We start from the raw sequence: 255,780 nt of genomic DNA on the forward strand, positions 1-255,780 counted from the left end.
TCAGGTCTACCAGCCTGAAATCTCTGCAACACACGTCGCAAATCAGGAGATATGGCCGACACGATTACTCCCTCTTTAAGAATACCAGCTGGCTGCGAGACTCCAGGAGAGTCAGGCACAAAGCTCCTAGAAAGAGCATCAGCCTTAACATTCTTCGAACCAGGCAGGTACAAGACCACAAAGTCAAAACGAGAGAAAAACAATGACCAACGAGCCTGTCTAGGATTCAGGCGCTTAGCAGACTCGAGATACATCAGATGTTTGTGATCAGTCAAGACCACCACACGATGCTTAGCACCCTCGAGCCAATGACGCCACTCCTCAAATGCCCACTTCATGGCCAGCAACTCCCGATTACCAACATCATAGTTCCGCTCAGCAGGCGAAAACTTCCTAGAGAAAAAAGCACATGGTCTCATCACAGAGCAACCAGAGCCTCTCTGCGACAAAACAGCCCCAGCACCGATCTCAGAAGCATCCACTTCAACCTGAAAGGGAAGTGAGACATCAGGCTGGCACAAAACAGGCGCCAAAGTAAACCGGCGCTTCAGCTCCTGGAAGGCCTCCACGGCTGCAGGGGCCCAACTAGTCACATCAGAACCTTTCTTGGTCATATCCGTCAAAGGTTTAACAATGCTAGAAAAGTTAGCGATAAAGCGACGGTAGAAATTAGCAAACCCCAAGAACTTCTGAAGACTCTTAACAGACGTGGGCTGAGTCCAATCATGAATAGCTCGGACCTTGACTGGGTCCATCTCCACAGCAGAAGGGGAGAAAATAAAACCCAAAAAGGAAACCTTCTGCACTCCAAAGAGACACTTTGAGCCCTTCACAAACAAAGCATTATCACGCAAAACCTGAAACACCATCCTGACCTGCTTTACATGAGAATCCCAATCATCCGAGAAAACCAGAATATCATCCAGATAAACAATCATAAATTTATCCAGATACTTCCGGAAGAGATCATGCATAAAGGACTGAAACACTGAAGGAGCATTAGAGAGCCCAAAGAGCATCACCAAGTATTCAAAATGACCTTCGGGCGTATTGAATGCAGTTTTCCATTCATCTCCCTGCCTAATGCGCACAAGGTTGTACGCACCACGAAGATCTATCTTGGTGAACCACTTGGCACCCTTAATCCGAGCAAACAAGTCTGACAATAGTGGCAAAGGATACTGAAACTTAACAGTGATTTTATTCAGAAGCCGATAGTCTATACAAGGTCTCAAAGACCCGTCCTTCTTGGCCACAAAAAAGAATCCAGCACCAAGAGGGGAAGAGGATGGACGAATATGCCCCTTCTCCAAAGACTCCTTGACATAAGAACGCATTGCGGCATGCTCGGGTACAGACAAATTAAATAATCGTCCCTTAGGAAATTTACTGCCAGGAATCAAATCTATTGCGCAGTCACAGTCCCTATGAGGAGGAAGAGCACTGGACCTGGACTCACTGAATACATCCTGATAGTCACACAAATACTCAGGAACCTCTGAAGGAGTAGAAGTAGCAATAGACACCGGCGGAGAATCGCAATGAATTCCCTGACAACCCCAACTCGACACCGACATAGCCTTCCAATCCAAAACAGGATTATGGGTCTGTAACCATGGCAGACCCAACACGACCAAATCATTCATTTTATGCAGAACAAGAAAACGAATCACCTCCCGATGTTCAGGAGTCATGCACATGGTCACTTGTGTCCAATACTGCGGTTTATTTTCCGCCAGTGGCGTAGCATCAATTCCTCTGAGAGGAATAGGAACTTTTAAAGGCTCCAGGACAAAACCACAGCACTTGGCAAACGACAAGTCCATAAGACTCAGGGCAGCACCTGAATCCACAAACGCCATAACAGGGTAGGAAGACAATGAACAAATTAAAGTCACAGACAAAATAAATTTAGGCTGCAAATTACCAATGGAGACAGGACTGACAACCTTGGTTACACGTCTAGAGCATGCTGATATAACATGTGTAGAATCACAACAGTAGAAACACAGCCCATTCCGTCGTCTATGATTTTGTCGTTCGGTTCTAGTCAGGATTCTATCACATTGCATTACTGGATCGGGGTTTCTATCACATTGCATTGAAACAGGTGTCTGTTCAGACAACACCGCCAGAGGATTAGCGGATTTGCGCTCCCGCAAACGCCGATCAATCTGAATAGCCAGCGCCATAGAATCATTCAGACTTGTAGGAATTGTGAAACCCACCATCACATTCTTAATGGCTTCAGAAAGACCATTTCTGAAATTTGCGGCCAGAGCACATTCATTCCATTGAGTAAGCACGGACCATTTCCGAAATTTTTGGCAATACACCTCGGCTTCATCCTGGCCCTGAGAGATAGCCAGTAGAGCTTTTTCTGCCTGAATTTCAAGATTAGGCTCCTCATAAAGCAATCCGAGCGCCAGAAAAAACGCATCAACATCCGCCAATGCCGGATCTCCTGGCGCTAACGAGAAAGCCCAATCCTGAGGGTCGCCACGCAAAAAGGAGATAACAATTTTAACTTGCTGAGCTGAATCTCCAGACGAACGAGGTTTCAAAGATAGAAACAATTTACAATTATTCCTAAAATTCCTAAATTTAAATCGATCTCCAGAGAACAGCTCAGGAATAGGTATCTTAGGCTCAGACCTAGGACTGCTAACAACAAAATCCTGAATGCTCTGCACTCGTGCAGCAAGCTGATCCACACTAGTAATCAAGGTCTGAACATTCATGTCTGCAGCAAAGCTTACAGCCACTCTGAGAAAAAGGGGAAGGAAGAAAGAGGAGAAAAAAAAAAAAACAACAACTCAGAACTCCTTTTCTTTTAATCCCACTTCTGCAATGCATCAACTATTCATTGGCCTGGCATACTGTTATGATCCCAATGGCAAAGGATCTCAGAGATTACAGCAAAGTAACTAGGCTGACCATATACCTGATCCTAGCACAAACACTAACAGTAGCCGGGGAACGTGCCTACGTTGATCCTAGACGTCTCGCGCCAGCCGGAGAACTAACTAACCCTATAAGGGAAAATAAGACCTCTCTTGCCTCCAGAGAAAAGACCCCAAAGTAATACAAGCCCCCAACAAATAATAACGGTGAGGTAAGAAGAAAAGACAAACGTAAGAATGAACTAGATTTTAGCAAAGAGAGGCCCACTGACTAATAGCAGAATATAGTAAGATGACTTATATGGTCAGCAAAAACCCTGCAAAATATCCACGCTGAATATCCAAGAACCCCCAAACCGACTAACGGTGTGGGGGGAGAATATCAGCCCCCTAGAGCTTCCAGCGATATCAGGAATCACATTTTGTACAAGCTGGACAAAAATATAAACAATGCAAATGATCAAAAATAAGAAAGCAGGACTTAGCTTATCTTGCAAAGAACCAGGACCTGAAGACAGGAGCAAACAGAAATGAACTGATTACAAAGATGCCAGGCACTGGACTGAGAATCCAGGAAGTTTAAATAGCAACACCCCAGGCCTAACGAAGCAGGTGAGTACCAACCTGGTAAAAGACAATCCAAGTGCCAAATCACTAGTGACCACAAGAGGGAGCCAAGAAGTATAGTTCACAACAGCGGAGACAGATGGGGCAGGATGCAGAGTCAGATGGGGCAGATTGTGGAGTCAGATGGGCAGAATGCGGAGTCAGATGGGGCAGGATGCGGAGTCAGATGGGGCAGGATGCGGAGACAGATGGGGCAGAATGCAGTGTCAGATGGGGCAGAATGTGGAGTCAGATGGGGCAGAATGTGGAGACAGATGGGGCAGAATGTGGAGACAGATGGGACAGGATCATGGGTAGGATGTGGATTTGGGTGGAAAATATTTTGGCAGGGGGGCCCCATTTGAAAGTTTGCATCGGGGCCCATAACTTTGTAGTTACGCCACTGACGGTCGACCTTCTCTTTTAGAAGTTGCAGCAATTTTTCTGGGTAAAGCAGAGTGTGAATCATCCTGTATAATATATCCGTCTATTTAACATTTGTTAGTTTTCCAAGTGTACATGTTAGACTGACGGCAAAAGTAAAAAGTGAACCCAATTTGAGACACCAGGTGCATTAATATCCTGCACACACGATTGGATGTGGAGGACTGACAACAGCATAGTGCGTGTCAAATCTATATTGTGCTGTCAAAGTGAATTATATAGCAAATGTGCCGTAGTGATATGCTCTCATTACTGTCTCATAACCAAGAAGATCCTACTTTGAATCCTTTCCTCAGTTAAATTAACAATTAACAGCAAATAAAGATTGCACAGCATGTTTAATATTTTTTGCAAATTATTGAGGAACATCCATTTGTTTTTACCCCTTAAGGCACGTATTGATTTATCGTGTGAGATACCTACCAAAGGTCAGTCCACGTGTGTTAGAGTTGTTTCTGATAGTACCTACGGATTAGAGAAGTTAATAGTTGCAGCAATTTGCATCCACAAATTTTTAAAGGCAAATGGATGACATTTTACAGGTTTTACAATATATCAATTTCTGTTGCAGATTTTAACCATAAATAGGTCCATGGTACAGTGACAATATTCTCAGTATAGGAAATCCCAGGATAAAACTTAAAAACAACATATATAATAAAGGTATAATAATCATTAAAGTAAAATAGAAGGCCAGAGCCCCAGTTTAATAGTATGTCAGAGAATGAGAAAATATAGAAGACACACATGGTTAGTGTTCTGTACAATTTTTTCTATCTTGACAATTCAGACTACTCCTGGGCTTAAATGTGATGTTGATTTTTATGCAGTTTTCAATATGACCACTAGATGGTAGCATTGTGTAACTAGTTATCCTGAAACTTCTTGTTTGAAAATATCGCTAATAACTGATGAAGGCGTCAGTCCAATGCTGTAAACTGTAGTATCCATTCAGGAAATAAAGTATATGCTTATGATACTGCTATATCCAGCAGCCCCCATTCGACCTCCAATTTTATACGACTCTTTTGGTTTCCAAAAATATTCCCTCACCTAGAAGATGAAGCCTCAGAAAAGCATTTTTTCCCATTACTAAGGAATGGGTCTTCTACACTGGTAAAGCGTATGCACTAAGTGCAAGGGATGCCAAAAATTAGAAGGAGGCACTCCAACACTCCATTGAAGAGACGTAGTGGAGGGCCTCAGAAAACATTTTTTTCAATTATTGAGGATTTGGGTATCCTAGACTGGTAATGCCTGGCGGTATACATATACAGTACAGACCAACAGTTTGGACACACCTTCTCATTTAAAGAATTTTCTGTATTTTCATGACTATGAAAATTGTAAATTCACACTGAAGGCATCAAAACTATGAATTAACACATGTGGAATTATATACTTAACAAAAAAGTGTGAAACAACAGAAAATATGTCTTATATTCTAGGTTCTTCAAAGTAGCCAACTTTTGCTTTGATGACTGATTCGCACACTCTTGGCATTCTCTTGATAAGCTTCAAGAGGTAGTCACCGGAAATGGTCTTCCAACAATCTTGAAGGAGTTCCCAGAGATGGTTAGCACTTGCTGGCCCTTTTGCCTTCACCCTGCGGTCCAGCTCACCCCAAACCATCTCGATTGGGTTCAGGTCTGGTGACTGTGGAGGCCAGGTCATCTGACGTAGCACCCCATCACTCTCCTTCTTGGTCAAATAGCCTTTACACAGCCTGGAGGCATGTTTGGGGTCACTGTCCTGTTGAAAAATAAATGATGGTCCAACTAAACGCAAACCGGTTGGAATAGCATGCTGCTGCAAGATGCTGTAGTAGCCATGCTGGTTCAGTATGCCTTCAATTTTGAATAAATCCCCAACAGTGTCACCAGCAAAGCACCCCCACACCATCACACCTCCTCCTCCATGCTTCACGGTGGGAACCAGGCATGTACAGTCCATCTGTTCACCTTTTCTGCGTCGTACAAAGACACGGTGGTTGGAACCAAAGATCTCAAATTTGGACTCATCAGACCAAAGCACAGATTTCCACTGGTCTAATGTCCATTCCTTGTGTTCTTTAGCCCAAACAAGTCTCTTCTGCTTGTTGCCTGTCCTTAGCAGTGGTTTCCTAGCAGCTATTTTACCATGAAGGCCTGCTGCACAAAGTCTCCTCTTAACAGTTGTTGTAGAGATGTGTCTGCTGCTAGAACTCTATGTGGCATTGACCTGGTCTCTAATCTGAGCTGCTGTTAACCTGCGATTTCTGAGGCTGGTAACTCGGATAAACTTATCCTCAGAAGCAGAGGTGACTCTTGGTCTTCCTTTCCTGGGGCAGTCCTCATGTGAGCCTGTTTATTTGTAGCGCTTGATGGCTTTTGCCACTGCACTTGGGGACACTTTCAAAGTTTTCCCAATTTTTCGGACTGACTGACCTTCATTTCTTAAAGTAATGATGGCCACTCATTTTTCTTTACTTAGCTGCTTTTTTCTTGCCATAATACAAATTCTAACCGTCTATTCAGTAGGACTATCAGCTGTGTATCCACCAGACTTTTGCTCAACACAACTGATGGTCCCAACCCCATTTATAAGGCAAGAAATCCTACTTATTAAACCTGACAGGGCACACCTGTGAAGTGAAAACCATTTCCAATGACTACCTCTTGAAGCTCATCAAGAGAATGCCAAGAGTGTGCAAAGCAGTCATCAAAGCAAAAGGTGGCTACTTTGAAGAACCTAGAATATAAGACATATTTTCAGTTGTTTCACACTTTTCTGTTAAGTATATAATTCCATATGTGTTAATCCATAGTTTTGATGCCTTCGGTGTGAATTTACAATTTTCATAGTCATGAAAATACAGAAAAATCTTTAAATGAGAAGGTGTGTCCAAACTTTTGGTCTGTACTGTATATTTTTAATATTTCTTTCTATTGCAGCATTTATTAAAATTATATGTTCAAAATCAATTGATTTATTTTAATGCGCTTGTCCACTACTCGAACAACCCCTTCTCAATCTCTATGTTTCCCCTTGTAAAAAGATAACACTTAGGCCACGTTCACACGTTGAGTATTTGGCCAGTATTGTACCAATATTGCCTTGCGCAGGGGTGTACTCTGGAGGACAGAGAATGAACTTCAATCCAATATTGCAGCCAGCATGCAGCCAGCGGGTAAGGAAAGGGTGAATCAAACACCCAAAAACCCCGCCCATATGACCCAAAACCGGTCCCGCCAAATTCAGGTGACAGGTTCCCTTTAAGTCACATTTGTCTATTTCCTTGTGATCCTCCTTGAGATAGTTCTATGCCTTCATTGGAGTCCAGCTGTGTTTAATTAAACTGATAGGACTTGATTTGGAAAGGCACACACCTGTCTATATAAGACCTCACAGCTCACAGTGCATGTCTGACCAAATGAGAATCATGAGCTTAAAGGAACTGGCCAAGGAGCTCAGAGACAGAATTGTGGCAAGGCACAGATCTGGCTAAGGTTACAAAATAATTTCTGCAGTACTCAAGGTTCCTAAGAGCACAGTGGCTTCCATAATCCTTAAATGGAAGAAGTTTGGGACCACCAGAAGTCTTTCTAGACCTGGCCGCCCAGAAAAACTGAGCAATTGTGGGAGAAGAACCTTGGTGAGAGAGGTAAAGAAGAACCCCAAGATCACTATGGCTGAGTTCCAGAGATGCAGTAGGGAGATAGGAGAAAGTTCCACAAAATCAACTATCACTGCAGCCCTCCACCAGTCGGGCCTTTATGGCCGAGTGGCCTGACGGAAGCCTTTCCTCAGTGCAAGACATATGAAAGCCCGCATAGAGTTTGCTAAAAAAACACAAGAAGGACTCCCAGACTATGAGAAATATGATTCTCTGGTCTGAGAAGATAGACCTTTTTGGTGATAATTCTAAGCGGTATGTGTGGAGAAAACCAGGCACTGCTCATCCCCTGCCCAATACAATCCCAACAGTGAAACATGGTGGTGGCAGCAGCATGCTATGGGGGTGTTTTTCAGCTGCAGGGACAGGATGACGGGTTGCCATTGAAGGAAACATGAATGCGGCCAAATACAGAGATATCCTGGATGAAAACCTCTTCCAGAGTGCTCTGGATCTCAGACTTGGCTGAAGATTCACCTTCCAGCACGACAATGACCCTAAGCACACAGCTAAAATAACAAAAGAGTGGCTTCAGAACAACTCTGTGACCATTCTTGACTGGCTCAGCCAGAACCCTGACCTAAACCCAATTGAGCATCTCTGAAGATACCTGAAAATGGCTGTCCACCAACGTTCACCATCCAACCTGACGGAACTGGAGAGGATCTGCAAGGAAGGATGGCAGAGGATCCCCGAATCCAGGTGTGAAAATCTTGCTGCATCATTCCCAAGAAGACTCATGGCTGTAGTAGCTCAAAAGGTGCTTCTACCCAATACTGAGCAAAGGGTCTGAATACTTATGACCATGTGATATTTCAGTTTTTCTTTTTTAATAAATTTGCAAAGAATTTCTACATTTCTGTTTTTTTTCAGTCAAGATGTGGTGCAGAGTGTACATTAATGAGAAAACAAATGATCTTTTTTGAATTTAGCAAATGCCTGCAATGAAACAAAGAGTGAAAAATTTAAAGGGGTCTGAATGCTTTCTGTAACCACTGTAGCAAAGTGGGCCCATATGCTTGTAGGCATGTAAGATATCATACCAGAGCTGGTGTGAATACCATTGACTTTGTTATTTTGCATGTATACAAGCATTTGGGTCTGCTTTTCTGAAAATAGAAAACTCCTTTATAATAAGGTATAATGTTCAAAAATAATTTATTTTTAACAAATGGATTTTTGGTAAATTTTTATAAAATGTATGCAGTTGTATCAAGACTCCACCAGATGCTGCTGCAGTGTTACAGTTGTCGAAAATGACAAGGTGAGAAATAGTTTCTGATATTTTAGTCAAATTTTCTAACCAAGAAAATCCTTATATGATTTACTGTATGGTAGGAAGAATCCATGCAAGTTCACAGAGACCAGCTCTATTTTTTTTTTAAATAACGCTTGTTTCGATGAGAGAATAAATTTATTAAAAAAAAGTACTCTTCTGTCAATATTGCTTCTTTGCCACTTGCTCCTGGATGCCATCAACTACTGATCCTGTCCTGTTCAAATCACCCATCTTCTTTGCACCAGCTGGAATGGATCATTACAGAAGTCACGTGACTTGAATTCTGGTTTTAGTAACAGTTGGATTGAGCATGTGCTGATTGGAGAATGATCTTTGCAAATTTAGTCCAGACTAGCCCCTAAACAGGACCTCATTTTCATTATTCAAGTAAAAAAAAATATATAGGTATGTTCTTACAAGAGTGGTCCATCCCTGATTTTGTTAAAATCTTTGTCACCAACAAAACTGAAGCTAAGCTATTCATACATTCATATGCGGGACTTAGCCCATATAAAATCATACTTGTGGTACAGGTTTTACTTATTTTCTGAAAAACAGTTTTATTATGTACAGTAAGTGAGGGGCTTCAGTGCACTTTTGGAATGGCCAAGTGTTCAGTGCACCATTCCACCACCTCAGCTACCATCTGTTCCTTCCTTGTGATGATTGACAGTGTTCCAAAAGCGTTGCATATATTGAACCCTCAGTCCTGCACCTGACAGCTTACACAATGTCAGTATGTCCTGACACCCTCTGATACCCCCTGTTGTGGCTGCAAAGGCTGCTCACTACACAAAGGATCGCATAGCAGCGGATGGCTGCTGCCGCGCTTTCTTCCCTCTCTCCTGTCAGCATCAGCTATCCATTGCTGTGCTGTGTGACCCCATGTGCCCTGAGCAGCCGCTGCAAACAAGACAGAGGGATCACTGGGCGCATGTATATACTGAAATGGTGTAAGCTGCTTGGCCCTGCAATATCAGTTTGTGCAGAGCTGAGGATTAAATACAGGCAGCACTCCTTGGGGCACTGTCAATCTTTGTAAGGGAGCCGGAATATAGTTATTAATGGAACTGAATGGTTTATTGAGTAGTTAGTAAAATGGATGGTGTTATTCAAAACTGCTGCATGTCAATTAGTCAAATTAAAGGTTATCTGACAGTAGGATAAACCATCCTAAGCATGTAGTACAGCGAGGTTGGTGCAGTGTGACAGATAGGCAGTGACCCAGGAATGTTCAAAACAAAGTCTCTTTTAATAGTCAGCATACTCACAAAACAGAAAGTAAATAGGATCCTCCAGATCGCAGCCAGAAAACAAGATAGTCCTTAATCGGGATCTGTTCCCATGGGGGACTGCACCGCCGTGTATGTTGAGGGGTGCCAGGCCATTCGGCTCTGCTTCGCTCCATGTTGCTTCACACAGGCTGAAGCTATGGCAGAGCCTTCTGCTCTGCAGTTTTGCAAAACAAGACTGACACACCCAACCCCTTTGCTGCAGGGGTTTTTACAAGGAACCTATGGCCATAGGCCACATGAAAAACCCGGCCGGGAAGGAAACAGATCACCCCACTACCATCCTGTAGTCCATTTAAAAAATAAAAGCCCATGGCAGGTTTTCCTAAATCTGCCTTGGACAAATAGCTTTCCCAAGATAAAGACTTACTTTTATTTTGCATTGTAATCACAGCTATACCTGTGACTGCAAGCACTCCCGCGGCCTCAATACATTGCTGTGTGCATCTTGGGGGACACATAGCGACCCCTGCATTTAACACCGGTCACTGCCTCACATACCTCTGTTCAAACTTGTGCGGTTGAACATTTGTGAACATACAGAAGGCTCGTAACAGGGTTCCTTTCATTCGTACCCTTACATGAGGCTTGGTGACAATGTCATGCTGGATGACAGAGGTACAATCGGGTAATTCTATGGGTAATTCTGAGAATACATCTGCATTCTCTTGTATTAATTTCCGCGCCTCTCGACGATGCTGTTTCGAGAGAGTGTCTCCTATTTTTACTTCTCTCTCAGCCTCGTCCTTAGCCGGTGACAGAGGGATCTCTATTGGTCCAGGACCAAACATTCGCGGTTCTTCCATGCTTTCATGTCACGGGAAGACTAGGTGGGCAAGAGCTAATAACCCGGGCCCCTGCAATTTCCTTCAGACTAGGGAAATCCTGACTGACCCTCTACCTAGAGTTTACACTGATGGTGTGCATGTCTAGGCCTCGACCCTCGCCCTGTCTCCTGTTTCAACCCTAGGCTGAAACCACCGCCCACCACCCAGTGAAAAGATAATACACCAATACCCACAGTAAGAACAGACAAGGGTAACGGAAAATATACACCACGCCACAGTCACTCAGGAATACACTATAAATGCGCAGGGCAAAATAAATACAAATATAGATAAGATAACAAACAAAAAAACGCACAAAGTTAGAGGAATGCCTCATGGTGATTATAAATGCTAGATATATGTAAATAAGAGGCATCCATAACCAAGTCAACTAGGACTAATAGGACCCACCAAAATAACTACAAACAACCACAGAAAAAATAGTGGAAAATGTCCACACAAATAAACAATGTAGAAACAACCTTTATTATTAAAATTACACAGGAAAAGACATGGGCAGGACTGGAACAAGCAGGAAAACACACTACAGCATTAATGGTAAAAAGTAAAACCACACATGATACGAACCGGGCACAAGCGCAAGTGTGCAAAATGTATCACAGAACGATCATCAACATCACATTATGTGAGTGTTACATACTAAATAGTATATGTCCGAGACACATGTGGGCTCCTGTTGTGAACTATATTTGTTGGCTCCCTCTTGTGGTCACTAGCGGTATGGCACTTGGATTATCCTTCCCCAGGTTGGTACCCACCTGGTTCGTTAGGCCTTGGGTGTTCCTATTTAGACTTCCTGGAAACTCAGTCTAGTGCCTGGAATCGATGTAATCAGTCTATGTCTGTTTTCCTCCTGACTCCTGGTCCCTGAGTTTTGCAAGATAAGCTAAGTTCTGCTTTCTTATTTTTGTCCTTTTGCATTTGCTCTTATTTTGTTCCAGCTTGTTCAAAATGTGATTTCTGTTTTTGCTGAAAGCTCTAGGGGGCTGATATTCTCCCCCCACACCGTTAGTCGGTGCGGGGGTTCTTGGATCTTCAGCGTGGATATTTTTATAGGGTTTTTTGCTGACCGCATAAGTCCTCTTCCTATTTTCTGCTATTAATTAGTGGGCCTCTCTTTGCTAAATCTAGTTCATTCTTACGTTTGTCTTTTCTTCTTACCTCACCGTTATTATTTGTTGGGGGCTTGTATAATAACTTTGGGGTCTTTTCTCTGGAGGCAAGTGAGGTCTTATTTTCTCTGAAAGGGTTAGTTAGTTCTCCGGCTGGTGCGAGACGTCTAGAATCAACGTAGGTACGTTCCCCGGCTACTTCTAGTTGTTGTGCCAGGATCAGATATGCGGTCAGCCAAGTTACCACTTCCCTATGAGCTGGTTTTTGTGTTTGCGGACTTAGCTGGAACTCCTGAGATCCTCTACCACTAGGATCATAACAGTATTCCAGGCCAAAAAGAGAATATTTAATGCATTGCTGAAGCGGGATTAAAAGAAAAAAAAAAGTTCTGAGTTTTTTTTTCTCCTTCCCCTTTTTCTCTGAGTGGCTTGAAGCCCTGCTGCAGACATGAATGTTCAGACTCTGATTACTATTGTAGATCAGCTTGCTGCACGAGGGCAGGGCATTCAGGATTTTGTTACTTGTAGTCCTATGTCAGAGCCTAAGATACCTATTCCTGAGCTGTTCTCTGAAGATCGATTTAAATTTAGGAATTTTAGGAATAATTGTAAATTGTTTCTATCTTTGAGACCTCGTTCGTCTGGAGACTCAACTCAGCAAGTTAAAATTGTTATCTCCTTCTTGCGTGGCGACCCTCAGGATTGGGCCTTCTCATTGGCGCCAGGAGATCCTGCATTGGCAAATATTGATGCGTTTTTTCTGGCGCTTGGATTGCTTTATGAGGAGCCTAATCTTGAAATTCAGGCAGAAAAAGCGTTGCTGGCTATCTCTCAGGGCCAGGATGAAGCTGAAGTGTATTGCCAAAAGTTTCGGAAATGGTCTGTGCTTACTCAGTGGAATGAGTGTGCTCTGGCCGCAAATTTCAGAGATGGTCTTTCTGAGGCCATTAAGAGTGTGATGGTGGGGTTTCCCATCCCTACAAGTCTGAATGATTCTATGACTCTTGCCATTCAGATTGATCGGCGTTTGCGGGAGCGCAAATCTGCTAATTCTCTGGCAGTATTGTCTGAACGGACACCTGACTCAATGCAATGTGATAGAGTTCAGACTAGAACTGAACGACAAAATCATAGACGTCAGAATGGGTTGTGTTTTTACTGCGGTGACTCTACACATGTTATCTCAGCATGCTCTAAACGCCTAACAAAGGTTGTTAGTCCTGTCGCCATTGGTAATTTGCAGCCTAAGTTTATTTTGTCTGTGACTTTAATTTGCTCATTGTCTTCCTACCCTGTTATGGCATTTGTGGATTCTGGTGCTGCCCTGAGTCTTATGGACTTGTCGTTTGCCAAGCACTGTGGTTTTGTCCTGGAGCCTTTGGAAAATCCTATTCCTCTTAGAGGAATTGATGCTACGCCATTGGCGGAGAATAAACCGCAGTATTGGACACAAGTGACCATGTGCATGACTCCTGAACATCGGGAGGTGATTCGTTTTCTTGTTCTGCATAAAATGCATGATTTGGTTGTTTTGGGTCTGCCATGGTTACAGACCCATAATCCAGTTTTGGATTGGAAGGCTATGTCTGTGTCAAGTTGGGGTTGTCAGGGAATTCATTGCGATTCCCCGCTGGTCTCTATTGCCTCTTCTACTCCTTCTGAAGTTCCGGAGTATTTATTGGACTATCAGGATGTATTCAGTGAGTCCAGGTCCAGTGCCCTTCCTCCTCATAGGGACTGTGACTGCGCTATAGATTTGATTCCTGGTAGTAAATTTCCTAAGGGACGATTATTTAATCTATCTGTACCTGAGCATGCCGCAATGCGTTCTTATATAAAGGAGTCTTTGGAGAAGGGACATATTCGTCCATCTTCTTCCCCTCTTGGTGCGGGATTCTTTTTTGTGGCCAAGAAAGACGGGTCTTTGAGACCTTGTATTGACTATCGGCTTCTGAATAATATCACTGTCAAATTTCAGTATCCTTTGCCACTATTGTCGGACTTGTTTGCTCGGATTAAGGGTGCCAGTTGGTTCACCAAGATAGATCTTCGTGGTGCGTACAACCTTGTGCGCATTAAGCAGGGAGATGAATGGAAAACTGCGTTCAATACGCCCGAAGGTCATTTTGAGTACTTGGTGATGCCTTTTGGGCTCTCTAATGCTCCTTCAGTGTTTCAGTTCTTTATGCATGACATCTTCCGGAAGTATCTAGATAAATTTATGATTGTTTATCTGGATGATATTCTGGTTTTTTCTGATGATTGGGATTCTCATGTAAAGCAGGTCAGGATGGTGTTTCAGGTTTTGCGTGATAATGCTTTGTTTGTGAAGGGCTCAAAGTGTCTCTTTGGAGTGCAGAAGGTTTCCTTCTTGGGTTTTATTTTCTCCCCTTCTACTGTGGAGATGGACCCAGTCAAGGTCCGAGCTATTCATGATTGGACTCAACCCACGTCTGTTAGGCTAGGTTCTCATTGCGTTAGTGGGTGATCGCTAACGGACAGCGTTGCACGGCGAAAATGTCGCAATTAACGCCGTGCAACGGGTCCGTTAGCGCACCCATTGACAACAATGTAAATTTCGCCTGCAGTGCATCACTAGCGCGTGCCTTTTTCAGCTTGCGCTAGTGATGTGCCGTTCTCCTGTGACGCGCCTCGGACGCTGCTTGCAGCGTCCGCGGCGCGCCCGAGGTCCGTTCCCCGCTCTCGCAGATCGGGGATCTGCGAGAGCGGGGACGTTAACGCGACCCCTGAACGCGGCCCCTAAATAAACATTGCGTTAGCGCAATCCGCTAGCGCTAAACGGATTGCCCTAACGCAATGTGAACCTAGCCTTAAGAGTCTTCAGAAGTTCTTGGGTTTTACTAATTTCTACCGTCGTTTTATTGCTAATTTTTCTAGCGTTGTTAAACCTTTGACGGATATGACCAAGAAAGGTTCTGATGTTGCTAATTGGGCTCCTGCAGCCGTGGAGGCTTTTTGGGAGCTGAAGCGCCGGTTTACTTCGGCGCCTGTTTTGTGCCAGCCTGATGTCTCACTTCCCTTTCAGGTTGAAGTGGATGCTTCTGAGATTGGTGCCGGAGCTGTTTTGTCGCAGAAAGGCCCTGATTGCTCTGTGATGAGGCCATGTGCTTTTTTCTCTAGGAAATTTTCGCCTGCTGAGCGGAACTATGATGTTGGTAATCGGGAGTTATAGGCCATGAAGTGGGCATTTGAGGAGTGGCGTCATTGGCTCGAGGGAGCTAAGCATCGTGTGGTGGTCTTGACTAGGGTTGAGCGACCTTCACTTTTATAGGATCAGGTCGGGTTTCACGAAACCCGACTTTTTCAAAAGTCGGGTCGAGTGAAATCGGCCGATCCTATAAAAAAGTCAGGGTCGGGGTCGGCCGAAACTCGAAACCCAATGCAGTGCATTGGGTTTCCAATGGTTCCCAGGGTCTGAAGGAGCGGAAACTCTCCTTCAGGCCCTGGGATCCATATTTAAGTGTAAAATAAAGAATTAAAATAAAAAATATCGCTATACTTACACTCTGACGGGCCCTGGTACTAACCGGGAACCTTCCTTCCTTAGAATCAGCCTTCCAGGACCTCGCGGTGACGTCGCGGTGACGTCGCGGTGACCTCGCGGTGACGTCGCGGCTTGTGATTGGTGCGCGGCCGCCCATGTGACCGTGACGTCACCGGAGGTCCTGGAAGGGCTGATTCTTAGGAAGGAAGGCTGCCGGAACGAAGCCGAGGGTGAGTATATACCTATTAGGTATATACTCACTCTCGGACATGCCCTGCGTCGTTCCGGCAGCCTTCCTTCCTAAGAATCAGCCCTTCCAGGACCTCCAGTGACGTCACGGTCACATGGTCGGCCGCGCACCAATCACAAGCCGCGACGTCACCGCGACGTCACCGCGAGGTCCTGGAAGGCTGATTCTAAGGAAGGAAGGTTCCCGGTTAGTACCAGGGCCCGTCAGAGGGTAAGTATAGCGATATTTTTTATTTTAATTCTTTATTTTACACTTAAATCTGAATTCCGATACCAATTCCCGATATCTTAAACATATCGGGAATCGTTATCGGAATTCCGATTCCAGATTCAGAAGATCGCCGACTTCATGGCCGACCCCACACAGGGGTCGGGTCGGGTTTCATGAAACCCGACTTTGCCAAAAGTCGGCGACTTCTGAAAATTGCCGACCCGTTTCGCTCAACCCTAGTCTTGACTGATCACAAAAATCTGATGTATCTCGAGTCTGCTAAGCGCCTGAATCCTAGACAGGCTCGTTGGTCGTTGTTTTTCTCCCGTTTTGACTTTGTGGTCTCGTACCTGCCTGGTTCAAAGAATGTGAAGGCTGATGCTCTTTCTAGGAGCTTTGTGCCTGACTCTCCCGGCGTCTCAGAGCCAGCAGGTATTCTTAAAGAGGGAGTAATCTTGTCGGCCATTTCTCCTGATTTGCGATGTGTGTTGCAGAGATTTCAGGCTGGTAGACCTGACCCTTGCCCACCTGATAGATTGTTTGTTCCTGATAAATGGACCAGCAGAGTTATCTCTGAGGTTCATTCCTCGGTGCTGGCAGGGCATCCTGGGATTTTTGGTACCAGAGATTTGGTGGCTAGGTCCTTTTGGTGGCCTTCCTTGTCACGGGATGTGCGGTCATTTGTGCAGTCCTGTGGGACTTGTGCTCGGGCTAAGCCTTGTTGTTCTCATGCTAGCGGGTTGCTTTTGCCCTTGCCCGTCCCGAAGAGGCCTTGGACACACATTTCCATGGATTTCATTTCTGATCTTCCGGTGTCTCAAGGAATGTCTGTCATCTGGGTGGTGTGTGATCGTTTTTCCAAGATGGTCCATTTGGTACCCTTGCCTAAGTTGCCTTCCTCTTCCGATCTGGTTGCTTTGTTCTTTCAGAATGTGGTTCGTTTGCACGGCATTCCTGAGAATATCGTGTCTGACAGAGGATCCCAGTTTGTGTCCAGATTCTGGCGATCTTTTTGTGCTAAGATGGGCATTGATTTATCATTTTCATCTGCCTTTCATCCTCAGACTAATGGCCAAATGGAGCGAACTAATCAGATGCAGGAGGCTTATTTGAGATGTTTTGTTTCTGCGGATCAGGATGATTGGGTGACCTTCTTGCCATTGGCTGAGTTTGCCCTCAATAATCGGGCTAGTTCCGCTACTTTGGTTTCGCCATTTTTCTGCAACTCTGGTTTTCATCCGCGTTTTTCCTCGGGTCATGTTGAACCTTCTGACTGTCCTGGGGTGGATTCCGTGGTGGATAGGTTGCAGCGGATTTGGAATCATGTGGTGGACAACTTAAAGTTGTCACAGGAGAAGGCTCAGCGTTTTGCCAACCTGTTGTGGATTCTGTTTTTGGGCTCCCTCTGGTGGTTACAGCTGGTACTGGGTGACTTTGGTGGGTTGCGGTCTCTGGTTTCCACCTGTCCATCAGAGGCTGGGTGTTTCCTATTTAACCTGGCTTTCCTGTCATTCCCTTGCCGGCTATCAATGTATCAGTGTGTCTCTGTTACCTTTGCTACCTGCTCCTAGGCCTTCAAGACAAGCTAAGTCTGGATTTCCCTGTTTCATGTTTGCTTTCATGTTTTTAGTCCAGCTTGCAGATATGTAATTCTCTGCTGCTGGTTGCTCTAGTGGGCTGAAATTACCACTCATGTACCATGAGTTGGCACATGAGTTCCATGAGTGGGAACATGACAGTATAGCCGGCCCACAAAGTGTTAATTGTTTGGGCTGAAGCAGGAGAAAAAGAAGTGTTGAAGGGAAATTTTTATTTTTTTTTTCCCTCAGAGTTTTGCTGCCTAGCCCTTAATTGCTGTCTAGCTGCTTCTTACCTCCTCTTAACCCTTGAATGGCCCTGACCTTAGCTGTTTAACATGGATGTCCAGAGTTTGGCTTCCAGCCTGAATAATCTTGCTGCAAAAGTTCAAAACATACAGGATTTTGTTGTTCACACTCCTATGTCTGAACCTAGAATTCCTATTCCAGAGTTTTTTTCTGGAGATAGATCTACCTTCCTGAATTTCAGGAACAATTGCAAATTGTTTCTTTCTTTGAAATCTCGCTCCTCTGGAGACCCTGCTCAGCAGGTCAAGATTGTAATATCTTTCCTGCGGGGCGACCCTCAGAATTGGGCATTTGCATTGGCACCAGGGGATCCTGCATTGCTCAGTGTGGATGCGTTTTTTCTGTCACTGGGATTGCTCTATGAGGAACCTAACCTGGAGATTCAGGCTGAAAAGGCTTTATTAGCCCTCTCTCAGGGGCATGATGAAGCGGAAGTATATTGTCAAAAATTTCGGAAATGGTCGGTGCTTACTCAGTGGAATGAGTGCGCCCTGGCTGCGAACTTCAGAGATGGTCTTTCTGAGGCCATTAAGGATATTATGGTGGTGTTCCCTGCGCCTACAGGTCTGAATGAGTCTATGGCTATGGCCATTCAGATTGATCGGCGTTTACGGGAGCGCAAACCTGTGCACCAGTTGGCGGTGTCTTCTGAACAGGCACCTGAGACTATGCAATGTGATAGAATTCAGTCCAGAAGTGAACGGCAAAATTATAGGCGGAAAAATGGATTGTGTTTTTATTGTGGTGATTCAGCTCATGTTATATCAGCATGCTCTAAACGCACAAAAAAGGTTGATAAATCTTTTGCCATTAGTACTCTGCAGTCTAAGTTCATTTTGTCTGTAACTCTGATTTGTTCACTGTCATCCATTTCCGTCGATGCCTATGTGGATTCGGGCGCTGCCCTGAGTCTTATGGATTGGTCATTTGCCAAACGCTGCGGTTTTAGTCTGGAGCCTCTGGAAGTTCCTATTCCTTTGAAGGGAATTGACTCTACACCATTGGCTATGAATAAACCGCAGTACTGGACACAAGTGACCATGCGCATGACTCCCGTTCATCAGGAGGTGATTCGCTTCCTTGTACTGTATAATTTACATGATGTACTAGTGCTTGGTCTGCCATGGTTACAAACTCATAATCCAGTCCTGGATTGGAAAACAATGTCTGTGTTAAGCTGGGGATGTCAGGGGGTTCATGATGCTGCACCTCTGATTTCAATCGCTTCATCTACTCCTTCTGAGGTCCCTGCGTTTTTGTCTGACTATCGGGATGTTTTTGAGGAGCCTAAGCTCAATTCGCTCCCTCCTCATAGGGATTGTGACTGTGCTATAGAATTAATTCCTGGCAGTAAGTTCCCTAAGGGTCGTTTATTTAATCTGTCAGTGCCAGAGCATACTGCTATGCGGAATTATATTAAGGAGTCCTTGGAAAAGGGACATATTCGTCCATCTTCGTCCCCTCTGGGAGCAGGTTTTTTTTTCGTGGCAAAAAAAGATGGTTCCCTGAGGCCTTGTATAGATTATCGCCTTCTGAATAAGATTACAGTCAAATATCAGTATCCTTTGCCATTATTGACTGATTTGTTTGCTCGCATTAAGGGGGCTAGGTGGTTCACTAAGATAGATCTTCGCGGTGCGTATAATCTTGTGCGGATAAAGCAGGGTGATGAGTGGAAAACCGCATTTAATACGCCTGAGGGCCATTTTGAGTATTTGGTAATGCCTTTTGGACTTTCTAATGCTCCTTCAGTCTTTCAGTCCTTTATGCACAATATTTTCCGTGAATATCTGGATAAGTTTATGATTGTGTATTTGGATGATATTTTGGTGTTTTCTGATGACTGGGAGTCTCATGTTCTACAGGTCAGGAAGGTGTTTCAAGTCCTGCGGGTCAATTCTCTGTTTGTGAAGGGCTCAAAATGTCTCTTTGGAGTCCAGAAGATTTCTTTTTTGGGGTACATTTTTTCTCCTTCTACTATTGAGATGGATCCCGTCAAGGTTCAGGCGATTTGTGACTGGACACAACCTACATCTGTTAAGAGTCTTCAGAAGTTCTTGGGTTTTGCTAATTTTTATCGTCGGTTCATTACTAATTTTTCCAGTGTTGTTAAACCTTTGACTGATTTGACTAAAAAGGGTGCTGATGTTGCTAATTGGTCTCCTACGGCTGTGGAGGCCTTTCAGGAACTTAAGCGCCGGTTTTCTTCTGCTCCTGTGTTATGTCAACCAGATGTTTCACTTCCTTTTCAGGTTGAGGTTGATGCTTCCGAGATTGGAGCGGGGGCGGTTTTGTCACAGAGAAGTTTCGATGGCTCGGTGATGAAGCCATGTGCGTTCTTTTCTAGAAAATTCTCGCCCACCGAGCGCAATTATGATGTGGGTAATCGGGAGCTTTTGGCCATGAAGTGGGCATTTGAGGAGTGGCGTCATTGGCTTGAGGGTGCTAGACATCGTGTGGTGGTCTTGACTGATCACAAAAATCTGATTTACCTTGAGTCTGCCAGGCGTCTGAATCCTAGACAGGCTCGTTGGTCGTTGTTTTTTTCTCGTTTCAATTTTGTGGTTTCATACCTGCCAGGTTCAAAGAATGTGAAGGCAGATGCTCTTTCCAGGAGTTTTGTGCCTGACTCTCCTGGAGACTCTGGGCCTACTGGTATCCTTAGGGATGGGGTAATATTGCCGTCTCCCCAGACTTGCGACGTGCATTGCAGGAGTTTCAGGCGGATAAACCTGATCGTTGTCCACCAGAAAGACTGTTTGTTCCGGATGATTGGACCAGTAGAGTCATCTCCGAGGTCCATTCTTCTGTGTTGGCTGGTCATCCTGGAATATTTGGTACTAGAGACTTGGTGGCCAGGTCTTTTTGGTGGCCTTCCTTGTCAAGGGATGTGCGCACCTTTGTGCAGTCTTGTGAAGTGTGTGCTCGGGCTAAGCCTTGCTGTTCTCGGGCCAGTGGGTTGTTGTTATCCTTGCCTATCCCGAAGAGGCCTTGGACGCACATTTCCATGGATTTTATTTCAGATCTCCCTGTCTCACAGAAAATGTCCGTTATCTGGGTTGTGGGTGACCGCTTTTCTAAGATGGTTCATTTGGTACCCTTGCCTAAGTTGCTTTCCTCCTCTGAGTTGGTCCCTTTATTTTTTCAGAACGTGGTTCGTTTGCATGGGATTCCGGAGAATATCGTTTCTGACAGGGGATCCCAGTTTGTGTCTAGATTTTGGCGGACGTTTTGTGCTAAGATGGGCATTGATTTGTCTTTCTCGTCTGCATTCCATCCTCAGACGAATTGCCAGACGGAGCGAACTAATCAGACCTTGGAAACTTATTTAAGGTGTTTTGTTTCTGCTGATCAAGATGACTGGGTTGCCTTTTTGCCACTGGCCGAATTTGCCCTTAATAATCGGGCTAGTTCTGCTACTTTGGTTTCTCCTTTCTTTTGTAATTCGGGGTTTCATCCTCGTTTTTCCTCTGGTCAGGTGGAGCCTTCGGATTGTCCTGGAGTGGACGTGGTGGTGGACAGGCTACATCAGATTTGGAATCAGGTGGTGGACAATTTGAAGTTGTCTCAGGAGAAGACTCAGCAGTTTGCTAATCGCCGTCGCCGCGTGGGTCCCCGACTTCTTGTTGGGGACTTGGTGTGGTTGTCTTCTCGTTTTGTCCCTATGAAGGTCTCTTCTCCTAAGTTCAAGCCTCGGTTCATCGGTCCTTATAAGATCTTGGAGATTCTTAACCCTGTATCTTTTCGTTTGGATCTCCCAGCATCGTTTGCTATTCATAATGTGTTCCATCGGTCGTTATTGCGGAGGTATGAGGTGCCAGTTGTTCCTTCGGTTGAGCCTCCTGCTCCGGTGCTGGTGGAGGGAGAATTGGAGTATGTTGTTGAGAAGATCTTGGATTCTCGTGTTTCCAGACGTAGGCTCCAGTATTTGGTTAAGTGGAAGGGTTATGGTCAGGAGGATAATTCCTGGGTGGTCGCCTCTGATGTTCATGCGACTGATTTGGTCCGCGCCTTCCATAGAGCTCATCCTGATCGCCCTGGGGGTTCTTGTGAGGGTTCGGTGACCCCTCCTCAAGGGGGGGGTACTGTTGTGGATTCTGTTTTTGGGCTCCCTCTGGTGGTTACAGCTGGTACTGGGTGACTTTGGTGGGTTGCGGTCTCTGGTTTCCACCTGTCCATCAGAGGCTGGGTGTTTCCTATTTAACCTGGCTTTCCTGTCATTCCCTTGCCGGCTATCAATGTATCAGTGTGTCTCTGTTACCTTTGCTACCTGCTCCTAGGCCTTCAAGACAAGCTAAGTCTGGATTTCCCTGTTTCATGTTTGCTTTCATGTTTTTAGTCCAGCTTGCAGATATGTAATTCTCTGCTGCTGGTTGCTCTAGTGGGCTGAAATTACCACTCATGTACCATGAGTTGGCACATGAGTTCAAGTAATTTCAGGATGGTATTTTGAAGGGTTTTAAGCTGACCGCGCAGTTCACCTTTTGTATCCTCTGCTATCTAGCTTAAGCGGGCCTCATTTTGCTGAATCTGTTTTCATAACTACGTTTGTGCCTTCCTCTCATTTCACCGTCATTATATGTGGGGGGCTGCTATTTCTGTGGGAATATTTCTCTGGAGGCAAGATAGGTCTGTGATTCTTCTGATAGGGGTAGCTAGATCTCCGGCTGGCGCGAGACGTCTAGAGTCCCCCCAGGAACGTTCCCCGGCTGCTGTTAGTTGAGTGTTGAGGTTCAGGATCGCGGTCAGCTCAGGTTCCATCACCCTAGAGCTCGTCCTGTTTTTGCCCGTGTTATGTGTTTAATTCCCTGCCATTGGGAACATGACACCAACCGCCGCCGCGGTGTGGGTCCCCGACTTCGTGTTGGGGATTTGGTTTGGTTGTCTTCTCGGTTTGTCCCTCTGAAGGTTTCCTCTCCTAAGTTTAAGGCTCGCTTTATTGGTCCTTATAAAATTTTGGGTCCTTAATCCGGTGTCTTTTCGTTTGGATCTTCCTGTGTCGTTTGCCATTCACAATGTGTTCTATAGGTCTTTGTTGCGGCGGTACGTTGTGCCTATGGTTCCTGCTGTTGAGCCTCCTGCTCCGGTGTTGGTTGAGGGCGAGTTGGAGTACGTGGTGGAGAAGATCTTAGATTCTCGTCTCTCTAGACGGAGGCTTCAGTATCTGGTCAAATGGAAGGGCTATGGTCAGGAGGATAATTCCTGGGTGACCGCCTCTGATGTTCATGCGGCCGATTTGGTTCGTGCCTTTCACGCTGCTCATCCTGATCGCCCTGGTGGTCTTGGTGAGGGTTCGGTGACCCCTCCTTAAAGGGGGGGTACTGTTGTGAACTATATTTGTTGGCTCCCTCTTGTGGTCACTAGCGGTATGGCACTTGGATTATCCTTCCCCAGGTTGGTACCCACCTGGTTCGTTAGGCCTTGGGTGTTCCTATTTAGACTTCCTGGAAACTCAGTCTAGTGCCTGAAATCGATGTAATCAGTCTATGTCTGTTTTCCTCCTGACTCCTGGTCCCTGAGTTTTGCAAGATAAGCTAAGTTCTGCTTTCTTATTTTTGTCCTTTTGCATTTGCTCTTATTTTGTTCCAGCTTGTTCAAAATGTGATTTCTGTTTTTGCTGGAAGCTCTAGGGGGCTGATATTCTCCCCCCCCACCATTAGTCGGTGCGGGGGTTCTTGGATCTTCAGCGTGGATATTTTTATAGGGTTTTTTGCTGACTGCATAAGTCCTCTTCCTATTTTCTGCTATTAATTAGTGGGCCTCTCTTTGCTAAATCTAGTTCATTCTTACGTTTGTCTTTTCTTACCTCACCGTTATTATTTGTTGGGGGCTTGTATAATAACTTTGGGGTCTTTTCTCTGGAGGCAAGTGAGGTCTTATTTTCTCTGAAAGGGTTAGTTAGTTCTCCGGCTGGTGCGAGACGTCTAGAATCAACGTAGGTACGTTCCCCGGCTACTTCTAGTTGTTGTGACAGGATCAGATATGCGGTCAGCCAAGTTACCACTTCTGTTGTGAACTATACTTCTTGGCTCCCTCTTGTGGTCACTAGTGGTTTGGCACTTGGATTGTCTTTTCCCAGGTTGGTACTCACCTGCTTCGTTAGGCCTGGGGTGTTGCTATTTAAACTTCCTGGATTCTCAGTCCAGTGCCTGGCATCGTTGTAATCAGTTCATTTCTGTTTGCTCCTGTCTTCAGGTCCTGGTTCTTTGCAAGATAAGCTAAGTCTTGCTTTCTTATTTTTGTTTATTTGCAATGTTCTTATTTTTGTCCAGCTTGTACAAAATGTGATTCCGGATATTGCTGGAAGCTCTAGGGGGCTGATATTCTCCCCCCTCACCGATAGTCGGTTCGGGGGTTCTTGGATATTCAGCGTGGATATTTTGCAGGGTTTTTTGCTGACCATATAAGTCATCTTACTATCTTCTGCTATTAGTCAGTGGGCCTCTCTTTGCTAAAATCTAGTTCATTCTTACGTTTGTCTTTTCTTCTTACCTCACCGTTATTATTTGTTGGGGGCTTGTCCTATAACTTTGGGGTCTTTTCTCTGGAGGCAAGAGAGGTCTTATTTTCCCTGACAGGGTTAGTTAGTTCTCCGGCTGGCGCGAGACGTCTAGGATCAACGTAGGCACGTTCCCCGGCTACTGTTAGTTGTTTGTGCTAGGATCAAGTATATGGTCAGCCTAGTTACCACTTCCCTATGAGCTGGTATTTATGTTTGCAGACTCTGCTGTAATCTCTGAGATCCTCTGTCACGGGATCATAACAGTATGCCAGGCCAGTGAATAGTTAATGCATTGCAGAAGTGGGATTAAAAGAAAAGAAGTTCTGAGATTTTTTTTTTTTTTTCCCCTTTTTCTCTGAGTGGCTTGAAATTTTGCTGCAGACATGAATGTTCAGACCTTGATTACTAGTGTGGATCAGCTTGCTGCACGAGTGCAGAGCATTCAGGATTTTGTTGTTAGCAGTCCTAGGTCAGAGCCTAAGATACCTATTCCCGAGCTGTTCTCTGGAGATCGATTTAAATTTGGGAATTTTAGGAATAATTGTAAATTGTTTCTATCTTTGAAACCTCGTTCGTCTGGAGATTCAGCTCAGCAAGTTAAAATTGTTATCTTCTTCTTGCGTGGCGACCCTCAGGATTGGGCTTTCTCGTTGGCGCCAGGAGATCCGGCATTGGCGAATGTTGATGCGTTTTTTCTGGCGCTCGGATTGCTTTATGAGGAGCCTAATCTTGAAATACAGGCAGAAAAAGCTCTACTGGCTATCTCTCAGAGCCAGAATGAAGCTGAAGTGTATTGCCAAAAATTTCGGAAATGGTCCGTGCTTACTCAATGGAATGATTGTGCTCTGGCCGCAAATTTCAGAAATGGCCTTTCTGAAGCCATTAAGAATGTGATGGTGGGTTTCACAATTCCTACAAGTCTGAATGATTCTATGGCGCTGGCTATTCAGATTGATCGGTGTTTGCGGGAGCGCAAATCCGCTAATCCTCTGGCGGTGTTGTCTGAACAGACACCTGTCTCAATGCAATGTGATAGAAACCCCGATCCGGCAATGCAATGTGATAGAATCCTGACTAGAACCGAACGACAAAATCATAGACGTCAGAATGGGCTGTGTTTTTACTGTGGTGATTCTACACATGTTATATCAGCATGCTCTAAACGCCTAACCAAGGTTGTCAGTCCTGTCACCATTGGTAATTTGCAGCCTAAATTTATTTTTTCTGTGACTTTAATTTGTTCATTGTCTTCCTACCCTGTTATGGCGTTTGTGGATTCAGGTGCTGCCCTGAGTCTTATGGACTTGTCGTTTGCCAAGCGCTGTGGTTTTGTCCTGGAGCCTTTAAAAGTTCCTATTCCTCTCAGAGGAATTGATGCTACGCCACTGGCGGAAAATAAACCACAGTATTGGACACAAGTGACCATGTGCATGACTCCTGAACATCGGGAGGTGATTCGTTTTCTTGTTCTGCATAAAATGAATGATTTGGTCGTTTTAGGTCTGCTATGGTTACAGACCCATAATCCTGTTTTGGATTGGAAGGCTATGTCTGTGTCGAGTTGGGGTTGTCAGGGAATTCATTGCGATTCTCCGCCGGTGTCTATTGCTACTTCTACTCCTTCAGAAGTTCCTGAGTATTTGTGTGACTATCAGGATGTATTCAGTGAGTCCAGGTCCAGTGCTCTTCCTCCTCATAGGGACTGTGACTGCGCTGTAGATTTGATTCCTGGCAGTAAATTTCCTAAGGGACGATTATTTAATTTGTCTGTACCCGAGCATGCCGCAATGCGTTCTTATGTCAAGGAGTCTTTGGAGAAGGGGCATATTCGTCCATCCTCGTCCCCTCTTGGTGCGGGATTCTTTTTTGTGGCCAAGAAAGACGGGTCTTTGAGACCTTGTATAGACTATCGGCTTCTGAATAAAATCACTGTTAAGTTTCAGTATCCTTTGCCACTATTGTCAGACTTGTTTGCTCGGATTAAGGGTGCCAAGTGGTTCACCAAGATAGATCTTCGTGGTGCGTACAACCTTGTGCGCATTAGGCAGGGAGATGAATGGAAAACTGCATTTAATACGCCCGAAGGTCATTTTGAGTACTTGGTCATGCCCTTTGGGCTCTCTAATGCTCCTTCAGTGTTTCAGTCATTTATGCATGATATCTTCCGGAAGTATCTAGATAAATTTATGATTGTTTATCTGGATGATATTCTGGTTTTCTCGGATGATTGGGATTCTCATGTAAAGCAGGTCAGGATGGTGTTTCAGGTTTTGCGTGATAATGCTTTGTTTGTGAAGGGCTCAAAGTGTCTCTTTGGAGTGCAGAAGGTTTCCTTTTTGGGTTTTATTTTCTCCCCTTCTGCTGTGGAGATGGACCCAGTCAAGGTCCGAGCTATTCATGATTGGACTCAGCCCACGTCTGTTAAGAGTCTTCAGAAGTTCTTGGGGTTTGCTAATTTCTACCGTCGCTTTATCGCTAACTTTTCTAGCGTTGTTAAACCTTTGACGGATATGACCAAGAAAGGTTCTGATGTGGCTAATTGGGCTCCTGCAGCCGTGGAGGCCTTCCAGGAGCTGAAGCGCCGGTTTACTTCAGCGCCTGTTTTGTGCCAGCCTGATGTCGCACTTCCCTTTCAGGTTGAAGTGGATGCTTCTGAGATCGGTGCTGGGGCTGTTTTGTCGCAGAGAGGCTCTGGTTGCTCTGTGATGAGACCATGTGCCTTTTTCTCTAGGAAGTTTTCGCCTTCTGAGTGGAACTATGATGTTGGTAATCGGGAGTTGTTGGCCATGAAGTGGGCATTTGAGGAGTGGCGTCATTGGCTCGAGGGTGCTAAGCATCGTGTGGTGGTCTTGACTGATCACAAAAATCTGATGTATCTCGAGTCTGCTAAGCGCCTGAATCCTAGACAGGCTCGTTGGTCATTGTTTTTCTCTCGTTTTGACTTTGTGGTCTCGTACCTGCCTGGTTCGAAGAATGTTAAGGCTGATGCTCTTTCTAGGAGCTTTGTGCCTGACTCTCCTGGAGTCTCGGAGCCAGCTGGTATTCTTAAAGAGGGAGTAATCGTGTCGGCCATATCTCCTGATTTGCGACGTGTGTTGCAGAGATTTCAGGCTGGTAGACCTGACTCTTGTCCACCCGACAGACTGTTTGTTCCTGATAAATGGACCAGCAGAGTCATTTCCGAGGTTCATTCCTCGGTGTTGGCAGGGCATCCGGGAATTTTTGGTACCCGAGATTTGGTGGCTAGGTCCTTTTGGTGGCCTTCCTTGTCACGGGATGTGCGGTCATTTGTGCAGTCCTGTGGGACTTGTGCTCGGGCTAAGCCTTGTTGTTCTCATGCTAGCGGGTTGCTTTTGCCCTTGCCCGTCCCGAAGAGGCCTTGGACACACATTTCCATGGATTTCATTTCTGATCTTCCGGTGTCTCAAGGAATGTCTGTCATCTGGGTGGTGTGTGATCGTTTTTCCAAGATGGTCCATTTGGTACCCTTGCCTAAGTTGCCTTCCTCTTCCGATCTGGTTCCTTTGTTTTTTCAGAATGTGGTTCATTTACACGGCATTCCGGAGAATATCGTGTCTGACAGAGGATCCCAGTTTGTGTCCAGATTCTGGCGATCTTTTTGTGCTAAAATGGGCATTGATTTGTCGTTTTCGTCTGCCTTCCATCCTCAGACTAATGGTCAAACGGAGCGAACTAATCAGACACTGGAGGCTTATTTGAGATGTTTTGTTTCTGTGGACCAGGATGATTGGGTGACCTTCTTGCCATTGGCTGAGTTTGCCCTTAATAATCGGGCTAGTTCCGCTACTTTGGTTTCGCCATTCTTCTGCAACTCTGGTTTTCATCCTCGTTTCTCCTCGGGTCATGTTGAGTCTTCTGACTGTCCTGGGGTGGATTCCGTGGTGGATAGGTTGCAGCGGATTTGGAATCATGTGATGGACAACTTGAAGTTGTCACAGGAGAAGGCTCAGCGTTTTGCCAACCGCCGCCGCGGTGTGGGCCCCCGACTTCGTGTTGGGGATTTGGTTTAGTTGTCTTCTCGGTATGTCCCTCTGAAGGTTTCCTCTCCTAAGTTTAAGCCTCACTTTATTGGTCCTTATAAAATTTTGGAAGTTCTTAACCCGGTTTCTTTTCGTTTGGATCTTCCGGTGTCGTTTGCCATTCACAACGTGTTCCATAGGTCTTTGTTGCGGCGGTACGTTGTGCCTGTGGTTCCTGCTGTTGAGCCTCCTGCTCCGGTGTTGGTTGAGGGCGAGTTGGAGTACGTGGTGGAGAAGATCTTGGATTCTCGTCTCTCTAGACGGAGGCTTCAGTATTTGGTCAAATGGAAGGGCTATGGTCAGGAGGATAATTCCTGGGTGGTCGCCTCTGATGTTCATGCGGCCGATTTGGTTCGTGCCTTCCACGCTGCTCATCCTGATCGCCCTGGTGGTCTTGGTGAGGGTTTGGTGACCCCTCCTTAAAGGGGGGTACTGTTGTGAACTATACTTCTTGGCTCCCTCTTGTGGTCACTAGTGGTTTGGCACTTGGATTGTCTTTTCCCAGGTTGGTACTCACCTACTTCGTTAGGCCTGGGGTGTTGCTATTTAAACTTCCTGGATTCTCAGTCCAGTGCCTGGCATCGTTGTAATCAGTTCATTTCTGTTTGCTCCTGTCTTCAGGTCCTGGTTCTTTGCAAGATAAGCTAAGTCTTGCTTTCTTATTTTTGTTTATTTGCAATGTTCTTATTTTTGTCCAGCTTGTACAAAATGTGATTCCGGATATCGCTGGAAGCTCTAGGGGGCTGATATTCTCCCCCCTCACCGTTAGTCGGTTCGGGGGTTCTTGGATATTCAGCGTGGATATTTTGCAGGGTTTTTTGCTGACCATATAAGTCATCTTACTATCTTCTGCTATTAGTCAGTGGGCCTCTCTTTGCTAAAATCTAGTTCATTCTTACGTTTGTCTTTTCTTCTTACCTCACCGTTATTATTTGTTGGGGGCTTGTCCTATAACTTTGGGGTCTTTTCTCTGGAGGCAAGAGAGGTCTTATTTTCCCTGACAGGGTTAGTTAGTTCTCCGGCTGGCGCGAGACGTCTAGGATCAACGTAGGCACGTTCCCCGGCTACTGTTAGTTGTTTGTGCTAGGATCAGGTATATGGTCAGCCTAGCTACCACTTCCCTATGAGCTGGTATTTATGTTTGCAGACTCTGCTGTAATCTCTGAGATCCTCTGTCACGGGATCATAACACACTTCCCTATGAGCTGGTTTTTGTGTTTGCGGACTTAGCTGGAACTCCTGAGATCCTCTACCACTAGGATCATAACAGGCTCCCACCCTCACATGTGGGCCCCCTGAGGAAGGAAGTCTTTACTTCCGAAACACGCATCGGGGAGGGTGGGAGCCCACATGTGTCTCGGACATATACTATTTGGTATGTAACGCTCACATAATGTGATGTTGATTCTCGTTCTGTGATACATTTTGCGCGCTTGTGCCCGGTTCGTATCATGTGTGGTTTTTACCATTAATGCTGTAGTGTGTTTTCCTGCTTGTTCCAGTCCTGCCCATGTCTTTTCCTGTGTAATTTTAATAATAAAGGTTGTTTCTACATTGATTATTTGTGTGGACATTTTCCACTATTTTTTCTGTGGTTGTTTGTAAATATAGGAAGGAGTAAATAAGACAAAGGGAAATACACCACCAGCAACGATACTCCAACTACTTGCTCACTACTCCAGACCGAGATAACAACGCACAAGACAGAAGCTATAATCGGCGATGCCCAATGTTCAGGAGAACTATTTAAAGGCAATGGGCATGGCCCAGCTTCCAATCCGAGCATCAGGTAAATTAACCCCGGACCAGCTAGATAAAATCTAGCCGACGCCAATGAGCACATAGTGGTCAAAAGCGGAATTACCGCTGTCTGTCGAACGACCTGGTCTGAACAGCGTCCAACATGACAGTACCCCGCCTTCTACGAGGGACCCCAGGGCCCTCACGGCTTATAGGACCCGGCTTGTCCAGATGGCGACGGTGAAAAAACCTGACCAGCCGATCCGCATGAATGTCCGAGGTTGGTACCCAGGACCTCTCCTCAGGCCCATAACCACGCCAGTGTACCAAGTACTGTAAAGTGTGGCGCACTACACGAGAGTCAACCACCTTGGAGACTTCAAATTCCAAATTACCATCCACCAAGACTGGAGGTGGCATAGGCGCCGCGTCCACAGAACCCACCACCTTCTTTAAAAGAGACCTGTGGAACACGTTGTGTATCTTATACACCGTAGGAAGCTCCAATCGGTACGCTACTGGGTTATTGACGGTGGTGACCCTAAATGGACCAATAAACCGTGGACCCAATTTAAGGGATGGTATTTTGAGTCTTATGTTTTTTGTGGATAAACATACCCAGTCATCCACACTCAGGTCCGGACCTGGCACACGCCTACTGTCAGCCACACGTTTGTACCTAGCACCCACACTCAACAGGCGCTGTTTAACTCTCCTCCAGACTGATGACAATTGTGCTCCTAACTGGTCCTCCTCCGGAACGCCGGAAGAGCCCCTCTGACTCAAAGTACAAAATTGAGGATGAAGCCCGTAAACACAAAAAAACGGAGACTCCCCAGATGACTCCTGGCGGTGATTATTGATGGCAAACTCAGCCAAAGGAAGAAAGGTAGACCACTCCTCCTGGTTATCAGAGACAAAGCAGCATAAGTACTGTTCCAAATTTTGGTTCATACGTTCAGTGTGACCATTTGACTGAGGATGAAACGCCGAAGAATGAGACAACTTCATCCCCAGCCGTGAGCAAAATGCTTTCCAAAATTTTGCCACAAACTGAGTACCCCTATCAGACACGATGTCAGACGGAACTCCATGAAGTCTGACCACCTCCTGCACAAATACCTGAGCCAGAGTCTTAGCGTTAGGCAACGAAGGCAAAGACACAAAGTGCGACATTTTTGAAAACCGATCAACAATCACCAAGATGACCGTGTTCCCAGCTGAAGAGGGCAAATCAGTGATGAAATCCATGGAGATTTCCGTCCATGGCTTACTAGGTACCTCAAGAGGAAGTAGTGTGCCAACAGGACGGGAGCGGGGCGTCTTAGCCCTAGCGCACGTGGTACAAGCTGACACGTATGAGACCACGTCCTGTCGGATCTTGGGCCACCAAAACCAACGTGACACCAACTGCAAGGTACCTCTAACCCCTGGGTGGCCAGCCAGGACAGCATCATGAGGCTCCGCCAAAACCTTTAAGCGGAGATGAAGCGGTACAAAAGATTTGTTGATGGGAAGCTCAGATGGCACCTCCTCCTGAGCCTCGGCAATCTCAGCCTCAACCTCGGTAGTGAGAGCCGAAACCACAACACCCTTTTGGAGGATGGGTACTGGATCCTCCCGAGGTTCTCCCCCCAGAAAACACCTGGACAGAGCATCCGCCTTAGTGTTTTTAGACCCCAGTCTGTAAGTGACAACAAAATTGAACCGCATGAAAAACAATGCCCAGCGAGCCTGCCTGGGGGACAGACGCTTGGCTGACTCCAAATACAACAGATTCTTATGATCGGTAATAACAGTAACCTGATGTACCGACCTCTCCAAGAAGTGTCGCCATTCCTCAAAGGCCAACTTGATTGCCAACAACTCCCTGTTGCCGATATCGTAGTTACGTTCGGCGGACGACAGTTTCTTGGAGAAATAGGCGCATGGACGCAAATCACTCAAAGATGAGCCTTGTGATAGTACCGCCCCCACACCAACCTCAGACGCATCGACTTCCACAACAAAAGGTTTTGATACGTCTGGCTGCACAAGAATGGGGGCTGAAACAAAACTGTTCTTAAGAAATTCAAATGCGCGCACAGCAGCCTCAGGCCAAACGGAGAAATTGGTACCCTTTTTAGTCATGTCAGTTAGCGGTTTAGCAATGATGGAAAAATCCTTGATAAATTTCCTATAGTAGTTAGAAAACCCAAGGAACCGCTGAAGTGCTTTCAGGTTATCAGGCCGTTCCCAATGTAGCACCGCTTGCACCTTAGCGGCGTCCATTTTAAAACCAGAAGCAGACACAATATAACCCAAGAAAGCCAACTCTTGAACAGAAAATACACATTTCTCAAGTTTAGCATACAGCTTATTCTCTCTGAGAAGCTGTAACACCTGCCTGACATGATCTAAATGAGTATCATGGTCGCAAGAATATATGAGAATGTCATCTAGGTACACGATAACGAATTTCCCCAAAACATGCGAAAACACATCATTAATGAAATGTTGGAACACTGCAAGTGCGTTAGTCAACCCAAATAGCATCACCAAATTTTCAAAATGACCCTCAGGGGTATTAAAAGCCGTCTTCCACTCATCACCTTGATGGACTCTTATGAGGTCAAGCTTGGTAAACCACTTAGAACCTGTCACCTGGTTGAACAAATCTGGTATTAGTGGCATAGGGTATGGATCACGAACCGTAATCTGGTTCAATTCCCTGAAATCCAAACACGGGCGTAATCCGCCATCTTTCTTCTTCACGAAGAAGAACCCTGCTGCCACAGGCGAGGATGAAGGCCTGATGTGCCCTTTGCTCAAACTTTCAGCAATGTAATCCTTTAATGCTTGTCTCTCCGGACCGGAGATATTAAACATCCTTGCTTTAGGCAATTTGGCCCCTGGTTTAAATCTGATAGTACAGTCATAGGGGCGATGTGGCGGCAACTCTGAACAACCCTTCTCAGAGAACACATCCACAAAATCCAGAAGTGACTCCGGAACGCTTGAAGTCACAGCAGACACACATGTGGCCAGGCAATTCTCCTGGCAGAATTCGCTCCACTGAATTATGTCCTGAGTTTTCCAGTCAATTACTGGGTTGTGCATAGACAACCATGTGTCTCATGCTCCCCCTGACGCAAACGGCGATTAATGCGGACAACCAGACTCATAGCGGAATCTAGAGAAGTAGGAGTCTCGTACATCAGAAGGGCTTTTTTAACCCTTCCAGAAACCCCATGAATAAGTTGACTCCGCAGCGCTGGTTCATTCCACTGTGTATCGATCGCCCAGCGACGAAATTCAGAACAGTAATCCTCTGCAACTCGCTCCCCCTGGCGAATAGTGCGTATCTTAGATTCTGCTAGAGCAATTCTGTCTGGCTCATCGTAAGTATTTCCAAGAACAGAAAAAAAACTCTCCACAGAGTCAAATGCAGCAGAATCAGATGGCAAAGAAAACGCACATGCTTGGGGATCCCCGCTTAACAATGACAACACCAGGCCCACACGCTGAGCCTCATTACCTGAGGAGATCGGGCGCATACGGAAATATAGTTTGCAAGCTTCACGAAAAGAAACAAATTTACTGCGTTCCCCAGCAAATTTTTGAGGCAAAGGAAACTTAGGCTCAGCAACTCTACCTGTCACTCCAGCTGGCACATTAGATACTGCTAGTCCCTGTTGCTGTACTGCCCCCCTCAACTCAGTGACCTGTAGGGACAGCGCCTCCAACTGGCGGGTTATGGAAGTCATGGGATCCATGACAAAACAAAAAAAATGAAACCCCTTTTTTTTTTTTGTTTTAAAGGCCGATTATAATGTCACGGGAAGACTAGGTGGGCAAGAGCTAATAACCCGGGCCCCTGAAATTTCCCTCAGACTAGGGAAATCCTGACTGACCCTCTACCTAGAGTTTACACTGATGGTGTGCATGTCTAGGCCTCGACCCTCGCCCTGTCTCCTGTTTCAACCCTAGGCTGAAACCACCGCCCACCACCCAGTGAAAAGATAATACACCAATACCCACAGTAAGAACAGACAAGGGTAACGGAAAATATACACCACGCCGCAGTCACTCAGGAATACACTATAAATGCGCAGGGCAAAATAAATACAAATATAGGAAGGAGTAAATAAGACAAAGGGAAATACACCACCAGCAACGATACTCCAACTACTTTCTCACCACTCTAGACCGAGATAACAACGCACAAGACAGAAGCTATAATCGGCGACGCCCAATGTTCAGGAGAACTATTTAAAGGCAATGGGCATGGCCCAGCTTCCAATCCGAGCATCAGGTAAATTAACCCCGGACCAGCTAGATAAAATCTAGCCGACGCCAATGAGCACATAGTGGTCAAAAGCGGAATTACCGCTGTCTGTCGAACGACCTGGTCTGAACAGCGTCCGACATGACATTTCAACAGATTAACTTGATACAACTTTTCAAGTTTTCTTTTCTCGGGCTGGTAAATTCGGTAGTTTACTTCCCCCGCTTTTTCCCAAACTTCATATGGCCCTTGCCACTTGTCTATAAGCTTGCTTTCAGTGGTGGGCACAAGACTAAAACTCGATCTCCTGCTTTAAAGGAGTGGACCGTGGCCTTTTTGCTATACACATGGCCCTGCGCTGCCTGAGCATCTACCAAATGCTCCTTTGCGATAGGCATGACCGCTGCGATCTGGTTCTGCATATTGGCCACGTGTTCTATCACGCTTTTATGTGGCGTAGGTTCCTGCTCCCACGTCTCTTTGGCTATGTCCAGTGGACCCCTAGGATGTCTGCCATACACTAGCTCAAAGGGTGAAAACCCAGTGGAAGTCTGCGGTACCTCACAAATGGTGAACACCAAGTAAGGCAACAACATCCCTTCCATCCTTGGAAACCACCTACTTAAGCATGGACTTGAGAGTTTAGTTAAAGCTTTCAACTAATCCATCGGTCTGAGGGTGGTACACTGACATGCGCAGCTGCTTTATCTTGAGGAGCCTGCACAGTACTCTCATCACCTTGGACATGAAAGGAGTCCCCTGATCAGTGAGGATCTCCTTCAGTAGCCCAAGGTGACAGAACATGACAGACAACTCCCGGGCAATAAACTTAGCCGAAGTGTGCCGAAGCTGAATGGCCTCCGGGTACTAGGTGGTGTAGTCTACGACTACTACTAATATGTGTTGATGGCCCCCTGTGGATTTTACTATTGGCCCTACCAGGTCCATTGCAATCCACTCAAAAAGGTACCTCTATAGTGGGCAGAGGCACTAATGGACTCTGGTAGTTTGCAGTGGGTGAGGTTAGTTGGCACTAAGGGCACGTATCACAGTACCTCTGGACCTCAGCGTAGACTCCAGACCAGAAGAAAGGCTACAGTATGCATTCCTGCATCTTTTTGGCCCCCAAATGCCCTCCCAGCATGTGTATGTGAGCCATTTCAAGCACCACCTGATGGTAAGATTGGGGCACTACCAGTTGTTCCACCGCCTCATCCCAGACTTTATCCACCCTGTATAATAACTCCTGGTTGATCGCCATATGCGAGAACACATCTCCGTACCCAGTTGCTGAGCCACCCCATATATAGTACCTCAATTTATCTTTCCTGTGCCTGGGTCAGAGGGGATCCTGGAGCTGAGCTGTCCCGAACTTACCAGGGGACACTTCCAGCTCAGGAATCGGTGAGGTCTCTAGGGGAAGCCTATTGGGGTGACACTCTGTCCCAAGGTTGGCGACCCCTATGGCAGGTATCCCTGACTTGGTATCTTCGGTTTCTGCATCTGGAATACCGTTTACCCAGAGAGGGTTTGTTAAAGAAATGGTTAATCTTCATCTTCATTTATAATAGCAAAAAACAAAGTATTGCACAAGGTCATCATCTGAGTCTCATTTCCCGGATATCTTTCCCAGAAAATGTTAAGAACATCTGGTTGTTAGGTTGTTATTGCCCAGATTATGTTTTTCTATCCGAAAAACATCCAGAAATGTCAATGTCCAGCCAACATCTCATAAAACCACAGGCATGTGCAAAGACTCCCTACATTCTTTTTACCTAATCTATCTTGTGTCCCAGGATGTATATGACAACCCATTGTGTAACCCATGTATATGTGCCAATTTATTATGTAACTCTACATTTCCTTTTGATCTTGGGCCTTTAAAAGCCCAGCCCTAAAAATAAAGACCAGAGACTATTTGGACAGACAACGAGCGTGTGTCTCTCTGATTATTGCTTCATTGCGTAGGTACCTAAAAGACAGTATACCTGAGTAGGTTGGAAATCCCTTCTCTGACAGGTTAACCCTGGTCTCTCACAGAGGCAATAACAGGGGCAAGTCTCTTCACAGCACAGTCCCATATGGAAGGATCTTCACTCCCACCATATGTTTTATTTCCCCACATGGTGTGGAAAACGTAACCTCCGCGGTCGGGTGCTCTCGGAGTCTCCCATAGTTACACACCATCCCCATTTTCCATCCATTGGGGTTGTCCCCGGCAACAAGGGACCCATGAACCAGAGTCACAAAGCTTCGTGAGTCCAAGAGAGCGTCCGTCTGGTACCCATTAACGAGTACCTTGCACAGTTGAGGTTCGGTACCGGCAGGGCCTGTAATTATGGTGCAGATGAGCTGGGCGTACATAGACACTTGGAGAGTATACCCGCAGTCCATGGGTTCAGCTGTTCTGGGGCAGTTGGCAGCCACATGTCAGGGCCCTTGGCACTGCTAACACTTAATAGCTGAGGCACGAGTGGACCTTGGCACCGATTTAGAGGACACGGGTCTGTTGTCACTCTCCCTGCGGGATAACCCCTCAGTTCAGGCTTGGTCCGGATTTACCCCAGTGGAGGGTCATGGATTTTTCCCAGACTTCTGGGCTGGCGGGGCCGTACGTGACAGCCGTAGGGGAGCAGTGTCCTGTATAACGTCCTGAGTGGCTGTATACAGCTCAACCAGTCCAACCACCTGGTCCAGAGTGCCCGGGTTCCCTTGCAACCCAAAGCTGTATGGCTGCTGGCAGAGCCCTCACCAGCTGGTCAACCACCACCCTCTCTATCATCTGGAAGGGAGTTAAGGAAGCGAAAGCGACTCCACAAATGACCACTGGAATACCCGTTGTGCACATACATATGTGTTAACTCCCAGTTAGGCAAGGATCTCACCTCTCAGCTTTTCTTCTCTCAGCTTTTCATAATCCAGTGCATCATCCCAAGCCTCACAACGGGCATGCTGGTCATATGAAGCTGAATAAAATGATATCTTGAGATCTGAGATCTGATGTTTTAGTCCAGAGAAATCCATGTTTATTTATAAATAGCTGTTCCAGGCTATGATCCGGACATAAATCAGCATGAGACTCTGCCTCCCGAGATTATTTTACATAAAGGGGGAGTTACCAATGTGAGACATGTAACTAACACGGAACAGTAGAACTGAACATATAAGCACATTTTTTGCAGTTCTCACAGCTCTGCTGACCCGTAGAAGCGCCTTTGCGTGAAACGGCCGTCGTCCGTCTTGTCTCTGCACACTCCCTCACTGCTCCCTCTCCATGCCGTAACCTGTATCGTGCCAAGTTTGGTATGTTAAGCCACGTTCAATAAAGGATGATTAATAGTTGAAGAAGTCGGGTGAGTGCCGCATTCTTTCTTTATCTTCGTTTACATGTGGACTGTTCACTCTCATTGCGGAGCACCGCCCTAGCTTCAACAGAAGCTGAGTCCGCCCGACCCTTTGAAGAAGGGATTAGCCTCGCAGCTGGATTGTTTTTATGACAGCTTGTTCAGTGCCGACCATGTGTTGTTTTTCTTTCTTGCGCTTGTAGATCAATGTGTATATATAAGAAAAATGTGGATTTCTCTGGAATAAAATATTGGATCACAGATGTCAAGGTATGATTTTATTCAACTTCTGGTGACCTACATGTCCAAATTGATGGCTCAAGTGGGTTGCAAACATTTAAACTGTGTGTAGTCCAAAGGCAATAACTAGAGTACATATTAGTGCAACTTTCTTAAAAACTATTAAATGAGTTATCTGGCCTTAACAAATTATTCCTGTTTTCTTCCACAATCACTGCCACACTTTTCCACTGGTTGCGCCTGGTATGATATCTCAGCTCTTTTGAAGAAACTGCGGTTAATGTGTGCTACTACACAAGACGTTTGGTCATACATTTTTTTCCCTAATGAGTTATCATCATTGTTAAATCAAAAAAATGATGGTTGTTCTGTGAAATATCTTAAAAATTATATGAAAAACACTGAGTTAAATGTAGCAAAATTGTGTATATGAGCTGCTAGTGTCCATAGCAACTAATTAAAGTTCAGCTATTCCGTAAATTGTTTGAGAAATGAAAGCTTCACTGTTATTGGTTTCTGTGGCCTAGCTTACAAGACCAGTTCCCAAGCCAGGTCATCAAATATTATGGAAAGTGTAATTTTTTATCAGGAACCTAATTTTAATATTCATGACATAACATTTTGAAAAATTTACATAGCTTTCATCCGGAGCTTCATTTCACATACAGTATGCCAAAAGTCTTCGTGCGAGTCAGACATTTTATGTTTTGTAGTAAAAAGGAGCTGCGTAAAACACTGAGTAGATTTCTGAGAGGCGATAATGTATGGCATTGGATTATATTTCTATTTTTACTGGGCAAAGCACAAATCATCATAATTATACATTTTTCAGTAAGAAACCCCATGCGTATTTATTGATTCAATTAGTCAGTGTTAAGGCAATCATAAACATATGACGTTTTACATCGAGTGACCGAATACCTCTCTGTCAGCAATGATGACGCAGCATTCCCGTCTTTAAATTGCTTATTTAATTCTCGGTTAATTGCTCACAACGTGGCGTTATCTATGTCCTAAACTGGACTGTCAAATGTGTAGGTTTAGGAATTCAAACACTGTAGGAATAGATTTTCACTGGGAGCTGGTGTAGACAGAGCCTAAATGCAAACTGTACTTTTTTTTTATAACTTCATCTCATTTATACATTTTGTGATAATCAGATAATCTGTAAATCAACCAATTTAAGAAATTTTTGTCTTATCCCTGAAAAATCACTCCAAAGTGCTGGCCACTAGTGATGAGCAAGTATACTCGTTACTCGAGATTTCCCGAGCATACTCGGATGTCCTCCGAGTATTTTTAAGTGCTCGAAGATTTAGTTTTCATCGCCGCAGCTGAATGATTTGCATCTGTTAGCCAGCTTGATTACATGTGGGGATTCCCTAGCAACCAGGCAACCCCCACATGTACTTATGCTGGCTAGCAGCTGTAAATTATGCAGCTGCGCCAACTAAAACTAAATCTCTGAGCACTTACAAATACTCGGAGACCCCCGAGCATGCTCTGGAAATCTCGAGCAACGAGTATCCTCGCTCATCACTACTGGCCACTAGAGATGGGCAAACATGAGCAGTAAAGTTCAGCCTCCATACAGACCACCTACTGTTCAGGCATGTACACCGAGCACGGACTTCACCAGGAAGTCCGTGTTACTGTTCGGGTTTGGCTGCCCGAACACCGGGTGTCATGTGCATGGCAGCGCAGCAAACTGCTTCTGATTGGTGGTGATATCATCCTAGATGAGAGACGCGTCTGGGGGAACAACAGTTTTCAACCTGGGCGGTGCCAAGATGCGATTGTTCAGACTGAGAACCACTGGGGAATGAACTGTCGCAAGCGTAGCCTCATTGCCCGGCAGTGATGGCATCGAGGTTACCTCCGGTCATGGAGGCTGTGTTCCCAGCCGGGCTCTTATGCTAGCGCAGATCTCATCAAGGTCACTGCAGCTCAGCCTGGCTGGGAACGCAGCCTCAGTGACCGTAGGTAACCTCGATGGTATCACTGCTGATCACTGAGGCTGTGCTCACAGCAGTTCATTCCCCAGTGGTTCTCAGCCTGGATGATCACATCTTGTCACCGTCCAGGTTGAAAACTGTTTTTCCCCCAGACATGGATTACGGTGTGAGACAGAATGACAGAGAGGTGAGGGATATTGTTATTTTTTTGTTTTATTACAGGAGAACAAGGGCTTTGGTGGAATAGGTGTTTGGTGAGTATAACTGTGTTTGTTATTTTTAAATAAAAAAGTAAAAGTGTGTTTTGTTTTATTTCTAATAAATGACTTTATTCTTGCTGTGTCTTTATTTACCATACCATTATAGGATTAGTAATGGATAGGTGTCTTACAGACGTCTCTCCATTACTAAGCCGTGGGCTTGATGTCACTATACAATACGAAGGTGACATCAACCCCACAAATATGAACCCCACTTACCACTGTGGGGCTCAGAAGGGAAAGGGGTATTTGGATTTGGGAGTGCAGAATTCACTGAATTTCTTATGGGGTAAAGAGCCATTTTGCTTTTCCAGAGCCTTTACACTACCAGTAACATGGAAGCCCCCTGTTATGACCCCAATGGCAGAGGGTCTCAGAAATAATAACCAAGTCTGCAAACACAAAAAACCAGCTCATAGGGCAGTGGTAACTGGGCTGACCATATATCTAATCCTAGCACCACAAATAGAAGTAGCCGGGGAACGTGCCTACGTTGGTTCTAGACGTCTCGCGCCAGCCGGAGAACTAACTAACCCTAGAAGGGAAAAGAAAGACCTTTCTTGCCTCCAGAGATAAGACCCCAAAAAGTTGGATACAAGCCCCCAACAAATAATAACGGTGAGGTAAGAGGAAAAGACAAACATAAGAATGAACTAGGTATTTAGCAAAGAGAGGCCCACTAGCTAATAGCAGAATATAGTAAGATGACTTATATGGTCAGCAAAAACCCTATTTAAATATCCACGCTGGATATTCAAGAACCCCCGAACCGTCTAACGGCCGGGGGGAGAACACCAGCACCCCTAGAGCTTCCAGCAAGGTCAGAAATCACATTTAGTACAAGCTGGATAAAAATAGAAGCAAAGCAAATAACCCAAATAACCAAAAAGCAAGACTTAGCTTAATTTTGCAAAAACCAGGACCAGCGGACAGGAGCAAACAGAAGGATCTGATTACAACGATGCCAGGCACTGGACTAAGGATCCAGGAAGTTAATATAGCAACACCCCTGGACTAACGGCCCAGGTGAGTGCCAAAGTGAAGAAGGACAATCCCAGAGTCATATCACTAGTGACCACAAGAGGGAGCCCAAAAGTCTAATTCACAACAGTACCCCCCCCTTAAGGAGGGGTCACCGAACCCTCACCAAGACCACCAGGGCGATCAGGATGAGCAGCGTGAAAGGCACGAACTAAATCGGCCGCATGCACATCAGAGGCAACCACCCAGGAATTATCCTCCTGACCATAGCCCTTCCACTTGACCAGATACTGAAGCCTCCGCCTGGAGAGACGAGAATCCAAGATCTTCTCCACCACGTACTCCAACTCGCCCTCAACCAACACCGGAGCAGGAGGCTCAACAGAAGGAACCACAGGCACAACGTACCGCCGCAACAAAGACCTATGGAACACGTTGTGAATGGCAAACGACACCGGAAGATCCAAGCGAAAGGACACCGGATTAAGGATTTCCAATATCTTGTAAGGACCGATGAAGCGAGGCTTAAATTTAGGAGAGGAGACCTTCATAGGAACAAATCGAGAAGACAGCCATACCAAATCCCCAACACGAAGTCGGGGACCCACACCGCAGTGGCGGTTGGCAAAACGCTGAGCCTTCTCCTGTGACAACTTTAAGTTGTCCACCACATGATTCCAGATCTGCTGCAACCTATCCACCACAGAATCTACCCCAGGACAGTCAGAAGGCTCCACATGTCCCAAGGAAAAACGAGGATTGAAACCAGAGTTGCAGAAAAAAGGCGAAACCAATGTAGCGGAACTAGCCCGATTATTAAGGGCAAACTCAGCCAACGGCAAGAAGGTCACCCAATCATCCTGATCCGCAGAAACAAAACACCTCAAATAAGCCTCCAGAGTCTGATTAGTTCGCTCCGTTTGTCCATTAGTCTGAGGATGAAAGGCAGACGAAAACGACAAATCAATGCCCATCCTAGCACAAAAGGATCGCCAGAACCTGGAAACAAACTGGGATCCTCTGTCAGACAAAATATTCTCAGGAATGCCGTGTAAACGAACCACATTCTGAAAGAACACAGGAACCAGATCGGAAGAGGAAGGCAGCTTTGGCAAAGGTACCAAATGGACCATCTTAGAAAAGCGATCACATACCACCCAGATGACAGACATGCCCTGAGAAACCGGAAGATCTGAAATGAAATCCATGGAAATGTGTGTCCAAGGCCTCTTCGGGACAGGCAAGGGCAAGAGCAACCCGCTGGCACGAGAACAGCAAGGTTTAGCCCGAGCACAAGTCCCACAGGACTGCACAAACGACCGCACATCCTGAGACAAGGAAGGCCACCAAAAGGACCTAGCCACCAGATCTCTGGTGCCAAAAATTCCCGGATGCCCTGCCAACACCGAGGAATGAACCTCGGAAATGACTCTGCTGGTCCACTTATCAGGAACAAACAGTCTGTCAGGTGGACAAGAATCAGGTCTCCCAGCCTGAAATCTCTGCAACACACGTCGCAAATCCGGAGAAATGGCTGACAAGATAACTTCCTCTTTAAGAATACCGACTGGTTCTGCGACTCCCGGAGAGTCAGGCACAAAGCTCCTTAAAAGAGCATCAGCCTTCACATTCTTTGAACCTGGTAAATACGAGACCACAAAGTCAAAACGGGAGAAAAACAATGACCAGCGGGCCTGTCTAGGATTCAGGCGTTTAGCAGACTCGAGATACATCAAATTCTTGTGATCAGTCAAGACCACCACACGATGCTTAGCACCCTCGAGCCAATGACGCCACTCCTCAAATGCCCACTTCATGGCCAACAACTCCCGATTGCCAACATCATAATTCCGCTCAGCAGGCAAAAACTTCCTAGAGAAAAAAGCACAAGGTCTCATCACAGAGCAACCAGGGCCTCTCTGCGACAAAACGGCCCCTGCCCCAATCTCAGAAGCATCCACTTCAACCTGAAAGGGAAGTGAGACATCAGGCTGGCACAAAAGAGGCGCCGAAGTAAACCGGTGCTTCAACTCCTGGAAAGCCTCCACGGCTGCAGGAGCCCAGTTAGCAACATCAGAACCTTTCTTGGTCATATCCGTCAAAGTTTTAACAATGCTAGAAAAATTAGCAATAAAACGACGGTAGAAGTTAGCAAAACCCAAGAACTTCTGAAGACTCTTAACTGACGTGGGTTGAGTCCAATCATGAATAGCTCGGACCTTGACTGGGTCCATCTCCACCGCAGAAGGGGAAAAAATAAACCCCAAAAAGGGAACCTTCTGTACTCCAAAGAGATACTTTGAGCCCTTAACAAACAACGCATTCTCGCGCAAAACCTGAAACACCATCCTGACCTGCTCCACATGCGAGTCCCAGTCATCAGAAAAAACCAGAATATCATCCAGATAAACGATCATAAATTTATCCAGATACTTCCGGAAAATATCATGCATAAAGGACTGAAACACTGAAGGAGCATTAGAGAGCCCAAAAGGCATCACCAAGTACTCAAAATGACCTTCGGGCGTATTAAACGCGGTTTTCCATTCATCTCCTCGCTTAATGCGCACAAGGTTGTACGCACCACGAAGATCTATCTTGGTGAACCACTTGGCACCTTTAATTCGGGCAAACAAGTCTGACAACAGAGGCAAAGGATACTGAAATTTAACAGTGATTTTATTCAAAAGCCGATAGTCAATACAAGGTCTCAAAGATCCGTCCTTCTTGGCCACAAAAAAGAATCCCGCACCAAGAGGGGAAGAGGATGGACGGATATGCCCCTTCTCCAGAGATTCCTTGATATACGAACGCATTGCGGTATGCTCAGGTACAGACAGATTAAATAGTCTACCCTTAGGAAATTTGCTACCTGGAATCAAATCTATGGCACAGTCACAGTCCCTATGAGGAGGCAGAGCACTGGACCTGGACTCGCTGAACACATCCTGATAATCAGACAAATACTCAGGAACTTCCGAAGGAGTAGAGGAAGCAATAGACACCGGCGGGGAATCACCATGAATACCCTGACAGCCCCAACTTGACACAGACATTGCCTTCCAATCCAAGACTGGATTATGAGTCTGTAACCATGGCAAACCAAAAACGACCAAATCATGCATTTTATGCAGAACAAGAAAACGAATCACCTCCCGATGTTCAGGAGTCATGCACATGGTTACCTGTGTCCAAAACTGCGGTTTATTTTCCGCCAATGGCTGTTGTGAATTTACCTTTTTGGCTCCCTCTAGTGGTTACTAGTGATTTGACTCTGGGAATGTCTGCCATCCCTTGTATGCTCACCTGGGTCGTTAGGTCAGGGGTGTTGCTATATAAGCTCCCTGGACCTTCAGTTCAATGCCTGGCAACGTTGTAATCAGAGCTAATCTGTTGTGCTCTTGTCTACTGATCCTGGTTCCTGCTAGATTAAGCTAAGTCTGCTTTCTTGCTTTTTGCTATTTGTTTTTGTTTGCATTTTTGTCCAGCTTGTACATAATCTGTATCCTAACCTTGCTGGAAGCTCTAGGGAGGCTGGAGTTCTCCCCCCGGGCCGTTAGACGGTTCGGGGGTTCTTGAATTTCCAGTGTGGATTTTTGATAGGGTTTTTGTTGACCATATAAGTTATCTTACTACATTCTGCTATTAGTAAGTGGGCCTCTCTTTGCTAAACCTAGTTCATCTCTGTGTTTGTCATTTCCTCTTACCTCACCGTTATTATTTGTGGGGGGCTTGTATCCAACTTTTGGGGTCTATTCTCTGGAGGCAAGAGAGGTCTTTGTTTTCCTCTTCTAGGGGTAGTTAGTCCTCCGGCTGGCGCGAGACATCTAGCGACCAACGTAGGCATGTTCCCCGGCTACTTCTAGTGTTGGCGTTAGGAGTAGATATATGGTCAACCCAGTTACCACTGCCCTATGAGCTGGATTTTTGTACTTCGCAGACTTACTTGTTCCTCTGAGACCCTCGCCATTGGGGTCATAACAGTTTGCCAGGCCAGTATTAAATGTTAAATGCATTGCAGAAGCGGGATTATAAGAAAGAAAATTCTGAGTTTTTTTTTCTCTTTCTCATTTTTTTTTCTTTTCCCCTTTACCTCTGAGTGGCTTGTGTTTGCTGCAGACATGAATGTCCAGACCTTGATTACAGGTGTGGACCAGCTTACTGCTCGTGTGCAGGGCATACAAGATTATGTTATCAGAAATCCTATGTCAGAACCTAAGATACCGATTCCTGAACTGTTTTCCGGAGACCGATTTAAATTTAGAAATTTCAGGAATAATTGTAAATTGTTTTTGTCCCTGAGACCCTGTTCATCTGGAGACTCCGCTCAGCAAGTGAAAATTGTTATTTCTTTTTTACGGGGTGACCCTCAGGATTGGGCCTTCTCGCTGGCGCCAGGAGATCCGGCATTGGCTGATATTGATGCGTTTTTTCTGGCGCTCGGTTTGCTTTATGAGGAACCCAATCTTGAGATTCAGGCAGAAAAAGCCTTGCTGGCTATGTCTCAGGGCCAGGACGAGGCTGAAGTGTATTGCCAAAAATTTCGGAAATGGTCCGTGCTGACCCAGTGGAACGAGTGTGCATTGGCTGCAAATTTCAGAAATGGCCTTTCTGAAGCCATTAAGAATGTGATGGTGGGTTTTCCCATTCCCACAGGTCTGAATGATTCCATGGCCCTGGCAATTCAAATCGACCGGCGGTTGCGGGAGCGCAAAACCGCAAATTCCCTCATGGTGTTGTCTGAACAGGCACCTGATTTAATGCAATGTGATAGAATCCTGACTAGAAATGAGCGGAAAATTCATAGACGCCAGAATGGCTTGTGTTACTACTGTGGTGATTCTACACATGTTATCTCAGCATGCTCTAAACGTCTTACTAGGGTTGTTAGTCCTGTCGCCATTGGTAATTTGCAACCTAAATTTATTCTATCTGTAACTTTGATTTGCTCATTGTCATCGTATCCTGTCATGGCGTTTGTAGACTCAGGTGCTGCCCTGAGTCTGATGGATCTGTCATTTGCCAAGCGCTGCGGTTTTGTTCTGGAGCCATTAGAAAATCCTATCCCTCTTAGGGGTATTGATGCTACGCCTTTGGCAAAGAATAAACCGCAGTTTTGGACACAGGTTACCATGTGCATGACTCCCGAACATCGGGAGGTGATACGTTTTCTTGTTCTGCATAAGATGCATGATTTGGTTGTTTTGGGTTTGCCATGGTTACAGACCCATAATCCAGTCTTGGACTGGAAGGCAATGTCGGTGTCAAGTTGGGGCTGCCATGGAATTCATGGAGATTCCCTGCCCTTGTCTATTGCTTCTTCTACGCCTTCGGAAGTTCCGGCGTATTTGTCTGATTATCAGGATGTCTTCAGCGAGTCTAAGTCCAGTGCACTGCCTCCTCATAGGGAATGTGACTGTGCAATAGATTTGATTCCTGGCAGTAAGTTTCCTAAGGGGAGACTGTTTAATTTGTCGGTACCTGAACATACCGCGATGCGTTCATATATCAAGGAGTCTCTTGAGAAGGGGCATATCCGTCCTTCTTCTTCCCCTCTTGGTGCGGGATTCTTTTTTGTGGCCAAAAAGGACGGATCTTTGAGGCCTTGTATTGACTATCGGCTTTTAAACAAGATCACTATCAAATTTCAGTATCCTTTGCCGCTGTTGTCAGACTTGTTTGCCCGGATTAAAGGTGCCAAGTGGTTCACCAAGATAGACCTTCGTGGTGCGTACAACCTTGTGCGCATTAAGCAAGGCGATGAATGGAAAACCGCATTCAATACGCCCGAAGGTCATTTTGAGTACTTGGTGATGCCATTTGGGCTCTCTAATGCACCTTCAGTTTTTCAGTCCTTCATGCATGACATTTTCCGGAAGTATCTGGATAAATTTTTGATTGTTTATCTGGATGATATTCTGGTTTTTTCTGATGATTGGGACTCGCATGTGGAGCAGGTCAGGATGGTTTTTAAGATTTTGCGTGAAAATTCTTTGTTTGTTAAAGGCTCAAAGTGTCTCTTTGGTGTACAGAGGGTTCCCTTTTTGGGGTTCATTTTTTTCCCCTTCTACTGTGGAGATGGACCCAGTCAAGGTCCGAGCTATTCATGATTGGACTCAACCCTCGTCAGTTAAGAGTCTTCAGAAGTTCTTGGGTTTTGCTAACTTTTCCCGTCGTTTTATCGCAAATTTTTCTAGCGTTGTTAAACCATTGACGGATATGACCAAGAAAGGCTCTGATGTAGCTAACTGGGCTCCTGCTGCCGTGGAGGCTTTCCAGGAGTTGAAACGCCGGTTTACTTCGGCGCCTGTTTTGTGCCAACCTGACACCTCACTTCCCTTTCAGGTGGAGGTGGATGCTTCGGAGATTGGGGCAGGGGCCGTTTTGTCGCAGAGAGGCCCTGGTTGCTCTACTATGAGACCTTGTGCCTTTTTCTCCAGGAAGTTTTCGCCGGCAGAGCGAAATTATGATGTGGGCAATCGGGAGTTGTTGGCCATGAAGTGGGCATTTGAGGAGTGGCGTCATTGGCTCGAGGGTGCTAAGCATCGTGTGGTGGTCTTGACGGATCACAAAAATCTGATGTATCTCGAGTCTGCTAAACGCCTGAATCCTAGACAGGCCCGCTGGTCATTGTTTTTCTCCCGTTTTGACTTTGTGGTCTCGTATTTACCAGGTTCTAAGAATGTGAAGGCCGATGCTCTGTCTAGGAGCTTTGTGCCTGATGCTCCTGGAGTCGCTGAACCTGTGGGTATTCTTAAGGAAGGAGTTATCTTGTCAGCTATTTCTCCTGATCTGCGGCGTGTGTTGCAGAGATTTCAGGCTGGTAGGCCTGACTCTTGTCCATCTGACAGATTGTTTGTGCCTGCTAAATGGACCAGCAGAGTCATTTCCGAGGTTCATTCCTCAGTGTTGGCAGGGCACCCGGGAATTTTTGGCACCAGAGATCTGGTGGCTAGGTCCTTTTGGTGGCCTTCCTTGTCAAGGGATGTGCGGTCATTTGTGCAGTCCTGTGGAACTTGTGCTCGAGCTAAGCCTTGCTGTTCTCGTGCCAGCGGGTTGCTCTTGCCCTTGCCTGTCCCGAAGAGACCTTGGACACACATCGCTATGGATTTCATTTCTGATCTTCCGGTGTCTCAGGGCATGTCTGTCATCTGGGTGATATGTGATCGTTTCTCCAAGATGGTCCATTTGGTTCCTTTGCCTAAGCTGCCCTCCTCTTCTGATCTGGTTCCTGTGTTCTTCCAGAACGTGGTTCGTTTGCACGACATTCCTGAGAATATTGTGTCGGACAGAGGATCCCAGTTTGTTTCCAGGTTCTGGCGATCCTTTTGTGGTAGGATGGGCATTGATTTGTCGTTTTCGTCCGCTTTTCATCCCCAGACTAACGGACAAACGGAGCGAACTAATCAGACTCTGGAGGCTTATTTGAGGTGTTTTGTCTCTTCTGATCAGGATGATTGGGTGACCTTCTTGCTGTTGGCTGAATTTGCCCTTAATAATCGGGCTAGTTCCGCCACCTTGGTTTCGCCATTTTTCTGCAACTCTGGTTTCCATCCTTGTTTTTCCTCGGGACATGTGGAGCCTTCTGACTGTCCTGGGGTGGATTCTGTGGTGGATAGGTTGCAGCGGATCTGGAGTCATGTGGTGGACAACTTGAAGTTGTCACAGGAGAAGGCTCAGCGTTTTGCCAACCGCCGCCGCGGTGTGGGTCCCCGACTCCGCGTTGGGGATTTGGTATGGCTGTCTTCTCGATTTGTTCCTATGAAGGTCTCCTCTCCCAAATTTAAGCCTCGCTTCATTGGTCCTTACAAGATATTGGAAATCCTTAATCCTGTATCCTTTCGCCTGGATCTTCCGGTGTCGTTTGCCATTCACAACGTATTTCATAGGTCCTTGTTGCGGCGGTACGTTGTGCCTGTGGTCCCTTCTGCTGAGCCTCCTGCTCCGGTGTTGGTTGAGGGCGAGTTGGAGTACGTGGTGGAGAAGATCTTAGATTCTCGTCTCTCCAGGCGGAGGCTTCAGTACCTGGTCAAATGGAAGGGCTATGGTCAGGAGGATAATTCCTGGGTGGTCGCCTCTGATGTGCATGCGGCTGATTTGGTTCGTGCCTTTCACACCGCTCATCCTGATCGCCCTGGTGGTCTTGGTGAGGGTTCGGTGACCCCTCACTAAGGGGGGGGTACTGTTGTGAATTTACCTTTTTGGCTCCCTCTAGTGGTTACTAGTGATTTGACTCTGGGAATGTCTGCCATCCCTTGTATGCTCACCTGGGTCGTTAGGTCAGGGGTGTTGCTATATAAGCTCCCTGGACCTTCAGTTCAATGCCTGGCAACGTTGTAATCAGAGCTAATCTGTTGTGCTCTTGTCTACTGATCCTGGTTCCTGCTAGATTAAGCTAAGTCTGCTTTCTTGCTTTTTGCTATTTGTTTTTGTTTGCATTTTTGTCCAGCTTGTACATAATCTGTATCCTAACCTTGCTGGAAGCTCTAGGGAGGCTGGAGTTCTCCCCCCGGGCCGTTAGACGGTTCGGGGGTTCTTGAATTTCCAGTGTGGATTTTTGATAGGGTTTTTGTTGACCATATAAGTTATCTTACTACATTCTGCTATTAGTAAGTGGGCCTCTCTTTGCTAAACCTAGTTCATCTCTGTGTTTGTCATTTCCTCTTACCTCACCGTTATTATTTGTGGGGGGCTTGTATCCAACTTTTGGGGTCTATTCTCTGGAGGCAAGAGAGGTCTTTGTTTTCCTCTTCTAGGGGTAGTTAGTCCTCCGGCTGGCGCGAGACATCTAGCGACCAACGTAGGCATGTTCCCCGGCTACTTCTAGTGTTGGCGTTAGGAGTAGATATATGGTCAACCCAGTTACCACTGCCCTATGAGCTGGATTTTTGTACTTCGCAGACTTACTTGTTCCTCTGAGACCCTCGCCATTGGGGTCATAACAAATGGCGTAGCATCAATACCTCTAAGAGGGATAGGATTTACCAACGGCTCAAGAACAAAACCACAGCGCTTGGCGAATGACAGATCCATAAGACTCAGGGCAGCACCTGAATCCACAAACGCCATAACAGGGTAAGAGGACAATGAGCAAATTAAAGTTACAGACAAAATAAATTTAGGTTGCAAATTACCAATGGCGACAGGACTAACAACCCTTGTTAGGCGTTTAGAGCATGCTGATATAACATGTGTAGAATCACCACAGTAAAAACACAACCCATTCTGGCATCTATGATTTTTCCGCTCATTTCTGGTCTGAATTCTATCACATTGCATCAAATCAGGTGCTTGTTCAGACAACACCACCAGAGGATTAGCGGTTTTGCGCTCCCGCAAACGCCGGTCAATTTGAATAGCCAGCGCCATGGAATCATTCAGACTTGTAGGAATGGGGAAACCCACCATCACATTCTTAATGGCTTCAGAAAGGCCATTTCTGAAATTTGCGGCCAGAGCGCACTCATTCCACTGAGTAAGCACGGACCATTTCCGAAATTTTTGGCAATACACTTCAGCTTCATCCTGGCCCTGAGAAATAGCCAGCAAGGCTTTTTCTGCCTGAACCTCAAGATTGGGTTCCTCGTAAAGCAATCCAAGCGCCAGAAAAAACGCATCAATATTTGCCAATGCCGGATCTCCTGGCGCTAGCGAGAAGGCCCAATCCTGAGGGTCGCCCCGTAAAAAAGAGATAACAATTTTAACTTGCTGAGCTGAGTCTCCAGATGAACGGGGTCTCAGAGATAGAAACAATTTACAATTATTCCTGAAATTCCTAAACTTAAATCGATCTCCAGAAAACAGTTCAGGAATAGGTATTTTAGGTTCAGACAAAGGACTCCTGGTAACAAAATCTTGTATGCCTTGCACACGAGCAGCAAGCTGGTCCACACTTGTAATCAAGGTCTGGACATTCATGTCTGCAGCAAGCACAAGCCACTCCGAGGTAAAGGGGAGGAAGAGAGGAAAAAAAAAAAAAACTCAGAATTTCCTTTCTTATAATCCCACTTCTGCAATGCATTAAACATTCAATGTTGGCCTGGCATACTGTTATGACCCCAATGGCAGAGGGTCTCAGAAATAATAACCAAGTCTGCAAACACAAAAAACCAGCTCATAGGGCAGTGGTAACTGGGCTGACCATATATCTAATCCTAGCACCACAAATAGAAGTAGCCGGGGAACGTGCCTACGTTGGTTCTAGACATCTCGCGCCAGCCGGAGAACTAACTAACCCTAGAAGGGAAAAGAAAGACCTTTCTTGCCCCCAGAGATAAGACCCCAAAAAGTTGGATACAAGCCCCCAACAAATAATAACGGTGAGGTAAGAGGAAAAGACAAACATAAGAATGAACTAGGTATTTAGCAAAGAGAGGCCCACTAGCTAATAGCAGAATATAGTAAGATGACTTATATGGTCAGCAAAAACCCTATTTAAATATCCACGCTGGATATTCAAGAACCCCCGAACCGTCTAACGGCCGGGGGGAGAACACCAGCACCCCTAGAGCTTCCAGCAAGGTCAGAAATCACATTTAGTACAAGCTGGACAAAAATAGAAGCAAAGCAAATAACCCAAATAACCAAAAAGCAAGACTTAGCTTAATTTTGCAAAAACCAGGACCAGCGGACAGGAGCAAACAGAAGGATCTGATTACAACGATGCCAGGCACTGGACTAAGGATCCAGGAAGTTAATATAGCAACACCCCTGGACTAACGGCCCAGGTGAGTGCCAAAGTGAAGAAAGACAATCCCAGAGTCATATCACTAGTGACCACAAGAGGGAGCCAAAAAGTCTAATTCACAACAGCCCCCTATATTTCCAGTGATGGACCCGAGTGGGGACTTGTTTTTTGTGGATTGAGTGGAAGCTTTTGTTGGGAACATTTTACATAACATTTTGGATCACATTTATCCTATGCTCTACGCTGAGCACTTACATTGGGGTTTCTATCTAAATCTCCAAATTACATGATTCAGATGAAACCCCCAAGGGATTCATTCACTATAATGGGGTAGAAGAGTTACTCTGGACTTTGTGTAGCCTGTGCTTCAGAAGTGCTCAAAACTGTGGCTGGCCACGCTTTTATGCACGCTTAAAAAGACAGCCACCGCCGTATCATAGGCCAGACAGCGTCCACAATGTCCTCATAAATATTATAATCAATATTATTACAGTTTTTGTTTTACATTTTTACTTAGTCCGTCTATGGCACTTTCACTTTTTTCACTTTTATCGCAGGTATAATGCATTGCAATTTACCAGAACTGCAATACATTATACCTGTACAGAAGCTTCTTAGATGATGCTCTGAGCATGGTGTAAGAAGCTTTCTGTAGCTTGGTGACCCAGGGGTCATCATGAGGACGCTGGGTTACAATGACAACGATCGGGCTGTCCCTCAGTCTCCTAGATGTCCCTGTATTGGTGGGTGTCCATATGGACTCACCAATACAGAGATATCTAAGAGACTGAGGGACAGCCGTCGAGGAGCGGGGGCGCCATTCTCGTATCTTTGTGTTTAGGGTGCCAACCTCCGCTGTCAGGTAGGCATTTGTTTATTAGGTGACAAACGATAGGGTGTTGGTAGCCAGCACGGTTGTTTGGTTTATGTATGCTTTTAGATAGATTAAAAGTTATGTTTTATCTTAAAAATCTTTGATATATAAGGCTCCTTATTGACAAGTTTAACTATTTTGTAGTATGACTGATATTAGGATATAAAATTACTAGTTTTTCAAAATTTGCATCAAATTTCAGATATTTTCATTTCACCAACAATATCGACCTAAAGTTACCACAATCAAAGTACAATGCCTCACTAATGTCAGATTTGGAAAATGGGGCTTTATCAAAATTGGCTTTATCACTAAGAGGTTAAAATCTAGAGGCAGGTTTTATTTTTATTTGCTCTCTGCAGAAATTGGGGCTGATTCATTAACACTTGTGTTGCTCGTGCCAGTCTTAAGGAAAGGAGTGCTGAAGTATGATTTAGGAAATTCACTAAAAGCGCGTGCTACTTAATATATTTGGTGCATCCTCTCAGTATTGTGCACCTCTGTGTGTTTCACCAGAAATGCTACTCCAGTCAAAGACTAACAATTCTGGCATAAGAAACACTGGCATTTTTGCTGAATTTGATGGGTTGGTGTAGCTATCCCAGACTCCTCCGTTTTTGGTGGGGTTGCTTCAAACTGGCATCAACATTCCAAAAGTTGCCAAAAAATTTTCAAAGTGTTTTACGACACTTTTCTGGCAAAAATACTAAGTACTCAAAGGGGTCGGATATGACTTTAAGAAAGGTGATTAATTTTATTACAATAACTAATGATTACAGAAAACAGGAAATAGTGTGATATTGCGTACACTTTTGCATAATATAAATCACAAAGGTAAAGTACTTACATTGCACACTACATAAGCAAAAAGCAAAACTTCACCAGGAATAGCAACATCATCTGTCCGGAAATATCAACCATGAGAAGCGAACATCCAAGACAGAGAAATTCCTGGGATATCCACACTGTGGACCCACACGGGTGTCCCCTCCAGTCCACAGTGTCAGGACTCTGAACATTTTGATTACCTTTTGTGCATTACTGCCCTTTTCCAAGATGGTGTCTTTGGTCTTATGTGCACTGTGTCTTCCTGCTATATAACTCCACACCAGCCTTTAGTCTGTGCTAGAGTATTCTGCCTTGCATCCAGCTCCTGACGACTCCCTGGCTTTGCACCTGCACCTGCTCCTGTGAAGCTGTGTGGAGATCCTGCTACTCAGCTCTGGGTTTCTGCTGCATACATTGGTTTCCAGTAATCTTCCATCTGGCTGCTTGTGTTTGTTTCCATCTGCATTTGCTGGACATGTAAGCTGTTGCTGCTCTGCTTAAACCTGAGACTATTAACCAGGCCGCTCTGGTTGTGCTAAGATATTATTTGAACTTCCTTATAAGCATATCTATCTGTGTTTGGACTAAGACAAGGACTTATTCGTGTCAAGTACCCTCAAGAATAATTGTGCTTCATAGACTTTCTGCGTGATTGCATTTTCCTCTGAAGTTCCCTATAGACTGCTAAGCTGCATTTAATATTTACACCAAGTGTTGTGGACTTGAGTTTCTCTCTGCACCTGTTTGAATCACCGTGTGATAATATAGACTTTACCACTTATAAATCTGTGTCCTGTAGTTGTCTTGTTCCATGCAAAGAGTCTCCTGAGTTATCCCTTATAATCATTACACACAGGTTAAGAGGCTTCTGAAATATTCCCCAGCTTATGTCTTGTTTGGAAAAAACAATGCTTGCATAACCAAGTGTTACACAAACTCTAACAAATTCTAATTTGTCCAATATAGTATCTCTCTTCTGAGTGGCCAGCTCTTCAGATGTCAATCTACACCAGACAAATACATCACCGGATATAACATACCAAAGACCTTCCTGGTTCCGTATGTTCTACCATATTATAAACATGACATTTCTCACTAAACATTAATAGTGAAACAATACAGCAATTATAAACATACACTTTCCCACTGAAGAGCTATGCGGTAATATAAACATACACCGTTCTAACCAAACAGTGATAAAAGAACTATGTGATAATTGGATACTTATACACATGCACATTCTCATTAAATATTGATGGCGTTATACAGTCTCCAGGTGTTTAGGAAAATTACAGAAGATACAAAGCTAAACTATTATTGTTTCATATCTTAAAGTGGTCTTTAAAGACAGGCTATCAATATGGATTCCTGAAGGTCATTAACAACTTAGCACTGTAATCCACCCTTGACTATCAGGAAACCATTTATCATCTATATGCAATACCATATCCCAAGGGAATAGCTTCAGCAGATAAATGACACATTGATATGAGAGAAGGATACAGCAGCATAAGGCAACACAAGCACAGGCAAGAATTACTCCTAAAATATAGCGTAAATAACCTAAATCGGGCAACCAGGAAAATAACCAGTCCCACCATTTACCATTACTTTTTGTGATGTAATCAACATCATCATGTAATTGGTCTATCTGAGACTGCAAATCCTGGCTATGATCTGACAAGTTAAAACAACACATACCTTCAAACTCTTGACACCCATGATAGTGAAATAATAACAAATAATCTTGTCACACCCTCGCTTCCACCGCGGCCCCCTGCCCCCTGTTGTACTCACCTGTCTTCGGCGCCTTGGCGCGCCTCCACTGCTGCGGGTCCCCGACTAGCGGCCTCTCCTCTGCGAGCGCTCCCGATCTCTGCCTCTTGTCGGCTGCTCACGCACGCTCAGGTCAGCGCTGTGCGCGCACACCTCTGAGAGTATCCCTGCCTCTCTGTCCTTTCCTCTCTATCTCCTGGAGGACTCCAACCCGGAAGTTCTCACAGCGCTGGCCTTATTATCCCGCCTCTTCCTCCATACCTTGCCTTGTGTTCATTTGTGCCTGCAAGTGATTTAGGCCACACTATTGTCCAGCGTCTCGTATACCTGACCTTGTGCTTCTTTCATTATCCCTCTAGGTCCAGTCCTTGTTCCTCATCCTGTCAGCTGCTACTTTGTCCTGCCTGCTTGTCTGTGTCCACTGCACCGTCCTTATTCCAGTCGCCGGTCTGACCTCAGCTATCTACCGGTTCGTGCTGCCCTCTTGTACCATCCCTCTGTCCTGTCTTTAATCCTCTACTTCTAGCCCTCTCACTCTGCTTTCCAGCTGCCGTGGCGATAGTCTCTCACGGGTCTGCCCCTAACGCTTCCTGTATAGGGGGTGGTCCATCTGGTCAGCTCGCCCGTGGGAGGATCATTGTCATGGTCCAGTGGGTCCGCCCCTTTGTACCTCCTGTAGCGTCCCCATCTTTGTCTCAAATCTATAGTTGCTCTATTCTGTAAAATAGCTTTTCGGTATCTTATATATATATATATATATATATATATATATCTTCTAAGGCTCTACTGGTAGTACCAATATGGGTTCCAGATGGTCATTAATATCTTAGCACTACACTCCCATTGTGTTTTCTTTGTGTTAGAAGAGTCAACAAAACATGTAAGCAAACAAAGTGTGATCAAACTTTTGCATAAGACTGTGTTTAATATTAACATTTCAGCTACCCACTGTTTCAACGTAGATCCCATTCTGTAATTTTGCAGAGGGATTCCAAAGATATTGCAATGTACTGTAAGCGAGCAAATAGAAAATCTATAAAGGTAAAATATTTTTATTTGTTTGTTCTGTGATTTTTTTAGTGAAGGGAAACATAAATTCTTATAGATCTTAGAAGACTCAAAAAGGCCTATGCAGCGCCCCAGGGTCCTGGTCGTCGCAGTGGTATTGCTTTCCTCTCGGGGAGAGTGATGCTACGTTTGGAGTTGCAGTTATCTTTCTTTATTAAAGAAAGATAACTGCATCCAGGTATCACAAAGATGCAACACATTTCACACTCCAGACCACCAGGGTGAGCTTCTGCTCCTATTTATTAGGTCACTCCCCATATATATATAACTGGTAGTCTGTAGGGAAAGTTAGTTCAGTTCCTGGCAGAGCTCCAGACAGGAGTTCTGTTAGAAAGTTCCAGACATGAGGAGGACAGAGGGTCAAAGGATCTGTGCATGCCCTCAGAGCTGCAGCTCCCAGAAAGAGACATTGAAAGGCAGAATTGTATTGCAGTAAGAGTGAAGGAAGTTGAAGCAAAGGAGAGGATACCAGAAGGGGACCAGCCCCGCTCAGGCTGCCTCCTTCTGAGGCGCAAAATCCCGGTAGCTGGAACACCGAGGGAGTGAGGACCTCTACTCCTTATTTCAGAGACTGGCAGGACAGCTAATTGCAGGTTACCTGTCCGCACCTACACCCAGGAGGCACGGTGACACCTACAGAGCTGGGTTATCTAAGAGACCCTATAAACAGGCTCAAGTTACCAGTCATACAGGTTTTGTCCTATCCTATACGGGGGACAGAGAGAGCGAAACATCACATCTGTGAGACCCTTATGTGAAGCCATAGGCAGTAAGGGCCTACACCACCACAGCACAAGGTTAAGGCTACTGATTTCCACCTGGACAAGGGAACTCTGGACTTGCCTCCAAACCGGCCGGACTCTGCCTGCCATGTGATCTGGTACCCTGGACTGTGATGCTGAAGTCTTCAGTAAAGGTAAAGAGACTGCAACCTTGTGTCCTTGTTCTTCACTGCACCATTCACCATACTACCATCTACATACTGGGAAGCCCTGGGGACATACTTCACCTGTGGGAAGGTACACCATCTAGCTGCCATAACATCACTCCAGCGGACCCCTTAAAGCAGCGTCGGTCACCCTGACCGAATACCACAGGTGGTGTCACGAACATAAACTCTGTCCCTTTAAAGACCTTTCCCTTTTACACGGATGTCCCAGGGCCACGGACCGGGTCAGCCACCGTGACATCCCCCTGTGAACTGCAGGACCCGGTACCTAGTACCCCACGGCCCTTGGGGCGATCCACCTACTTATCAAGGCAACAGCCTGGCAGTTGTGGGGAGGCACAGGTCCAAACTCATAGGACTCTATTCATGCCCCAGTGTGCCACGGCAGTTGTGGCTTGTAAACTAAAGAGCTTATTGACTGATATTTTAATTCATGGCCATTATGGCCAACAACAAAAAATAAACATTCATTTTATAAAGTATAAACAGATCTTAGCAACTTTTTAGTATTCAATTTTATACATTTTTGGGGGACTTCCTTCTGATAAATTGTTGTTGAGGTTAGCTAATTTTATATTAAAATGAGACACACCATACACAGAATAGATAACTGTCTTGTTTGTAGTTGTTTTCCTGTTGTGTTATGGCTTTAGTTCTCTGTTTTCTAAAGCAACTCTAGTTCGTTCATTTTTTTATCTCTTGGGTATGTATAACTAACACATCAAAAGAACTTGTGCAACTTAATGGGGTCAGGTTTTTACACCCATGGCTTCCCCCTGAGGCTCATAGCTGTTTTGTTTCTGTTTTTCTCCTCTGCATTGCCATTTTATGATACACATACTGTCAAAAGCAATTTTAATCTCCGGTTCATGTTATTACTAATTATCTTATGAAGCCGCACATTCACTGTCAGCTACAGGACCTGACTTGAAATAAAAGTTGAAGCTTTTTACACAACTGGAAAAGTCTAATTATTCATGTCTCTGGCATTGTTCTGCTAAACGGAGATTGTTCAAATCACATACAGAAATACAGTGTTGTAATGTGGAAGCAATCATTGTGACTGCTGAATAAATATGTCAGTTTTCTTTAAATTCAATTTTTATCACACTACTTGTCATGGTCAACTGAGCACAAACTAGACTGGTACAGCGCATATTGTTATTTATCCACCAGCCGTAGCACAGTTCTTTCCTCTCCGAGTGCATTTTAGAGCCCTCAATAAAACACGCTTTCCGAAAATTGAAAAGCAAAAAGCAAGGACTTATTATTATTGATTATTTCAGTAATTGTATTTATTAGAATTATATTAATTGCTTATATGTGATACCTAGGGCAAGCTAGTAATGTATTCTGCTTTGATCATCTACGATGCTCCTGTCTGATGCATTATACATTTTTATAGCAGTTCCCTGTATAGTAAATTACATTACAAATATATAGAAATAGAACCACTGTAGTGAGATAATGATGCAATAAAAACAGGTAAAATATAATAGACAGTCTTTATATGGAGATCTTTTCTTTCTTGCATCTAGGCAATTTATGATTCTTCTATACCAAGCCATATAGGTTATGTTTCCTACAGGCATGACTGCACTCTTTACCTAACACCAGCCTATTTATTTAAAGTCTACCCGTGAAAATGATTGAATACATTTAGTACGCTTCTGATAAATTCAAGCATTGCCCGAAAACAAGCTATTATTTTCACAGTAAAATTAAAATCTCTCCAATAGTATAGTCAGTAAAATGGATGTGACAACAGCTTGTATTCAACTTAATAATGTATAGCGGAATATAAAAATTGCAATTTTGTTGCATTTCACAATCCAAATAGCACTTTTACTCATGTAAAATGTGCCAGCTAGACTAGTATTTCAGATTATGCGTTTGGTATATTTTATATTATTTAATGTATTTTTTTGCATTGGTACAAAATCTGTATAAAACATTTATTATAAAAAAAAACTAATGGTCAGTAATCCGCCTGTAATTTGCTAACTTTCGGAAATATCTGGGGACAGGATATGCAACACTTGGCAAATGCACAGACAGTCCAGGTATAAAGCTTACACTTGGCTTTACTTACCCTATCCAACAAAGTGTTAAAAGTAATCTGTCAGCAAGATTCCAACCACCTAACTTTTTATATGCAGCTCTTCCGAAAACAAGTCCAGCAATACCTTTACATGCCCATTCTGTCCCTCTGTTACTGAGAAATAAGTGTTTGAATCTATGTGCAAATGAGGTTGAAGTGCTTTCAAGGCCTGGAATCTCTTTCCAAGCCTCTGTCACTCCAGCTCTATTCCCTGACCAATGCTGCTACCTCAGACTTTATTGACAGCTCCTTTGATTTAAGTCACACCATAAAGGAGCTTTCAGTCAAGGAGGAGAAGGCAGCCCTGTATGGAGATTACAACTAGAGTGACAGTTTGGGCTGTGAAATCCTGCTGACAAATTCCCTTTAAGGTGAATTCATACTGAAAGATTATTTAAAGATCTTGTATTGTAAACTGGCTGTCAATCAAAATGTTCGCTCATAGGGTGAAATGATTTTTAAGCAGGGTTTAAAATCATGGTTCCTGTTGGCACATTGACCTGTGTAAACAGGACATGCACAGCCAAGAACAATGGATGCCTATGCACTTTGAATGATGAGTTACAGAACGTTCAATGTATATCATTTATCGCAGTCTCCCAATGTAGACAAGTTTTCTCACAACTGCTGATCTGTAAAAATGTACCGACCGGTAGTCATTTAGTGTCAATAGTAGGTCCATGTAAACAGTCTTTAATGCACATAACTAATTAAAAATAAACAAAATAGATGCCTGCCTTTAAGGGGGTGAAAACAAGTTTCATCACCTATATCAAAAGAAAAGTCATATACTACGTTATACAGCCGGTAAGGCTCATGTATATTCTCAGGTTCTTACATTGTTTGCAGTCCTTTTATGGACCAGGAATAAGGTTAGTGGCTTTACCATAAGAATCCAGGCCCAGAAAAGAAGCTAAACAAAGGATCAATGAGCCAGCTTTCCTAGACTTTTTTGTTGCCTTGCTCATTTTCAGTTGAACTAAATGGACAATTGTACAATGTATTAATTCTAAAATGATGCAGATGAGACATACTGTGCCTTGAAAAAGTGTTCGTACCCCATGAACTTTTTCCATGTTTTCACATTACGCCAACAAACGTAAATGTATTTTATTGGGATTTTATGTGATATACCAAAACAAAGTAGCAATTATTTAAGTGTAAAGGAAATGATACAAGGCAATATAATGTTAGGTGTCAAGTTCCCACTGCTGCACAGGGGGAATCTCGAACCATGTCCGCTGAGGTCTCCCATTCGCCTTCATCCACAGTGGAGCCTGCTCAGCAGAGACGTCGGTCCCAGCATCTGGCTCAAGCAGATACTGTGCATTTGGTTACAGCTGCCATTCCAGACTCAGCCTTTGTAACCAGCATTGATCAGCAGCGAGCAGACGTTCCAGGGACTAAGTCCTGCTTTTCTTCTACCGAGCATGCTAACGGGATGACCTCTTATTGGTGGTCGGGGGTCACATACTCAGGTCCTGTAGCAGCTCCGATTGGAGCACTAGGATGGTCCTGGAAGGCTACAGATATAAAAGGTTTGCATGGCCGCTTGACCATGCGCTAGTATAAATCAATTATTGTGTGTGTGGATGCATGCCTGTTCTGATGAAAGCTCTGAATCATTTCCATCCCTAGTGTTGATGAATGCTCGCGAATGTTGGAGCTGTCTAGCGCCAGTTTGTGCCATCCAGCACCAGGCACAATCTATAGCGTCAATCAGCAGCGTTAGCCAGTGCGGCACCGTGCGCAATCAGTGCGCTTACCTGTCCCTAGTTAGGGCAGTTAGTGGTGTCCGCCAGAGTGGTGCTGCGTGTACCCAGTGCGCTAAATCTATTTTTAGTTTACTCCTGACACCACTGTAGTGGTGTTGAGCGCAAGAGGTCTCAAGGGACTCTGACCCTGAGTCTTGGGGCAGAGTTCTGTGACTCCTTGCATGCGCTTTCTGTGCGGTATTGCGGCCCTGTGATGCAACAGGGTTCGCTTCCTTTATAACGGGTGAAGCTAACCCATGTGTGATCACATTATACCGCCATATACTGTCTGCCATTACCGAGCAGCAGGTGTAATCTCTGCATGGTGGACCCCGGCCTGCGAATGCACCTTATACCATCCTTATAATTATTTGGTGCGTTCCGCCAGCCCTAACATATAATTATTTTAAAAATATCAATCTGAAAATTGTGACATGCATTTCTGTTCAGAACCCTGTAGTCTGAAGCCCCTAAATAAAATGGTGAGTGACCAATTGTCTCAAGAAGTCACATAATTAGTAAATTGATTCCACCTGTGTGTAATTTACTCTCAGCATAGCTACTCCTGTTCTGTGAATGCCTCAGAGGTTTGTTTGATAATATTAGGGATGAAACAGCATGATGAAAACCAAGTAACACACCAGAAAGGTTAGGATGGCGCCAGCACAAAATTTAAAACAGTAGGCAAATACGGACACCAGAAGCAGCTGAGGGACAATGGCAGAGTCGAAGACCCTACCCAAGGTCCAAGCTTATTGCAATGATATTTATAATTAAACAGCAACCTATTAAATCCATATAGCAGTGTCTTTAATCCAATATCTTTAGTTTAACACGCATGACCCTGATGACAGGTTCTCTGTGGTGTAATGTAAAAAATATGAAAAAGATCATGGCATATGAATACTTTTACAAGGCAGTGTAGATGGGTTTATTCACAGTCAATCACGCAGCAGGAACTCAATACATAAAAAGGCATATTCATAAGGATTATTGCTTATAACTGATCATAAGATGAGATGCTTTGAGTATTGTAAAAAGATTTGAGGGATTTAGGGATTTTCATCCAGCAGAGCCACTAGTCTTTATTCACAGTTCAGACACAGCAACCTACAAAAGAAAACTTTTTTAATAAATAGTGATGAGCGAGCACTAAAATGCTTGGATACTCATTACTCCCAAGTGATGAGTATAATGGAAGTCAATGGGAAACCCGATTATTTTTCCAGTGCACCCCCCCTCCCTGGATGTCTGGAGGGGGTCTAATAATCGCTGAAAATGATGGAAACAGCACTGACAAGGCATGGGAACAGCATGGGGAAGACCCCTGGAGGCATCTCTGAATCCCAGGTCGCTGCTGGGAACAATGTTGTTGGAGTATTATGCCACTTTTATGGATTGACAATAAAACTTACAAAACTGCAGTTAAAATGAATTTCACTGGAAAAAATGTTAAGAAACATTCTTTCCAGGATAATGACTTGTGTATAAGGGTACCGTCACACATTGAAATTTCCATCGCTACGACGTTACGATTCGTGACGTTCTAGCGATATCGTTACGATATCGCTGTGTCTGACACGCTACTGCGATCAGACACCCTGCTGAGAATCGTACGTCGTAGCAGATCGTTTGGAACTTTCTTTCGTCGCTTGATCACCCGCTGACATCGCTGGATCGTTGTGTGTGACAGCGATCCAGCGATGTCTTCGCTTGTAACCAGGGTAAACATCGGGTAACTAAGCGCAGGGCCGCGCTTAGTAACCCGATGTTTACCCTGGTTACAAGCGTAAACGTAAAAAAACAAACCGTACATACTCACCCGTCGGTGTCCTTCAGGTCCCTTGCCGTCTGCTTCCTGCTCTGAGTGCCGGCCGGAAAGTGAGAGCAGAGCGCAGCGGTGCTGCGATCTGCTCTCACTGTACGGCTGCACTCAGAGCAGGAAGCAGACGGCAAGGGACCTGAAGGACACCGACGGGTGAGTATGTACTGTTTGTTTTTTTACGTTTACGCTGGTAACCAGGGTAAACATCGGGTTACTAAGCGCGGCCCTGCGCTTAGTTACCCGATGTTTACCCTGGTTACCCGGGGACTTCGGCATCGCTCCAGCGCCGTGATTGCAACGTGTGACCGCAGTCTACGACGCTGGAGCGATGATTATACGACGCTGCGACGTCACGAATCGTGCCGTCGCAGCGATGAAAATTTCAATGTGTGACGGTACCCTAAGGCAAAATAAATAAGAGAATAAAAAAGCTCCTTCACACCTTGGGCTATGTTCATACTTAGTGTTTTTGCTGCATTGTTGCAAGATAGCATTACTTTCAATGGTGTAAAAAACATTCTACAGGAAATGTAATTTTATCATTTTAATACCTTATCTGTTCATGTGGTGTGTGTCATGATCAGACTAATTACTATTGTTAGAGTGCCAGAAGGTGTCAGAGGGCTTTCACTCTAATTTAGAGGGCCAGCAGCCAGCCCTCACTAAGCATTTTTGGACCAAATGTTACTACTGCAATATATTTTATCCACCTGAGGTGGGCAAATTTTCTTTTACGTATTACTACTGTAAAGTTTGAAACTTGGAGGTCCAGGAGGTGGTCCTCACAATGTATAGAGGGACAGTAGGTGCCCCCCCACTATTTTTAGAGAGCCAGCAGGTGTCTTGTGGACAGATGATACCAATATAGAGTTTTTTTTGTAAAGCATATCATTCTACTGTTTACTGTAAATGTAATGAGGCCTACAAATAAAATAACAAAGTAGTTACAGTCAAATATGGCGGAGGTTCAAAGACATTTTGGGGTTGTTTTTCTGCCTCTGGCCCTGGGTGCCTCATTGTGTGCAAGTCATCATGAAATGTGAAGATTCCCAATGGATCTTGGGCCATAATGTAGTGCCTGGGGTCTGAAAGCTAGGCTTATATCCTAGGTTATGAATCAAAAAGAAGCACCCAGAAATTGAAGGAAGCAAAGCACTCGAAAGTTCAGAAGTGGTAAATCAAGCCCCAGTAGCATCAAATGTCCCACCACTACCTCTTACATGCAGATGCTACAGAGAAACTGAATAGACACATTAAATCAGTTACTTTTGCCTGCTTTGAAGAATACTGTACAGAACACCATAAAAATATGAATCAGTCAATGCGTCCGTGGTAAAAGCAGCAAGGCTTAGGAATTAATAAGGCAATAATCCCTGACTAGATCCCTGTCATACACTATACCTAGTGCCACACCTCTCCCTACACAAACTGCAAATGAGAGAGGTATTATTGTAGAATATAGAAGGGTTTGGACTTGCCCTGAAAATACTTTTTGTTGTTGGTGGCAGCAACAAACTCTGGAGGAACGCAAGTAGCACTGGCAGCTTTGATGAATTTCTGAGTACAAATCACTGCAAAAAACATAAATTGGTCAATGAGTCCATGAAGCAATGCATGAGCAAGGCTTAGCATTTATAAGGCAATAATCCCTCACTAGATGCCTGTCATATGCTATTCCTACTCCCACACCTCACCGTAGACAAAGTGCAGATAAGAGCCGTTTTATTATAACAGAATAGAATCTATTGAATTAGCCCTGAAAAAAGCAATTAGTTTAATGTAGCAGCATCAAGAACTGTTATTTCATCAACCCTGCTGGGGAATATAGTGAAGCGTTTCGCATCTACTCGGCCAACATGGAGGAGACCAGGATCTCCTGTACTTACTGTACAAAGTCTCCTTTCCTGGCTGTGAAATCCCGTATGCAGTGTGAGAACTCCCTAGGTAACAAACACCTGACAGCTCACAATAAGGCACTGGATTAAATACTAATAGGACCCACCGGCTCTTTTGGTTTCCAAAAATATTCCCTCACCTAGAAGATGAAGCCTCAGAAAAGCATTTTTTCCCATTACTAAGGAGTGGGTCTTCTACACTGGTAAAGCGTATGCACTAAGTGCAAGGGATGCCAAAAATTAGAAGGAGGCACTCCAACACTCCATTGAAGAGACGTAGTGGAGGGCCTCAGAAAACATTTTTTTTCAATTATTAAGGATTTGGGTATCCTAGACTGGTAATGCCTGGCGGTATACATATACAGTACAGACCAAAAGTTTGGACACACCTTCTAATTTAAAGATTTTTCTGTATTTTCATGACTATGAAAATTGTAAATTCACACTGAAAGCATCAAAACTATGAATTTTACACATGTGGAATTATATACTTAACCAAAAAGTGTGAAACAACTGAAAATATTTCTTATATTCTAGGTTCTTCAAAGTAGCCACCTTTTGCTTTGATGACTGCTTTGCACACCCTTGGCATTGTCATCTTAGACCTACCTTATTACCAGATAATGTACAATTTTGCATGAAATTCGAGTCCATTTCTAACAAATATGCATTGGATATTATGTTATTGAATATCAAATTTTTGAAGGAAGAAATGGTAATTTTAAGGAAGAATATTGCAGATTTGGAGGACCAGTTGAAGGTCCAGCTGACAGCACAGGACTGGGGTCCCTTGAAAACCAAGATGGAGGAGAATCTGATGAAATTCAGGAGTGACATTGAGGTTTCTAAAAGGACGAAATGGTTCTGGGATGCAGATGACTATAAGGTGGGCCGAATTTTTTCCTGGCAGGTGGGCTCTAACCAATATCCCAGTAATGGGAAAAAGAGATTTAATACCTCTAAGAGACGGAGAAAACCACAAGACAGGAAATAGTCGAACTTTGGCTTCACTACTGCCGATTCGGAATCTACAGACAACTCCAATGTGGTGGGAACCAAGAAAAGTCATCATTTTTTGAGGAAGGAGAAAGTGGACAAAACCACCCCAGGAGGCGAGGTCGGCGATGTGGCCGTAAGCATAAGAAATGGAGGGACGTCCCGGGAACAATGAGCAGGGTGGAGCACCGCAATGAAGACGAGGAATATGAAGGACAATTAAGAGACAACAAGGAGTTGGTGGTAAATATTTCATCGGTTGTTCTGTCTGATATTGAAATTAATGTTTTATCTAAAGGACTGTCATTTTATCCATCGAACAGCCCAGACTGGTTTGGTGTGGAGGTTGATTTACAGGCGTTTTTTAGAAGATTGAGGTTATCATCCTTTTTTTCTGATAAAACTGATAATCCAAAAACTGTTGCGGATACTATGATAAAGGGCTTTACCTTAAGGCTAAGTTCACACGTTGCAGAATTGCCGCGGAAATTTCCGCGGCAATTCTGCGCCTCCTGCCGCGGGTATATCGCATGCAGAATTTACATGCATGTACCCGCAGAAAACTAGCGTTTTGCAAGCATAATTAGCTTGCAGAATGCTAGCGTTTTCCAAGCGATCTGTAGCATCGCTTGGAAAACTGTTTGACAGGTTGGTCACATTTGTCAAACATAGTGTTTGACAAGTGTGACCAACTTTTTACTATAGATGCAGCCTATGCAGCATCTATAGTAAAAGATAGAATGTTAAAAATAATTAAAAAAAATAAAAAAAGGTTATACTCACCTCCGCGGCGTCCGTTCCTAATGCTGTGTGTTCAGGACCTTCCTTTGACGTAGCGGTCACGTGACCGCGATGTCATCGCAGGTCCTTCACACACACCTCGGAAGACGCTGAGAAGGTCGGGCCGCCAGAGGGTGAGTATATCGCTATTTTTTATTTTAATTCTTTTTTTTTACCACTTATATGGTGCCCAGTCCGTGGAGGAGAGTCTCCTCTCCTCCACCCTGGGTACCAACCGCACTTGATCTGCTTACTTCCCGCATGGTGTGCACAGCCCCGTGCGGGAAGTAAGCAGATCAATGCACTCCTATGTGTGCAGAATCGCCGCAATTCCGCAATTTTAATGAACATGCTGCGTTTTTTTCTGGATTGCGATTCCGCTCAGGAAAAAAATGCAGCATGTGCACAAAAAATGCGGATTGCATTCTGTTACATAGGATGCTTAATGTTAGCGTTTTTTTTCGCGGTTTTATAGCGTTTTTATAGCGAAAAACCACGAAAAAAACGCAAAAAATCTGCTACGTGTGCACACAGCCTAAAGGAAGTTGGGTTGTATGGTAGGAGTAATTTCCAACCACCAAACAGGAATCATTTTGTAGAGTCCTATATTGAACTTGTACAAAGAGACATTGAAAAAATGAAAAATAACTTTAGATCTGCTACAGTTCAAAATTTGACAAATTACACGCCTTTACTTTGCACCATCAGGTGAGCAGTTCTCTCATAATTCTTTAAGAGCAGTCCTGAGGATAAGACCCTATTTGCGCTTTTTTGTCTCCTATTTCTTCTATAACAGTTCAAAATTTGACATCCGTTGAAAGGAAGACTCTTAATGCCTTGGCTGAGAATACTCTAATCACGATCAAACCAGCCGATAAGGGTGGGGCAGTGGTGGTAATGGACAGTTCTAAATATAGGGCGGAAATTCTGCGTCAGTTGGATGATGGTGCAGTATATGAAAGATTGTCATGTAACCCGACTCTTCGTTTTCAGAAAGAATTGCAGCTTGTGGTCAGTGACTCCCTAGCCATGGGACTCATTGACCACAAGCTGTCTGAGTATTTGATTGCTGAAGCTCCTGTGACACCTGTACTGTATGTATTACCTAAAATACACAAAGATTTGAATAATCCCCCGGGACGACCGATCGTCTCGGGGAGAGGTTCCCTCTTTAATAAAACTGCCATTTTTCTGGATCGGGTGCTGAGACCGTATGCTACCTCAGCACATTCCTATATTAGAGACATGAATGACTTTCTGAATAAAATGTATAACCTGACAATTTCTGAGACAACCATCTTGGCATCTTTTGACGTTGTGTCATTGTACACGTCAATTGAGCATGATAAAGGACTTGAGGCCATTTCCTGTACGCTATCAGGCTCTGACGTGGCCCCGGAGTGTGCACGGCTTGTCCTCACATTGCTTGAATTCATCCTCAGATGGAATTTTTTTCTGTTTGGGGATGAGTTTTTCTTGCAATTGAGGGGTACCGCCATGGGGTCCAATGTGGCCCCCACTTATGCTAACATCTACATGGCGGTACTAGAGGACAGGTTCGTGTACAGTTCCAGCCTCTGGCGCCACGTCAGGTACTGGTGGCGGTATATAGATGACATCTTTTTGGTATGGGAAGGTAGTCCTGAGGAGTTGGATAACTTCCATATGGACTTGAATCGAATATACCTGGAATTACAATTCACCCTGACATATTCAACAACACAGTTACAATTCCTTGATACTTTGGTCTATAAAAATGGGAATAATTTATGTACGGATATTTTTGTGAAAGAAACGGATAGGAATGATCTGTTGTTGTTTGATAGTAACCATCCGAGGAGAATGGTGAGTTCTCTTCCTTGGAGTCAGTTACTGAGGGTTACGAGGATAGTTTCTGATGAAGAGTGGGTGGACCTACGGTTAGATGAGATGTGTTCAAAATTTATTGCAAGAGGGTACCCCGGTAGAGAGGTGACCAGATATAAAGAGAAGGCTATAAAATGCTCCCGGGAAAGTATTCATAGTAAAACCTGGAATAGATTGACATGTGATCGCATCCCATTTGTATCAACATACAACTCAGCGAGTAATCAGATTGGCAATGTTCTCAGGAGACATTGGACCCTGCTACAATGTGGTTTACCATCCATCCCTGGTTTTGGGATGTACCCTATGATGTCATTTAGACGGGGACGCAATCTTAGAGACAGATTGGTGAAATCTGATATTGGGGCCTCGAGGACCCTGGTTCAGAGGACTTTTAGCGCAGCCAGACATGGGAATTTTCCATGTCTGGGCTGTGCGTGCTGCAACTATATGTTAAAAGGGGAATTCTTTTACCATCCTCATACTGAAAAAAAGATTTTTTTGAAAGAAAGATACACCTGTGCTTCAAGCTTTGTAGTATACATGATTGTGTGCCTGTGTGGGCTCACCTATGTAGATGAGACGACTATGGAGGTAAGGGCCCGCATTAGTAAGCATAAGATCACAGTGAGGATGGGGCTTACTGAGCTACCGGTCCCTAAACATTTTGTTGAGAATAGACACTCAGTAAACCAAATAAGATTCAGGGTCATCGATAGCGTCCCAGTACTTAGAAGGGGTGGTGATAGGTTACAAATGCTTAAAAAGAAGGAACTACGGTGGATTTATACGCTGGGGTCCCTACAACCTAAGGGTCTTAACATTGATTTTAACCTACATACCAGTACTTTTTGATCAGTGGAATTCTCTGGGGTATGATTGTCAGTATTTGTTTTTAATTATTTCTTTCTGCCGTTTGTTATATATATATTCACTTATTTTTATTTTTTTCTCTTTTTTTTCTTTTTTGTGTTTTAGGTAATTACTGTTACAGTCGGTTGTCAGAAGGAATGGGACGTCATGGTGCATTGATTGGATGAAGTATGAGTATAATAATAAAGCTATATATAGTCCTGGCTCCCCTCCATGTGCCTCCCAACTGTCGCTTACATTTAATGAAATCTGTTTATTTGTGTAATATACTGTAGATTAGATATGATAGAGGTGCTAGAGTTAGTGGTTTGCTCCCGAGTTCCCTTTTTTTCTCCTTGTTAGGAAGGAATTCCCTGCAATAGAATTAGCCATGGTTGCGGCTTTCTCCTGTGTATCCCGGTCACCTAGGTGATCGGTCTCGGCCTGGGTCACGTGGTGCGGCTGACAGGTGGTGGGCGGGCAGCATCGCTGGTTGGTCCACATCACGCTCATGTGATGTGGACTCTTCCGGTCTGCGGTGCGCCTGCGTGCCTATGCTGTCGCCTTATTGTGATCCAGGGACTGATGACGGACCCTGGAGGATGACGCAGGTATATGGGATTTTCAGGTGATGTGACGATTTATTTTATTGGTGGGAACAGGGGCTCTCCATTGTCCTGGAATTATGGATTGGTGCTTGGATGAAATTTGGCGCTTCTTCAGGACTGAAACCTATTGGCTCTGACATGTTTGCATAATCCACAAGGATCTACACGGATTGGTGGATGTTTCTATGATGACCCTGAAGCATGAAGCTGATCGATCAACATTTCGATATACAGCATGTTTATCATTAAAGTTTGGAGATTATCTGTAATGAATATGTAGTGGATATATTGGTGGTTGGGGATTTTTAATATATATATGTCTGATGTCTGTTTTTTGTATTGATGTGTTATAATTGTTTGGTGGGTGGGGGCTTGATGGTGATTGGTGCCCTGCGTGGCATGTACACTATTTAAAGCTGACCCTGTGCACTTTATGGTATGCTTGATAAAGACCTATGTGGTCGAAACGTTGCTGTATTATGGCATAATAAACCTGTCTTTTTGAACTACTACACCTGGATGGAGCGCTGTCACTTAACTACTTGAATCTCTGATTGTCCTGGAAGGTTCCCTGGACTTGGAACGGGCGCCCCAGTTAGTGAGTGCTGTCAGCCTTCTCTCTTTTGTCTTGAAAAGTCAGCCTGTCAGCATTTTCAATTGACAGGTGCATGTGGCTATTTTTTATAATACCCCCAGTGGCACTAAAAACCTGCTTTGATGAAATGCTAGCAGCAGGGCAGGCCAGGACCTCCAATGCATAAAGTGACAGTTCATGCAACATGTCTAGCTTGTGTGAGACAATGTCCAGCATTGTTGTAAATGGCTGGTTTGTGTCGAAGAGGAGGAGATCCTCTGTGCTGTCAGCCTGAAATGTTGCTCTGGGACCTGTAGTTTCACGAGCCTTGTTTTGTTTATACCATAGGGCTTACACCATTAGTCGGAGAGCTGGGCAGGACTGGCTAACCACACACCTTCCACCTATGGGGGTGGTTTCAGCTACATAATGTGACCTTGGTTTGGGTCACATGGTTCTAGGTTGTAAAGTCCTGTAGGAGGTCAGGCCTGTGTGTTGGATGGTCCTATGAGTGGATGGACATCCTGAAGAGCCCATGGTGAGGCTGTGTACCTGGAAGGTCTCTGTGTTGGAAGATTCTGTGCGTGGGTCTGATTCCTGAATAGCACATGAAGAGACCGTGGACCTGGATGGTCGCTGTGTTGGAAGATCCTGAGAGTGGACTGGATTCCTGAATAGCACAGTGTGAGACCATGTACTTGCAGAGTCTGTGACAGCACTGCATTGGGGAAGCTACGGACCTTCTGAGGGTCTGGACTGTTGGGAGTGCCCTTGTCCCAAGGCATTGGATGAGACATGATCCCAGTAAGGCAGCTTCCCTAGAAGTCAGGACTGACGAGGAGTCAGCATGTGGAGCAGGAGCTTCTGTAAGGTAACTCCAGACAAGGGGGATATAGTAAGGGCATCCAAGTATCTGCCAGTGGAACAGACTGTTGGTGCCTGTTGTGTTCTGTGGAAGTTAAGGAACTGTGCAGTCACCCAGGTAACTGGAAGAAGTGAGGTCCAGCATGTTTAAAGACTGCAAACTAATGAACTGAAGTGGTGTGTAAGAGACTTTGTCACGTTGTGCAGTCGCCCACGGAAACTGGACACAGGGAGGTCTGTTTAGGGACTGTGATTTAAAGCTGTGTACTAAGAAGTGCTATGGACTGTTGTGAAGTTAAGTGAGGTTAGGTGATATATAGCATGGCCTACATTGGTTTATGAGTGCATAATAAACCGCATAGACTGTTTTATGAGAAAAACCGTGCCTGAGTGCCTTCATCCCATTGCCAAGCGAGTGTCCCCCAACACATGCAGTAAGCACTGCACTACACTTGGATATCCAATAGTTAAATGGCATAGAGGATGCTGTTACAGTTGGCAAGGTACTCCTTTAGCATCTTCCAAAACATTTCCCTCCTTGTCAGAGGTCCCTGTGCATCAGGGCATGGGCGATGGGAGAGTCTGAGAAAACTGTCCCAGATCTTTGAGAGTGTTCCTCTACCTCTGATGAATCTGGTGTGTGTCTCCCCATCTCCACTCCTTGACTGTTCAAGGAACTGTGACCTCTATCGCCAGAGTTGTCAGATGGGAATTTTTTCAATAATTCTTCAACTAGGGAATTCTGGTACTGCAACATATTATTAGACCTCTCTGCCATAGCATGAAGAGATGTAAAGTTCTTCTTGTAGCATGGGTCCAGAACGGTGACCAACCAGTAATTGTTGGCCAAAATTCGTACAACGTGAGGGTCATGGGAAAGGCAGTGGAACATAAACTCAGCCATGTGTACCAGACTACCAACAGCCAAAACTTAACTGTCTCCACCAAGAGAATAACTGTCCATGTTGTTCTCTTCATCCTCCTTATCCTCCTTCTCCCTCTCCTCCTAATCTTCAGGCCATCCTGATGGGACAAAGGTGGTATGGGTACTTCCGTATGTAGCATAGGCAACCTGCTCCTGTTCCTCCTCCTTCTCCTCATCATTATCACCCAATCCACGTTGGATTAAATAGGGTGGGCTGTGTAGCATCACCCAGTATAGCCTCTTGCTCCATCTTAACTTTCTATACCTGCAAAGCCTCCTCATTAATTGTGAACAGCGAGTGTTTCAGTAGACAGAGAAGCAGGATGGTGATGCTGATTATGGCGTCATCATCGCTCACCATCTTGGTCGAGTCCTCAAAGTTTTGGAGAACTGCACATATGTCAGACATCCATGCCCATTCATCAGCTCTTATATGCAGAGGCTGACCGGAATATCGACGGGCATGGTGTAGCTGGTATTCAACTATGCCCTCTGCTGCTAACAAAGCCATGTCAACATATGTAATGTTGAGTTCCAACACATGGTGACATCGCACACCAGTTGGTGACCTGGAAGTTGTAAACGCTGTTGCAGCACTTCCAGAGTGGCGGCAGCTGTAGCTGACTTGCGGGAATGGGCACACATGAGGTGTACTTTCACAAGTTTTTCAGGCAGATCTGGGCAGGTTTTAAGAAACTGCTGAACCACTAAGTTGAACACATTGGCCAGGCATGGTACGTGTGAGAGGTTGTCAAGCTTCAGTGCTGCCACCAGGTTACGGCCATTGTCACAAAAGGCAGTTAGGTCAGGAACCCATCCGATTCATGAGATTACCTTGACATTGGTGAATGGGCTCACATTTTTTGGCCAAATTTTGTGCTAAGTATCTCATGTGTTTTTTCATAGATTTCGCAAGCCATTATGCTATTCACATTTCATGTATCACACATTCATTTGTTTTAGTACAATTGAGTGCAGCCATTTATCTATTTGCTATGCAAGTTGTTTTTGGTTATGCAACAGTTCAGACTAGTTCTCTGTTCAGTCAGTTTATATTACTTGCATTGTCACATATGACCATGACTGGTTGTAGGTTCAGAGGCCCGAGCCACAGATCAGTCTGGTCTGATAGCCCTTTTAACAACTTGGTGGAGGTGTGTGGCTTGTCACCTATGCAGATTAGCTTCAGCCGAGCTTGTTGTTGCTTGGCCAAAGCAGTACTGCAGTGCTTCAAACTTGTGAATGATGTTAACATTTCAGAGATGAAGAGTGCAGAGGAAGAGGTGCTGGAACTGGTGTAGAAAGTGGAGGAAATCTTTATTAAACCAGGGCCCGCAGTAGCACATGTTCCGTCCCAGGGTCTAACTGGGTCCCAGCTTCCACAGTGTTCACCCAGGGTGCCATAAGGGAAATGTTGCATCCCTGGCCACAAGCATTTGTCCAGGTGTCTGTGGTTAAGTGGACCTTCCCAGTAATAGCATTGGTCAGGGCACGGCTGATGTTATGGACATGTGTTTGTGTAAGGTGGGGACTGCACACAGGGAGAAATAGTGGTGACTAGGGACCAAGTACCGAGAGATGGCCTCCACCATGAGGTTGCGGAAAGCATCCAACTCCACAAGCCTAAATGGCAATATTTCCAGGGCAAGCAGTCTGAAAATGTGTCCGTTTAGTATTGTGGCCTGTGGGTGGGTGACTGCGTTCCAAGAACTGAAGTAGGGACAACTGAATGCTGCACTGGGACAAAGGATGTGGATGTGGTTGCTGATGGTAGTTACAACTGTGCTACAACAGGTGCAGGGTGGGAGGCATCATGAACAGGGTATTGGCATGTGCATAGAACTGGGGAAGAAGCAGTGGTGTCACCGGCAGTCAGTGTTTTTGGACCCTGGCATCTGGCCCAAGTGGTCAGGTGGTTTGCGTGCATATGCCTGAGCATGCTGTTGGTGGTCAGGCTAGTAGTTGTGCTACTCCTGCTGATGCTGGCATGCCAGATGTTGCAAAAGGCCTTTTTTTAGGTTAACTGGACTGTCTTTAAAAAAGCTCCACACTCGAGAACATTTAACCAACTTCACCTGTGTTGGTGCTCTGGGGAACAGTTACCCACCTTGTGTCTCTGGTCACCCCATACCTCTTTCTGCCTGTTCTGGTGCTGCATATCCCTACCCCTGCATGCTGCTGTCCTTGCTCTGCATATCACCTTCAGAGGTAGGGTCAGTGACTTCTTCGTTCACCACCTCTTCTTCCACTTCCGCACCCTGGTCCTCCTCCTGACTTGCTGACATAACAACACCACTTGTTGACAATTGTGACTCATCATCTTCCACCTCTTGTGACTGTAATTGCATTTTCCCACCATCGCCTTCTTGTGAGCTTGGCTGCTTAAATATTTGGGCATCACTACATGCAGTCTCCTCATGTTCCATTTGAAACAGGCAGTGCGAGAGGCCAGAATTTATGAACAGAAATGTGAACAGTTCTTTTGAGTGTCCAAGTGTGGGATCACTTGTCTCCAGGCACTCGGCATGGTGGGAGGAAGGAGGCTCAGGGTGAAGATTATGTTGTCCAGAATCATGGCTACTGAGCCTGGACCTTGTGGAAGACAGGGTGGTGCTGGCAAAGTGACTGTAAGCATTATCTGATATCCATCCAATAACCTTTTCACACTGGTCAGGCTTCAAGAGATCGTTATGATGTGTGTGTTTGTTGTGCTCCCGCTGCGGGCATCACATCAACCTCCCTGTCCCTTTCCACATGCCTTGCCCATTTTATATACTGTATGATATATCCCTGTTGAGAAATCGTTGCAGTATTGCAATGGCAGAAAAATTTGTCTACTTCAGATGGACTTCTTAGACTGCAGTATCAATATATCAACGCCGTTTCTATCAAACAAGGCTTTTTTGTATTTTGAGGTATATCTGGAACATGATAAATGCTGTATAAAATTTCACAGCTGTAAAAAATGCAGTCTACACTGCAGGAGCAATATAGCAATACTATTGAGATCCAACCAAGTCTGGCTGTATGCTTTTGACGCACAAACTGCCACAGAAAATATGGTGTATAATATTTCCCTGCTCAAAACAATTTGCATGATTAAGAGCAAAAAGAATATTATTAGCCCTGAGAAGGGGTTTTGGTATGAATTGCAGACTGCAGCATAAAGGATGTGTCATTCACCCTATCCTTTCCTACACAATCCCTTTTGCACAATCTCTCCCAAAGTGCTGCTGTGAGAAGTAGGGTTGAGCGAAACGGGTCGATCATTTTCAAAAGTCGCCGACTTTTGGCTAAGTTGGCGTCTCATGAAACCCGATCCGACCCCTGTGCTTGTCGGCCATGCGGTACGCGACTTTCGCGCCAAAGTCGCGTTTCAATGACGCGAAAAGCGCCATTTCTCAGCCAATGAAGGTGAACGCAGAGTGTGGGCAGCGTGATGACATAGATCCTGGTCCCCACCATCTTAGAGAAGGGCATTGCAGTGATTGGCTTGCTGTCTGCGGCGTCACAGGGGCTATAAAGGGGCGTTCCCGCCGACCGCCATCTTACTGCTGCTGATCTGAGCTTAGGGACAGGTTGCTGCCGCTTCGTCAGAAGCAGGGAGAGCGTTAGGCCGGGTCCACTAACCACCAAACCGCTTGTGCTGCAGCGATTTGCACTGTCCAACACCACCTTCGGTGTGCAGGGACTGTGGAAGCTATTTTTTTTTTTTTTCCCCCTCAGCGCTGTAGCTCATTGGGCTGCCCTAGAAGGCTCCGTGATAGCTGTATTGCTGTGTGTACGGCACTGTGCAAACCAACTGCTTTTTTCAAAGCACATATCCTCTTGTTCCTTCCTTTCTGCACAGCTATCTTTTTTGTTTGTCCACACTTTTTATTTAATTTGTGCATCAGTCTACTCCTATTGCTGCCTGCCATACCTGGCTTAGATTACTGCAGGGAGATAGTAATTGTAGGACAGTCCCTGTTTTTTTTTTGTTTTTTTTTGTGGGAGATTAAGATTGGCATTTCTGCTACAGTGCCATCCCTGTGTGTGCCATCTCTCACTGAGTGGGCCATAGAAAGCCTATTTATTTTTTCCGTGATTTGTGTTCTAAATTCTACCTCAACACAAAAACACTACATCAATCAGTGGGAGAAAAATATTGGCCTCAGTCAGGGCTTGTGTGTCACTGCTGTGTGTGCTATCTCTCATTCAGTGGGCTATAGCAAGCCTATTTATTTTTATTTTTTTTTATATATTATTTGGTTTCTAAAGTCTCCCTGAAAAAAAAAAAAAAACCTAAAAAAACAGTGGGAGAGTAATATTGCCCTTTCAGCTTGTGTGCCAGTCTTGACTCCTGGGTGTGCCACCTCTCTCTCTCATTCAGTGGGCCATAGAAAGGCTATTTTTTTTTTTGGTTTTTTTAATATTATTTGGTTTCTAAAGTCTCCCTGAAAAAAAAAAAAAAAACATAAAAAAAACAGTGGGAGAGTAATATTGCCCTTTCAGCTTGTGTGCCAGTCTTGACTCCTGGGTGTGCCACCTCTCTCCCTCTCATTCAGTGGGCCATAGAAAGCCTATTTATTTTTTTTTTAAATATTATTGGGTTTCTAAAGTCTCCCTTAAAAAACAAAAAATACATAAAAAAACAGTGGGAGAGTAATATTGCCCTTTCAGCTTGTGTGCCAGTCTTGACTCCTGGGTGTGCCACCTCTCTCCCTCTCATTCAGTGGGCCATAGAAAGCCTATTTATTTATTTTTTTAAATATTATTGGGTTTCTAAAGTCTCCCTTAAAAAACAAAAAATACATAAAAAAACAGTGGGAGAGTAATATTGCCCTTTCAGCTTGTGTGCCAGTCTTGACTCCTGGGTGTGCCACCTCTCTCCCTCTCATTCAGTGGGCTGTTATGACCCCAATGGCGAGGGTCTCAGAGGAACGTGGAAGTCTGCAGAATACAAAAATCCAGCTCATAGGGCAGTGGTAGCTGGGTTGACCATATATCTACTCCTAACGCCAACACTAGAAGTAGCCGGGGATCATTCCTACGTTGATTCTAGATGACACGCTCCAGCCGGAGAATCTAGCTACCCCTAGTAGAGGAAAACAAAAGACCTTTCTTGCCTCCAGAGAAGGGGACCCCAAAGCTGGATAGAAGCCCCCCACAAATAATAACGGTGAGGTAAGAGGAAATGACAAACACAGAAATGAACCAGGTTTAGCACAGAGAGGCCCGCTTACTGATAGCAGAATAAAGAAAGGTAACTTATATGGTCAACAAAAACCCTATCAAAATCCACACTGGAAATTCAAGAACCCCCGAACCGTCTAACGGTCCGGGGGGAGAACACCAGCCCCCTAGAGCTTCCAGCAAAGGTCAGGATATATATTTGGAACAAGCTGGACAAAAATACAAAACCAAAACAAAATAGCAAAAAGCAAAAAGCGGACTTAGCTGATATAACTGGAACCAGGATCAGTAGACAAGAGCACAGCAGACTAGCTCTGATAACTACGTTGCCAGGCATTGAACTGAAGGTCCAGGGAGCTTAAATAGCAACACCCTTAACTAACGACCCAGGTGCGGATAAAAGGAATGACAGAAAAACCAGAGTCAAAAAACTAGTAACCACTAGAGGGAGCAAAAAGTAAATTCACAACAGTACCCCCCCCTTAGTGAGGGGTCACCGAACCCTCACCACGACCACCAGGGCGATCAGGATGAGCGGCATGAAAGGCACGAACTAAATCGGCCGCATGAACATCAGAGGCGACCACCCAGGAATTATCCTCCTGACCATAGCCCTTCCACTTGACCAGGTACTGAAGCCTCCGCCTGGAGAGGCGAGAATCCAAGATCTTCTCCACCACGTACTCCAACTCGCCCTCAACCAACACCGGAGCAGGAGGCTCAGCAGAAGGAACTATAGGCACAATGTACCGCCGCAACAAGGACCTATGAAATACATTGTGAATAGCAAACGACACAGGAAGATCCAGACGAAAAGATACAGGATTAAGGATTTCCAATATCTTGTAAGGCCCAATAAAACGAGGTTTAAATTTGGGAGAGGAGACCTTCATAGGAACAAAGCGGGAAGAAAGCCATACCAAATCCCCAACGCGTAGTCGGGGACCCACACCGCGGCGGCGGTTGGCAAAGCGCTGAGCCCTCTCCTGTGACAACTTCAAGTTGTCCACCACATGATTCCAGATCCGCTGCAACCTATCCACCACAGAATCCACCCCAGGACAGTCAGAAGGCTCCACATGACCCGAAGAAAAGCGAGGATGGAAACCAGAGTTGCAGAAAAAAGGCGAAACCAAGGTGGCGGAACTAGCCCGATTATTAAGGGCAAACTCAGCCAACGGCAAGAATGTCACCCAATCGTCCTGATCAGCAGAGACAAAACACCTCAAATAAGCCTCCAAAGTCTGATTGGTTCGCTCCGTCTGTCCATTAGTCTGAGGATGGAAAGCAGACGAAAACGACAAATCAATGCCCATCCTACTACAAAAGGATCGCCAGAATCTGGAAACGAACTGGGATCCTCTGTCTGACACAATATTCTCAGGGATGCCGTGCAAACGAACCACGTTCTGGAAAAACACAGGAACCAGATCGGAAGAGGAAGGCAGCTTAGGCAAAGGAACCAAATGGACCATCTTTGAGAAGCGATCACATATCACCCAGATAACGGACATGCCCTGGGATAGCGGAAGATCAGAAATGAAATCCATGGAGATATGTGTCCAAGGTCTCTTCGGGACAGGCAAGGGCAAGAGCAAACCGCTGGCACGAGAACAGCAAGGCTTAGCTCGAGCACAAGTCCCACAGGACTGCACAAATGACCGCACATCCCTTGACAAGGAAGGCCACCAAAAGGACCTGGCCACCAGATCTCTGGTGCCAAAAATTCCCGGGTGACCTGCCAACACCGAGGAATGAACCTCGGAAATGACTCTGCTGGTCCACTTATCCGGGACAAACAGTCTGTCAGGTGGACAAGACTCAGGCCTATCAGCCTGAAATCTCTGCAACACACGTCGCAGATCCGGAGAAATAGCTGACAAGATAACTCCATCTTTAAGAATACCAACAGGATCAGCGACTCCAGGAGCATCAGGCACAAAGCTCCTAGAAAGAGCATCGGCCTTCACATTCTTTGAACCTGGTAAATACGAGACAACAAAATCAAAGCGGGAGAAAAACAATGACCAGCGGGCCTGTCTCGGATTAAGGCGTTTAGCAGACTCGAGATACATCAGATTTTTGTGATCAGTCAAGACCACCACACGATGCTTAGCACCCTCGAGCCAATGACGCCACTCCTCAAATGCCCATTTCATGGCCAACAACTCCCGATTGCCCACATCATAATTTCGCTCGGCAGGCGAAAACTTCCTAGAGAAAAAGGCACAAGGTTTCATAACAGAGCAACCAGGGCCTCTCTGCGACAAAACGGCCCCTGCTCCAATCTCTGAAGCATCCACCTCAACCTGAAAGGGAAGTGAGACATCGGGCTGGCACAAAACAGGCGCCGAAGTAAACCGGCGTTTCAACTCCTGGAAAGCCTCCACGGCAGCAGGAGCCCAGTTAGCTACATCGGAGCCCTTCTTGGTCATATCCGTCAAAGGTTTCACAATGCTAGAAAAATTAGCGATAAAACGACGGTAGAAGTTAGCGAAACCCAAGAACTTCTGTAGACTCTTAACTGACGAGGGCTGAGTCCAATCAAGAATAGCTCGGACCTTGACTGGGTCCATCTCCACAGCAGAAGGGGAAAAAATGAACCCCAAAAAGGGAACCTTCTGTACACCAAAGAGACACTTTGAGCCCTTGACAAACAAAGAATTTTCACGCAAAATTTTAAAGACCAACCTGACCTGCTCCACATGCGAATCCCAATTATCAGAAAAAACCAAAATATCATCCAGATAAACAATCAAAAATTTATCCAGATACTTCCGGAAAATGTCATGCATAAAGGACTGAAAAACTGAAGGCGCATTGGAGAGCCCAAAAGGCATCACCAAGTACTCAAAATGACCTTCGGGCGTATTGAATGCGGTTTTCCATTCATCACCTTGCTTAATGCGCACAAGGTTGTACACACCACGAAGATCTATCTTGGTGAACCACTTGGCACCTTTAATCCGGGCAAACAAGTCAGACAACAGCGGTAAAGGATACTGAAATTTGACAGTGATCTTATTTAAAAGCCGATAATCAATACAAGGTCTCAAAGATCCGTCCTTTTTTGCCACAAAAAAGAATCCCGCACCAAGAGGGGAAGAAGACGGACGAATATGTCCTTTCTCTAGAGACTCCTTGAACTCCTATATGAACGCATAGCGGTATGTTCAGGTACCGACAGATTAAACAGTCTTCCCTTAGGAAATTTACTGCCTGGGGTCAAATCTATAGCACAGTCACAGTCCCTATGAGGAGGCAGTGCACTGGACTCAGACTCACTGAAGACATCCTGATAATCAGACAAATACTCCGGAACTTCCGAAGGCGTAGAAGAAGCAATAGACACAGGCAGGGAATCCCCATGAATACCACGACAGCCCCAACTTGAGACTGACATAGCCTTCCAGTCCAGGACTGGATTATGGGTCTGTAACCATGGCAGCCCTAAAACAACCAAATCATGCATTTTATGTAAAACCAGGAAACGTATCACCTCGCGGTGTTCAGGAGTCATGCACATGGTAACCTGTGTCCAATACTGCGGTTTATTTGCTGCCAATGGCGTAGCATCAATACCCCTAAGAGGAATAGGATTTTCTAATGGTTCAAGAGTAAAACCACAGTGCTTAGCAAATGACAGATCCATAAGACTCAGGGCAGCACCTGAATCTACAAACGCCATGACAGGAAAAGACGACAGTGAGCAAATCAAAGTTACAGACAGAATAAATTTAGGTTGCAAATTACCAACGGTGACAGGACTAACAACCTTAGCTATACGTTTAGAGCATGCTGAGATAATATGTGTAGAATCACCACAGTAGTAGCACAAGCCATTCCGGCGTCTATGAATTTTCCGCTCATTTCTAGTCAGGATTCTATCACATTGCATTAAATCAGGTGTCTGTTCAGACAACACCATGAGGGAATTTGCGATTTTTCTATCACATTGCACCGAATTAGGTGTCTGTTCAGACAACACCATGAGGGAATTTGCGGTTTTGCGCTCCCGCAACCGCCGGTCAATTTGAATAGCCAGTGCCATAGTATCACTCAGACCTGTGGGAATGGGAAAACCCACCATAACATTCTTAATGGCTTCAGAAAGGCCATTTCTAAAATTAGCGGCCAGTGCACACTCGTTCCAATGTGTCAGCACGGACCATTTCCGAAATTTTTGGCAGTACACTTCAGCCTCGTCCTGCCCCTGAGACATAGCCAGCAAGGCCTTTTCTGCCTGAATCTCAAGATTGGGTTCCTCATAAAGTAAACCGAGCGCCAGAAAAAACGCATTAATATCAGCCAATGCCGGATCTCCTGGCGCCAGCGAAAAAGCCCAATCCTGAGGGTCGCCCCGTAAGAACGAAATAACAATTTTTACTTGCTGAGCAGAGTCTCCAGATGAACAGGGTCTCAGGGACAAAAACAATTTACAATTATTCACAAAATTCCTAAACTTAAACCTGTCTCCGGAAAACAGTTCAGGAATCGGTATTTTAGGTTCTGACCTAGGATTACTGATAACATAGTCTTGTATGCCCTGCACACGAGTAGCCAGCTGGTCCACACTTGTAATCAAGGTCTGGACATTCATGTCTGAAGCAAGCATAGCCACTCTGAGGTAAAGGGGAAGAAGAAAAAAAAAAAAACTCAGAATCTTCTTTCTTATAATCCCTCTTCTGCAATGCATTAAACATTTAATACGGTCCTGGCAAACTGTTATGACCCCAATGGCGAGGGTCTCAGAGGAACGTGGAAGTCTGCAGAATACAAAAATCCAGCTCATAGGGCAGTGGTAGCTGGGTTGACCATATATCTACTCCTAACGCCAACACTAGAAGTAGCCGGGGATCATTCCTACGTTGATTCTAGATGACACGCTCCAGCCGGAGAATCTAGCTACCCCTAGTAGAGGAAAACAAAAGACCTTTCTTGCCTCCAGAGAAGGGGACCCCAAAGCTGGATAGAAGCCCCCCACAAATAATAACGGTGAGGTAAGAGGAAATGACAAACACAGAAATGAACCAGGTTTAGCACAGAGAGGCCCGCTTACTGATAGCAGAATAAAGAAAGGTAACTTATATGGTCAACAAAAACCCTATCAAAATCCACACTGGAAATTCAAGAACCCCCGAACTGTCTAACGGTCCGGGGGGAGAACACCAGCCCCCTAGAGCTTCCAGCAAAGGTCAGGATATATATTTGGAACAAGCTGGACAAAAATACAAAACCAAAACAAAATAGCAAAAAGCAAAAAGCGGACTTAGCTGATATAACTGGAACCAGGATCAGTAGACAAGAGCACAGCAGACTAGCTCTGATAACTACGTTGCCAGGCATTGAACTGAAGGTCCAGGGAGCTTAAATAGCAACACCCTTAACTAACGACCCAGGTGCGGATGAAAGGAATGACAGAAAAACCAGAGTCAAAAAACTAGTAACCACTAGAGGGAGGAGCAAAAAGTAAATTCACAACAGTGGGCCATAGAAAGCCTATTTATTTTTTTTTTTAAATATTATTGGGTTTCTAAAGTCTCCCTTAAAAAACAAAAAATACATAAAAAAACAGTGGGAGAGTAATATTGCCCTTTCAGCTTGTGTGCCAGTCTTGACTCCTGGGTGTGCCACCTCTCTCTCTCATTCAGTGGGCCATAGAAAGGCTATTTTTTTTTTGGTTTTTTTAATATTATTTGGTTTCTAAAGTCTCCCTGAAAAAAAAAAAAAAAACATAAAAAAACAGTGGGAGAGTAATATTGCCCTTTCAGCTTGTGTGCCAGTCTTGACTCCTGGGTGTGCCACCTCTCTCCCTCTCATTCAGTGGGCCATAGAAAGCCTATTTATTTATTTTTTTAAATATTATTGGGTTTCTAAAGTCTCCCTTAAAAAACAAAAAATACATAAAAAAACAGTGGGAGAGTAATATTGCCCTTTCAGCTTGTGTGCCAGTCTTGACTCCTGGGTGTGCCACCTCTCTCCCTCTCATTCAGTGGGCCATAGAAAGCCTATTTATTTTTTTTAAAAAATATTATTGGGTTTCTAAAGTCTCCCTTAAAAAACAAAAAATACATAAAAAAAACAGTGGGAGAGTAATATTGCCCTTTCAGCTTGTGTGCCAGTCTTGACTCCTGGGTGTGCCACCTCTCTCTCTCATTCAGTGGGCCATAGAAAGGCTATTTTTTTTTTGGGTTTTTTTAATATTATTTGGTTTCTAAAGTCTCCCTGAAAAAAAAAAAAACATAAGAAAACAGTGGGAGAGTAATATTGCCCTTTCAGCTTGTGTGCCAGTCTTGACTCCTGGGTGTGCCACCTCTCTCCCTCTCATTCAGTGGGCCATAGAAAGCCTATTTATTTTTTTTTTTAAATATTATTGGGTTTCTAAAGTCTCCCTTAAAAAACAAAAAATACATAAAAAAACAGTGGGAGAGTAATATTGCCCTTTCAGCTTGTGTGCCAGTCTTGACTCCTGGGTGTGCCACCTCTCTCCCTCTCATTCAGTGGGCCATAGAAAGCCTATTTATTTTTTTTTTTAAATATTATTGGGTTTCTAAAGTCTCCCTTAAAAAACAAAAAATACATAAAAAAACAGTGGGAGAGTAATATTGCCCTTTCAGCTTGTGTGCCACTCTTGACTCCTGGGTGTGCCACCTCTCTCCCTCTCATTCAGTGGGCCATAGAAAGCCTATTTATTTTTTTTTTTAAATATTATTGGGTTTCTAAAGTCTCCCTTAAAAAACAAAAAATACATAAAAAAACAGTGGGAGAGTAATATTGCCCTTTCAGCTTGTGTGCCAGTCTTGACTCCTGGGTGTGCCACCTCTCTCCCTCTCATTCAGTGGGCCATAGAAAGCCTATTTATTTTTTTTTTTAAATATTATTGGGTTTCTAAAGTCTCCCTTAAAAAACAAAAAATACATAAAAAAACAGTGGGAGAGTAATATTGCCCTTTCAGCTTGTGTGCCAGTCTTGACTCCTGGGTGTGCCACCTCTCTCCCTCTCATTCAGTGGGCCATAGAAAGCCTATTTATTTTTTTAAAAAAATATTATTGGGTTTCTAAAGTCTCCCTTAAAAAACAAAAAATACATAAAAAAACAGTGGGAGAGTAATATTGCCCTTTCAGCTTGTGTGCCAGTCTTGACTCCTGGGTGTGCCACCTCTCTCTCTCTAATTGTGGGCCATAGAAAGCCTTTTTTTTTTCTTTTTTTTTTAATATTATTTGGTTTCTAAAGTCTTCCTGAGAAAAAAAAATAAATAAATTAGGTGGGAGATTAATATTGACATTAGTGCTTGAGTGACAGTCCTGCGTGTGTGTCATCTCTGTGATTTTGTGCCACAGAAAACAGAGTGTGTAACATTGTGCCTGATTTTCCTTGTGGTCTCACCAACCTGTTAAGGGATATTGAAATCATACTGAAGTTATAGCTCACCGTGTAAGTTGTTTGACAGCAACAAATAAAGTTACTTTGGTTAAGATTTTAAAACAATGAGGAAGTCTGGTGCAAGAGGTCGTCGTGGGCGTTCATTGTCAGCTGGTAATGATGGTAGTGGTAGTGGAGCATCAGGTGGTCGTGGGGATAAAAATATTCCACCTAAGTCTGGAGCTGTGGAGCCAGTTTCATCGTCAGGCTACACAAGGCCTCGAACGCTCTCTTTTCTGGGAGTAGGAAAACCGCTTTTAAAGGCGGAGCAGCAACAGCAAGTTTTGGCTTACATTGCAGACTCAGCCTCTAGCTCTTTTGCCTCCTCTTACGAAACTGGTAAATGTAAAAGCAGCGTGTCGCTTGTGGATGTTCACGGTCAGGGACAAGTCGCTTCCTTGTCCTCCTCAGCAAAAACTACAACAAGAGAGAAGGATGCAGCAGGCAACACAACGGGTCACTCCATGGAGCTCTTTACACATACCGTCCCTGGCTTAGAAAGTGAAACATTTAACAGGCCATGCCCATTACAAGTATATTCTGACATGGAGTGCACTGATGCACAGCCACAGCCAGAGTACTATGCTGCTCCTTTGACTCAGACCACCACATTGCCCTCTCAGGGTACAGATCCACAATCAGACCCTGATGAGACTATGTTGCCCCGCCACGAACGCTATACCACCGACCGACACAGTGACACAGACGAAGTTGCACACGAGCTCGAAGAGGAGGTAATAGATGACCCAGTTATTGACCCCGATTGGCAGCCATTGGGGGAACAGGGTGCAGGCGGCAGTAGTTCAGAAGCGGAGGTGGAGGAGGGGCCGCAGCAGGCATCAACATCGCAACAGGTTCCATCTGCCGGGCCCGTATCTGGCCCAAAACGCGTGTCAAAGCCAAAACCTGTTGGAGCACAGCGTTGCCATCCGGTTAAAGCTCAGTCTGCAATCCCTGAAAAGGGATCCGAGTCTAGGAAGAGTGCAGTCTGGCATTTTTTTAAACAACATCCAACTGATCAGCGCAAAGTCATCTGTCAAAAATGTTCAACTAGCTTAAGCAGAGGTCAGAATCTGAAAAGTCTAAATACTAGTTGCATGCATAGACACTTAACCACCATGCATTTTCAAGCCTGGACTAACTACCAAACGTCCCTCAAGGTTGTAGCACCCTCGGCCAATGAAGCTAGTCAGCAACGCAACATCCCTTCCGTCACTGTAAGGCCACCATTTTCTGCACCACCGGCAGTATCTGTGCAGGTTTCTTTGCCAGCCAAAAGCAGTCAGGGTCAGGGAACCACCAGTTTTGTAGGAGGAAATATTGCATCTAGGGCACCGGCGGAAACAATACCGTCTCCAACCGTCTCTCAGTCTGCCATGTACACCGGCACACCCGAAAGTTCCACGATCTCCAGCTCTCCAGTCCAGCTCACCCTACATGAGACTCTGGTTAGAAAAAGGAAGTACTTATCCTCGCATCCGCGTACACAGGGTTTTAACGCCCACATAGCTAGACTAATCTCGTTAGAGATGATGCCCTACCGGTTAGTTGAAAGCGAAGCTTTCAAAGCCCTGATGGAGTACGCTGAACCACGATACGAGCTACCCAGTCGACACTTTTTTTCCAGAAAAGCCATCCCAGCCCTGCACCAGCATGTTAAACAGCGCATCGTCCATGCACTCAGGCAATCTGTGAGTACAAAGGTGCACCTGACTACAGATGCATGGACCAGTAGGCATGGCCAGGGACGTTATGTGTCCATCACGGCACACTGGGTGAATGTGGTGGATGCAGGGTCCACAGGCGACATCAATTTAGGGACAGTTGTGCCTAGCCCACGGTCTAGGAAACAGTTGGCTGTAGGCGTTCGCACCCCCTCCTCCTCCTCCTCCTCGTCCTCCTGCAGAAGCTACAGCTCTTCCACAGAACGCAGTCTGCCAAGCACTCCATCGGCAGATGACACTGTTGCACACCAGTTGTCCCATTATGGGCCAGCTACTGCCAAGCGTCAGCAGGCTGTATTGGCTATGAAGTGCTTGGGCGACAACAGACACACCGCGGAAGTTCTGTCCGAGTTCTTGCAACAAGAAACGCAGTCGTGGCTGGGCACAGTAGATCTTGAGGCAGGCAAAGTAGTGAGTGATAACGGAAGGAATTTCATGGCTGCCATCTCCCTTTCCCAACTGAAACACATTCCTTGCCTGGCTCACACCTTAAACCTGGTGGTGCAGTGCTTATTGAAAACTTATCCTGGGTTCTCCGACCTGCTCCTCAAAGTGCGTGCACTTTGCTCACATATCCGACGTTCGCCTGTACACGCCAGCCGTATGCAGACCTATCAGCGATCTTTGAACCTTCCCCAGCATCGCCTAATCATAGACGTTGCAACAAGGTGGAACTCAACACTGCACATGCTTCAGAGACTGTGCGAACAGAGGCGTGCTGTTATTTATTTGTGGGAGGATACACGGGCAGGCAGTAGGATGGCAGACATGGAGTTGTCAGGTGTGCAGTGGTCGAAGATACAAGACATGTGTCAAGTCCTTCAGTGTTTTGAGGAATGCACACGGCTGGTTAGTGCAGACAACGCCGTAATAAGCATGAGCATCCCCCTAATGCGTCTGCTGATGCAAAGTTTGACGCACATAAAGGAGCAGGCGTCTGCACCAGAGGAAGAGGAAAGCCTTGATGACAGTCAGCCATTGTCTGGTCAGGGCAGTGTACAGGACGAGGTAGCGGGCGAAGAGGAGGTGGAGGACGAGGAGGATGATGGGGATGAGTATATTTTTAATGCCGAACCTTTCCCGGGGGCACAGGAAATTGGTTGCGTGTCACGGCCGGGTTCTGGTTTTTTGAGGGACACAAGTGACGTAGATTTGCCTGCAACTGCCCCTCAACCAATCACAACCGGAGATTTGACAACTGGAACTTTGGCCCACATGGCGGATTATGCCTTACGTATCCTAAAAAGGGACACACGCATTACGAAAATGATGAACGATGACGATTACTGGTTGGCCTGCCTCCTTGATCCACGCTATAAAGGCAAATTGCAAAATATTATGCCACATGAGAACTTGGAACTAATATTAGCAACCAAACAATCAACTCTTGTTGACCGTTTGCTTCAGGCATTCCCAGCACACAGCGCACGTGATCGTTCTCACACGAGCTCCAGGGGGCAGCAGACTAGGAGTGTTAGGGGTGCACACATCAGAAGTGGCGTTGGACAGAGGGGTTTTCTGACCAGGTTGTGGAGTGATTTTGCTATGACCGCAGACAGGACAGGTACTGCTGCATCAATTGAAAGTGACAGGAGACAACATTTGTCCAGTATGGTTACTAACTATTTTTCATCCCTTATCGATGTTCTCCCTCAACCGTCATTCCCATTTGATTACTGGGCCTCCAAATTAGACACCTGGCCAGAATTGGCAGAATATGCATTGCAGGAGCTTGCTTGCCCGGCAGCAAGTGTCCTATCAGAAAGAGTATTCAGTGCTGCAGGTTCAATATTAACCGAAAAAAGGACTCGTCTGGCTACCCAAAATGTTGACGATCTAACATTCATTAAAATGAACCACAACTGGATTTCGAAATCTTTTGCCCCACCTTGCCCGGCCGACACCTAGCTTTCCTATGAAAGGCTCTTGCCTGTGAATTACTTTTCTAATGTCTAATTTGCTGCAGCTGATTGTACAGCATACGACATGTTTACACCTCCCTAAATGGCCAAACTCCCCACACGGGGCCGTGGTATCGCGACTTGGCGCAAGCACCCGTGAGACTGCTGTTTGTCTGAAGAGGTGGGTGTGCTCGCTTTTGGTTGACGGCATTGCTACTGGGTCCCTCATAGTACAATGTAGTGTCTCTGGCGGTGGTGGTGCGCACCCAACGTCAGACACACCGTTGTAACATGAGGGGCCCTGGGGCGGTCCCGCCGGCCTCTAGAGAGTTCCCCCCTACCCCAGCTCAAAATGTGCTCTACCACATGCAAAATTATGTCGCACAGCTCCACCAATCTTTAGTCTATTCGCTGACATCATTCAATGTCTGGCACTGACAATACACATTTGTAGACATCTATGATGCAACTTAAAGTAGTCTGTGTCTGTGTCCTATATTGGCACCATTAAATAGTTACTGCCAAATTGCTATGTCAGAAACTCAGCAGATGAGCCCACCCCTGTACCTAAGTATGCCACCTTTTTTTTTGTTTTGGTTGTTTTGCGAGACATTAACATCTATTTATATTTTGGGAGTACTGGGACAGACACTCCTTGCACTACTCCTCCACTCACCACCAAGCTGCCCGTGTATCCATGTAACCGCTGTAAAACTGCCATGAGCCTATTGTTTGTTATTTTAGGCCTTTGAAGCCTGTCTGCGGTCCCTCCTTCCACTAGTCCTCCACTGACCAGACCACTGCTGCCCGTGTACCCCTGGAACCAATTATAAAGTGCCTACAGCCAGCCCATTTTTTTATGTTAGGCCTTTGAAGCCTGTCTGCGGTCCCTCCTTCCACTAGTCCTCCACTGGCCAGACCACTGCTGCCCGTGTACCCCTGGAACCAATTATAAAGTGCCTACAGCCAGCCCATTTTTTTATGTTAGGCCTTTGAAGCCTGTCTGCGGTCCCTCCTTCCACTAGTCCTCCACTGGCCAGACCACTGCTGCCCGTGTACCCCTGGAACCAATTATAAAGTGCCTACAGCCAGCCCATTTTTTTATGTTAGGCCTTTGAAGCCTGTCTGCGGTCCCTCCTTCCACTAGTCCTCCACTGACCAGACCACTGCTGCCCGTGTACCCCTGGAACCAATTATAAAGTGCCTACAGCCAGCCCATTTTCTTATGTTAGGCCTTTGAAGCCTGTCTGCGGTCCCTCCTTCCACTAGTCCTCCACTGGCCAGACCACTGCTGCCCGTGTACCCCTGGAACCAATTATAAAGTGCCTACAGCCAGCCCATTTTTTTATGTTAGGCCTTTGAAGCCTGTCTGCGGTCCCTCCTTCCACTAGTCCTCCACTGACCAGACCACTGCTGCCCGTGTACCCCTGGAACCAATTATAAAGTGCCTACAGCCAGCCCATTTTTTATGTTAGGCCTTTGAAGCCTGTCTGCGGTCCCTCCTTCCACTAGTCCTCCACTGACCAGACCACTGCTGCCCGTGTACCCCTGGAACCAATTATAAAGTGCCTACAGCCAGCCCATTTTCTTATGTTAGGCCTTTGAAGCCTGTCTGCGGTCCCTCCTTCCACTAGTCCTCCACTGGCCAGACCACTGCTGCCCGTGTACCCCTGGAACCAATTATAAAGTGCCTACAGCCAGCCCATTTTTTTATGTTAGGCCTTTGAAGCCTGTCTGCGGTCCCTCCTTCCACTAGTCCTCCACTGACCAGACCACTGCTGCCCGTGTACCCCTGGAACCAATTATAAAGTGCCTACAGCCAGCCCATTTTTTTATGTTAGGCCTTTGAAGCCTGTCTGCGGTCCCTCCTTCCACTAGTCCTCCACTGGCCAGACCACTGCTGCCCGTGTACCCGTGGAACCAATTATAAAGTGCCTACAGCCAGCCCATTTTTTTATGTTAGGCCTTTGAAGCCTGTCTGCGGTCCCTCCTTCCACTAGTCCTCCACTGGCCAGACCACTGCTGCCCGTGTACCCCTGGAACCAATTATAAAGTGCCTACAGCCAGCCCATTTTTTTATGTTAGGCCTTTGAAGCCTGTCTGCGGTCCCTCCTTCCACTAGTCCTCCACTGGCCAGACCACTGCTGCCCGTGTACCCCTGGAACCAATTACAAAGTGCCTACAGCCAGCCCATTTTCTTATGTTAGGCCTTTGAAGCCTGTCTGCGGTCCCTACTTTAAATACTCCTCCACTCACCACCAAGCTGCCTGCCCGTCTATCCATGTAACCGCTGTAAAACTGCAATGAGCCTATTGTTTGTTATTTTAGGCCTTTGATAGCCTGTCTGCGGCCCCTACTTGCAATACTCCTCCACTGACCACAATGCTGCCTGGAGTGCCTGCCTGTGTATCCATGTAACCGATGTAAAACTGCCATGACTGCCTACTGTTTGTTATTTTAGGCCTTTGATAGCCTGTCTGCGGCCCCTACTTGCAATACTCCTCCACTGACCACAATGCTGCCTGGATTGCCTGCCTGTGTATCCATGTAACCGATGTAAAACTGCCATGACTGCCTACTGTTTGTTATTTTAGGCCTTTGATAGCCTGTCTGCGGCCCCTACTTGCAATACTCCTCCACTGACCACAATGCTGCCTGGAGTGCCTGCCTGTGTATCCATGTAACCGATGTAAAACTGCCATGAGTGCCTACTGTTTGGTATTTTAGGCCTTTGATAGCCTGTCTGCAGCCCCTACTTGCAATACTCCTCCACTGACCACACCAATGCTGCCCGTGTACCCCTGGAACCTATTTAAAAGTTCATAGAGCCTAGTTATATATTTTATTTACTATTAATAAGGCCATGATGGACTACGCTGTACCACGCTACAAGCTAACCAGTCGACACTTCTTTTGCGAGAAAAGCCATCCCAACCCTCCACCAGCATGTAGAAGACCGCATTGTCCATGCACTCTGGCAATCTGTGAGTACAAAGGTGCACCTGACAACAGACGCATGGACCTGTAGGCATGGCCACGGAAGATTACGTGTCCATTACGGCGCAATGGGTTAATGTGTTGGATGCATGGTCCACAGGGGACAGCCTACTAAGTCTGTCTGCAGTCCCTAATTCAAATTGTCCTCCACTGTCTAAATCGGAGCTTCCACCTTCTGGCTTTCGGCCTATAGTATCAGAAATTAAACTGCATTTGGCCTTCAACTTTGGTTAGGGCCTACTAACGGCTTCTGCCCCTCCCTGGTGTTGCCCTCAACTAAATAAAGCTGAGCTTCAACCTTCTGCTCCAAATTACCATTTTAAAAAATGCAATAGGCTTTTCCGGCCTACTAAAGGTGTCTGTCTGTGTGCCCCTGCCTGGTGTTGTCCTCAACTAAATAAAGCTGAGCTTCAACCTTCTGCTCCAAATTACCATTTTAAAAAATGCAATAGGCTTTTCCGGCCTACTAAAGGTGTCTGTCTGTGTGCCCCTGCCTGGTGTTGCCCTCAACTAAATAAAGCTGAGCTTCAACCTTCTGCTCCAAATTACCATTTTAAAAAATGCAATAGGCTTTTCCGGCCTACTAAAGGTGTCTGTCTGTGTGCCCCTGCCTGGTGTTGCCCTCAACTAAATAAAGCTGAGCTTCAACCTTCTGCTCCAAATTACCATTTTAAAAAATGCAATAGGCTTTTCCGGCCTACTAAAGGTGTCTGTCTGTGTGCCCCTGCCTGGTGTTGTCCTCAACTAAATAAAGCTGAGCTTCAACCTTCTGCTCCAAATTACCATTTTAAAAAATGCAATAGGCTTTTCCGGCCTACTAAAGGTGTCTGTCTGTGTGCCCCTGCCTGGTGTTGCCCTCAACTAAATAAAGCTGAGCTTCAACCTTCTGCTCCAAATTACCATTTTAAAAAATGCAATAGGCTTTTCCGGCCTACTAAAGGTGTCTGTCTGTGTGCCCCTGCCTGGTGTTGTCCTCAACTGAATAAAGCTGAGCTTCAACCTTCCGGCTCTCATTAAGTGGTTTTTAAAAAACAAAATGGTGGTTAGGGCCTACTAACGGCTTCTGCCCCTCCCTGGTGTTGCCCTCAACTAAATAAAGCTGAGCTTCAACCTTCTGCTCCAAATTACCATTTTAAAAAATGCAATAGGCTTTTCCGGCCTACTAAAGGTGTCTGTCTGTGTGCCCCTGCCTGGTGTTGCCCTCAACTAAATAAAGCTGAGCTTCAACCTTCTGCTCCAAATTACCATTTTAAAAAATGCAATAGGCTTTTCCGGCCTACTAAAGGTGTCTGTCTGTGTGCCCCTGCCTGGTGTTGCCCTCAACTAAATAAAGCTGAGCTTCAACCTTCTGCTCCAAATTACCATTTTAAAAAATGCAATAGGCTTTTCCGGCCTACTAAAGGTGTCTGTCTGTGTGCCCCTGCCTGGTGTTGTCCTCAACTAAATAAAGCTGAGCTTCAACCTTCTGCTCCAAATTACCATTTTAAAAAATGCAATAGGCTTTTCCGGCCTACTAAAGGTGTCTGCCCCTCCCTGGTGTTGTCCTCAACTGAACAAAGCTGAGCTTCCACATTCTGGCTTTCGCCCTATACTATCAGATATTAAACTGCATTTGGCCTACTAGTGTGGTTAGGCCCTTGAAACAGTGTCTGCTGCTCTTGGGTTTGCTACTCCACTGAACAAAGCAATGCCGCCTGTTTAGTCCTGTTACCAATTTTGAACTGCATTTAGCCTACTTTATTCTTTGGCCCTATATCTGTTTCCTCCTCATCCTGCCCATTGCCCAGCCACTGCTAAATGAGTCTGCTGGTACATTGACCTAGACCACTACATTCCCCTTGTACTCTACACAGCCAGAATCTGACCCTGCTGAAAGTAAGGTTCCCCTTCCCGCATGTTATACCACCTTACACAGGGACAAAGAGGAAGGTGCAGATGAAAGTGCAGGTTCCTTCATCAGGTGGGGGGGCATACTCGTTGGCGACGTCACTGGCACAGGGCCCCTCAGAGTACGCAAAAGTGTCGCTGCTGGTGGGAGGCGCCCCCGCCATGCAAACACACCGCCGTACTTTGAGGGGCCCTGTGCCAGTGCCAATGCGAACGAGTGGGCCCCCCCCTGCTTGCTCAGGATCACAGCACTTGCAACGTTTAAATACTTACCTTTCCCTGCAACACCGCCGTGACGTAGTCCGCATTTCCTGGGCCCACGAAAAACTTGAGCCAGCCCTACTCCCCCCACAACTTTCCCCCAATTCCCTATGCCCAACTATTATTATACAGTTAATTAAGATTGGCAAGCTTCAGAAACAAGAATGGATGTTTTTGGCATTAAAATGGGCACTGTAGGTGTTTTCCTGGCCTCCACTCACTGCCGACTATGCTTCCCCATTGACTTGCATTGGGTTTCGTGTTTCGGTCGATCCCCGACTTTTAGCGATAATCGGCCGACTGCACTCGACTCGACTCTGGACAAAATCGGGTTTCCCAAAACCCTACTCGATCTTAAAAAAATGAAAGTCGCTCAACCCTAGTGAGAAGTATTACTATTGAAACAAAAAGAAAGCATGCGGAGGGCACCATCTCCAATTCACTGAAGAAGTATGTAAACATATGTAGGGGGATCAACCTGGCATCTGTTTAAAATAGGGACTAGGATTAAAGAGAAAAAGAGACAAACTATATTCCAGGGACCACCAACAAATACCACTAAATAACAAATTTTATTAGAGTCACAAAGCACAAACATTAAAATTAAAAGGTAGGATATAATAAATATATAATAAATCATGGTATATACACAGGGACACTACAAACCAACCATGAGCAGGAAGGTATAAATGACAAAGTGTCAACAAAGCCCATATATTAGTTACCCGCCATATAGTCCTGAGGGACCACACTACATATTTGTGATTCCAGGACCCACACATGAAAGAGAAAAAAAAAAAAGAAAAAAAAGGGTGTTTGTTGAAAAACGTCTTGCAGTTGGGCACCTCAGAGGTTTAAGTATATATGGAACTCCAATCTCAGTTTAGGCCCAATATGTTGGTCAGTACCAGGCTCCAAATAAAGCTGATAGCATGTCTCAAATAGGCACACAGCATACCAATGTGGTCCTATTCTAGAGTCAAGACAATGGTGTGGAAAAAAGAGGCCCTGAAAACCAGACGGCACGATGCAGCGCAGGTGTCGAGACAGGTGAACAGTGGGGTATTACTTTTTTTTGTTTTTTACGTATTACATTTATTAAGCCCTGAGGTCTCTCCTGACCTCAGAGCCTGATAGGAAACATTCAGTTCACTGATAATACATATCCTGCAAATTGAATTTCTGTGAATAATTTGCACAATTTAGTTGATTCAAATTTTGCTAGATCCGCAAATCTCTATTATTAACACGTTCTGTTAGCTCTGAATAACTGGTAGTTGTAATTTTTATACTTTGCTCGATTTCAGATTTGGATAAGAATATTTTTTTTCTTTCTTTTCAATATTTGGCTAAAATAATTAATACTTTTACAGACAAAAACAATTTCCTTTAAAAATGGTGACTGCTGTAAGTCAATACACAGCAATTCTAAAACACATCAGCGACTCCAAATCAAAGCTTTCATTATGTAGTAGCACCTATGAACTTGCATGTGCCATTACTTATAGTCTGCTTAACTAGTATGATAACCACTTAAAATGTATACGCACCAATTACTTAGCCAATGGAACTTTTCAGAAGAGAACAGGAAAGGATGTGTTTGTTGTTCTTATCCTGACTGTCACTGTTCATAATGCAAAGCTTACTGAGAAAATTCTCCCTGGAGAGAGTTAGATAGAAAAGAGAGACTTAGAGAGACGCAAAACATAAGCTGGAATAACAAACAGGACAAGAAAAGACAAGAATGCAGAGATCTCGTACATTCACAGTAATACAGCTCACATAATCGAAGTTAAAAACAAAATAAGCAGACAGTTTGTTCTGTACAATGGTATCATATGACCAAAGTTGAAAAGTTTAAAGTTTTTAGGAAGTTAAGGAATTCTAAAAAGGATTAAGTACTCATGTAAATATATTTTACAATATGTCAGCAGTGCACATCAACTACTATATTGTGTTAAAATTCTGTCTCTGCTATAAACAGAGGCATTCTAATATCCATTGTATTACAATTCTGCAGCTAGAGCAAGCACAGGGGAGCAGGGAGCTGTCACAGCCTCGGCAGGTTTATCTCTGCAAGCTGACATACAGACTACATCCCCTGAAATCTATTGGAGACAGCACGCAATTCTGTCTGTCTGTCTGTCTGTAGTATAGGTCTAAAAAAAACTAGAGAAAGATAACCTGGTAACTTTGTTATAAAGATCCCCATGATGATGTCAACACCAAATGTAGAAAGTTGTTTATATTTTTTTATGCTTAAAGCACCCCTCCAACATTTTGCTTTTCATTTCATCACCTGAGTGGTTTTAATAATGCACATTACCTGCTTCTAGTAATATACTTACCAATTACCATCTTCTGCTTTTCCCAGAGCCACTCCGACCCCAATCTACCATCTTGTGAACACTAACTTCTGACTGACCGGAAGTCAGGGCTCATTGTTACAAGCTCACAATGCTAGTCTATAAGAGCTTCGTTCTGGCCTTGTTCTGGTTCTCATAGACTTACATTAAGAACTTGCTGATTAGAGATGGGCGAACCCGAAAAGTAAAGTTTGGCGTCCGTACCGAACACCTACTGTTCGGGCACTGACACCGAACACGGACTTCCCCCGAAAGTCCGTGTTACTGTCCAAGTTCAGCTCCCCAAACACCGGGTGTTTGTCGCGCTGTCATGTGCATGACAGCGTGGCAAACACTGCTTCTAATAGCCGGTAAAATGTTTACAGCTGCGGTTTCCATGCTGTCACTACTGCTCCCATCAGCTACCTGCTGCTAATAACAGCGAATGCAGGAGGCAATAATGGGAGTATTCATCATTTGGCACCTGCACTCTAAATAAATAATTAAAAAAAAAACCTGCTTGGGGTCCCCTGTATTTTTGATAACCAGCCAGGCAAGACTGACAGCTGGAAGCTGAAACCCTCAGCTGTCCGCATTAGCAAGGTTGGTTATCAAGAATTGAGGGGTTCCCGTGCTGCTGTTTTATGCTGGGGGCCACTATCAATGGCCCCTTCCCAGCCTGAGAATACCCCAAGCTGTCTGCTTTAGCAATGCTGGTAGCCAACCTTGCTAACGCTGACCATTGAGGGTTGCAGCCCTCAACTGTCAGTTTTGCTTTGCTGGTTATTAAAAATCCAGGGGAACCTAATCAGGTTTTTTTCTTTTAATTATTTATTTAGAGTACAGGCGCTGGCTGATAAATATTCCCTTCAGCCGCCACCTGCTCTCACTGTTATTAGTGGTAGCAGGCGTAGGCTGATAGGAGCAGTAGTCCCATCAGCCTACCCCAGTGACTAAACGTAAACTTTTTACCTCTGATCACAGCTGCCGGCCCATGCTGTCATTTGACAGCGTGAGAACCGTGGCTGTCTAATCAGCAGTAATGATTTTACCGCCTATCAGAAGCAGTGTTTTTCGTGCTGTCATGCACATGACAGCATGGCAAACACTGGATGTTTGGGTCCCCCATTCAAGTGATTGGAGTCCGGGTTCGGGTCCAGGTACCATTCTGGTACCCAAACCCAAACTTTTTTATAACTGTTCAGCCGAACTTGCCAGACCCGAACATCCAGGGGTTCGCCCAGCTCTGAAAAGTTCCATTGGCTAAGTAATTGGTGCGTATACATTTTTAGTGGTTATTATACAAGTTAAGCAGACTATAAGTAATAGCACATGCAAGTTCATAGGTGCTACTACATAATGAAAGCTTTGATTTGGAGTCGCTGATGTGTTTTAGAATTGCTGTGTATTGACTTACAGCAGTCACCATTTTTAAAGGAAATTGTTTTTGTCTGTAAAAGTATTAATTATTTTAGCCAAATATTGAAAAGAAAGAAAAAAAATATTCTGATCCAAATCTGAAATTGAGCAAAGTATAAAAATTACAACTACCAGTTATTCAGGGCTAACAGAACGTGTTAATAATAGAGATTTGCGAATCTAGCAAAATTTGAATCAACTAAATTGTGCAAATTATTCACAGAAATTCAATTTGCAGGATACGTATTATCAGTGAACTGAATGTTTCCTATCAGGCTCTGAGGTCAGGAGAGACCTCAGGGCTTAATAAATGTAATACGTAAAAAACTAAAAAAATGTAATACCCCACTGTTCACCTGTCTCGACACCTGCGCTGCATCGTGCCGTCTGGTTTTCAGGGGTTCTTTTTTCCACACCATTGTCTTGACTCTAGAATAGGACTTTCGGCCAACCAAGCTTTGGTGGTAGTGATGTTTTTCGTGACATTAAACCGCTCTATGACCACCAAGGCCTAGTATCTTCATACTAAACAGGACTTCTGGGTGTGACCAGGCTTCATAGGTTAGGGAACGTTGTAACATCTCGGCACATGTCACAACATGCCGTGACCTTCAGGACCTGGTCATGGCCAGAAGTCCTGTTCTATAGTGAAGACAATGGCAAGTGACATCAGAAAAAAGAGGCCAATAGACCCTAATGAGGCAGGAGGGTTGATGAGACAGGTGAGCAGTAAGGTGCTTAGTTTTAGATTTTTTTTTAAATCTTTTGCCAGGCCTTTATATTTCAACAAAATGAAAGCCACAGCAGGCTGCCATTTTGCTGAATTTGTTCTTAGCAAAATACAAAAAAATCTGTATTCTGAAAAATATATATATTTTAAATTCAAGTAGAATTAATTTCCACTGAAATACATTTACCCATCTCCAGTTAATAAGTTTACACCTCACAATGCATTCCTTTACATGTGCGCACGTGTAAAATGATGTAAAATGATGCTACGCAGTGTTTGTCAGACCAGTTAATAAACTGGGCAAAATATGGGCAATATAGGATTACTGCTCTGTCTGATAGACATCCATTCTGAGAGCACGGGGCTCTCTAGAGCACCATTCATCCTCCAAGCCAAACACTAGACCTGAATCGACTCTCACCAATCTTATTAGAAAACCCTTTCTATACTGCAGATCAGTCCAGACATTGCAAATTTATATCTATTAAATTCTGACTGGAGTCGACATGGTCATTTTTGCAAAACAAATAGTGGAGTAATGCAAAAAAGAGTTTGAAACAGTTTACATTCTCTAACAGGTCTAAAGCACTACTTCAGAAATCATCGCTTCATTGTAAAGCTTTGTCGAAATACATACCATTAAATCCTGGTAACCCCTGGGCAATATATAAAATTCGATAGACACCAAAATACTCTGCTTATCAGGAAGCTGGTTGCATCAGTCAGTTATTACTTGCTGCTTTAACTTCTGGAAATTCCCTTTGTGACAGCCAAGGCAGGTACCAAGAAATGTAATGTTATATCCTCTTATACAATATCAAAAAAAGATTTAGCTTAAAGGGACACTGTCACCCCCTCCAGCCGTTATAAACTAAAAGAGCCACCTTGTGCAGCAGTAATGCTGCATTCTAACAAGGTGGCTCTTTTAGTTTTTGCTTCTGTTATTCCCTCAATAAAGCATTTTATAATTTTCCCCAAATACCTATCTTTGTACCTGGAGGCAGGTCTGAAGCCTCCTCTGTGAAGCGCCCAACTGCCGTCACTCATCTCTTCTGGGGCGATGGTCGCCGCCCCCTGCACGCTGTTCTTCTTAAATCTGGCGCCTGCGCTGTGCGTGCCTGCCTGGGGCAGGTGCAGTGTTCATTGGCCGCCCTAGCCCTGATGCCGGGTTCCGTTCTGCGCCTGTGCGGGCAGTGCGGCCACCCTGTTGCTGAATCCCCGCCCCGCACTGCGTTATGCATTATGCATAGTGCGGGGCTGGGATTCCTGGGCATGCGCACTGCGCTTGTCAGACGCTCCCCCAGGTTCCCCGCCTTCCAGCGTCGGTCTGTGCAGGAATCTGCCCAGGAATCCCCGCCCCGTACTGTGCATAATGCATAACATAGTGCGGGGCGGGGATTCAGCAACAGGGTGGCCACACTGCCCGCACAGGCGCAGAACGGAACCCGGCATCAGCGCTAGGACGGCCAATGAACACTGCACCTGCCCCAGTCAGGCACGCACAGCACAGGCGCCGGCTTAAAAAACAGCGCGCAGGGGGCGGTGACCATCGCCCCAGAAGAGATGAGTGACGGCAGTTGGGCGCTTCACAGAGGAGGCTTCAGACCTGCCTCCAGGTACAAAGATAGGTATTTGGGGAAAATTATAAAATGCTTTATTGAGGGAATAACAGAAGCAAAAACTAAAAGAGCCACCTTGTTAGAATGCAGCATTACTGCTGCACAAGGTGGCTCTTTTAGTTTATAACGGCTGGAGGGGGGTGACAGTGGCCCTTTAAAGCCCATTACCAGCAAAGTATGCTCCTGATTATTACGCAAATATACATTCTCTCAGACTTTGCCCATCATTGTTGGGCCAAAGAGTCACATTGCTCACCCTTTTGGACGTTATATCTAAAAAGTCCTACAATTTTTCTGGGGCTTCCATTTGCCCTAATTTTTCATGCTATCGAGGGATCATACAGCCCATCACCTTCTACAGACCTGTCAAACAATAAAGTACTTGAGACTACCCTCAATGAGGTTTAAATATAAGACTAGATTTAGAGTAGAATACTCCTGTGTGGATTTTGCCACAAATAAATGTCAAACTCTCCATGTGATGCTTCTGGTTTATAACTGAATTTTGTGTCAAGTCCTTGTCAAAAATTCCTTTGCAAAAATCCCTAGAAAGTGCACCACATTCAAGGCATTAAAGCATGTGCCCTAATATAAGCACTGAGGAGTTTTTCACAGTATTGGAATGGTTTTCTTTTAAACACACTGAAAATTTTTAACATCTACATCACGTAATAGATAATAATTAGTAATATCACCCATCAGGTCATAGTCATACAGACCTAAATAATACAGACAAAGCCTTGAAGTCTGTTGAAAATATAGATATTTTATATCCTTCAAAGAATGATATCTTTACTACTCCTGCAACTCTGTGACTTGCGTGTATGCAGAATAATCTTTTATGCTGTTTAATAAATGTACTTTACAGAATAGATAAGAGTTCATGTCTCTGGAGGGAAAGCTTATCAACTTTAGAAGCCTCCACATTATGATGTATTTGGATTTTCAATTGAGACTTTCTTAGAGTAAGATTATATCATTTAGCATGCTTGGTTTTCAATGAGTAAATTTAAATGTTACATGCAGACATAGTTAAGAAGGTTTAAAATAGACCCACGTCCGTCATGTACAAACCTACTCAGGCCTGGGGATTTAATCAAGAGAAAATCAAAACTGAATCCTCTGGAGGATTGTGGCCAATTTTGTATCACAGGGATAAAAATTACTTTCTGAGAACATACAAGGAGTGGAATGATTTCACTCGATCATGTTAACTCCTTATGTCTCGGTCATAAATTATAGTTCTCAATATTACTAGACATAAGATATGTGACTACACTTTTTTGATGATACATTTACTTGGTTTTGACATTACTACCTTTTGTGGTATGGCATTAAGGACCATATATAACCATATGTATACCTGCACAGGGGTAACTTAGGCAAATAAATATTGCTTCCTATTGTCTAGCTGATGACATGTAAAAAGTAGTTAAAGGCGTTGTCCACGACTAGGACAACCCTTCTCAATGTGAATGATTGCCAATTTTAATTTCAAAACACTTATTCTCACCTCTGGTACGTGTCTTCCTGGGGCTCTTGTGAGGTTCTTATGACATATGAGCCCTGAACCCAATCAGCACCAGCTTCACTGGCCCCACTTTTGGATGTATTGAACAACAACAGGAAGTTAGGGCTGCGGCTGCTCTACAACATCCTCTTGATGTTTGATTTTCAATCGTCGGTCCAAGGAAACCGGCACTGATTGGGTGCAGGGCTCAGTTCACATGGCAATGTGACCTGAGCCCCAGGAGCGCAAAAGCTTACAAGATTAGAATGGCGCCAGTACCAGAGGTTTATTTTAATGGGGGCAAACATTCAGATTGAGATAGATGTCAGAATAGTGGACAACCCCTTTAACTATAGGCATGGCATATAATTAGTAGTGAATTTTATGAATATGAGGGGCTTGCTAAAAAGAGCTCCTTGTCCAACAAACAAGATCCACATACTTGTGTGTTCTATGCCTAACTCAACTTTTTTATATATTAGATCAATTTTATTCAAATCTTACATTTACGATTTTCACAAAACAAATAAAAACTAAACTAAAACCCCACTCACAACCCACCCTCCCATCATAACATGAAAATGCATTTTCGCGTTTTTGTGCAGTTTTTTCACGTTTTTTTCCGGAGCTTCCCAATGCATTAAATAGCGGGAAAAACGCAAAAAATCCGCAAAATTAATGAACATGATGCGTTTTTTACCGCTATGCGTTTTTTTTGTGTAACAAAATGCATCATGTGCACAAAAATTGCGGAATGCATTCTAAATGATGGGATGCATAATGTATGAGTTTTTTATGTGCTTTTATAGTGAAAAAACGCAAAAAAAGATGCAAAAAATCCACAACGTGTGCACACAGCCTAACAATCTAAAATCCTTTCTGATACACTTTTAATCATAACTATTTTAAGTATTTATTTATGCTAAGCCTTAAAATAGAGAATTGTTTTCTATATTTTGAATGTATCCTTTAATTTTCATATATTTCTTTTTATTGCTATCAATTACTTCCCCAATATAAAATATTTATCCCCTGTGAGAATACAGACAAACAGCAACAAAAACAAAAATAAGCAACAAATATAACAAAAAAAACACATTTGTCCAGGTTGATGTTAGAAACCAGTTCAATGGTACTGGTAGAATGCATCTTTTTGGCACAAATAAAAGATGCTAGAATATGAGAATTAAAACGATCTAACCTTGTAACTATATTTTGCCTTTTCAAAGCATCATATTACATCTACATGATTTATACTCCTAATTGCCAAAGTGGCACAACAAAAGATTTTCTGCTGTTTCGTTACCAGGATTGATGAAAGAGTTATGTCATAAATATGAGCCATAAAATGTATGAGGGGAGCACAACTCTTGGCTCTCCATGACACTGTGAAGGACAAAAATTAAGAAAGAGTAAAGCGGGCTTCATTTTGTGCTTTTTTTACTCCATCTTGTTGTTTACAAAATAAATTCTGTTATTTAACTGGGTAAAAGTTCATTGTTGTTGTGGGGCCAGATTGTTCTAGCCTGAACAAGATATGAGACTGAGGGTGTATTGTTCTGCAAGACCTTGATGCACAAGCTGTTTTTTTTCCTATGCCACGTAGACACGGCCATATACATTCTATATTTTGTAGTTTCCGGTTTTCCTGCATTTTTATAGGTTAAGTGCTGCAAGCGTGATTTTATACTATTGGCTGAAGTATAACTTGCTAAAACTACAAAAGAAGTGACATAATAAACGGGGCTTAGAGATCTGCTTGATCCTCCCAAAGAGAGACACGTCTCCGTCTGGTCATTCTCAGTTGCCGGCAATGCCCTGTGGATTAATCTGGAAATCACTGGGTCAACCGTGAAGGGTCACTTCAGATCCTCCCCCAACAACACTAGTGCAGTGATTGACAGTTTGAGATGTATGTAGGAATACATAGCAACCTGAAGGACAGAAGTTGACCCAGCTCATAAATAGTCTTGGATAAGTATGAATCCACATTATTCTGTAATTTTTCCTGTTAACTAAAGAGTAGATGTGAATGAATCGGACCATCTATTGGAATTCATTGGACACAGCAAATTCTAACAATTTGATATTTGCTTCACATAAATAATCAAAATGCCCACAGTTTTGCAAAATGCCTAAGACTGCATCAGCAAGACAAGGCTCACATGACCTTGGGTGTGACCAAGCAGGCTTACTCATAATACCTCACATTATATAACACTGTCAATCATAAGAAATTATAATAGCCTGTATAAAAGCAAAGACAGAGAATGCAGCAGCCATTTTTGTGTGTGTGTCAAAGTTCACAGCTTTGCAATAGTGATAAGAAAAGTCTATAAACAGTGGTCACATTGTACAGATAATGTGTGCTGTACAATAGCAGCAGTGAAGAAGATTGGTGTAGTCTGTGAAAAAAGAAACTGCAATAAAATGTAATTGATAGGGAGAGAGAGAGAGAGCTATTATAGCTGGCAGCAACAGTGATTGATAACAAAAGTTATAAATATAATTGTGCTCAAAAGTGTACATACCCCTGCAGAATTTTTGCTTTCTTGGCCTTTTTCAGAAAATATGAAAGATAACACTAAAACTTTTTCTCCACTCATGGTTAGTTTTTGGGTGAAGCCATTTATTGTCAAACTTCTGTGTTTTCTCTTTTTAAATCAAAATGACAACCCAAAACATCCAAATGACCCTGATCAAAAGTTCACATACCCTAGTGATTTTGATAACATGCACAGAAGTTAACACAAATAGGTTTGAATGGCTACTAAAGGTAACATCCTTTGCTTGTGACCTGTTTGCTTGTAATCAGTGTGTGTGCATAAAAGCTGAGTGAAGTTCTGGGATCCAGACAGACTTTTGCATCTTTCATCTGGCCACTGACATTTCTGGATTGTGAGTCATGAGGAAAGCAAAAGAATTGTCACCGAATCTACAGAAAAAGGTAGTTTAACTGTATAAAACAGGAAAGGGATACAAAAAGATATCCAAGGAATTGATAATGCCAGTCAGCAGCGTTCAAACTGTGATTAACAAATGGAAAATCAGGAGCTCTGTAATAACAAAACCACGGTCAGGTAGACCAACAAAAATGTTGTCAACAACTGCCAGGAAAATTGTTCGGGATGAAACCCCCCCCCCCCCCCACAAATAACATCAGCTGAAATAAAGGACTCTCTGAAAACTAGCTGTGTGGCTGTTTCAAGATGCACAGTAAGGAGGCACTTAAAGAAAAATGGGCTGCATGGTTGAGTCACCAGAAGAAAGCCATTAATGTGCAAATGTCACAAAGTATCTCTCCTACAATACACAAAACAGCACAGAGACAAGCCTCAAAACTTCTGTAACAAGGTAATTTAGAGTGATGAAACCAAAGTTGAACTTTTTGGCCACAACCATAAACGTTACATTTTGAGAGAGGTCAACAAGGCCTATGATGAAAGGAACACCATTCCTACTGTAACACAAGGAGGTGGATCGCTGATGTTTTGGGGATGTGTGAGCTACAAAGGCACAGGAAGCTTGGTCAAAGGTGAAGGAAATATGAATGCCGCACGTTATCAGCAAATACTGGAGGCACATTTGCAATCATCAGCCAGCCCGGAAACTGCGCATGGGACGTACTTGGACATTCCAACATGACAACGATCCAAAATACATGGCTAAGTTGACCTGTCTTTGGCAGCAGCAGAACAAAGTGAAGGTTCTGTAGTGGCCATCTCAGTCTCCTTACCTCAATATCGTTGAGCCAGTCTGGCGCGATCTCAAGCCTGCAGTTCATGCTAGACAGTCCAGGAATTTACAGGAACTGGAGGCTTTCTGCCAAGAAGAGTGGGCAGCTTTACCATCTGAGAAAATAAAGAACTTTACCCACAACTACCACAAAAGACTTCAAGCTGTCATTGATGTTAGAGGGGGCAATACAAAGTATTAAGAAATGGGTTATGTAAACTTTTGATTAGGGTCATTTGGATGTTTTGGGTTGTCATTATGATTTAAAAAGGAGAAACCACAGTAGTTTGACAATAAATGGCTTCACCCAACCACTAACCATGAGTGGAGAAAAAGTTTTTGAGTTATCAGTCATATCCTCTGAAAAAAGACAAAGAAAGCAAAAATTCTGCCGGGTACGAAAACTTTTGAGCACAACTGTAGTGCATCTGACAGTCATTGCTACTGCAGCTGCAGCATTTCAATGGTACATCTTTTTCATTACCCCTAATGAAGACAGGAAGCCGATAACGCTGCTCAATGTAAACTAAATCTAAACTGCTGTCTGTCAGACAAAGGGTGCATGTCACAAACTACTGTAATGAGATTTTGCACATCTGCTATATTACTCTAATTTGACATCTATACATGTCATACTATGGCCAATTGTTGATGCTATGATTTGAATGCTTTCTCAGCATTTCTTGTTCATTTCTTTTTGGAAAAGGGGGAATAATTGTGTTAAAAAATACAAAAAAGAATTAAAAAAAATCCAGATATTTAACTTCAACTATGTACCACACAAATAATGTGTGTCACAAACAACTGATTTTTTTTTTGCATACCTGTTTTAGTAGTCAAATTTGACATTCGTACATGCTACAGCAATAATATGGCTTTTATCTCTGTTGTTTTTAGGCATCAAATTTTGTTGTTTATTCCTTTTTGGGAAGGGGAGAATGGTGTTAAGAATAATACAAAAGAGCATTTTAAAAACACTGACATTTAGCTGTGACTGTCTATCACACAAAGTGTGCATGTCATGTCACAAACTATTCTTTTATTTGCTTGACTCTTTTAGTAGTCAAATTTGTCAACTAGGCGTATTACACCAATATTACGGTACAGAGGCGTAACAAGGATTTCAGCAAAGCGGACCAAAATATCTGAGTGGGCCCATATGTGGGTAACAATGTTTACGACTAGGATAGCGTGAGTATAGAGCAGTGTTTCTCAAACTCCAGTCCTCACGGTCCCTAGCAGATCATGTTTTTAGGATTTCATTAGCATTGCAGAGAGGAGAGAGCCTCCGGCAATTTCTTAAGCCTTTTGCATTACCTGTGCAATAGCTAAGAAATCTTGAAAACATATTGTGTTGGGGGCCATGAGGGCTGGAGTTTGGGAATCACTGGTATGGGGGAACCACAGCAAATGTCCATGCTGTTACAGAAAATATATCTCTTTACAAAGATCAACACCGATATTACTGCCTATATCGCACTGTATGGTGATAATATGGTCATTGTGTGGCGGTATTTATACCCTTTATGTTGTTTATTATTGGTTTATTAGTTTTGGTATATCAGACTTGTTCAGAAACAATATGGTGATATTTGTTATTTGATAAATACTATTTAGAGTTATTACTTAGAAAATTACCTTATAACGCATATAAAATGGGTTGAATTATTTTGTGCCTCCAAATGGGAGTCAAAATAGGTACATTAACAGGACAAACTGTGTTTCCAGCTCAGTTGAACTTTTGCTGAGCAGATGCCAACCAACCACGTATCTCACCAGCAGACCTCTCTAAGCTCCGTAGAGACAATGCTCTACCGCCTATGACAGCATTACCACTGCTACACATAACCAAGGCTTCAGTAGCAGTAATTACAGTATATTTGGCATAATAAACCAGATGTATTATCTCATGCTGTGTCAAAGTGATCCACATCAGCCAACAGAGACACACCACCTGACCAGCCAAGTTCAGTCATACCTGCACTGTCCTTTCTCTGGCATATACCCTTAGCCCAATTTCTGGGTCAACAATTTGGATCAGTAGCAAGTGCTGTCCCAATTTGCTATTATGAAGTTTTTTTATCCAGCCTTCAGTGTACTGGCAGATAGGGTGATCAGCATGGCAGTGTAAGATTGCATTAAAGAGCATAAAATGGATTGAATACAGAACCTATAAGTGTTAAGCACATTTTTTTCAGGACAGTTTGGCATTTTTTTATTATTAATTCGGTAAAATTGAGTGAAATTCTGTGAGTTCAGTGAAATTGGTGAAGTGGAATTTCAAAAGATTCGCTCATCTCAACTGAATAGCACAAAATTCTCGTTGTGACATTTTGACAAACAGGATAATGGGAATAAAACAGATCTATTATGACAAATTTGATTAACACCATATTATATTTCTGTAACATGCTATCAACCACGTAGTAAGTATTCTCAAAAAGTTTCATGAGTCCACTATATAGAGAAAAAATCAACACAAATGTAATCCAACAATACATTACAGGTAAAGTTATTAGAACAGTTGGAAAGATCACCGATCTTTATGTAATGCACGTGTTACTGAACATGGTAGGTCTTCAATTTTGCATGGTAATAACTAAAATGTACAACAAATATTATATAGTAGCAGTATTATCTCATAACATACTTTTACGGGAGTATGTATTCTCGGAAATTTTCTCCAGGATTGAGCCCATAGGTTAATAAATTGTTTTCAACACTAGCCCATGCCATTCTTGTTGTAGTAAACCTTGCTGCCCATTCCCCTGACTTGCTAACAACAATTAAGCCGCCTCCGCCATGTACTTTGTTCTTCATGTATTCCAGAGCATGGTCTGCTGCACTCTGTGGAGGCTCTCCTAATTAAAAAGATAATACTGCATATTAGATACAAATAGGCAATAGTTGACTATATATCTACTAAAAGTAAAGTATTACATTAACTGTGTTGTGGACCCTGAAAATCCCATAGAGCTTAACATTTTATAACAATACATGATGTCATACAGAATTTTTTCAAACTACATACATGTTAAATAGATCTTGTAGACCCGATGAGGATGTTGTATATACTTTGAAAATATAAATCTTAACGTAGAATCCTGGCATTAAAGTATGTATTTTCTGAGTCCAGGGAATTCATTCTCTACCTATTCAGCTTAAAAGCTACTGCTAGTACATAGCGGTGTAATAATTCTGCAGTGCAGGAAGGGCACAGAAGAGCATTCAATCAGGCTACTTGGGCAGAAATTGAGGATTAACTTACAAAAAGGACTATAGAGAGACTCTGGCTTGGATTTTCAAAATAAGTCCACCAACTTGATCAAGTTTAAGACTTATTTAATAATGTGTGCAATATGTATTGATAAATCTGGTGATATATTTGTTTAGTTTAGAAAGTGTAACTTATACCCCTCAATATTAAAATTGCAACCGCAAGAAAGAAAAGTTGTGTGATTATGGCAATCATAGATAGGTGAATGTTATGTATACGATGAAAAAATGGAAACCAAATGTTTTAAATATCTCAATTTATTCAGCATTTTTTTACACCTTGGCATATTATCAATGCTGTCACTAATGGGTATCCATGGAATGTTCTGCCACACTGATTGCACATGGACACACAAATCATCAATATCTGCTGCTGGCAACTCGCTTTGCAATTTCTGACCAATGACATCCCAGATGTGCTTGACAGGAGTCAAGTCCAGAAACGCTGCAGGTCATGATAGCACATTTAAGCCATGCAGGCTGCTCACAATAGCAAGAGTAACATGCAGCCTGGTGTTGCCATGTTGAAAAACATCTTCTGGTACACTATGGAGACATGGCCATGCCACTAGTTGCATGAGCAAATCAGTGTAACCTTGAGCTGTTAATGTACCTGAAGTGTAAACTAGAGGGGTCCTGCTACTGTACATCATGCTACTTTACATATTAATCCCAGCAGTAGTACCAGTGTCACATACCCTCATGAAGGCCTCATGGTGTTGCTCATGTGTTCTCCAGACCAATCTTCGTCCATCATTGTGTTCAATGCAAATGCTAGACTCATCGGTGAAGAGGATAGACTTATATTCCATCATCCATTAACGTCTTGCTCTGCACCTTGAATCATTGAGAGTGGTTGCATGAGGCCAATGATGAGACCTTCACGAGGGTACATCCTTGACCAGGGATTATGGTGTGGGGTAGCATAGTGTGCTGTAGCTGTACCTCTCTAGCCTTCATTATAGGTTGGAGTTACATTGATTTGGTCATGGAATTAGTGGTATGATCGACAACACAAAGCCACATGTTGCTCTTGCTACTGAAAGCAGCCTGTGTGGTTAAACACGCTGTCTTGGCCTGTAACATTACCTTAATTTTCTCCCATGAAGCACATCTGGTTTGTCATTAGACAATAAATGTAAGGAGAGCTATGGATCCTGATGATTTGCCAAGTGTATTCAGGAAATCAGAACATTCTTCAGGCAACCATTAATAACCTCAGTGATAAGCATGCCAAGGCATGTAAGTGCATGTATTTCTGAACTAGGTTCTCCTTATCAATACTAAATAAATTGAGATGTCTTGACATTTTTTTTCTATTTTTTCATCATTTGCATATCACTAACTTGTTCATAGGTCCTATGAATCTCATAATTTCACAACTTTTCCTTCCTTGTAATCTTACTTGTATATTTATTTTTACCTGCACATATGGGTTCTAAAAATGCTAGATAAAATACATAATGATATATTTATGTGGTGTTTCTATGTAGTGCACAGTATCTGATTTGCAGCCTATTACTGAAGCCCAAACTATTAGGCTGCTGTCACGGGGCTAACACAACAGAGAGGAGCCAGAAGACTGGCAAGAGATGTCAAAAGCAATAAAAAAGGATTTTGGGGATATGCCAAAAGTAAAAGAAAAGTCAAAGATGCTATAGGATTTTTACAGGATGAAAATTATGAAATGGTAAGAAAGGATGTTGAGAAGGTCAAACTTTTAAATTCTTATTTTGCATCTGTTTTCTCTCAGAAAGGAAATGTAACAACAAATGACCTAATAAGGTAATAGAAGAATCTAGGATATCTATAAACAAAAAGATAGTGAGGAAACACTTAGCTAACATAAATGAATTCAAGTCTCCAGGTCCAGATAAATTACACCCCAGAGTACTGAAGGAGATAGCAGAAGAAATTTTTGAACCACTTTCCATAATCTTTGAAAATTCTTAGAGAACAGGAGAAGTGTTGTGAACTCTGTTTTCAGGCTCCCTCTTGTGGTCACTGGTGGTATGGTGTGACTTTTGCTTTGGGCTCCCCCTGGTGGCTTTGTTTGTTATCCTGCTGGTCTCTGGCTATCAGCTGGTTCGTTATCCTCTGGGAGGTTCCTATTTAGCTCTGTTTTACTTCCATTTGTTGCCGGATGTCGATGTAATCAGTGCTACTCAGATTCCTTCTGACTACCTTGCTCCCAGTCCATCCAGGACAAGCTAAGTTTTGTTTGCTCATTTTTTTGATCAGCAGTGTTTATCATGTTGTCTTGTCCAGCTTGCTAAAATGTGATTCCCTCGCTTGCTGGATGCTCTAGTGGACTGAGTTTCTCCCCACACACCATTAGTTGGTGCGTGGGTTCTTGAAATCTCAGGATGGATATTTTGTAAGGGTTTTTTATTGATCGCATAGACCCCTGCTCTATTTTCTGCTTTCTAGTACTAGTGGGCCTCTTTTGCTGAATCTGATTTCATCCCTACGTATGTGCCTTCTTCTTACTTCACCGTTAATATTTGTTGGGGGCTTCTATATCTTTGGGGATTATTTCTCTGGAGGCAAGCGAGGTCTCTCTTTCTCTTTAGGGGTAGCTAGTTCCTCAGGCTGGCTCGAGACGTCTAGGAAATTTTTAGGCACGTTCACCGGCTACCTCTAGTTGTGTTGCATAGGTTCAGATTTGCGATCAGTCCAGTTACCATCTCCCTAGAGCTTGTCCTTGGTTTGTTCACTTGCTGGTCTATTCGTGATCCTCAGCCACTAAGGATCATAACAGAGAAGTTCCAGAAGACTGGAGAAGAGCAAATGTTGTTCCTATCTACAAAAAGGGAAGAAGGTGAACCAAGGGAACTATAGGCCGGTGAGTCTGACGTCTATACCAGGAAAGATCTTTGAACAAATTATTAAACAACATGTATGTATGTACCTGGATAAGAATGAAATGATTAAACAGAGTCAGCATGGGTTTGTAACTAATAAGTCATGTCAGACTAACTTAATTTTATTCTATGACAGAATCACTGACTGGGTGGATCAGGGAAATCCTGTAGCTATAGTATATCTTGACTTCAGCAAAGCATTTGACAAAGTATCTCACACAATCCTTATTTAAAAAATGACTAAGTATGGAATAGACAAGGCAACTGTTAGGCAGATTCATAATTGGCTTAGTGATCGGACCCAAAGAGTGGTCATAAATGGCTGCACATCCAGTTGGAAAAATGCCTCAAGTGGGGTACCACAGGGCTCTGTTCTGAGCCCTGTATTGTTCAACATCTTTATCACTGATTTAGATGAAGGAATTGAGAGTAAACTAATTAAATTTGCTGATGACACAAAGCTAGGAGGACCAGATGACCCAGGAGGTCCTTTCCAACTCTAACATTCTATGATTCTAAGACCACAGCATCTGATTACTACTACTCCTGCTCTGAAAAGAAGCACTTCACCTTCTTTTTAAATGGTGTTAATTTATTTTGGCAGAACAGGAGTTAATCATCCATGTTGGGAGCTTTGGTGATCTGAGCTGTCAGCTGTGCTCAGTTAGCCACTCCCATCCCCTTTATAATCTGGGTCCTGATTGAAACCCATGACAGAGCAAGTTTATGCTGCATGGCTTGGAGGAGAGGTGTTTATATGAGAAGGAGTTCAGAGAAGTTATCTGTGACTGCTGCGTGGGTTTGTAAGTGTGATAATTCCCTACCCTCTTCTTCCTTTGGCTTTTCCCCAGTCTCTACTCCCTGGTGCATTCCTGTTATTTGTGAGTGAATATTTGTATGCCTGCTATTTTCAGTTACCCTTGTTCGTGTTGCCTTGTTTCTTGGGTTGGTATACTGCGATGCACGGCAGTGTCCCTCTTCCCTGCATAGGTTAAGAGAACAGACATAGGGCTGATTCAGGAAATATGGCAAGGGTGGCTTCCCCGACAACTTCACTTTCAGAAGTATCCCAGGGAATAGGGTGAGCTAGGGTGCAACCTAGTGTTAGGGACAGGGAAGGAGTACCTGGTCCCGAGTCACCTGAAAGATGAGTCATGACATTAGCTCTGACCATAACCATTTTTTCTGGTCCATTATGGATCCTATTATTGCTCTGTCAGGGCAACTGCAGCTGCTCAGTCTAGAGGTGGCAGATTTACACATGGTTGTTTTGCAGCACTCTAATACATCTGGTGTGGGAATCTCATCACTCAGGCAAACCATAGTGGAGCCCAAGATCGCTTTTCCTGACAGGTTCTCTGGGGGACATGACAAGATTGCTATGTTATGGGTGGCCTGTAAACTGTACTTCATGTTATGTCCAGTTTCCTCAGGTACAGAGGAGAATCGTGTGGGGATCATAATCTTGCTCCTTCAGGGGGGCCCCCAAGCATGGGCGTTTTCTCTCCTGTCTGACTCTCAGTCGCCTCAGACAGTGGAGGAATTTATGATTCTGGGCCTTATATATGATGACCCCAGCCGTGTCTCCTTGGTTGAGTCCACACTGCGCCAACTTCAGTTTGAGTTTCGGATGTGGGCCACGGACACTAAGTGGAATGACCCTGCAATCTGTAGTCAGTTCTGTGAGAGGCTTACAGTAAGGGTGAAGGATGCTTTAGCCATGTATGGGACTCCAGTCTCACTTGAGGTAGTCATGGGCACATTTCCTTCCTGACCTCACAGTAAAAAAGCCACCGGGAAACCTAGTGACCCGGGTTCTGGGGAGGTTAGCCAACCAGGTGTACTTATCACCTCCTTTGGACACAACTTTTTCTGCCAGCTGAAATTCACCTGGGTGAAATTAAGGTAGACAAGTCTGGATATCTGGACAGTGGTTCAAAAAAATCACTACACATGTACGAGTTGAAAATTATGCTTCAAATGAGAATTTATTAATAGCAATCACTATTAATAAATTCTCACTTGAGGCATAATTTTCAACACGTACATGTGCAGTGATTTTTTTGAACTATTGTTTATGGGACCACTGGCCCCTTTCACTAGCACTGTCATTCTAATCTTTAAGTTGAGTGCTAGCCATCGTATCCTTTGTTTCCAGACAGTGAGGTGGGATTTAACTTGATTGACACTAGGTTCATCCAAGTCCAAGGCCTCAATCCACATACTCTGTCCAGACCCATACCCATAATTGCTGTCGACTCCGCCCCTTTGAGACAGGAATATTTTACTCAAGTCGTCCAAGGTTTACATCTTCAGGCAGGGGCCATGCACTCAGAGGTAATAGACTTTTTTGGCTCACTCTGCACAATCTGGTGGTAGATTGGCCGACTCAGGAAGTGGTAAAGTGGAGTGAGAATTGTCAAGGACACTGTTTGAATACTTGGCTTACTAAGGTGGATATCCAGTCTGTGCTGAAATACCTGTCTGATTTTGGGGATGTGTTCTTGGAGCAGGGGTGCCAAGACCTTCCTCCCCATCCTCTTTATGACTGCACTGTTAATCTTGTTCCTAGTGCCAAGCTGCCAAAGAGCAGACTGTACAATATCTCTCGTCCAGAAAGGCCAGCCATGAAGGACTATATCACGGAAAGTCTGTTAAAGGGTCATATCAGACCATCCTCATCCCCCATTGCCATGGGGTTCTTTTTTTTAAAAGGTGGAGGAGGATGAGGTGGAGGAGGACAGCATGGTCAGTCATCCTGTTGGTGAGGACACAGAAGTCTTGCCTGTTAGCAGTCTGACACGCATGGCTGACTTTATATTGCGCTGCGTTTCCCGTGACGCTCGCATTATTAAAATTTTTGGTGACACTCATTACTGGTTGGTAGCGGAATTACTAAAAAAATTCCCATCTGAGAATGCTGGCAGCAGACATCAGAGTTTGTTGTAGAAACAAAGAGTACAGGCAAAAGAGACAGAAGTACAATCCAGCACAGGCAGGATAACAATGGCAAAGTTCTGGAACAGTTTTCTCAGACCCTCCCATTGCGCCGGCACGGAGGCAAGAAGTGCAATGTTTGGGAAGATGCTGAGGGAGTACCTTGCTGATCGTACAGATGTCCTCCGTGATTCCTTTGTGCCTTTTAATTATTGGGTATCCAAGCTGGACACATGGCATGAACTGGCTCTCTATGCCTTGGAGGTCCTGGCCTGCCCTGCTGCTAGTGTTCAGTCAAGCGGGTTTTTAGTGCCGCTGGTGGAATTATAACTGATAAGCGCATCTGCCTGTCAACTGAAAATGCTGACAGGCTGACTCTTCTAAAAATGAACAAGGGCTGGATTGGGCAAGACTTCTGTACACCACTGGATGAAAACAGCGAAACATAACCTCAAATACATTGTCTTTTTTGGGGAGGTGTATTCTCATGCACCTCTTCACAAACACACATGGGTATACTCTTCCTGATTTGTCTATTTGGTGTTATCTTCACCTTTATCCTCATCCTTATCATCCACAACCACTATAACACCAGGGTGAACGTATTCCGTGATGCAAAAGTCACTCAATTTTGTGCAAGGGTGTTTTTATGATGCCCGTTACTAATTTGAAACAAAAACATTTTTTACTCCCCCAGGGGAAATGTTTGTCAGCCCATACACTTAGTGTATGGGCATTAAAAGTGTCGGAGACCCACTCCTTTAAAATGGGAATAGAGATATATGAGCACATCCTCTATGTCTCTTCAGGCACCACCACTAGAACATGAGGGTGAACAGATTCAGTGATGCAACAGTTATTCTATTTTTTGGAAAGGGTGTTTATGATGCCCGTAAATAATTTTAAAAAAGGTGTACCCCCAGGGGGAAATGTTTGTTAGCTCATAAACTTAGTGCATGGGCATTCCAAGTATAGGTAAAGCGCTCGTTTTTAATGTGACAATTTTTTTGAGACCCTCCCCCACGTTTCTTCCAAGGGTGATTGTGGTGCATGGAAATTACATCCAGGCCTTGCATTCACTTCATGGAAACAAACAGTATGGGAGACACACTTTCTTCTAATGGGAACAATTTTGTCATGAGGCTGTAAAGTATGTTTGCTGAAAGGCTTATTGGGGTGCATGTAACTTTGAGACAGGCCAGGCCTTGCATTCACTTCATGGACAAAATTTATGGTAATAAAAAAATAATAATAATGTGAACTTTTGTTTCATTTGGCCATCCAGTACTTGGTTTCAAAGGGTTATTGGAGTGCATGTAACATTGGTGCAGGGCAGGCCTTCCATTCAGTGCATAAGCAAGCAGTATGGGAGACACACTTTCTTCTAATAGGAACAATTTTGTCATGAGGCCGTAAAGTACGTCTGCATGCAACTTTGGGACATCTCGTAAAAGGGATATTGGAGTGGATCAGAATTTTTGGCAGCCCAGCCACTGACTGCATAGGCAAAACAGTATAGGAGACCCACTGTTTAATGGCCCTTTAAGAACATTAATGCCATCTGATGCCCCTCGAAAAATAGGCTCTGTGACTTTAAGAGTCCCTCCTCCATAAATTAAGCAAGATATATCTGCTTATGTGTCACACAACACATGACCAGCTAGGGTTGTTCAATGTTACAATGACATTTCACAGTGAATGCATTTGTATTGGTTGAAAGCAATGCTAAATTTGAAAAAAAAAAAACATCAAAAACGCTGCATGTGAACATAGCCCAAGTGGTGGAAGAACATTTTTGGTTGGGGTTAGTTACTTTGCTTTATATAATTCTTTACCCTAGAAAAGATGTTTTTTTAACATATTTCACAGCAAAATCCATTTTGCTTTCGTTTTTGTATGTTTTTTGGTGCGCCTGTAAAAATGATGTGAAACTGTGACAACATTGTTTACAGCTGTGACCTAGGAGTCAGAAATGCTTCCAGGGGCGATCCCCATGATGTTCCCGTGTCACTTGAGCAGTGTTTCCATCATTTTCAGACGTTTTTAGACCTTAAAAGGACTCCCGGGGGGATCGCAGTAAAAATACTCGGGTCTCCCATAGACTTACATTGGGCTCTGTGCTCGGGTGGAGTACCCGAGTATTCCAATTTGCTCGACCTGAGCAAAGAGCACCTGAGCATTTTAGTGCTCGCCCATCACTATTGTGTGAAGCTAGTACAGCGCCAGATAGTGCAATCCAGCACAGAGCACTAAGTACAGCGTCATTTAGCAGCGTTCGCCAGTGAGGCGCCGTGCGCAACTAGAGCACTTTCCAGTCCCTAGTTAGGGCAGTTAGTGGTGTTCGCCAGAGCAAGGCTGCGCGCACTCAGTGCGCTAAATTCTTATTTGCATTTACTTTTATACGGCCATACAGTGACCGCCATTACCGAGGAGCAGGTAACATCTCTGCACGGAAGACCCCGGGCTGCGAACGCACCTTACTACTACCCTTTTATTATTTGGTGCGTTCCGCCAGCCCTAACACATAACATATGTAGTTGGCCTATGGATGTAACACTAATGAATGGATTTCAGCAGCTGTGTTAATAGATTTGTAAGTCTGATCTACTTCATTGAGTAGCTGTCTCTCTCTGTCTCATTCCTGAATCTGTTTCCAGATTCAACATAATGTAAATAACACCCAACAAACTCTTTTCTGCTCTTAATTTAACGATTAGGGCAATATGGAGATATGTGTGAGCTACAAAGTTCATTACTGGATTAACGCATAATCGATGAGCTTAAAGTGATGCATGTCTCTGGAATCACCTTCTGAGGAGTATATCATAACTGATTTGTATATCTTATGACAACTCAGATTCAGTCTCCAATGGCAGGAAAATGCGATCCGTTGAAGGCAATTTTAGGACCAAGTTACTGATGTTGTTGACTATCATAAACAACACACAGGTGCTTCTCGCAAAATTAGAATATCATCAAAAAGTTAATCTTTTTCAGTTCTTCAATGCAAAAAGTGGAACTCATATATTATATAGAGTCATTACAAACAGAGTGATCTATTTCAAGTGCTTATTTTTGTTAATGTTGATGATTATGGCTTACAGCCAATGAGGACCCACAAGTCATTATCTCAGTAGATTAGAATAATAAAAAAACACCTGCAGAGGCTTCCAAAGCAATTAAAAAGGTCCCTTAGTCTGTTTAAGTAGACTGCACAATCATGGGGAAGACTGCTGACTTGACAGATGTCCAGAAGGCAGTCATTGACACACTCCACGAGGAGGGTAAGCCACAAAAGGTTATTGCAAAAGAAGCTGGCTGTTCACAGAGTGCTGTCTCCAAGCATATTAATGGAAGGTTGAGTGGAAGGAAAAAGTGTGGTAGAAAAAGGTGCACAAGTAACTGCAATAACCGCAGCCTTGAAAGGTTTGTTAGGTTAAGGCCATTCAAAAATTTTGGAGAAATTCACAAGGAGTGGACTGTGTTATGGTGCTGGTGGTTAGGAACACTTGGAATGACCTGATAGGTAAACCAGAAATATAGGACAAGCTCTGGGGATGTGGGAACTTTACTGACCGCAAACCTGATCCTATCACACACACTATAGGCAGCCGTGGAGCGTACCTAACTCTCCCTAGACGCCTCTTCACAGCCTGAGAGCTAGCTACCCCTAGAGAGAAACAAAAGCCTCACTTGCCTCAGAGAAATTTCCCCAAAGTAAAGTCAGCCCCCCACAAATAATGACGGTGAGTTAAGAGGAAAATACAAACATAGGAATGAAAACAGGTTTTAGCAAAAGAGACCCACTAGTACTAAATAGTATGAAGATAGCAAGGGAACTGTGCGGTCAGTATAAAATACTACTAAATATCCAGGCAGAGAGTACAAAAGACCCTCACACCGACTCACGATGTGAGGGAGCAACTCTGCTCCCCAGAGCTTCCAGCTAGCAAGAAAATAGCATATAAGCAAGCTGGACTGAACTTATCATATACTGAGAAACATTTTCCAAAAGCAATAAGCAAAAATGAACTAGCATGAACTTAGCTTCTCCAGGAGGAGACAGGTCGCACGTGAAGTCCCAGAGAGAACTGAACCAATACTGAATACAATGACAGCTGGCAACAAGTAAAGATCTAGGTGGAGTTAAATAGGCAACCAGCACTGCAGAAAACGAGGCAGCTGGAGCCCAGCTAAAGACCAGCAGTATCACTCAAAGCCACCAGAGGGAGCCCATGAACAGAACTCAACAAAGTACCATTCACAACCACAGGAGTTCAACGGAATTCACAACAGTACCCCCCCCCTTGAGGAGGGGTCACCGAACCCTCACCAGAGCCCCCAGGCCGATCAGGATGAGCCAAATGAAAGGCATGAACCAAATCAGCAGCATGGACATCAGAGGCAACAACCCAGGAATTATCCTCCTGACCTTAGCCCTTCCACTTAACCAAGTATTGAAGCTTCCGTCTCGAGACACGAGAATCCAAGATCTTCTCCACCACATACTCCAATTCTCCCTCGACCAACACCGGAGCAGGAGGATCAACAGAAGGAACCACAGGCACCACATACCTCCACAACAATGACCTATGGAACACATTATGGATGGCAAAAGATGATGGGAGGTCCAAACGAAATGACACAGAATTGAGGATTTCAGAAATCTTATAAGGACCGATGAAACGAGGCTTAAACTTAGGAGAGGAAACCTTCATAGGAACATAACGAGAAGACAACCAAACCAAATCCCCCACACGAAGTCGGGGACCCACACAGCGATGGCGGTTAGCAAAGCGCTGAGCCTTCTCCTGTGACAGCGCCAAATTGTCCACTACGTGGTTCCAAATCTGCTGCAACCTGTCCACCACAGAATCCACACCAGGACAGTCAGAAGGCTCAACCTGCCCTGAGGAAAAACGAGGATGAAAACCAGAATTACAAAAAAAAGGCGAAACCAAAGTAGCAGAACTAGCCCGGTTATTGAGGGCGAACTCAGCCAATGGCAAAAAAGTCACCCAATCATCCTGATCAGCAGAAACAAAACATCTCAGATAAGTTTCCAAGGTCTTAGTTCTTTCGGTTTGGCCATTTGTCTGAGGATGGAAAGCCGAAGAAAAAGACAAATCAATGCCCATCTTAGCACAAAAGGACCGCCAAAATCTGGACACAAACTGGGACCCTCTGTCCGACACAATGTTCTCCGGAATACCATGCAAACGAACCACATTCTGAAAGAACAGCGGAACCAAATCAGAGGAGGAAGGTAATTTAGGCAATGGCACCAAATGGACCATCTTAGAAAAACGATCGCAAACCACCCAGATGACAGACATCCTCTGAGAGACTGGAAGATCCGAAATAAAATCCATGGAAATATGCGTCCAGGGCCTCTTTGGGACAGGCAAAGGCAAAAGCAATCCGCTGGCACGAGAACAGCAAGGCTTGGCCCGAGCACAAATCCCACAGGACTGCACAAAAGAACGCACATCTTGTGACAAGGAAGACCACCAAAAGGACCTAGCCACCAAATCTCTGGTCCCAAAAATCCCAGGATGACCCGTCAACACTGAACAATGAACCTCGGAAATAACTCTACTGGTCCATCTATCAGGGACAAACAGTCTCTCCGGTGGACAACGGTCAGGTCTATCGACCTGAAACTCCTGCATCACCCGCCGCAAATCAGGGGAGATGGCAGACAGAATCACCCCCTCTCTGAGGATACCAGCCGGTTCAGGAACTCCCGGAGAGTCAGGCACAAAACTCCTAGAAAGGGCATCAGCTTTCACATTCTTAGAGCCCGGAAGGTACGAAACCACGAAATCGAAATGGGAGAAAAACAGCGACCATCGAGCCTGTCTAGGATTTAGCCGCTTGGCAGACTCGAGATAAATCAAATTCTTGTGATCCGTCAAAACCACCACACGATGCTTGGCTCCCTCAAGCCAATGTCGCCACTCCTCAAATGCCCACTTCATTGCCAACAACTCCCGATTGCCAACATCATAATTATGCTCGGCAGGCGAAAACTTTCTAGAAAAGAAAGCACATGGCTTCATCACAGAGCCATCAGAGCTTCTCTGAGACAAGACAGCCCCTGCTCCAATCTCAGAAGCATCAACCTCAACCTGAAAATGACTGCTGCTGGAGTCATTGCTTGAACAGGCACCACACACAGACGTATTCAGGACATGGGCTACAAGTGTCGCATTCCTTGTGTCAAGCCATTCATTACTAAAAGACAACGCTAGAAGCGTCTTACCTGGGCCAAGGAGAAAAAGAACTGGACTGTTGCTTAGTGGTCCAAGGTGTTGTTTTCACGTGAAAGTAAATTTTGCATTTCACATGGAAATCAAGGTCCCAGAGTCTGAGGAAGAGTGGAGAGGCACACAATCCAAGCTGCTTGAGGTCTAGTGTGAAGTTTCCACAATCAGTGATGGTTTGGGGAGCCATGTCATCTGTTGGTGTAGGTCCACTGTGTTTTATCAAGACAGAAGTCAGTGCAGCCATCTACCAGGAAATTTTAGAACACTTCATGCTTCCCTCTGCCAGCAAGCTTTTTGAAGATGGAAATTTCATTCTCCAGCAGGACTTGGCACCTGTCAACACTGCCAAAAGTACCAATACCTGGTTTTAAAAAAACAGTATCACTGTGCTTAATTGGCCAGCAAACTTGCCTGACCTTAACCCCATAGAGAATCTATGGGGTATTGTCAAGAGGAAGATGAGAGACACCAGACCCAACAATGCAGATGAGTGGAATGCTGCTATCAAAGCAACCTGGGCTTCCATAACACTTCAGCAGTGCCACAGGCTGATCACCTCCATGCAACGCTGCATTGATGCAGTAATTGATGCAAAAGGAGCCCCGACCAAGTACTGAGTGCATTTACTAAACATACATTTCAGTAGGCCAACATTTCCGATTTTAACCCCTTCATGACCCAGCCTATTTTTACCTTAATGACCTGGCCGTTTATTGCAATTCTGACCAGTGTCCCTTTATGAGGTAATAACTCAGGAACGCTTCAACGGATCCTAGTGGTTCTGAGATTGTTTCTTCATGACATATTGTGCTTCACGATAGTGGTAAATTTAGGTAGATAATTTTTGAGTTTATTTGTGAAAAAAATGGAAATTTGGCTAAAATTTTGAAAATTTTGCAATTTTAAACTTTTGAATTTTTATTCTGTTAAACGAGAGAGTTATGTGACACAAAATAGTTAATAAATAACATTATCCACATGTCTACTTTACATCAGCACAATTTTGGAAACAAAATTTTGTTTTGCTAGGAAGTTATAAGGGTTAAAATTTGACCAGCGATTTCTCATTTTTACAACGGAATTTACAAAACCATTTTTTTTAGGGACCATCTCACATTTGATGTCAGTTTGAGGGGTCTATATAGCTGAAAATACCCAAAAGTGACACCATTCTAAAAACTGCACCCCTCAAGGTGCTCTAAACTACATTCAAGAAGTTTATTAACCCTTCAGGTGCTTCGCAGCAGCAGAAGCAACATGGAAGGAAAAAATGAACATTTAACTTTTTAGTCACAAAAATGATCTGTTAGCAACAATTTTTTTATTTTCCCAAGGGTAAAAAGAGAAACTGGACCCCAAAATGTATTGTACAATTTGTCCTAAGTACGCTGATACCCCATATATGGGGAGAACCACTGTTTGGGCGCTTGACAGGGCTCGGAAGGGAAGGAGCGCCATTTGACTTTTTCAATGAAAAATTGGCTCTAATCGTTAGCGGACACCATGTCGCGTTTGGAGAGCCCCTGTGTGCCAAAACTTTGGAGCTCCCCCACATGTGACCCCATTTTGGAAACTAGACCCCCCAAGGAACTTATCTAGATGCATAGTGAGAACTTTGAACCCCCAGGTGCTTCACAAATTGATCCGTAAAAATGAAAAAGTACTTTTTTTCACAAAAAATTTCTTTTAGCCTCAATTTGTTCATTTCCACATGGGCAACAGGATAAAATGGATCCTAAAATGTGTTATGCAATTTCTCCTGAGTACACCGATACCTCACATGTGGGGGTAAACCACTGTTTGTGCACACGGCAGGGCTCGGAAAGGAAGGAGCACCATTTGACTTTTGAATGAAAAATTAGCTACAATCCTTAGCGGACACCATGTCACGTTTGGAGAGCCCCTGTGTGCCTAAACATTGGATCTCCCCCACATGTGACCCCATTTTGGAAACTAGACCTCACGTGGAACTAATCTAGATGTGCAGTGACCACTTTAATCCCCCAAGTGCTTCACAGAAGTTTATAACGGAAAGCCGTGAAAATAAAAAATCATTTTTCTCTCCTCAAAAATTATTTTTTAGCCCGAAATTTTTTTTTCACAAGAGTAACAGGAGAAATTGGACCCCAATGGTTGTTGCCCAGTTTGTCCTGAGTAAGCTGGTACCCCATATGTGGGGGTAAACCACTGTTTGGGCACATGTCGGGGCTCGGAAGGGAAGTAGTGACGTTTTGAAATGCAGATTTTGATGGAATGGTCTGCGAGCGTCATGTTACGTTTGCAGAGCCCCTGATGTGCCTAAACAGTAGAAACCCCCCACAACTGACCCCATTTTGGAAACTAGACCCCCCAAGGAACTTATCTATATATGTGGTGAGCACTTTGAGCCCCAAGTGCTTCACAGAAGTTTACAACGCAGAGCAGTGAAAATAAAAAATCATTTTTCTTTCCTCAAAAGTGATGTTTTAGCAAGCAATTGTTTATTTTTGCAAGGGTAACAGGAGAAATTGGACCCCAATAGTTGTTGCCCAGTTTGTCCTGAGTAAGCTGGTACCCCATATGTGGGGGTAAACCACTGTTTGGGCACATGTCGGGGCTCGGAAGGGAAGTAGTGACGTTTTGAAATGCAGACTTTGATGGAATGCTCTGCGTGCATCATGTTACGTTTGCAGAGCCCCTGATGTGCCTAAACAGTAGAAACCCCCACATGTGACCCCATTTTGGAAAACAGACCCCCCAAGGAACTGACCTAGATATGTGGTGAGCACTTTGAACCCCCAAGTGCTTCACAGAAGTTTACAACGCCGAGCCGTGAAAATAAACAATCATTTTTCTTTCCTCAAAAATGATGTTTTAGCAAGCAATTTTTTATTTTTGCAAGGGTAACAGGAGAAATTGGACCCCAATAATTGTTGCCCAGTTTGTCTATTTTGAGTATGCTGGTACCCCATATGTGGGGGTAAACCACTGGGCGCACGTCGGGGCTCGGAAGCGAGGGAGCACCATTTGACTTTTTGAACGCAAGATTGGCTGGAATCAATGGTGGTGCCATGTTGTGTTTGGAGACCCCTGGTGTGCCTAACCCTAATCCCAACTCTAGCCTTAACCCTAATCACAACCCTAACCCCAACACACCCCTAACCACAACCCTAACCCCAACACACCCCTTAACCCTAATCCCAACCCTAACCCAACCCAAACCACAACCCTAACCCCAACACACCCCTAACCCTAATCCCAACCCTAACCATAACCCTAACCCCTAACACACCCCTAACCCTAACCAAAACCCTAACCACAAGCCTAATCTTAACCCTATTTCCAACCCTAGCCCAAATTCCAACCCTAACTCTAATTCCAACCCTAGCCCTAAGGCTATGTGCCCACGTTGCGGATTCGTGTGAGATTTTTCAGCACCATTTTTGAAAAATCCGTTAAAAAAAAGTCACTGCGTTTTACCTGCGGATTTACCATGGATTTCCAGTGATTTTTGTGCAGATTTCTCCTGCGGATTCCTATTGAGGAACAGGTGTAAAATACTGCAGAATCCGCACAAAGAATTGACATGCTGCGGAAAATACAATGCAGCGTTTCTGCGCGGTATTTTCCGCACCATGGGCACAGCGAATTTGGTTTTCCATAGGTTTACATGGTACTGTAAACCTGATGGAAAACTGCTACAAATCCGCAGCGGCCAATCCACTGCGGATCCGCACCGTGTGCACATAGCCTAATTCTAAGGGTATGTGCACACGCTGCGGAAAATGCTGCGGATCAGCAGCAATTCCACAGCTGCGGGTCCGCAGCAGTTTCCCATGAGTTTACAGTTCAATTTAAACCTATGGGAAACAAAAAACGCTGTGCACATGCTGTGGAAAAAACTGTGCGTAAACGCATTGGTTTACATTCCACAGCATAGATTCTTTCTGCGGATTCCGCAGCAGTTTTACAGTTGCTCCTATAGAAAACCGCAGTTGTAAAACCGCAGTGAAATCCGCAGAAAAACCACGGTAAATCCGCAGCAGTTTTGCACTGCGGAAAAATCCGCAGAGGACCAGAATACGTGTGCACATAGCCTTACCCTAACCCTAGCCCTAACCCTAACCCTAGCCCTAACCCTAACCCTAGCCCTAACCCTAGCCCTAACCCTAACCCTAGCCCTAACCCTAACCCTAGTTCTAACCCTAGTTCTAACCCTAACCCTAGTGGAAAAATAAAAGTAAATATATTTTCTTTATTTTATTATTGTCCCTACCTATGGGGGTGATAAAGGGGGGGTTCATTTACTATTTTTTTTATTTTGATCACTGTGATAGGTTTTATCACAGTGATCAAAATGTACATGGAATGGCAGATTCGGCGGGCGCACTGCACATGCGCCCGCCATTTTGGAAGATTGCGGCGCCCATGGATCAGACGGACGGACACTGGGAGAATCGGTAAGTATGAGGGGGGGATCGGAGCACAGGGGGGTATCGGAGCACGGGGGGTGGGATCGGAGCACGGGGGAGCAGATAGGAGGACAGGGGAGCGGACAGGAGGACGGAGGGGAGCGGACCACAGAACGGAGGATGGTGGAGGAGATTGGTGGCGGGGGGCAGATTAGGTTTTCCAGCCATGGCCGATGATATTGCAGCATCGGCCATGGCTGGATTATAATATTTCACCACTTTTCATAGGTGAAATATTACAAATTGCTCTGATTGGCCGTTGCACTTTCAACAGCCAATCAGAGCGATCGTAGCCACGTGGGGGCAAAGCCACCCCCCCTGGGCTAAAGTACCACTCCCCCTGTCCCTGCAGATCAGGTGAAATTGGAGTTAACCCTTTCACCCGATCTGCAGGGACGCGATCCCTCCATGATGCCACATAGGCGTCACAGGTCGGATTGGCACCGACTTTCATGATGCCTACATGGCGTCACAGGTCGGGAAGGGGTTAAAATAATTTTTTAAGCTGCTGTTATAAAGTAGTCTAATTTACTGAGATAATGACTTTTGGGTTTTCATTGGCTGTAAGCCATAATCATCAACATTAACATAAATAAACACTTGAAATAGATCACTGTTTGTAATGGCTCTAGATAACATTTGAGTTTCAACTTTTGCATTGAAGAACTGAAATTAGCTTTTTGATGATATTCTAATTTTGTGAGAAGGACCTGTAAGCAATATAAACCTCACAACAATAAACTTTATAATGTCAATACAATTTGTTATATCTCTTACATTTTACACACAAACATGCAATAAAGATTTTTATCATTTTTTATGAAGTTTAGTTATTTTATGCACTACTTCACATCAGATTGCAATCTCATTTCAATACAGTGAGTTGAGAAAGTATTCACCCCCCTTGGCTTTTTACCTATTTTGTTACATTACAACCTTTGTTTAAATATTTTCGCAATCAGAGTGTGATGCGTCACCTCTAAATAGTCTAAGTTAATGAAGTGAAGTGAAAAAATATAGCAATATATTAAAAATATGGAATCAAATAGCTAAAAATTGGCATGTCCAGATATATTCACCCCTTTTGCAATGCAGCCTCTAAAAACTTATGGAGCAAACAATTACCTTCCTAAGTCACATGCTTAGTGAAAGGAACTCCACCTGTTTGCAATCTAAGCGTCACATGGTCTTTCAGTATATACACACCTTTTCTGAAATGCCACAAAGGCTGCAACACTATTTAGCAAGAGGCACCTGTAACCAAACAACACCATGAACACCAAGGGGATCTGCAAACAAGTTAAGGACAAAGTTTTTGAGACAAACAAGACAGGGTTGGGTTTAAAAAACACCCCAATCTCTAATGATCCCCCAGATCACCATCAAATCCATGATCATCAAATGAAAAGAACATGGTACCACAACACACCTTCCAAGAAAGGGCCGCTCACCAAAACTCTCAGCATGGGCAAGGAAGAAACTAATCAGAGAGGCAGCACAGAGACCAAAACTAACCATGAAGGAGCTTCAGAGTTCCCAGGCAGAGACTGGAGAATCTGTCCATAAGACCACAATAAGCCGTACACTCCATAGAGGTGGCCTTTATAGAAGAGTGGGGAGAAAAAAGTTTTTACTTGCTAACAAAAATTGTAAGGTTCATTTTGAGTTTGCCAAAAGACATGTGGGGGACTCCCCAAATATATGGAGGAAGTTGCTGTGGTCAGATGAAACCAAAATTTAACTTTTTCAATTCCAGTCAATTTTGCATTGAAAAGTCAAATGGCGCTCCTTCCCTTCCGGGCTCTACCATGTGCCCAAACAGTGGTTTACCCCCGCATAAGTGGTATTTGAGTACTCAGGACAAATTGGACAACTACTTTTGGGGTCCAATTTCTCCTGTTACCCTGGGTAAAATAAAACAAATTGGAGCTGAAGTAAATTTTTTGTGAAAAAAAGTAAAATGTTCAATTTTCTTTAAACATTCCAAAAATTCCTGTGAAACACCTGAAGGGTTAATAAACTTTTTGAATATGGTTTTGAGCACCTTGAGGGGTGCAGTTTTTAGAATAGTGTCACACTTGGGTATTTTCTATCATATAGACCCGTCAAAGTGACTTCAAATGTTATGTGGTCCCTAAAAAATGGTGTTGTAAAAATGAGAAATTGCTGGTCAACTTTTATCCCTTATAACTCACCAAGTAAAAAAAAAAATATTTTGGTTCCAAAATTGTGCTGATGTAAAGTAGACATGTTTGAAATGTTACTTATTAAGTATTTTGTGTGACATATCTCTGTGATTTAAGGGCATAAAAATTAAAAGTTGGAAAATTGCTACATTTTCAAAATTTTTGCCAAATTTCATTTTTTTCACAAGTAAATGCAGGTAATATCAAAGAAATTTTACCACTATCATGAAGTACAATATGTCATGAGAAAAAATTGTCATAATCATCAGGATCCGTTAAAGCGTTCCAGAGTTAGTTGTCAGAATTGTAAAAATTGGCCGTCATTAACGTGCAGGCCACCCTTGGGGGTTAAGGGGTTAATTGTCTCAGCTGTTCTGTGTTGGCCTCTCCCCTCTGGTAAATATGCTTGATATTTGTCACTTGGGAGTTGCCATTTATAGTTTTTCCACCTGGTTTGGAGTTGAAGAAATGATTCAGTGTTTGGAGTAGGCGGTTGGAGAGTTTTTCAGGAGATTTCTGCTGGGAGTTAGTTTGTGTGTTTATCCTCATCACCTCCCATTTGGTTAGTGCCTCTTTTTCCTCCCCTATTGCCCACTCTGTTGTTTTGTGAGTGCATTTGAATGATTTTTTTTTATCCCTGTCTGCTTAGTTTTGTCTGTCTGTCTAGTGTTTTCAAATACACTTTGGCATCAAACCTCCATGGGAGGGGGAGTGAACAGATAAGGGTCAAGATGGGAGCATAGCAAGGTACAAGACCCTGGCATTTCCACCATCCGGGGTAATCCGGGGAATAGATATAGCCTAGGCTGACCCTAGTTTGAGGGCTTGGGTAGTGCATATAGTCCATAGTCACTAAGTGACAAGCGGTTTTGCCTTAAGGAATGAGTGGCAGGATATGGAAAACTCATTAAAACATCCAAAGCGACTTACAGCTGTAATTGCCACAAAAGGAGGCCCTACATAGTACTGAATTTAGGGGAGTGAAAAGCTAAGCACAAGTTCACAGTTGTATGCATGTTCTTTAGGCCGGGATCACACACAGCGAGATACGGCCGAGTCTCGCAGGTTAAAACCAAGCTCTGGCACCAGCACTCCGGAGCGGAGCGTGCGGCCGCATAGCAATACATGGAGCTGCACGCTCCGCTCCGGAGTGCCGGTGCCAGAGCTTGTTTTTAACCTACGAGACTCGGCCGTATCTCGCTGTAGTGTGACTCCGGCCTTAAAGGGAACCTGTCAGCAGGGTTGTGCATAGTAACCTACAGATAGTGTCTGGTCGGCGCCGTTATACTGAGTAAAATGATACCTTGGTTGATGAAATCCATCTTGTGGCTGTTTGTTTATCTTTATTTTCAGCTTTGTGTTAATGAGATTCTTGTGCCCTAAGGCGGGGCTGCTGTATGTGGTGCTCTGACTAGATATTTATAATGCAGACTGCTGACAGGTCACTGATCCCTCACTGACCTGCCCCCTAGTCTGCATAATGAATACCATCACAAACATAATTAAAAAAAGGCTACTGCAGGCAGGTGCCAGCCATGAGACCTGTGCTGCAGCATAATCACATGGTTACTGTGCACGTAATAATCCCTTTCGCAGATTTACATGGGCGAAGGAAAAAAAACGAATTTTGAAAATGGCCTGCGCAGTAGCAGCTATCGGTTTGTATAGAGTTCCGATAGCTGCTGTTGTGCAGGCGCCGGTGGTACCATCTTGCTTTAGATGAAACAAAATGTCCTCCACCAAGATGGCGCCACCGGCACCTGCGCAGTAGCAGCTCTCGGAGATCGCCAACAGCTGCTATTGATTATTAAGTGCACAGTAACCATGCGATTATGCTGTAGCGACCCTGCTGACAGGTTCCCTTTAAATGAACTGAGGAAAATCATAAAAAATAGTGAAATTCCAGGTAGTGAGGTAGCAAACCACAAAAAAATGCCAAGGGGGTGAATACTTTCACAAGCCACTGTATGTCCTATGCACCAGGATAGATAAAACCAATTTTTCCTAACATCAAAATCAAAATTAGAATACATGTATAGATTGAATTATATATTCTAATCACTGGCAGGGAATGGAGAAAAAAAGGCTAGCACTGTAAATTTCAATACAAAGGAAATATATATACAACAAAAATAAAAACTATTTTTAGATTTATTAAAAAAAATATATGGTGAACTTGACACATAACTAAATGCAGACACGTGGAAAATGAAAAAGTGATCCAGTGGTAGGCGGAGCTAGGCTAAAAAAATAACCTTTATTCCATATTGGTTAAAACAGTTGAAAAGTCATAATGTCGGGCACTGTACACCATGGGAACAGATCAATGCGTTTTGACGTAAGTCTTCCTTAAATGCAGACACATGCCAGAAGTAACTAACTGACTTTTTTTTTTTTTACTATAAATCATTACCTTTTTCCATATTAAAAAGTACTTGTCTTGCAAGTGTAACTTTCATGATAGACTCTCCATGGCCAGTTGAAGACACTGCCCCAATAAAATTGTCTGCATATGCTCCAGATCCTAGAAAATATAGACATAAATACATAGACGCACAAAAAATAATGTATGTATATATACAGTACAGACCAAAAGTTTGGACACACCTCATTTAAAGATTTTTCTGTATTTTCATGAATATGAAAATTGTACATTCACTCTGAAGGCATCAAAACTATGAATTAACACATGTGGAATTATATACTTAACAAAAAAGTGTGAAACAACTGAAATTATGTCTTATATTCTAGGTTCTTCAAAGTAGCCACCTTTGCTTTGATGACTGCTTTGCACACTCTTGGCATTCTCTTCATGAGCTTCAAGAAGTAGTCACCGGGAATGGTTTTCACTTCACAGGTGTGCCCTGTCAGGTTTAATAAGTAGGATTTCTTGCCTTATAAATGGGGTTGGGACCATCAGTTGTGTTGTGCAGAAGTCTGGTGAATACACAGCTGATAGTCCTACTGACTAGACTGTTAGAATTTGTATTATGGCAAGAAAAAAGCAGCTAAGTAAAGGAAAACGAGTGGCCATCATTACTTTAACCCTTTAAGCCCCAAGGGTGGTTTGCATGTTAACGACCGGGCCAATTTTTACCATTCTGACCACTGTGTGAGGTTATAACTCTGGAACGCTTCAACGGATCTTGGTGATTCTGAGATAGTGGTAAAACTTCTTTGATATAACCTGCGTTTATTTGTGAAAAAAACGGAAATTTGGCAAAAATTTAGAAAATTTCGCAATTTTCCCACTTTTAATTTTTATGCCCTTAAATCACAGAGATATGTCACCCAAACTACTTAATAAGTAACATTTCCCACAAGTCTACTTTACATCAGAACAATTTTGGAAGCAAACATTTTTTTTTAGGAAGTTATAAGGGTTAAAAATTTGACCAACAATTTCTCATTTTTACAACAAAATTTACAAAACCATTTTTTTTAGGGACCACCTCACATTTAAAGTCACTTTGAGGGGTCTGTATAGCAAAAAGTACCCAAAAGTGACACCATTCTAAAAACTAAACTCCTCAAGCTGATCAAAACCACATTCAAGAAGTTTATTAACCCTTCAGGTGCGTCACGAGAGCTAAAGCAATGTTGAAGAAAAAATGAAAATTTAACTTTTTAGTCATGAAAACGATCTTTTAGCAACAATTTTTTTATTTTCCCAAAGGTAACAGGAGAAATTGGACTGCATAAGTTGTTGTCCAATTTGTCCTGAGTATTCTGATACCACATATGTGGGGGGGAACCACTGTTTGATTTTTTCAACCTAAAATTGGCTGGAATTGCGATCGGACTCCATGTTACATTTGACGAGCCCCTGATGTGGCTTAACAGTGGAAACCCCCCACAAGTGACCCCATTTTGGAAACTAGACCCCCTAAGGAACTTATCTACATGTGTGATGAACACTTTGAACCCCCAGGGGCTTCACAGAAGTTTATAACGCCCGGGCATGAAAATAAAAAATCATATTTTCTCCACAAACATGATCGTTTAGTCCCCAATTTTTTATTTTCCCAAAGGTAACAGGAGAAATTGGACTGCAAAAGTTGTTGTCCAATTTGTCCTTAGTATGCTGATACCCCATATGTGGGGGGAACTGTTGAGGAGAGCCAGAAGATCAAATACTTAATTAACCTCATGATATAAGAGATTGAGAGAAGCAACCCATAATGTGTATTGTTTAACCTTACATAAGTTTTCTCAGATCAAAGTGAGACACTAAAGATGGCTGCCATTTCCTGTATCAGCATACCATGTGCTGATATCCAAGATGATGCCCACCCTGATGACCTCATGGATCCACCCACAGTGATGCCCACCCTGATGACATCATGGACCAACCCACCCTGATGACCTCATGGATCCGCCCATGGACTTGCTCATTGCCCAATCCACTAACCAATGGAGTACATCTGATCACTCCCATTTTAGAGCTAACCGAGCCCCCTTACAGGAGATATATAAACTTGTGTTCTGACTGAATAAAGCCCCTTGGAGCTGAGCCATAGATTGATCAAGGAGAGTTTACATCTGACTGTGTGTTGTCATATGTTTATTTCTTTGGTGCGCACCTGATCAATATCCATTATGCCAGGAGTAGGCAACTGGAATTGAACATTTTATTAATTGTTCAACCTAACATATTTGGCGCCCAACGTGGGGAGCCAAATATGTTAGGTTGAACAATTAATAAAATGTTTAATTCGAGTTGCCTACTCGTGGCCTAATGGATATTGATCAGGTGCGCACCAAAGAAATAAACATATGACAACACACAGTCAGATGTAGACTCTCCTTGATCAATCTATGGCTCAGCTCCAAGGGGCTTTATTCAGTCAGAACACAAGTTTATATATCCCCTGTAAGGGGGCTCAGTTAGCTCTAAAATGGGAGTGATCAGATGTATTCCATTGGTTAGTGGGTTGGGCAATGAGCAAGTCCATGGGCGGATCCATGAGGTCATCAGGGTGGGTTGGTCCATGAGGTCAACAGGGTGGGCGTCACTGTGGATGGATCCATGAGGTCATCAGGGTGGGCGTCATCTTGGATATCAGCACATGGTATGCTGATACAGGAAATGGCAGCCATCTTTAGTGTCTCACTTTGATCTGAGAAAACTTATGTAAGGTTAAACAATGCACGTTATGGGTTGCTTCTCTCAATCTCTTATATCTTGAGGTTAATTAAGTATTTGATCTTCTGGCTCTCCTCAACAGAACCATTGTTTGGGTGCACGGCATGGCTCAAAAGGGAAGGAGCACCATTTGATTTTTTCAACCTAAAATTGGCTGGAATTGCGATCGGATGCCATGTTGCGTTTGACGAGCCCCTGATGTGCCTAAACAGTGGAAACCCCCACAAGTGACCCCATTTTTGAAACTAGACCCCCTAAGGAACTTACCTAGATGTGTCATGAGCACTTTTAACCCCCAGGGGCTTCAAAGAAGTTTGCATGAAAATAAAAAATTAATCATATTTTTTCCACAAACATGATCGTTTAGTCCCCAATTTTTTATTTTCCCAAAGGTAACAGGAGAAATTGGACTGAAAAAGTTGTTGTCCAATTTGTCCTGAGTACGCTGATGCCCCATATGTGGGGGGAAGCACTGTTTGGTCGCATAGCAGGGCTCGGAAGGGAAGGAGCGCCGTTTTTATTTTTTTCAACCTAAAATTGTCTGGAATTGCGATCAGAAGCCATGTTGCATTTGATGAGCCCCTGATGTGCCTAAATAGTGGAAACCCCCCACAAGTGACCCCATTTTGGTAACTAGACCCTCTAAGGAACTTATCTAGATGTGTGATGAGCACTTTGAACCCCCAGGGGCTTCAGAGAAGATTATAACACCCGGGCGTGAAAATAAAAAATCATATTTTTTCCACAAACCTGATCGTTTAGTTCCCAATTTTTTATTTTCCCAAAGGTAACAGGAGAAATTGGACAGCAAAAGTTGTCCAATTTGTCCTGAGTATGCTGATACCCCATATGTGGGTGGAACCACTGTTTGGTCGCATGGCAGGGCTCGGAAGGGAAGGAGCGGCGTTTGATTTTTTCTACCTAAAATTGTCTGGAATTGCGATCGGACGCCATGTTGCATTTGACGAGCCCCTGATGTGCCTAAACAGTGGAAACCCCCATAAGTGACCCCAATTTGGAAACTAAACCCCCTAAGGAACTTGTGTAGATGTGTGGTGAGAACTTTAAACCCCCAAGTGTTTCACTAAAGTTTATAATGCCCGGATGTGAAAATAAAAAATCCTATTTTTTGCCCACAAAAATGATCTTTTAGTCCCCAATTTTTTAATTTCCCAAGGGTAACAGGAGTAATTGGACCACAAAAGTTGTTGTACAATTTGTCCTGAGTACGCTGGTACCCCATATGTGGGAAAAAACTGTTTGGGCACACGTTGGGGCTCGAAAGGGAAGTACTGATGTTTTGGAATGCAGACTTTGATGGAATCGTCTGCGGGCGTCATGTTCCGTTTGCAGAGCCCCTGATGTGCCTAAACAGGAAAAAAACCCACAAGTGACAACATTTTGGAAAGTAGACCCCCAAAGAACTTACGTAGATGTGACTCCTTTGGAATTAATCTGTTTCCTGTAAATTAGTAGTGCATGGAGGTGTGGTACAATGTAAAGCAATCCTTCATACACAGGCCAGGTTTTTCGGGGCAGGTGTCGCATTGATTGATGGTGTCCTTGCATATTCCTCTTTTGTAGCACAATCGGCACTTTTTTTGCGGCTTACCTTTTCTTCCAGTTGGCGGGACCACCCCAGGAAAATGCTGACCTGGTACGATACGTGCACCTTCAGTTCCAGAAGTACTGGGGCCCGCTCCTTCCCTCGTGCCAAACATCAGGGCCTTAACCACTACTTCCTGGAAATGAAGGTACGATGTATCGGTGTTGCGTGCACATCGTGACAGCAGGAAAGCGTTGAGCATTACCATTTGTACAATGTGCACGGACAGCTTTTTGTACCACACCCTGTCCTTTCTCAAAGCACTGTATGGTTGGAGGAGTTGATCAGAGAGATCAACACCCCCATGTTTTTGTTGTACCCCAGTACACAGGTCGGTTTGCTGACCTCTGTAGAGATACCCTTACAGTGCTGAGGGCGCTGCCATCACATGTATGGTGGTCAATAGAAGGACATCCCTTTTGTCCTTGTACTTGACCACCAGTAGGTGGTCGCTACATTGGGCTTTGCTCTCACCTTTTCTGAGAGTCTGCCCAAGTAGCATCTTCGAGAGGCCTCTCTGATTTTTGCGGACAGTACCGCAGGCTGCAGTACCTCACGCAGAGAGAGATTTGTAGAGTGGGATGCTGGTGTAAAAGTTATCGGTACAGAGGTGATAACCTTTATCCAGCAGTGGGTGCACCAAATCCCACAAAATTTTCCCACTCACTCCCAGGATAGAAGGACACTCAGGCGGTTCAACCCTGGTGTCCTTCCCTTCGTACACTCTAAAGCTGTAGGTGTACCCTGAGGTACTCTCACACAGCTTGTAGAGTTTTATTCCGTACCTGGCCCTCTTGCTGGGCAGGTATTGACGGAATCTGAGCCACCCCTTAAAATGAATTAAGGACTCATCCACGCAGATGTCTTTTTGAGGCACGTACACTTCAGAAAACTTTTTGTTGAAGTGTTCGATGACCAGCCGAACTTTGAACAGACAGTCAAAGTTGGGGTCATCTCGTGTGGGACACCGTGCATTATCGTTACAATGCAGGAACTTATGGATGGCCTCAAAACGAGTCCGGATCATGACCATTCGGAACACTGGAGTGTTATATAAAATATCAACACTCCAATATTGCCAAAGTTCAGGCTTTTTCAGGATCACCATGTTGAGGACCAGGCCCCAAAACTGCATCATTTCAACTGCGTCTACAGGAGGCAAGTTAGAATATGATGAACCCGAGTTTTGGTCCAAAAATTGCCAAGCATACAAGTTAGTTTGCTCCACCATGAGGTTAACGAAAGCCCCAGAGAAAAAGACTTTGAAAAAGTCTAGTTCTGTGAGGCCGGTGGTGTCAAACTTGATTCCTGATTCTGCCACAAAATCAGAAATCAGTGGCTCGTGATTTTCGGGTGGCGAGGTCCTTATGGAGTCCGCAGTGGGGTGTGCTGGTTCGTCATTGGCAATGGTGGGCACTTCATCATCTTCATCAATGAGGCGCTGCCTCATATTCTGTCCTGCGGCGTTTGCGTGGCGGTTCTGCAGGGCCGGAGGAGGAAGATGAGAAGTGGGAAGAGGATGAGGCAGAATCGGAAAAATAAAGAAAAGTGGGATCCTCTCCCTCGCTATCAGTGTCGGAGGCAAGGAAAGAGTATGCCTCCTCCGCTGAATAGCGCTGTTGGGACGAGTGGGACTTTTTTTTGTAAGTATGGTGCTTGGGTGCACTTTATTGGTAACTATGTGTAAGTGTGGGTGGGATAGTGCTTGTTGCAAACTATTCTGAAAAGAAAAACCTAAAGGAAAAAAAAGCAAATAGGGAAAAAAATACCTGTGAAAGAAAAGTCTAAAACAGCAGGCCCTAGCTCTGATAAGCGAACCGCGTCACTTATCAAAGTTCGGTGGCTGCTGGGTGTGCGAACGGGGATGTGAAAAAAAAAATGGCAGGCACGAGAGCTCTGATAAGTGAACCGCGTCACTTATCAAAGTTGAACGGAGATGTGAAAAAAAAGAAAAGGAAGGAAGGAAGGCGCGGGTTAGACACGGCGGCTGGGTGAGCACACGGAGATGTGAAAAAAAAGAAAAGGAAGGCATGGGTTAGACGTGGCGGCCGGGTGAGCACACGGAGATGTGAAAAAAAAAAGGAAGGCACAGGTTAGACGCGGCGGCTGGGTGAGCGCATGGAGATGTGAAAAAAAAAGAAAAGGAAGGCACGGGTTAGACGTGGTGGCTGGGTGAGCACACGGAGATGTGAAAAAAAAGAAAAGGAAGGCACGGCTTAGACGCGGTGGCTGGGTGAGCCCACGGAGATGTGAAAAAAAAGAAAAGGAAGGCACGAGAGCTTTGATAAGTGAACCGTGTCACTTATCAAAGTTCGGCGGCTGCTGGGTGTGCGCATAGGTGTGGTGAAAAAAAAGGAAAACGGCAGGCACAAGCTCTGATAAGTGAACTGTGTCACTCATCAAAGTTTGGCGGCTGCGGGATGGGTGAACGGAATTGGGCAAAGGGAGCTGATGAAAGAAAAGCGAGCACCAGTGTTGATCATTGAACTGCATCACCAATCAATGCTCGGCGGCTGCTAAACGTGCGCACGGAGGTGGCGCAAAGAGGGATGCAGGGGGGTCAAAAAGAGGGGGAAGGGGGGATGGGGGGATTGAGGGGGTGAAGAGACATTGGGTAGGGGCTGATAACACTTACGTTTGTAGTCGCTCTTCTTTCTTCTTTCTTTCTTTTCTAATGCACTGATGCAGGGATTGTGGTGTTAAAGGCTTCTGTAGCACCACAAGGCCCAGCAAGACTAGATCTGGCTGTGTGACTGCTCTGCAAGAGTCCTCAGCTAGGGTGGGGACCCCTGCAGAGCGGTCAGACAGGTCACCTGCAGGTGACAGACAGGTCACAGAGCGGTCACACCACTGCTGTGAGCTGTCATTGGTGGGATCGAATTATAACATCGATCCCACCAATCCCTGCAGGCCCTGGTGACCCTGGCAACTGCCTAGGATCCCTCCGATCCTATGCAGGTCACAGCCAGGTCACCAGCAGGGCACACATCGGTCACAACGTGACCGACGCTGTGCCCTGTGATTGGAGCGATCGTCGATAGCATCGATCGCGACAATCAGCTCCTGCAGGCCCTGCTGGGCTTGCACTAGGCTCTGGCCTACGATCGGTGCTATTGCTATCGGTACTCGATCCTAGCCTGGGACCTCATTGTTTCAATTGGCTGAAACAATGAGAAACGCTGTGATTGGCTGTTCAGAAGTGAACAGACAATCACAGCGATCAAGAGACCTGGGGGGTGGAGCCAGGCCCTGGGATGCTGACGCCATCTTCCTCCAGGTAAGATGACGCTGGAAATTTAATGCGATCACCGCGATTTAAGTTGCGATGTCGCATTAAACAGTATGACGTACTATCCCGTCACTGGGAATTAAGTCCCAGGTCACCTTGATGGGATAGTACCTCATATGGGATTAAGGTGTTAAGAAATGAAGGTCGGTCAGTCCGAAAAATTGGGAAAACTTTGAAAGTATACATATACACTAGTAGCGTAACAATAAACAATTATTATTATAAATAATAATAAACAATAAAAAAAATATTACATCAATTTTTCTATACAGTGGCTTGCAAAAGTATTCACCCACTTGGCTTTTTACCTATTTTCTTTACATTTACAACCTGTGTTTAAATATTTTTGTAATCCAATTAGTGTGTGATGCGTCAGCACTAAATATTCTATGTTGGTAAAGTGAGAAAAATATAGTCATAAATTAAATTTATGGGATCAAATAACAAAAAATTGGCATGTGCAAATGAATTCACCTTTTTTGAGATGAAGCCCCTAAAAATTTCCGGTGCAATTACCTTCATAAGTCCTGTGCTTAGTGAAAGGAAGTCCACATGTGAGCAAACTAAGTGTCACATGGTCTGTCTTTACGTACACATATTTTTTGAAAGACCACAGAGGCTGCAACACCATTAAGCAAGAGGCAATAGTAACCAAACAACACCATGAAGACCAAGGAGATCTCCAAACAAGTTAGGGACAAAGTTGTTGAGAAGTACAAGTCAATCTTTGGTGATACCTCGGAGCACCATCAAATCCATTATCATCAAATGGAAAGAAAATGGAACCACAACAAACCTTCCAAGAAAGGGCCACCCACCAAAACTCTCAGCCCTGAAGGAGCTGCAGAGTTCCCAAGCAGAGACTGGAGTATCTGTCCATACAACCACAATAAATTGTACACTCCATTGAGATTGTCTTTAAGGAAAAGTGGGCAGCAAAACACCTTTACTTTAAAATAAAGACTTATAAACCCTTGTTTTGAGTTTGCCCAAAGACATGTGAGAGGCTCCCTGAATGTATGGAGGAAGTTGCTGCGGTCCGATGAGACCAAAATTGAATATTTTGGCCACCAACATATGTCTGACATCAAACTAATGCAGCTCATCAACCTGAAGAACACCATATCATGATGCCGCCACCACCATGTTTCACTATAGGGATGTTTTTCACCAGAAGGGAAAGTGAAAATGGTCCTAGTCGAGGGTAAGGGTAAGTTCACACAGGACGTTTTTGCTGCGTATTTTTGCTGAGTTTTTTTATGCTAATTTTCAGCTGCTTTTTACAGTACCAGCAAAGCCTATGAGATTTCAGAAATCACATGCACAAACATTGTTTTTTTGATTAATCAGTATTTTGTGCTTTGCTGCGTTTTTTTGACATAGAGCATGTCACTTCTTTCAGAATTTTTGCTGCATTTTTTCACCCATTGACTTGAATGGGTGTTGAAAAAAATGCAGCAAAAATGCAGGTATCATTATTTGCTGCGTTTTTGCTGCTGAAAATCCAAGGACATTAGCATGGACAAAGAGAAAAAAAAACACACACAAAAAAAGCACCAAAAAACGCACCAAATACGCAACAAAAAACGCAACAAAAACACACCTAAACCTGCGTTTTTGACGCAGCTTCTTTCCTGCCAAGATGATCAGGTTTTGCTGCAGAAAAAAAAAGCAGCAAAAACGCCCTGTGCGAACTTACCCTAAGATGGGTGCTGCTAAATACAGAGATATATTTGATCTAAACCTGTTTTTTCTGTCAGTGATTTGATACTGAGACGGAGGTTCACCTTCTAACAATACAATGACCCAAAGCATTCTGCTAAAGCAACACTCTAGGGGTTTAAGGGACAATATGTAAATGTTTTAGAGAGGTCCAATCAACACTCTGACTTTAATCCAATTGAGAATCAGTGGTCAGACTTGAAGATTGATGTTCACCAGAGAAAACCATCTAAAGGTACCTTCACACTGACCAACTTAACAACGATATCGCTATCGATCCGTGACGTTGCAGCGTCCTGGATAGCGATATCGTTGTGTTTGACACGAAGCAGCATCTGGATCCTGCTGTGACATCGTTGGTCGGAGCAGAAAGTCCAGAACTTTATTTCGTCGCTGGATCTCCCACAGACATCGCTGAATCGGCGTGTGTGACGCTGAGGCCGCAGGGCCGCGCTTAGTAACCCGATGTTTACCCTGGTTACCAGTGTAAATGTAAAAAAAAACAAACACTACATACTTACATTCCGGTGTCTGTGGCATCCTCCGGCGTTCTGCTGTCCTGCACTGTGTCAGCGCCGGCCAGCCGTAAAGCAGAGCACAGCGGTGACATCACCGCTGTGCTTTACGGCCGGCACTGACACAGTGCAGGGAAGCGGACACCGGGGGATGCCACAGACACCGGAATGTAAGTATGTAGTGTTTGTTTTTTTACATTTACACTGGTAACCAGGGTAAACATCGGGTTACTAAGCGCGGCCCTGCGCTTAGTAACCCGATGTTTACCCTGGTTACCCGGGGATCGGCATCGTTGGTCGCTGGAGAGCTGTCTGTGTGACAGCTCTACAGCGACCACACAATGACGAAACAGCGACGCTGCAGCGATCGGCATCGTTGTCTTGATCGCTGCAGCGTCGCTAAATGTGACGGTACCTTAACTTGTAGGCCCTGGAGCAGTTTTGCCTTGAGGGACGGGCAAAAAGTCCAGTGGAATGATGTGGAAAGCTCATAAAAAACTTATGTAAACTTGCAGCTTTAATTGCCTTAAAAGTATTTGCTACAATGTACTGTCCTATTTGTTTTCTACTTCACAATAAAGCGAAAACCAAATGTTCACAGTTATAGGCATGTTCTTTACATGAACTGATGAAAATCCAGACAGTGAAATTCCCGGTTATGAGGTAGCACAACACAAAAATTGGCAATTGGATGTGAATACTGTCGCAAACCATTGTACACAGAATGAGGATAGTGTTTTAGCAACTATATGGAAAGTAGCTTATTGTTAATTTCCCAAAACACACAAATTAGATAAATGTGCTTACAATGAAAAGTTTACAAGCAAACAAATTGTCATGTAAATATATTTTATCATATTGGCATTCTATATCTTTAAAAGATTCAAAATAATGTTTCCCACTTCTTTGTCAGGCCATTATTGCTTAAGACTTTGTACACATAAAGCATTTCTTCAAGAAATTATTTTACAATCACATGTGAAAAAGAAACTACATGGTAGGACAGATATACTTTGTATATATTTGACAGTGAATCAGATTTTTTTAATGATTTCCAATTAAAAATGATTATGTTTTGTGTACTCATTTTAATGTGGGTCAACTGCTGGACTGAGGTAAGCAATATTAATAGTGCACATGGTAAGTGTGGGGCCAAGTTATGCTTCGCAAAGCAATATTATTTTCCATAGTTGTATTGTTTGTAAAAGACAGTGCGTAATCTGAAAGCCAAATTGTAATAAAAAGATGCAAAAAAAATTTACTAGCAGTTCTCTTCCCGATATACATTGGCATCTGTCGAGAGAACATATTATGAGGTTGCAGTAAGCAATGAAATATGAAACAAAGTATTTGTGGACACCATTTTTCTTTTGATTCACTTCCAAATCCTTTCTATTCTTGGCAGAGCTGACACGTTAGTCAAATCATTTTGGCAGTTATCAACTTTGTAAATATGGAGATTTAAATGAAGTATTTACAAGCTACTGGTGGTATAGTGCCAAATACCAGATCCTCATACAAATAGGCTGTCTCCCTTTAAAGAGAAACTAAAATGAAGCAATTTACAATGTTGAAAGAGTTTACAACTAGTGTTGAGCGATACCTTCCGATAAGCAAAGGTATCGGTATCGGATTGGATCGGCCGATATCCAAAAAATATCGGATATCGCCGATACCGATACCCGATACCAATGCATATCAATGGGACACAAAATATCGGAATGGTTCCCAGGGTCTGAAGGAGAGGAAACTCCTTCAGGCCCTGGGATCCATATTCATGTATAAAATAAAGAATAAAAATAAAAAATATTGATATACTCACCCCTCCGACGGCCCTGGCTCTCACCGGTCCAAGCGTCTGCCTCCGTTCCTAAGAATGCAGAGTGAAGGACCTTCGATGACGTCGCGGCTTGTGATTGGTCACGTGACCGCTCATGTGACCGCTCACGCGACCAATCACAAGCCGCGATGTCATCGAGGGTCCTTCACTCCCTGCATTCTTAGGAACGGAGGCACCGCTAAGAGCCAGGGGCCGTCCGAGGGTGAGTATATCAATATTTTTTATTTTTATTATTTATTTTTTACATGAATATGGATCCCAGGGCCTGAAGGAGAGTCTCCTCTCCTCCAGACCCTGGGAACCATACGCACCGCACACTTCCGATTCCGATTTCCGATATCGCAAAAATATCGGAACTCGGAATCGGAATTCCGATACAGCAAATATCGGCCGATACCCGATATTTGCAGTATCGGAATGCTCAACACTATTTACAACTAGTGATGATCATATAGTGAAATATTCGGATTTGGGAAAATCGGCCCGAATAATTTCTAAAATCCGTGTATTCATACAGAATAATGAATCTGTAGCCCCTACATCTCTGCTGGCAGTCCCTCTCTCCCTGCAGAGACACCAGCATACTCACTGCCAAGGCTCCCATCCTGCTCCTTCCGGGTCGTCTGCTGCCCGGGGTGCATGCACTCCCAGGAGGTCTCCAGGCATTATGCTTGGGGTGCGTGCACGCACACACACTTCTTCTTTCTTAAAGGGACCACGTGCATTCCCCTAAAGTGTCCTAAGCCAATAGCTACGTACTATTTAAAGCGCTTCCTCCAACATGGAGGTGCCTGGGCAATTTTGTGAGTTTATTCCTAATACTCTTGACAATTCTCAGGTCACAGTGTTTGCATTTAGTCTGCTGCACCCCGCAGTGCTCACCTCAACTGCAGCCGAACCAGTTGCACCCCCCAGTGTTCATCTCAATGGCAATCAAACTAGCCTCACCCACCAGTGCTCACCTCAATGGCAGGTGAGCAGCTGCTTCTGCCAGTGCTCACCTCAATGGCAGCCAAACCAGTTGCACCCGCCAATGCTCACCTCAACAGCAGCCAAGCCAGTTGCACCCGCCAGTGCTCACCTCAACAGCAGCCAAACCAGTTGCCCCCAACAGTCTTCACCTCATCGGAAGCCAAAACAGTTGCATCGGCAGCTGAGCCAGTCGCACCCGCCAGTGCTCACCTGAATGGTAGCCGTGTCAGCTGCACCCGCCTGAGCTCGTCTCTCCATCAGCCTGTCATGTCTGCACCTGCGGTTTCTGTCACCTTTTCTGCCTGTCTGCATCTGTTGGACATTTCCCAGGGAAATCCCAGTTACCCGTTCCTAGGGATCAGCTGACATCCACCCAAGGTCAGTCCTGGAGTAGCACCTGGACCACCTCCCTTGTCTCTCCTCGGATCTCTGTGTCATTAGCTGCTGCGTATCTGAGGTCAGATTGGGTGAGGCTCCTAGTCACGCCCCTCCAGATCCTTGGGCTTTGGCGCAGTGGTTCCACCACCCTGCCTGTTACAGAATCCAATGCAAGTCAACGGGAAAGCCAAATATTTTTCTGCTGGACCCAACAAACAGGTCTGGGAGAATAGGAAAAATCTGAAATTGACAGGAAAGAGATAAAACTAAATGTGAACTGCAAGGAGAAGATGCCTGCATGCCGTTCTGACTCGCATATAGTATCTGGGAATAATGTTGTCAGACTATTGCGCCTGTTTTATGGATTTTTAAAAAGGCCTACCAAACCAAAAATATATTTTTTTTAAATGGAAAAATGCTAACAGAAACATTTTTTCCTTCATAATTGCATGTATTTAACACTAAATAAAAATCCCCCCCCCAAAAAAAAATTTCCCATTTAGCATATCTTCACACGGAGGGTTTTGGCTTTAGTTTTTCCTTGCGTGCCTACATTTGGGAGTTCCCTCCTTCATGCCAAATAGTTAGAAAAATAGTGGAATACATATTCCACATCCCTTTACAATGCCATTTCAAACATACCCATTTGAATTTTGGGCTTTGCCCACCACCACCACCACCACCATGTCCACCGCCATGTCATTATGCGGCCCTTGCTTACAATTTGCAGAGTGCCAGCAGGTGCCATGAAACCTGAGTTTGGTAAGGGCCGTCAGATGGCCCTGTATCATACATTTGGGCTCTCACTCCTATATTTGGGAGGTCCCTCCTTCATGCCAAATAGTTAGCAAGATAGTTGAATACATATTCCCTATCCCTTTACGATGTCATTTCAAACGTGCCCATTTGATTTTTGGGCTTTGCCTGCCACAATCACCATGTCCACCACCATGTCATTATGCGACCCTGGCTTACACTTTGCAGAGTGCCAGCAGGTGCCGTGAAACGTGAATTTGGTAATGCCCTCAGGTGGCCCTGTATCATACATTTGGGTGAGCTGTCACTCCTCATTTAGGAAGTCCCTCATTGCAAATAGTTAGCAAGATATAGGAATTCATATTCCCTACGTTCTCCCTACTCTGTTTCCGGCTTATATAAATGATATGGATAGTGGTTGGAATGCAATGGTCTCTAATGGACATTTTACATATTTTGCTGTGTAACAAGATTGGATTTAATTTAGCTTTGTTTGACCTCAATCAAAAGATTATTTATTTCCCAGTAAGTAATGTTTGAGCTTTCAGTTATTAAAAACAAGATAATTGAATGCACAAACATTTTCTTCTGTTACTCTGACACTTCTAAATTATCAATTAAACTACTAATTGTTTTTGAGTCGGAAAGAGTATGTTTCAAATATTTAATCTTAGTTTGATTAACCACTGTTCAGGCTATTCGTTACTCAATGAGTAATTTGGTATTCGCCTCGGTATATTTGAGTGACCCGCCCAGTAAGTTTGGTGCGTTATTTCCAGCCAATGAACATGCTGGACTAGCTTGCCAATCACAGTAATGCCAGTGCCATCTTTTGTGCGGCATTACTGTGATTGGCTTACCTGACAGTTTCATAGGGGATATTTAATCCCTGCCAGCACCATCTTGTACACATTGCAGTCGGAAACAGCTTAGGGTACCGTTACACTAAACGATTTACCAACGATCACGACCAGCGATACGACCTGGCCGTGATCGTTGGTAAGTCATTGTGTGGTCGCTGGGGAGCTGTCACACAGACAGCTCTCCGGCGACCAACGATGCCGAAGTCCCCGGGTAACCAGGGTAAACATCGGGTTACTAAGCGCAGGGCCGCGCTTAGTAACCCGATGTTTACCCTGGTTACCATCGTAAATGTAAAAAAAAAAAGTACATACTCACATTCCGGTGTCACGTCCCTCGCCGTCTGCTTCCCGCACTGACTGTGAGCGCCGGCCGTAAGTGAAAGCAGAGCGCAGCGGTAAAAAAAATAAATGGTTATACTCACCTGCAGACAGCGGATCTCCTCAGCGGTGTCCGTTCCTATAGATGCCGGTGTGGTTCAGGACCTTCCATGACGTCGCGGTCACGTGAGCGGTCAAATGACCGGTCTCGCGACCAATCACAAGACCGTGACGTCATCGCAGGTCCCTCACCGCACACCAGCTATAGGAACCGAAGCGGCAGCATGCACCGGAGAGGCGGGAAGACTCCGGAGGCCATCGAAGGTGAGTATATGACTATTTTTTATTTTAATTCTTTTTTTTTGACCAATTATATGGTGCCCAGTCCGTGGAGGAGAGGCTCCTCTCCTCCACCCTGGGTACCAACCGCACATAATCTGCTTACTTCCCGCATGGTGTGCACAGCCCCGTGCAGGAAGTAAGCAGATCAATGCACTCCTAGGTGTGCGGAATCCCCGCAATTCCGCATTTTAATGAACATGTTGCTTTTTTTTCCGCGATGCGATTTTTTTGCGGAAAAAAAGGCTACATTTGCACAAAAAATGCGGAATACACTGTAAATAATAGGAGGCATATGTTAGCGTTTTTTTCGCATTTTTATCACGTTTTTATAGTGAAAAAACGCGAAAAAAACGCGAAAAATACTGAACGTGTGCACATAGCATTACACTACCATAATCTACAAATCAGATCTTTTTAGAGGCAAATAATGTAAGTTAGTACCAGCATATACATAACCATTTTTTGGAGCTAAAGTACATCATATTCCTGTGTAGCAGTACATACATTTTTTTACAGCTTAATAATATTCCTCAGTGCCAACATATAGTAAAGTCCTTTTTAAAAGCTAATTGCTAAATAATATTCGGCACCTATTGCTTAAATAGCTAACATTTATCTAGCAGTTGTGGTAGTGGTACAAAACTTATTGAGCTATGGAAATGTCACTATTTACCTGTAATTTCACTGTGTCTGGTGTTGGCATGTCTCATGAAGGCGATCTAAAAAATCCCCCAAAATTTCTATTGGCTAAATAAATAGCATATCTTTATCTAGCAGTTGCGACTGAGTCAACTCGGGCAGAGATATGCAAACGTGACAATTTACCAGTGGCAATAATTTTCATTAGTCCACTGTTGCAGTGTATCAGCAAGGTGATATAAAAAAATACACATTTTCTATTGGTGTAATAAATAACATTTCTTTATCTAGCAGTTGTGTGACTGTTCACGTCCCCTGAAGAAGTGTGGATGAAATGCATGTCGTGGTGGAGGGATGTGGCATTAACACCACACAGCCTGTAAGTGTGACCTAAAAAGTCGTTTGTCTGCCTGAATGCCTCTTTGCAGTCTTGCACTGTTCATAGAATGCTGTCTGGCGTCACATTGTCCTTACACTAGTTGTAACTCCACTATAGCTTGATGTAGCTGGTGGGCTTTCCACTAATGACTTTTGGACCTTTACAACCATTCTTTCTACCTCAGCACAGGCACTTTTTTGGTTTCAAAACCCTTTCTAAGGAAGATTTGTTGTAAGCACATGCACTTTTATTTCATTTAATAATATTACATTCATATCTGTTGTACACAGTCATGCCTTCAACATCCCTCACATCTGAGGAATCTGTTTTATCATAATCATTTTTTCTCATTATTTTGTTGTATGTTAATGATTTTTATCTAAATATTTTTTTCTCATTATTTTGTTGTATATTAATACAAATTGCAATTGATTTATCTTGTTAAATATTTCTATTGTGTGCTTTTTCTGTTCGCCGCTCTCATGCAGTTGAGCAACATGTGAAACAGATGGGTTGATTAGATTAGTGTTCAGCACATGACACTTTTGCAGATCATAATTTTGGTATAATGGTTTAATAAATAGAGTATTTTTATCTAGCAGTTGTGCGACTGGCGCAATCTGGGCAGAGATAAGCAAAAGTTTCCCTGTAATTTTTGTGAGTCTGCTTTTGCCGTGTATAATAAAGCTGATATCTGAAAAAAAATAGCCACACATTGCTAGATACAGTGAATTTGTACATAACACCTCTATGAGGGTGCTTGTGTAAAGTAATGTACGGAATTTATTTTCATAAGCATAATGCATTAAAAATGAGAAAGCGTGATGCTAAGGGATGTACATGTGGTGATGCCCGCCAAGACCATGTGACAGATCAGAAGGTGATTGTATCTCATTCTGGCTTCCTGTCAAAATTTGGTCAGCGCGCTACACCACTGACAAACCCAGACAAGTGCAAGGATGTTGTGGGTTGGATGGCAGACAAAGGCTCCAGAAAGTCTTCCACACCGTCCAATCTCAGTAGCCAAGAGGCTGGGTGTCTGCATCATCAGACCTGATCCTCTTTCCTCCCACCAAGAGTCAAAGGAGACATATCACCTCAATGATGGAAACTTTGAGGAACTGTTTACGTTCCCTTGTAATTTTTCAGGCCTCTCAACGTGCACCATTAAAGAGGGTCATGAGAAGGTGGAGTGCAGTGATGCCCAAACATTTTAGCACCCATGGCCAGGAGAAAGCCACATTGGGAAAGGTCAATTCAGGAGGCACAGTTTCCATCAGGTCAGCCTAAAATCGCAACTCAGAAGGAGGATCAGATTGATGAATTGCACAGCAGTGCAAAGCGGGATGGATCCATAGCACAGCATCAGGCAAGAAGAGGTAGAACCCACCATTCAGGCAGATAAGAGGCCAAGTGTGCGTTGTTCCCCTGTATGACAGTTTTTTTCTGAAATTTCTTCAGACAAAACAACTGTAATTTGCAGCATCTGCCAAACTAAGCTAAGAGGAGGCAAGAACACTGCCAGCCTGAGCACCTCCAGCACGCAAAAGCACATGGCAGCCAATCACCCCAGTAGGTGGGGGGAATGCCTGGGTACAAAATCTGTGTCTGAGAGTGAAACTACTGCCCCTTCCCCTGTATTACGGCCTTCCCAATCTGCTGACGATGAAGCAGACGCTGATGCCTCCTACTCACAACCTGCAGTTGCACAGACACAACAGTCAGCAACCACGTCCAGTTTGTTCCCCCACACGCAGTTCACTGGCAGGTCAGCTCATCAGACGCTGCCAAGGGAGGAAAGAGAAGGAGGAGGAGGGAGATGGGGCAGGTGCCTGGCATGTAACAGCAACACAGGAGGTGGTGCACAGATGCAAGAGCTGGATGATGGACGGCTAGGAGGCGGCTGAAACAGGGGGAGACACCATACCTCTGGGACCCAATACAGGTATGGGGCGCAATTTATAAAACTGAATATTTCAGTGTTACTAGGGATCAGAAACATAGGAGCCACCTTCACAGAATGCAGCCTTCGTGCTGCTGAAGTTGGCTCTTTTACTTAAAAATGCCCTGGGGGGTGACAGGTTCCCTTTAACTACATATACACTAGATGGATGGAATGCACATTTTTATCATTAAATTTAGGTTTTTCATTTAGTCCTAACAACACAGTTATTTTTTAATCAAGCTCCTAGCCATATACTTTGCCTTTACAAATAATCATGGATGAATGGATCATTATTAGTGTTGAGCATTCCGATACCGCAAGTATCGGATATCGGCCGATACTTGCGGGTATCGGAATTCCGATACCGAGATCCGATACTTTTGTGGTATCGGGTATCGGTATCGAAACAACATTAATGTGTAAAATTAAGAATTAAAATAAAAAATATTGCTATACTCACCTCTCCGACGCAGCCTGGACCTCACCGAGGGAACCGGCAGCGTTCTTTGCTTAAAATGCGCGCTTCTACTTCCTTCCGTGACGTCACGGCTTGTGATTGGTCACGTGCCGCCCATGTGGCCGCGACGTGACCAATCACAGCAAGCCGTGACATAATTTTCAGGTCCTCAATGCCTAATTCTAGGCATTCAGGAATTTAAAATTACGTTCCGGCTTGTGATTGGTCGCGTCGCGGTCACATGGGCGACGCGACCAATCACAAGCCGTGACGTCACGGGAGGCAGGAGACGCGCGCATATTTAAAATTACGTCACGGCTTGTGATTGGTTGCGTGCCGCCCATGTGACCGCGACGCGACCAATCACAGCAAGCCGTGACGTAATTTTCAGGTCCTCAATGCAGAAATAGGCCGAAAGCCGGAAACACCAATTTTTTAAAAAACAGCAGTTAATCAGAGCCAGAAGGTAGAAGCTCAGCTTTATTCAGTTGAGGACAACACCAGGCAGGGGCAGACACCGTTAGTAGGCCGGAAACACCAATTTTTTAAAAAACAGCAGTTAATCAGAGCCAGAAGGCAGAAGCTCAGCTTTATTCAGTTGAGGACAACACCAGGCAGGGGCAGACACCGTTAGTAGGCCCATAACCAACAGTAGGCCCATAACCAACAATCTTTTAAAAAACAGCACTTAATGAGAGCCAGAAGGTAGAAGCTCAGCTTTATTCAGTTGAGGACAACACCAGGCAGGGGCAGACACCGTTAGTAGGCCGGAACCACCAATTTTTTAAAAAACAGCAGTTAATCAGAGCCAGAAGGTAGAAGCTCAGCTTTATTAAGTTGAGGACAACTTGAATTAGGGACTGCAGACAGACTTACCAGGCTGTCCCCTGTGTGGACCATGCATCCAATACATTAACCCATTGCGCCACAAAGGACACGTAACCTTCCGTGGCCATGCCTACCGCTCCATGTGTCTGTTGTCAGGTGTACCTTTGGACTCACAGATTGACAGAATGAAAGGACAATGTGGTCTTTAACATGCTGGTGGAGGGGTGGGATGGCTTTTCTCGCAAAAGAATTGTCAACTGGGTAGCTCATAGCGTGGTACAGCGTAGTCCATCATGGCTTTATTAATATTAAATAAAATAAAAAAATAGGCTCTATGCACTGTAAAATAGGTTCCAGGGGTACACGGGCAGCAGTGGTCTGGTCAGTGGAGGCCTAGTGGAAGGAGGGACCGCAGACAGGCTTCGAAGGCCTAACATAATAAAATGGGCTGGCTGTAGGAACTGTAAAATAGGTTCCAGGGGTACACGGGCAGCAGTGGTCTGGTCAGTGGAGGCCTAGTGGAAGGAGGGACTGCAGACAGGCTTCGAAGGCCTAACATAATAAAATGGGCTGGCTGTAGGCACTGTAAAATAGGTTCCAGGGGTATACGGGCAGCAGTGGTCTGGTGAGTGGAGGCCTAGTGGAAGGAGGGACCGCAGACAGGCTTCGAAGGCCTAACATAATAAAATGGGCTGGCTATAGGCACTGTAACATAGGTTCCAGGGGTACACGGGCAGCAGTGGTCAGGTGAGTGGAGGCCTAGTGGAAGGAGGGACCGCAGACAGGCTTCGAAGGCCTAACATAATAAAATGGGCTGGCTGTAGGCACTGTAACATAGGTTCCAGGGGTACACGGGCAGCAGTGGTCAGGTGAGTGGAGGCCTAGTGGAAGGAGGGACCGCAGACAGGCTTCGAAGGCCTAACATAATAAAATGGGCTGGCTGTAGGCACTGTAAAATAGGTTCCTGGGGTACACAGGCAGCAGTGGTCAGGTGAGTGGAGGCCTAGTGGAAGGAGGGACCGCAGACAGGCTTCGAAGGCCTAACATAATAAAATGGGCTGGCTGTAGGCACTGTAACATAGGTTCCAGGGGTACACGGGCAGCAGTGGTCTGGTCAACGGAGGCCGATTGTAATGAGTGTCTGCCAGTTAGTAGTCCAAAACAACAAATAAATGTGAATGTCTCGCATTAAAACAAAACAAAAACACTAAAGGGTGCAATCATTAGGTTCAGGGGTGGGATCCTCTGCGTTGTTTCAGACCTACTAATTTAGCGCAAAGTATTTACTGTGGTAAATAGAGGACACTGCCCCTGACTATGTTAAGTACCATCATACATGTCAACACAATGGTATTGTCAGTGGCAGGTATGGAAGGATGTCAGCGCATAGACTAAACATTGGTGGTAGTGTGAGAGATAACTGTGGAAGTGGTAGAGCAATGTTTGACCTGGGGGTGGGTGAACTCTCTTGTGGCCGGCGGTACAGGCCCAGGGCCCCTCATGTTACAACAGAGTGTCTGACGTTGGGTGCGCACCACCACCGCCAGAGACACTTTATTGTACTATGAGGGACCCAGTAGCAATGCCGTCGACCAAAAGCGAGCACACCCACCTCTTCAGACAAACAGCAGTCTCACGGGTGCTTGCGCCAAGTCGCAATACCACGGCCCCGTGTGGGGAGTTTGGCCATTTAGGGAGGTGTAAACATGTCGTATGCTGGACAATCAGCTGCAGCAAATTAGACATTAGAAAAGTAATTCACAATAGTCCACAGGCAAGAGCTTTTCATAGGAAAGCTAGGTGTCGGCCGGGCAAGGTGGGGCAAAAGATTTCGAAATCCAATTGTGGTTCATTTTAATGAATGTTAGATCATCAACATTTTGGGTAGCCAGACGAGTCCTTTTTTCGGTTAATATTGAACCTGCAGCACTGAATACTCTTTCTGATTGGACACTTGCTGCCGGGCAAGCAAGCTCCTGCAATGCATATTCTGCCAATTCTGGCCAGGTGTCTAATTTTGATGTCCAGTAATCAAATGGGAATGACGGTTGAGGGAGAACATCGATAAGGGATGAAAAATAGTTAGTAACCATACTGGACAAATGTTGTCTCCTGTCACTTTCAATTGATGCAGCAGTACCTGTCCTGTCTGCGGTCATAGCAAAATCACTCCACAACCTGGTCAGAAAACCCCTCTGTCCAACGCCACTTCTGATGTGTGCACCCCTAACACTCCTAGTCTGCTGCCCCCTGGAGCTCGTGTGAGAACGATCACGTGCGCTGTGTGCTGGGAATGCCTGAAGCAAACGGTCAACAAGAGTTGATTGTTTGGTTGCTAATATTAGTTCCAAGTTCTCATGTGGCATAATATTTTGCAATTTGCCTTTATAGCGTGGATCAAGGAGGCAGGCCAACCAGTAATCGTCATCGTTCATCATTTTCGTAATGCGTGTGTCCCTTTTTAGGATACGTAAGGCATAATCCGCCATGTGGGCCAAAGTTCCAGTTGTCAAATCTCCGGTTGTGATTGGTTGAGGGGCAGTTTCAGGCAAATCTACGTCACTTGTGTCCCTCAAAAAACCAGAACCCGGCCTTGCCACGCAACCAATTTGCAGTGCCCCCGGGAAAGCTTCCGCATTAAAAATATACTCATCCCCATCATCCTCCTCGTCCTCCACCTCCTCTTCGCCCGCTACCTCGTCCTGTACACTGCCCTGACTAGACAATGGCTGACTGTCATCAAGGCTTTCCTCTTCCTCTGGTGCAGACGCCTGATCCTTTATGTGCGTCAAACTTTGCATCAGCAGACACATTAAGGGGATGCTCATGCTTATTATGGCATTGTCTGCACTAACCAGCCGTGTGCATTCCTCAAAACACTGAAGGACTTGACACATGTCTTGTATCTTCGACCACTGCACACCTGACAACTCCATGTCTGCCATCCTACTGCCTGCCCGTGTATGTGTATCCTCCCACAAAAACATAACAGCCCGCCTCTGTTGGCACAGTCTCTGAAGCATGTGCAGTGTTGAGTTCCACCTTGTTGCAATGTCTATGATTAGGCGATGCTGGGGAAGGTTCAAAGACCGCTGATAGGTCTGCATACGGCTGGAGTGTACAGGTGAAAGTCGGATATGTGAGCAAAGTCCACGCACTTTGAGGAGCAGGTCGGAGAACCCAGGATAAGTTTTCAATAAGCATTGCACCACCAGGTTTAAGGTATGAGCCAGGCAAGGAATGTGTTTCAGTTGGGAAAGGGAGATGGCAGCCATGAAATTCCTTCCGTTATCACTCACTACCTTGCCTGCCTCAAGATCTACTGTGCCCAGCCACGACTGCGTTTCTTGTTGCAAGAACTCGGACAGAACTTCCGCGGTGTGTCTGTTGTCGCCCAAACACTTCATAGCCAATACAGCCTGCTGACGCTTGCCAGTAGCTGGCCCATAATGGGACAACTGGTGTGCAACAGTGTCATCTGCCGATGGAGTGGTTGGCCGACTGCGGTCTGTGGAAGAGCTGTAGCTTCTGCAGGAGGACGAGGAGGAGGAGGGGGTGCGAACGCCTACAGCCAACTGTTTCCTAGACCGTGGGCTAGGCACAACTGTCCCGAAATTGATGTCCCCTGTGGACCCTGCATCCACCACATTCACCCAGTGTGCCGTGATGGACACATAACGTCCCTGGCCATGCCTACTGGTCCATGCATCTGTAGTCAGGTGCACCTTTGTACTCACAGATTGCCTGAGTGCATGGACGATGCGCTGTTTAACATGCTGGTGCAGGGCTGGGATGGCTTTTCTGGAAAAAAAGTGTCGACTGGGTAGCTCGTATCGTGGTTCAGCGTACTCCATCAGGGCTTTGAAAGCTTCGCTTTCAACTAACCGGTAGGGCATCATCTCTAACGAGATTAGTCTAGCTATGTGGGCGTTAAAACCCTGTGTACGCGGATGCGAGGATAAGTACTTCCTTTTTCTAACCAGAGTCTCATGTAGGGTGAGCTGGACTGGAGAGCTGGAGATCGTGGAACTTTCGGGTGTGCCGGTGTACATGGCAGACTGAGAGACGGTTGGAGACGGTATTGTTTCCGCCGGTGCCCTAGATGCAATATTTCCTCCTACAAAACTGGTGGTTCCCTGACCCTGACTGCTTTTGGCTGGCAAAGAAACCTGCACAGATACTGCCGGTGGTACGGAAAATGGTGGCCTTACAGTGACGGAAGGGATGTTGCGTTGCTGACTAGCTTCATTGGCCGAGGGTGCTACGACCTTAAGGGACGTTTGGTAGTTAGTCCAGGCTTGAAAATGCATGGTGGTTAAGTGTCTATGCATGCAACTAGTATTTAGACTTTTCAGATTCTGACCTCTGCTTAAGCTAGTTGAACATTTTTGACAGATGACTTTGCGCTGATCAGTTGGATGTTGTTTAAAAAAATGCCAGACTGCACTCTTCCTAGACTCGGATCCCTTTTCAGGGATTGCAGACTGAGCTTTAACCGGATGGCCACGCTGTCCTCCAACAGGTTTTGGCTTTGACACGCGTTTTGGGCCAGATACGGGCCTGACAGATGGAACCTGTTGCGATGTTGATGCCTGCTGCGGCCCCTCCTCCACCTCCGCTTCTGAACTACTGCCGCCTGCACCCTGTTCCCCCAATGGATGCCAATCGGGGTCAACAACTGGGTCATCTATTACCTCCTCTTCGAGCTCGTGTGCAACTTCATCTGTGTCACTGTGTCGGTCGGTGGTATAGCGTTCGTGGCGGGGCAACATAGTCTCATCAGGGTCTGATTGTGGATCAGTACCCTGAGAGGGCAAAGTTGTGGTCTGAGTCAAAGGAGCAGCATAGTACTCTGGCTGTGGCTGTGCATCAGTGCACTCCATGTCAGAATCTACTTGTAATGGGCATGGCCTGTTAAGTGTTTCACTTTCTAAGCCAGGGACGGTATGTGTAAAGAGCTCCATGGAGTAACCCGTTGTGTCGCCTGCTGCATCCTTCTCTCTTGTTGTAGTTTTTGCTGAAGAGGACAAGGAAGCGACTTGTCCCTGACCGTGAACATCCACAAGCGACGCGCTGCTTTTACATTTACCAGTTTCAGAAGAAGAGGCAAAAGAGCTAGAGGCTGAGTCTGCAATGTAAGCCAAAACTTGCTGTTGCTGCTCCGGCTTTAAAAGCGGTTTTCCTACTCCCAGAAAAGAGAGCGTTCGAGGCCTTGTGTAGCCAGATGGCGAAACTGGCTCCACAGCTCCAGACTTAGGTGGAATATTTTTATCCCCACGACCACCTGATGCTCCACTACCACTACCATCATTACCAGCTGACAATGAACGCCCACGGCCACGACCTCTTGCACCAGACTTCCTCATTGTTTTAAAAACTTAACCAAAGTAACTTTATTTGTTGCTGTCAAACAACTTACACGGTGAGCTATAACTTCAGTATGATTTCAATATCCCTTAACAGGTTGGTGAGACCACAAGGAAAATCAGGCACAATGTTACACACTCTGTTTTCTGTGGCACCAAATCACAGAGATGCCACACACGCAGGACTGTCACTCAAGCACAAATGTCAATATTAATCTCCCACTGTTTTTTTATTTTTTTATTTTTTTTCAGTGAGACTTTAGAAACCAAATAAGATAAAATGATTTTTTCAGGGACAATTTAGAAACCAAATAATAATAATAAAAAAAAAGGCTTTCTATGGCCCACTGAGTGAGAGATGACACACACAGGAGTCAGGAGTGGCACACAAGCCCTGACTGAGGCCAATATTTTTCTCCCACTGATTGATGTAGTGATTTTTTTAAAGGTAGATTTTAGAACCCAAATCAAGCAAAAAAATAAATAGGCTTTCTATGGCCCACTGAGTGAGAGATGGCACACACAGGAGTCAGGAGTGGCACACAAGCCCTGACTGAGGCCAATATTTTTCTCCCACTGATTGATGTAGTGATTTTTTTAAAGGTAGATTTTAGAACCCAAATCAAGCAAAAAAATAAATAGGCTTTCTATGGCCCACTGAGTGAGAGATGGCACACACAGGAGTCAGGAGTGGCACACAAGCCCTGACTGAGGCCAATATTTTTCTCCCACTGATTCATGTAGTGATTTTTTTAAAGGTAGATTTTAGAACCCAAATCAAGCAAAAAAATAAATAGGCTTTCTATGGCCCACTGAGTGAGAGATGGCACACACAGGAGTCAGGAGTGGCACACAAGCCCTGACTGAGGCCAATATTTTTCTCCCACTGATTCATGTAGTGATTTTTTTAAAGGTAGATTTTAGAACCCAAATCAAGCAAAAAAATAAATAGGCTTTCTATGGCCCACTATTTGAGAGAGAGAGATGGCACACCCAGGAGTCAAGACTGGCACACAAGCAGAAAGGGCAATATTAATCTCCCACTGTTTTTTTATTTTTTTATTTTTTTTCAGGGAGACTTTAGAAACCAAATAAGATAAAATGATTTTTTCAGGGACAATTTAGAAACCAAATAATAATAATAAAAAAAAGGCTTTCTATGGCCCACTTAGTGAGAGATTGCACACACAGGAGTCAGGAGTGGCACACAAGCCCTGACTGAGGCCAATATTTTTCTCCCACTGATTGATGTAGTGATTTTTTTAAAGGTAGATTTTAGAACCCAAATCAAGCAAAAAAATAAATAGGCTTTCTATGGCCCACAATTTGAGAGAGAGAGATGGCACACCCAGGAGTCAAGACTGGCACACAAGCAGAAAGGGCAATATTAATCTCCCACTGTTTTTTTATTTTTTTATTTTTTTTCAGGGAGACTTTAGAAACCAAATAAGATAAAATGATTTTTTCAGGGACAATTTAGAAACCAAATAATAATAAAAAAAAAAAAAGGCTTTCTATGGCCCACTTAGTGAGAGATTGCATACACAGGAGTCAGGAGTGGCACACAAGCCCTGACTGAGGCCAATATTTTTCTCCCACTGATTGATGTAGTGATTTTTTTAAAGGTAGATTTTAGAACCCAAATCAAGCAAAAAAATAAATAGGCTTTTTATGGCCCACAATTTGAGAGAGAGAGATGGCACACCCAGGAGTCAAGACTGGCACACAAGCAGAAAGGGCAATATTAATCTCCCACTGTTTTTTTATTTTTTTATTTTTTTTCAGGGAGACTTTAGAAACCAAATAAGATAAAATGATCTTTTCAGGGACAATTTAGAAACCAAATAATAATAATAAAAAAAAAGGCTTTCTATGGCCCACTGAGTGAGAGATGGCACACACAGGAGTCAGGAGTGGCACACAAGCCCTGACTGAGGCCAATATTTTTCTCCCACTGATTGATGTAGTGATTTTTTTAAAGGTAGATTTTAGAACCCAAATCAAGCAAAAAAATAAATAGGCTTTCTATGGCCCACAATTTGAGAGAGAGAGATGGCACACCCAGGAGTCAAGACTGGCACACAAGCAGAAAGGGCAATATTAATCTCCCACTGTTTTTTTATTTTTTTATTTTTTTTCAGGGAGACTTTAGAAACCAAATAAGATAAAATGATTTTTTCAGGGACAATTTAGAAACCAAATAATAATTAAAAAAAAAAAAGGCTTTCTATGGCCCACTGAGTGAGAGATGGCACACACAGGAGTCAGGAGTGGCACACAAGCCCTGACTGAGGCCAATATTTTTCTCCCACTGATTGATGTAGTGATTTTTTTAAAGGTAGATTTTAGAACCCAAATCAAGCAAAAAAATAAATAGGCTTTCTATGGCCCACTGAGTGAGAGATGGCACACACAGGGATGGCACTCTAGCAGAAATGCCAATCTTAATCTCCCACAAAAAAAAAAAAAAAAACAGGGACTGTCCTACAATTACTATCTCCCTGCAGTAATCTCAGCCAGGTATGGCAGGCAGCAATAAGGAGTGGACTGATGCACAAATTAAATAAAAAGTGTGGACAAACAAAAAAGATAGCTGTGCAGAAAGGAAGGAACAAGAGGATTTGTGCTTTGAAAAAAGCAGTTGGTTTGCACAGTGGCGTACACACAGCAATACAGCTATCAGGGAGCCTTCTAGGGCAGCCCAATGAGCTACAGTGCTGAGAGAAAAAAAAAAATGTAGCTTCCACTGTTCCTGCACACCGAAGGTGGTGTTGGACAGTGGAAATCGCTACAGCACAAGCGGTTTGGTGGTTAATGGACCCTGCCTAACGCTCTCCCTGCTTCTGACGAAGCGGCAGCAACCTCTCCCTAAGCTCAGATCAGCAGCAGTGAGATGGCGGTCGGCGGGAACGCCCCTTTATAGCCCCTGTGACGCCGCAGACAGCAAGCCAATCACTGCAATGCCCTTCTCTAAGATGGTGGGGACCAGGACCTATGTCATCACGCTGCCCACACTCTGCGTTCACCTTCATTGGCTGAGAAATGGTGGTTTTCGCATCATTGAAACGCGACTTTGGCGCGAAAGTCGCGTACCGCATGGCCGACCCCGCACAGGGGTTGGATCGGGTTTCATGAAACCCGACTTTGCCAAAAGTCGGCGACTCTTGAAAATGAACGACCCGTTTCGCTCAACCCTAATTATCACTTAAAGTGAACTAACAGTTAATCCATGGTCAGTAAGTATCAAACACTGGCTGTATAATTCCTATGATTCCAGCCAGATATGTTTAACTCTGAAATGGTGTGAAATTTCAGAGAAAACATACTTTAAATTCTGCTGGGGACAGAACAGCATGTTAGGCTTATCAGAAAACCTGCCCACTGCCCTGGATTGACAGGTTTTTGGCCACACAAACACGCAGGGAAACTAGTCTCCAATGCAGCAGCCTTTCAGAGTCAAACATGCCTGGCTGGAATCATACAACCAGTGTCTGATACATTCTGCTTGTAGATCGGGTGGCATGGATCAACTGTGAGATTCCATGTAATTCAAACATGTTACTGTAATAGAATGCCACCATTGTAGCAAAACAGTTAACAGTTAACCACATTCACAACATATGATATAAACTTATGTCATATGCCGTGTCCCTAGCTTTGATGCGGACTTGCATCTTTCTCCTTTCCCCCACACATGCTGGCTGATTTAATCAGCCATCATGTGCCTCTAACAGCCGCAGGTGGAATAGAGTTCCTTCAGCCACAGATAACCTGTGCAGCATTTAACATGTTCCAGCAGGAGAATGCACAATTCTACCCTGGAAGCGCCTGTGACATGACGGGGGTCTGCTGATGACCCCCATGCTTGTCATTATGTTGCTTCTGAAAAAGTCAGCCAGAGATCATGATATTTACTATATATAGCAGTGCCGTCATGTGCTGGGAAAGGTGCAGGCTCGGTGTGCAAACCTGCATCAAAGGCAGGGGCACAAAATATTATCTAAGTTTACGTCATATGTCGCAAAATGGTCAACTGTTTTGTTACATTGGTGACATCCTATGACAGTAACATGTTCGAATCAAAGGGAAACTGACAGCTGATACAAGTGATTGAAGATCGCAGCTTCAAGACCCCTAAGGGGATTATTAAATTCAGTTAAAAGTGGGAAAAAGTATTTAAAATGTAAAAAAAATTAAGAAAACACAAGTTCAAATCATCCATCTTTTGCACAATTAAAAATAAAACAATTAAAAAAATACACATATTTGCTAATTTGGTATTGCTGCATTTGTGAAGTTTGATCTATCAAAATATAAAATAAATTCATCTGATTGATAAACAGGGTAACAGAAAAAAAAATCCAAAAATGTGCTTTTTGGCCAATGCAAAATTACAATAAATTATACTAAGAGGTGATCAAATAATTGTGTCTACTCTAAAATGGCATCAGTAACAACATCACCTCAGGGCACAGAAAACACAAGCCTTCACACAACCTCATATCCCAAAAAATGAAAACATTAACGGTCTCAGAAAATGGAGGCAGAAGCAATTTTTTTAAATTTCCGAATTTTTTTTCGCCATTTAAATACAGTAAAACTTTACATGCTTGGTATCTGAGAACTTATACTGACCTTCAAATTCATATTACCAGGTCAGTTTTACTGTATAGTGAACATGGTAAATAAAAATTTCCAAAACAATTGTAATATTGTCCTTTTTTTAAAAATTTCACCACATTGGGAATTTTTTCCCTTTTTCCAGTACACTATGTGGTAGAATGAACGTAGTCGTTCAAAAGTACAATTCATCCATTAAAAACAAGCCCTTATACAATCATATTGGAGGAAAAAGAAAAAGAAAAAATCAACAAAGATCAGCTCACCTTCTCTCAGTCCCAGTTGATTTTAAATGCACTTTAAGCCTGTGACTGTCACTGGTATGTGTGGAGCCCAGGACTTACATCAGAGACCGGCAGGACAGCTGAATTGCAAGTTACCTGTCTGGCACACACACCTGAAGTCACAGTAACACATAGAGCCCGGGGCGTGCTAGAGTCCCTGTAAAAAGGCTCAAGCTACCTGTCATACAGGTATTGTCCTATCCTATATGGGAGACAGAGAGAAGAACTGTGAGGACCTTATCTGAAGCCATAGGCAGTAAGGGACTACAACACCACCGCGCTAGAGGAAGGCTTTTAACTCCACCTGGTAAAGGGGACTCTGGATTCGCTTCCAAGCCGTCCGGACCGTGCCTGCCCTGTGATCTGGTACCCTGGACTGTGGCTGCCTGAAGTCTTCAGTAAACCAGGTAAAGAGACTGCAAACCTGTGTCCTCGTTCTTTACTCCACCATTCACCATCTTCCATCTACACACTGGGAGCCCTGGGGATATACTTCATCTGTGGGAAGTTGTACCATCTAGCTGCCATAACATCACACCAGAGGACCCCTTAAAGCAGCGTCGGTCCCCACTGACCGAATACCACAGGTGGCGTCACGAACCTAAACTTTATTCAATTTCCCCTTTTACATGGGCGCCCAGGGCCACGGACTGGGTCACCACCGTGACATCCCCCTGTGAACACCGGACCCGATACTGGGTACCCCACGGCCCTGTTGTGCAACTCATCTTGGCATCACGAACAGGATCGATCGACCCTGAGAATCAGGTCATGTGCGCCCAAGAGACTGTGCCTAACTGTGTTGTGCTGAGAGACTGTGCATTGTGAATTGCCACCAAAACTGCCGCCATTATAGCGCCACGAAGAGCACTGGAAAAGACAAGTGCGCCATCGTGGGCGGGAACTAGCTGTGGGGCACGAAAATAATGGCCGCCCACTCCAAATACTACTGTACCATGCGGACATGTCCATCAGCAACAGAGATCCGCCTCCTGATCCTGAATGGCAGAAGAAAGAAAAAGAAGAAGCTCCATCCCCGCAGGAGAGAGCAGGAAAGAGAGGAGGACGCAGCAAGGAACGTGGAGCATGGGGTGGAAGCTGATGACTCCCCCAGCTACCAGGATGGAAGCCACGGCGAGCTGTCACCAGCAGTCCCAGAGTTCCTGCAAGAGAAGTGGAAGAGCTCAGCGGCCAACTCCTGCAGACGCAGCTGAGCACCATGGCCAGGTGGAAGGAGGCCTTCATCGTGAGCCTTACCGGACATCCGTCGGCAGCATCGTCTGGTCCAGAGCAGGAAAGAAGATCTGGCACTCCGGAGCCAGAAAAAGCGGCACTGCTGAGATAGATGGCGGCACCGACGAAAGACCTGCAGCCCGCACTTTTGACCCCAGCAGAGCCGGAAAGTGAGACGCCATTGAAGAAGAAGACAACACCGAGGCATGTCCAGCGACCAGCGACTGCAGCTTCAGCAGAGGAGCAGACCGGCACCAGTGGGACCGCATCTGAAGCAGGTATGAGGAACGATCCTGCCCCGGTGACTGACCCCGCTCCAGCGACTGCTCGTACCCCAGCTACTGACTCTGCTCCAGTGACTGACCTGGCCACTGCTACTGATGAGTCACTGGTAGGCCCGCTCCTGGCACCATCAGACCCCCGACCTGGTTGGGGCTATTACTACGTTCCCTGGGACCATGACTCTGGTATGGGGAAAGAGCAACCCCTAGCCCAGCAAGCAAAGTATGAGAAAAGAGATATGCAGACCCATCACTTCCCAGATACTGTACTGAAACCATTTGAGTCACCTGTTGTGACATTTGCAGAAAGCCAGGAAACAGTAGCCATCAGGAGCTACCCTGGCAAAGGAGATAAACTGTTTTGCTTGCAAGCTTGAACATGACTGTGAATAGTTAAAAGTTTAAAAGTTTGTTTAACCTGACCATATTTCCATTTAAAGGGATCATTTGTTTAAAGACATTGCGGCCATGGACAGTGAATGGTCCACAAACTTTCTCTGTAATTAGTTGGCACACTAAAGGTGCACCCTTGTTCTACCCACTTTGCCGTCATGGGTAAGGCCTTGCTGATTTGTTCCTGAGACCTGAAGAAAGCCTCGTTTGGCGCAGCAGAATTCCGGGTCTGGATACACACCTTGTAGCCCACCCGAGCCTACGTTGGGGGTTCATGATGGGTCCCTCGAATCGTTGCTGCGGTGTAAAGTTATTAATTGACTTGAGTATTAATTGCACAATTAAATGCACTACCCCTGTACAGAAAAATGTTGAAATTTGTTTGCACCTTAAAGGGAATGTTGACTTGTTGCACTTTATTAAAGTGATAATGTTTGATAGTATTAAAGATAGTATTGTGCGCAGAAAATATTAGTGAGAGATAGTGACTAAGAATAAAGCTGAAACTTTGCACTTGTAGGAAAGTGATTGATGTTATTAGAAGAAGTGAGCTGGTATCATAAGTGATAGTATTATATGCAGATAGTATTGAGACACAGTAAAGGTTTAAAAATCGAAAATAAAACTAATGTTCAGTTTTGCACTTTGAATAAAGAGAAATCTAGATAGTATACCGTAAGGGTAGTTGTCATTGATAGGATAGGTTCTATTGTTGAAAGTATGCATACTATGTAATTATGTTCTTGTAACGTTCAAGCATCAACTCCTCCCATAAAGGGAAGCTCCAGTTACGTTAATTAACTTGTTTTATATGTTTACAGCATTTAAAAATGTGTATGTCTTTTTGCTCATTTGTGTTGTTGTTCTTCTTTATCCAGTCCGGGAGTACTGGATTTAATGGGGGTTGTGGTGCCCCAGGGTCCTGGTCATCACAGTAGCATTGCTTTCCTCACGGGGATAGTGATGTTACTTTTGGAAGCGATGAAGGATATCTTTTATCAGGTAATCACCATACACACAACATGTTCACACTCCAAGCCACAAGGGGGAGCTTTTGATCCTATTCCTAGGTGACTCCCCTGCATATGCATATATATTGTGGGTTGGAGGGAAAGGGAGATTAGATTGTCAGAGGGACAGAAGAGAGCAGACCGACATAGAGTGTCAGAAGGTCTGAAGGGGCTGTGAGTCTGAAGTACTACAGCTCCTGAAGAAAGATACATCCAGAAGGAAGGAACATCGCTGAGTGAGTGTGCAGGAGAGCGAAGCACAGGAGAGGTACACCGGGGGAGGACAGCAGCGAGCAGACTGTCTCCCTGGCAAAGCGCAGATAACCGGTAGCCGGTACATCGAGGTTGTTAGGGACTCCAGGACTTACATCAGAAACCGACAGGACAGCTGAATTGCAAGTTACCTGTCCGCCATACCTGAAGACATAGTAACACATAGAGCCTGGGGCATGATAGAGTCCCTGTAAAAAGGCTCGAGTAAGGCTACTTTCACACTAGCGTTTTTTTCAATAAGTCGCAATGCGTCGTTTTGGCAAAAAAACGCATCCTGCAAAAGTGCTTGCAGGATGCGTTTTTTTCCCTTTGACTAACATTAGCGACGCATTTGCAACGCATTGACACGTCGCAACCATTGTGCGACGGTTGCGCCGTGTTGTGGCGGACCGTCGGCTGCAAAAAACATTGCTTGTAACGTTTTTTGCGGCCAACGGACCGCCATTTCCGACCGCGCATGCGCGGCCGGAACTCCGCCCCCACCTCCCCGCACCTCCCCGCACCTCACAATGGGGCAGCGGATGCGCTGGAAAAATGGATCCGCTGCCCCCGTTGTGCGGCGCAGAGAACGCTAGCGTCGGTAACCTCGGCCCGACGCACTGCGATGGGCCGAGCCCGACGCTAGTGTGAAAGTAGCCTTACCTGTCATACAGGTATTGTCCTATCCTATATTGGATAAACACAACAGTGCTGTCCAGAGGTGAAATATTTGCTAAAAATTATAAATTGTATATATTTACTTTACTAGAATATACACTCACCGGCCACTTTATTAGGTACACCATGCTAGTAACGGGTTGGACCCCTTTTGCCTTCAGAACTGCCTCAATTCTTCGTGGCATAGATTCAACAAGGTGCTGGAAGCATTCCTCAGAGATTTTGGTCCATATTGACATGATGGCATCACACAGTTGCCGCAGATTTGTCGGCTGCACATCCCAAAGATGCTCCATACAAGGCAGGATGGATCCATGCTTTCATGTTGTTTACGCCAAATTCTGACCCTACCATCCGAATGTCGCAGCAGAAATCGAGACTCATCAGACCAAGCAACGTTTTTCCAATCTTCTACTGTCCAATTTCGATGAGCTTGTACAAATTGTAGCCTCAGTTTCCTGTTCTTAGCTGAAAGGAGTGGTACCCGGTGTGGTCTTCTGCTGCTGTAGCCCATCTGCCTCAAAGTTCGACGCACTGTGCGTTCAGAGATGCTCTTAGGCCTACCTTGGTTGTAACGGGTGGTGATTTGAGTCACTGTTGCCTTTCTATCAGCTCGAACCAGTCTGACCATTCTCCTCTGACCTCTGGCATCAACAAGGCATTTCCGCCCACAGAACTGCCGCTCACTGGATTTTTTTTCTTTTTCGGACCATTCTCTGTAAACCCTAGAGATGGTTGTGCGTGAAAATCCCAGTAGATCAGCAGTTTCTGAAATACTCAGACCAGCCCTTCTGGCACCAACAACCATGCCACGTTCAAAGGCACTCAAATCACCTTTCTTCCCCATACTGATGCTCGGTTTGAACTGCAGGAGATTGTCTTGACCATGTCTACATGCCTAAATGCACTGAGTTGCCGCCATGTGATTGGCTGATTAGAAATTAAGTGTTAACAAGAAGTTGGACAGGTGTACCTAATAAAGTGGCCAGTGAGTGTATATAGTTATATACCCTGAGATCACTGTTGTGTAAAAATTTAGTGGAAAACCACTAGAAAGGAAACCAATAGTCTGTGCTCCAAACATGAATAGAGACCGAAATCCACCCAAGCAAGAAATATAAAATAATGCATGGTAAGGCAATGAAACTTTATTGAAACCAGTATGGCAATAGTCTAGCATACAAATTATAAAAATATTTTAAAATAAAATAAACAATGTGCGCATATCAAGACTTGCGCAGAATAAAAAGTATATCAATTAGTTATTATATAGGAGAATTGCGCTATAGTTAAGCGATATATATAGAAAACCAATTTTGCATATGGCACGGAAAGTTATACACTATGTTCCAAATTATTATGCAAATTACATTTTTCTCTGATTTTCCTAAATGGTTGGTGCAAATGACAATCAGTCTAATAAAAGTCATTGCCCGATAGAGTATACATCGAATTTTATTGAAGAAACCTCCAAATGATAACAGTATAATCTCTAATATGAATAAAAACTCAAAATGCACTGTTCCAAATTATTAGGCACAGTAGAATTTCTAAACATTTGATATGTTTTAAAGAACTGAAAATGCTCATTTGAAGAATTTGCAGCATTAGGAGGTCACATTCACTGAGCAAAAAAGCTATTTAACTCCAAAACATCCTAACAGACCAAGTTACATGTTAACATAGGAACCCATCTTTGATATCACCCTCACAATTCTTGCATCCATTGAACTTGTGAGTTTTTGGAAAGTTTCTGCTTGTATTTCTTTGCATGAAGTCAGAATAGCCTCCCAGAGCTGCTGTTTTGATGTGAACTGCCTCCCACCCTCAAAGATCTTTTGCTTGATGATAATCCAAAGGTTCTCGATAGGGTTGAGGTCAGGGGAAGATGGTGGCCACACCATGAGTTTATCTCCCTTTATGCCCATAGCAGCCAATGACTCAGATGTATTCTTTGCAGCATGACAGCATGAGATAGTGCATTGTCATGCATGAAGATGCTTCTGCTCCTGAAGGCATGTTTCTGCTTTTTATACCATGGAAGAAAATTGTCAGTCAGAAACTCTATACACTTTGCAGAGGTCATTTTCACACCTTCAGGAACCTTAAAGGGCCCTTCCAGCTGTTCTGGACCAAAACATGACTCCTCAACCTCCTTGCTGACGTCGCAGCCTTGTTGGGACATGGTGGCCATCCACCAACCATCTACTACTCTTTCCATCTGGACCATCCAGGGTTGCTCGACACTCATCAGTAAACAAGACTGCTTGAAAAATAGTCTTCATGTAAGTCTGGGCCCACTGCAACCATTTCTGCTTGTGATCACTGTTTAGGGGTGGCCGAATAGTAGGTTTATGCACCAAAGCAAGCCTTTGAAGGATCCTACACCTTGAGGTTTGAGGGACTCCAGAGGCACCAGCAACTTCAAATAACTTTTGCTGCTTTGTAATGGTATTTTGGCAGCTGCTCTCTTAATTCAATGAATTTGTCTGGCAGAAACCTTCCTCAATATGCCTTTATCTGCATGAACTCCGTTTCAGTCATAAATCTCTTCATAGTATGATGATCACTCCTAAGTTTTCGTGAAATATCTAATGTTTTCATACCTTGTCCAAGGCATTGCACTATTTAACACTTTTCAGCAGCAGAGAGATTCTTTTTATTTCCCATATTGCTTGAAACCTGTGGCCTGCTTAATAATGTGGAACATCATTTTTAAGTAGTTTTCCTTTAATTATAATCACCTGGAAAACTAATTATCACATGTATTTAAGATTGATTTCAGTGATACATTGAGCCCTGAGACACAATACCATCCATGAGTTTATTTGAAAAACAAAACGATTAAATCTTTATGACACTTAAATCCAATTTGCATAATAATTTGGAACACAGTGTACATATCCATGTATAAAAAAGCGTAATGAAATAAAAAATAAAAAATATTAAAATTTATATAGAAAATAATAATTAAACAAAAAATAATAAAAAGTGTGTGTATTAGAAACATATAAAAAGGGAAAATATAAACTCCAAAACTTTTTTGATCCCTATAGAACTCTGTCAAGTATTAAAAGGATACAAGCGAAATAAAGTGCATATAATTAGAAGTCCACAGTACACTCTCAAGTATCCATTTCAAAGTGCCATGTGCAAGTGCAATGTATCATACAATAAATATCCTTAAAGTGCCATGTGCATATACGTAGGGGAATCGAGTAAGTATATATTAGGGGAGTATACCTTTAAATGCCGCCAAGGTCTTGATATCGCGCACCCCGACGCACGTTTCGGAATATAACTTCCTTCGTCAGAAGTCTGGATTAGTGAATACCACCAAAAAAACGAGCAGCAACAATAACCTCTTTACAAGAGACACACTCTAAAATGAATCAGGAGACCAACATGAGAAAAATATGTGCAAAAATAGGTCTCTTATAAAATAGCATTTTATTTCAATATCTTAAAATAATAATATAAATGAGCAGGCATAAATAAGACATAAACAGACAGGGTCGGACTGGGGTGCCTAGGACCCACCAGGGAAATTACCTCCTGTGGCCCACTCTACAGCTACCATAAACTTTTTTTTATATAATATAAGGACAGTGATATGTAACATATTTTTAATATACCTCATTGCGAATATAAGTTTCTGGCAGCAGCAAATCATGAGTCCTGATTGGGGATCTGTCACTAGTTTGCTACCCTTAGTTAGGATACCATAAAATCAGTGACAGATTCCCTTCTACAGAAGCCCTGGATGTAACTTAGGGTAGTTTCCCACTAGTGAGTCCACTGCAGGATGCCTACTGCTTGCATCCCACAGTGGACCCACTCTGGAGGAGGATCATGCCGAGATTATACGGATATATACTCATACATCATGCTGGGTGCATTATATACAATGCTATAAGTCAGAGCAAAATATTTCAAGTGTATTGGACACCTCTTTAAAGGCTCTCTGTCAGCACAGAATGACTGTTCAAACCAAGCAGAGGAGCTCAGATCATCATGGCGGCCAATCATTTATATACACCCTCCCACCTGCTTGTTTTCCATCCATCTTCATCCTTCTCTGGCTCTATGAAGTCAGAGCTGTCAATCACATTAGACATTAGAGGGGGGTTGGAGAATGATGGAATACAAGCAGATGGGAAGGTGAATGTACATGATTGGCCCCGCTGTGAAGCACCGAGCGGCAGGACTTAGTTTGAACAGCCATTCTGCACTGACAGAGTCCCTTTAAGGGTAACTTGTGACCTTGATTAATCCTATATCTGAGATACTGGGAGTTGTTGTCATCAGTCATCAGACTGCGGACCGTATAGGAACCACAGCACTGATGAGACACAGGCAGGATCACAAATAAACATTTACATCCAGGTATCTTACCTGTGATGTCTTTTCTGATTAGAGTCGTTCTCTTTATTTTCATCTCCATCTTGTCCAGACTCCATGATGAGTTTTCTCATCCAGAGCCATCTCTGCAGACTTCCATCTTCTCCGGTCTTCTGCAGCACATCTCCACGTGACGTCCTTAAAAATAGTAGTGTCATTATAATGCTCCTAAATAAAAATATCAGACCTACCCTAAGCCCTTGTAAAGAGTGCTCACAATGCTCCCTGCTCAAAATATGATCCACACTGTCCCTCTAATGGTACATACCCTCCACACTGTCCTCTTACATGGTGTCCCCCCCTATACTGCCCAGTCTTTATACTGTGCCCTCTCATCACATCTTCTCTTCAGCATACTATTCCCTCCTTGCTGTGTCCTCACACTGTCCCCCCATACTTCCGCATTTATATGTCCCCCACCACAACTTGGGTTCTGTTCTGTGTCCCCTCACACTTTTTCCCCCCATGCCGTCTCCTCATACATTCCTCCCACTCTCCATAATGTCTCCTCACACATCCCCCTTCAGTTCCCGCATCCATTATAACCATACTGTTTCTTCACACATTATCCCCATACTGACTCCTAAAATGTCTTCCGCCATCTCTACCCAATTATAATAAATCTTTGGAAGAACACAAAGACACACACAGACATGCAGAAGCACACATATACACACCAAGACACGTACACACATGTGTGTGCAGACATGCACTCGCAGACACACACACACAGTTGCAGATTGCACACATGCAGAAATGGGGACACACACATACACGCAGGCAAGCTCACTTACACACACAAAAAGGCACACGTAAACACACAGACATGCACACAGATGGTCATGCTCATACACACACAGATACGCACACAAAAATTCATGCTCAGACAAGCACACACACAAAATTTGGAAATGCACACACGTGAAGACACATATACACAAAAATGCACACGTAGACACATACAAGAACACCCAGGGAGACACGCACACACAGACAATCACATGCAGACACTCAAAGACATACACACAGAAATGCACACATGAACACCAGACGCACGCCCACATGTACAGAAATGCATTCGCAGACACAGACATAGAAGAGCAGCCCAAACAACCAATCTATGGATTACCAGAGAAGCACCACACAGGTAATAGATTATAAAATACCTTTATTAATTATTGATGGCAAAATTAAAAAACAAACATCTGTGCGCATAACAGGACTAAGGAACAACACATATAGTTGCTTCATGAAAAAAGTAGTAATGGTCGACCCTATCTATATATGAATAAATCCCTCAATGGTGAAAACTACAACCCCCTGACGAAGGATAACTTCCGAAACGCGCATCGGGGTGCGCAAATACGGGACATGGCGACCCCTTAAGGTAGATATTGAGCATTTTTTATCCCTCTTTTTGCACATAGCACTTTTGGCTCCATTGAAACACTTGAATGTGTGACCAGACTTTGGTATTTGAATTGCTGCTTTTGCACATTGCACTTTGTATATGATAATATATTATATCTGGATTTGATACACTTTCTATTTTTGAATTATTTGGGTACACAATTATATATTTGCACATTTTTTAGTTTTCACCACTGAGGGATTTATTCATACAGTATATACGTAGGGTCGACCTTTACTATTTTTTTCGTGAAGCAACTACCCGTATTTTTCGGACTATAAGACGCACCGTACTATAAGACGCACCCCAAATTTGGGGTGAAAAATGCAGAAAAAAAGATTTTTTATAAGATGGGGGTCCGTCTTATTGTCCGAATTTAAGATCTCTTACCTGAGGGCAGGCAGTGGCAGAGCAGGGTCACAGGAGGCATGGTGGTGGCAGAGGTGAGGTGATGCTGAGGTGCGGTGGGCGGAACGGCGTGCACCTGAGCAGGGTCCCATCCTGCTTAGGTGGGCGACGTCATGGCCTGGTGTCCATGGGGAGGTTGCTGTGGCGGTGGCAGACGTGCGGTCACTTCCTCAGGTGGCAGCGGCCAGGGTCCCTTCCACATTTGAGGTGACGCTACAGCAGTAGTGAAGGAGAGCAGCAGAGCTGGGTGGTTTTCCTGGTGGCGGCGGGCTTACCGGCATTGTGGCGGTGACAGAGGTGCGGGCATGATGTGGCACGGTGAGCTGTATGGCGTGAGCAGGTCCCATCCATATTTGAGGTGAATCCGCGGCCCGGTATTGATGGAGAGCAGCAGCGCTGGTGAGTTACGGTATTTTCCGGTGGCAGCGGCCATCTTGCTGAGGCCGCGCGTGCGCAGATTCACTACTCTGCGTCCCAGGGCTTCAGGAAAATGGCCGCCGCGATCTCCATCTGCGCACGCGCGGCCTCCCGCGGCCATTTTCCTGAAGCCCTGGGACGCAGAGTAGTGAATCTGCGCACGCGCGGCCTCAGCAAGATGGCTGCCGCCACCGGAAAATACCGTAACTCACCAGCGCTGCTGCTCTCCATCAATACCGGGCCGCGGATTCACCTCAAATATGGATGGGACCTGCTCACGCCATACAGCTCACCGTGCCACATCATGCCCGCACCTCTGTCGCCGCCACAATGCCGGTAAGCCTGCGTTCCGAATATAAGACGCACCCCCCATTTTCCTCACAATTTGTTTGGGGAAAAAGTGCGTCTTATATTCCGAAAAATACGGTATATGTTTTGTTCCCTTAGTCCTGTTATGCGCACAGATGTTTGTTTTTTAATTTTGCCATCAATATTTAATAAAGGCATTTTATAATCTATTACCTATGTGGTGCTTCTCTGGTAATCCATAGATTGGTTGTTTGGGCTGCTCTTCTTGGTTTGGTGGTTTTCCACTTCTTTCACAGAGTATCGGATTATTGAATCTGTATTTTTATACATATTTTATATTGTTTTTAGATTTTTATTGGAGTAATTTTTGGTACATCTGTGTTTTTATCACAGACACAGACATGCAAACACTCAAAGACATACACACACAAATGCATATGTAAATATAGACGCGTGAACGCAGATACACACACGCACAAAGGCATATATACACGCACACAGGTATAGATACACGCACACACGCTTATATACACGCACACAGGCATACACACACACAGGCATATGTACAGGCACACAGGCATATATACACACACACAGGCATATATACATGCACACAGGCATACACACACACATTTGGGAACACTCACCCAGAAAAACATGTATTGCACTTTAGAATCAGGCAACAGCCCAAGCTGCTTCCAGGGCGTTAGGGCAGGACAGCAGGAGACAGGAGAGCACAGTGCGGTGTCACCTGTCACCATAGCTATAGCAAGGCAGTCACAGAGAAGGACAGCGGGAAAGCAGAGCGCGTGTCAACACTCACAAAGAATGTCAATGTCCTCCTGAATCCTGTCATGTGAGACAGTGAGAGCGTCGCCCGCGGTCAAAGTCAAATGTCAAGGTATGTGCACACGGCCCTGCATGACCTTAGGAGGTGCTTTTAAAGGGCCTGCACTTTTAAATGATTCACGGTTTTAAAGGGCCCCCGTGACTTAGTCTCTCAATCATTGGGGCCCACCGGGCAATCCCCCGGTATCCCACCCGGCCAGTCCGACCCTGCAAACAGAGCACTCCTGAAAAATGTGGTGCCAACATGCATGTAAATAAACTTAGCAGAAAATAGTTTCAAATATGTATGTTGCCTCCCACTGTATGACGCTGACGCCGGTTGGCATGTTGACTCACATCCGGCTGGGGCCATCACTTCCAGTCATGTGATACTGCTTCTGGATCATCATCGGAGATTGCGGTAATATAAATAACGAGCTGACAATGCACATGCAGGTTTCCCTGATGAAGGCAGGACCAAACTGCGCATCAGGGAGGACGTGCATTTCTCCGGGTGGTGGACTGCTCCTCTGTTAGGTAAAAGACCTCTTTTATAAACATCATTATTAAGTGACTATATGTTGATACTTGTACATCTGTAAACTGAATGAGGTTCGTACCTATTTTGGGGTAGTGATTTAATATTAGTGATTTGCCTTGTGTCCGGATTTTTGATTAGAAGTAATATATTAATTAAAATAATACATTGTACACAGGAAGTTATTATGTATAGCTATCCTATTGACATGTACCTGGGGTGATGCGCCTCCATCTTTTAAAGCACACTATGTGACTATGGTGGTATACTTTGTTTCCCCCTCACCTGTTCTTTTTATATTGCAGTTTATATAGATATTCAATTTTGACCAAAGATCAACGTTTTTATCCTCTGTTCTTTTAATGTAGTATGATGATAGGTCTTTACTAGTTCCTCACATATTCACACATGGTTTTTCTATTTGTTTAGGTACTCCACTGTGAGTACCTATACAATGTATATTTGTCGTATAAGTTGTTTTTGTCTAATATTTGAATGAGGCAGTACGGTTGGTGCCTTGAAGGATGTATGGATGACACTGCTTGAAATTTTTGGCAGGTTTTGCACTCCCTGCATAGACTTTATGAGTCTAGAAGTACCACTATATTACAATATGAAAAGAATCTGTATGAGGCCCTTCTTTATGTCTAATACAGGGTGAGTCCCTCCCAGTCCCTAATTTTTGCCACTTCTTGCTTCCTTGATAAATTACACTTTAAATTGAAAAAAAACAATTTTTTAATCAAAAATTCTAATTTGGTTTGCTCAAATTATAATTTTTTTGTAATCCTTTTAAAATTTTGCCTTATATATGTCATAATAAGGCAAAAATGTTTCTTAACTTTTTTCCTGCAAACAAAATGTTCTCTTTGTTTTTAAATGTTTGATTGTCCGTCCTTAAAGTGGAGTAAAAGTGTGACACCATTGTTCTCAGCATCGATCTGGTTGTCAGAGATGCCTCTGGGGGTCTTCCATTCAGCACTTTTTCCATCCATTTCAACATTTTCACTGCCGGAAAACTGCTCGGATTTTCCATTGACTCCCATTATACTCGTTACTCAAAGCAAGCACCCGAACAGTGGGAATTGCTCAGTTCAAGTAATGAGCATCCGAGCATTTTAGTGCTTGCTCATTTTTAATTGTTACACATCATGGTCTCCATTGTAGGGCTAAGTGTAAAGTGAAAGCCATTTGCAATTTATTTCATCAATCATATGCAATTCAAAGCACTATTTGTAAGCTAAAAAGACATTACAATCCAGAGATTTTATTAACTTGCACTAAATAATTCATTTTAATGCACAGTACATCCAAAGCGCTGGAACCTTTCACAATTTCACTGAACATATAGAACATTCAATGACTTGTCTAGCTTGCAGCTTTAGTATTTACAACTATACAAAATTCCTATTTCCAGGAAACTATGCTAGCAGAGTCATCAGGCATTTTCCCTATACAGTGATTCTACTAGCTTAACGCATAATTTATTCATTAGACAATTAAGTCTATAGCATGAAAAAGTCCTCTTCCTGATACAAAGTGAACATTACGGAACACTGCCGCAACATTATTTGTCGCTGAATGTTAAACACCTCATTATAATAAAGTATTTGATACTTGTGTATGAAGTACTGATGTTCTAATTTGCTAAAGTGCAGGGCTGATCACATATAACGCATCTCATTCAGTTTAAGTTTTTTTCTCCTTTTCTTCAAATAGATATTTTGCCTTTAAAATGATACTGGAAAATGCCACATCCATCAAACAGTTGTGGTCAGTGATGCTGAAGGGAGACAAATGTGAGCCCTTGCAATAATTCCCATGTCTGAATGATCTTTCACGCTCTTTAATTTTTTTTTTCCCTCTGAAATATAAAGTACTACGGAATATTTTGGCAATATAGAAATGAAAAATGAATTAAAAATTATATTATTTCATTTGTGTAGGGCATGCCTAATTTTTTGTCCACCGAGTGCAGGACCAAGGACCATACAGTAGGGTCAGAAGAAGACAATTTATCGAACTTCATTGAAAACTGGGGATTTGAAATCTGCCAAATCTTAGGCATCTTTCCAACACCTTTAAATCTTAGCAAAGAAAGAATTAATTCACTATGTTATTTACTCTTCTAAAACATTGTCATCTATCTATGGTTTTCCACTATGTTGGGATAAATTCCATACATTTTGAAAATAGTTCTATAACATACCTATAATTGGGCTATCGCCAACCCGTCCAACCATTTTATTTGTTATCCCGCCAGTTGATGTAGCACAGGATAAGTTGCCCTTTGAATCAATTGCTACAGCACCAACTGTATCATGCATGCTAGGGAAAATAATAAAACACAGTATTTAATTCAACATATTACATAATTGCATTTTAACTTATTCAATACATACAATATACTTGAAATACAAAATAATCTTTGTAATACAATAAGGAAGACTGTGATGTCATAGTGTCTTCATATACCCAAAGTGAAATATAGTAAAAACCTATCCTACTTTCCTAACACTTGTAGAATCTCTGAAACCACTACTGATGAAGCTCCTTTGATTAGAAACTCCTAATGACCACTGCTTGAGATTGACCTATTTTAAAAGTAATAATGTTATTTAATATGTAATACATTAAAAGGGACGTAAAGGGATTTTCTCACAAACAGAGTTAATTTTTATCAACATTTTAATTAATAGATCTTTGAATAATAATATGTTCCAGAGCTGGATGAGTTTACAAAAGCTAACCTGTGCTGAGATAATCTTATAAATCTGCCCCTGCTGTGTACTATGTAATGGCTGTGTCTGACCGTGCAGGAACAAGGTCTGATCATACCACAGCTCCTGGGTAGGGGAGGAAGGAAAAGAGAATATACAGACATTAAAGCATGGGATCACAAATAATTCTTTTTTTTAAAGTAAAACATTGCTTAACAACAAGCAGTTGAAATGTTTTGCCTCACAAAAAGAATTATTTGCGATCACATGCTGTAATACTTGCATACTCTCTTTTCCTTTCTCCCTTTCCCAGGAGCTGTGGTATGATCAGAACATGTTCCTGCATGGTCAGATGCAGCCATTGCACAGTACACAGCAGGGGCACATTTATAAGATTATCTCAGCACAGGAACATTTTTTAAAATAAATCCAATAGTAGAACTTATTTTTATTACAAGATCTATTAATTACAGTGTATTTTATTTGTGGGGAAAAGCCCTTTAAAGAGAATGTAGGTGCATTAAAAAACATTGAAATTTTTCATCTCTGGTCCTAATTCACTGCAAAGCACTGAAAACACTGTAGTGCTCATTCGCTGGCTTTATCTACGGGAGATGGACACAAGAGTATTTTGTTCTGCCTCAGCATAACAGAGAGAAGTACGCCTGTGCAGGACCACGATGGGGGACAAAATGTGGATGACGTAGGACGCGTCATTCCCATGAGGCAGGGAATGAGAACGAAGTTCTTAAGAAGAAAGGAGGTGCCAGATCAAGACCAAAGACTCCCATCTGACCATCTATGGGTATAATAAAAGGTCTTTTTGTGCCTTGCAGATGGGATTGGGAACAAACAGCATACTAGAATGCTATAGTGTAAGGCTGAAGATGCTTGCCGTGCGTTACGTGGAGAAATCCTGGTGATGATATGTGAGTAATAAGTCAATTTCTGGTGACACATTGTCTTTAAAAAGGAATTAGCATGAGCTCTCAGCCAAAGGACTAAGTAATGTTGGATTATTACACATCATCAGGGATTTCAAATTGTTGGTTAGTGGTAGTAACCCTACTGCAGAGATAGTCCACAGAATGAGATGTTTGGGATCCTCTGTATTCCAGCATCAAATACTTTCTTTTCCAAGGTTGATTACCTTTAAATAGAGAAAGTCTAATTATAATTTTCTCACTGAATTTTGATTACATCGCTCTACTTGTGCTTATATTAATTTATGCTTTTTTTTAAATTTTTACCTCCTGGTAGCACTTTTGTATCTGCAGATCTGAGCCTCATTACTTCACAATATTTCTGACATGCTTGCCAGAACGCACATTACCATTGATTGTAATTTGTGGACCATGTTGAGAAAAGCAGTGATTGGGACCAGCATACTATGATAATCCAGCAATCTTTATAAGTAATTTAAATATTTTAAAGGTAAGTTCCCACTTTGTCAGAAAAGACCATTACATTTTGCAGTTTAATAATCTCCAATGTGCCAACAGTAATTGAGTTCTAAATGTTCTGTGATCAGAGGAAGACAGTCCTTACAGGGGGAACATTATTCACACAAGTGTCATCAGTAATGAAATTTAGACATAAGATGAATGGCACCAAATTAGCACATTGCCATGTACGAGAAATACCTGGCTATTTTTATTGTTACCCAGTAGGAAATAATGTTATTTTGTGCTATCAGTTGAGGAGCTGTTCACATGTTTTCTGGCTAACTCCTATCACAGTAAATTCAAGGTGACAATGAAAGCATACTTCTGTAAAACTCTTCTGGCAGGCTTCCCAGTGCACCTGCTGGTCTACTTTAATCCCATTCCATATGTCTGCACTATGAATGGCATTGTTATGTTCTTATAGAAGGAAAGTGTACCCTACACATGGTGCTGTTTTTCTCTCATCATAACAGAATTAAAATCACTGGCATAAACTGTTTGTATAGCTATAGTAAAAAAATGGAGTATTGAACAAAATTTATTGAGAAAACTAGCATGCATCTCTTCATTGTGCCATTAAATTAAAAGAAAGAAAAAAAGGCAACTAATTAGCCTTAAAAGAGGTTTTCCAAGCCTAAAACACTGAAGCGTCAATATACGATATACTAGAAACTATAACCAAAGCAAGCCGTGCGTCAGAAGTAGTCTGACCCTCAGCACCTACCCCCCCCCAAAAAAAAAGGTATCTAGCAGCAGGGTCGGTAACCATTAAAACTTAACCTTTAATATGTATATAAAATACACAAAAAACTAACAATACATAATAGGACAACAGTGCAAAATTATAAACAACAACAAACCGTGCTGAAGTAAAAAAACTGGTTCAATCTCACCCCAAGCAGGCTTGTCTCGATCCCACTCGTATGGACTTGCCTCCTCTCAGGATTAGAGATCCATTACAATTAGTCATGTAACATAATCAGGAGGACAGGACAAGGGAAAAAATGCGTATCATAATTATAACTCCGTGTCGTGCCCCTGCATTGCTGCCGCCCTCACAAGGGCGGTACCCTAGTGTAAAGCTGTCAATATGTTACCCATTGGGTTATGTAGCCACTCCAACGCGTTTCTCCCACCATTTGGGGGGTTCATCAGGGGGTTGTGAAAAAATAGCAATGTCGCACAAAGCCAACTACATTTGGTTCATGTAGCCTCAAAAAACTGGCAGATGCATGTCAACTACCCTGTCGTGGGAAAAAAAGGTATAGCTTTTTTTGGGGGGTGAACCCCCCAAATGGTGGGAGAAACGCGTGTGGAATACGTGTATTTTTAATTTTTTAATTTAATTATTTTTAATAGGGGAAAAAGGAAGTGATTCAAACTTTTATTTTTTATATTTTCATATTTTTTTTATTCTTTTTACTTTTTATTGTTTTTTTTAGTTTTATCAGGGGACTTGCAGTCATTTGATCACTTGTACTATATACATAAATATTGCAATGTTGTTGAATATAAGAAGAATCACTGTCCCCTATGAACGCCATCCATGTGCTTGCCTTAATCGGAGTACCATCATGAAGTGGTCTTCAGCAGTCTCTGGTCATAAAGGTAACCCATCAGTGCTCCGCAATCATATCAGGGGCAGCCGATGGGTGGTTTTAAAAGTAAGCCCCCTGGGGAATGCAATGTAAATGTCTCTCTACAGATTGACATCATGATTCAGCAGGCTAACCACTGCTGGTTCTGCTCCACTCAAGGCTTCTAAACACTTACAATGCCTGAATAATAAAGTCAATATCTGCCCGCAAAGATGTGGGCTCAGTTCATGAACCTGGATCAAACACAGGGAGCAGACAGTGGACGCAACAGTATGTATAACATTTGTAATCGGTTAACCAAGTGTAAAAATTCCAGCCACACAGAATAGTAAGAATAGTAACACAGGTAGTTGACTGATCAATTGATCCACAGCAGAACCTGTTATAATGGCACATAAGCAATCAGCCAAAGGCCATGTTTGAGGTACCAGGGATTACAATTTGGAATTTAAGTTTTAATGAGGACCTAGTGGTCAAGGGAGCCGTGAAAGCCTTCTTAGCTGAGAGACATCACACTTCATGCAATATTTCAGTTTTTTTTATTCCAGCCACAATCAGTTGGCACAAACATCAGTTTGCTGTGGGGCAACAGGCCGTCCGCCCTGCTGGTGCATGGCCGCTGCGGCGGTGGTCGCCGCACGGCTCCGCTCCGTTTGGGCGTTAGGACCCACTACGAGGTTTGCCGTGAAGGGGCAGTGGGCTTCATACAGTCTGATCAGAATGTTAAACTGAAAACCTCATGTTCAGTATTTAAATTTTTGCCTAGCGGCTTTAGATCAACATATGATTTTGGGATGTGCGGTTCATGCTCCTTTTTTTTCTTTTTGCACATAGCATGTACTTGTCTCTTTTTTTGGACCAGCACTCCTCCCATTTGGCTCAGGTGATTTTAATTAGCAGGAGACTGCAAAGTAAGGGGTCTAGCCCATTTTGGCTCTCACTGAAGAGCTGGAGGAAGGTGAGTTTAAATGCTCCCTTCATTTTGGTGCTGGTGCTGTGTGGCGGCCATTGTTGCTGTGGCTTTGTGCTGGTGGGGCGGCGCGGTCTGGAGTCTTGGGGACTCAGTCTTGCAGCATGGGTGCTGTGGGGCAACAGGCCGTCCGCCCTGCTGGTGCATGGCCGCTGTGGCGGTGGTCGCCGCACGGCTCTGCTCCGTTAGGGCGTTAGGACCCACTACGAGGTTTGCCGTGAAGGGGCAGTGGGCTTCATACAGTCTGATCAGAACCTCATGTTCAGTATTTAAATTTTTGCCTAGCGGCTTTAGATCAACATATGATTTTGGGATGTGCGGTTCATGCTCCTTTTTTTTCTTTTTGCACATAGTTTATAAACTACTATTGATAGAAAAATGCACCAGGATTTGTCACTGCTGCCACAACAGCTGCAACATGTGCAGAGTGGAAATCCACTGTCGGAAAATTGCTAATCAAATGGTTATCTGGTAGGCTGAAAGACCTCTGTAGCGATGCAAGTCGATGACATGCTAGGTGCGATCGGCGGAAGTGAGCACACAGTGACTGTGCTTTTTGCAGCAATGCATTCAGGCCAGGAAAGTGGCAGAGAAATTACTGTACCACCAGGTTGAGGACCTGAGCCATGTAAGGCACGTATGTGAGGTTGCCACAGTGCAGGGCCGCCACCAGGTTTTCCCACACTACCTTCCCTAGCTCCAGGTCTAGTTAAGATAGCCATTGCTCTAACTCAGCCAGGATAGCTGTCCACAACTCTTGAGCTGTGTGACTGCGACCTCCAAGGTGTTCTTGGCACTCTTGTGGTTAGGTCCTAAGGAAGAGGTCATTTGAACTTTGAAACACGTTGAATTAAACCAATTTATGTCTATTTGAACACCTTGACTTTATATCAATATCAGCAGTGCAGACTATATCCACAAAATCCATTATCTTGTCATATCTGATATGGTCTCTTGCGGACCCATGGATGTGCTGCAGCTGGAATCCTCATTGAGATCTTGAGATATGGATTCCACCTGAGGAAGGTAGTAGTCCGCTGCCGAAACGCGCAGTGGTTTAATAAAAGGTTTGTTTACCACTAATCTGTTGCAGTGTTCTCTATAGCCATAGCGCTCCTTAAATTGACCACATACATATATGTTCCAAAAAACGTTGATATTCCCCTTGAGGGATTGTGGCCATAGAGTTCATCTCCAGGAAGCAGGACCTGAAGTGACATCACATCCTGTGTAGTGGCGTCACGTGACTGGATCTTCGGCCCACGTGACCAGACCAGGAAGCACAGCACAGGAGCAGTCCCGAAGCATCAGAGCAGGAGTGCGCAGAGACTTCTGCTACCGGAGTTGTGCAGGGGTGCACAACCCTTCCAGGTGAGAGGCTAATCCCCCCACCTTTCATGGAGACATCCCAATTAAACCACCTTGTGCTTCTCATGCTGCGCTCTTCCATGTTTATTATCTTACTTACTAGTCAAAGGCCTAATTAGCATATGAAAAGTGGAGGTTATAAATGTTTTTTTTAAACATGGATGTAAGTTAATAACATTGTAAAGGGCTGGTTAGGCATGGAATTTAGTTATACATGTGAATTCCGCTGGGTTGGAGGACATGAAGACATGACAGGTTCCATTTAAACCACCTTAAATAAAGATAATGGATATTATATTTTGAGGAAGTTTAACATTGAAAGCATGAAGGGACCTGTCACACATTTCAGCTCAGCAGGATCTACTGTCTGAAATAGAACAGTTTTGTGAATTGAAACTAAGAGATAGTGTTCATTTTCATCTATTCATCTTTTATTTTTCTACTCTTGGCTAGGGTTGAGCGACTTTCATTTTTTTAAGATCGAGTAGGGTTTTGGGAAACCCGATTTTGTCCAGAGTCGAGTCGAGTGCAGTCGGCCGATTATCGCTAAAAGTCGGGGATCGACCGAAACACGAAACCCAATGCAAGTCAATGGGGAAGCATAGTCGGCAGTGAGTGGAGGCCAGGAAAACACCTACAGTGCCCATTTTAATGCCAAAAACATCCATTCTTGTTTCTGAAGCTTGTCAATCTTAATTAACTTTATAATAATAGTTGGGCATAGGGAATTGGGGGTCATTTGGCAAAAGTTGTGGGGGGAGTAGGGCCGGCTCAAGTTTTTCGTGGGCCCAGGAAATGCGGACTACGTCACGGCGGTGTTGCAGGGAAAGGTAATTATTTAAAAGTTGCAAGTGCTGTGATCCTGAGCAAGCAGGGGGGGGGCCCACTCGTTCGCATTGCCACTGGCACAGGGCCCCTCAAAGTACGGCGGTGTGTTTGCATGGCGGGGGCGCCTCCCACCAGCAGCGACACTTTTGCGTACTCTGAGGGGCCCTGTGCCAGTGACGTCGCCAACGAGTATGCCCCCCCACCTGATGAAGGAACCTGCACTTTCATCTGCACCTTCCTCTTTGTCCCTGTGTAAGGTGGTATAACATGCGGGAAGGGGAACCTTACTTTCAGCAGGGACAGATTCTGGCTGTGTAGAGTACAAGGGGAATGTAGTGGTCTCGGTCAATGTACCAGCAGACTCATTTAGCAGTGGCTGGGCAATGGGCAGGATGAGGAGGAAACAGATATAGGGCCAAAGAATAAAGTAGGCTACATGCAGTTCAAAATTGGTAACAGGACTAAACAGGCGGCATTGCTTTGTTCAGTGGAGTAGCAAACCCAAGAGCAGCAGACACTGTTTCAAGGGCCTAACCACACTAGTAGGCCAAATGCAGTTTAATATCTGATAGTATAGGGCGAAAGCCAGAATGTGGAAGCTCAGCTTTGTTCAGTTGAGGACAACACCAGGGAGGGGCAGACACCTTTAGTAGGCCGGAAAAGCCTATTGCATTTTTTAAAATGGTAATTTGGAGCAGAAGGTTGAAGCTCAGCTTTATTTAGTTGAGGGCAACACCAGGGAGGGGCAGAAGCCGTTAGTAGGCCCTAACCACCTTTTTTTTTTTTAAAACCACATAATGAGAGCCGGAAGGTTGAAGCTCAGCTTTATTTAGTTGAGGACAACACCAGGGAGGGGCAGAAGCCGTTAGTAGGCCCTAACCACCTTTTTTTTTTTTAAAACCACATAATGAGAGCCGGAAGGTTGAAGCTCAGCTTTATTTAGTTGAGGACAACACCAGGGAGGGGCAGAAGCCGTTAGTAGGCCCTAACCACCTTTTTTTTTTTTAAAACCACATAATGAGAGCCGGAAGGTTGAAGCTCAGCTTTATTTAGTTGAGGACAACACCAGGGAGGGGCAGAAGCCGTTAGTAGGCCCTAACCACCTTTTTTTTTTTTAAAACCACATAATGAGAGCCGGAAGGTTGAAGCTCAGCTTTATTTAGTTGAGGACAACACCAGGGAGGGGCAGAAGCCGTTAGTAGGCCCTAACCACCTTTTTTTTTTTTAAAACCACATAATGAGAGCCGGAAGGTTGAAGCTCAGCTTTATTTAGTTGAGGACAACACCAGGGAGGGGCAGAAGCCGTTAGTAGGCCCTAACCACCTTTTTTTTTTTTAAAACCACATAATGAGAGCCGGAAGGTTGAAGCTCAGCTTTATTTAGTTGAGGACAACACCAGGGAGGGGCAGAAGCCGTTAGTAGGCCCTAACCACCTTTTTTTTTTTTAAAACCACATAATGAGAGCCGGAAGGTTGAAGCTCAGCTTTATTTAGTTGAGGACAACACCAGGGAGGGGCAGAAGCCGTTAGTAGGCCCTAACCACCTTTTTTTTTTTTAAAACCACATAATGAGAGCCGGAAGGTTGAAGCTCAGCTTTATTTAGTTGAGGACAACACCAGGGAGGGGCAGAAGCCGTTAGTAGGCCCTAACCACCTTTTTTTTTTTTAAAACCACATAATGAGAGCCGGAAGGTTGAAGCTCAGCTTTATTTAGTTGAGGACAACACCAGGGAGGGGCAGAAGCCGTTAGTAGGCCCTAACCACCTTTTTTTTTTTTAAAACCACATAATGAGAGCCGGAAGGTTGAAGCTCAGCTTTATTTAGTTGAGGACAACACCAGGGAGGGGCAGAAGCCGTTAGTAGGCCCTAACCACCTTTTTTTTTTTTAAAACCACATAATGAGAGCCGGAAGGTTGAAGCTCAGCTTTATTTAGTTGAGGACAACACCAGGGAGGGGCAGAAGCCGTTAGTAGGCCCTAACCACCTTTTTTTTTTTTAAAACCACATAATGAGAGCCGGAAGGTTGAAGCTCAGCTTTATTTAGTTGAGGACAACACCAGGGAGGGGCAGAAGCCGTTAGTAGGCCCTAACCACCTTTTTTTTTTTTAAAACCACATAATGAGAGCCGGAAGGTTGAAGCTCAGCTTTATTTAGTTGAGGACAACACCAGGGAGGGGCAGAAGCCGTTAGTAGGCCCTAACCACCTTTTTTTTTTTTAAAACCACATAATGAGAGCCGGAAGGTTGAAGCTCAGCTTTATTTAGTTGAGGACAACACCAGGGAGGGGCAGAAGCCGTTAGTAGGCCCTAACCACCTTTTTTTTTTTTAAAACCACATAATGAGAGCCGGAAGGTTGAAGCTCAGCTTTATTTAGTTGAGGACAACACCAGGGAGGGGCAGAAGCCGTTAGTAGGCCCTAACCACCTTTTTTTTTTTTAAAACCACATAATGAGAGCCGGAAGGTTGAAGCTCAGCTTTATTTAGTTGAGGACAACACCAGGGAGGGGCAGAAGCCGTTAGTAGGCCCTAACCACCTTTTTTTTTTTTAAAACCACATAATGAGAGCCGGAAGGTTGAAGCTCAGCTTTATTTAGTTGAGGACAACACCAGGGAGGGGCAGAAGCCGTTAGTAGGCCCTAACCACCTTTTTTTTTTTTAAAACCACATAATGAGAGCCGGAAGGTTGAAGCTCAGCTTTATTTAGTTGAGGACAACACCAGGGAGGGGCAGAAGCCGTTAGTAGGCCCTAACCACCTTTTTTTTTTTTAAAACCACATAATGAGAGCCGGAAGGTTGAAGCTCAGCTTTATTTAGTTGAGGACAACACCAGGGAGGGGCAGAAGCCGTTAGTAGGCCCTAACCACCTTTTTTTTTTTTAAAACCACATAATGAGAGCCGGAAGGTTGAAGCTCAGCTTTATTTAGTTGAGGACAACACCAGGGAGGGGCAGAAGCCGTTAGTAGGCCCTAACCACCTTTTTTTTTTTTAAAACCACATAATGAGAGCCGGAAGGTTGAAGCTCAGCTTTATTTAGTTGAGGACAACACCAGGGAGGGGCAGAAGCCGTTAGTAGGCCCTAACCACCTTTTTTTTTTTTAAAACCACATAATGAGAGCCGGAAGGTTGAAGCTCAGCTTTATTTAGTTGAGGACAACACCAGGGAGGGGCAGAAGCCGTTAGTAGGCCCTAACCACCTTTTTTTTTTTTAAAACCACATAATGAGAGCCGGAAGGTTGAAGCTCAGCTTTATTTAGTTGAGGACAACACCAGGGAGGGGCAGAAGCCGTTAGTAGGCCCTAACCACCTTTTTTTTTTTTAAAACCACATAATGAGAGCCGGAAGGTTGAAGCTCAGCTTTATTTAGTTGAGGACAACACCAGGGAGGGGCAGAAGCCGTTAGTAGGCCCTAACCACCTTTTTTTTTTTTAAAACCACATAATGAGAGCCGGAAGGTTGAAGCTCAGCTTTATTTAGTTGAGGACAACACCAGGGAGGGGCAGAAGCCGTTAGTAGGCCCTAACCACCTTTTTTTTTTTTAAAACCACATAATGAGAGCCGGAAGGTTGAAGCTCAGCTTTATTTAGTTGAGGACAACACCAGGGAGGGGCAGAAGCCGTTAGTAGGCCCTAACCACCTTTTTTTTTTTTAAAACCACATAATGAGAGCCGGAAGGTTGAAGCTCAGCTTTATTTAGTTGAGGACAACACCAGGGAGGGGCAGAAGCCGTTAGTAGGCCCTAACCACCTTTTTTTTTTTTAAAACCACATAATGAGAGCCGGAAGGTTGAAGCTCAGCTTTATTTAGTTGAGGACAACACCAGGGAGGGGCAGAAGCCGTTAGTAGGCCCTAACCACCTTTTTTTTTTTTAAAACCACATAATGAGAGCCGGAAGGTTGAAGCTCAGCTTTATTTAGTTGAGGACAACACCAGGGAGGGGCAGAAGCCGTTAGTAGGCCCTAACCACCTTTTTTTTTTTTAAAACCACATAATGAGAGCCGGAAGGTTGAAGCTCAGCTTTATTTAGTTGAGGACAACACCAGGGAGGGGCAGAAGCCGTTAGTAGGCCCTAACCACCTTTTTTTTTTTTAAAACCACATAATGAGAGCCGGAAGGTTGAAGCTCAGCTTTATTTAGTTGAGGACAACACCAGGGAGGGGCAGAAGCCGTTAGTAGGCCCTAACCACCTTTTTTTTTTTTAAAACCACATAATGAGAGCCGGAAGGTTGAAGCTCAGCTTTATTTAGTTGAGGACAACACCAGGGAGGGGCAGAAGCCGTTAGTAGGCCCTAACCACCTTTTTTTTTTTTAAAACCACATAATGAGAGCCGGAAGGTTGAAGCTCAGCTTTATTTAGTTGAGGACAACACCAGGGAGGGGCAGAAGCCGTTAGTAGGCCCTAACCACCTTTTTTTTTTTTAAAACCACATAATGAGAGCCGGAAGGTTGAAGCTCAGCTTTATTTAGTTGAGGACAACACCAGGGAGGGGCAGAAGCCGTTAGTAGGCCCTAACCACCTTTTTTTTTTTTAAAACCACATAATGAGAGCCGGAAGGTTGAAGCTCAGCTTTATTTAGTTGAGGACAACACCAGGGAGGGGCACACAGACAGACTCCTTTAGTAGGCCTGAAAAGCCTATTGCATTTTTCAAAATGGTAATTTGGAGCAGAAGGTTGAAGCTCAGCTTTATTTAGTTGAGGGCAACACCAGGGAGGGGCAGAAGCCGTTAGTAGGCCCTAACCAAAGTTGAAGGCCAAATGCAGTTTAATTTCTGATACTATAGGCCGAAAGCCAGAAGGTGGAAGTTCCGATTTAGACAGTGGAGCACAATTTGAATTAGGGACTGCAGACAGACTTAGTAGGCTGTCCCCTGTGGACCATGCATCCACCACATTAACCCATTGCGCCGTAATGGACACGTAATCTTCCGTGGCCATGCCTACAGGTCCATGCGTCTGTTGTCAGGTGCACCTTTGTACTCACAGATTGCCAGAGTGCATGGACAATGCGGTCTTCTACATGCTGGTGGAGGGTTGGGATGGCTTTTCTCGCAAAAGAAGTGTCGACTGGTTAGCTTGTAGCGTGGTACAGCGTAGTCCATCATGGCCTTATTAATAGTAAATAAAATATATAACTAGGCTCTATGAACTTTTAAATAGGTTCCAGGGGTACACGGGCAGCATTGGTGTGGTCAGTGGAGGAGTATTGCAAGTAGGGGCTGCAGACAGGCTATCAAAGGCCTAAAATAACAAACAGTAGGCAGTCATGGCAGTTTTACATCGGTTACATGGATACACAGGCAGGCACTCCAGGCAGCATTGTGGTCAGTGGAGGAGTATTGCAAGTAGGGGCCGCAGACAGGCTATCAAAGGCCTAAAATAACAAACAATAGGCTCATTGCAGTTTTACAGCGGTTACATGGATAGACGGGCAGGCAGCTTGGTGGTGGTGAGTGGAGGAGTATTTAAAGTAGGGACCGCAGACAGGCTTCAAAGGCCTAACATAAGAAAATGGGCTGGCTGTAGGCACTTTATAATTGGTTCCAGGGGTACACGGGCAGCAGTGGTCTGGTCAGTGGAGGAGTATTTAAAGTAGGGACCGCAGACAGGCTTCAAAGGCCTAACATAAGAAAATGGGCTGGCTGTAGGCACTTTATAATTGGTTCCAGGGGTACACGGGCAGCAGTGGTCTGGTCAGTGGAGGAGTATTTAAAGTAGGGACCGCAGACAGGCTATCAAAGGCCTAACATAACAAACAATAGGCTCATGGCAGTTTCACAGCGGTTACATGGATACACGGGCAGGCAGCTTGGTGGTGAGTGGAGGAGTATTTAAAGTAGGGACCGCACACAGGCTATCAAAGGCCTAAAATAACAAACAATAGGCTCATGGCAGTTTCACAGCGGTTACATGGATACACGGGCAGGCAGCTTGGTGGTGAGTGGAGGAGTATTTAAAGTAGGGACCGCACACAGGCTATCAAAGGCCTAAAATAACAAACAATAGGCTCATGGCAGTTTCACAGCGGTTACATGGATACACGGGCAGGCAGCTTGGTGGTGGTGAGTGGAGGAGTATTTAAAGTAGGGACCGCAGACAGGCTTCAAAGGCCTAACATAAGAAAATGGGCTGGCTGTAGGCACTTTATAATTGGTTCCAGGGGTACACGGGCAGCAGTGGTCTGGTCAGTGGAGGAGTATTTAAAGTAGGGACCGCAGACAGGCTATCAAAGGCCTAACATAACAAACAATAGGCTCATGATGGCAGTTTCACAGCGGTTACATGGATACACGGGCAGGCAGCTTGGTGGTGAGTGGAGGAGTATTTAAAGTAGGGACCGCAGACAGGCTATCAAAGGCCTAACATAAGAAAATGGGCTGGCTGTAGGCACTTTATAATTGGTTCCAGGGGTACACGGGCAGCAGTGGTCTGGTCAGTGGAGGAGTATTTAAAGTAGGGACCGCAGACAGGCTATCAAAGGCCTAACATAACAAACAATAGGCTCATGATGGCAGTTTCACAGCGGTTACATGGATACACGGGCAGGCAGCTTGGTGGTGAGTGGAGGAGTATTTAAAGTAGGGACCGCAGACAGGCTATCAAAGGCCTAACATAAGAAAATGGGCTGGCTGTAGGCACTTTATAATTGGTTCCAGGGGTACACGGGCAGCAGTGGTCTGGTCAGTGGAGGAGTATTTAAAGTAGGGACCGCAGACAGGCTATCAAAGGCCTAACATAACAAACAATAGGCTCATGATGGCAGTTTCACAGCGGTTACATGGATACACGGGCAGGCAGCTTGGTGGTGAGTGGAGGAGTATTTAAAGTAGGGACCGCAGACAGGCTATCAAAGGCCTAAAATAACAAACAATAGGCTCATGGCAGTTTCACAGCGGTTACATGGATACACGGGCAGGCAGCTTGGTGGTGGTGAGTGGAGGAGTATTTAAAGTAGGGACCGCAGAAAGGCTTCAAAGGCCTAACATAAGAAAATGGGCTGGCTGTAGGCACTTTATAATTGGTTCCAGGGGTACACGGGCAGCAGTGGTCTGGTCAGTGGAGGAGTATTTAAAGTAGGGACCGCAGACAGGCTTCAAAGGCCTAACATAAGAAAATGGGCTGGCTGTAGGCACTTTATAATTGGTTCCAGGGGTACACGGGCAGCAGTGGTCTGGTCAGTGGAGGAGTATTTAAAGTAGGGACCGCAGACAGGCTATCAAAGGCCTAACATAACAAACAATAGGCTCATGGCAGTTTCACAGCGGTTACATGGATACACGGGCAGGCAGCTTGGTGGTCAGTGGAGGAGTATTTAAAGTAGGGACCGCAGACAGGCTATCAAAGGCCTAAAATAACAAACAATAGGCTCATGGCAGTTTTACAGCGGTTACATGGATACACAGGCAGCTTGGTGGTGAGTGGAGGAGTAGTGCAAGGAGTGTCTGTCCCAGTACTCCCAAAATATAAATAGATGTTAATGTCTCGCAAAACAACCAAAACAAAAAAAAAAGGTGGCATACTTAGGTACAGGGGTGGGCTCATCTACTGAGTTTCTGACATTGTAATTTGGCAGTAACTATTTAATGGTGCCAATATAGGACACAGACACAGACTACTTTAAGTTGCATCATAGATGTCTACAAATTTGTATTGTCAGTGCCAGACATTGAATGATGTCAGCGAATAGACTAAAGATTGGTGGAGCTGTGCGACATAATTTTGCACGTGGTAGAGCACATTTTGAGCTGGGGTAGGGGGGAACTCTCTTGAGGCCGGCGGGACCGCCCCAGGGCCCCTCATGTTACAACGGTGTGTCTGACGTTGGGTGCGCACCACCACCGCCAGAGACACTACATTGTACTATGAGGGACCCAGTAGCAATGCCGTCAACCAAAAGCGAGCACACCCACCTCTTCAGACAAACAGCAGTCTCACGGGTGCTTGCGCCAAGTCGCGATACCACGGCCCCGTGTGGGGAGTTTTGCCATTTAGGGAGGTGTAAACATGTCGTATGCTGTACAATCAGCTGCAGCAAATTAGACATTAGAAAAGTAATTCACAGGCAAGAGCTTTTCATAGGAAAGCTAGGTGTCGGCCGGGCAAGGTGGGGCAAAAGATTTCGAAATCCAGTTGTGGTTCATTTTAATGAATGTTAGATCGTCAACATTTTGGGTAGCCAGACGAGTCCTTTTTTCGGTTAATATTGAACCTGCAGCACTGAATACTCTTTCTGATAGGACACTTGCTGCCGGGCAAGCAAGCTCCTGCAATGCATATTCTGCCAATTCTGGCCAGGTGTCTAATTTGGAGGCCCAGTAATCAAATGGGAATGACGGTTGAGGGAGAACATCGATAAGGGATGAAAAATAGTTAGTAACCATACTGGACAAATGTTGTCTCCTGTCACTTTCAATTGATGCAGCAGTACCTGTCCTGTCTGCGGTCATAGCAAAATCACTCCACAACCTGGTCAGAAAACCCCTCTGTCCAACGCCACTTCTGATGTGTGCACCCCTAACACTCCTAGTCTGCTGCCCCCTGGAGCTTGTGTGAGAACGATCACGTGCGCTGTGTGCTGGGAATGCCTGAAGCAAACGGTCAACAAGAGTTGATTGTTTGGTTGCTAATATTAGTTCCAAGTTCTCATGTGGCATAATATTTTGCAATTTGCCTTTATAGCGTGGATCAAGGAGGCAGGCCAACCAGTAATCGTCATCGTTCATCATTTTCGTAATGCGTGTGTCCCTTTTTAGGATACGTAAGGCATAATCCGCCATGTGGGCCAAAGTTCCAGTTGTCAAATCTCCGGTTGTGATTGGTTGAGGGGCAGTTGCAGGCAAATCTACGTCACTTGTGTCCCTCAAAAAACCAGAACCCGGCCGTGACACGCAACCAATTTCCTGTGCCCCCGTGAAAGTTTCCGCATTAAAAATATACTCATCCCCATCATCCTCCTCGTCCTCCACCTCCTCTTCGCCCGCTACCTCGTCCTGTACACTGCCCTGACCAGACAATGGCTGACTGTCATCAAGGCTTCCCTCTTCCTCTGGTGCAGACGCCTGCTCCTTTATGTGCGTCAAACTTTGCATCAGCAGACGCATTAGGGGGATGCTCATGCTTATTACGGCGTTGTCTGCACTAACCAGCCGTGTGCATTCCTCAAAACACTGAAGGACTTGACACATGTCTTGTATCTTCGACCACTGCACACCTGACAACTCCATGTCTGCCATCCTACTGCCTGCCCGTGTATCCTCCCACAAATAAATAACAGCACGCCTCTGTTCGCACAGTCTCTGAAGCATGTGCAGTGTTGAGTTCCACCTTGTTGCAACGTCTATGATTAGGCGATGCTGGGGAAGGTTCAAAGACCGCTGATAGGTCTGCATACGGCTGGCGTGTACAGGCGAACGTCGGATATGTGAGCAAAGTGCACGCACTTTGAGGAGCAGGTCGGAGAACCCAGGATAAGTTTTCAATAAGCACTGCACCACCAGGTTTAAGGTGTGAGCCAGGCAAGGAATGTGTTTCAGTTGGGAAAGGGAGATGGCAGCCATGAAATTCCTTCCGTTATCACTCACTACCTTGCCTGCCTCAAGATCTACTGTGCCCAGCCACGACTGCGTTTCTTGTTGCAAGAACTCGGACAGAACTTCCGCGGTGTGTCTGTTGTCGCCCAAACACTTCATAGCCAATACAGCCTGCTGACGCTTGGCAGTAGCTGGCCCATAATGGGACAACTGGTGTGCAACAGTGTCATCTGCCGATGGAGTGGTTGGCCGACTGCGTTCTGTGGAAGAGCTGTAGCTTCTGCAGGAGGACGAGGAGGAGGAGGAGGGGGTGCGAACGCCTACAGCCAACTGTTTCCTAGACCGTGGGCTAGGCACAACTGTCCCTAAATTGATGTCGCCTGTGGACCCTGCATCCACCACATTCACCCAGTGTGCCGTGATGGACACATAACGTCCCTGGCCATGCCTACTGGTCCATGCATCTGTAGTCAGGTGCACCTTTGTACTCACAGATTGCCTAAGTGCATGGACGATGCGCTGTTTAACATGCTGGTGCAGGGCTGGGATGGCTTTTCTGGAAAAAAAGTGTCGACTAGGTAGCTCGTATCGTGGTTCAGCGTACTCCATCAGGGCTTTAAAAGCTTCGCTTTCAACTAAACGGTAGGGCATCATCTCTAACGAGATTAGTCTAGCTATGTGGGCGTTAAAACCCTGTGTACGCGGATGCGAGGATAAGTACTTCCTTTTTCTAACCAGAGTCTCATGTAGGGTGAGCTGGACTGGAGAGCAGGAGATCGTGGAACTTTCGGGTGTGCCGGTGTACATGGCAGACTGAGAGACGGTTGGAGACGGTATTGTTTCCGCCGGTGCCCTAGATGCAATATTTCCTCCTACTAAACTGGTGATTCCCTGACCCTGACTGCTTTTGGCTGGCAAAGAAACCTGCACAGATACTGCCGGTGGTGCGGAAAATGGTGGCCTTACAGTGACGGAAGGGATGTTGCGTTGCTGACTAGCTTCATTGGCCGAGGGTGCTACAACCTTAAGGGACGTTTGGTAGTTAGTCCAGGCTTGAAAATGCATGGTGGTTAAGTGTCTATGCATGCAACTAGTATTTAGACTTTTCAGATTCTGACCTCTGCTTAAGCTAGTTGAACATTTTTGACAGATGACTTTGCGCTGATCAGTTGGATGTTGTTTAAAAAAATGCCAGACTGCACTCTTCCTAGACTCGGATCCCTTTTCAGGGATTGCAGACTGAGCTTTAACCGGATGGCCACGCTGTCCTCCAACAGGTTTTGGCTTTGACACGCGTTTTGGGCCAGATACGGGCCCGGCAGATGGAACCTGTTGCGATGTTGATGCCTGCTGCGGCCCCTCCTCCACCTCCGCTTCTGAACTACTGCCGCCTGCACCCTGTTCCCCCAATGGCTGCCAATCGGGGTCAATAACTGGGTCATCTATTACCTCCTCTTCGAGCTCGTGTGCAACTTCGTCTGTGTCACTGTGTCGGTCGGTGGTATAGCGTTCGTGGCGGGGCAACATAGTCTCATCAGGGTCTGATTGTGGATCTGTACCCTGAGAGGGCAATGTGGTGGTCTGAGTCAAAGGAGCAGCATAGTACTCTGGCTGTGGCTGTGCATCAGTGCACTCCATGTCAGAATCTACTTGTAATGGGCATGGCCTGTTAAATGTTTCACTTTCTAAGCCAGGGACGGTATGTGTAAAGAGCTCCATGGAGTGACCCGTTGTGTCGCCTGCTGCATCCTTCTCTCTTGTTGTAGTTTTTGCTGAGGAGGACAAGGAAGCGACTTGTCCCTGACCGTGAACATCCACAAGCGACGCGCTGCTTTTACATTTACCAGTTTCGGAAGAGGAGGCAAAAGAGCTAGAGGCTGAGTCTGCAATGTAAGCCAAAACTTGCTGTTGCTGCTCAGCCTTTAAAAGCGGTTTTCCTACTCCCAGAAAAGAGAGCGTTCGAGGCCTTGTGTAGCCTGACGACGAAACTGGCTCCACAGCTCCAGACTTAGGTGGAATATTTTTATCCCCACGACCACCTGATGCTCCACTACCACTACCATCATTACCAGCTGACAATGAACGCCCACGACGACCTCTTGCACCAGACTTCCTCATTGTTTAAAAATCGTAACCAAACTAACTTTATTTGTTGCTGTCAAACAACTTACACGGTGAGCTATAACTTCAGTATGATTTCAATATCCCTTAACAGGTTGGTGAGACCACAAGGAAAATCAGGCACAATGTTACACACTCTGTTTTCTGTGACACCAAATCACAGAGATGACACACACGCAGGACTGTCACTCAAGCACTAATGTCAATATTAATCTCCCACCTAATTTATTTTTTTTTTTTTCTCTGTGAGACTTTAGAAACCAAATAATATTTAAAAAAAAAACAAAAAAACAAGGCTTTCTATGGCCCACTGAATGAGAGATGGCACGCACAGGAGTGGCACACAAGCCCTGACTGAGGCCAATATTTTTCTCCCACTGATTGATGTAGTGTTTTTGTGTTGAGGTTGATTTTAAAACACAAATGAAGGAAAAAAATAAAAAGGCTTTCTATGGCCCACAATTAGAGAGAGAGGTGGCACACCCAGGAGTCAAGACTGGCACACAAGCTGAAATGGCAATATTACTCTCCCACTGTTTTTTTATGTATTTTTTTTTTTATTTTCAGGGAGACTTTAGAAACCAAATAATATTAAAAAAACCAAAAAATAAATAGGCTTTCTATGGCCCACTGAATGAAAGGGAGAGAGGTGGCACACCCAGGAGTCAAGACTGGCACACAAGCTGAAATGGCAATATTACTCTCCCACTGTTTTTTTATGTTTTTTTTTTTTATTTTCAGGGAGACTTTAGAAACCAAATAATATTAAAAAAAAACAAAAAAACAAGGCTTTCTATGGCCCACTGAATGAGAGGGAGAGAGGTGGCACACCCAGGAGTCAAGACTGGCACACAAGCTGAAATGGCAATATTACTCTCCCACTGTTTTTTTATGTTTTTTTTTTTTATTTTCAGGGAGACTTTAGAAACCAAATAATATTAAAAAAAAAACAAAAAAACAAGGCTTTCTATGGCCCACTGAATGAGAGGGAGAGAGGTGGCACACCCAGGAGTCAAGACTGGCACACAAGCTGAAATGGCAATATTACTCTCCCACTGTTTTTTTATGTATTTTTTTTTTTTATTTTCAGGGAGACTTTAGAAACCAAATAATATTAAAAAAACCAAAAAATAAATAGGCTTTCTATGGCCCACTGAATGAAAGGGAGAGAGGTGGCACACCCAGGAGTCAAGACTGGCACACAAGCTGAAAGGGCAATATTACTCTCCCACTGTTTTTTTATGTTTTTTTTTTTTTTTCAGGGAGACTTTAGAAACCAAATAATATTAAAAAAAAAAAAAAAAAAAAAAATAGGCTTGCTATAGCCCACTGAATGAGAGATAGCACACACAGCAGTGGCACACAAGCCCTGACTGAGGCCAATATTTTTCTCCCACTGATTGATGTAGTGTTTTTGTGTTGAGGTAGATTTTAGAACACAAATCACGGAAAAAATAAATAGGCTTTCTATGGCCCACTGAATGAAAGGGAGAGAGGTGGCACACCCAGGAGTCAAGACTGGCACACAAGCTGAAAGGGCAATATTACTCTCCCACTGTTTTTTTATGTTTTTTTTTTTTTTTCAGGGAGACTTTAGAAACCAAATAATATTAAAAAAAAAAAAAAAAAAAAAAATAGGCTTGCTATAGCCCACTGAATGAGAGATAGCACACACAGCAGTGGCACACAAGCCCTGACTGAGGCCAATATTTTTCTCCCACTGATTGATGTAGTGTTTTTGTGTTGAGGTAGATTTTAGAACACAAATCACGGAAAAAATAAATAGGCTTTCTATGGCCCACTGAATGAAAGGGAGAGAGGTGGCACACCCAGGAGTCAAGACTGGCACACAAGCTGAAAGGGCAATATTACTCTCCCACTGTTTTTTTATGTATTTTTTGTTTTTTCAGGGAGACTTTAGAAACCCAATAATATTTAAAAAAAAAAATAAATAGGCTTTCTATGGCCCACTGAATGAGAGGGAGAGAGGTGGCACACCCAGGAGTCAAGACTGGCACACAAGCTGAAAGGGCAATATTATTCTCCCACTGTTTTTTTAGGTTTTTTTTTTTTTTTTCAGGGAGAATTAGAAACCAAATAATATTAAAAAAAAAAAAAAAAAATAGGCTTGCTATAGCCCACTGAATGAGAGATAGCACACACAGCAGTGGCACACAAGCCCTGACTGAGGCCAATATTTTTCTCCCACTGATTGATGTACTGTTTTTGTGTTGAGGTAGATTTTAGAACACAAATCACGGAAAAAATAAATAGGCTTTCTATGGCCCACTCAGTGAGAGATGGCACACACAGGGATGGCACTGTAGCAGAAATGCCAATCTTAATCTCCCACAAAAAAAAAAAACAAAAAAAAAAAAAAAACTGTCCTACAATTACTATCTCCCTGCAGTAATGTAAGCCAGGTATGGCAGGCAGCAATAGGAGTGGACTGATGCACAAATTAAATAAAAAGTGTGGAAAAACAGAAAAGATAGCTGTGCAGAAAGGAAGGAACAAGAGGATATGTGCTTTGAAAAAAGCAGTTGGTTTCCACAGTGGCGTACACACAGCAATACAGCTATCACGGAGCCTTCTAGGGCAGCCCAATGAGCTACAGCGCTGAGGGGAAAAAAAAAAAAAAATAGCTTCCACAGTCCCTGCACACCGAAGGTGGTGTTGGACAGTGGAAATCGCTGCAGCACAAGCGGTTTGGTGGTTAGTGGACCCTGCCTAACGCTCTCCCTGCTTCTGATGAAGCGGCAGCAACCTGTCCCTAAGCTCAGATCAGCAGCAGTAAGATGGCGGTCGGCGGGAACGCCCCTTTATAGCCCCTGTGACGCCGCAGACAGCAAGCCAATCACTGCAATGCCCTTCTCTAAGATGGTGGGGACCAGGATCTATGTCATCACGCTGCCCACACTCTGCGTTCACCTTCATTGGCTGAGAAATGGCGCTTTTCGCGTCATTGAAACGCGACTTTGGCGCGAAAGTCGCGTACCGCATGGCCGACAAGCACAGGGGTCGGATCGGGTTTCATGAGACGCCGACTTAGCCAAAAGTCGGCGACTTTTGAAAATGATCGACCCGTTTCGCTCAACCCTACTCTTGGCAATCATCTTCTTTAACCCAGCAATAAGGTGGCTAAATCTGACTCTACACAGTAACTGCCCATCATAGTCCACCAAATAATATCAGCATCCTCTATATAACAAATATGAGTGACCTAATTTTCCACCATAACTTTTTTCCAGTAATACCCATGTAAGTGGACCATACACTCAGCAGTATAGGGCCAATTTAATGAAAATAATAATAGCCATAATAGACACTAAAGAAATGTTGGTATATTATTGAAAGGCACTACAGAGAGATGTCTAGAATCTAATGTGCTGCAAGTGATAAAACAGAATAGCAGTTTGAGATAAAGCATTGTATATAGCAATAGCGCATAGAATGGGCCATTGCAGAGAATAGGAAGTTGCATTATTATTAGATGTCATTCTCTGAGTCCTCTACAAATATCTTGATCTTTATGGACCCATTATGAAGCCTGTACATCAGAATGGCATTTCATTTTATGTCCACATACAAAAATGACATTTTGTTTTGTTCGATGAAATTGAAGAGAAAATGCAGTTGCTGAGGATATGGGTTTGTTATACATCTATTGTTTTGGTGGAAAATTGCCTTATTACAGACTTTCCAGACATCCTTTTTTCATAAGATGCTGACTGGGGCAGTGCAGACATCCTTAAACTTAGGATCAGTACTGTTGAATTGTGTGGTAAATATGAAGGGAATTTGATAAGTACATTTAAAAATGACAAAAGGATGGATTTATTTATTTAGCACACAGATCCTTTATCTTGCACTTACCTTCCAGTGCTAAAAAGACTTGTTACACTTTGATTATATTTTTGGTATTGTTCCCATTCTTTAACAGCATTTGCAGTTACCAGTTTCTCTGTTGGTAAGTTTTCAATATTTAATTTTTCAGCAAATTTATTAGCTCCACTTCCAGTTAACATAATGTGTGGCGTCTACAAAACACATTTAAAATAATAAATCTGTAAAATACCATAATATAGCTGATACAAAAGATGTCATGACAAAAATATGCCCTAATGCCCACGCAAATAAAACTAATAAAACCTATTCTCTTGTTTACTATTAAAAATAAGAAACAAGCCTATGGCCAGTATCACATGTTTGACAGTCACGGTCCAAGTACAGACAGACCGCTGGTATCCTGATCCAAACTCATAGATGCTGAGTTTGGATCAAGAAACCTGTGAAACCAACTTTAAGCCTTGTTTTATATCCCATGGCTGTATTAAACTTAAGGTACCGTCACACTCAGCAACTTTGCAAAGAGAACGACAACAATCCGTGACGTTGCAGCGTCCTGGTTAGCGATCTCGTTGTGTTTGACACGCAGCAGCGATCTGGATCCCGCTGTGCCATCGCTGGTCGGAGCTAGAAGTCCAGAACTTTATTTCGTTGCCAGGTCGGTGTGTATCGTCATGTTTGACATCAAAAGCAACGACGCCAGCAACGAGCATAGGGGGCGTCGCAGCGTCTCCTTCTAGCCAGTCGGTACACTCTGGTTGTTTGACATGGAGCTAACAACCAGCCAGAACGAGAAGTGAGTCGCCGTTCCGTCACAGGATCGCTCCTGCATTGTTCTGGAGTTGCTATGTTTGACGTCTCTACAGCGACCTAAACAGCGACGCTCCAGCGATCTAGTTTAGGTGGGCTCATTGTCTATATCGCCGCAGCGTCGCGGAGTGTGACGGTACCTTTAGTATTAAGTTTAAATTGCTCTATCTGAAGGTGGCATAATTTAGTAACTGAGCCATGCAGCATAAGCTTTTAGTTTTTTTTTTGCAATATTAATAACTCTGAAACTTTTAGGAGAAATTTTGCTATACATATTAGATCACCTCAAATCTAACCTGGCAAGCTTGGGGGATTTGTGCAATGGGCAGCTCAAATATAATAGACTTAAATTATTGACATGTTGCAAGTGTAAAAGCGTGATTGTAAGTAGAAAAGTATTTTCTTCGATAATTCGAATTTGGGTGTTTGAATTCTTATAGAGGAGTCCTGGGACCATGAAAAAAACAAACACAATGCTCAGAAAAAAAAACCAAAAGGATAGGTGATAACTTATAGATCATTGGGGATCCAACCGCTGGGACGTATGCTGATCAGCAGAATGGGGTGCTTTTATCCCTGTAAGAATGGAGCATTAGTACTCATGCCTGACTTCTACTGCATTTATCCCATATGGAGCGGCTGAGCGCAGTGCTTTGCTTTTCCATGCAGCCCCATAGATAATCATGGTCTATCATTCTCACTGCCACTTCATTCTGTAAGGAATGAAAGTGCCCTTTTCTGTATTTTGATGTGGATATTAGCGGATATTAGCAGATAGACCTCATGACTAGTGATGAGCAAATACATTCGGCACTATTCGTTACTTGCACAAATAGTACGTTCTTAGGGCTATTTGTTACTCTGCGAGTAATTAGGTATTCGCCTCTGTATATTTGAGTGACCCGCCCAGCATGTTTGGCGCTTTATTTGCAGCCAATGAACATGCTGGCCTGGCTTGCCAATAACAGTAATGCCGGTGCCATCTTTGGTGTGGCATTAATGTGATTGGCTGGCCTTCCAGCATCATAGGGACTATTTAAAGGCTGCCGCCGCCATCTTGCACACATTGCAGTCAGAAACAGCTTAGCGAGGGTATAGTTTTAGCGTAGGGAAAGTGAAAGGAGCATAGGGACAGTGATATAAAGTTACAGTGAGTGTTATTTATTCCAAAAAGCTCTTTAAAGAGCTGAAGACTGTCAAGACTACTTGTTTTTGTTTGTTAGGGGGGGATTTAGTAGGGAGATATTTTATAGGAGGGAGGGTATGAAAGACAGGCAGGCACCTGGGTGTTCTCATCATTACAAGACAATGCTGCAGCTCTCTGCTATTTTCCACATTAAAAAAACTAATATTTGTCTAGCAGATGTGCGACTGGCCCAGTCTGGGTAGAGATAATCGTAAGTGACAATTTAGCACAGGCAATAATCTTCATTATTCCACATTTGGAGAGTGTCAGCAATATGATTGAAAATATCATAATTTTATATTGTTTTAAAAATTGCATTTTTGTATCTAGCAGTTGTGCGACTGGCGCAATCTAGGTAGAGATAATTATACGTGACAATTTAGCAGGGGCAATAATCTTCATTACTTTGCTGTTGGAGTGTCAGCAAGGGAATCGATAGGGAGTACAAGTTTCACTATTGCACAATGTGCAAAGTTTTCACAAAGCACAAAACATTAGCCACGTGGGGTATACATACATGACCACTAAGTACTTGTTGCAGAAGCAGGAGGAGGAGGAAGTGATTTCATGAACAAAATGGGTTTGGATGGTAAGGAATGGATATTAAGACAACTTACCAAACAAAACATTTGGGCTGCTTTTATAGTATGTTGCTGTCATCCACAGGGCTTGCAAAGTCGCCCGAAATCCAGCCTTTGTTCAATTTTAGAAGAGTCAACCTGTCTGCATTTTTCGTTGACAAGCTTGTGCGCCTATCCATTATGATTGCACCAGCCAAACTAAAAACCCGCTCAGACAACACACTTGCAGCAGGGCATGGTGGCACCTCCAAGGTTGTAGAAGGAGAGGTCGGGCCAAATGTGGATCTTGAACAACCAATACTTCAAAGGCACTGAAGAATAAGGAGGGATGCTGGTATGGTCTCTTAAGTAATCCTTCACCATCTTGGTCAACTTCTCCCTCCTCATCATAGTTACATCGAGAGATAGCTCTTGCTAATGTGACAGTCTCATGAAAATGTGTCAGTTGGTGAGAATTTCCCCCCCGAGTTGCACCTGGTGTGTGTGGCCCTCCCCTGTAATCCTTGTGGGTGAAAAGAGCCGGTACCTCTGCCAGCTGCTTTCTTTGGGTAATTTTTCAGTAAGTCTTCCAAAACGTCCTTCTGGCATACATGCACTGAAAAAGGCACGTCTGCCTCCGACATAAGAGAAGCAAATTTCTCCTTGTACTGTGGGTCAAGTATTTCATGTTTGACAAAATGTGTTTCATGCAAGGGTCTTGGGTAAGGCATCTGGACATGAACTTTGCCATGTGTGGCAGACTACAAATAGTCAAATGTTCAGAGTCTTCACTGGGAAGAACACTAACCATCCTCTCCTCCTCATGACGCATAGCCTCCGCCTACTTCTACTTCTCCTCTTCAGGCCATCCATACTGGACAGGCATGCAGCTGGGATTGGGAGTCCCCTCTGTAGTGCAGCCCAAAAACTCCTGTTCTGCCTCCTTGTTGTGAATTCTGCTCTTGGGTTCCCTCCGGTGGTTGTTGGTAGTAATGCAGTTGTCCCTGGGTTGCAATCCTGGGCAGGTGTCCCTGCTGATTGCAGCTCTGACTGGGATATTTAGGTGTGCAGGATTCATTAGCCCTTGCCAGTTGTCCATTGTTCCTGGAGGTTTTGCATCTCTGTCTGGTTCCTCCTGCCCTGCTATCAAATCAGCAAAGATAAGTGTCTGGTTTTGTTTCTGCAGCACACATGTTGTGTTCTTTACAATTCAGTACTATTCAATGTTTTTTCTTGTCCAGCTTAGACTGTGTTTGGATATTTCAGTCAAGTTGGATTCTCAGGAGATGCAGATATACATTCCATGTCTTTAGTTAGATGGTGGAATTTTTGTGTTATCTGCTGTGGATATTTTTAGGGTTTTAATACTGACCGCTTAGTATTCTGTCCTATCCTTTCCTATTTAGCTAGCGTGGCCTCTTTTGCTAAATCCTGATTTCTGCCTGCGTGTGTCTTTCCTCTAATACTCACAGTCAATATTTGTGGGGGGCTGCCTATCCTTTGGGGTTCTGCTCTGAGGCAAGATAGAATTCCCATTTCCGTCTATAGGGGTATTTAGTCCTCCGGCTGTGTCGAGGTGTCTAGGATGTGTTAGGTACACCCCACGGCTACTTCTAGTTGCGGTGACAGTTTAGGGTTTGCGGCCAGTACAGGTTCCACCTACTCCTGAGAAAGTCTCATGCGGCTCCAAGGTCACCGGATCATAACCCCTCCTCCCCCTCCCCTTGTTCCTCGTAATCACCCAATGTGGCCTGAGAATATTGTGTGAGGTTGGGCCGTGTGGTATCAGCCACTGTAAAATCTTGTTCCATAGCCACCTGCTCAGCATTCAAAGCTTCCTTTTTGTGAATCTGAAGCAAACAGTTTAATAGACAGAGCAGTGGGATGGTTATGCTGACAATAGCGTCATCAGCACTCACCATCTTGGTGCAGTACTCAAAGTTTTGAAGAACCTCAGAAATGTCATCGACTCTCACCCACTCAACAGTTGTTATATGAGAGGGCTGTGTGTTATTCTGACGGGCATTGAGAAGCTGTAATTCAGACACTGCTCTCTGCTGCTCACTAAGCCTTGTCAACATATGAACCGCCTACCGCCTCAACACATTTAACTAACTATCCCAGTGTATCGCATTCAAAATTTTCTTCATAAAGAGGATCCTTGTATCCTGTTTTCACATGCTTTATGCAAGTAATAGCCCTCTGTGTCTGTACTTTTATACATACAGGTTGGTAATCGGTTCATGCAGCATTACATGAACACACGATTGCTTACATTATGGCTGGTCAGAACAATGAAAGCAATTTGTTACCATCCACCTTTCATGTCTCCCCATTTCCTCATAGATTGTAAGCTTGCGAACAGGCCCCTCATTCCTCTTGGTGTCTGTTGTTTATGTGATTATTGGAATTCTGTAAAGTCTTTTATTGTCTGTACAAGTCCCGTTTAAAATGTAAAGTGCTGTGAGATATGTTGGTGCTATAGAAATAAAATTATTTTTGCTTTTTATTATTATTATTATTAATATTATTATTAAAGGACAAATTATAGCGTGTGGGAAGGTCACAAATCATTCTGTGATGAAGCAAATTAAAGCACTGCTGCAGCAAAGCTAGTCCGCCGAAAGCCTCAGATGACTTTCGGAAATGTGTGCTGACATGCCGTACCTTGTCAAGTAGGTCTGGCAAGTCAGGGTATGTTTTTAAAAAATGCTGTACAACCAAGTTCAGCTGGTGGGCCATGAATTGTTGTGTTTACATTGCCAAACTTTAAAGCCACCACCAAGTTACACCCATTATCACACACAACCAGACCTGGTTGGAGGTTAAGTGGGGAGAGCCACTAATCGGTCTGTTCTTTTATCACCCTCAACAGCTCATCTGCGTTGTGAGCTTCATCACCTAAGCAGATGAGCTTCACCAAAGCATGCTGCTAGTTTGCCAAGGCAGTACTGCAGACCTCCCAGCTGGGGAGTGAGGGGAAGGCTACTTTCGGTGAGGAGAAGGAGGAGAGATAGGAACTATAATATGAGGAGACTGAAACCCTGATGGAAGTTGAGAACGCTATTCTTGGTGTAGGTAAGATGTGTGATATCCCAGTCCCTGACTCTGTCCCAGACTCCACCAGGTTCAGCCAGTGTGCCACAGCCAGTGTGCCTGTGACTGCATTGGCCAGAGCATGACTGATATTGTGTAACACATTCTTATGTAACGCATTGATGGCACACTGGGAAAATAGTGTTGGATTGTAATCGAGTAACTTGGGGCTGCTACCGCTAAGAGGTCACGGAGAGACTCAGTTCCCACAAGTCAAAATGGCAACATTTCCAGGGCAATCTGCCAATGTGGGTGTTTATAGTTTTTGCCTGTGGGTGGGTGGGTCGATATTTCTGTTTTCTGTTAAAAGTCTGGGGCAGGGACAAGTGAATGCTGAGCTGGGATAACAAAATGGTTGCTGACTGTTGTGTCTGTGCAACTGCAGGTTGTTGGCAGTAGGCATCATCAGCACCTATTTCATGGACAGCAGATTGGGAAGGCTGTAACACAGGGGAAGGGGCAGTGGTTTCACCATCAGACACAGATTTTGACCCAGGCGTTCTGCTCACCTACTGGGGTGCTTGGCTGCCATGGTTTTGCAAGCAGGTTGGAAGTGTTCTTGCCTCTTCTTAACTTGGTTTGGCAGATGATGCAAATTACAGTTGTTTTGTCTGATGGAATTTCAGAAAAAAACTGCCATACAGGGGAATAGCGCACCCTTGGCCTGTTATCTAGCTGAGTGTAAGCCCGCAAGGGCAGGGTCCTCTCCCCTCTGTATCAGTCTATCATTGTTAGTTTGTTTACCATAGGTGATATCTGTAATTTGTATGTAACCTCTTATGTACTGCACCATGGAATCAATGGTACTATATAAATAAATAATAATAATAACAGTTGACCGAGTTCTCCCTCTGGTCAAACCACTACCTCTTCTTGCCTCTTTTTTGCTATGGACAAATCCCTGTCAGCACTGCTGTGCTCACTAGGCATGCCACTATGCAGGTTGGATCAGTGGCCTCATCATCGACCACATCATCTTAGAAATTCCTCAATCTTGAGCCTCCTTCTGAGTTGCAATTTTAGGCTGACCGGATGGCAACTGTGCGCCAAGATTATCCTCCACCTTTTCAGACATGAATTGTCCTTCCCCAACATGGCTTTCTCCTGGCTGTGGGTGCTCAAATGTTTGGGTCACTGCACTCTACCTCCTCATGACCCTCTTCAATGGTGCTCATTAAGAGGCCTGACAAATTACAAGGTAGCTGTTGTGAATTAGACTTTTTTGGCTCCCTCTTGTGGTCACTAGTGGTATGACTCTGAGATTGTCTTTCCCTAGTTTGGCACCCACCTGGGTCGTTAGTCCAGGGGTGTTGCTATATGAACTTCCTGAATTCTTAGTCTGGTGCCTGGCATCGTTGTAATCAGTCCTTTCTGTTTGCTCCTGGCTGCTGGTCCTGGTTCATGCAAAATTAAGCTAAGTCCTGCTTCCTTGTTTTTTGGTTATTTGTATTGCTCTTATTTTTTGTCCAGCTTGTACTAAATGTGATTCCTGATTTTGCTGGAAGCTCTAGGGGGCTGGTATTCTCCCCCCGGGCCGTTAGACGGTTCGGGGGTTCTTGAATATCCAGCGTGGATATTTTTGATAGGGTTTTTGCTGACCGTATAAGTCATCTTACTATATTCTGCTATTAGTCAGTGGGCCTCTCTTTGCTAAATACCTAGTTCATTCTTACGTTTGTCTTTTCTTCTTACCTCACCGTTATTATTTGTTGGGGGCTTGTATCCAACTTTTGGGGTCTTTTCTCTGGAGGCAAGAAAGGTCTATCTTTTCCCTTCTAGGGTTAGTTAGTTCTCCGGCTGGCGCGAGACGTCTAGAACCAACGTAGGCACGTTCCCCGGCTGCTGCTATTTGTGGTGCTAGGATTAGCTATACGGTCAGCCCAGTTACCACTGCCCTATGAGCTGGTTTTTTGTGTTTGCAGACTTGGTATTTATTGCAGAGACCCTCTGCCATTGGGGTCATAACAGGTAGCATAAACAGTTGCTCAGAGTGGCCAGTGTTGGGGTCATAGGTCTACTGGGACTCTTGATGGTGGGAGGAACGAGGAACAGGTTGAGTATTCAGAGGCCCAGCCTCTTGGCCACTGAGACTGGACCATGTGTAAGACTTTGTGGTGCTGCTTATCAACACACTAGAGCCTTTTTCTGCCATCCAACCCACAAAATTCTGGCAATTGTCTATGTTCGTAAGTGATATACCATGCTGACCACATTTTGACAGGAAACTAGAATGAGATCCAGTCACCTTCTGATCTGTAACACAGCCTTGGCAGGCACCACCACATTCATGTCTCTTAACATCACCTTTTCTCATATTGAATGCTTTACGCTTATGAAAAAAAAATTCCAGACTTTATTTTTGACAAGTACCCTTACAGAGGTGTTATGTACAAATTCAATGTATCTAGCAATTTGTGGCAATTTTTTTTAACATATCAGCTTTATTACACACGGCAACAGCAGACTCACAAAATTAGAGATAAATAGTCACGTTTGCGTATCTCTACAGGCTTTGCGCCAGTCACACAACTGCTAGATAAAGATACGATAATTATTAAATCAATATAAAAAGCGTAGACTTGTGCAGATTGGCCAATGGCACTCCTGCCTCTTTCCCTTAAGGAGGCTGCTTCCAAGTAAAATGAGGCTTGTACATGTTCCTAACATGGGTTTCAGGCCTGACAGACTGACCACAATACAGTGTCTCGCTTGCATACACTGTATTTAGAATTTAATTCTAATGCTTTGGGTGTCTGGAAGAATCCAATTTCATGACATTGATCATACAGCTCCCCCAACTCCTGTATTATGTTCACCTTACAGTGGCTTCACCCACTATGACAGTGGTTCCATTGAGACTGATGGCAAAAATGAACTGTGGGCCTTAGAAAACGCAGGTTTCACAGTACCGGTGACCCTCTGAAAATTACACATGAGGGCCACATAATGACATGGCGGTGGACATGGTGGTGGTGGCGGGCGATACCCAAAATTCAAATGGGTACATTTGAAATGACATTGTAAAGGGATGGGGAATATGTATTCACTATCTGGCTAACTATTTGGCAGGAGTGTGGTACCTCCCGAAAGTAGGAGTGAGAGCTCTCCCAAAGGTATCATACAGGGCCACCTGAGGGCCTTTACCAAACTCAGGTTTCACGGCACCTGCTGGCACTCTGCTAATTGTCAGCGAGGGCCGCATAATGACATGGCGGTGGATATTGTGGTGATGGCAGACAATACCCAAAAATTTCCGTCAAATTGGCCATGTGAGGGCTTATTTTTTGCGGGACGAGTTGTTCTTTTGAATGACAACATTGGTTTTACCATGTCGTGTACTAGAAAACGGGAAAAAAATTCCAAGTGCGGTGAAATTGCAAAAAAAGTGCAATCCCATACTAGTTTTTTGCTTGGCTTTTTTGCTAGGTTCACTAAATGCTAAAACTGACCTGCCGTTATGATTCTCCAGGTCTAGGTTATTTTTTACCTAAGTGGTGAAAAAAAATTCCAAACTTTGCTTAAAAAAAAAAAAAAAAAAAAAAAAAAAAAATTGTGCCATTTTCCGATACTCGTAGCGTCTCCATTTTTCATGATCTGGGGTCGGTTGAGGGCTTATTTTTTGCGTGCCGAGCTGGCGTTTTTAATGATTCCAATTCGGTGCAGATACATTCTTTTGATCGCCCGTTATTGCATTTTAATGCAATGTCGTGGCGACCAAAAAAATGTAATTCTGGCGTTTCGATTTTTTTTCTCGTTACGCCGTTTAGCGATCAGGTTAATGTTTTTTTTTTTATTGATAGATCGGGCAATTCTGAACGTGGCGATACCAAATATGTGTAGATTTTATTTTATTTTTTATTGATTTATTTTGATTGGGGCGAAAGGGGGGTGATTTAAACTTTTATATTTTTTTTATTTTTTTCACATTTTTTTTTTACTTTTTTTTTTAACTTTTGCCATGCTTCAATAGCCTCCATGGGAGGCTAGAAGCAGGCACAGCACGATCGCCTCTGCTACATAGCAGCGATCTGCTGTTCGCTGCTATGTAGTAGAAAATCAGGTGTGCTGTGAGCGCCGACCACAGGGTGGCGCTCACAGCTACCGGTGATCAGTAACCATAGAGGTCTCAAGGACCTCTATGGTTACAATGGAGAAGCATCGCCGACCTCCGATCATGTGACGGGGGTCGGCGATGCCGTCATTTCCGGCCGCCCGGCCGGATGCGGTAGTTAAATGCCGCTGTCTGCGTTTGACAGCGGCATTTAACTAGTTAATAGCGGCGGGTGAATCGCGATTTCACCCGCCGCTATTGTGGGCACATGTCAGCTGTTCAAAACAGCTGACATGTCCCGGCTTTGATGCGGGCTCACCGCGGAGCCCTGCATCAAAGCAGGGGAGCTGACATCAGACGTACTATCCCGTCCGATGTCAGTAAGGGGTTAAAGGGATCCCTTTGTTTACACGGGATCCCTATTGCTTTTTATTTTTGCTCTTGTTTTTATTTTTGCTTTTGTTCATCCATGTTACAAAGACTGCCGAATCATGGACGGTGAATGGTTCACAAACTGTATTGTAAATAGTTTGCACCTTCTTAAAGGTGCCCTTTACTGGTTTTACAAAAGAGAGAGCTTTTTAAAGAGACTGTTCCTGAGTACAGCATGGAAGCTCTTGCCTTAAACGGACTTGCAGATAGAGAGAGTCTGCATTACCTCAAAGAGACTTGGTTCCCTCTTAAAGGGAACGTTCACTAGTTGCACTTAAAGTATAATGTTGCCTTAAAGAAAGTAAATGGTAATAATGTTTTACATAGAAGTAATGTGTAGTTAGTTAGATAGTTATAGAGAATGTTTAATAATGTTACTAGAGATTGAGGACAGGAAAAGAGTTGAAAGCCGAATTTCAATAAAGTAAACCTGTAGGGGTTAGTTAGTGAGTCCTCCTGAGAGCCATAGAGAGATGGTTAATTGATCCTGTACTAAGAAAAGAGGCAGTAGGCCTGGGCAGATAGACAGGCGGTCCTGCATATGAAAAATCAGAGAGTAAAAAGGAAAATGTTGCACTTAGAAAAGAGAAGTAAAGAAGAAGTTAATTTATATTTCAGAGTTTTATAGTAAGCCTTTAGTGGGTTCAGCCTATATGCCCTTAAAGGAAAAGTTAAATTATTGTTCAGAATTTGCACTTAGTAGAATACCCGGCTGGGTAGTAGAAGTTATTTATAGTATGTTATTTAAAATATTTAAACATGTTTTTGTTTGTAACGTTCAAGAGTCCTCACCTCCCATAAAGGGAAGCACTGTTATATTTACTTGTTCATTGCATTTCAAAATTTTGTATGTCTTTTGCTGACATGTATTGTTGTTTTCTTCCCAGTCCGAGAGTATTGGATTTAACCGGGGGGGAGTGCAGCGCCCCAGGGACCTGGTCGTTGCAGTACTGACGCTCCGCCACTAAGGGGAGTGATAGTACGTCTGATGGCACTAAAGGAGTTCACCTGACCAGGTATCACAGTCACACATTACACTTCACACTCTGGCTACCAGGGGGAGCAAAGGGTTCTATGTATTAGGCCACTCCTCACAATCTGGTAAAACTGGGGACTGGATAGGAAGTTAGCCAGAAGCTGACTGGGTTTGATGCAGGCAACATCCTGTGGCAGAGGGTGTTGCAGGGGAAGATTCAGGGGGGTCCCTGTCAGGGGTGGGATCCTGACAGAGGCCTAGCGAACAGGACAGAACGTTACGGAGCTGCGCCTGCACTTGAATGCGGTGGCATCCTAAGAAAGGAAATGAAGTGAGGTTTATTGTGGAGAAGTGAGAAACGAGATCGCAGCAAAAAGGAGATAAACCAGTAGGAGTCGTGCCTTAAGATCGTGGCAACAGCCTACTGAGGCGCGTAGCCGGTGGCCGGAACGCCGAGGAAGTATTGGGCTCCAAGCAGTACTTCAAACAGCGGCAGGACAGTTGATTATAGGTTGGCTGTCTCACCTAAATCACCTAAGCAGACATAGGGGGCAATTGTGGGAGAGGGGCGATGCTAGGGTCCCGGAAGAACTCCAGGCCTACCCGTCATACGGGTGCGTCCTAGCCATATCATCTGGGGGACGGAGAAGAACATCAGAACAGATACAAATTGGGAGAAAGAACATCAGAAACAGACACAACAGTTGTGAGGACTATCCCGTGGTGCTCAGCAGGGAGGTACTACAACACACAGGTGCTAGAAGGTAGGCACTGATCTCCACCTGCAAAGGAAACTCTGGATGTGCCTTCGGACCGGCCGGTCTCAGCCAGCCCTGTTAGCAGTACTCTGGATTGCGGATCCCGAAGCCTTCAGTAAAGAGGTAAAGAGACTGCAACCCTGTGTCCTTGTTATTCATCGCGACCTGCACCACGCACCCTCAACACACCTTTCATTGGACGCCCCTTAGCAGGGTCATGGACCGGGTCTAGCCACCGTGACAACCCCAGGTACCGAGTACCCCGCAGCCCTGCATCTGGGGGCGCTCCAACTATAATCTCTATCTGAGGAGTGCAAAAGCCTCCAAGTGTCAATTAATTGATGCTTATGATGTCCCTGTCTAATACGCCACAAGTCCAACTGGGACATACATGATGCCCCCTTAGACACATCAATGGAAGGATCCAGTGCCACAATTAACGTCGTCCCCTAACACCAGCGTGCCTTTGGAAAACTGTTCCAATAACTCAAGTTATCTCAGTAGAATGCAGAATTTACCCGAGTTAGGAAGATAAGGAGATGCAAACTTGTAAATTTGAGAGGCAATTTGACCCTTAAGTAACGAAAGCCTGCCCTCTTCACTGGTACAAGACTCCATAAACTTCCAGAAAAGAGAGCTAGAGATCAAAATGCAAGTCCCTCTGTATTTCAATTCAGGAGAAGGAGAATGATACTTTATTGCCAATAAAGGTTATTTAACAAAATATTGTATTGAGGTGAACTTTTGTTCATAGCCAAATACTTATTTTCTACCATAATTTGCAAAATAAATCTTGTCAGATCAGACAAGGTGATTTTCTGTATTTGCTATCTCATCTTGACTCTCATATATGTCAATTACAGGCCATTGTCATCTTTTTAAGTGGGAGAACTTGCACAATTGGTCACTGACTAAATACATTTTTCCCCACTGTATATACAGTATATATACATGTGCGGCAAAAATCATAAAGCTGTTAAAAGGGATAAAGTGATGTCATTGTATTAATTAGTTATGCATAGAATAGAATAAATATGTAAGTTTTGTGAATTATACTAAAAGCTATGAATACCATGATAGAGAATCATAAAGTGACAGGAACCTACTGTACAGTATAGATACAGTATGTCATGGAAAACAGCTCATTTTAGTCAACTCTTTAGGGAAATACTTCATTACATGGAATGTTTCTTCTTTCGTTTGTTAATGAAAACCAAATACTGATAAATATTCTGTCTTTCAAATTAGGTTTCATTTGCTACTTATGCCTGAAAGTGTTTTCACCTTTGAAATTGTTCCAGAAAGTTATTTTTCGCAGAAAATGATTGCAATTACACATATTTTGCTATACACGTTTATTTACTTTGTGTCTATTGAAATAACACAAAACACAGAGGGGAAAAAAGGCAAGTTGGACATAATTTTACACTCAACCCCAAAACTGAGCAGGACAAAATTGTTGGCAAACAAGTTTGTTTCAAACATGTGAAGCTCATTCAAAAGGTGAACAATCCTGACCACAACTTTTTTCTACTTTAGGAACCCAACATTGACTTCTTACTATGTTTATACTTCTCTTAGTGTAGATATGATAAAAAATTATGCTGTGTCATCTATTATTGTCATGGAACCTATGGATATTTTGGGATTATATTTGCCTCATAACATTAATTTTCTGCTGCAAGTGCATCACAGGTCTGGATTATACTTTTTCAGTGCATCAGATATGATCAGATATGATATTTGCAGGGTAACGGGGGAGTTCACAAGCAATTTGTGATAATCATTGGACAACTGGAATGATAAATTAAAGGATTATTTTAGCTGCCCTCACTTCTGCAGATGGAGGTGAGCATGATCAGTGACATCATGTCCACTGATAGCTGCCAGGATGCATGCATGATGTGCAGGTACCATGCACCTGTGTTAGAATAGGAAAGGTGCTTGATAATCATTAAACAGCTTGTCCAGAACTTTTATATTGATGGCCTATCCTTAGGATAGGTTATCAATATCTGATAGGTGGTGGTATGACACCCAACACACCTGCTGATCTTGTTGCCAGCAGAAGTACTCAGTCAGCTCCGTCAACTATATAGTGTACTCGGACAAATGCTACACCTCCAACCTGTACTCTAATCAATAGGGGATGGATGTGCAGTAATTGGTTGCAAACCAGGAGTAGACACACCATTAGTCCAATCACTTCAGCTTCACAAGGGCCTAAGAAGGTAGGGGAACCATTTACACCTCCAAAACAGGTGGAATTGTGCATTATGATGGGCTATTGGACTGCAAATAGCCCAGTTTTTGCTCTAGCGTAGGGCCCCTTTTCTGTCTGTGTACGCCAGTGCCTGAGTCACTATACAGTTGACGGAGCTGTGCGGGTTGGTGGGCGTGTCAGGTTTTGCACCTCCACTGACCAGATATTGATGACCTATCCTACGCCATCAATGCAGAAATTACAGGTAGCCCTTTTAATTAAATATATCAGCATAAATCTCTTTTTATTGGGTAGTTGGACAAGAAAATAAAACAAAAAATGTTCAGGAAAGTAAAATTTTGACCTATGAAGTGGGTACTAAAATATTTCTTTTTTTTAGTTGATGTCCATTTTTCTAACTAAAGGCAAGAGCCATAGTGTGATTATTGGTTGCCCATGAGACCTTGTAAAATCGAGGTAACTTCAATGCTTTACTATGGGAAACACAGTAGCAAGCAACCCTCAGATTATCACTGAAAAATAAAATAGACCTGAATACATTCTATGGTTTTTGTGAATTTATTACAACTGTCCTAATGGGAAATGAAAGGGCAAAGTATAGTTCTAATGTAACCAGGTTCAGAATTGTATAGATTACTACTATTTATCCACATTACATTCATGTATTTAGACCCACATTTCTGGTATCGTATTTTTGTATTTTGTGTTTTTAAGTTACATGCAGTTTGCAATTTAAAACAAGACAAAAGAATAGTATTTTACCTGCTCCATGATTTTGCGGGCAAACATGACAGGGTTCGCAATATTTTTGATGCAAGAGACTGCGCCTACAGCAAGATCTTTGCCATCCATTATAATTGCATCAAGTTCCACATCACCGTCCGCATTCAACACAGCCCCATGACCTGTAGGATGCAATTCAGTTCGAAACATAGAAACATTATTGCCCTAAAGCTTTGGAAAAATATTAGAAAAACCATTTCATAGCTATTTGCTACAACTATCCTGGCAGCTATTAGACTTGATTACAGTGAAAAATATTTGCTTTTATTGTCACAAGCTTTTAAGTAAATACGGTGCTGTTGGCAATCTAATAATATCATTGCACTGTTTTAGTCATAAAAATTTCTGTCTTGCTTTTTTTTTAATCATAAAGTCTGCAGGGCACTGGTGTCATTCATTTTGCAGATAAATACTTTGGGTAGCTGGTGTATTTCACACCAGATGAGATCACACGTAATATTAAAAACAGCAGATACATAAAAGCAGGATAGAAATAGTTTCTAAACATAATACATTATTCTGGAAGGAAAATAAATATAACTTGTTTTCTTGTGCTTAGCAAAATTCATCATTTTAAATTTTTATTATTACCACATATATAGGAAATGACACTAAGTTGTTAATTCTGGTGACATTTGCTTGTGTTCTTTCACCAGTACCTACACTAAGCCAAAACCTTACAACCACTGACAGATGAACTAATAACACTATGCCAGCACACTGGTAACTGTCATGCGTGGTGTGTATCAGGAAGTAAGTGAACAGAGAGTTCGTAAAAATTAATGTTTTTTAAGCAGGAAAAATGGGGCAAAGTTTTATGGCTAGACAACTTGGGCAGAACATCTCAAAAACAGCAGGTCTTCTGAAGTATTCCCCATATGCAGTGGTTAGTACTTAGACAAACTGGTCAAAGGCAGAGCAACCTTTAGGGTCGTCAAAAAGGAGAGTTAGTCAGCTCACCGGGGGAAAAAGGTCAACATTGCACAGAGACCTCTTAGTATATCTAGCCCAATAGTGCAAAAGGAATGTAAGATCCAGCAAAATGGATCCTTCTAAAATATACAGTAGATTTTTATGAAAAGCCGTAAAAATCAAGTCTAACACCATGTTAGACACAGTTTGAAACACGTCTGCCATTTTACATGGTGTTGGTTTGAATTGTTATGGCTTTTCAATAATATAAACAACTAGATTTTATGGATCCATTTTTCTGGACTTTACATTCCTTTTGAACCTTTATGGTAGTTACAAAGTCATGGATGCCCAAGTTTCAATGATGACCACACAAAGTGCTACTGTAGTAAAAATTGCTGAAAATGCTCATTTGTACGGTCTGTGAAGTTGCCGACCAATGTTTGTGCCCATGCTGTCCAATGCCACAACAGTGAATATTATAACTTATTGTTGAGCAATGGAAGATTGTCGAATGTTCTGAAAGAATAAGTTTTGCTTTACATTATGTGGATGGCCAGGTTCAGGGATGTTGCTTACCTTTAAAAGACATGGCACGAGAACTACAGTAAAAAACCAAGCAGGCAGAGGCAGAGAAATATGCCTGTTATGCTTCTGCTGGTAAAAAAAATGGCTCCAAGGGGATGCGACCAAAATATTGTTGTTGTCCAAGGATACCCTTTCCTAACAACATTATTTCTTAATGGCAGTGGACTCTTTCAGTAGGATAATGTGCATTTCCACGCCACAAAAATGGTTCAGGAATGGTTTGTGGAGCATGAAAAAGATTTAAAGGTATTGATTTGTCCTTCAAATTGCCTAGATTTTAAAATCTATTGAGCATGTGGGATATTGGTGAAGAACAAGTCCAAATCCCATGGAAGTTTAGTGTTGTACTTTAGAGGACTTAGAGGAAAATTTGAACTCATTGTAATCTGAAGAATTTTTGTTTACACAGTTTCATAAAATGTACAAGAGGCTCACACAAGGTTTACTAAAGATGAACCTATACTTTCAATTAGGACTGTACTATTTTAATTTGTTATTTTTCACTATGTTATTTTAAGAGAAATAGTACAAAGATATAAAATAAATTTCATTGGAAGTATTGATGTCAATGTTAGCAGTGCAAATAGAATTTAATTCTTAAAAAAAAATAAATTAAAAAAATAGACATCATAATAATACCTGCATCAAATGCTTTGTTATCTTCTAGGCTTTGCACAGCAGCCTCTACAGCTTCCAAAGAACTTCCACCTTTAGCAAGTATGGAAAACCCACAAGTTGCTGCATTCTTAACACCAATTTTGCTGCAATCTGCAAGATCATCTGGTATTGCCCACGCACCTCCATGGACTACAATTACTGGCTTCATATCCATTTTTTTGTGCTGCATGAGGAAACCATAGCGAGTTATAAGCAAGCTTCAGGATCAAATTCTCAATGCAGTGTAACATGAGCCACATTACATAGGTTGTATGGGATTAGAAAAAACACTTGCCCATGAACTATGTCTGTACTAAATCAAAGCCTCTTTCTCCTGCATAGGGTTGTGCTGTAGATCCAGATCCAACACAATACCAATAGCGGAGCTACAGTAGACAGGCAGTAAAATATCACTGTGTATTACAAACTTGTAATTCAAATCTATCAGGCCCTCACATATAGTCTACAGAGCAGATTTCAGTTTTTATTGCATGGGAAAAATAAACTATTTTTGAAAATTGTTTCTACCACCTTGTATTAAGAACCATCACATCTCCCAAGTAAAAGAAAACATTAATACCTACTTCACATGTCTATTTTTCCAGTAAGTGTGGCATCCGCTTCACACGTATTAGAGACACGTGGTAATGCACACCCATTGTAATCTATGGGTCTAAGCAAATGTCTGTGTTTTCAAACGGACCATGTTTTTGTGTTACCCACATTTTGACATGTCCGTTTTTTTGTCACATGACTTAGAATAAGAGCCAAACGAGAATCTCAATTTGCAGACAGTGTGTTTCAAAGTACTGCCCCTCATCAGTGCAAAGTGGAGATCTGGTTTGGCTGATTGAGAGGCGTCTGACCGGGATCCAAGAAGTATCGTTTCCCCTTGCGGAAAGTGACATGTTGAGCATGTCAAGATGAGGAGGCTTAAAGCCGCAATGCTCCTCTGGGAAATATGCAAATTGTCTCTTCAGAGAGGAAGAGGACTAGAACTCTAGTGCCACCTATTGGAAGTAGCAATCCTAACAGACAATGTTGACCCTTTAGCAAACCTTGTCACATGACTTAGGATAAGAGCCAAACCAGAATCTCAATTTGCAGACACTGTGTTTCGGGGGTACTGCCCCTCATCAGTGCAAAGTGGAGATCTGGTTTGGCTGAGTGAGAGGCATCTGACCGGGATCCAAGAAGTATCATTTCTTCTTGCGGAGAGTGACATGTTAAGCATGTCAAGATGAGGAGACTTAAAGCCGCAATGCTCCTCTGGGAAATATGCAAAATACTCCCAGAGGAGCATTGTGGCTTTAAGTCTCCTCATCTCGACATCATCCGCATGTGGATGTATGCAGATCATACGCTGCACACAGAAACGCAAATGTGAACCAGGCCTTATTGAAGAAATTTGGTTTTAGAGTTCTCAGATTTTTAACTTAAACTTAGTGTCTGACTGTTATATTTTATATGGAAAATATCAAATGTGTGTTTTGTCTTTATTTCTACAGTATATTTATCCAAATTACTTTAATGCCCAATGAATGTACAATCTATGACCATGTCACATGCACCTGACTAACCTTTTCTCTTTGCAATAAATTGAGTTATACTTTGCAGTAACTAGATTTACAGAACAGAAAAGATTTGTTTCAGTGGTAATTAAAACAGAGTTATAATTTTGGCATCAGTGCAGGATACAGTAAACCAGCTCAGTCTATCATTATATTAAAGGTGTGAATGTTACATAGGCCATCAGGCAGCTGGTGAGAACATTTCCAAAAATACTCTTGTTCCAATGAAAGATAAGATGCGCAAAAAACACTTTTCTGTCTTAGGTAGTGAGAATTTAAAGAGCCTTAATAGCTTGTAATACCAGCATCAGCGCTGCAATATTATAATATATCTTATGGTCTACTACAAAAATATTTAATTTACTATGTATGGTGTCTTTTGTTTTGCTTTTCCACAATTTTTATACAGAAACAATCACCTTTAATTGAGAGACCTATAAGTTCTTTGCCCATTCATAAGTACAGGCTAGTAGTTGGTGGTTTCTCTTTATAGAAAAGATTATTGAATATTACAGTTGAACAGATAATTTAATTTTTCATACAAAATGATTACATACAGTGACTCTCTCTTTCTTCCCTTGGTTCTCCATCAATACAATACAGAATTGGATTACACGCAGGCCACTTTACGAGCAAGTCTACACTGATGCAATGATGTATTTTTTCAAGTATTGAAAAAAGTATAAACCTTTATTTAAAGGAAACCTGTCACCAGGTTTGGCTAATAAGAGATACAGCCACCGCCATTCAGGGCTGATATACACAATTTTATAATGCTGTATATCAGCCTCCAATCCGACCTGTAGGAGAAAAAAAAACAACTTTTATTATACTCACCTGGGGGGTGGTCTGGTCCGATGGGCGTCACTGGTCTTGGTCCAACGACTCCCATCTTCTTACAATCCCTGTCCTCCTGCTTGCTTCATGTGTATGACGCGTCCCTGCACCATCTATACAGGCTCCCCGGATTCGTGCTTCTGTGCAGGTATACTTAAAGTCCTGCAGTGTGCAGGCGCTGGGCTTCTTTAACTTTTTTCGGCACCTGCGCACTGCAGTACTTTGCTCTGCCCTCAACAGGGCAGATAAGTACACCTGCGCAGGAGAACGATTCCGAGGAGCCTGTGTGGATGATGCAGGGATGCATCATCCACACGAACCAAGAAGGAGGACGGCGATATTAAGAAGATGGGAGGCACCGGATCAAGAAGAGCGACACCCCTCGGACCGGACAGCCCCACAGGAGAGTACAAGAAAAGTTATTTTTCATCTCTCACAGGTCAGATCGGAGGCAGATATACAGCATTATAAAATGCTGTATATAGCCCTATAAGGGGTTGATAGTAACTCGTATCGGCCAAACCTGGTGACAGGTTCCCTTCAACATACACAAAGTTTAAAAAGTTATCAACGAAGGTACATATGCAAAATATGATGCAAACAACAGGTGTTTACTAGTCCTGTTAAAGAAAGTTCTTATATCCATCCCTTCTGTCTATTATGGGCCAAAGTTCCATACGGTATTAATTTACTAGGTACTTATCACACAAATATCATACCAATGAAAAAGCACTAGTAGAACCAAAATTACTAAAAGTAGAAACTTTATTGAAATCACAATAAAATATATAATCCAAAAGTATTGAAAATTATACAGGGAAAGGACAATAGTAAGCCAAAAGGTGGGACCACGGTGATAAAACAAGCAAAAAAGAGTAGTAATCCTCAGACCAAGTAAACATGACCCCCGGGAGAAGGCACTACACTGAAACGCGCGATAGGGTGGCTCCACGGTCTTACAGGAAATTCTCAGATCTTTATGCACTTTATGCCAATGACTATCGGTCTTGCACTTTTTTGTATGGCTGTTAGAATCTATGGATTCTGTGTGCTTACAGTGTTTTTTCCACTTTTGGTAATTACTCTGTCATTGTACAATGATATCCACTTTAGCACAATGCACTTGCACTTTTGACTTGCTTGTCATGTTTACTTGGCCTGAGGATTACTACTCTTTTTTACTTGTTTTATCACCGTGGTCCCACCGTTTGGCTTACTATTGTAATTTCCCTGTATAATTTTCAAAACTTTTGGATTAAATATTTTATTGTGATTTCAATAAAGTTTCTACTTTTAGTAATTTTGGTTCTACTAGTGGTTTTTCTTTGGTATGATATTTATGGTTTTGCACTGAACCTTTCCTACACATCCTTGCACCCTTCCATGTTATTTCATCTTTTGGATTATGAATTGTTGGTGTTGGTTTGGTATATAGGCTATTTAACTTATCACACATAGTAAATTTCACAGATGCAGGTTACATCAATGCTCACATTAAGAAAAAACACATAAAAGATATATATCCAAGTGGTCAATGACTTATTAATGTCATGGGGCAGTAGTGGGAAAACGGGATGAGAAGGAAAAGCTGATATTAACCCCCAATAGTCCAATAGTCCAAAAAGAAAAAAAAGTTTTATACTGAGTGGAACTAGAGCTGCCACAAATCCAAAAATGGATTGTGGCAGTACCCCCCCCGTTCAATGAGGGGCCTCTGGACCCTCAACACGAGACCTCACCAGTAAACGACACAGGGTGAGGACACCTCGATCCACCAGAGTTCACCTCTGCAGTCACCTGACCCTCAGGTTTACAGCAAATGCAGCCAGATGGAGGTGACGATAATGTAGTCTACGGAGGCGCCACAAATCTCCAGAGCACCAACCTGTGGAATGAGTTGTGTATGTGGATAACTGGGGGTAACTCCAGCTGGATAGTCCATGGGCTGAGAATGTCCGATACCCGATACGGCCCGATCACCCTAGCATACTTCCACCCTATGTTTTTGGCGGACACTGTTGTGAATTCCGTTCTCGGACTCCCTCCTGTGGTCATGAATGGTACTTTGGCTAGTTCTGCTCTTGGACTCCCTCTGGTGGCTTCGAGCGGAACTGCTGGTCACTGAGGTTGGCTTTATCAGCTGCCCTCGTTTATTGCTATGCTTGTTTCCCTATTTAACTCCACTCAGATCGTTACTTCATGCCAACTGTCAATGTTTCAGTATTGGTTCAGATCTCTCTTGGACTTCTCTGAGGACCTGTCTATGCCAGCAGAAGCTAAGTCTTTGCTAGTTCATTTGTTGTTACTGCTTCCTGAATATATTTCTTAGTACTGCTAAATTCTAGTCCAGCTTACTATCATGATATTCCCTTGCTAGCTGGAAGCTCTGGGGGTGCAGAGTGGCACCTCCACACCGTGAGTCGGTGTGGGGAGTCTTTTTGCTTACTCTGCGTGGTTTTTGTAGTTTTTTGTGCTGACCGCATAGTTCCCTTTTCTTTCCTCTGACTATTTAGTTAAGTCTGGCCTCCTTTGCTAAAACCTGTTTCATTCCTGTGTTTGTGACCTTCCTCTTAACTCACAGTCAATATATGTGGGGGGCTGACTTTGCCTTTGGGGAATTTCTCTGAGGCAAGGTAAGGCTTCTATTTCTATCTTTAGGGGTAGTTAGCTCTTAGGCTGTGAAGAGGCGTCTATGGAAAGTTAGGTACGCTCCACGGCTATTTCTAGTGTGTGTGATAGGAGTAGGGTTTGCGGTCAGCAGAGTTCCCACTTACCCAGAGCTAGTCCCGATTTTGAGTTTACTCATCAGGTCATTCCGGGTGCTCCTAACCACCAGGTCCATAACAGTACAGCTGGCCTACAAAGTGTTAATGCATCTCAAAAGAGGGATAAGAGAAGTTCTGAACCCATTTTTTTTTCTTTGCAGTGTGTTTTGTCTCTCTTTTCCCCTTAACCTCTGGGTGGTTCAGGACTCAGGTGTAGATATGGATATTCCAGGTCTGTCCTCTTGTATGGATCAACTTACTGCAAGGGTACAAAGCATTCAAGATTATGTAGTTCAGAATCCGATGTTAGAGCCAAGAATTCCAATTCCTGATTTGTTTTCTGGGGATAGATCTAAGTTTCTGAATTTCAAAAATAATTGTAAATTGTTTCTTGCTTTGAAACCCCGCTCCTCTGGTGACCCCATTCAGCAAGTAAAAATTATTATTTCTTTGTTGCGTGGCGACCCTCAAGACTGGGCATTCTCCCTTGCGCCAGGAGATCCTGCATTGCTTAATGTAGATGCGTTTTTTCTGGCGCTTGAATTGCTTTATAACGAACCAAATTCAGTGGATCAGGCAGAGAAAATCTTGCTAGCTTTGTGTCAGGGTCAGGATGAAGCGGAGGTATATTGTCAGAAGTTTAGAAAATGGTCTGTGCTTACTCAATGGAATGAGTGTGCCCTGGCAGCAATTTTTAGAAAGGGTCTTTCTGAAGCCCTTAAGGATGTTATGGTGGGGTTCCCCACGCCTGCTGGTCTGAATTAATCAATGTCCTTGGCCATTCAAATTGATCGGCGTTTGCGTGAGCGCAAGCTTGTGCACCATTTGGCGGTGTCCTCTGAGCAGAGGCCTGAGCTTATGCAATGTGATAGAACTTTGACCAGAACTGAACGGCAAGAACACAGATGTCAGAATGGGCTGTGTTATTACTGTGGTGATCCCGCTCATGCTATCTCTGATTGTCCTAGGCGCACTAAGCGGTTCGCTAGGTCTGTCACCATTGGTACTGTACAGCCTAAATTTCTTTTGTCTGTTACTCTGATTTGCTCTTTGTCATCCTACTCGGTTATGGCATTTGTGGATTCAGGCGCTGCCCTGAATTTGATGGACTTGGAGTTTGCCAGGCACTGTGGTTTTTTCTTGGAGCCTTTGCAGTATCCTATTCCATTAAGGGGAATTGATGCCACGCCTTGGCCAAGAATAAACCTCAGTACTGGACTCAGTTGACCATGTGCATGGCTCCTGCACATCGGGAAGATATTCGCTTTTTGGTGTTGCATAATTTGCATGATGTGATCGTGTTGGGTTTGCCATGGCTACAGGTTCATAATCCAGTATTGGATTGGAAATCAATGTCTGTGTCTAGTTGGGGTTGTCAAGGGGTACATGGCGATGTTCCGTTGGTGTCAATTTCTTCTTCCTCTCCTTCTGAAGTCCCTGAGTTTTTGTCGGATTACCAGGATGTATTTGATGAGCCCAAATCCAGTGTCCTACCCCCTCATAGGGATTGTGATTGTGCTATAAATTTGATTCCTGGTAGTAAGTTCGCTAAGGGCCGACTTTTCAATTTATCTGTGCCAGAGCACGCCGCTATGCAGAGTTATATAAAGGAGTCCTTGGAGAAAGGGCATATTCGCCTGTCTTCATCACCGTTGGGAGCAGGGTTCTTTTTTGTGGCCAAGAAGGATGGTTCTCTGAGACCCTGTATAGATTACCGCCTTCTCAATAAAATCACGGTCAAATTTCAGTACCCTTTGCCTCTGCTGTCTGATTTGTTTGCTCGGATTAAGGGGGCTAGTTGGTTCACCAAGATAGATCTTCGAGGGGCGTATAACCTTGTGCGTATTAAACAGGGCGATGAATGGAAAACAGCATTTAATACGCCCGAGGGCCATTTTGAGTACCTGGTAATGCCATTCGGGATTTCAAATGCTCCATCTGTGTTTCAGTCCTTTATGCACGACATCTTCCGGAAGTATCTGGATAGGTTCATGGTTGTATATTTGGATGATATTTTGGTGTTTTCGGATGACTGGGAGTCTCATGTAAGGCAGGTTAGGATGGTGTTCCAGGTCCTTTGTGCTAATGCGTTGTTTGTGAAGGGGTCTAAGTGTCTCTTCGGAGTTCAGAAGGTTTCCTTTTTGGGCTTCATTTTTTCTCCTTCTACTATCGAGATGGATCCTGTTAAAGTTCAGGCCATTTATGATTGGACTCAACCTACATCTGTGAAGAGCCTCCAGAAATTCCTGGGCTTTGCTAATTTTTACCGTCGCTTCATCGCTAATTTTTCTAGTGTGGTTAAACCTTTGACTGATTTGACCAATAAAGGTGCTGATGTGGTGAATTGGTCCTCTGCGGCCGTTGAGGCTTTTCAGGAGCTGAAACGTCGTTTTTCTTTGGCCCCTGTGTTGCGTCAGCCAGATGTTTCGCTCCCTTTTCAGGTCAAGGTTGATGCTTCTGAGATTGGAGCAGGGGCTGTTTTGTCTCAAAGAAGTTCTGATGGCTCTGTGATGAAGCCATGTGCCTTCTTTTCTAGAAAGTTTTCGCCTGCTGAGCGTAACTATGATGTTGGCAATCAGGAGCTGCTAGCTATGAAGTGGGCATTCGAGGAGTGGCGACATTGGCTTGAGGGAGCCAAGCACCGCGTGGTGGTCTTGACGGATCACAAAAATCTGACTTATCTCGAGTCTGCCAAGCGGTTGAATCCTAGACAAGCTCGATGGTCGCTGTTTTTCTCCCGTTTCGATTTTGTGGTCTCATACCTTCCAGGTTCTAAGAATGTGAAGGCGGATGCCCTTTCTAGGAGTTTTGTGCCTGATTCTCCGGGAGTCCCAGAGCCGGCTGGTATTCTCAAAGAGGGGTTAATTCTGTCTGCCATCTCCCCTGATATGTCGCGGGTGCTGCAGGAGTTTCAGGCTGATAGACCTGACCGTTGTCCAGCGGAGAAACTGTTTGTCCCTGATAGGTGGACTAGCAGAGTTATTTCTGAGGTTCATTGCTCGGTGTTGGCCGCTCATCCTGGGATTTTTGGTACCAGAGATTTGGTGGCTAGGTCCTTTTGGTGGCCTTCCTTGTCACGGGATGTGCGTTCTTTTGTGCAGTCCTGTGGGACTTGTGCTCGGGCTAAGCCCTGCTGTTCTCGTGCCAGTGGGTTGCTTTTGCCCTTGCCAGTCCCGAAAATGCCTTGGACGCATGTTTCCATGGATTTTATTTCAGATCTTCCTGTCTCTCAAAGGATGTCTGTCATCTGGGTGGTTTGTGATCACTTTTCTAAGATAGTCCATTTGGTACCCTTGCCTAAATTACCTTCCTCCTCTGATTTGGTGCCATTATTTTTTCAACATGTGGTTCGTTTGCATGGCATTCCGGAGAACATTGTGTCGGACAGAGGTTCCCAGTTTGTCTCTACGTTTTGGCGGTCCTTTTGTGCTAAGATGGGCATTGATTTGTCTTTTTCTTCGGCTTTCCATCCTCAAACAAATGGCCAAACTGAACGAACCAACCAGACTTTGGAAACCTATCTGAGATGCTTTGTTTCTGCTGATCAGGATGATTGGGTGACCTTCTTGCCATTGGCTGAGTTCGCCCTTAATAATCGGGCTAGTTCTGCTACTTTGGTTTCGCCTTTTTTTTGCAATTCTGGTTTTCATCCTCGTTTTTCTTTGGGGCAGGTTGAGCCTTCTGACTGTCCTGGTGTGGATTCTGTGGTGGACAGGTTGCAGCAAATTTGGACTCACGTAGTGGACAATCTGACGATGTCCCAGGAGAAGGCTCAACGTTTCGCTAACCGCCGTCGTTGTGTTGGTCCCCGACTTCGTGTTGGGGATTTGGTTTGGTTGTCTTCTTGTTATGTTCCTATGAAGGTTTCTTCTCCTAAGTTTAAGCCTCGTTTCATTGGTCCTTATAAGATTTCTGAAATTCTCAACCCTGTGTCATTTCGTTTGGTCCTTCCAGCTTCTTTTGCCATCCATAATGTGTTCCATAGGTCGTTGTTGCGGAGGTACGTGGCGCCTATGGTTCCCTCTGTTGATCCTCCGGCTCCAGTGTTGGTTGAGGGGGAGTTGGAGTATGTGGTGGAAAAAATTTTGGATTCTCGTATTTCGAGACGGAAGCTTCAGTACCTGGTTAAGTGGAAGGGCTATGGTCAGAAGGATAATTCCTGGGTTGTTGCCTCCGATGTCCATGCTGCCGATTTAGTTCGTGCCTTTCATTTGGCTCGTCCTGATCGGCCTGGGTGCCCTGGTGAGGGTTCGGTGACCCCTCCTCAAGGGGGGGGGTACTGTTGTGAATTCCGTTCTCAGACTCCCTCCTGTGGTCATGAATGGTACTTTGGTTAGTTCTGCTCTTGGACTCCCTCTGGTGGCTTCGAGCGGAACTGCTGGTCACTGAGTTTGGCTTTATCAGCTGCCCTCGTTTATTGCTATGCTTGTTTCCCTATTTAACTCCACTCAGATCGTTACTTCATGCCAGCTGTCAATGTTTCAGTATTGGTTTAGATCTCTCTTGGACTTCTCTGAGGACCTGTCTACGCCAGCAGAAGCTAAGTCTTTGCTAGTTCATTTGTTGTTACTGCTTCCTGAATATATTTCTTAGTACTGCTAAATTCTAGTCCAGCTTACTATCATGATATTCCCTTGCTAGCTGGAAGCTCTGGGGGTGCAGAGTGGCACCTCCACACCGTGAGTCAGTGTGGGGAGTCTTTTTGCTTACTCTGCGTGGTTTTTTGTAGTTTTTTGTGCTGACCGCATAGTTCCCTTTTCTTTCCTCTGACTATTTAGTTAAGTCTGGCCTCCTTTGCTAAAACCTGTTTCATTCCTGTGTTTGTGACCTTCCTCTTAACTCACAGTCAATATATGGGGGGGGCTGCCTTTGCCTTTGGGGAATTTCTCTGAGGCAAGGTAAGGCTTCTATTTCTATCCTTAGGGGTAGTTAGCTATTAGGCTGTGAAGAGGCGTCTAGGGAGAGTTAGGTACGCTCCACGGCTATTTCTAGTGTGTGTGATAGGAGTAGGGTTTGCGGTCAGCAGAGTTCCCACTTCCCCAGAGCTAGTCCCGATTTTGAGTTTACTCATCAGGTCATTCCGGGTGCTCCTAACCACCAGGTCCATAACAGGACACCCACACGTACTTGTTCACACACAGGTCTGGACCTGGACATTTATTTCCATGCATACATTCACCACAAGATGGTGAACTCTATGAGGAACCGACAACAGAGATGTCCCCCTGTGTCACCACACTCATACCCCCAGTATGCACAGAGGGAACCACCACCCTCCCCTGACCCTTCCTCTTAAGAGGACTCTGACACACAAGGTTTACTTGTGGTGAGGGTTGAGTCTTGACCCTACTCCCTTGCAGCACCTCTGCTGCCCCCACTGGAGAAGAAGGGGTAGGTTGCAGAAAGATGGCAGAGATCGTAGCTACCGGGCAGCAGTCCTTACACGACTGGTCCCAGCTGACTACTTCCCTGGACTGCCAATCTATGACCTGGTTGTGTTTTTTTCAACCATGGGAGGCCTAAAATGATGGGAGTTGGCATGCCCTCCAAGATATAGTATGACAGGGACTCTTCATCCATGTCCCCTGGCTGGGTGGGACAGAGTCAATGACCTGAATGCTTAGGGGTCTTGCTAGGGTCCTGCTCCTCAGACCATGGGTTTGAACAAAGCAGGCATCCACCAAATTGACTCCTGTTCCACTGTCCACAAGCAACAGTACAGTCTGAGATACCCCGCCAACCACTACTTCAGCAGGTATGGTACACTGAGACGGGAAGATGGAGGAAATATGCACACCTTGGTCACCTCCCTCCAAACGACCAGGGGGACGCAGCTTTTGAGATGGTGATGGTACTTTTGCATGAGCTGGGCAGACATTGATAAAATGACCATTCTGCCAACAGTAAAAACATGCCCCCATACCATGGCAAACCGCAGGCAACCCCTGTCTGCACTGCTGTGTCCTCCTCCCTAGAAAGGACAATATGGGGCTGATTTGGTGTATGTCTCTCCCTGAGGCATCTATCCACCCAGATAGCAAGGAACATGGCAGCTTCCAATGACCTGGGAGCAGCATACTGCACCAGAGTATCTTGTAGCCTAGGTGACAGACCCTGACAAAAATGGCTCCTAAGGGCAGGGTCATTCCTCTGCGTGTCAATGGCCCACCTCTTAAACTCTGAGCAATACTCCTCAGCCAGCCGACTCCCCTGCTTGATTTTATGGAGTCGAGACTCAGCCAGGGAGACGCCATCAGGATCCCCATACACCAGTGCCAATGCCGCAAAAAATTCGTCACTGACCATAAAGATGGTGAACCGGTCGGCAGAGAGAAGGCCCAGGAATGGGATGCACCCTTGAGAAGGGAGAATATAATCCCCACACGCTGTTCCTCACTCCCTGAAGATCGTGTAGAACGAGGGTGAAGCCTGAAATACAGCTTGCAGGAATCTTTAAATATAACAAACTTATCTCTCACTTGAGAGAAACAGTCAGAGAGAGATATTTTGGGTTCCGGCTGAGCCTGCAACTGAGCCGAGGCCCAGATCCCCGTTAACTGCTGAAGCTGCTGCATCACCTGACCCCGCAGCTCCTTAAGGTCATCAGTGAGGGTCTGGATCAGTTGAGCAAAGGCCTGCATTTGAGCCATGGCTCACCGGAAAAAATGTGACGGTTGGTGATAATGTCATGGAGCAGTAGTGGGAAAACAGGGGACGAGGAACCTGGGCCCTTGAACTGCCCCTCAGGCTAAGGGGTTGCCCTGTCTTTCCTTAACTTGGGGGAAGGGAGGCCCAAGTCACCGGCCTGTCCCTATCTCCTGTTTAGCCCTAAGCTAAACCCTCAACCCCCACCCTAGGAGGTAAGCAGTAGTGGAAACCACCAGAAAAGAATGACAGGGAGTAAACTAATGTACAAACAACAAAAAGACAGGTAGGAAAACTCAGCACTTAGCTTATGTACACCACTGCTAAGCTCCACACCGCAGATAACTACAGCAACTGGACTCCAATCACCAGACATGGCTGACACCAGAGTGCTGCTCCTGCTTGGCTGGTCTCCAGAAAGGAACTGTATCACCAACAGTCAGCTGATGCATCAGGAGACCCTGTAAAGGATGGTGGGAGTGGTCACCAACTGCATCAGCTGACCCAGCAGCACTGCAGTAACATCAGATAAAAACACCAAAAAAGGAAAAATTCAAGAAAACACACCAAAAACAGGCAGAGATGCTTACCTGTCTAAATGGGCCTCAATACAAATGCACAAGCAGGGTGCAGCGGACCCAAATAAAATAGCAAATGCACAGGTGCAATACCTAATGAAACAGCCAGCCTTCAATAAGGGTTTGGCTGTGTGGTACACCAATGCACTAAGATACATACTCTGTATGTGGCGTGTTCACACAAGGAATGCAGAGCACCTGGCTGGATGCGGTTTAGCACTGGGCAGTCCGCCATGGGGTGTCATTAATAGGCTGGAGCCAGGTGCTCTGCATTCCTTGTGTGAACATGCCACATACAGAGTATGTATCTTAGTGCATTGGTGTACCACACGGTCAAACCCTTATTGAAGGCTGGCTGTTTCATTAGGTATTGCACCTGTGCATTTGTTATTTTATTTGGGTCCGCTGCACCCTGCTTGTGCATTTGTATTGAGGCCCATTTAGACAGGTAAGCATCTCTGCCTGTTTTTGGTGTGTTTTCTTGAATTTTTCCTTTTTTAGTGTTTTTCATGTTAGAGTAGGACTGGCAAAACGTAAGGACCCTTGACGTTGCCGGCTTGCATATTATGGCCAGAATATCAACTAATACCTTACATATATTTATATGTTTTGTTTTGCACGTATATTTTTTGCAGGGTGCAGTTGGGCCCAAATGGTCCTGTACACTGTGGCCTCTGTTCGCACGGGATGCGTTTTAGCTCTGGACAGCCCGCCATGGGGTGTCATTAATAGGCTGGAGCCAGGTGCTCTGCATTCCTTGTGTGAACACGCCACATACAGAGTATGTATCTCAGTGCATTGGTGTACCACACGGCCAAACCCTTATTGAAGGCTGGCTGTTTCATTAGGTATTGGACCTGTGCATTTGCTATTTTATTTGGGTCCGCTGCACCCTGCTTGTGCATTTGTATTGAGTAACATCAGATAGCCAGTGGGGGGAAAACTGACATTAACCCCCGATAGTCCAAAAGGAAAAAATGTTTTAAACTGGAACCCAGAGCTGCCACAAATCCAAAAATGGATCGTAACAATTAGGCTATGTGCACACGTTCAGGATTTTTAGCGTTTTTTTAGCATTTTTTCAGCCGTTTCTGCTGAAAAAATGCTAAACAAAACTGCTTACATAAGCCTCCCATCATTTTTAATGCATTCCGCATTTCTTGTGCACATACTACAAGGCATTACTGGGAATGGGAGCATAGCGAGGAGCGGCAAGGCTGCGGGGGCTATTGGAAGGTGAGAATATCATGATTTTTTATTTTTTTTAGCATTAGATCTTTTACTATTGATGCTGCATAGGCAGCATCTATAGTAAAATGTTGGTCACACTTGTCAAACACTATGTTTGACAAGTGTGACCAACCTGTCAATCAGTTTTCCAAGTGATGCTACAGATCACTTGGAAAACGCTAGCATTCTGCAAGCTAATTACGCGTGCAAAATGCTAGTGTTTAGCGGGAATACACATGCCATTTCCGCTTGCGTTATACCTGCGGCAGGGAGTTGCAGAATTGCCACTGAAATGTCCGCGGAAATTCTGCAACGTGTGCACATAGCCTTAAGGTGCCTAACTAGTATGAAAAAAAGTGCTTAGTGCATGGTATTACATCCCAGTCCCTGGACTGCACCTTCAGGTCGTGTATTTTATCTCTTCCTACTTGTACCTTTGCTATTTATTTTTCTAGTACATTTCTCTCACAGGCAAATGCTGTTTTACTATATACCATAGGCTTACACATATCTTGCCATACAGTATCATTACAATATCAGTGCCTTTCCATGGTTTTCTGCTATACACACTTATGCACTTTAAGTGAAATTCTGTACCTACAGTCAACTTTGCATACATTAGTGGGCCACATATTTAATTATGCATTATGCTATACATACAGTATAACCCATTGATGTAATACCATGCGCTAAGCACTTTTTTGCATAATAGGCACCCTAATAAGTAACTGACCACTTGGATATACAGTGGGGGAAGTAAGTATTTGATCCCTTGCCGATTTTGAAAGTTTGCTCACTGACAAAGAAATGAACAGTCTATAATTTTAAGGGTAGGTTAATTTTAACATTAAAAGATAGAATATCAACGATAAAATCCAGAAAATCACATTGTATAAATTATATAAATGTATTTGCATTTTGCAGTTAGAAACAAGTATTTGATCTTCTACCAGCCATTAAGAGTTCTAGCTCCTACAGACCGGTTAGATGCTCCTAATCAACTCGCTATCTGCATTAAGACAGCGGTCTTACATAGTCACCTTTATACAAGACTCCTGTCCACAGACTCAATTAATCAGTCAGACTCTAACCTCTACAACATGGGCAAGACCAAATAGCTTTCTAAATATGTCAGGGACAAGATAATGATGACCTACCCATTTCACACACACCAATCAGCTGTTTGCGGCTATGGCTGAAGCTGGATTTGCACAGTTTGCAAAGCCAGAACAGCACACATCCACCAGTGGTAGTGGCTATTCTCAGATACTGAAGCTCAACTCCCATTAACTTCAATATGAGCTGAAGTACAGCACCCATGAACTGCCATATGATAGTGTTGATAAGGATAGGTCCTTAATATGTAAGTTCTGGACAACTTCTTTCAAGAGCAATTGCAAGTGTGGTGCCCCAGGGTCCTGGTCGTCACAGTAATGTCGCTTTCCTCATGGGGAGAGTGATGTTACGTTCGAATGCAAGGAAGGATAACTGCATCCAGGTACCACAAGCATGCAACATATTCACACTCCAGGCCACAAGGGGGAGCTTTTGATCCTATTTACTAGCTGACTCCCCTGCATATGCATATGTATTGTGGTTTTGGAGGGAAAGCTAGTTCAGTTCCTGTCAGAGACACAGAGGGCAAGGAAGCAGAAAGATGTGCTAGAGAGAGAGATTGCCAGAAGGGAGCTTGTCGAGGAACATCACGTAGGCAGAGCTGGTACGATAGGAGAATAGCTGAGCAGACGTGGGGGTCTGCAGCTCCTGGAAGAAAGAAGAAACTGAGAAGGAAAAAACATTGTCCAGTTAGTTCTGGACGGAGTCAGTTCCAGACAGCTGTCTGAGGAGGACAGAGGGTTCACGGAGCTGTGCATGCCCTAAGAGCTGCAGCTCCCAGAAAGAGACATTTCAAAAAGCAGAATATGTTGCAGTGAGCGTGCAGGAAAGCAAAGCACGGGAGAGGATACCAAAAGGGGACCGGCCCTGAGCAGGCTGCCTCCTTCTGAGGCACAGAGAGACGGTAGCCAGAACACCGAGGTAGTAAGGACCTCTACGCCTTACTTCAAATACCGGCAGGACAGCTAATTGCATGTTACCTGTCCACACCTACACCCAGGAGGCACGGTGACAACCACAGAGCTGGGTTATCTAAGAGACCCTATAAACAGGCTCAAGTCACCAGTCATACAGGTTTTGTCCTATCCTATACGGGAGACAGAGAGAGAGAGAAACACCACATCTGTGAGGACCTTACGAGAGGCTTAGCATTACGGGACTACACCACTACAGCGCAAGGGAAGGCTATTGATTTCCAACTGGACAAGGGGACTCTGGACTTGCCTCCAAACTGGCAGGACCCTACCTGCCTTGTGATCTGGTGCCCTGGACTGTGGCTGCTGAAACCAACAGTAAACAAGGTAAAGAGACTACAATCCTGTGTCCTCGATCTTCACTGCACCCCTCACCATTCTACTATCTACATACTGGGAAGCCCTGGGGATATAATTCACCTGTGGGAAGGCATACCATCTAGCTGTCATAACATCACCCGAGCGGACCCCTTAAAGCAGCATCGATCACCCTGACCAAATACCACAGGTGGCGTCACGAACATAAACTCTATTCCCTTTAAAGACCTTTCCCCCTTTTACATGATTGACCTGGGCCACAGACCGGGTCGCCACCGTGACATCCCCCTGTGAACTCAGGACCCAGTACTGAGCACCCCTAGCCTGTGGGGCAACTCACAAGCACTCTAATAAAGCATGTTTCACCACATGCTCTTTGTCATTACCAGGATAGTATAACTTTTTGAAATATATGAAAATGTAATAATTGCTTCAGGTTCTTCATTGTTTGCTTTTCCCACTGGTAGAGAGCGTCAGCTGGTTTCGTTTTCTGCTTCCAACCCTGTACAAGCTAAAATAAAGTCATGAATTATGCTGAAAAAGAGCATGGACCACACCTCCAAAAATCAAACATTGACCTAATGCCACTAGGCAAAAATATATATAACTGAATATGAGGTTCTTAGTTTAACATTCTGATCAGACTGTATGAAGCCCACTGCCACTTCACTACAAACTCTTAGTTGGTCCCTATCGCCTTAATGGAGCGGAGTTGTGCGCTGAACACCCCCACAGTGACAATGCACTGGGAGGGTGGATGGCTGGTGCCTCACAGTACTCATGCTTCGAGACTGAGTCCCCATGACTCCTAACCACAGCGCCACACCAAGCCATCCGCCCTACTGATGCATTGTCGCTGCAGCGGTTGCCAGTGCACATCTCCACTTCATTAAGGCAATAGGAACCCACTGAGAAGTTTGCCATGACGTGGCAGCGGGCTTCATACAATCTGATCAGAGGGTTAAACTAAGAACCTCATGTTCAGTAATATATAATTTTGCCTAGCGGCATTACATCAATGTATGAATTTTTGGAGGTGTATAGCATGTTATTTCCCCTTTCTTGGACTAACACTGCTCCCATTTGGCACAGGTGATTTTGAATTAGCAGGAGACTATAAAGAAGGGGGTCCAGCCTGTTTTATCTCTCAATTGAAAGCTTGAGGAAGGTGAGTTTCAATGCTCCTTTCATTTGGTGTTGGTGCTGTGTGGCGGCCATAGTTGCTGTGGTTTGGTGCTGGTGGGGCGGTGTGGTCTGGAGTTATGGGGGCTCAGAATTGCAGCATGGGCACTGTGATGCCACCCTGCTGGTGCATTGTCGCTGCGGTCAGCGCATGACTCTGCTCCGTTAAGGCGATAGGGACCCACTGAGAGGTTTGCCGTCACTTGGCAGTGGGCTTCATACAATCTGATCAGAATGTTAAACTAAGAATCTCAGGTTCAGTAATATATATTTTGCCTAGCGGCATTAGGTCAATTTCATTAATTTTTGGAGGTGCGGTCCATGATCTTTTTTGGTGCAAAGTCATGAACTAAATCTCCTCACTGAATCATTACTATTGTCCTCCCTTTATGATATCGTTTTAGAAGTGAGAAATATATTCTCTATATTTTGGGCGAATGAAGCCCTACCTAGGGGAAACCGAACTTTGGACTTTTTTATCTTATCCTGGCTCCACCTCAGTAAAATCTGTGAACATGCGAAAGTAAGGGTACCGTCACACATTGAAATTTCCATCGCTACGACGTTACGATTCGTGACGTTCTAGCGATATCGTTACGATATCGCTGTGTCTGACACGCTACTGCGATCAGACACCCTGCTGAGAATCGTACGTCGTAGCAGATCGTTTGGAACTTTCTTTCGTCGCTTGATCACCCGCTGACATCGCTGGATCGTTGTGTGTGACAGCGATCCAGCGATGTCTTCGCTTGTAACCAGGGTAAACATCGGGTAACTAAGCGCAGGGCCGCGCTTAGTAACCCGATGTTTACCCTGGTTACCAGCGTAAACATAAAAAAACAAACAGTACATACTCACCCGTCGGTGTCCTTCAGGTCCCTTGCCGTCTGCTTCCTGCTCTGAGTGCCGGCCGGAAAGTGAGAGCAGATCACAGCGGTGCTGCGCTCTGCTCTCACTGTACGGCTGCACTCAGAGCAGGAAGCAGACGGCAAGGGACCTGAAGGACACCGACGGGTGAGTATGTACTGTTTGTTTTTTTATGTTTACGCTGGTAACCAGGGTAAACATCGGGTTACTAAGCGCGGCCCTGCGCTTAGTTACCCGATGTTTACCCTGGTTACCCGGGGACTTCGGCATCGCTCCAGCGCCGTGATTGTAACGTGTGAACGCAGTCTACGACGCTGGAGCGATGATTATACGACGCTGCGACGTCACGAATCGTGCCGTCGCAGCGATGAAAATTTCAATGTGTGACGGTACCCTAAGAGTAAAAATGTTCTACACCAGGCATATAAATGAGGTGGAACCAACCAAGTATATATAATGCATAACACATAGAGCTTTCCAGACCAATAACTACTTCAGGTAAAGTATGCATTTAAGAAAAATTGTGTTTCTCAATAGTTATTTTTAAGAACAAATGTATGATTCATGCAGTCTAAATTGAACTGCAATATGTTTTACGTAATAAGGAAAAGTAAGTCAAATTCTAAAAACTGCCATACATATACAGCCACAACAATAAAAGCTATTCGCAAGGTAGAACAGTGCATTTACTATAATAACTGAAGGATCGGATATTACCTTAAGGAACCTAACCTTTGAACTGCTATATGATGTTATACATATATATTCTTAGATGTCAGATTGAGTGAAGTTGAACCATTTGATATTAACCCCTTCCCGACCCATGACGCCACATAGGCGTCATGAAAACCTGTGCCAATCCGACCCATGACGCCTATGTGGCGTCATGGAATGATCGCGTCCCTGCAGATCGGGTGAAGGGGTTAACTCCCATTTTACCCGATCTGCAGAGACAGGGGGAGTGGTGCTTCAGCCCAGGGGGGGTGGCTTCACCCCCCCGTGGCTACGATCGCTCTGATTGGCTGTTGAAAGTGAAACTGCCAATCAGAGCGATTTGTAATATTTCACCTAAAAAACAGGTGAAATATTACAATCCAGCCATGGCCGATGCTGCAATATCATCGGCCATGGCTGGAAAACCTGAAGTGACCACCCCCCACCCCACCGATCGCCCCCCCAGTGCTCCGGTGCGTGGTCCGGTCCCCTCCGTCCTGTGCTCCGCTGCCCCGTGCTCCTGCCCGCTCCCCCGTCCTGCTGTCCGCTCCCCCCGTCCTCCGATCACCCCCCCTGTGCTCAGATCCACCCCCCCACCACCCCTTCATACTTACCGATCCTCCCGGTGTCCGGCCGTCTCCTCGCTGGGCGCCGCCATCTTCCAAAATGGCGGGCGCATGCTCAGTACGCCCGCCGGCCGGCAGATTCCTTACAGGTACATTTTGATCGCTGTGGTAGTTTCTACCACAGCGATCAAAATAAAAAAAATAATAAATAAACCCCCCCCTTTATCACCCCCATAGATAGGGACAGTAATAAAATAAAGAAAATATATATTTTTTTTTTTTTCCACTAGGGTTAGGGTTAGAACTAGGGTTAGGGTTAGATCTAGGGTTAGGGTTACGGGTAGGGTTAGGGTTATGGCATGTGCGGATTTGGCAGCGGATCCGCAGCGGATCGGCCGCGGATCCGCAGCGGATCGGCCGCGGATCCGCAGCGGATCGGCCGCGGATCCGCAGCGGATCGGCCGCGGATCGGCCGCGGATCGGCCGCGGATCCGCCGCGGATCGGCCGCGGATCCGCCGCGGATCGGCCGCGGATCCGCCGCGGATTGGCCGCTGCTCCGCAGCGGATTGGCCGCTGCGAATTTGTAGCAGTTTTCCATCAGGTTTACAGTACCGTGTACACCTATGGAAAACCAAATCCGCTGTGCCCATAATGCGGAAAATTCCGTGCAGAAACGCTGCGTTGTATTTTCCACAGCATGTCAATTCTTTGTGCGGATTCCGCAGCGTTTTACACCTGTTCCTCAATAGGAATCCACAGGTGAAATCCGCACAAAAAAACACTGGAAATCTGCTGTAAATCCGCAGGTAAAACGCAGTGCCTTTTACTTGCAGATTTTTCAAAAGTCGTGCGGAAAAATCTCACACGAATCCGCTACGTGGGCACATACCCTTAGGGTTAGGGTTGGAATTAGGGCTAGGGTTGGAATTAGGGTTACGGGTGTGTTGGGGTTAGGGTTGTGGTTAGGGGTGTGTTGGGGTTAGGGTTGGGATTAGGGTTATGGCTACAGTTGGGATTAGGGTTAGGGGTGTGTTGGGGTTAGTGTTGAAGTTAGAAATGAGGGGTTTCCACTGTTTAGGCACATCAGGGGTCTCCAAACGCAACATGGCGCCACCATTGATTCCAGCCAATCTTGCATTCAAAAAGTCAAATGGTGCTCCCTCCCTTCCAAGCCCCGACGTGTGCCCAAACAGTGGTTTACCCCCACATTTGGGGTACCAGCGTACTCAGGACAAACTGGGCAACAACTGTTGGGGTCCAATTTCTCCTGTTACCCTTGCAAAAATAAAAAATTACTTGCTAAGACATAATTTTTGAGAAAAGAAGAATGATTTTTTATTTTCACGGCTCTGCGTTGTAAACTTCTGTGAAGCACTTGGGGGTTGAATGTGCTCATCACACATCTAGATAAGTTCCTTGGGGGGTCTAGTTTCCAAAATGGGGTCACTTGTGGGGTGTTTCTACTGTTTAGGCACATCAGGGGCTCTGCAAATGCAACGTGACGCCCGCAGACCATTCCATCAAAGTCTGCATTTCAAATGTCACTACTTCCCTTCCGAGCCCTGACGTGCGCCCAAACAGTGGTTTACCCCCACATATGGGGTATCACTGTACTCACAACAAACTGGGCAACAAACATTGGGGCCCAATTTCTCCTGTTACCCTTGTGAAAATAAAAAATTGCTTGCTAAAACATCTTTTTTGAGGAAAGAAAAATGATTTTTTATTTTCACAGCTCTGCGTTGTAAACTTCTGTGAAGCACTTGGGGGTTGAATGTGCTCATCACACATCTAGATAAGTTCCTTGGGGGGTCTAGTTTCCAAAATGGGGTCACTTGTGGGGTGTTTCTACTGTTTAGGCACATCAGGGGCTCTGCAAATGCAACGTGACGCCCGCAGACCATTCCATCAAAGTCTGCATTTCAAATGTCACTACTTCCCTTCCGAGCCCTGACGTGCGCCCAAACAGTGGTTTACCCCCACATATGGGGTATCACTGTACTCACAACAAACTGGGCAACAAACATTGGGGCCCAATTTCTCCTGTTACCCTTGTGAAAATAAAAAATTGCTTGCTAAAACATCTTTTTTGAGGAAAGAAAAATGATTTTTTATTTTCACGGCTCTGCGTTGTAAACTTCTGTGAAGCACTTGGGGGTTGAATGTGCTCATCACACATCTAGATAAGTTCCTTGGGGGGTCTAGTTTCCAAAATGGGGTCACTTGTGGGGTGTTTCTACTGTTTAGGCACATCAGGGGCTCTGCAAATGCAACGTGACGCCCGCAGACCATTCCATCAAAGTCTGCATTTCAAATGTCACTACTTCCCTTCCGAGCCCTGACGTGCGCCCAAACAGTGGTTTACCCCCACATATGGGGTATCACTGTACTCACAACAAACTGGGCAACAAACATTGGGGCCCAATTTCTCCTGTTACCCTTGTGAAAATAAAAAATTGCTTGCTAAAACATCTTTTTTGAGGAAAGAAAAATGATTTTTTATTTTCACAGCTCTGCGTTGTAAACTTCTGTGAAGCACTTGGGGGTTGAATGTGCTCATCACACATCTAGATAAGTTCCTTGGGGGGTCTAGTTTCCAAAATGGGGTCACTTGTGGGGTGTTTCTACTGTTTAGGCACATCAGGGGCTCTGCAAATGCAACGTGACGCCCGCAGACCATTCCATCAAAGTCTGCATTTCAAATGTCACTACTTCCCTTCCGAGCCCTGACGTGCGCCCAAACAGTGGTTTACCCCCACATATGGGGTATCACTGTACTCACAACAAACTGGGCAACAAACATTGGGGCCCAATTTCTCCTGTTACCCTTGTGAAAATAAAAAATTGCTTGCTAAAACATCTTTTTTGAGGAAAGAAAAATGATTTTTTATTTTCACGGCTCTGCGTTGTAAACTTCTGTGAAGCACTTGGGGGTTGAATGTGCTCATCACACATCTAGATAAGTTCCTTGGGGGGTCTAGTTTCCAAAATGGGGTCACTTGTGGGGTGTTTCTACTGTTTAGGCACATCAGGGGCTCTGCAAATGCAACGTGACGCCCGCAGACCATTCCATCAAAGTCTGCATTTCAAATGTCACTACTTCCCTTCCGAGCCCTGACGTGCGCCCAAACAGTGGTTTACCCCCACATATGGGGTATCACTGTACTCACAACAAACTGGGCAACAAACATTGGGGCCCAATTTCTCCTGTTACCCTTGTGAAAATAAAAAATTGCTTGCTAAAACATCTTTTTTGAGGAAAGAAAAATGATTTTTTATTTTCACAGCTCTGCGTTGTAAACTTCTGTGAAGCACTTGGGGGTTGAATGTGCTCATCACACATCTAGATAAGTTCCTTGGGGGGTCTAGTTTCCAAAATGGGGTCACTTGTGGGGTGTTTCTACTGTTTAGGCACATCAGGGGCTCTGCAAATGCAACGTGACGCCCGCAGACCATTCCATCAAAGTCTGCATTTCAAATGTCACTACTTCCCTTCCGAGCCCTGACGTGCGCCCAAACAGTGGTTTACCCCCACATATGGGGTATCACTGTACTCACAACAAACTGGGCAACAAACATTGGGGCCCAATTTCTCCTGTTACCCTTGTGAAAATAAAAAATTGCTTGCTAAAACATCTTTTTTGAGGAAAGAAAAATGATTTTTTATTTTCACGGCTCTGCGTTGTAAACTTCTGCGAAGCACTTGGGGGTTGAATGTGCTCATCACACATCTAGATAAGTTCCTTGGGGGGTCTAGTTTCCAAAATGGGGTCACTTGTGGGGTGTTTCTACTGTTTAGGCACATCAGGGGCTCTGCAAATGCAACGTGACGCCAGCAGACCATTCCATCAAAGTCTGCATTCCAAAACGTCACTACTTCCCTTCCGAGCCCCGGCATGTGCCCAAACAGTGGTTTACCCCCACATATGGGGTATCAGCGTACTCAGGAGAAACTGGACAACAACTTTTGGGGTCCAATTTCTCCTGTTACCCTTGCAAAAATAAAAAATTCTGGGCTAAAAAAATATTTTTGAGGAAAGGAAACACATTATTTTCACGGCTCTGCGTTATAAACTTCTGCGAAGCACTTGGGGGTTCAAAGTGCTCACCACATATCTAGATAAGTTCCTTGGGGGGTCTAGTTTCCAAAATGGAGTCACTTGTGGGGAGTTCCTACTGTTTAGGCACATCAGGGGCTCTGCAAATGCAACGTGACGCCCGCAGAGCATTCCATCAAAGTCTGCATTCCAAAACGTCACTACTTCCCTTCCAAGCCCCGGCATGTGCCCAAACAGTGGTTTACCCCCACATATGGGGTATCAGCGTACTCAGGAGAAACTGGACAACAACTTTTGGGGTCCAATTTCTCCTGTTACCCTTGCAAAAATAAAAAATTCTGGGCTAAAAAAATATTTTTGAGGAAAGGAAACACATTTATTATTTTCACGGCTCTGCGTTATAAATTTCTGCGAAGCACTTGGGGGTTCAAAGTGCTCACCACACATCTAGATTAGTTCCTTGGGAGGTCTAGTTTCCAAAATGGGGTCACTTGTTAGGGAGCTCCAATGTTTAGGCACACAGGGGCTCTCCAAACGTGACATGGTGTCCGCTAATGATTGGAGCTAATTTTCCATTCAAAAAGCCAAATGGCGTGCCTTCCCTTCCGAGCCCTGCCGTGTGCCCAAACAGTGGTTTACCCCCACACATGGGGTATCATCGTACTCAGGACAAACTGGACAACAACATTTGCGGTCCAATTTCTCCTATTACCCTTGGAAAATTAAAAAATCCTGGGCTAAAAATCATTTTTGAGGAAAGAAAAATTATTTTTTATTTTCACGGCTCTGCGTTATAAACTTCTGTGAAGCATCTGGGGGTTATAAGTGCTCACTATGCATCTAGATAAGTTCCTTGGGGGGTCTAGTTTCCAAAATGGGGTCACGTGTAGGGGAGCTCCAATGTTTAGGCACACAGGGGCTCTCCAAACGCGACATGGTGTTCGCTAACGATTGGAGCTAATTTTCCATTCAAAAAGTCAAATGGCACGCCTCCCCTTCCGAGCCTTGCCGTGCACCCAAACAGTGGTTTACCCCCACATATGAGGTATCAACATACTCAGCAGAAATTGCCCAACAAATTTTAGGATCCATTTTATCCTGTTGCCCATGTGAAAATGAAAAAATTGAGGCTAAAAGAAATTTTGTGTGAAAAAAAAGTACTTTTTCATTTTTACGGATCAATTTGTGAAGCACCTGAGAGTTTAAAGTGCTCACTATGCTTCTAGATAAGTTCCTTGGGGGGTCTACTTTCCAAAATGGGGTCACTTGTGGGAGCGCTCCAATGTTTAGGCACACGGGGGCTCTCCAAACGTGACATGGTCTCTGCTAGCGATGGAGATCATTTTTCATTCAAAAAGTCAAATGGCGCTCCTTCCCTTCCGAGCCTTGCCGTGCACCCAAACAGTGGTTTACCCCCACATATGAGGTATCAACATACTCAGCAGAAATTGCCCAACAAATTTTAGGATCCATTTTATCCTGTTGCCCATGTGAAAATGAAAAAATTGAGGCTAAAATAATTTTTTTGTGAAAAAAAAGTACTGTTTCATTTTTACGGATCAATTTGTGAAGCATCTGGGGGTTTAAAGTGCTCACTATGCTTCTAGATAAGTTCCTTGGGGGGTCTAGTTTCCAAAATGGGGTCACTTGTGGGGGAGCTCCAATGTTTAGGCACACGGGGGCTCTCCAAACGCGACATGGTGTCCGCTAAAGATTGGAGCCAATTTTTCATTCAAAAAGTCAAATGGCGCTCCTTTCCTTCCAAGCCCTGCCGTATGCCCAAACAGTGGTTTACCCCCACATATGAGGTATCAGCGTACTCAGGACAAATTGGACAACATCGTTCGTGGTCCAGTTTTTCCTTTTACCCTTGGGAAAATAAAAAAATTGTTGCTAAAAGATCATTTTTGTGACTAAAAAGTTAAATGTTCATTTTTTCCTTCCATGTTGCTTCTGCTGCTGTGAAACACCTGAAGGGTTAATAAACTTCGTGAATGTGGTTTTGAGCACCTTGAGGGGTGCAGTTTTTAGAATGGTGTCACTTTGGGGTATTTTCAGCCATATAGAACCCTCAAACTGACTTCAAATGTGAGGTGGTCCCTAAAAAAAATGGTTTTGTAAATTTTGTTGTAAAAATGAGAAATCACTGGTCAAATTTTAACCCTTATAACTTCCTAGCAAAAAAAAAATTTGTTTCCAAAATTGTGCTGATGTAAAGTAGACATGTGAGAAATGTTATTTATTAACTGTTTTGTGTCACATACCTCTCTGGTTTAACAGAATAAAAATTCAAAATGTGAAAATTGCGAAATTTTCAAAATTTTCGCCAAATTTCCGTTTTTTTCACAAATAAACTCAGAAATTATCGACCTAAATTTACCACTAACATGAAGCCCAATATGTCACGAAAAAACAATCTCAGAATCGCTAGGATCTGTTGAAGCGTTCCTGAGTTATTACCTCATAAAGGGACACTGGTCAGAATTGCAAAAAACGGCAAGGTCTTTAAGGCCAAAATAGGCTGGGTCATGAAGGGGTTAAGCTTTGTAAAAAAAAATAAAGTGTAACAGCAAAAATATTTTCAGCTACATTATAGCACTTCAGACTAAAGCTACAGTAGTTCATGTTTTATGATGAAACCAGTCCATATATTTCTCGGTCACTACTACCCAATCTGTTGATTACACAATTCAGACTGTTTAGCTTTATCACTTGACTAATACTCAAAGTGGATTAAACTTACCCAATGTGCGCCTTCTCTTCTCAATATTGATTTAAAAGTGATTGAGAAAACAAATTGTGCAAGCAAAGCAAGCTTTTTCTGACACTGTGTGAGCAGCTGACACTTGTACATTGGAGATAGAACAAAATATCTAAAGCATTGAAACCTGTTAATTATTGACAACTAGCTGTACTACCCGGCTTCGCCCGGGTTAATGACTGCTGTTAGCAAAATAGAATGTGTTAACAAAAATTTATTCTGCACACAAAAACCACAAAACAAATAGATAGAAATGTAATTATTAAAAGGCAAAAACTAAGCAAATAGAAGCATTTCACAACATATATTAGCTTTGTTATACTGAGAATGTCTTTGTTGCCTATATTAACCAATCAGAGCTCAGGTTAATTAACTGTAGCAAAATAGAAGCTGAGCTGTGATTGGTTGCTATTGGCAGCCTGATAAATCCCCAGCCAACAGGAAGCCCTCCCCCCTGGCAGTATATATTAGCTCACACATACACATAATAGACAGGTCATGTGACTGACAGCTGCCGTATTTCCTATATGGTACATTTGTTGCTCTTGTAGTTTGCTTATTAATCAGATTTTTATTTTTGAAGGACAATACCAGACTTGTGTGTGTTTTAGGGCGAGTTTTATGTGTCAAGTTGTGTGTGTTGAGTTGCGTGTGGCGACATGCATGTAGCGACTTTTGTGAGATGAGTTTTGTGTGGCGACATGCGTGTAGCAACATTTTGTGTGTTGAGTTGCATGTGACAGGTTAGTGTAGCAAGTTGTGTGCAGCAAGATTTGTGCATGGCGAGTTTTGCGCGTGGCGAGTTTTATGTGTGGTGCATTTTGAGTATGTGCAAGTTTTGTGTGAGGCAACTTTTGCATGTGGTGCAACTTTTGTACATGTGGCAATTTTTCTGTGTGTGCAAGTTTTGCATGAGGTGAGTTTTCCATGAGGTGAGTTTTGCACGTGTGGCGAGTTTTGCGTGAGCCTAGTTTTGCATATGGCGAGTTTTGCATGTAGCGAGTTTTGAGTGGTGACTTTTGTGTTTCGACTTTTATGTGGCGAGGTTGGTGTGTGTGTGTGGTGAAATGTGTGCTGAGGGTGGTATATGTGTTCAAGCACGTGGTAGTGTGTGGCGCATTTTGTGTTTGTGTTCATATCCCCGTGTGTGGTGAGTATCCCATGTCGGGGCCCCACCTTAGCAACTGTACGGTATATACTCTTTGTCGCCATCGCTCTCATTCTTTAAGTCCTCATTGTTCACATCTGGCAGCTGTCAATTTTCCTCCAACACTTTTCCCTTCACTTTTTCCCCATTATGTAGATAGGAGCAAAATTGTTTGGTGAATTGGAACGCGCGGGGTTAAAATTTCACCTCACAACATAGCCTATGACGCTCTCGGGGTCCAGACGTGTGACTGTGCAAAATTTTGTGGCTGTAGCTGCGACGGTACAGATGCCAATCCCGGACATACACACATACATACATACACACATTCAGCTTTATATATTAGATATACCTGTATGTAATCTCCTGTATATAGTATATACCTGTGTGTCATCTCACCTATATATAGTATATATCTGTGTGTCATCTCCTGTATATAGTATATACCTGTATGTCATCTCCTCCTATACATAGCATATACCTGTGTCATCTCCTCCTGTATATACTATATACCTGTAGGTAATCTGCTCCTGTATATAGTATATACCTGTGTGTCATCTCCTCCTGTATATAGTATATACCTGTATGTCATCTCCTCCTGTATGTAGTATGTACCTGTATGTCATCTCCTCCTCTATATAGTATATACCTGTGTGTCATCTCTCCTGTATATAGTATATATCTGTGTGTCATCTCCTCCTGTATATAGTATATACCTGTGTGTCATCTCCCCTGTAAATAGTATATACCTGTGTGTCATCTCCTGTATATAGTATATAGCTGTATGCCATCTCCTCCTGTATTAGCCCTCGTTCACACGTTATTTGGTCAGTATTTTTACCTCAGTATTTGTAAGCTAAAATGGCAGCCTGATAAATCCCCAGCCAACAGTAAGCCCACCCCCTGGCAGTATATATTAGCTCACACATACACATAATAGACTGGTCATGTGACTGACAGCTGCCGGATTCCTATATGGTACATTTGTTGCTCTTGTAGTTTGTCTGCTTATTAATCAGATTTTTATTTTTGAAGGATACCAGACTTGTGTGTGTTTTAGGGCGAGTTTCGTGTGTCAAGTTGTGTGTGTTGAGTTGCGTGTGGCGACATGCATGTAGGGACTTTTGTGAGATGAGTTTTGTGTGGCGACATGCGTGTAGCAACTTTTTGTGTGTCGAGTTGCATGTGACAGGTTAGTGTAGCAAGTTGTGTGCAGCAAGTTTTGCGCATGGCGAGTTTTGCGCGTGGCGAGTTTTATGTGTGGTGCCTTTTGAGTATGTGCAAGTTTTGTGTGAGGCAACTTTTGCATGTGTTGCAACTTTTGTGCATGTGGCAATTTTTCTGCGTGTGGCAATTTTTCTGCGTGTGCAAGTTTTGCGTGTGGCGAGTTTTGCACGTGTGGCGAGTTTTGCATGTGGAGAGTTTTGCGCGTGGCGAGTTTTGAGCGGCGACTTTTGTGTTTCTACTTTTATGTGGCGAGGTTGGTGTATGTGTGGTGAAATGTGCACTGAGGGTGGTATATGTGTTCGAGCACGTGGTAGTGTGTGGCGCATTTTGTGTGTGTGTTCATATCCCCGTGGTGGTGTGATTATCCCATGTTGGGGCCCCACCTTAGCAACTGTACAGTATATACTCTTTGGTGCCATCGCTGTCATTCTTTAAGTCCCCCTTGTTCACATCTGGCAGCTGTTAATTTGCCTCCAACACTTTTCCTTTCATTTTTTCCCCATTATGTAGATAGGGGCAAAATTGTTTGGTGACTTGGAAAGCGCGGGGTTAAAATTTCACCTCACAATATAGCTTTGACGCTCTCAGGGTCCAGACGTGTGACTGTGCAAAATTTTGTGCCTGTAGCTGCGACGCCTCCAACACTTTTCCTTTCACTTTTTCCCCATTATGTAGATAGGGGCAAAATTGTTTGGTGAATTGGAAAGCGCGGGGTTAAAATTTCACCTCACAACATAGCCTATGACGCTCTCGGGGTCCAGACGTGTGACTGTGCAAAATTTTGTGGCTGTAGCTGCTACGGTTCAGATGCCAATCCCGGACATACATACATACATACATACATACACACACACACACATTCAGCTTTATATATTAGATAGGCTCTATATTAATCTGACACTCTTACACACTCTTACCCAACAGTGTAGAAGAGCATGAAAATAAAGATGCAAGTAGAAGAAAATCAAATAAAATGAACAAATTTGATAGTCTAGCGTGGTACATGTGAGTTCCCTTCTAATTCCCTCAGCAAAGTGAATGGTTGCCTGACATTTATATCAGTAGCGTGATTCAATGTACTTTCACCTGACCCAGTCTAATTTCTGATAGCTGTGTCCTACACCAAAATAGAAAGGAATTTGGTGCACGAATAGCAAACATATCCAAGTAAGCAATTATTAATAATGCAGAAAACAAAATTTGCATCCATAAGGCAAATTAACCCCCTCATGACCCAGCCTATTTTAACCTTAATGACCTGGCCGTTTTTTGCAATGCTGACCAGTGTCACTTTATGAGGCAATAACTCAGGAACGCTTCAACGGATCCTAACGTTAAATTTAAGTCGATAATTTTTGCGTTTATTTGTGAAAAAATTGGAAATTTTGCGAAAATTTTGAAAATTTCGCAATTTTCAAATTTTGAATTTTTATTCTGTTAAACGAGAGAATTATTTGACACAAAATAGTTAATAAATAACATTACCCACATGTCTACTTTACATCAGCACAATTTTGGAAACTAAATTTTTTTTTGCTAGGAAGTTATAAGCGTTAAAATTTGACCAGCAATTTCTCATTTTTACAACGAAATTTACAAAACCATTTTTTTTTAAGGACCACCTCACATTTGAAGTCAGTTTGAGCGGTCTATATGGCTGAAAATACCCAAAAGCGACACCATTCTAAAAACTGCACCCCTCAAGGTGCTCAAAACCACATTCAAGAAGTTTATTAACCCTTCAGGTGCTTCACAGTAGCAGAAGCAACATGGAAGGAAAAAATGAACATTTAACTTTTTAGTCACAAAAATGATCTTTTAGCAACAATTTTTTTATTTTCCCAAGGGAAAAAGGAGAAACTGGTCCCAAAAAGTTATTGTACAATTTGTCCTGAGTAACCCGATACCCCATATGTGGGCGGGAACCACTGTTTGGGCGCACGACAGGGCTCGGAAGGGAATGAGAGCCATTTGAATTTTTCAATGAAAAATTGGCTCCAATCTTTAGCGGACACCATGTTGCGTTTGGAGAACCCCTGTGTCCCTAAACATTGGAGCTCCCCCACAAGTGACCCCATTTTGGAAACTAGACCCCCAAGGAGCTTATCTAGATGCATAGTGAGCACTTTGAACCCCCAGGTGCTTCAAAAATTGATCCGTAAAAATGAAAAAGTACTTTTTTTTCACAAAAAATTCTTTTAGCCTCAATTTTTTCATTTTCACATGGGCAACAGGATAAAATGGATCCTAAAATGTGTTGGGCAATTTCTCCTGACTACACCGATACCTCATATGTGATCACAAACCACTGTTTGTGCACACGGCAAGGCTCGGAAGGGAAAGAGCGCCATTTGACATTTGAATGAAAAATTATCTCCAATTGTTAGCGGACACCATGTCGCGTTTGGAGAGCCCCTGTGTGCCTAAACAATGGAGATCCCCCACAAGTGACCCCATTTTGGAAACTAGACCCCCCAAGGAACTTATCTAGATACATAGTGAGCACTTTGATCCCCCAGGTCCTTCACAAATTGATCCTTAAAAATGAAAAAGTACTTTTTTTTCACAAAAAATATCTTTTAGCCTCAGTTTGTTCAGTTCCACATGGGCAACAGGATAAACAGGATCCTAAAATTTATTGGCCAATTTCTCCTGAGTACACTGATACCTCACATGTGGTGGTAAACCACTGTTTGGGCACACGGCAAGACTCAGAAGGGAAGGAGCGCCATTTGACTTTTTGAATGAAAAATTAGCTCCAATCGTTAGCGGACACCATGTCGCATTTGGAGAGCCCCTATGTGCCTAAACATTGGAGCTCTCCCACAATTGACCACATTTTTGAAACTAGACCTCCCATGTAACTAATCTAGATGTGTGGTGAGCACTTTGAACTCCCAAGTGCTTCACAGAAGTTTATAACGCAGAGCCATGCAAATAAAAATCATTTTTCTTTCCTCAAAAATTATTTTTTAGCAAGCAATGTTTTATTTTCACAAGAGTAACAGGAGAAATTGGACCCCAAAAGTTATTGTCCAGTTTGTCCTGAGTATGCTGATACCCCATATGTGGCGGGGGGAAACACTGTTTGGGTACACGTCGGGGCTCAGAAGGGAAGTAGGGACGTTTTGAAATGCAGACTTTGATGGAATAGTCTGTGGGCGTCACGTTGCGTTTGCAGAGCCCCTGATGTGCCTAAACAGTAGAAACGCCCACAAGTGACCCCATTTTGGAAACTACACCCCCCAAGGATCTTATCTAGATATGTGGTGAGCTGTTATGATCCTAGTGGCTTAGGATCACAAATCTAACCAGCTAAGTAGAAAATAATAGGACGAGCTCTGGGGATGTGGTAACTGGACTAACCGCAAACCTGATCCTAACCGCACACACTATAGGAAGCCGTGGAACGTTTCCTGAAATCCTAGACGTCTCTTCACGGCCTGAGAAACTGACTACCCCTAAAGAGAAAGTAAAGACCTCACTTGCCTCAGAGAAATCCCCCAGAGATATAGAAGCCCCCCACAAATAATAACGGTGAGTTAAGAGGAAAAGACAAACGCAGAGATGAAACAGGTTAAGCAAATGAGGCCCGCTAACGCTAGATAGCAGAAAATAGCAAGGGATCTGTGCGGTCAGTAAAAAACCCTATGCAAAAATATCCACGCAGAGAATGCGAGAACCCCCACACCAACTAACGATTTGGGGGGAGCAACTCAGCACCCCAGAGCACCAGCAAGCAGGGAAATCACATATTAGCAAGCTGGACAAAAACTCATCATATACTAGGAAACATCTTGAACACAGATGAGCAAAAATAAGCAAACAGAACTTAGCTTCTCTTGGAGAGACTGATAACGGATGTAGACAGGAGCAATCAGAATAGCACTGAATACAACGGCAACAGGCAAGGAATGAAGGACCAGGTGGATTAAATAGGAAACCTAACTAGCAGATGACGAGACAGCTGATCCTGCCAGAAACCTGCAAAATAACAAAAAGAGCCACCAGGAGGAGCCCAAAGAGAGGAGAGAACTCACACAGTACCACTCATGACCACAGGAGGGAGCCCGGAAACAGAGTTCACAACAGTACCCCCCCTTGAGGAGGGGTCACCGAACCCTCACCAGAACCCCCAGGGCGATCAGGGTGAGCCACATGGAAGGCACGAACCAAATCAGCTGCATGAACATCAGAGGCGACAACCCAGGAATTATCCTCCTGACCATAGCGCTTCCACTTAACCAAATACTGAAGCCTCCGTCTTGAAATACGAGAATCCAAGATCTTCTCCACCACGTATTCCAATTCTCCCTCAACCAGCACCGGAGCAGGAGGCTCAACAGAAGGAACCACAGGCACCACATACCTCCGCAACAAAGACCTATGGAACACATTATGGATGGTAAACGATGCCGGGAGGTCCAAGCGAAATGACAAAGGGTTGAGGATTTCCAAAATTTTATAAGGACCGATAAAACGAGGTTTAAACTTAGGAGAAGAAACCTTCATAGGAACATAACGAGAAGACAACCACACCAAATCCCCCACACGAAGTCGGGGACCCACACAGCGACAACGGTTAGCAAAGCGCTGAGCCTTCTCTTGTGACAACATCAAATTGTCAACCACATGGTTCCAAATCTGCTGCAACCTATCCACCACAGAATCAACCCCAGGACAGTCCGAAGACTCAACCTGACCTGAGGAAAAACGAGGATGAAAACCAGAATTACAAAAAAAAGGCGAAACCAAAGTAGCCGAACTAGCCCGATTATTAAGGGCAAACTCGGCCAATGGCAAAAAAGTCACCCAATCATCCTGGTCAGCAGAAACAAAACATCTCAAATAAGTTTCCAAGGTCTGGTTAGTTCGCTCGGTTTGGCCATTCGTCTGAGGATGGAAGGCCGACGAAAAAGACAAATCAATGCCCATCTTAGCACAAAAGGACCGCCAAAATCTGGACACAAACTGGAATCCTCTGTCAGACACAATGTTTTCAGGGATGCCGTGCAGACGAACCACATTCTGAAAAAATAACGGAACCAAATCGGAGGAAGAAGGCAACTTAGGCAAGGGCACCAAATGGACCATTTTAGAAAATCGATCACAAACCACCCAGACGACAGACATTCTCTGAGAGACCGGAAGATCCAAAATAAAATCCATGGAAATATGCGTCCAAGGCCTCTTAGGAACCGGCAAAGGCAAAAGCAAACCACTAGCACGAGAACAGCAAGGCTTAGCCCGAGCACAAATCCCACAGGACTGCACAAAGGAACGCACATCCCGCGACAAGGAAGGCCACCAGAAGGATCTAGCCACCAAATCTCTGGTACCAAAAATCTCAGGATGACCCGGCAACACTGAAGAATGGACCTCGGAAATAATTCTGCTGGTCCATCTATCTGGGACAAACAGTCTCTCTGATGGACAACGGTCAGGTCTATCCGCCTGAAATTCCTGTAATACCCGTCGCAAATCTGGGGAAATGGCAGACAAAATTACCCCCTCTTTAAGGATACCAACCGGCTCAGAAACTCCAGGGGAGTCAGGCACAAAACTCCTAGAAAGAGCATCAGCCTTCACGTTCTTCGAACCAGGAAGGTACGAGACCACGAAATCGAAATGTGAGAAAAACAACGACCAACGAGCCTGTCTAGGATTCAACCGCTTGGCTGACTCAAGATAAATCAAATTTTTATGATCAGTCAAGACCACCACACGATGCTTAGCTCCTTCTAGCCAGTGTCGCCACTCCTCAAATGCCCACTTCATTGCCAACAACTCCCGATTACCAACATCATAATTTCGTTCAGCCGGCGAAAATTTTCTTGAAAAGAAGGCACATGGCTTCATCACAGAGCAATCAGAGCTTCTCTGTGACAAAACAGCCCCTGCTCCAATTTCAGAAGCATCAACCTCGACCTGGAAGGGAAGAGAGACATCTGGCTGACATAAAACTGGAGCCGAAGAAAACCGGCGCTTCAGCTCCTGAAAGGCCTCAACGGCCGCAGGAGACCAGTTAGTCACATCAGAACCCTTCTTGGTCAAATCCGTCAAAGGTTTAACCACACCAGAAAAATTAGCAATGAAGCGACGGTAAAAATTAGCAAAACCCAAGAACTTCTGAAGACTCTTAACCGATGTAGGTTGAGTCCAATCATGAATAGCCTGGACCTTGACTGGGTCCATCTCAATAGAAGAAGGAGAAAAAATAAAGCCCAAAAAGGAAACTTTCTGGACTCCGAAGAGACATTTGGAACCCTTCACAAACAAGGCATTGGCACGCAGGACCTGAAATACCATCCTGACCTGCTTCACATGGGATTCCCAATCATCTGAAAAGACCAAAATATCATCCAGATACACAATCATAAATTTATCCAGATATTCTCGGAAGATATCGTGCATGAAGGACTGAAACACAGAAGGGGCATTAGAAAGTCCAAAAGGCATCACCAAGTACTCAAAATGGCCTTCGGGCGTATTAAATGCTGTTTTCCATTCATTGCCCTGTTTTATACACACAAGATTATACGCACCGCGAAGATCTATCTTGGTGAACCAACTAGACCCCCTAATCCGAGCAAACAGATCAGACAACAATGGCAAGGGATACTGGAATTTGACCGTGATTTTATTTAGAAGGCGATAATCTATACAGGGTTTCAAAGAACCATCCTTCTTGGCCACAAAAAAGAATCCCGCACCAAGAGGGGACGAGGAGGGGCGAATATGTCCCTTCTCCAAAGACTCCTTTACATAGCTCCGCATAGCGGCATGCTCTGGTACAGACAAATTAAACAGTCGTCCCTTAGGGAACTTACTACCAGGAATCATATTTATAGCACAATCACAATCCCTATGAGGAGGTAGGGCACTGGATTTGGGCTCATCAAATACATCCTGGTAGTCCGACAAAAACTCAGGGACTTCAGAAGGAGTAGAGGAAGCAATTGATACCAAGGGAGCATCGCCATGAATTCCCTGGCAACCCCAACTCAACACAGACATAGCTTTCCAATCCAGGACTGGATTATGAGCCTGCAACCATGGCAGACCCAACACGACAACGTCATGCAAATTATATAACACAAGAAAGCGAATCACCTCCTGATGTGCAGGAGTCATACACATGGTCACTTGAGTCCAGTATTGAGGTTTATTCTTGGCCAATGGTGTAGCATCAATTCCCTTCAATAGAATAGGGAACTGTAATGGCTCAAGGATAAAACCACAGCGCTTGGCAAATGACAAATCCATCAGATTCAGGGCGGCACCTGAATCTACAAAAGCCATAACTGAGTAGGATGACAGAGAGCAAATCAAAGTAACAGACAAAATGAATTTAGGCTGTACAGTACCAATGGTGACAGATCTAGCAAAGTTTTTTGTGCGCTTAGAGCATGCTGAGATAACATGAGCTGAATCACCACAGTAAAAGCACAACCCATTCTGACGTCTATGATTTTGCCGTTCCATTCTGGTCAGAATCCTATCACATTGCATAGACTCAGGTTTCTGTTCAGAAAACACCGCCAGATGGTGCGCAGGTTTGCGCTCCCGCAAACACCGATCAATCTGAATGGCCAAAGCCATTGACTCATTCAGACTCGCAGGCGTGGGGAACCCCACCATAACATTCTTAATGGCTTCAGAAAGACCTTCTCTGAAATTTGCAGCCAGGGCACACTCATTCCAATGAGTAAGCACCGACCATTTCCGAAATTTTTGACAATACACCTCAGCTTCATCCTGACCCTGAGAGAGAGCCAGCAAGGCCTTTTCTGCCTGGTTCTCCAGATTAGGTTCCTCATAAAGCAATCCAAGCGCCAGAAAAAACGCATCCACATTCAGCAATGCAGGATCTCCTGGCGCCTGGGAGAAGGCCCAATCTTGAGGGTCGCCGCGTAACAGAGAGGTAACAATTCTAACTTGCTGAGCGGAATCACCAGAGGAACGAGGTCTCAAAGAAAGAAATAATTTACAATTATTCTTAAAATTCAGAAACCTAGATCTATCTCCAGAAAAAAACTCAGGAATAGGTACTTTTGGATCAGACATAGGACTGTGAACAACAAAATCCTGAATGCTTTGCACCCTTGCAGCAAGATGATCCACACTAGAAGTCAGACTCTGAATATCCATGTCTGCAGCAGAACTCAAAGCCACCCAGAGATTAAGGGGAGGAGAGAAGCAGGACAGACTGCAGAGCAGAAAAAAAAAATTGAACTCAGGATTTCTCTTATCCCACTTTTGCGATGCATTTAACACTTTTGGCCTGTTGCACTCTAATGATCCTAGTGGCTTAGGATCACAAATCTAACCAGCTAAGTAGAAAATAATAGGATGAGCTCTGGGGATGTGGTAACTGGACTAACCGCAAACCTGATCCTAACCGCACACACTATAGGCAGCCGTGGAACGTTTCCTGAAATCCTAGACGTCTCTTCATGGCCTGAGAAACTGACTACCCCTAAAGAGAAAGTAAAGACCTCACTTGCCTCAGAGAAATCCCCCAGAGATATAGAAGCCCCCCACAAATAATAACGGTGAGTTAAGAGGAAAAGACAAACGCAGAGATGAAACAGGTTAAGCAAATCAGGCCCGCTAACGCTAGATAGCAGAAAATAGCAAGGGATCTGTGCGGTCAGTAAAAAACCCTATGCAAAAATATCCACGCAGAGAATGCGAGAACCCCCACACCAACTAACGATGTGGGGGGAGCAACTCAGCACCCCAGAGCACCAGCAAGCAGGGAAATCACATATTAGCAAGCTGGACAAAAACTCATCATATACTAGGAAACATCTTGAACACAGATGAGCAAAAATAAGCAAGCAGAACTTAGCTTCTCTTGGAGAGACTGATAACAGATGTAGACAGGAGCAATCAGAATAGCACTGAATACAACGGCAACAGGCAAGGAATGAAGGACCAGGTGGATTAAATAGGAAACCTAACTAGCAGATGACGAGACAGCTGATCCTGCCAGAAACCTGCAAAATAACAAAAAGAGCCACCAGGAGGAGCCCAAAGAGAGAACTCACACAGTACCACTCATGACCACAGGAGGGAGCCCGGAAACAGAGTTCACAACAGTGAGCACTTTGAACCCCCAAGTGCTTCACAGAAGTTTACAATGCAGAGCCGTGAAAATAAAAAAAATCATTTTTCTTTCCTCAAAAATTATGTTTTAGCAAGCAATTTTTTATTTTCACAAGGGTAACAGGAGAAATTGGACCTCAATATTTGTTGCTCAGTTTGTCCTGAGTATGCTGATATGCTGGTATGCTGGTATGCTGATATGTCTAAACAGTAGAAACCCCCGACAAGTGACCCCATTTTGGAAACTAGACCCCCCAAGGAACTTATCTAGTTATGTGGTGAGCACTTTGAACCCCCAAGTGCTTCACAGAAGTTTACAATGCAAAGCCGTGAAAATAAAAAAATCATTTTTCTTTCCTCAAAAATTATGTTTTAGCAAGCAATTTTTTATTTTCACAAGGGTAACAGGAGAAATTGGACCTCAATATTTGTTGCTCAGTTTGTCCTGAGTATGCTGATACCCCATATGTGGGGGTAATCCACTGTTTGGGCACACGTCGGGGCTCGGAAGGGAAGTAGTGACGTTTTGAAATGCAGACTTTGATGGAATGGTTTGCGGGCCTAAGGTTGCATTTGCAGAGCCCCTGATGTGCCTAAACAGTAGAAACCCCGAACAGGAGACCCCATTTTGGAAACTAGACCCCCAAGGAACTTAGCTAGATATGTGTTGAGCGCTTTGAACCCCCAAGTGCTTCGCAGAAGTTAACAACGCAGAGCTGTGAAAGTAAAAAATCATTTTTCTTTCCTCAAAAATTATGTTTAGCAAGCAATTTTTTATTTTCACAAGGGTAACAGGAGAAATTGGACCTCAATATTTGTTGCTCAGTTTGTCCTGAGTATGCTGATACCCCATATGTGGGGGTAAACCACTGTTTGGGCACACGTCGGGGCTCGGAAGGGAAGTAGTGATGTTTTGAAATGCAGACTTTGATGGAATGGTCTGCGGGCCTAACGTTGCATTTGCAGAGCCCCTAATGTGCCTAAACAGTAGAAACCCCCGACAAGTGACCCCATTTTGGAAACTAGACCCCCCAAGGAACTTATCTAGTTATGTGGTGAGCACTTTGAACCCCCAAGTGCTTCACAGAAGTTTACAATGCAAAGCCGTGAAAATAAAAAAATCATTTTTCTTTCCTCAAAAATTATGTTTTAGCAAGCAATTTTTTATTTTCACAAGGGTAACAGGAGAAATTGGACCTCAATATTTGTTGCTCAGTTTGTCCTGAGTATGCTGATACCCCATATGTGGGGGTAAACTACTGTTTGGGCACACGTCGGGGCTCGGAAGGGAAGTAGTGACGTTTTGAAATGCAGACTTTGATGGAATGGTCTGCGGGCCTAAGGTTGCATTTGCAGAGCCCCTGATGTGCCTAAACAGTAGAAACCCCCGACAAGAGACCTCATTTTGGAAACTAGACCCCCAAGGAACTTAGCTAGATATGTGGTGAGCGCTTTGAACCCCCAAGTGCTTCGCAGAAGTTAACAACGCAGAGCTGTGAAAGTAAAAAATCATTTTTCTTTCCTCAAAAATTATGTTTTAGCAAGCAATTTTTTATTTTCGCAAGGGTAACAGGAGAAATTGGACCCCAATATTTGTTGCCCAGGTTGTCCAGAATATGCTGGTCCCCCATATGTGGGGGGTAAACCACTGCTTGGGCACACGTCAGGGCTCGAAAGGAAGGGAGCACCATTTGACTTTTTGAACGCAAGATTGGTTGGAATCAATGGTCGCGCCATGTTGCGTTTTTGGAGACCCCTGATGTGTCTAAACAGTGGAAACCTCTCAATTCTAACTTCAACACTAACCTCAACACACCCCTAACCCTAATCCCTAACCCTAATCCCAACCCTAACCCTAATCCCAACCCTAACCACAACCCTAACCCCAACACACCCCTAACCATAACCCTAACCACAAGCCTAATCTTAACCCTATTTCCAACCCTAGCCCTAATTCCAACCCTAACTCCAATTCCAACCCTAACCCTAAGGCTATGTGCCCACGTTGCAGATTCGTGTGAGATTTTTCCGCACCAGTTTTGAAAAATCCGCAGGTAAAAGGCACTGCGTTTTACCTGCGGATTTACCACGGATTTCCAGTGTTTTTTGTGCAGATTTCACCTGTGGATTCCTATTGAGGAACAGGTGTAAAACGCTGCAGAATCCGCACAAAGAATTGACATGCTGCGGAAAATACAACGCAGCGTTTCCACGCAGTATTTTCCGCACCATGGGCACAGCGGATTTGGTTTTCCAAAGGTTAACATGGTACTGTAAACCTGATGGAAAACTGCTACGAATCCGCTGCGGATCCGCAGCCAAATCCGCACCGTGTGCACATAGCCTAATTCTAAGGCTACTTTCACACTTGCATCGGTACGGGTCCGTCGCTTTGCGTCAGGCTGACGTACCGACACACGTTGTTAAATTTGTGCACAACGTGGGCAGCGGATGCAGTTTTTCAAAGCATCCATTGCCCAGTCTAAAGTCCGGGGATGAGAGGGCAGAGTTTCAGCCGTGCATGCACCGTTGAAAATGGCGGACGCAACGGACAAAAAAACGTTCACTTGAACGTTTTTTTGTGCCGACGGTCCGCCAAAACACGACGGATCCGTTGCACGACGGATGCGACGTGTGGCCATCTGTCGCAATCCGTCGCTAATACAAGTCTATGGGCAAAAAACGGATCCTGAGGGCACATTTGCAGGATCTGTGTTTTCACAAAATGACGGATTGCGACGGATTGCCAAATGACACAAGTGTGAAAGAGGCCTAAACCTAACCCTAGTTCTAACCCTAATTCTAAACCTAACCCTATCTCTAACCCTAGCCCTAACCCTAACCCTAGTGGAAAAATAAAAGTAAATATATTTTCTTTATTTTATTATTGTCCCTACCTATGGGCAGGGCCGTATTTAGAGTTTCTGCTGCCCTAGGCACTTTTAGCGCTGCCTCCCCCTTTGGTGAGTATGACACTATCGGCAGTGACTTTGGCAAGAATCGCTGATGTGAAAGTTGCCTTTTGCAGCAGATCCGGCAGTTTTTCTGCATCTGCCGCGTAACGGATCACTTACAGCAACACTGCGTTCGGCCTCATTCATTCCCTATGGGATTTGCGGCACTTGCCATGATCTGGCAAATCCGGTACCATACCTCCCAACTTTTGAAGAAGGGAAGGAGGTATAAAGTTTGCGGCGCACTAAGTGCGCCGCGGCAAATTTTGGGCCACGCCTCTGACCACCCCCATTTCACAACTAGTCACACCCATATCCATGTTCCAACCACAGCCATTTAGCACTGCTGATCACACTGTTTTATATACAATAATAAATATGGCCACAGTGCTCCATACTGTATAATGGTCACACATGATGCTCCATACTGTATAACGGCCACACATGATGCTCCATACTGTATAATGGCCAAACATAGTTCTCCATACTGTATAATGATCCCACATGATGCTCCATACTGTATGATGGCCACACAGTGCTCTGTACTGTATAAAGGCCACACATGATGCTTCATACTGTATAACGGCCACACAGTGCTCCATACTGTATAATGACCACACATGATGCTCCATACTGTATAACGGCCACACATGATGCTCCATCTATATATATAATTGTCGAAGGGTTTTTCCGTCTGTCTGTCTGTCTTTCTGTCTGTCTGTCTGTCTGTCCTGGAAATCCCGCTTCTCTGATTGGTCGAGGCCGCCGGGCCTCGACCAATCAGAGACGGGCACAGCATGGCGACGATGATGTCATAATGGAAATCAGCGACGGGCACAGTATCGACGTAGATGTCATAATGGTTGCCATGGCGACGATGATGTCCTAAAGGTTGCCTCGACCAATCAGCGACGGGCACAGTCTGCCGCGAATTCTGGAATCATCATTGTCCATATACTACGGGGACATGCATATTCTAGAATACCCGATGCGTTAGAATCGGGCCACAGTCTAGTACTGTATAATGGCCAAACACAGTTCTCCATACTGTATAATGATCCCACATGATGCTCCATACTGTATGATGGCCACACAGTGCTCCATACTGTATAAAGGCCACACATGATGCTTCATACTGTATAATGGCCACACATGATGCTCAAAATTGTATAATGGCCACACAGTGCTCCATACTGTAGAATGGCCACACATGATGCTCAATACTGTATAATGGCCACATATGATGCTCCATGCATACTGTATAATGGCCCACCCCCCTCCCATCATGTATGCATGGCTCATCTCCCCCTCCCTGTATGCATAGGTGGCTCATCTCCCCCCCTGTATGCGTGGCTCATCTCCCCCTCCCTGTATGCATGGGTGGCTCAGGCACTGGCTCATCTCCCATCTCCCCCCCCGTATGCGTGGCTCATCTCCCCCTCCCTGTATGCATGGGTGGCTCAGGCACTGGCTCATCTCCCTTCCCCTCCTGTATGCGTGGCTCATCTCCCCCTGCCTGTACGCATGGGTGGCTCATCTCCCCCCCCCTGTATGTGTGGCTCATCTCCCCCTCCCTGTATGCATGGGTGGCTGAGGCACTGGCTCATCTCCCATCCCCCCGTATGCGTGGCTCATCTCCCCCTCGCTGTATGCATGGGTGGCTCAGGCACAGGCTCATCTCCCACCCCACCCCCCTGTATGCGTGGCTCATCTCCCCTTCCCTGTATCTGCGTGAGTGGCTCGGGCACTGGTTTATCTCCCCCCCGGGCCCCGCCGTATGCGTGGCTCATCTCCCCCCTGGGCCTGGCTGTATGCATGACTCATCTATCCCCTGGGCCAGGCTGTATGCGTGGCTCATCTATCCCCCTGGGCCTGGCTGTATGCCTGGCTCATCTCCCCCCTGGTCCTGGCTGTATGCGTGGCTCATCTCCTGACTCCCCCCCTGGGCCTAGCTGTATGCGTGGCTCATCTCCCCCACTGGGCCTGGCTGTCTGCGTGGCTCATCTCCCCCCCGGGCCTGGCTGTATG

General features: G+C 44.2%; 1 protein-coding gene across 1 annotated transcript; it reads right to left on the reverse strand.

The window, feature by feature from the left end:
- Window positions 1-107,419: 107,419 nt before the first annotated feature.
- Window positions 107,420-239,396, reverse strand: LOC143809939 (isoaspartyl peptidase/L-asparaginase-like). Its single transcript, XM_077292886.1, has 7 exons — window positions 239,296-239,396; window positions 213,113-213,314; window positions 210,953-211,095; window positions 196,125-196,288; window positions 173,883-174,001; window positions 129,663-129,773; window positions 107,420-108,127 (listed from the first exon to the last, which is right to left on the reverse strand). The coding sequence occupies exons 2-7, from the start codon at window positions 213,303-213,305 to the stop codon at window positions 107,919-107,921; spliced, it is 939 nt and encodes a 312-aa protein (XP_077149001.1). The 5' UTR covers window positions 213,306-213,314; window positions 239,296-239,396; the 3' UTR covers window positions 107,420-107,918.
- Between the last annotated feature and the right edge of the window lie 16,384 nt (window positions 239,397-255,780).

The sequence above is a fragment of the Ranitomeya variabilis genome, chromosome 2, assembly GCF_051348905.1.
Source record: "Ranitomeya variabilis isolate aRanVar5 chromosome 2, aRanVar5.hap1, whole genome shotgun sequence".
Lineage (NCBI taxonomy): Eukaryota > Metazoa > Chordata > Amphibia > Anura > Dendrobatidae > Ranitomeya > Ranitomeya variabilis.

Coding starts and splice junctions, on each gene's coding strand:
- LOC143809939 (XM_077292886.1), bottom strand. CDS start 213,305: ATGGATATGAAGCCAGTAATTGTAGTCCATGGAGGTGCGTGGGCAATA. Junction 196,289..210,952: donor CCCGCAAAATCATGGAGCAG/GTAAAATACTAT, acceptor TGTGTTTTGTAG/ACGCCACACATTATGTTAAC. Junction 108,128..129,662: donor ACTTTTTAATATGGAAAAAG/GTAATGATTTAT, acceptor CTTTTTAATTAG/GAGAGCCTCCACAGAGTGCA.